At 39.9% G+C, this 288,358-nt stretch overlaps 3 protein-coding genes, 1 non-coding gene and 3 pseudogenes across 6 annotated transcripts; 4 read left to right on the forward strand and 3 right to left on the reverse strand.

The window, feature by feature from the left end:
• The first annotated feature begins 62,107 nt into the window (after positions 1 to 62,107).
• Positions 62,108 to 72,040, forward strand: LOC123934482 (annotated as a pseudogene).
• On the forward strand, positions 68,503 to 68,631 carry LOC123935730. The gene has a single exon (XR_006817003.1). It is a non-coding gene; the product is annotated as a small nucleolar RNA SNORA11 (small nucleolar RNA).
• Positions 72,041 to 73,345: 1,305 nt separating the features above from the next.
• Positions 73,346 to 197,228, reverse strand: PFKFB1 (6-phosphofructo-2-kinase/fructose-2,6-biphosphatase 1). Of its 2 annotated transcripts, XM_045995343.1 has the most exons (14): positions 197,027 to 197,228; positions 113,476 to 113,601; positions 110,051 to 110,144; positions 109,132 to 109,198; positions 108,150 to 108,224; positions 107,064 to 107,120; positions 102,822 to 102,943; positions 98,796 to 99,003; positions 95,732 to 95,878; positions 92,138 to 92,242; positions 78,514 to 78,643; positions 75,609 to 75,671; positions 74,482 to 74,546; positions 73,346 to 74,125 (listed from the first exon to the last, which is right to left on the reverse strand). In XM_045995343.1, exons 1-14 carry the CDS (start codon positions 197,121 to 197,123, stop codon positions 74,066 to 74,068), a joined length of 1,416 nt encoding a protein of 471 aa, XP_045851299.1. In that variant the 5' UTR covers positions 197,124 to 197,228; the 3' UTR covers positions 73,346 to 74,065. The 2 variants fall into 2 exon arrangements, with proteins under 2 accessions (XP_045851299.1, XP_045851300.1); XM_045995344.1 differs by lacking the exon at positions 95,732 to 95,878.
• On the forward strand, positions 132,880 to 133,402 carry LOC123934988 (annotated as a pseudogene).
• Positions 197,229 to 204,559: 7,331 nt separating the features above from the next.
• On the forward strand, positions 204,560 to 214,046 carry APEX2 (apurinic/apyrimidinic endodeoxyribonuclease 2). Its single transcript, XM_045995675.1, has 6 exons — positions 204,560 to 204,809; positions 205,829 to 205,912; positions 207,867 to 208,047; positions 208,600 to 208,746; positions 209,471 to 209,540; positions 212,774 to 214,046. The coding sequence occupies exons 1-6, from the start codon at positions 204,653 to 204,655 to the stop codon at positions 213,680 to 213,682; spliced, it is 1,548 nt and encodes a 515-aa protein (XP_045851631.1). The 5' UTR covers positions 204,560 to 204,652; the 3' UTR covers positions 213,683 to 214,046.
• Positions 205,935 to 206,703, reverse strand: LOC123935166 (annotated as a pseudogene).
• A 134-nt stretch (positions 214,047 to 214,180) lies between the features above and the next one.
• On the reverse strand, positions 214,181 to 238,467 carry ALAS2 (5'-aminolevulinate synthase 2). 2 transcript variants are annotated; one of them, XM_045995678.1, is made up of 10 exons: positions 238,278 to 238,467; positions 237,488 to 237,610; positions 236,537 to 236,644; positions 233,529 to 233,751; positions 232,800 to 232,984; positions 223,846 to 224,025; positions 221,237 to 221,401; positions 220,403 to 220,671; positions 219,075 to 219,237; positions 214,181 to 215,270 (listed from the first exon to the last, which is right to left on the reverse strand). In XM_045995678.1, exons 1-10 carry the CDS (start codon positions 238,456 to 238,458, stop codon positions 215,107 to 215,109), a joined length of 1,761 nt encoding a protein of 586 aa, XP_045851634.1. In that variant the 5' UTR covers positions 238,459 to 238,467; the 3' UTR covers positions 214,181 to 215,106. The 2 variants fall into 2 exon arrangements, with proteins under 2 accessions (XP_045851634.1, XP_045851632.1); XM_045995676.1 differs by lacking the exon at positions 236,537 to 236,644 and having other exon boundaries at positions 238,278 to 238,458.
• Between the last annotated feature and the right edge of the window lie 49,891 nt (positions 238,468 to 288,358).

Genomic DNA, 288,358 nt, shown 5'->3' on the forward strand with positions numbered 1-288,358 from the left:
CCAGAAGTTCATTTTAGCTTTTGTTTCCCTTACCTTTGGATACGTGTCTTGAAAGAAGTTTTGGCCAATGTCAAAGTGGTTACTGCTTATGTTCTCCTCTATGACTTTGATGGATTCCTGTCTCACATTGAGGTCTTTCATCCACTTTGAGTTTATCTTTGTGTATGCTGTAAGTGAATGGTCAAGTGTCTTTCTTTTGTATACACCTGTCTGGCTGTTGATCTATTTTTATTGATTTGGAGGGGGATTCTCTGTGCCTTCTGGACTTGGATGCCTATTTCTTTCCACAGATTAAGGAAGTTATCAGCTATAATTTTCTCTAATATACCTTCTGCCCCCTCTTTTTCCTCTTCTTTTGGGACCCTGATTACTCTAATATTGTTTCACTCTGTAGTGTCACTTATCTCTCAAATTCTCCCCTCATGATCCAGTAGTTGTTTATCTGTCTTTTTCTCAGCTTCTTCATTCTCCATCATTCTTTTTCTTTTATAGCATGAATTCTCTTTTTTGCATCATTTATCCTAGCAGTAAGAGCCTCCATTTTTTACTTCTTTTCATTAATAGCCTTTTTTTACTTTGACCTGATTAGATTTTAGTTCTATTATTTCTCCAGAAAGAGATTCTCTTCTGTCTTTTATGGTTTTTTCAAGTCCAGCTGGTATCTTTATAATCATTATTCTGAACTCTTGTTGTGACATCTTACTTATACCCATACTGAATAGGTACCTGGCCGTCAGTACTGCCTCTTGTTCTCTTTTTTGATGTGAACTTTTCCATCTTGTCATTCTGTCCAGAGAAGAATAGATGAACAAGAGAACAAAATATTAAATGGCAACAATGACTTCAGAGAAACATACACTAAACAAATCAGAAGAGATCCAAAATCAGAAAAAAAAAGTAAATGAATACAATTTAACAAGTGTTGGAGAAGATGTGGAGAAAGGGGGCCCTCTTACACTGTTGATTGGAGTGCAGGTTGGTGCAGCCACTTTGGAAAACAGTGTGGAGATTCCTTAAGAAGTTAAAAATAGCTACCCTATGACCCTGCAATTGCACTACTGGGTATTTACTCCAAAGATACAGATAAAGTGAAAAGAAGGGCCATCCGTACCCCAATGTTCATAGCAGCAATATCCACAATCACCAAACTGTGGAAGGAACCATGATACCCTTCAACAGATCAATGGATGAAGAAGATATGGTCCATATATACAATGGAATATTATGCCTCCGTCAGAAAGGATTAATACCCTTCTTTTGATCAACATGGATGGGACTGGAGGAGATCATGCTGAGTGAAATAAGTCAAGCAGGGGTGCCTGAGTGGCTTAGTGGGTTAAAGCTTTTGCCTTCGGCTCAGGTCATGATCCCAGGGTCCTGGGATCGAGCCCCACGTCCGGCTCTCTGCTCTGCAGGGAGCCTGCTTCCTCCTCTCTCTCTGCCTGCCTCTCTGCCCAGTTGTGATTTCTCTCTGTCAAATAAATAAAATATTAAAAAAAAGAAATAAGTCAAGCAGAGAGAGTCAATTATCATATGGTTTCACTTACTTGTGGAGCATAAGCAATAATATGGAGGACATTAGGAGAAGGAAAGGAAAAGTGAACTGGGGTAAACTGGAGAGGAAGACGAAGCATGAGATACTGTGGACTCTGAGAAACAAACTGAGCATTTCGCAAGGGAGGGGGGGTGTGGGGATAGGTGAGCCTGGTGGTGGGTATTAAGGGGGGGCACATATTGCATGGAGCACTGGGTATGGTGCATAAGCAATGAATCTTGGAACACTGAAAAAATAAAATAAAATTAAAAAAATAACAGTCAAGGTGCACCTGGGTGGCTCAGTGGGTTAAAGCCTCTGCTTTCGGCTCAGGTCATGATCTCAGGGTCTTGGGATCAAGCCCCACATCGGGCTCTCTGCTCAGTGGGGAGCCTGCTTCCTCCTCTCTCTCTGCCTGCCTACTTGTGATCTCTCTCTGTCAAATAAATAAATTAAAATAAAAAAATAACAGGCAAATAATTTAAAAAAGGAAAAAGAAAGAGAATATAATCAGACAAGTGAACAAAATAGTACAATACACTGGATCCTGTGTGTGTTTTGGTTTGTTTGTTTGTTTGACAACTAGATCCCAAAATTGTAAAGAAGGAAAAACTTATCTATCTAAAAAAATAAAATTAAATCCAATGAAAGAGAAAACATAACTGCATTAATGAAAATTAAAAGAAAGAAGAAAGAAGATAAACATACAGGTGAACAGAACAGAACAGAGCAATACACTATATCCTGGGTGTTTTATTAGAGGAAACTGCATTCCAAAATTTAAGAAAGAAAAGCTCTTATATATACAAAACTATAATAAATTCAATGAGAGGATAGAATTGAGTTATAAAAAAGAAAATTAAAAAAAGACTTTAAATAAAGAGTTGATAAAATAATAAATTGGTCATAAAGGAAAGAAAAAAAATTAAAATTGAAAGACTGAAAAATCATGAGAAAAAACCCCATGAATTCTGTGTATTATTTTTGCTTAGTGCTGGAGTTTTGCATTTCTATGTGATAGGTAAACTTGGCCTTAGCCAGATGTTCTTGCACATCTCCTGCAGCCAGTCCTGTTGCAGTGATTCTCAGGTGTATTTGCCCCAGGTGGAATTGCACTACCCTTGCCAGGGTTCCAGGATTAGTAAGTGACTCCGGATTGCTCTGTGTCTTTTGTTCCCTGAAGTCTCTCTGCATCACTTTAGAGGAAGAGAATGAAATTGGAAGCCTCCCAATCTCCCATTCTGGAGCCAAAATCTTGTGCCCCCTACTCCTCTGTGAGCCATCAGAAAATAGTATCCAGTCACTCCAGTCTCCCTGGTCTCTGTCCACACTCTGTGCTCACCCAGCCTGTGGCCAAGTGTTTTTATCTCAGGCATGCAGACCCGTTTCCAGTCTCTAAACTTTATGGACCCCTGTGGTGTACATCTGTGCTGCTCCACCTGGGGGAATGAGCGGGCTCTTGCTGTCGTTCTGCTGCTTCCTGGTCCCCTTCTTGGAGAGTGGTTGCCTGACCATGCTGTGGTTCCCCTTTGTCTTAGGAAAGTTGAGTCTTTTAACAAATATATCAAGATACACCCAGGGAGAATCAAAATAACCTTCCTCGCCCACACTGAGAATTTATAACCACTCTCCCATCTTTTTCTTCCTCCAGTGTTTCTGTGTATTTGTGTTTGTCCTGATAGTATATAAATCTTATACTTGGGGTTCTTTTTGACGAGGTTCTTCCTTTTTATTTTTTTTTTGCTTTTATATATATACATATTTTTTTTTCCTCTTGTCATGTACTTTTTTTTTCCTTTATTTTTTTTAATTAATTTATTTATTTTTATTTGCTTATTTACAGCATAACAGTGTTCATTGTTTTGGCATCATTGTCATGTACTTTTATCAGTCTTTTTGTTTGTCTGTTTTTGTTTGTATACTTCATAAACCTTATCTTGGGGTCCATTTGGGCTGAGCCTTCTCTTTTTATCTTCCCTTTTTTCCCTGTCTCTCTCTCTCTCTTTTCTTTTCTTTTTCTTTTTCTTTTCTTTTTTCTCTCATTTGGGTGGGGAATCCTGATGGCTCAGAAGCGTTCCAGGGTGCACCTTGACTGCACCACGGCCGATACATCCAGCTACATCTGATCAGTCATCTCTCACCAAAATGACAAGGAGGAGAAATGCCCAACAGAAGAAAAATACAGAGGATGGGCCTTCTACAACAGAGCTAATGGTTTATGGGAACACCAACCTGAAAGTCCACTCCTAGCCTTGCTATTTGCAGCCAGCTTCCCTGTTCTGATACTCTGACAGTTGGGAACTCTGTTGCACTCAGGCTTCTTTGTTCTTTCTGTGGTCACTTTTCTATTTGTACAATTGCAACAATTCTTTTCTTATATCTCAGGTCAAGTTCACAGGTGTTCTAAATGGTTTGATGGCTATCTAGTTGAACTCTGGGACCAGACAAAACTAAGGTCTTCTACTCCTCAACCATCTTGGAAATTCAACCTTGGGAATCTTTATCTCTCCTTCTATTCTGAATAACAGACTTTCTAGGTAAAGAATTCCTGGTTGCCTTTATTTCTGGCCTGCCATATTTCTGTGGACAGATGTGTTGTGAGCCTGGTCTCTCTTCCCTTGTAGGTTAAGGAATTTTTCCCCTTGCTGCTTTCAGGATGCTTTCTTGTCTGTGTATTTTCTTTAAAAAAAAAGATTTATTTATGTATTTATGTGTTTATTTATTTGACACACAGAAAGAGAGAGAGAGAGCGAGCACAAGTGCACAAGCAGGGAGAGAAACAGGCAGAGGAAGAGGGAAAAGAAGAAGCAGCCTCTCAATTGAGCATGGAACCCAATGCAAGGCTCAATCCCAGGACCCTGGAATCATGACCTGAGCCAAAGGCAGCTGTTTAACTGACTGAGCCACCTAGGTGCCCTCTGTATTTTTTGAATTTGACTACAATATGTCTTGGTGTTGGCTGGCTTTTGTCAAATTTGATGGAAGTTTTGCGTGCTTCTTGGATTTTGATGTCTGTTTCCTTCCCCAGATGAGAGTAATTTTCAGCTCAGATTTCCTCAAGTAAACCTTCTGCCCCTTTTCCTCTCTCTTCTTCTTCTGGGACTCTTATGATATGAATGTTATTATGCTTTGCAGAGTAACTGAGTTCCTTAATTCTACATTCCTGATCCAATACTTTTCTTTCCCTTCTTCTTTTCACCTTAATTATTTTCTACAACTATATCCTCTATGTCACTGATTCATTCCCTTGTTTCATTCATCCTTGTTGTCATTACATCCAGTCAGCTTTGCATCTTGGTTATAGCATTTTTAAAAAATTTCAGCCTGACTACTTTTTAGTTCCTTTATCTCTGCAGTAAGGCATTCTCTAAAGTCTTCTGTGCTTTCCTCAAGCCCAGCTATTATCCTTTTGATTGTTGTTTCAAAATCTGGTTCAGGCATCTTACTTGTATCTTTTTTTTTAATATTTATTTTTATTTGTTTATTTACAGCATAACAGTGTTCATTGTTTTGGCATCACACCCAGTGCTCCATGCAGTACGTGCCCTCCCTATTACCCACCACCTGGTTCCTCAACCTCCCACCCCCCCCATCCCCCTGCCGCCTCTTCATAACCCTCTGGTTGTTTTTCAGAGTCCATAGTCTCTCATGGTTCATCTCCCCATCCAGTTTCCCTCAACTCCCTCTCCTCTCCATCTCCCCATGTCCTCCATGTTATTTGTTATGCTCCACAAATAAGTGAGACCATATGATACTTGACTCTCTCTGCTTGACTTATTTTGCTCAGCATAATTTCTTCCAGTCCCGTCCATGTTGCTACAAAAGTTGGGTATTCGTCCTTTCTGATGGAGGCATAATACTCCTTTGTGTATATGGACCACATCTTCCTTATCCATTCATCCGTTGAAGGGCATCTTGGTTCTTTCCACAGTTTGGCGACCGTAGCCATTGCTGCAATAAACATTGGGGTACAATGGCCCTTCTTTTCACTACATCTGTATCTTTGGGGTAAATACCCAGCAGTGCAATTGCAGGGTCATAGGGAAGCTCTATTTTTAATTTCTTCAGGAATCTCCACACTGTTCTCCAAAGTGGCTGCACTAACTTGCATTCCCACCAACAGTGTAAGAGGGTTCCCCTTTCTCCACATCCTCTCCAACACACGTTGTTTCCTGTCTTGCTAATTTTGGCCATTCTAACTGGTGTTAGGTGGTATCTCAATGTTGTTTTAATTTGAATCTCCCTGATGGCTAGTGATGATGAACATTTTTTCATGTGTCTGATAGCCATTTGTATGTCTTCGTTGGAGAAGTGTCTGTTCATATCTTCTGCCCATTTTTTGATATGATTATCTGTTTTGTGTGTGTTGAGTTTGAGGAGTTCTTTATAGATCCTGGATATCAACCTTTTGTCTGTACTGTCATTTGCAAATATCTTCTCCCATTCCGTGGGTTGCCTCTTTGTTTTGTTGACTGTTTGTTTCCTTTGCTGTGCAGAAGCTTTTGATCTTGATGAAGTCCCAAAAGTTCATTTTTGCTTTTGTTTCCTTGGCCTTTGGAGACATATCTTGAAAGAAGTTGCTGTGGCTGATATCGAAGAGGTTACTGCCTATGTTCTCCTCTAGGATTCTGATAGATTCCTGTCTCACGTTGAGGTCTTTTATCCATTTCGAGTTGATCTTTGTGTACGGTGTAAGAGAATGGTCGAGTTTCATTCTTCTACATATCGCTGTCCAGTTTTCCCAGCACCATTTATTGAAGAGACTGTCTTTTTTCCATTGAATATTTTTTCCTGTTTTGTCGAAGATTATTTGACCATAGAGTTGAGGGTCCATATCTGGGCTCTCCACTCTGTTCCACTGGTCTATGTGTCTGTTTTTATGCCAGTACCACACTGTCTTGGTGATCACAGCTTTGTAGTAAAGCTTGAAATAGGGTAACGTGATGCCGCCAGTTTTGTTTTTGTTTTTCAACATTTCCTTAGCAATTCGGGGTCTCTTCTGGCTCCATACAAATTTTAGGATTATTTGCTCCAGCTCTTTGAAAAATACCCGTGGAATTTTGATCGGAATGGCATTAAAAGTATAGATTGCTCTAGGCAGTATAGACATTTTAACAATGTTTATTCTTCCAATCCAAGAGCATGGAACAGTCTTCCATCTTTTTGTGTCTTCTTCAATTTCTTTCATGAGTGTTCTGTAGTTCCTTGAGTACAGGTCCTTTACTTCTTTGGTTAGGTTTATGCCCAGGTATCTTATGGTTCTTGGTGCTATAGTAAATGGAATTGATTCTCTAATTTCCCTTTCTGTATTTTCATTGTTGGTGTATAAGAAAGCCACTGATTTCTGTACATTGACTTTGTATCCTGCCACGTTACTGAATTGCTGTATGAGTTCTAGTAGTTTGGGGGTGGAGTCTTTGGGGTTTTCCATATAAAGAATCATGTCATCTGCGAAGAGAGAGAGTTTGACTTCTTCCTTGCCAATTTGGATACCTTTTATTTCTCTTTGTTGTCTGATTGCCGTTGCTAGAACTTCTAATACTATGTTGAACAAGAGTGGTGAGAGTGGGCATCCTTGTCGTGTTCCTGATCTCAACGGGAAGGCTGCAAGCTTTTTCCCATGGAAGATGATATTTGCTGTGGGTCTTTCATAGATTTACTTGTATCTTTTGATTAATTCCGACAATTCTTCTTCCTGTTCTTTCTTTTGGTGTGAATTCCTCCATCTTGTCATTTATTTCTAGGTCACTGTGTGTGTGTGTGTGTGTGTGTGGGTGTGTGTATGTGTGTGTGTGTGTGTGTGCGTGTGCACGCACGCTTGTGTTAGAAAAGCTTGTTATATTCCTTCTTATGAGATTAATGATGTAATAAGAAAAGATCCTATACTGTCTTGGGCCTGGTGTTTCAGCAAATATTTCAGAATTCATACTCTGCTGTTGTGTTTTGGCTGCTCCTTCCTTCAGCTCAGTTCTCTGCAGTTTCTCTGCCTGCAGTGGGGAGTTCTTGGACCTTGACCACTTTGTCTCAAGTTTTAACTGGGTTTGTTTTGGTCTGCTGGTTAAAAGCTAGATCCCATTATCCCTAGAGCTGAAGATTTGTAGTACTCTATGATCAGTAGACTTGGTATATGTGAGGGGTTTGCGCTGGTCTCCTGAGGGAGGGGCCTGCTACAGTTCTTTTCACACAGACTTGCCTAGAAAGGATGTACCTGAATGTGTTGGGGAACAGGATTTGGTGTAAGTGGCTTCAGCTTCCACTGAGAGCTCTGCCTTATTCACTGATGTCTGTCCGTGCTGATAAGAAGGGAGAAAGTGGTGTGGCCCTGCCCTTTCATCCCCAGAATGGTCAGTTCTCACCTTCCACTCTTTAGGAAGCTATTATAGAAAAGGATCTCCTCTCTTGTGACTCTGGCTTCCATCAGATTTCTGTTTTCACCATGTCTTTGTCAGAGCTGTCTTCCCGCCAGGCAGTACAGTTATCCTGTGTTTTATCTCAGGAACATGGTTGGGTTTCTAAACTCCAAATTTAATGGACCTGGCAGAGCATGGACATGCACTGATCCTATGTGTCTGGTGCCAGTTTGTCCCAGAAAAGCAGTCACACTGTCACACACTGGTTTGCATTTTATGGTAAAGTACTTCAAAAAGCCAGCACCAATGTTTGCTGCCCTCTGCAGGTGTTTCTGTTGCTATGCTAATGAAGGGCAGCATGGTGGGCACCCACCACCTCTTTTGTCCCTAGAGAGACCATGCCACCTATCCCAAAAGCACTCTAAGAACGGGAGTGAACCAGGGGATCCTCAGACCACACTGTCTGCTCCCAGGCCTCTGCTCTCTTCCCCACAGGACCACCACTAAACTCACTAAGAATGACAGCAGGGATGGTGCAGACTTCTAAAACTTAAGATTTTGAGTTCCACTATGTATAAGAACTTGCAGTAGTTGGCCCCTATCCTTTGTCCAGTCAAAGGTTTGGGGGAAGAATTTTTTCTTGTGCAATCCCCTGCACACTAATTTCACATTTCCTCTCTCTCTTTCTCGTTTCTTTCTCCGTGATTGTATTTCCCTTCCCTTTGCAGGAGCTGCGGTTCTTTTCTCCCCCAGATCAACACTCCTCAGCAACTACCTTCCATGATATGGCCATTTTCTCCCTCTAGATGTAAAGTTTGTTCTCACAGTCTTCAGATCAATTTCTTGGGTGTTCAGAATGATTTGAAATTTATCTGGCTGTGTTTGAGGGACAAGGCAAGTATCGGGTCCCTCTACTACTCTGTCATCTTAACTCTTCCACAATATCCTAAAATTTATTGACTTGTTTTTTGGCCCAAGGTGTTCTATCTGGAGAATGTTATACATTCATTTGAAAACTGTTTATTCTGTTATTTTTGTATGTGATGTTCTATCTATATCTACTGTATCCATCTGGTCTAGTCTGTCATTCAAAGGTATTGCTTCTTCACTGATTTCCTGCTTGGATGATCTATTCATTGATATAAGTGTGGTGTTAGAGTCCTGTACTATTATTTTGTTGTCATAAATTTCTCCCTTTATTCTGCCAAGAACTGCTTTATGTATTTGTGTGTATTTGTGTGCTCCATTGTTGGGTGAATAGGTACTTACAATATTTATTGGATCAATCCCTTTATTAGTATGTAATACCCTTCTTAGTTTTTTTTTATTACAGTCTTTGTTTTTAGTTTATTTTGTCTGATTTATGTATGACTACCCTGATTTTTTTCCTGTTGTATTTGCTTGGTAAAGGTTTTTCCATCCTCTCACTTTCAATCTGTATGTGTTGTTAGGTCTGAGTTGTTCTCTTGTAGGGAGCATATACACAGGTCTTGTGTTTTTTTTTGTTTTTTGTTTTTTTCCATTTTATTTATTTTTTCAGCATAACAGTATTCATTGTTTTTGCACAACACCCAGTGCTCCATGCAAAACGTGCCCTCCCTATTACCCACCACCTGTTCCCCCAACCTTCCACCCCTGACCCTTCAAAACCCTCAGGTTGTTCTTCAGAGTCCATAGTCTCTTATGGTTCGCCTCCCCTTCCAATTTTTTTTTTATAAACATATAATGTATTTTTATCTCCAGGGGTACAGGTCTGTGAATCGCCAGGTTTACACACTTCACAGCACTCACGATAGCACTATTCCGCTATCCTATTTTTTTTTTATCAGAGCATTTGGGCCATTTACACTTAGAGTAATTATTGATAGATATGTACTTACTGCCATTTTGTTAATTGTTTTTGGGTTGTTTTTGTAGTTATTCTCAATTCTTTTTGTCTTCTCTTGCTGTCTTTCTTTTTTTTTAATATTATTGCAGATAGCAGTAGTTTATTTTTGTTGCTGTATGGTAATGCAGTGTATGATTTTTTTAAACTTTATTTTTTCAGTGGTCCAAGATTCATTGTTTATGCATCACTTACTGTCTGTCTTTGTGATTGATGCACTTCTGTAGTGCTTTCATTTTCTTTTTAAAGGTATGTTTTATAGGTTGGGGTTTGTGACTACCATGAAGTTTATGTATAACATCGCAAGTGTATAGCAGTCTATATTAAGTTAAAACTAAGTTTTAAGTTCAAACACATTCAAAAATACTTTTTTTTGCTCCCTCCTCCATGTTTTATGTATATGTTGTCATGTATCTATCCGTTTATTCATAATTTTCTTATGTAGAATTATAGCCTTTTCCTTTTCACTTTAAGAAGTTCCTTTGGTGCACCTGGCTGCATTAGTCAGTAGAGAACACAACTCTTGATCTCAGGATCATGAGTTCAAACCCTACATTTGGCGTAGAGTTTATTTACGGAAAAAATAAAAGAAGTTCCATGCAGTTTCTATTTTTTCCTTATAAACAATGTTATGCTGAATATCCATATATAACTCTTTGTATTTAAGTCTACTTATTTTCTTTGGATAAATTCCTACAATTGGAAATGCTGAGTTAAAAGTATTTTCTCATTTTTGTAGCACCTGGGTGGCTCATTCGGTTAAGTGTCGGTTAAGTGACGGTTAAGTGACCTTTGGCTCAGGTCATGCTCTCGCTCTCTCTCAAATAAATAAATAAAATATTTAAGAAATATTTGCTCATTTTTAAATAATTTTCAACACATGTTGTCAAATTCTCCACTGGAAAATTATGCCATCTTATATTCCTGTTGATACAAATCTGAGTGATCATTTCCCTATCACTACTAACAGAAAACACTAGCAATCTTTTGTCAATCTTACATTGAAATCTCATTGTTTTAATTTAAATTCAATTGATCAGTAATAAAGTTGAAACTTTCTGATAATAAAAAATAAAGCCCTTTAATATTTCTTGTGAGGCTATTTTAGTGGTGATACCCCCTTTTAACTTTTGTTTGTCTAAAAATCTTTTTTATCTTTTTTCCAATTCTGAATGTTAACCTTGTTGGGTAGAGTATTTTTGGTTGAAGGTTTCTTACTTGAAGTACTTTGAATATATTATGCCAATCCCTTTTGGCTTGCAGAGTTACTATTGAGAAGTGAACTGACATATTTATAGGGTTTCTTTTCTATGCAAATTTTGCTTCTCTCTTGTTGCTGTCAAAATTCTCCTTATCTTTAAACTTTGATCTTTTAATTATTATGTTTTGTGTTATAAACTTCCTTGAGCTTGTTTGTAACTCTTGTTTGTAACTCTCTGTGTTTCTTGAACCTGGATGTCTATTTTTTTCCCTAGGTAAAGGAAGTTTTTCATTATTATTTCCTCAAATAAGTTTTCTTCCTCTTTCTCTGTCTTCTTCTGGGACCCCTATAATAAAGAATGTTCATTTGCTTGATGTTGTCCAAGAGGGCCCTTAAACTATCTTTATTTATTTTTTTTTAGATTTTATTTATTTATTTGACAGACAGAGATCACAAGTATGCAGAGAGGCAGACAGAGGCAGGCGGGGAGGGGGGAGCAGGCTCCCTGCTGAGCAGAAAGCCCGATGTGCGGCTCGATCCCAGGACCCTGAGATCATGATCTGAGCCGAAGGCAGAGGCTTAACCCGCTGAGCCACCCAGGTGCCCCAAGCTATCTTTATTTTTAAATTAAGTTTTAATTTTAATTCCAGTATAGTTAACATATAGTATATTAGTTTCAGGTGTACAATATAGTGATTCAACAAGCTATCCTAATTTATTAGTTTTTTCCCTCTTTTTGCTGTTCAGCTTGGGTTCTTTCAATTACCCTGTCTTGCAGATAGTTGATATGTCTTTCTGTATGCTCTAATCCATTGTTGATGCCCTGTAGTGTATTCAGTTATTGAATTTTTCAACTCCAATTGGCTCCTTTTTGATATTTTTTTATCTTTATGGAAGGTCTCACTGAGTTTTTCCACTCTTCTCTTCAGTATGGTGAGCATATTCACAATCAGTACTCTAAACATTTTTTTAGCTTGCTTATCTGAATTTCATTTAGTTCCTTTTGAAGCTTTGTCTTATTCTTTCTTTGGGAACATGTTCCTTTGTCTCCCCATTGAACTTGATTTTCTGTGTGTTTTATGGTTTAGGAAGAACACCTAGTTCTCCTAAACTTGGAGGAATGTTATTGTGTATGGCTTTCCTCTATGCAGACTCTGTGTTTTTTGTTTTTTTTTTCCATTTTATTTATTTTTTCAGCATAACAGTATTCATTCTTTTTGCACAACACCCAGTGCTCCATGCAAAACATGCCCTCACCATTACCCACCACCTGTTCCCCCAACCTCCCACCCCTGACCCTTCAAAACCCTCAGGTTGTTTTTCAGAGTCCATAGTCTCTTATGGTTCGCCTCCCCTTCCAAATTTTTTTTTTTTTTAATAAACATATAATGTATTTTTATCCCCAGGGGTACAGGTCTGTGAATCGCCAGGTTTACACACTTCACAGCACTCACGATAGCACTTACCCTCCCCAATGCAGACTCTGTGTTTTTGATGAATTTTACTGCCTGGCCAGAGTTGTGGCTGGTATGGGCTGGAGTTCACGGACACTCCATTCTATGGCTTCTTTCATTGGATGGATGAAGCTGAAATGAGCATGGCATGGGGTCTCCCTCAGGGTCTCTGCATAGGAGTACACTGGCATGTTTGCTAAAGCTGAAGTTGGTACAAGCTGAGGGGTCCCTGGGTTCTCTGTGCAGCAGGATAGCTGAAGTTGAAATGGATGAAGCCATCACATCCTGGGACTTTCTACACAGAGGGCACTTTGGCAAGACAGTTGAAGCTAGAGTGAATGCAAGGTAGGTTTTCCAGCGTACTTAGTATAGGGGGTTCCCTTGCCAGGCAACTGGAGTCAAGACCATCCTAGGAAGAGGTATTATAGGTTACTCCATGCAGGGGGTGCCCTTATAGATTTTTGGAGCCATGACAGGGGTTTACAAGGTTCTCTGAATAGGGGCAACCTCATGGGGCTGCCGGATCTGAAGCAGATGTCACCCAGAAGGTCTCAGAGTCCTCTGCATTGAGTGTTTCTTAGCAAGTCATCTGAAGCCAAAGTGATGTAGACCTAGTGTGTACCAGGGTGCTTTATGTCTGTGTGATCTTTGTGCAAAGGACAGAGCTGTAGTGAGCACTAACCAGGGGTTTCCCAGTGTGCACTGCCATGTGACCACTTCTGTAGCCAAGGCACTGAGGTGGCAGGCTGATTGGAGTGCCCAGCCTTTGCTTCTATTTACATTATTAATATAAAGGGGAGTGTAAACTGTGTCTTCAAACTCAACCCTCCAGAAGAGAATTCTAGTAGTTTCCTCATCATCTGATGAACTTCCAGGGCTGTCACTTTTATATGCTAGTTGCTCTTAATTTGCAGTTTTTTATTCTATGCCCCAGCATGTTCAGGTCCAGTGTGGACTAGGTATCTGGAGTTCAATGAAGTAGAAAACCAGTTATGGTGTCCATACTTCACTCTGGTCTGCATTTTCAAGAGTAAATTGTGTCACTCACCAATTCCTTTGACTCAGAGAGAGTCTGCGCAGTTCCTCAGCCATTTGACAGATTTCTGGGGCTGGATCTTTTATAAACTACTTGTTCTTTTAAACTGCAGCTTTCTTTTTGTGCCCAAAGACAGATGGATCTGCTCCTGGTCCTTCAGTACTAATCTTTTCCAAGTTCACTGCATCAGGGTTGGTGGTTCCCATAGTTACTATGTATCCATCTCTCTTGCTGTTCTCTTTTGTTATTCTGTGTGTTGTTTGCTGTGCAGAAGATATTTGGTAAGCCCTCAGTCCTTCTTCAGGAGTAATTGTTCTATAAATAGGGGTAATTTGGAGTGTTCCATGAAGGAAGTGAATTCAGGGTCTTCCTACATCACTTTCTCAGAAGGAACCTCCAACACTTGCCATTTTATTTTGTCTTTTGATACTAGTCATTCTCACTGGTGTGAGGTGGCACTTCATTGTGGCTTTGACTAGCATATCCCTGATGACTGGTGATGCTGAGCATCTTTTCATTGGTCTGTGGACCATCTGTATGCCTTTTTAAGAAGAAAAGTCTATTCAGGTTCTCTGCTTCTTTTTTCATTGGATTATTCACATTTTGGTTGCCATTATGTAAGTTCTTTATGTATTTTGTATATTAACCTCTTATTGGATATATTATTTGCAAATATCTTCTCCCGTTCAGTAGGTTGTCTTTTTGTTTGTTGGTGGTTTCCTTTGCTGTGCAGTAGCTTTTTATTTTGATGTGGTACCAATAGTTTATTTTTGATTTCTTTTTAAAAAATTAATTAATTAATTAATTAATTATTATTTTCAACGTAACAGTATTCATTGTTTTTGCACCACATCCAGTGCTTCATGCAATACATGCCCTCTCTATTACCCACCACCTGGTTCCCCAACCTCCAACCCCTTGCCCCTTCAAAACCCTCAGGCTGATTTTCAGAGTCCATAGTCTCTCATGGTTCATCTCCCCTTCCATTTTCCCTCAACTCCCTTCTCCTTTCCATCTCCCCATATCCTCCATGTTCTTTGTTATGCTCCACAAATAAGTGAAACCATGTGATACTTGACTCTCTCTGCTTGACTTATTTTGCTCAGCATACTCTCTTCCAGTCACGTCCATGTTGATACAAAAGTTGGGCATTCATCCTTTCTGATGGAGGCATAATACTCCATCATGTATATGGACCACATCTTCCTTATCCATTCATCCGTTGAAGGGCATCTTGGTTCTTTCCACAGTTTGGCGACCATGGCCATTGCTGCTATAAACACTGGGGTACAGATGGCTCTTCTTTTCACTACATCTGTATCTTTGGGGTAAATACCCAGCAGTGCAATTGCAGGGTCATAGGGAAACTCTATTTTTAATTTCTTGAGGAATCTCCACACTGTTCTCCAAAGTGGCTGCACCAACTTGCATTCCCACCCACAGTGTAAGAGGGTTTGCTTTCATTTCCCTTGCCCAATGAGACATAGACATAAATATGCCACTAAGGACAATGTCCAAAAAAATTACTGTCTGTGTTTACTTTTAGGAGTTTTATGGTTTCAGGTCTTACATTTAGGTCTTTAACCCATTTTGAGTTTATTTTTGTGTATGGTATAAGAAAGTAGTCGTTTCTATCTCTTGCATGCACCCAGTTTGTATTCCCACCAATAGTGCATGAGGTTTCATTTTTTCTCCACATCCTTCCCAACATTTACTGTTTCTTATGTTTTTTATTTTAGCCATTCTGACACATGTGAGGTGATATCTTATTGTTGTTTAGATTTCCATTTCCCTGATGATAAGTGATGAATAGTTTTAAATGTATTATTGGATTTGGTTTGCTAATATTTTGTTAAGGCCCTTTGCATATGTTTTCATGAAGGATATTGAGTCATAGTTTTCTCTTTTGTTTATAATGTGTTTGTATTGGTAACAAGATAATGATGGCCTCATAGACTAAATTTGGAAGTTTTCCTTCCTTTTCTATTTTTTGGAAATTTTGAAAAGAATAGGTATTAACTCTCTTTATTTTTTAAGGCACTTAAAAAATTAATTCCAGGGGCACCTGGGTGGCTCAGTGGGTTAAGCCTCTGCCTTCAGCTCAGGTCATGATCTCAGGATCTTGGGATCAAGCCCCAGATCAGGCTTTCTGCACAGCGGGGAGCCTGCTCCCTCCTCTCTCTCTCTCTCTCTGCCTGCCTCTCTGCCTACTTGTGATCTTTGTCTGTCAAATAAATAAATAAAATCTTTAAAAAAAGTCTTTAAAAATTAATTACAGTATAGTTAATGTACAGTGGTATATTAGTTTCAGGTTCTTTCAATGTTTGGTAGAATTTTTCTGAAGCTTTCTGGTCCTGGACTTTTGTTTGTTGGGAAATTTTTGTTTACTGATTCAATATCATTACTAGTAATTTGTCTATTTAAATTTTATATTTCTTTCTAATTCAGTTTTGAAAGATTGTGTGTTTCCATGAATTAGCCCATTTCTTCCAGAATGTCTCATTTGTTGGCATATATTTTTTCATAATATTCTCTTACAATTTTTTGTATTTCTGTGGTGCTGACTGTTATTTTTTTCTCCTTATTTACTGATTTAATTTACTTGAGTTTTTCTCCTTTTTTTTTAAATGAGTCTGGCTAAACATTTATCAATTTTATTTATCTTTTCAAAGAGACATCTTTTGGTTTCATTGATCTTTGGATCAAAAATGAAAGGGAAACTTCTAAACTCATTCTATAAAGACAGCATTACTTTAATTCTAAAACCAAAGACCTCACTAAAAAAGAGAACTACAGGCCAATATCCTTGATGAAGATGGTTGCAAAAATTCTCAGTGACATACTAGCAAATTGAATTCAACAGTATATTAAAGGAATTGTTTATTATGATCAAGTCAGATTTATTCCTGGACTGAAAGTTTGGTTCAATATTTGCAAATCAATCTACATTGACACACCATGTTAATAAAAGAAAGGTTAAGAGTCATATGATCCTGTCAATGGGTACAGAAAAAAAGCATTTTACAAAATACAACATCCTTCCTTGAGAAAATTCCTCAACAAAGTAGAGATAAAAGGAACTTACCTCAACATCATAAAAGCCGTACATGAAAGATCCATACGTAATATCCTCAATGGGGGAAAGTTGAGAGCATTTCCCCTACAGTCAATAAAAAGACAGGGATGTCCACTCTCACCATTACTATTTAACATAGTACTAAAAGTCTTAGTCTCAACAGTACAACAACAAAAATAAATAAAATGCATCTGAATCAGGAAGAAATAAGTCAAACTTTAACTATTTGCAGATGACATAATACTTTATGCAGAAAACCTGAGAGATTTCACCAAAAAAAAAATCCCTAGAAGTCATACAAGAATTCAGCAAAGATGCAGGATGTAAAATCAATGTACAGAAATCTGTTGTATTTCTATATGCTAACAATGATGCAGCAGAAATAGAAATCAGGAATTTGTCCATTTGCAATTGCACCAAAACCAAGAAGATACCTAGGAATAAACCTACTAAAGAGGTAAAAGATCTGAACTCTGAAAAGTTTGGAACACTTATGAAAGAAATTGAAGAATAAACAAAGAAATGGAAAAGCATTCCATGTTCATGTATTGGAAGAACAAACATTGTTAAAAAATCTATGCTATCCAGAGAAAGCTACACATTTAATATAATCCCTATGAAAATACCATGAACACTTTTCTCTGAGCTAGAACAAATGATACTAACATTTGTATGGAACTACAAAAGACCCCAAATAGCTAAATCAATTGTGAAAAAGAAAAAAAAAAACACCTGTAGTCATCATGATTCCTGATTTCAAGCTATACTACAAAGCTGTAGTCATCAAGACAGTATGGTACTGGCACAAAAATAGACACATAGATCAATGGAACAGAATAGAGAGCTGAGACATGATCCTACAACTCTATGGTTAACTAATTTTCAACAAAGCAGGAAAAAATATCCAATGGAAAAAAAGTGTCACTTCAAAAAATGGTGTTGGAAAAACTGGACTGCATCATGGAGAAGAATGAAACTGGACCACTATCTTCCACCATACACAAAAATAAATTCCAAATGGATGAAATAGCTAAATATGAGACAGGAAACCATCAAAGTCCTAGAGGAGAAAACAGGCAACAACCTCTTTGGCCTCAGTCACAGCAACTTCTTATTAGACACATCTTCAAAGGCTAGGGAAACAAAAGCAAAAATTAACTATTGGGACCTCATCAAGAGAAAAATCCTTAGCACAGTGAAGGGAACAACAACAACAACAAATTAAAAGGCAACCCATGGAATGGGATAAGATATTTGCAAGTGATGTATCTGATAAAGGGTTAGTATCCAAAATGTATGAAAAACTTACCAAACTCAACAACCAAAAAAACAAATAATCTAGTAAAATAATGGGGAGAAGACATGAATAGACACTTTTCCAAAGTAGACACCCAGATGGTAATGGACATATGACAGTATACTCAACATCACTTGTCATCAGGGAAATACAAATCAAAACCATGATAAGATACCATCTCACATCACTTGGCATCAGGGAAATACAAATGAAAATCATGATGAGACACTTGTCAGATGGCTGAAATTAACAACACAAGATACAACAGGGGTTGGTAAGGATTTGAAGAAGGGGGGGGGTCCTCTTGCAGTGTTGGTGGTAATGCAAAGTGGCACAGCCAGCCACTCTGGAGAACACTGTGGAGGTTCCTCCAAGATAAAAAAAAAAAATCCCTACCATACAGCAATGCACTACTAGTTATTTACCCAAAGGATACAAAAATACAGATTCAAAGGGATACATGCACCCTGTTGTTTGTAGAAGCATTATCAACAATGGCCAAATAGAGAGAGAGCCCAAATGTCCATCAAATGATGAATGGATAAAAAAAAGATGTGATACACACACACACACACAAACACACACACCATGCAATAATACTCAGCCATCAAAAATAATTAAATCTTGCCATTTGCAAGGACATGGTTAGAGATAGAGTATATTATGCTAAGCAAAGTAAATCAGAGAAAGACAAGTACCATATGATCTCATTCATATTTGGACTTTATGAAAGAAAACAGACAAACGCATGGGAAGAGGGGAAAGAAAAAAATGGAGAGAGGGATACAAGCCATACATTATTGGTAATGATAGAAAACAACCTGAGGGTTGATGGAGGGACATGGGTGTGGGTAGGCTAGATGGGTAATGGGTATTCAGGAGGACATTTTTTTGTGATGAGCACTAGGTGTTGTGCATAAGTGATGAAATACTAAATTATACTCCAGAAATTTATATTGCACTGTATGTTAACTAACAAAATTTAAATAAAAAACAGCTAAATAAAATCTATTTTTTCTTTTGTAAGTATGGTTACTCTGGCTTTCTTTTAATGTCCATTAGCATGATAGATGCTTCTTCATCTCCTCACTTTGAATCTGCATGTGTCTTTAGGTCTAAAATGAATCTCTTGTAGACAGCATATCCACAGGTCTTGTTTTTTAATCCATTTTGATAACTCATATCTTTTGCTTACAGAATGTGGTCCAATGATCAAAATGATTATTGAAAGATACGAATTTACTGTCCTTGTGTTACCTGTAGAGTTGGTGTTTCTGGTTGTGTTCCCTGGCCCTTTCTCTTTCTTTTTCTTTTTTTCCCCTTATTTATTTGTGTTAGTCACCATACAGTACATCATTAGTTTTTGATGTTGTATTCCATAATTCATTGTTTGTGTATGACACCCAGTGCTCAGTGCAATCCATGCCTTCCTTAATACTCATCACCAGGCTCACCCGTCCCCCCACCCCCTTCCCCTAACCTTTGTTGTTTTTTGTCTTTTTTCCTCACTCAAAGAGTACCCCTTAATATTGCTTGCAGGGCTGGTTTAGTGGTGACAAACTCCGTTAGTTTTTTGTTTGTTTGTTTTCTTTGGGAATCTCTTTATCTCTCCTTCTATTGTGACTGACAGCCTTGCTTGATAAAGAATTCTTGGTTGGGGGCGCCTGGGTGGCTCAGTGGATTAAGCCGCTGCCTTCGGCTCAGGTCATGATCTCAGGGTCCTGGGATCGAGCCCCACATCGGGCTCTCTGCTCTGCAGGAAGCCTGCTTCCTCCTCTCTCTCTGCCTGCCTCTCTGCCTACTTGTGATCTCTCTCTCTGTCAAATAAATAAATAAAATCTTTAAAAAAAAAAAAGAATTCTTGGTTGCATGTATTTCCCATTTCCCTGGTTGAAAATATCCTGTCTTCTGTCCTGCCAAGTTTCTGTGTACAGATCTGCTGCAAGTCTGTCCCGTCTTCCTTTGTAGATTAAAGACTTTTTTTTTTCTCTACTGCTTCCAGGATTCTTCCCTGTCTGTGTATTTTGTGAATTTGACTATGATATGCCTTGGTGAAGATTGACTTTTGTTGAATTTAATGGGATTTCTCTGTGCTTCTTGTATTTTGATATCTGCATCCTTCACCAGATTAGGGAACTTTTCAGCTGTAATTTGTCTGAATAAACCTTCTACCTCTTTTCCTCTCTCTTCATCTTCTGGGACTTCTATGTCCCAGATGATATGATATGGATGTCATTATGTTTTAATAAGTTGCTGAGTTCCCTAAACCTACCTTTGTGATCCATGACATTTCTTCTCTCTTCTGTGTAGCTTCATTATATTCCATAATTTTGTATTCTATATTACTGAATTGTTCCTCTGCTTCATCAATCCTAATTTTTGAGGGATCCACTTGTGTTTGTATCTCCATTATGACATTTTAAATTTTGGACTGACTGGATTTTAATTCTTTGATCTCTGCAGTAAGGAATTCTCCAGTATCTTCTATGCTTTTTTCATGCTCAACTAGAATCTTTATAATTGTTTTAACTTCTATTTTGGACATGTTACTTATTTCTGTTTTGATTAAGTTCTTGGCCATGAGTTCTACTTTATGTTCTTCCTTTTGTTGTAAGTTTCTTCATTTTGTCATTTTGTCCAGAAAAGAAAAAAAAAAAGAGAAAAAGCCACAAAAAATAATAAAAGAGAAAAATACCAAAGAACAAACAAACTAGATACTGGGTGTGATTTGGTCTGCTTGTTAAAAGAATGTAGATTAAGGAAGGATGGAGGGAAGATGGTGGAAGAGTAAGCGACCCTTGTTTCCTCTGTTCCCTTGAATTCAGCTATATAGCTATTAAATCATTCTGAACACCTATGAACTTAACCTGAGATATAAGGAAAGAATTGTTGCAATTCTACAAAAAGAAAACCATCCACTTTTTGCAAGGTAGAAGACATAGAGAAGTGAGTATGAGGGGATATATTGAAAGATAAAGCCTCTGTAAGCCAGCTGCTGGAAACTGATTTAACAGTGGAGCACAAAATCAGAATTTTTAGAAGTCTTCTCTGGTGAAGGATATCCCTGCCTGAAAGGTGCTCATGTGGTGAAGTAGGTCAGAATCCTAGGTGGGACAGTGTGGTCTCATGATACCTGGGAACACAGAAAGAATGGGGGTATCTGAGTCAAGCAGAATTCCCCAGCATCAAATATAGGAAGCCAGCTGCAGTCAGCGAACCCGGGAGTGGGCTTTCAGCTCAGTATTGCCATAAACCACAAATACCTACATGACCAGGCAACTGCTCTTGGAGCAGGGTCACAGCAAGTGGCAGAACCACAAGGGGAGACCCTCCTCTTTCCCCTAGGAGGAGAAGCCTGGGTCCACACTGGAGGAGTGCAAAATTTGAACACTCAAAACAGGATTCCGTGTCCCAGATAAAAACACTTGGTCACAGGGTGGGTGAACACAGAGTACAGATGGAAATAGGGAGACAAAAAGGACTGGTTTTCCCTGAGGACACACTCAAGAGTGGGGGCCACAATCTTACAGCTCCACAGCTGGAGATCAGAGGGTCGCATTTTTGTTCTCATCTTCTAGAGTGGCTAGGAAAGCCTTCAGGGAATAAAAGCCACATAGAGCAGCCCAGACCCACTTACACTGAGGCTGCCTCCCTGGCAAGAGCAGTGCAACTCTGTTCATGGAAAAACACTTGAGAGTCAACACAACAGGTCTTTCCCCCAGAAGACCAGCAGGAATATCTGGCTAAAATCCAGTTTACCAGCCACACTGAACTGAAAAACTCCAGAGCTACAGGAAAATAGTAAATAGAATTCAAGGTTTTTTACTCACAAATCTTTAGTCTATCAGTTTAAAAATTACCTTTTCTTTTTCTTTTCCTTTATAAATAGTTTATTATTTCTATCAACTCTTTTATAAGATTTTTTAATTTTCATTTTTACATTTACATTTATATATTCTTCATTTTTAATTCCTTCTATTGTATTCAATCATATACATATGATTGAATACAATATATGATTGAATACCATATTATATATATATAATGGTATATTAAATATGGTATATAATATGGTATATTAAATATATGGTTTTCCTTCTGTATAATTTTGGGATCTAGTATCTTTTAATAAGCAGATCAAAAGATGTCAGGACCTGGTGTATCACCCTGTTTTGTCCACGTATTTGATTACATTCTCTCTCTCTCTCTTTTTTTTTCATTTTTTTGTTTCTGATCCCTTCTGATTTGCCTAATATATACTTCGCTGGGGTTGTGGTTGATATTTTTCTATTTTCTTCTACTATTTTTCTCTGTACAAAATTATGACATGTAAAAAATCCCAGAATAAAGAACAATAGGCAACACTAATTCCCAAATACTTAAGAAACATGGATACTTCTTAAGATGTGTCAGAGCTAGAATTCAAAATAACAATTATAAAGATATTACCTGGTATTAAATAAAACACAGAAGACATTTGAGAATCTCTTTCATGAGAAATAAAAGGATTAAAATCTAATCAGGTCAAAATAAAAAAGGCTATTAATGAGATGCAATAAAAATGGAGGTCCTTATGCTAGGATAAATGAGGCAGAGGAGAGAATCAGTGATATAGAATATAAACTTATGGAGAATAAATAAACTGAGGAAAAGAGAGATAAACACTATTGGACTATGAGGGAAGGATTCACGAGATCAGTGATACCATAAAGCAAAATTATATTAGAATAACTGGGGTCCCAGGGGAAGAGGAAAGAAAGGGGCAGGAGGTATATTGGAGAAAATTATACTTGAGAACTTCTTAATCTGGGGAAGGAAATACACACTCAAGTCCAGGAGGCACAGGGAACCCCTTTCAAAATCAATAAAAATAGATCAACACCCTGACATATAGTAGTGAAGCTTGCAAATATTAGCAACAAAGAGAAAATCCTGAAACCAACTCAGGAAAATGGGCATTTAACCTATAGATGAAGAAACATATGGCTAGCAACATATCAATCCACAGAGACCTGGCAGGCAAGAAAGAACTGGCATGATATGTTCAGAGTGCTAAATGAGAAAAATCTACAGCCAATAATACATTATCCAGCAAGGCTATCATTCAAAATAGAAGAAGAGAGTTCTATCAAGATGGTGAAGGAGTGGAGAACTCTTTTTCAAATGATCCCCTGAATTTAGTTAGAAATCTACCAAGCCACTCTGAATACCCATGAAATCAGCCTGAGATATAAGATTATACACATCTGGATATCGATAGGGGCAGAGGATCATCAGTCGAGAGGGTGCACCTTGTCTGGATTGTGGTCGATATTTTTGCCTGTACATCCCCTCAAACGCAACTTGTCAGAATGACTAGGAGGAGGAACTCCCAACAAAGAAAAGACCCAAGGACAATGGTCTTTCCCACAGATCTAATGGGTATGGATCTAAGCAAGATGTCAAAATAGACTTCAGTGTAGCAGTTATGAAGACAATAGTCAGGCTGGAGAAAACTATAAATGGCAACATAGACTCACTAAGTGCAGAAATGAGAGCAAATCTGGCAGAACTTAAAAATGCTATCAGTGAGATACAATCTAATCTAGATGCTCTAACAGTTAGGGTAAATGAAGCAGTAGAATGAATTATCTTGAAGACAAACTGATAGAAAAGAAGGAGCAGGAGGAAGCCTGGAACAAACAGCACAAAATCCATGAAAATGGAATTAGAGAAATAAATGATACCATGAAACATTCCAATGTCAAAATTATTGTGATCCCTGAGGGGATGGAGAGAGAGAGAGACCTAGAAGATATATTTGAGCAAATCATAGCCAAGATCTTCCCTAATCTGTGGAATGAAATAAGCATTCACGCCCTGGAGGTAGAGAGAACCCTTCCCAAGATCAAGGTGAACAGAACAACACCCAGGCATGTGATAGTAAAGCTTGCAAATCTTAGAACCAAGGAAACGATTTTAAGGGCACTAGGGGAAAAGATCCCTTATGTACAGGGGAAGGAACATCAGAATAATATCAGACCTGTCCGTAGAGACCTGGGAAGCCAGAAAGGGCTGGCAAGGCATATTCAGTGTACTAAATGAGAAGGCCATGTAGCCAAGAATTCTTTTTCCAGCAGTGCTGTCATTCAGAATGGATGGAGAAATAAGAAGCTTCCAGAACCAGCAGAAACTGAAAGAATATGTGACCATGAAGCTGACACTGCAAAAAAGACACCAAGAGGGATATATCACAGAAATTTACAGAGACAATCTATAGAAACAAGGACTTCACAGGCAACATGATGACAATAAAATCTTATCTTTCAATAACCACTCTCAACCTGATTGGGCTAAATGCTCCTGTAAAATGACACAGGGTTGCAGATTGGATAAAAAGACAGAACCCATCCATATGCTGACTACAAGACACTCATTTCAAGCCTAAAGATACATCCAGACTGAAAGTGAAGGGATGGAGAACTATCTTTCATAACAATGGGCTTCAAAAGAATGCCTGGGGTAACAATTCTTATATCTGACAAATTAGATTTTAAGCTAAAGACTGTAGTTAGAGATACAGAAGGACTCTATGTCATTCTTGAAAGGTCTCTGCAACAAGAAGATCTAACAATTGTAAATATCTATGCTGCCAACATGGGAACAGCCAATTACATAAGCCAGCTGTTAACCAAAACGGAGAGACATATTGATAATAATACATTAATTGTAGGAGACTTTAACACTCCAATCTAAGCAACAGACAGATGAACTAAACAGTAGATCAACAAAGAAACAAGAGCTTTGAATGACATACTGGACCAGATGGACCTCATAGATATCTATAGAACATTTCAAACTAAAACACAGAATACTCATTCTTCTCAAGCGCACATGGAACTTTCTTCAGAATAGACCACATTCTGGGTCACAAATCAGGTCTCAACTGACACCAAAATATTGAGATTGTTACCTGTATATTGTTAGGTCACAATGTTTTGAAACTGGAACTCAAATCACAGGAAAAAGTTTGGAAGAAATTCAAACACCTGGAAGCTAAAGACCACCCTGCTTAAGAATGTTTGGGTCAACCAGGAAATCAAAGAGGACTTAAACAATTCATGGAAACCAATGAGAATGAACACACACTGATCCAAAATCTATGGAATATGGCAAAGGTGGCCCTAAGGGAGAAGTAGATAGCTATCCAAGCCTCATTAAAACACACACACACACACACACACACACAGAAAAATCCCCAAGACACAAACTGTCTTTACACCTTAAAGAACTGGAGAATCAACAACAAATTAAGCCTAACCCATGCAGGAGAAGTGAAATAACTAAGATTAAAGCAGATATCAATAAACTAGAAATAAGAAATACAGTAGCATACATTAAGGAACCTAGAAGCTTGCTCCTTGAAAGAATTAATAAGATTGTTAAGCCACTGGCCAAACTTATCCAAAAGAAAAGAGAAAGGAACTAAATTAATAAAATTATGAATGAAAGGGCAGAGATCACTACTAACAGCAAGGAAATAAATACAATTATCAGAAAGTACTATGAAGAGCTACATGAAAATAAAATTAAAAACATGGAAGAAATGGATGCATTCTTCAAAACCTATAAACTACCAATACTGAAACAGGAAGAAATTGACAACCCGAATAGATCCATAAGCAATAAAAAGACTGAAGCAGTTATCAAAAACATCCCGAAAAACAAGAGTCCAGGACCTGATAGATTCCTAGGGGAATTCTACCAAACATTCAAAGAAGAAATAATACCTAATCTCCTAAAGCTGTTTCAAAAAATAGGAACGGAAGGAAAACTTCCAGACACTTTCTATGAGGTCTGCATTACCTTGATCCCCAAACCAGGCAAAGACCCCATCAAAAAGGAGAATTTCAGACCAATATCCCTGATGAATATGGATGCCAAAATTCTCAACAAGATCCTAGCTAATAGTATCCAACAGTACCTTAAAAGGATTACCCACCACGACCAGCTGGGATTTTTCCCTGTGATGCAAGGGTGGTTCAACATTTGCAAATCAATCAATGTGGTAGAACACATAAATAAGAGAAGAGACAAGAACTACATGGTTCTCTCAACTGATGCAGAAAAATCATTTGACAAAATACAGCATCCTTTCCTGATTAAAACACGTCAGGGAGAGGGAACGTTCTTCAATTTCATAAAATCCATCTATGAAAAACCTACAATGAATATCATTCTCAATGGGGAAAAGCTGAGAGCCTTCCCACTGAAATCAGGAAAAGGACAAGGATGCCCACTCTCACCACTATTGTTCAGCATAGTACTAGAAGTCCTAGCAACAGCAATCAGACAATGAAAAGAAATAAAGTGTATTCAAACTGACAAAGAAGAAGTCTAACTCTCTCTCTTCGTAGATGACATGACACTTTGTGTGGAAAACCCAAAAAATTCCATTTCCAAATTACTATAACTCATACAGCAATTCAGTAATGTGGCAGGATACAAAATCAATGCATAGAAATCTGTTGATTTCTTATACATTAACAATGTAATTGTAGAATGAGAAATTAGAGAATTGATTTCATTTATAACAGCACCAAAACCCATAAGATACCTAGGAATAAACCTAACCAAAGAAGTAAAGGATCTATACCCTAGGAACTATAGAACACTCATGAAAGAAATTGAGGAAGACACAAAAAGATGCAAAAACATTCCATGCTCATGGATCAGAAGAATAAACATTGTTAAAATGTCTATGCTGCCCAGAACAATCTATACTTTCAATGCCACCCTAATCAAAATACCATGGCCATTTTTCAAAGTGCTGGAACAAACAATCCTAAAGTTTGTATGGAACCAGAAAAGACCCTGAATTGCTAAGGAAATGTTGAAAAAGAAAACAAAGCCAGGGGCATCACATTGCCTGATTTCAAGCTAACTCACAAAGTTGTGATCATCAAGGCAGCATAGTACTGGCACAAAAAACAGCCACATAGATCAATGTAACAGAACAGAGAGCCCAGATATGGACTCTCAACTCTATGGTCCACTGATCTTTGACAAAGCAGGAAAAAATATCCAATGGGAAAATAGTGTCTCTTCAATAAATGATGCTTGGAAAACTGGACAGCTATACACAGAAGAATGAAACTCAACCATTCACTTACACCATACACAAAGATAAACTCAAAATGGATGAAAGACTTCAATATGAGATAGGAATCCATCAAAATCCTAGAGGAGAACAAAGGCGGTAACCTCTTTGACACTGGCCATAGCAGCTTCTTTCAAAGCATATCTCCAAAGGCAAGGGAAACAAAAGCTAAAATGAACTTTTGGGTCTTCATCAAGGTAAAAAGCTTGTGCACAGCAAGGGAAACATTCAACAAAACAAAGAGGCAACCCATGGAATGGAAGAAGATATTTTGAAAAGACACTACAGACAAAGGGCTGAGAGCCAGGATCTATAAAGAACTTCTCAAAGTCAAAAGCCAAAAAATAAATAAGTCAAAAAAATGGGCAGAAGACATGAACAGACACTTCCTCAAAGAAGACATAGAAATGGCTAACAGACACATGAAAAAATGTTCATCATTATTAGCCATCGGGGAAATTCAAATCAAAACCACATTGAGATACCACCGTACATAAGTTAGAATAGCAAAAATTGACAAGGCAAGAAACCACAAATGTTGGAGAGGATGTAGAGAAAGGGCAACCCTCTTACACTCTTGGTGGGACTGCAAGTTGTTGAAGCCATTTTGGAAAACAGTATGGAGGTTCCTCAAAAAATTAAAAATAGAGCTGCCCTATGACCCAGCAACTGCACCACTAGGTATTCACACCAACGATACAGATGTAGTGGAAAGAAGGGGCCCCTACACCCCAGTGTTCATATCAGCAAGGTCCACAATAGCCAAACTGTGGAAGGAACCAAGATGCCCTTCAACAGATGAATGGATAAAGAAGATGGGGTCCATATGTACAATGGAACATCAGCCATCAGAAAGGATGAATACCCAACTTTTGCATCAGCCTGAATGGGACTGGAGGAGATTATGTCAATTATCATATGGTTTCACTTATTTGTGGAACATAAGGAATAGCGTGGAGGATATTAGAAGAAGGAAGGGAAATATGAACACGGCGATTGGAGTGGAAGATGAACTATGAGAGACTTTGGACTCTGTGAAACAAACTGAAGGTGTTAAAAGGAAGGGATGTAGGGGGCTGTGTGGGCCTGGTGATAGGTATTAAGGAGGGCATGGATTGCATAGAGCCCTGGGTGTTGTATGCAAACAATGAATCATGGAACACTACATCAAAAACTAGTGATGTACTGTATGGTGACTAACATAATTGAAAAGAGGAGAAGAAATAGAAGAAGAGGTAAATGGCTTCCAGGACAAACAGAAAGTAAAAGAATTTGCAATCACTAAATAGCCCTGCAAGAAATATTAAAGGGGAAACTGTAAGTGAAGAAAGAGCCCAAAAGTAACATATTCCAAAAAGAAACAAAGACGATATACAGAAACAGGAAAGTTACAGGTTATACAATGGCACTAAATGCCTATGCTTCAATAATTACTCTGAATATAAATGGGATAAATGCTCCAAATAAAAGACTCAGGGTATCAGATTGGATAAAAAAGCAAGACCTCTTGACACGCTGTCTACAAGAGTCTCGTTTAAGATGTAAAGACACCTCCAGATTGAAAGTGAGGCATTGGAGAACCATTTATCCTGTTAATGAACGCTGGGGTAGGAATCCTTATAACAGACAAAATAGATTTTATACCGAAGAGTAAAATAACAGATGAAGAGGGACACTATATCATATATATTTTTTTATTATGTTCAGTTAGCCAACATATAGTACATCATTAGTTTTTGATATATTGTTCAGTGATTCATTAGTTTCATATAGCATCCAATACCCATCACATCACAACCCTCCTTAATATCCATCAGCCAGTTACCCCCATCCCTCTAATCCCTTTCTTTCTGTAACCCTCTGTTTGTTTCCCAGAGTCCAGAGTCTCTCATGGTTTGTTTCCCTCTTCGAAGTCTTCCCATTCAGTTTTCCCTCCCTTCTCCTATGGTCCTCTGTGCTATTCCTTATAATCTGCATATGAATGAATATTGTCTTTCTCTGCTTGAGGTATTTCAATTAGCATAATCCCCTCCAGTTCCATCCATGTAGATGCAAATGGTAGATATTCACCCTGATGGCTGAGTAATATTCCATCATATATATGAACCACATTTTCTTTATTCATTAATCTGATAAAGGGCATCTCCCCTTCATTCACAGTTTTACTATTGTGGACATCGTTGTTATGAACATTGGGGTGCATGTGTCCCTTTTTATCACTACATCTGTATCTTTGAGGCAAATACTCAGCAATGCAGTTCCTGGATTGAAGGGTATTCTTATTTTTAACTTCTTTAGGTGCAACTGCCCCTCAGAACAATGCATTACTAAAAATATAAACCCCAGGAAATTTTACTAGTTACCAAGCCCATTTAGATACAGCCTTAAGAGAAACAGATACTGCAACAGACGTCTGGGGGAGAGGACGATATACATCCTTGAAGCTGAGCAGCTGGGGATGTCCGGCTCACTCAGGGCAGAACACTGCCTGCTTCATGGAAGCCAAGCAGCTGGGAATGCCCTGCCTTCTCAGGGAGGAATGCTGCCTGCTTCATTTTTCCATTATCTCCCCTTTCCCCCCAGAGAGCACCTGTGGCAACATAGGTAAGTCCTTTGAATGTGCTTGTTCAACTATAAACTTTATACTACTTGTACAGACATATTCTGCCCTCCTTCTTCTTTATCTACAAGGCATATGACTAACATTTGACCTTCATCGGCTCTTCTGTGGACTATTGTTTCTATCTAATAAAAGCGAGACTGAGGAGTTACTCGGGGCAACAGTCTTTTCAACTGTTGTCCCCTGCTCCCAATCTCTCGCAGCTGACTTACTTGTGCCTAATTCTTCTCCCGTTCACCGACTGGAAGCGGCATTGAGGAATCTCCATACTATTTTCCAGAGTGGCTATACCAGCTTGCATTCCCACCAATGGTGTAATAGTGTTCCTCATTCTCCACATCCTTGCCAACACTTGTTTGTTCCTGTCTTGTTAATTTTTGCCACACTAACTGGTGTAAGGTGGTATCTCATTGAGGTTTTGATTTATATTTCCCTCATGGCTAGAGATGTTGACTATTTTTTCATGTGTCTGTTAACCATTTGTATTTCTTCTTTGGAGAAGTGTCTGTTCATGACTTCTGCCCATTTCTTGACTTGTTTGTTTTTTGGGTGTTGAGTTTGAGAATTTCTTTATAGATCTTGGATACCAACCCTTTATCTGTAATGTCATTTGCAAATATCTTCTCCCATTACGTGGGTTGCCTGTTAATTTTATTGACTGTATCTTTGCTGTACAAAACCTTTTTCTCTTGAGGAAGTTCCAATAGTTCAATTTTAGCTTTTGTTTCCCTTTCCTTTAGAGACCTGTCTTGAAGGAAGTCCCTGTGGCCAGTGTCAAATAGGTTACTGCCTTTGTTCTCCTGTAGGATTTTGATGGATTTCTGTCACTTTGAGGTCTTTCATCCATTTTGAGTTTAGCGTTGTGTGTGGTGTAAGGGATTGTTCCAGGTTTATTCTCCTGCATGTAGCTGTCTAATTTCCCCAGCACCCGTTATTGAAGAGACTGTCCTTTTTCTATTGGATATTCTTTCCTGATTTTCAAAGATTAGTTGACCATAGAGCTGAAGGTCCATTTCTGGGGCCTCTATTTTGTTTTGTTGATCTATGTTTCTGTTTTTGTGCCAATACCATGCTGTCTTTGTGATTACAGGTTTGTAATATAGCTTGAAGTCAGGCATTTTGATGGACCCACTTTTGGTTTTCCTTTCAACATTTTTTTAACTATTTAGGGTCTTTTCTGGTTCCATACAATTTTCAGCATTGCTTGTTCCAGCCCTGTGAAAAATGTCAAGGGTATTTTTATTTATTTATTTATTTATTTATTTATTTATTTTCAGTGTAACAGTATTCGTTATTTTTGCACCACACCCAGTGCTCCATGCAATACGTGCCCTCTCTATTACCCACCACCTGGTTCCCAAACTCCCAACCCCGCCCCTTCAAAACCCTCAGGTTGATTTTCAGAGTCCATAGTCTCTCAGGGTTCATCTCCCCCTCCAATTTACCTCAACTCCCTTTTCTTCTCCATCTCCCCATGTCCTCCATGTTCTTTGTTATGCTCCACAAATAAGAGAAACCATATGATACTTGACTCTCTCTGCTTGACTTATTTCGCTCAGCATAATCTCTTCCAGTCCCGTCCATGTTAAAACAAAAGTTGGGCATTCATCCTTTCTGATGGAGGCATAATACTCCATCGTGTATATGGACCACATCTTCCTTATCCATTCGTCTGTTGAAGGGCATCTTGGTTCTTTCCACAGTTTGGCGACCGTGGCCATTGCTGCTATAAACATTGGGGTACAGATGGCTCTTCTTTTCACTACATCTGTATCTTTGGGGTAAATACCCAGCAGTGCAATTGCTGGGTCATAGGGAAGTTCTATTTTTAATTTCTTGAGGAATCTCCACACTGTTCTCCAAAGTGGCTGCACCAACTTGCATTCCCACCAACAGTGGAAGAGGGTTCCCCTTTCTCCACAAACTCTCCAACACACGTTGTTTCCTGTCTTGCTAATTTTGGCCATTCTAACTGGTGTAAGATGATATCTCAAGGTGGTTTTAATTTGAATCTCCCTGATGGCTAGTGATGATGAGCATTTTTTCATGTGCCTGATAGCCATTTGTATGTCCTCATTGGAGAAGTGTCTGTTCATATCTTCTGCCCATTTTTTGATAAGATTATCTGTTTTGTGTGTGTTGAGTTTGAGTTCTTTGTAGATCCTTGATATTCACCTTTTGTCTATACTGTCATTTGCAAATATCTTCTCCCATTCCGTGGGTTGTCTCTTTGTTTTGTTGACTGTTTCCTTTGCTGTGCAGACGCTTTTGACCTTGATGAAGTCCCAAAAGTTCATTTTCGCTTTTGTTTCCTTGGCCTTTGGAGACATATCTTGAACGAAGTTGCTGTGGCTGATATTGAAGAGGTTACTGCCTACGTTCTCCTCTAGGATTCCGATGGATTCCTGTCTCACGTTGAGGTCTTTTATCCATTTCGAGTTTATCTTTGTGTACGGTGTAAGAGAATGTTCAAGTTTCATTCTTCTACATATAGCTGTCCAGTTTTCCCAGCACCATTTATTGTCTTTTTTCCACTGTATATTTTTTCCCGTTTTGTCGAAGATTATTTGACCATAGAGTTGAGGGTCCATATTTGGGCTCTCTACTCTGTTCCACTGGTCTCTGTGTCTGTTTTTATGCTAGTACCACGCTGTCTTGGTGATCACAGCTTTGTAGTAAAGCTTGAAATCAGGTAATATGATGCCGCCAGTTTTGTTTTTGTTTTTCAATATTTCCTTAGCAATTCGGGGTCTCTTCTGATTCCATACAAATTTTAGGATTATTTGCTCCAGCTCTTTGAAAAATACTGGTGGAATTTTGATCGGAATGGCATTAAAAGTATAGATTGCTCTACGCAGTATACACATTTTAACAATGTTTATTCTTCCAATCCAAGAGCATGGAACGGTCTTCCATCTTTTTGTGTCTTCTTCAATTTCTTTCATGAGTGTTCTGTAGTTCCTCAAGTACAGATCCTTTACCTCTTTGGTTAGGATTATTACCAGGTATCTTATGGTTCTTGGTGCTATAGTAAATGGAATCGATTCTCTAATTTCCCTTTCTGTATTTTCATTGTTATTGTATAAGAAAGCCACTGATTTCTTTACATTGACTTTGTATCCTGCCATGTTACAGAATTGCTGTATGAGTTCTAGTAGTTTGGGGGTGGAGTCTTTGGGGGTTTTCCATATAAAGAATCATGTCATCTGCGAAGAGAGAGAGTTTGACTTCTTCATTTTCAATTTGGATACCTTTTATTTCTCTTTGTTGTCTGATTGCCGTTGCTAGGACTTCTAATACTATGTTAAACAAGAGTAGTGACAGTGGGCATCCTTGTCGTGTTTCTGATCTCAACGGGAAGGCTGCAAGCTATTTCCCATTAAGGATGATATTTGATGTGCATCTTTCATGTATAGATTTTATGAAGTTGAGGAATGTTCCCTCTATCCATATAGTTTGAAGCATTTTAATCAGGAACGGATGCTGGATTTTGTCAAATGCTTTTTTGGCATCAATTGAGAGGACCATGTGGTTCTTCTCTCTTCTCTAATTGATTTGTTCTATCACATTGATTGATTTGGGAATGTTGAACCATCCTTGTAATGCAGGGTTGAATCGCATCTGGTCATCATGGATAATCTTTTTAATGTGCTGCTGGATCCTGTTTTCTAGGATCGTGTTGAGAATCTTAGCATCCATATTCATCAGTGATATTGGTCTGAAATTCTCCTTTTTGGTAGGGTCTTTGCCTGGTTTGGGGATCAGGGTAATGCTGGCTTCATCAAAAGAGTCTGGAAGTTTTCCTTCTGCTTCAATTTTTTGGAACAGCTTCAGGAGAATTGGTGTTATTTCTTCTTTGAGAGTTTGGTAGAATTACCCAGGCAATCCATCAGGTGCTGGGCTCTTGTTTTTTGGGAGGTTTTTGATCACTGATTCAATCTCGTTACTAGATATTGGTCTATTCAGGTTGTCAATTTCTTCCTGGTTCAAATTTGGGAGTTTATATTTTTCAAGGAATGCATCCATATCATCTAGGTTGACATATTGACATATTGACAATGACTTATTGACATATAACTGTTGGTAATAATTTCTAATGATTGTTTGTACTTCCTTGGTGTTAGTTGTGATCTCTCCCTTTTCATTCATAATTTTATTAATTTGGGCTTTCTCTCTTTTCTTTTGGATTAGTGTGGCCAATGATTTATCGATCTTATTGATTCTCTCAAAAAACCAGCTTCTAGTTTCACTGATACGTTCTACTGTATCTCTGGTTTCTACCTCATTGATCTCTGCCCTAATCTTGATTTTTTCAGTTCTTGCATGTGGAGTTGGTTTGATTTGTTGTTGATTTTCCAGTTCTTTAAGGTGTAGAGACAGCTGGTATAATCTGGATTTTTCAGTTTTTTGAGGGAGGCTTGGATGGCTATGGATTTCCCCCTTAGAACCGGCTTTGCTGTATCCCATAGGTTTTGGGCCAAAATGTCTTCATTCTCATTGGTTTCCATGAAGAGTTTAAGTTCATCTTTGATCTCCTCGTTGATCCAAGCATTCTTAAGCAAGGTGGACTTTAGCTCCCAGGTGTTTGAGTACCTTCCGAACTTTTCCTTGTGATTGAGCTCCAGTTTCAAAGCATTGTGATCTGAGAATATGCAGGGAATAATGTCAGTCTTTTGGTATCAGTTGAGTCCTGCTTTGTGACTGAATATGTGGTCTATTCTGGAGAAGGTTCCATGTGCACTTGAGAAGAATGAGTATTCTGTTGTTTTAGGGTGGAATGTTCTTTATATGTCTATGAGGTCCATCTGGTCCAATGTTTCATTCAATGTTCTTATTTCTTTATTAATTTTCTGCTTCAATGATCTATTCCTGAGAGAGGTGTATTAATATCTCCTACTATTAATGTATTAATATCAATATGACTCTTTATCTTGATTAATAGTTTTCTTATGTAATTGGCTGCTCCTGTATTGGGGTTGTAGATATTTACAATTGTTAGATAATCTTGGTGTATAGTCCCTTTAAGAATTATGTAGTGTCCTTCTCTATCTCTGACTACAGTCTTTAGTTTAAAATCTAATTTATCTGATATGAGAATCGCTACTCCAGCCTTCTTTTGAGGCCCATTGGCATGAAAGATGCTTCTCCATCCCTTCACTTTCAGTCTGGGTGTATCTTTAGGTTCAAAATGGGTCTCTTGTAGAAAATATATGGATGGGTTGTGTCGTTTTATCCAATCTTCAACCCTGTGTCATTTTATGGGTGCATTTAAGTGGTTCACATTAAGAGTGATTATTGATAGATACGTTTTGATTGACATCGTGTTACCTTTGAAGTCTTTCTTTCTGTAGATTGTCCCTATATTTCTGTTCAATGATATTCTTAGGATTTTTTTGTCTTTTATAGAACCCCCCTTAATATTTCCTGCAGTGTCGGCTTGGGGGTTGCATAGTCTTTTAAGCCTTGCGGGTCTTGGAAACTCTTTATCTCTCCATCCATTTTGAATGTCTGTCTTGCTGGATAGAGTATTCTTGGCTGCATGTTCTTCTCATTTAGTACTCTGAATATATTTTGCCAGCCCTTCCTGGCTTGCCAGGTCTCTGTGGACAGGTCTGACGTTATTCTAATGGGCTTTCCTCTGTATGTAAGGAGCTTTTTTGTCCTAGCTGCTTTGAAGAGGGTCTGCCTAGAATCATAATTCTTCATTTTAACTATCAGGTGTCACAAGGACTTTTGAGAATCTAAAATCTTGGGTGGAAACTGCTCTACCTCTAGTACATGAACGTAGTTTCCATTCTTGAGATTGGGAGAATTTTCATAGACAACTTCTTCCACTATATCTTCTAGACTTCTTTCTTTTTCCTCCCCTTCAGGGATTCCAATAATTCTGATGTTGGAACGTTTCATGGCATCTTTTAATTCCCTGATTCTGTTTTTGTGGCTTCTGAGCTGTTTGTTCCAGGCTTCCTCCTGATCTTTTCTCTATATCTGTTTGTCCTTCAGATCACTAATTCTATCTTCTGTCTCAGTTACCCTAGCTTTTAGAGAATTTAGATTAGATTGGAATTTATTGAGAGCATTTTGAACATCATCCCTGGTGGCTTTCAGTTCTCCCCTAACATTGTCATCATCATCCCTGGTGGCTTGCAATTCTGCCCTAATCAATTCCGTTTGGTCATCCATGGCTTTCTCCAACCTAGCTATTGCCTGGATAATTGTTAGCCTGACTTCCTTTTCCGACATATTCCCTATGTTGATAGCCATTAGCTCTGTTGCAGAAGGTCCATCTTCTGTATTTTTCTTCTGTTGGGCATTCCTCCTCCTAGTCATTTTGGTAAGAGATGATGGAACGGATGCAGCTGGATATATCAACTGTGGTGCAGTCAAGGTGCACCCTGGAACGCTTCTGTGCAATCAGTATTCCCCACCCAAATGAGAGAAAAAAGAAAAGAAAAAGAAATAGAGAAGAAAAAAGAAAGAAAAGAAAAAGAGAGAGGGAGAGACAGGAAAAAAAGGGAAGATAAAAGAGAAGGCTCAGCCCAAATGGGCCCCAAGGTAAGATTTATGAAGTATACAAACAAAAATTGACAAAGAAAAAGACTGATAAAAGTAGAGACAAGAGAAAAAAATATATATATAAAGCAAAAAAAGTACAGACCTCATCAGAAAGAACCCCAAGTATAAGATTTATATACTATCGGGACAAACACCAATACACAGAAACACTGGCGGAAGGAAAAGATGGGAGAGTGGTTATAAATTCTCAGTGTGGGTGAGGAAGGTTATTTTGATTCTTCCTGGATGTATCTTGATGTTTTTGTTAAGGGACTCAACTTTCCCAAGATAAAGGGGGATTAGAAATTGGTTTGCCTATAGGGGTAGCATTGATTGGAGAAAGGGGATTACCTTGAAGTTTAACCCTATATGTATGTTGGAAAATAAAAATTAAAAAAGAATAAACTAGACTAAACTAAATTAGAATTAAAAAAATTTAAAAAATAGAAAAGCAAAAGAAAAACACGGGTGTATGTATCAAAAAGGTCAGGTTAGAAGGTTATTAAGGAATTTGATGTAGTGGACATCTCACTGTGATGGTAAATAGGTTAAAAAATTATCTATATGTATATTTTTAAAAAGAACCAGAATAGTGGTAAAGAGTTAAAAATAAAAGTTGTATTTATGAAGTAGTGGTGGTTGTTCTCTTGTCGTCTTCTTTTTTTTTTTTCTTCCTTCCCGGTTGGTTTTCTGGGGGAGGGGCCTGCGACGTGGGTTTTCAGACAACGATGTTCCTTGAATTAGGTCCTCCCGCCTCCCTCAAGGGGTTGGGCTCTGAGGAAACCGTTTTTTTTTTTTTTTCAGGCTTTTGTTCTCTGGAGGTTTGTATGTTCTTTCATTTGTTTTCTCTCGCCTTGACAGCTTTTGATGGTTTTTGGAGGTTTAGAGGAGAGCAAACTGCACCCAGATCTCCCTCTCAGAGAGAAGCCTCAGAATGCTCTGCAGAGCTGCTGGCAGAGTAGGTTCTGAGTCAGAATGCTCTGCAGAGCTGCTGGCAGAGTAGGTTCTGAGTCCCTGGGGATGCAGGATTTCCTCCTTGTACCCAATATCACGGCAGCGGTGGCTGTCTGGGCAGCTCCAGACCGCCAGAGAGGTTCCAAGCAGTGATCACACACTGAGATTTTCCTGCTGGCCTGGGCTGGGAATTGCCTGGTTTTTCAGGATGCCATAGCTCCAGGCTAGCACCTGTGAGCACCTCTCCCAGGGGAGGGTGTGGGAGGCGCACATTTCAGGAATGCCGTCTGGCCAGGCTCCCAGCCAGAATGGGAGCTGGAACCCACGTGTTCTTGGGTGTGCTCGTGACTCGGGCACGCTGGCGGTTAAGGGACCAAGACCTGGTTTCTCTGCCACACTCTCTCTGGCTCAGCACCAGGGGAGGCTCTCCTGGGTCCGGAGACTTAAGCCCCTGTCCTTACCCACCCCAATTCCTACAATTTCCCCCCACGATCCTTTGCTCTTTTTTTTTTTTTTTTGAGTGCTTTCAACTAGACTCCAAGCTAATGCTGGTCCCCAGATTCAGGGCACTCTTGTATTGGGGTATTACTTTCCAATTGGTTGCCTCTGGTGGCTCCCTCCCCCTTTTGTTTATCTTCCGATATCAGTCCAATGTTCCCACTCTGCTTTACCTGCCACTGGCGTCTCCTGCTCCTGTAGAAATCCAGACGTGTATAATTCTGATCTCAGGCTGATTTCATGGGTGATCAGAGTTCTTTGGTAGGTAATCAGCTCACTTTAGGGTACAGGTTGAAACGGCGCCTCCTCCTATTTCCCCGCCATCTTGACTCCCCCCCGTCGATGGTATTTTGATAGGGATTTCATTGAACATATAGATTGCTCTGGGCAGCATAGGCAGTTTTTCAATATTTGTTCATCCAATCCATGATCATGGAATGTTTTCTATCACTTTGTGTCTTCCTCAATTTCTTTGATAAGAGTTCTGTAGTTTCTAGAGTATAGATCCTTTACATCTTTGGTTAGGTTTATTCTTAGGTATCTTATGGTTTTTGGTGGTACTGTAAATGGATGGATTCCTTAATATCCCTTTCTTAAGTCACATTGTTTGTGTATAGAAATGCAACTGATTTCCATGAATTTATTTGTTATCCTGTCACATGGATGAATTGTAGTATGAGCTCTAAAAATTTGAGGGTGGAGTCTTTTCAGTTTTCCACATAAAGTATCATGTCATCTGTGAAGAGAGAGAGGTTGATGTGTTCTTTGAATATTTGAATGCCTTTTATTTGTTTTTTGTTGTTTTTTTAAACATTTTTTATTTTATTTTTTTCTTTTCCTCATTTTTAAAATTTAATTTTTTTTAATGTAACAGAATTCATTGTTTATGCACCACACCCAGTGCTCCATGCAATATGTGCCCTCCATAATACCCACCATCAGGCTCCCCCAACTTCTAACCCCCCTCCCCTTCAAAACGCTCAGATTGTTTTTCAGAGTCCATAGTCTCTTATGGTTCACCTGCCCCTCCAATTTCCCTCAACTCCCTCCTCCTCTCCATCTCCCCATGTCCTCGGTGTTATTTGTTATGCTCCACAAATAAGTGAAACCATATGATAATTGAGTCTCTCTGCTTGACTTATTTCACTCAGTATAATCTCTTCTAGTCCTGTCCATGTTTATACAAAAGTTGGGTATTCATCCTTTCTGATGGAGGTATAATACTCCATAGTGTATATGGACCCCATCTTCCTTTTCCATTTAAAAAATTATTTATTTATTTGACAGACAGAGATCACAAGTAGGCAGAGAGGCAGGCAGAGAGAGATGGAGGAGCAGAGATCCTGATGAGAGGCTTGATCCCAGGACCTTGGGATCATGATCTGAGCTGAAGGCAGAGGCTTTAACCCACTGAGCCACCCAGATACCCCTTTTTATTTGTTTTTGTTGTCTGATTGTTGTTGCTAGGATTCTTAGTAGTATGGTGAACAAAAGTGGTGACAGTGTGCATCCCTGTCATGTTCCTGACCTTAGGGGAAAGTTCTCAGTTTTTCCCTATTGAGAATGATACATGTTATGTGCTTTTCATACATGACATTTATGATATTGTGATATGTTCTCTCAATCACTATATTTTGAAAAGTTTTAATCTGGAAAGGATGCTGTATTTTTTCAAATGCTTTTTGCATCAATTGAGAGGATCATGTGGTTCTTGTTTCTTTTTTTATTAATGTGATTTATCACATCGATTGTTTTGTGAATATTGAATCATCCTCGCATCCCTGATTTAAAATCCACCTGGTTGTGGTGAATAATCCTTTAAATGTACGGTTGGATCTTATTGGCTAGGATCTTGTTGAGTATTTTGGCATCCATGTTCATCAGAGATACTGGTCTGTAATTCCCCTTTGTGATGGGATCTTTGTCCGGTTCTGGTAATGTTGGTCTCATAGGGTGAGTTCAGAACTTTCCCTTTTATTTCTATTATTGAGAACAGCTTCAGTAGAATACATATGATTTCTTCTTTAAATGTCTGGTAGAGTTCCCCTAGGAATCCATCGGACTCTTGTTTTTTTGGGGGGGCGGTTGCTTACTCTTTCAATTTCCTTGCTGGGCATTGGGCTGTTCAGATTGTCTATTTCTTACCGTTTCAGTCTTTGTGGTTTATATGTGTGCGGGAATGCATCCATTTCTTCCAGATTACCTAGTTTCTTGGCATATAGCTGCTGGTAATAAGTTCTAATAATTGTCTCTATTTCCTTGGTATTGGTCATGATATCTCCCCTTTCATTCATGATTTTATTAGTTTGGGTCCTTTCTCTTCTCTTTTGGATATGTCTGGCCAGAAGTTTATTGATCTTATTAATTCTTTCAAAGAACCAGCTTCTAGTTTTGTTGATCTGTTCTACTATTCTGGTTTCTATTTCATTGATTTCTGCTGTAATCTTTATAATTTCTCATCTCCTGCTTGGTTTAGGCTTTATTTTTTGTTATTTCTCCAGATCTTTTATATCTAAAATTAGCTTGTGCATTTTGGAATTTTCTAATTTTTTGAGAGAGGCTTTGATGGTTATGTACTTCCCTCTAAGGACCACTTTTGCTGTATCCCATGGGTTATAAACCAATATGTTTTCATTTTCATTGGTTTGCATGAGCTGTTTAATTTCCTGGTTGAACCATTCATTCTTTAGCAAGGTGCTTTTTAACCTCGTAGTGTTTGCATTCCTTCTAATATTTTTTTCTTGTGTTTGAGTTTCAGTTTCAATGCATTGTGATCTGAAAATATGAAGGAGTAATATCAGCCTTTTGGTATTGGTTGAGACCTGATTTGTGACCCAGTATGTGATATATTCTTGAGATAGTTCTGTGTGCAATCGAAAAGAATGAGTATTCTGCTGTTTTAGAATCACATGTTCTTTATATATCTATGAAGTCCCTCTGGTCCAATGTGTCCCTCAAAGCTTTTGTTTCTCTGTTAATCTTCTGCTTAGATGATCTGTCTATTGCTGTGAGTGGTATGTTGAATCTTATATTATTAATGTATCATTATCAATATGATAATTTATTTTGGTTAATAGTTGGTTTATGTAGTTGGCTTCTTCCGTGTTGGGGGCATAGATATTTACAATTATTAGATCTTCTTGTTGGATAGACCCTCTAAGTATCATAGAATGTCCCTCTCCATCTCTTACCATAGTCTTTGGTTCAAAATCTAATTTGTCTGATATGAGAATTGCCATCCCAGCTTTCTTTTGATGTCTGTTGGCATGATAAATTGTTCTCCATTCCCTCGCTTTCAGTCTGGATGTGTCTTTAGGTTCAAAATGGGTCTCTTGTAGACAGCATATGGATGGGTCCTATTTTTTATCCAATCTGAAACCTTATGCTTTTTTTACAGGAGGATTCACTCTGCTCATGTTGATAGTAACTGTTGAATTTAATGCTATTGCATTGCTTGTAAAGTCCTTCTTTCTATAGACTGTCTCTGTTAATTTCTGGTCTATATTACTCTTGGGGGTCTTTCTTTCCCTTTCTGGCTTCTCAGGTCTCTGTGGATAGGTCTGATGTTATTCTGTTGTCCCTCCCTTTGTACATAAGAAATCTTTTCCCTCTAGCTCCTCTCAGGATAGTTTCCTTGGCTCTAAGATTTGCAAGCTTCACTATCATATGCTGTGAAGTTGATCTATTTTTATTGACTTTGGGAGAGGTCCTCTCTGCCTCTTGGACAGGAATGTTTATTTCCATCCCCAGATTAGGGAAATTCTCAGCTATGATTTGTTCAAATATACCTCTAGTCCTCTCTCTCTCTCCACCCCATTGGGGAAACCAATAATTCTGACATTGGGATGTTTCATTAGAATGTCCCTCTAAGTCTCCTCTCATGGGTTACTAGTAGCCTATCCCTATCTTCTTTGGCTCCCTTCCTTTCTATCAGCTTATCTTCTAGATCACCAATTCATTCTTCTGCCTCATTTACCCTAGCTGTTAGGGTATCCAATTTAGACTGCATCTCATTCATAACATTTTTTAAAATTTTGTATTAACATATAATATATTATTTGCTTCAGGGGTACAAATCTGTGAATCATCAGTCTTACACAATTCACAGCACTCACCACAGCACATACCCTCTCCAATGTCCTTAACCCAGCCATCCTATCCCCCCACCCCACCAGCAACACTGTTTGTTTCCTGAGATTAAGTTTGGCCTGATTTGATCTCATTTCTACCCTTAGAGATTCTATATTGTCTGTAATGCTTTTTTGAAGCCTACCCTGATTGCTTCATGATTGCTACCCTGAAGTCTATCTGACATCTTGCTTATAACCATATCCATTTTATTTGTGGCAGAGGACATTTTCTCTGGTTCTCTTTTTTGTTGGGAGTTCCTCTTCCTAGTCATTCTGTTGAGGGATGGTTGAGGGAATGGACAGAATCCAAATGTCAACCATGACCCAGAAAAATGCATCTTAGAAAAAATCCAAAGGGGTTGAAATCTACCACAGATATGTCACCAAAGTCAAGATGATCCAGAACAATTAAAAAGAAGAAAAAAAGGGGTTGGGAAAGAGATTATAATCTCTCAGGGTGGACACAGCAGTGTGATCTGCCAGCTCCTGCTTGATTTTTGGTCTGTGTGCTCTGAGACACTATATCCTCAAATTGCAAAGAAATCAGAGCTTACATACACATCAGGGTACAAATCAAATAGAAAGGAAAATAGTCTAGTATGGGGCATAAATCTATAAAACATATATGTGACAAAAAAGTTAAGAAGTGACTTAAAGACATAGGTTGCAAAATGTGAATCTAATTGAAATGAGAGCAGGACATTAAAAAAAAGAATAAGAAAAGAAACTAAAAAAAAAAGATAAATAAAATTTTAGCCTGAAGTATAAGTGAGTTATGAGGGAACACGTGGAACTGCTTATGTTATTTTCCTCTGGTGCTGAGTTTTTTGATTCTGTGAGAAATAAACTTATCATTCACCTCTTCTTCCAGTGTCTTCTGCTGGGGGGGCTGGCTGCTTAGTTTCTGAGGCATCTTTGCCTGGGCGGAGTTGCCCCATCCTTTGTCAGGGGGATGGGCTCAATGTGAGCAGGTTGTCTGTTTGGTTTTTGCTCCCTGGTGTCTTTCCATTTCTCTTTAAAGGGTTAGAGCAAACATGACCATGCAGAAATCTCTGGCCCAGAGCCACAATGTCATGGTCTCCCTTTCCCCATCCCACCCACCAACAAATCCTCCAGGTCAATCTGTCTCTAACTCTGTACATACCAAACTCTACAGACCTGTGCAATTTGTGCCTGCCACACCTCTTCTGGGGGAATCACAGGGACCTGTGAGTTTCTCTGCACTTTGTGATTTCGCAATTGCTAGCAGCTTAGGGTCATGTGTTCACTCTCTTCCACAGCTCCCAGGTCATACTGAGTGTTGCCCCAGTGACCCTGGGGTTCACACTGCCCTGAGAGATGTTGCCTGGTCACAGGCATGTACTCTTTGTGTGCCAAGCTGCCAAAGCCCTCAGCTCCTCCCAATCACACTTCTCCTGGGGGAATTACAGGGACCTGAGAGCATCTCTGTGTCTTGTGACTCCATAACCGCCTATGGTCATGGGATTGTGTGTTTACCCTCTTCCACAGCTCCTAGGTCATGCTGGGTGCTACCCCAGCATCTCTTCATGGGCCACACCACTCTGAGAATTGCTCCTGTTGTGGGCAAAAGCAGTTCTATATCTCCACTAGGATGTTAGATAGTCTGCACCTTCTAGTCCTTTCAGGGTGGTCAGATAGAGGGCATTCTCCCTACCACCTCAGCTCTTGGTTTATGGTATGTGGAGCTGAAAGTACCCTCTGGGCTTGCTGGCCGTAAGCAGTCTCCCTCCTCCACTCCTTGGGCACTCTATTGGTTCATTTTCTCTGAGACTCCTGGAAACCTGAGACCACAATGATCCATCTAGAATTCTGCCCTTTTCACCCTCTGTGCCCTTTTCAGAAGAGGGTGCCTCTCACTAGAGTAGATTTTCAAGGTTCCCAAGTTTTTGTTCTGATGTTATATCACTTTCTGGTAGCCAACTTATGGAGACTCCCTCCCCACTCTGTTTATCTTTGGAATTTGCCCCTGAGGAGTCAAGACTGTGCATCTCCATCTCCATCATCGTGTTTCTGCTGTGGAGATCCAGATAAATCTTCTTAAATTTCAGGTTGAATTCTTGTGTGTTCAGAATGGTGTGATAGATATCCAGCTAAAATTGAGGGACCAGATGAAATGAGGCCTGCTACTCTGCCACTATCATCCCTCCACCAAACTGTTAAGTTCTTTATAGATCTTGGATATTTGCCCTTTATCTGCTATGTTGTTTGCAAATCTCTTCTTCTATTCCATGTGTTGCATTTTAGTTTTGTTGACTGTTTCCTTTGCTGTGCAAAAGCTTTTTATCTTGAAGTCCCAGTAGTTCATTTTTGCTTTTAAAAAATTTATTTATTTAAGTTCAATTAGCCAAGGTATAGTATATTATTGATTTTTGATGTTCAATGATTCATCTGTTTGGTATAACACCCAGTGCTCATCACAACGCATGCCTTCTTTAATCCCCATCACCAAGTTATTCCATCATCCACCCACCTCCCTTTCCTCAATCTTCAGTTTTTTTTTTCCCCCAGAGTCAAGGGTCTCATATGGTTTGTTTCCCTCTCTGACTTCTTCCCATTCAGTTTCCCCCCACCCCTATTTTCCTCTGCACTATTTCCTATGTTCCACATATGAATGAAACCATATGATAATTGTGTTTCTCTGATTGACTTATTTCACTTAGCATAATCTCCTCCAGTGCCATCCATGTTGATGTAAATTGTAGGTATTCATCCTTTCTGATGGCTAAGTAATACTCCATTGTATATATGAATCCCATCTTCTTCATCCATTCATCCATTGAAAGACATCTTGGATACTTTCACAGTTTGACTATTGTAGACACCGGTGCTCTGAACACAGAAAAGAACCAGAAGCAATAAGTAATACTCCATTGTATATATGAACCCCATCTTCTTCATCCATTCATCCATTGAAAGACATCTTGGATACTTTCACAGTTTGACTATTGTAGACACCGGTGCTCTGAACACAGAAAAGAACCAGAAGCAATGTCCTTTGCCACAGAACTAATGGATATGGATATCAACAAGATGTCAGAGATCGATGTGGGATAGTGAGTATAATGCCAATAGCTAGGCTTGAAAAAAAGCATAAATGACAATACAGAATCTCTAGGAGAGAAATGGGATTTGGTAAGACTGATGTTAAAATGCTATGAATGAGATGCAGTCTAAATTGGATGCTCTACTGGCAAGGGTAAGTGAGGCAGATTAGAGAATAAGTGATCTAGAAGACAGGCTATTGGAAAGGAAGGAAACTGAAGAAAAGAAAGAAAAAACAACTCAGCACATGAAGAGAGATTTAGAGAAGTTGATGATGCATTATTAAAAAAAAACAAAGAAAACAATATCAGGATCATCAGGATCCAAGAGGGGATGGAAAGAGAGAGAGGACTAGAAGGTGTATTTGAGAAAATCATGGCTGATAACTTCCCTAATCTGGGAATTAAATGAGAATTCATGTCCAAAAGGCAGACAGGACTCCTCCTAACAACAATAACAATATAGTAACACCCTGGCATATAATTGTAAAACTTGCAAATTATAGAGCCAAGGAAGCTATCTTGAGAGCAGCTGGGGGAAGAGATTTCTCATGTACAGAGGAAGGAACATCAAAATATCATCAGACCTAACCACAGAATCCTAAAGGACCAGGAAGGGCTGGCAAGATATACTCAGGATACTAAGTGAGAAGAACATGTAGCCAATAATACTTTATCTAGAAAGGCTATCATTCAGAATGAAGGAGAGATAAAGAATTTCCAGGACAGACAGAAACTGAAAAAATATATGATCACCAAGACATCCCTGCAAGAAATATAAGGATGATACTTTATGCAAAGAGAGGCCCCTTGAGTAACATAGACCAGAAAGTAGCAGAGACAATCTACAGAAACAGGGTTGTTACAGATAATGCAATGGCACTAAATACCAATCTTTCAATGGTTACTCTAAATGTAAATGGGCTGATTGCTCCAATAAAAAAATACAGATTATCAGATTGGATAAAAAAGCAGGATCCATCTACATGCTGTCTGCAAGAGACTCATTATGAACCTAAAGACACCTCCAGTTTTAAAGTGAAGGGATGGAGAACAGTTTACCACACCAATGGACCTCAAAAGAAAGCTGGGGTAGCAATTCTCATATCAGACAATTTAGATTTCAAATAAAAGACTGTAGTAAGAGATGGAGGGGGACACTTGATGATACTTAAAGGGTATATCCAATAAGAAGATCTAACAATTGTAAATATCTATGCCCCCAACATGGGAGAGACAATTATATAAACCAATTAGTAACCAAAGTAAAGAAACATATTGATAATAATACATTAATAGTAGAAGACCTCAACACTCCACTCACAGCCAGGGACAGATCACTTAAGCAGAAGATTAACAAAGAAACTAGAGCATTGAAGGACACATTGGACTAGATAGACTTCACAGACACACAAAACATTCTATCCTAAAACAATAGAATATGGGTTCTTTTTGATTGCACATGGAACTTTCTCCAGAACAGATCACATACTAGGTCACAAATCAGGTCTCAACCAATACCAAAAGGTATCAGTATGAGGTTACTTCTTGCATATTTTCAGACCACAATGCTTTGAAACTGGAACTCAATCCCAAGAAGAAATTTAGAAGGAACTCAAATATCTGAAGGTTAAAGAGCCTCCTGCTAAATAATAAATGGGTCAAAGAAGAAATTAAATAAGAACTTAAGCTATTCACTGAAACTAATGAGAATGAAAACACTTCAGTTCAAAACTTGTGGGATACTGCAAAGATGGACGTCAGAAGGAAGTACATAGCCATCCAAGCCTCTCTCAAAAAGTTAGAAAAATCCCAAACACAGAAGCTAACCTGTAGAAAGAACAGCAAATAAAGCCTAAAGCAAGTAGGGAAGGGATATAACAAAGATTAGAGCAAATATCAATGAAATAAAAACCAGAAAAACAGTAGAAAAGATCAATAGAACTAGAAGCTTGTTCTTTGAAAGAACTAATAAGATTGATAAACCTTTGCTTTCGTTTTCCTTGCCTTAAGAGACATGTCTTTCATGAAGTGGCTGTGTCTGATGTTGAAGAGGTTACCACCAGTGTTCTCCTCTATGATTTTGATGGATTCCTGTCTCACATTCAGGTCTTTCATCCATTTTGAGTTTATCATTGTGTACAGTGTAAGAGAATGGCCCAGTTTATTTCTTCTGCACGTAGTTGTCCAATTTCCCAGCACCATTTATTGAAGAGACTGGCTTTTTTCTTTTGGATATTTTCTGCTTTGTTAAAGATTATTTGACCATAATTTTGAGGGTCCATTTCTGGGATTTCTCTTCTGTTCCTTTGGTCTATGTGTCTGGTTTTTTGCCAATATTATTTTATCTTGATGATCACAGCTTTGTAATATAGCTTGATTTCAGGCATTGTGATGCCCCCACCTTTGGTTTTCTTTTTCAACTTTCCCCTCCCATTTAAGGCCCTTTCCCTGTTCCATAGAAATTCTAGGATTGTTTGTTCCAGCTCTGTGAAAAACGTCAATGGTATTTTGAGGGATTGCATGGAATGTGTAGATTTCTCTGGGCAGCATAGACATTTCCACACTGTTTATTCTTCCAATCCATGATCATGGAATATTTTTCCATCTCTTTGTATCTTCATCAATATCTTTCATGAGTGTTCTGTAGTTTCTAGAATACAGATCCTTTCCTCCTTGGTTAGGTTTATTCCTAGGTATCTTATGGTTTTGTGTGTTATTGTAAATGGAATGGATTCCTTAATTTCTCTTTCTTCAATCACATTGTTAGTGTATAGAAATGCAACGCATTTCTGTGCCAGCATGCTAAATCATACTTAAAGTGCCTATCCAATAAGAAGATTTATAATCTCTAAATATTTATACCCCTAACATAGGAGGAGCCAATTATATAAATCAATTAATAATAAAATCAATGAAATGCATTGATAATAATATAAAAAGACCAGGGTATTTTAACAATGGACACATCATCTAAACAGATCAACAAGGAAACAAGGACTTTGAATGACACATTGGACCAGATAGAGTTCATATATATATATATATATATATATACAGAACATCCCATCCTAATGCAAAAGAGTACACATTTTTTTTGAGTGCATGTGGAACATTCTCTAGAATAGATCACATACTAGGTCACAAATCAGGTCTCAACTGGTACCAAAAGATTGGATTTATCCCCTGCATGTTTTCATACCACAATGTTTTGAACCTTGATCTCTATCAGAATAGGAAATTTGGAAGCAGCTCAAATACTTGGAGATTAAAGTACATCCTACTAAGGAATGAAAGAGTTGTTCAGAAAATTAAAGAATTAAAAAAATTCAGCAATATGGCAGGTTATGAAATCAATGCCAGGAAAGCAGGTGCATTTCTATACATAACAATGTTACTGAACAAAGAGAAATTAAGGAATTGGTCCCATATGCACCAAAAAAACATAGAAAGGCAGGAATAAGCCTAACCAAAGAGGTAAAGGATCTGTACTTTAAAAACTACAGAACATTTATGAAAGAAATTGAGGAAGACACAAAGAAATGGAAAAAATATTCCATGTTTATGAATTGGATGAACAAATACTGTTAAAATGTCTATGCTATCCAAACAAGCCACACATTCCATGCAATCCTTATCAAAATACCAGCAACATCTTGTTGTTCCAACAACAGAGCTGGAACAGATAACCCTAAAATTCATATGGAATAAGAAAATACCCCAAATAGCCAGAAGAATGCTGAAAAAGAAAACCAAAGCTGTTGGCAACATAATGTCTGACTTCAAGCTCTATTATAAAGCTGTAATCATCAGGACATCAGGACACCATGGACATCATGGACAGAAAGATAGATCAATGGAACAGAATATAGGGCCCCCAAATGGACCCTCAACTCTATAGCCAACTAATCTTTGACAAAACAGGAAAGAATATCCAATGGAAAGAGGGAAGTCTCTTCAATAAAGTGTGCTGAGAAAACTGGACAGCCACATGTAGAAGAATGAAACTAGACCATTTTCTTACACCATACACAATGATAAACTCAAAATGAATGAAGGACCTGAATGTTAGACAAGAATGCACTAAAATTTTAGAGTAGAACACAGAAAGCAACCTCTTCCACCCCAGCTGCAACAACTTCTTGCTAAGCCCATTTCCAAAGGCAAGGGAAACAAAAGCAAAAATGAATGATTGTGGGAGTTCCTCAAGATGAAAAGCTTTTGCATAGCAAAGGAAACAGTCAACAAAACTAAAGGCAGCTTATGGAATGAGAGAAGATATTTACAAATGACACATCAGATAAAGGCTAGTATACAAGATCTATAAAGACCTTGTCATAGTTGACACCAAAAAACAAACAAACAAACAAACAAACAAACAAATAATCCAGTCAAGAAAGCGAGTGGCATTGTACATGGACACCATTTCTACAGAGAAGACATATAAATGGCCAACAGACACATGAAAAAATGCTCAACATCACTTGGGATTGGGAAATACAAATCAAAACCACAATGAGATACAACCTTACCCCAGTTAGAATGGCAAAAATTGACAAGACAAGAAACAATAAATGTTGGAGAGGTTGTGGAGAATGGGGAACACTCTTACACTGTTGGTGGGAATGTAAGCTGGTACAGCCACTCTGGAATAGCAGCAATGTCCACAATTACCAAACTATGAAAGGAGCCCAGATGTCCATTAACAGAGGAATGAATAAAGAAGATGTGGTATATTTTTACAATGGAATATTACTCAGCCATCAGAAAGGATGAACTCTTACCATTTACATCAATGTGGATGGAACTGGAGGGTATTATGCTTAGCGAAATAAGTCAATCAGGGAAAGACAATTGTCACATTGTTTCACTTATATGTGGAATATAAGACACAGAACAGTAGAGGGAAAACTGAATAGGTTGAAATCAGAGAGGGAGACAAACCATGAGAGACTCTTAACTATGGGAAAGAAACTGATGGTTTTTGGAAAGGAGGTGTGTGGGAGGATGGAATAACTGGGTGATGCACATTAAGGAGGGCACATGATGTGATGAGCACTGGATGTTATAAACAACTGCTGAATTACTGAAGTGTACATCGCAAACTACTGATGTACTATATGTTGGCCAATTGACTTCAAATTAAAAAAAGAATCCATATTTAAAATAAAAAGTAAAATAAAATAGGTGCGCCTGGGTGGCTCAGTGGGTTAAAGCCTTTGCCTTCGGCTCAGGTCATGATCTCAGGGTCCTGGGATTGAGCCCCGCATGGGGCCCTCTGCTCTGCAGGGAACCTGCTTCCTCCTCTCTCTCTGCCTGCCTCTCTGCCTACTTGTGATCTCTGTCTGTCAAATAAACAAATAAAATCTTAAAAAAAATAAAATAAAAATACACAACAAATAATATACTTGTAAAATACATAGTCATCGTCATCATCATCGTCATTATCATCATCATCTTTAAAAGGCATTGAAAACATAAGAAAATAAATGACAAAAATCACAAAGAAATAAAAAATAAACATAAAAAGAAAGCTAGATTGTATCTACCTTAATGTTGAAGCCTTGGTGTGAGTGAGTAGTTTGTGCTTGTCTTCTGCTGAAGTGGCCTGCTGTGCTGATTCTCAGGTGGACATGCCTAATGGACATGTGCCTCCAGGAAGAAGGGGGGGCAGGGCTTGTTGTAAGCAACTCCCCCCTCTACTAGTTGGTGCTGTTTTGCTCCATGAACGCTTTTAGTCCTGATGGGTAGGATAAATATGGTGGCATTCTTCTCTCTACTCTAGAGCTGAAATTTCACACCCTCACTCTTCAGTAAATCTTCACAGAGCAACCAGTCACCCCTCATGTGTCCCTGGTTTCCGTCAGAACCCTGTGTTCACCCTGCTTTTTATCTCAGGTGCATTACTGAGTTTCAAAAGTACAAATTTTAGTGACTCCTGTTACACGGATCTTCACTGATAGTCTGGAGAAGGTTCTCACCACAATTTTCCCATTTGCTGACCTGTCCCAAGAAAGCAGTCATATGGCTCTGCAGCATTTCAGAGTCCATGGCAAAACAGATCAGAAACACAGCACCAAGTATTACTGCTCTCAGCCAACATCCCTGCTCCTATGCCTCGGAACAATGCAGCATATTGGTGACACCGATTCTTCTTGCAACCCAGGGAATCTTCAGGCCATGCTGTCACTCATGACTCTTCCCCACTTCTCCACCTGAGCACCTTTAAACTAGGTGTGTCCCCCACAAGAGCGGACTTCTAAAAGCTCAGATTTTGTGTCTCATTGCTTATCATACTTTGTGGTAGTCTCCATAAGCAGGGCTTCTTCCCCTCTGCAGTACCCACAGTTATATCTCCCCCAAGTCAGCTCTCTGCACCTCCTACCTTCTAAAATGTGGTCTCCTTTCTACTTGTAGACTTGCAGTTTTTGTTCTTTAAGAACTTTGAATGATTTATTAGGTGTTCAAAATGATTTGATAACTATCTAACTGTGTTAGAGGGAGGAGAGTAGATTAGATTACCCCTCCTCCTCCTCTATCATCTTAACTCCTCCTTAGTTCAAATAATTTTTAAATTTCTCTCAAAACTTGTTTTTGACTGATGTTTATTTTGAATTGTGATTTAATTTTCATATGTTTAGGTAAGATAGATATCTTTCTGTTATTCATTTCTAGTTTTTATTATGGTTCAAGTACATACTTTCTACAATTTTTATTTTTTTAATGTAATGAGATTTGTTTTATGGATCTGAATGTAGGTTTTTTGTTTTGATGAAATGTCTGTGTACATTTGACAAGAAAATGTTTTATTTTTGTTGTTTCTATTGGTCTAGTGTTTTCTATAATTTTGAATTAGACCTAGTTGGTTGGTATTGTTATTCAGGTCTTCTATATCCTTACTGTTCTGCCAGTTACTGAGAAATGAGTTATAAATTCTCCAACCATTAGTGTTGCTTTTCTTTTCAATTCCATGACTTATTGTATCATATTTTTTGATGTTCTGTTGTATTTTGCATATAAACTTCAGGATGTTAAATGTTTTAGAAGAATTAACTTCCTTATTATTTTATAAAATTATTCTTTTTCTCTGATAATATTTGTGGTTTGGAATTATGCTTTTTACCATTGTTTCATGACCATTTGTTAGGTAGGCCTTCCTTTCTTCATTGAAATGTCTTGGCAACTTCTGTAAAATCAGAAAGGATGAATACTCAACCTTTGTATCAATATGGAGTGGACTGGAGGAGATTACGCTGAGTGAAATAAGTCAAGCAGAGAAAGTCATTTATCATATGGTTTCACTTACTTGTGGAAGATAAGGAATAACATGGAGGACATTAAGAGAAGGAAAGGAAAAGTGAATTGGGGGAAATTGGAGGGGGAGTAGAACCATGAGAGACTGTGGACTCTGAGAAACAAACTGAGGGTTTCAGAGGGGAGAGAGTTTGGGGGTTAGGTGAGCCTGGTGGTGGTTAATAAGGAGGGCACATATTACATGGATCACTGGGTATGGTGCATAAGCAATGAAACTTGGAACACTGAAAAAATAAAATCAAATAAAAAACATATTTCAGCAGGTTGCATGCAGAAGTAGAAAAAAAAAAGAAAAAGAAATCAATTGACCATTGGGAGAGTTGGGGAAGATAGTGGCAGAGTAGGAGGGCCCTAGGTTCATCTCATCCCACAAACACAGTTAGATAACTATCAAATTAATCTAACTTCTCCAGAAACTGACCTGAAGACTGACAGAATAAACTCCACAATCAACGGGAGAGAAGAGGCCACATTGAAGAAGGTAGGAAGTGCAGAGATAAGATTTAGGGGAGAAACAGATTGTGGGTGCTATGGAGGGGAGTGAGTTGTGGTCATGAAGAAGGGCAACAGAGGAACACACATGGGAATGCACACGGATAACGTTCCCCATGAAGCCATGTGTTTGAAAGATGAGAGGAGTTGAATTTCTTGAATTCTTACAAGCAGCTGGACTTACAGCCTGGATTTTTAAAGGTCAGTGAACTTGGCTGGGACAGAATCTGGAGGGCACTGCTCTGCTCCTGGAGAAAGGGCAAGTAAACAACCCACAGGCAGACAACATGGAGACAGCAATCTGAAGAACACCTGAGACACAAAGGGAGGAGGTTATTCACTCTTCTCAGAACTTGTGTCCCTGTGAGGTAACATTCATAGAGAAAATCTTCTGGAAAAAGAGAGTTGACTGGTGCCTTTTCCCTCTCCTGCTATTCAGCATAAATAGAGAGCCACCTGCAGGGAGCAACACAGTGCTGACACTGGCTGCTTAACTTGCATACACCAAGCCCCAACCCCTGTACTCTGGCAGGATTGTCCTTCTCATTCACACTGGCCTTAGTCCCAATACAGTGTGTCCTTCCCCCCAACGACCAGCACAAACATGTCTGCCCACACCATGTTTCCAGACCAGAGTTCTGAAGGCCCTCAGTTCTGGTGGAGGTGGTGTCAGGTCTCATTCCACAAACAAACTGGAACACACCTAGCTCACTATGTTCAGGCCAGGGACCAAACACTGCCCACAGTAGGTGAGGAGATCCTCTGCAAATGACTGACCTGAAGGATAGAGCAGCCAAAATACAACATCAGAGTGTACACAGCACACACCAAAGACACTTTCTGAAGCACAAATCTCTAGACACTACATGATCTCTTCTTAAGGCATTGATTTCTGGAGCCAAAGACATAACTGTTTTTTCTAATACAGAGAAGAAGGCAGAGGCTTAGACAAAATGCCAACATACAGGATTATGTCCCAGATAAAGGAACAGGATAAGGCCACAGCCAGAGATCTAGGTAACACAGGTACAGGTAACATTCTTGATGGAGAATTTAAAGCAGTGATCAGAAGGATACTCACTGGCCTTGAGAAAAGAATATAAGACAGCAGTGAGACCCTTACCACAAAGATAAAATAGTTAAGAGAAACAGAGATAAAGAGTGAAGTAAATGAGATTGTAAACTGGCTTGATGCAATGAACAGCAGGCCAGAAGAAGCAGAAGAATGAATTGCTGGCTTCTTCAATTTCTTTCATGAGTGTTCTGTAGTTCCTCGAGTACAGATCCTTTACCTTTTTGGTTTATCCCCAGGTATGTTATGGTTTTTGGTGCTATAGTAAATGGAATTGATTCTCTCATTTCCCTTTCTATATTTTCATTGTTAGTGTATAAGAAAGCAACTGATTTCTGTACATTGATTTTGTATCCTGCCACATTACTGAATTGCTATATGAGTTCTAGTAGTTTCGGGGTAGAGTCTTTTGGGTTTTCCATATAATGTATCATGTCATCTGCAAAGAGAGAGTTTGACTTACACCAGTTAGAATGGCCAAAATTAACAAGACAGTAAACAACATGTGTTGGAGAGGATGTGGAGAAAGGGGAACCCTCTTACACTGTTGGTGGGAATGCAAGTTGGTACAGCCACTTTGGAAAACAGTGTGGAGATTCCTTAAGAAATTAAAAACAGAGCTTCCCTATGACCTGGCAATTGCACTACTGGGTATTTACCCCAAAAGATACAGATGTAGTGAAAAGAAGGGCCATCTGTACCCCAATGTTCATAGCAGCAATGACCATAGTTGCCAAACTGTGGAAAGAACCAAGATGCCCTTAAATGGAGAACGGATAAAGAAGATATGATCCATATATACAATGGAGAATTATGCCTCCATGAGGAAGGGTGAATACCCAACTTTTGTATCCGCATGGACAGGACTGGAAGAGATTATGCTGAGTGAAATAAGTCAACCAGAGAGAGTCAATTATCATATGGTCTCACTTACTTGTGGAGCATAAGGAATAACACGGAGGACATTGGGAGTTGGGGAGAAGTGAGTTGGGGGAAATCAGAGAGGGAGACAAACCATGAGCAACTGTGGACTCTGAGAAACAAACTGAGGGTTTTGGAGGGGAGGGGGGTGAGAGATTGGGTAAGCCTAGTGGTAGGTATTATGGAGGGCACGTATTGCATGGAGTACTGGGTGTGGTGCATAAACAATGAATTCTGGGACACTGAAAAGAAATAAAATAAAATGAAAAAAAAAAAAGAGAATGAATTGCTGGCCTATAAGACAAAGTAATAGAAAGTAATGAAGCTGAATAAAAGAGAGAAAGAACAATTATGTGACGTGAGAAGAGACTTAAGGAACTTACTGATTCTCTCAAATGTAATAGCATTTGTATTATAGGAGTTCTAGGAGATGAGAGAGAAAAGGGGGCAGAAATTTTAATAGATGAAAACTACCTACTCTGGGAAAGGAAACAGATACCTAGGTCCAGGAGGCACAGAGAATTCCCATCAAAATTAACAAAAGCAGGCCAGCACCAAGACATAATGTAATTAAATTTGCTAAATATTGTGATAAAAATAAGTCTTAAAAGCATCAAGAAAAAAGAAGTCCTTGATGTACCAGGGAAAACCCATACAGCCAGATGGAGAAATACTTGGAAGCCAGCAGGGAGCAGCATGATATAGTCAAAGTGCTGAATGGGAAAAATCTGCAGCCAAGAATATTTTATTCAGCAAGACTATCATTCAGAAGAGAAGGAGAGATAAACAAAAAATATTTTTTATAAACAAAAAATAAAGTAATTCCTGACCCCTGAACCAGACCTGCAAGAAATATCAAAGGAGAGACTTTTTAGTAGAAAGGAGAGAACAAAGGCAAAAAAAAAAAAACAACCCAGGAAAAGATTAGATAAAATCTCCAGATACAATGACAAAGCAAGTAATAAAATGGCACTATATACATACATATCTTAATAATAACTTTGGGGGTGCCTGGGTGGTTCAGTTGATTAAGCATCTAACTCTTGACTTCAGCTCAGATCATGTTCTCAGGGTCATGAAATCAAGCCTCATGTAAGGCTCCATGCAGGGTATGGACCTTGCTTAAGATTCTCCCTCTCTCTCTCACTTTCCCTCTGTTCCTTCCTTCACTCTTTTTGTCTCTATCTCTCAAAAAGTAATTACTTTGAATGTAAATTGACTAAATTTCCAATCAAATGACAAAGGGTGTCAGAATGAATTAAGAAAAAAAAAAGGGGGCGCCTGGGTGGCTCAGTGGGTTAAAGCCTCTGCCTTCGGCTCAGGTCATGATCCCAGGGTCCTGGGATCGAGCCCCACGTCCGGCTCTCTGCTCCGCAGGGAGCCTGCTTCCTCCTCTCTCTCTGCCTGCCTCTCTGCCTAGTTGTGATTTCTCTCTGTCAAATAAATAAAATATTAAAAAAAAAGAAAAAAAAAGACCTATATGCTGCCTATAAAGTCTAATTTCAGACCAAAACTCACCTTTAGATGAAACTGAGGGGATGGAGGATCATTTATCACACAAATGGATGTCAAAAGAAAGTCAGAAAAGCAATACTTATATCAGACAAACTAGACTTTAAAACAAAGACTTTATTGAGAGACAAAGAAGGGCTCTGTATAATCATAAAAGGAATGACCCAACAAAAAATATAACAATCATAATTATTTAAGGACCCAACATGAGAGTATCCAAATATATAAATCAATTAATAACAAAAATATACTAACTAGGGAAGCTCTTCCCTATGACCCTGCAATTGAACTACTGGGCATTTACCCCAAAGACACAGATGTAGTGAAAAGAAAGGCCATCTGTACCCCAATGTTTATAGCAGTAATGGCCACGGTCGCCAAACTGTGAAAAGAACCAAGATGCCCTTCAACGGATGAATGGATAAGGAAGATGTGGTCCATATACACTATGGAGTATTAAGCCTCCATCAGAAAGGGTGAACACCCAACTTTTTTTTTTTTAAATATTTTTTATTTATTTGACAGAGAGAAACCACAACTAGGCAGAGAGGCAGGCAGAGAGAGAGGAGGAAGCAGGCTCCCTGCAGAGCAGAGAGCCTGATGTGGGGCTCGATCCCAGGACTCTGGGATCATGACCCGAGCCGAAGGCAGAGGCTTTAACCCACTGAGCCACCCAGGCGCCCCGAACACCCAACTTTTGTAGCAACATGGATGGGACTGGAAGAGATTATGCTGAGTGAAATAAGTCAAGCAGAGAGAGTCAATTACCATATAGTTTCACTTATTTGTGGAGCATAACAAAGAACATGGAGGACATGGGGAGATGGAGAGGAGAAGGGAGTTGAGGGAAATTGGAAGGGGAGATGAACCATAAGAGACTATGGACTCTGGAAAACAACCTGAGGGTTTTGAAGGGATGGGGGGTGGGAGGTTGGGGGAACCAGGTGGTGGGTAATAGGGAGGGCACATATTGCATGGAGCACTGGGTGTGGTGCAAAAACAATGAATACTGTTATGCTGAAAAGAAATTTAAAAAAATATAGTAACTAATGGATAATAATACAATGATATTAGGGGACTTTAACAACCCACTTACATCAATGGAAAGAGCATCTAAACAGAACATCAACAAGGAAACAATGGGCTTGAATGATACACTGGAGAAGATGGACTTAACAGATATATTCAGAACATTTCATCCTAAAGCAGTAGAACACACATTCTTCTCAAGTGTGCATGAGATATTCTTCAGAATAGATCACATATTAGGTCACAAATCAAGGCTCGACAAATAGAAAAATATTGAATTCATTCCATGTTCTTTTTCTGACCACAATACTATGAAACTACATTAATTACAAGAAAAAAATCTAGAAAGACCACAGATACACAGAGGTTAAACAGCATGCTTCTAAACAATAAATTGGTCAACTAGGAAATCAAAGAAGAAATTTTAAAAATACATGGAAACAAGTAACAAACACAAAGAAAACACAAAGTTTCAAAATCTCTGGATTATAGCAAAAGCATTCCTAAGAGAGAAAAAAATAGCAATACATTCTTACTTCAAGAAGCAAGAAAAATCAGAAATAAACTACCAAAACTTACACTTAAAGCAGGTAGGAAAAGAACAAATGAAGCCTAAAGCCAGCAAAGGGAAGGAAATAATAAAGATTCAAGCAAAAATAGATGATAAAGAAACTAAAAATTAAAAAAAAAGAAATAGATCAATAAACCCAAGAGCTGGTTCTTTGAAAATATCAATAAAATTGATAAGCCTCTAGCCAGACTTGCCAAAACGATAAAAGAAAGGACCCAAATAAATACAATCACAAACAAGAGAGGAAAAATAACAAGCAACACCACAAAATACAAAGAATTATAAGACATTATTATGAAAAGGTATATGCCAACAAACTGGTCAACTTGTAAGAAATGGATAAATGCTGAGAAACGTGTAAATTACCAAAACTGAAAGAGGAATAATTACAAAACCTGAACAGACCCATAACAAGCAAAGAAATTAAATCAGTAATCAAATGTCTCCTAACAAACAAAAGTCCAGGGCCAAATGGCTTTACAGGCATATTCTATGAAACATTTAAAGAATAGTTAATACCTATTCTTTTCAAATGATTCAAAAAATGAAAAAGGAAGGAAAAGGTCCAAATTCATTCTATGAGGCCAACATTACATGATGTCAAAACCAGGTAAGGAATCCATTGAAAAGGTAAATTACAGTTCAATATTCCTGATGAATATAGATGCAAAAATTCTCAATAAAATATTAGCAAACTGAATCCAACAATACATTAAAAATACATTCATCATGATCAAATGGAATTCATTCATGTCTTGCAAAGGTGGTTCAATATTCACAAATCAATCAGTGTGATACAGTACATTAATAAAAACAGGATAAGAGGAGCGCCTGGGTGGCTCAGTGGGTTAAAGCCTCTGCTTTCGGCTCAGGTCATGATCCCAGGGTCCTGGGATCAAGCCCCGCATCGGGCTCTCTGCTCCGCAGGGAGCCTGCTTCCTCCTCTCTCTCTGCCTGCCTCTCTGCCTAGTTGTGATTTCTCTCTGTCAAATAAATAAAATATTAAAAAAAAAAACAAAAACAAAAACAGGATAAGAACCCTATGACCATTTCAATAGATGCAGAAAAGGACTTTAGCAAAGTACAACATCTAATCATGATAACAATCCTCAAAAAATAAGTGTAAAATAAACATACCTCAATATAAAAATGTTCTATATGGAAACCCACAGCTAATATTGCCTTCGTTGGGAAAAACAAAAACAAAAACAAAACACAAAAAACTGAGAGCTTTTCCTTTACAGTCAGGAACAAGGCAGAGATATCCACTTTCACCACTGCTATTTAACATAATATTGGATGTCTTAGCCACAGCAATCAGACAATGAAAAGAAATAAAAGTCATCTGTATAGGCAAGGAAGAAGGAGAACTTTCACTATTTATAGGTGACATGATACTCTATATAGGACACCAGAAGATTCCATCAAAAAATTGCTAGACCTGGTACATGAATTCAGTAAAGTCACAGAATACAAAATCACGGTGGACATACCTATTACATTTCTATACACCAATAACAAAGCAGCAGAAAGAGAAATTAAGGGAAACAATCCCATTAAAAATTCCTCCAAATATAATAAGATATCTAGGAATAAACCTAACCAAAGAGGTGAAAGATCTGAACTATCATAAAGCACTGAGGACAGCAATTGAAGGGACAAAAAGAAATGGGAAGACTTTCCATGCTCATGGATTTGAAGAACACATATTGTTAAAATGTCTATACTACCCAAAGCAATCTACACATTTATTGCAATACCTATCAAAACACCGATAGCATTTTTCACAGGGATAGAACAAACAGTCCTAAAATTTGTATGGAACCACTAAAGACCCTGAAGAGCCAAAGCAATCTTGAAAAAGAAAAGCAAAACTAGAGGCATCACAATTGTGGACTTGAAGTTACATTGCAGAACTGTAGTGATAAAGAAAGTATGGTACTGGCACAAAAACAGACATGTAGATAATGGAACTGAATAAAAACCCAGAAATGGACCTATATCTAGATGGCCAACCAATCTTCAACAAAGCAGGAAAGAATATCCAATGGGAGAAAGACAGTCTCTTCAACAAATGGTGTTGTGAAAACTGGTCAGCAACATGCAAAAAATGAAACTGGACCACTTTCTTACATCATACACAAAAATAAATTCAAAATAGATCAAAGACCTAAACATGAAACCTAAAATCATTTTAAAAAATGTAGAAGAGAACACAAGAAATAACTTCTTTGACATTGGTCATGGCAACTTCTTACTAGATATATCTCCAGAGGTAAGGAGAAAAAAAAAAAGTAAAAATAGACTATTGGGACTACATCAACATAAGAAGCTTCTACACCATGAAGGAAACAATCAGCAAAACTAAAAGGCAACCTCATAATGGGAGAAAAATATTTGCAATTTACATATCCAATAAAGGGTTAGTATTCAAAATATACAAGGAATGTATAGAACTCAACACCCCCCCAAACCACCAAATAATCCAATTTTTAAAAAATGAGCAGAAGGGGCGCCTGGGTGGCTCAGTGGATTAAGCCACTGCCTTCGGCTCAGGTCATGATCTCAGGGTCCTGAGATCGAGCCCCACATCGGGCTCTCTGCTCCGCAGAGAGCCTGCTTCCTCCTCTCTCTCTGCCTGCCTCTCTGCCTACTTGTGATCTCTCTCTCTGTCAAATAAATAAAAATAAAATCTTAAAAAAAATGAGCAGAAAATGGGAGTAGACATTTCTCCAAAGATGACATATAGATGACCAACAGACTGAAAAGATGCTCATCATCCCTTATCAGGGAAATGAAAACCAAAATTTCAGTGAGATGTCACCTTATACCTGTTAGAATGGCTAAAACCTATAACACAAGAAATACCAAGTATTGGCAAGGATGTGGAGAAAAAGGAACACTGATGCATTGCTGGTGGGAGTATAAACTGGTGTGCAGCCACTCTGGAAAACAGAATGGAGGTTTCTCAAAAAGTTAAAAATAGAACTACTTTATCATTCAGCTATTGCACTAGTGGGCATTTACCCAAAGAACACAAAAACATTAATTCAAAGGGATACATGCACCCTTATGTTTATAGCAGCATTATTTTATAATAGGGAGGCTATGGAAGCAGAGTATATGTCTATGGATTGATGAATGGATAAAGAAGATGTAGTAGATAAATAAAATGCAATATTATGCAACCATAAAAAATGAAATCTTGCCATTCATGATGACATGGATGGATCTAGAGAGTGTAATGCTAAACAAAATAAGTCAGTCACAGAAAGTCAAATACTATATGATTTCAGTCATGTGTGGTATTTAGGAAACAAAACAAAAAGGGAAAAAAGAGGAGAGGGAGAGAGAAATCAAGAAACAGACTCCGAATTATAGAGAACAAATTTATGGTTACCATAGGATAGATTGGTGGGGAGATCTGTTAAATTAGGTGATGGGGATTGAGGAGTGCACTTGTCCTGATGCGCACAGGGTGATGTATTGGAAGTGCTGAATCACATACTGTACACCTGAAGCTAAAATATCACACTGTATGTTAACTAACTGGAATTAAAATAAAAACCTTGAAAAGTAACTCATTTAAAACAATATTTAGAAAAAAATAGATTTGAGTTCTTTTAGGGACAGGCATCCTATCCTACTTGTCTTTGCACACAACCAGTGAACACCTTGACATAGCTGTGTGCTCAGTGTATAATTAAGGATTGAGTGAATAAATAAATGCCCAAGCAGAACTGTTTGTTGCACCTGGGAACAGTGCTCAATTTCACAAGAGAGTCTAAGTACTTGCTTAGTGCACCAGGAAAGGAGGAATAATAAAAGTTTTCGGTAAGTTGATATTCACTGAAAGCAACAATATAGTCATCAGGGATTGAAAAAAAAAAAGGTAGCCTTTTTTACCTTTACTGTTTTTATTCTGAATTGTATATGTTGTGGGGGCACCCTATCTCTTACTGTTTAGAGTCTCTAAATGTCTTAAGCTGGTCACACTTGAGAGAGGGAAAAGAATATGAACTGGTGCCCTGCCTCCAGAATAGCTCCTGGGGAGAAAGACCCAGACACACACTACAACAACACTCTGTAATTAGTGTTGGCATAGAGGGGGCTGTAGGAAGGGATATAGGAGCTCAGAGAAGTACAGTCCTCTTAGACGGAACAGAGGAATCAAATATGAATGGGGATAATAATGAATGGTGGGGGATAGAAAAATCAAATGGGACTAGGAAAGGGCGATGACTGAATAACCGATAGTAAGCAGAAAACAGACCACACTGAGGAGAATGGGAAGTTGGAAGTAGAACGTTAAGGAGGAGGTTGACAAGCAGGGAAGGAGACCCCTCTGGAGGTGGAAAAAGGCAGGACCACTTCCGGCTGGGGAGGGGAAGCCAACTAGCTCAGACCTAAGGAGAAGCTTGGAGAGAGCGGACGCCTTCTGGACTCCAGAGATCGAGGTGAGCTAAAGGTGCCCAGCTTTAGTGAAGACCTGTGGGAGCCTCTGGGCTATGGCTTTAATGCGCTTGACTCCACACACCCTAAGGTGAAGAAAACCTGCCGCGGGTTCAGGAGCTAACTGCATTAATGTGGTCGGGTTTGCAGGTACTTGGACCCTGTTCATACGGGAGATAGAGGGGGCAGAATCCCCTTTGGGTCTTAAAATGGAAACATCTGGACTCTGTTCGGGCCCCAGAAAGGAGGGATGCAGACCCGATTCGGACTGCAGGAAGATAAAACAATCGTTCAGGCAGTAGAAAGGAGCAGGACCCAGTTTGGGAGGGTGATAAGCTATGGCAGGACTCCGGGAGGCTGGTGAAAGGGGACAGGATCCGGTCTGGGCCACAGAAAGTAGGGGTCAGGACCCAGAAATGCGGGGCAGAATCCCTTTTGAATAGCAAGAATAACCTGGCTCAGACAGAACAGAAGAGGGCTAGGACTTGGTTAATTACGGTTTGAAAAGGGAAGGGACAGAACCTGTTAGTATTCGGGAACAAGGAATACACAAAAGCATAATATCGTCGGATTTGTGGGTGGGGTATCGATGTCGCAGAAAGGGTGGAACCGGTCACTTGCAAACGTGGAAGTGGGGGAGACGTTTGGGGGGAAAGGGCAGTGCAGGGAGTCAATGGAGAGAGGAGGGAAGGGGCGTATTAAGGAAAAGGGAGTTGCTGAGAAGTACTGCAGAAAGGAGGGAGGGAGCACATAGGGAAGGGGCGGTGCGTGTCAGTACCGCAGAGTAGAGGTGGGCGGTGTTAGGGAGGGGGCGGTGCAAAGCAGTACTGCAGAGGGAGCGGGCTGGCGTTGAGGGAGGGGTTGGACCGAAATGTGACGCAGTTAGGAAGAGTGGGTCCTGGGCTTGTCCCAGACATTCTGCTTCTCTGAGAGCAGGAGGCATCTATGAGATCGAGGTGGTCAGACTGACCAGTCCACCAACGCGCATGTGCTCCAGTTGGCACGCATGCGCACTATTAAGTTGCAGTACGAGGCCTGTGTAAGATTAAGGGGCGGGACTGTAGAACTGACTTGCAATTTTTGGGGGGAGGCAATGGAGCTAGGGTTCAGATAGGTGATCTCTGTTTTTAGGTGTGAGAACCGAATAGTTGAAGCCTTTGGGGGTACAAAGTTGGATGAGATACCCTTCTTTCAGGATAGTTGGGAGGTCTGGTGAATCTCCCTCTCCTTCTCATTCTCCCCTTCAGGCCCCTTCCCCTCAGCTCAGCTGTTACTCGGCCTTTCAGAAAAATGGATAGGAGAAATGACTGCGGTTATAAGATGCTCCCATTCCAGGTGAGGCTTCTGCATTCTCACCAGGCCATCTGCCCCCTCCTGAGTTCATTTATTAATCTTGAGCCCCTTACCACTCTGTAGCTGAAGAATTTCCTGCCTAACCTGTCTTAGTCCTCCCCTGCAAAGTGAAGGAGGAGAAGAAAACCTGCCCGACTCTAACTCCTGTTTCCTCCCTCTTCGGTTATCCTCTCCTTCAATCACTGATTAGAGGAAGGAGAGGCCTTCCTGGAAAGGGTGGGCTGTAGGGAGGCCAGATGGCTCAGCAGATCATAATCCTAAGTGCATAGGGCCCTCTGCTTCCCTCTGGGAGCTTGGAACTTCACTTCCCTCTAGATACACAGACTGAGACCACAGAAGAGGACAGTGTCTTGCTGATGCCTATCCTCTTGACAGCAACTAAGGACTCTCTGGCCATGGGCCCTCCAGTTGTCAACTGGCCTAAAAAACGCAAGACCAAGAAGGCCCCTATTAAGTCTATTACTAAAGCCATACTTGCTGCCCCTACAGTCTCATCTGCTGATAAGATTGCCACTAACAAGCTTAAAATAACTTTGCAGGCTTTAAACCTGCCTATCATTCCCCAGATCAATCAGGCTTCAGCTACCACTGAAGCAGTCAGTACTCGGGCTTCTTCAGTTACTGCTCAGCCTAAGAAAGCCAATAAGATAAAGAGATTTCCTGTTAAGGCAGCCCAAGCCTCCCAATATCCAAATGGCAAGGAGAGTGTCACTACATAGATCAAGTCATCCTTGCAGGCCCTAAACCTACTAGACATTCTACAGGCTATCCACTTACTAGTGAGTCAGCCAACTCCCAGGCCTTGATGGTCCCCACTAAGCCCAAGAAAGTTTCCAAAGCTAAGAAGCCTGACAATTAGGCCATAACTAGTGCTGTTGATATCTCATTGGCTCCAATCACCACCCACACAGCTACCACCCAAGGCCAAATTAATAATGAGGCAGCCACTGCCCATGCCACAGCAGCCTGTATCAGAACTAATAAAGCCTCCAAATCTAAGAATCCAACTGTTAAGGGCATAAATACTGACATTGAACTCCTAGAGGCCCCAAATGCTGAGAGAGCTAGCAGGCAGACTGAGGCCTCAGCAGTAGCTAAGGCCCCCCAAAATCAAGGGCAAGAAAGCTGCCAATATAGGCCCAAATTTTGCCTGTGAGTTCTCTGAGGCTCCACCTGGTGCTCAGATGATCACAAACCAAGCCCTAGCAGCTGCCCTTCAGGTCAAGAGAGGGTCCAGGGTTCATAAGTCTGTCACTAAGACCCAGGCAGCTGAAAACCAGAGTAAAATTGTTGACCAAGGACCCCAGGCCAAGATAGCCACCTTTAAGACCAACATGAGTGCCCTTGAGACTCAGGTTGCTGCTGCTGTACAGGCCCTGGCAGATGACTACCTGGCCCAGTTGAGTCTGGAGCCTACAACCAGGACCCGGGGCAAGAGGAACCAAAAGGTGAGATCTCTGACATCACCATCCTTAAATTTTTCACTTTTTTTCCATTCCTATCCTCCTAGTTTGTTCATTTGTTCTATCTATAAAATCTATAAAAGTTTACTGAGACTTTTTTACACCAAGCCAGGCGCTGTGTTTTGATAGGCTGTGGGAAATGCTGAGAAGAATATGATATAGTTCCTGCTCCCTGACAGTTCACAGATCGGTGGGGAATAATACATCCATATACTTAGCTACAACCTGGATATAATTCAGCTGGTATTTACATAGTAGTTACCATGTCCCAGGGGCTTGGGTAGTTCATAAAAGTTGTGTCTTTGTGTTTTGAAAGTAACTCTTACTATCTGGGGATCATAGATTCCGGTTTTACAGTTGAGAAAACTGAGTCCCAGAGAGGTGAAGTGACTTGTCCAAGGGATAGAGCTAGCAGAGTTAGTGGTGGCCAAAAAAAGAGAAGGAACCCCAGGTCCTGCCCTTGGGTGAAACTCCTGGCTGGAAGACAGTGAAAGACATATCTAGGACTTAGGATGGTCAGTTGTAAGGTCAGGACTCACTATAAGAAGGGTTTGGGGGATTTTCAGGAGAAGGTAGGGTAAGGAGACAGAGCCATCTCTTTTACCTGGTGACTCTGGACCTTCTTTCTTTCTGATGATGTAGTCAAAGGATCTCATGGGGTTGAGAGAGGTGGCAGTAATTACAGGTTGATTCCATGAGGCTGGAGGCCTCTGCCACCCTGAGATGTGGCCATTTTGCAAAAAAGGGTAAGAATCCAATGCTGCCCAGTCTCTTCTCTTTTTCACCTTCCCTCTTTTTTGTCATTCAAGTTTTCTAAAAACATATTGAGATCTCCCCATGTATTCCTCTTCTCCCAGGCAAATAAGTTGGTGAAACACCTGTTGGTTAAGGACCAGACAAAGATCCCCATCAAGCGCTCAGGTAGAGTCATACCAATCTGCCTCCCTGAAATCTTCTCTCAACTCCCGTCTCTCCCATGCCTTGGAATAACCAATTTACTTTTATAGCCTCTTCATTCTCCCATATGTCCTCCCTTGCCCTCCCGACACTCTGCTATGGCTGGCATCTCCCATTAGCACAGTTGAGAACTCAGACTGTACTGTCCCCACAGGCTGGCCAGAGGGCTGCACTTCCGTGGCCCCTGCTCAGCCCAGCTGCTCCCACTTCACACTTCCTACAGACATGCTGAAGGATGTCATCCAAGAATATGATGAATATTTCCCAGAGATCATTGAATGAGCAAGCTACGCTCTGGAGAAGGTGAAGGGGCAGCCCTGGGGGACGGGCACAATGGGGAAGCCTTGAATCAACAAGGACTTACATGTCTCTTCTGGAATAGACCACAGAGATTCACTAATCCATCCCCATCACTATACAGTTGGGCATACAGTGGCCTAAGTAGGAACATAGACTAGCTCAGGGTCACACAGCAAGTCAGTGGTAAAACACAGCTAGTACTCAAGCCTCCCAGCTTAGTCCGGTCTGATGATGGATGTGTTCTGTAATGTATTTCAAATGCTCACCTCCCCTTCTCATTCCCAATTCTCTATCTCCCTAAATCCCCACAATTACAAAGGTGATGCTGATAATAGTACATTTCTTACCTGTTTTCTGTAGTGGTGGACACTTAGCTAAGTGCTTTACCTCCACTATCTCACTGATTTCTCATACACACTCAAAACTCTAGCTACACAGTGCTTCTTAGCATCATCTTTATGAATGGAAATCGGTCCAGTGAGGGTGAGTGGGTAGGCATGCAGCTGAATGGGTGGCCACAGTTGGAATTCCACATGCTCATTTTCAAGATGCTCAGGAAACTCACTGATGCCTAGGTTGAATTTTGTGATCTCACAGGCTATTCTTTTACTTGGCAGATGTTTTGAGTCAATCTGAAGGAAATTGATAAGCAAAGTAGATTGTATATTCTCATCATCACTCAGGAATCTTCTGCAGGCATACTGGGAACGTAAGCTGGGAAAGGGGTGGGTGGAAGGGAGGCTCTTCTTCTATGTATGTCACTACCCCATCCTGTCATCTCTCCTCACATCTCTTTGGAGAAGCAGGAAGACAGAGCCTAAAAAACCCTGTTCCAACTCCCTCACATAGTTGAAGCCCTGCTCATGGTAGTGGTCTTTATTATGATTGACTGAAGGGTGTAGAAGCCCGGAGCAGTGCATTCTTCCTGTCAGGTTTTCTGTTTCTCCAGAAGCTTCCCAGGAAAGCAGACCTGTCATTGCTTGTCTCTTCCTACTGGCTTTGGTACAGTGGTTCTCAAGGGAGGGCTTCCTGGTGTAGGTAAATCATGAGGCTTGAAGGACAGGAGCATCACTGGAGCTTTGCCTAGAATTCTTTTGGGGCAGAGGGGTCTAGGAGAGAAAGAAGGGACTGACATTGGCTGGATCCCTGGGTTGTCCCAGGTTGACAGGCATTCTTCCCTCCTCTTGGCAACCTGAGGCAGGGGAGGATTGGATTTTCCCATTTTACTGAATAGGAGACAGAGACTCAAGAATCTAAGTGTCTTGCCAGGGTCACATAGAGCTTGAAGCATAGACTGGGCAGAATTCTGTCATGTCTCAGGAATCTGGGAGAGGATAGCCTAGATGGCTGCTGGATATAAACCATTTCTCTACTCTGTTATTTCCCTAGGACTAAGGATTCACCAAAGCTAGGTCTCCTCATGGTGCTTCTTAGCATCATCTTTATGAATGGAAATCGGTCCAGTGAGGGTGAGTGGGTAGGCATGCAGCTGAATGGGTGGCCACAGTTGGAATTCCACATGCTCATCTTCTGTCCCTGTCTCCTCTTGCCTCCTCTTGCACCTGTCATCTGGGAGGTGCTGCACAAGCTGGGTCTGTGTGCTGGGTATGATTGGGCTCTCTCAGTGCTTGCTGTCCATGTTGTCATTTGGAAAGAAAGGATGGTTCTAGGATTGCATCAGTCTGATGGTCTGGTGGAATGGGTGGGGATGCTGGTAAAGGGTCCAGGGTTCTGAGCTGGGTGGGTGGGGAAAATGGTCCTGAACTCTCTGCATCTTCCCACCCCTATGTCATTCTAACCTGAGATAGAAGCTAGAACTTCAGAGGCATCCCTGACAAAGAACCATCTGGCCTCAAGTTACTGCTTCTAGTGACCATGTGTTCACTACTTTCCTGGCTTCATTGGGACTGCTGCATGTTCTAGAGAGGTGTCTTCCATGTTCAGAAATGTCTCTTCCCTCATCTGGGATATTTTCATCTCTGTTTATGGGTTATTTTTCCCATTGTCAGGGTAAGGCGCTTGCTCTTTGGGGAAGTAAGGAAGCTCATCACAGACAAATTTGTGAAGCAGAAGTAAGTGGTGTTTGGGGGCTTTGTCTGACCCTGAAGTGTTCTGAGTGTGCTGGTCTGGTTCAGAAAGTACTCAATCAGCCCTTTTATTACACTAGCTTTAGAGGTGGAATGGGCATCCTATGCCCTAGAACTGAGTCCTGGCCATAACTCCCATGAATGACAGTTCCAGGTCTGGGCTAGACCAAAGACAAGGCCCTTGCTTTGGGGTGTGCTCAGAGCAGGGTGCCTGAAGAATGGCTCCTCTGTTTATAACACACCCAACAGGAACTTGGGTTTACTCCTCACAGGTGGCAAGATACTTTGGCCTTCCTGTGACATCATGCCCTATACATACTTTCTCTGAAGCATCAAGTGACTGCCTTGCACGGGTCCAAAAGGAAATGACAATATTGGAGACCAATACCATGAACTGTGTTTGGGAGTGAGTCTGGGGAAGGAGGGTCTTGGAAATCCTCCTCCAGGAGTTGAATTTAGTATTTGAAGGAAGTTGTCACCTGGTGCCCAGTGGTTACACAACAGATTTGTTTGGTTAGAAGCAAGTTTCATTTCCTTTCTCCAAGGTACCTGGAGTACAAGAGGGTCCCTAACAGCAGACCACCTGAATATGAGTTCTTCTGGGGCTTGTGCTCCTACCAACTAGCAAGATGAAAGTAGTCAAGTTTGCATGCAAGGTAATAGGAGAGCTGCCCTGACTTGTCATATTAAAGGTACCCTAACTGGGGCAGACTATGTGCAGGGATGGTTAGGTACAGGGCAGCCTGCAGTTAGTATATAAGCATATGGAACTTTGCTGATGTCTGAGAATGCTGCTGAACATAAAGTTTACATTATTTCATTCTTTCTTTCATAATTTCTATTAGTCTGCTTGCACTGTCATAACAAAATAATACAAAATGGGTGCCTTAAACAATAGAAATTTATTTTCTCACTGTTCTGGAGGCTGGAAGTCCCAGATTAAGGTCCAGCAGTGTCAGTTTCTGATGAGGCCTCTCCCTTTGGCTTGCAGATGAATGTCTTCTTGCTGTGTTCTCACAGGGTGGAAAAAGAGCCTCTTATGAAAACAGGAATCTTATTGGACCAGGACCCCACCATTATGACCTCATTTAACTCTACTTCTGTATAGGCCCAGTCTCCAAATATAGTCACACTGGAGGCTGGTGCTTTAACATATGAATTTGGGGGGAGGGACACAAACATTCCATCCATAACATACTCTCTTATCATTTCCCCTCTTCTCAGTTAGGTTAAATGACTTGTTCAAGGTCACCCAGCACCTTAGTTATCAGAGCTGCAATTGGATTTCAGGACTCATAGAGCCCCAGGAAAATAAGAATTTAAAAAAATACTGCTCTTGATTTTATACAGAGCCCATTGTATGTACATAATAGATAATTACAAATGTTATTGTCCTTATATTGATTATCATTCCCATTTCAGGTACACCAAGGACTGGGCTGCTCAGTGCCGGGAGGCAGTGGAGATGGAAGTCCAAGCTGCGGCTGTGGCTGCAGCTGAGACTGAGGCAAGGGCTGAGGCAAGAGCCCAAATGGGGATTGGAGAGGAAGCTGTGCCTGGGCCCTGGAACTGGGATGACATGGATATCGACTGCCTAACAAGGGAAGAGTTAGGCGATGATGCTCAGTCCTGGAACAGATTTTCATTTGAAATTGAGACCAGAGCCCAAGAAAATGCAGAAGCCAGCACCAACATCGACTTCAGCAGAGGAGTTAGCACCAGGGCTACCTTCAGCGATAGCGCTTGTATTAGCTTCAGTGGTGTGCCCAGCTCCAGTGGTGGCTTTGGTGGCAGAGCTAGCACTAGCTTTGGCGGCACACCCAGGACCAGTGCCAGCTTCAGCAGCACAGCCAGCATTTGCTTTAGTGGCATACCCAGCACTAGCACTAGTTTCAGTGGTGCAGCCAGCATTAGCTTCAGTGGTGCAGCAAGCACCAGCTCTAGTTTCAACAGTGAAGCCTGCATTAGATTTGGTGGCACACCTTGTACCAGTGTTGGCTTTGGTGGTGGGGTCAGCTCCAGTTTCAGTGTCCCACTCAGCAGCAGTCCTGGTTTCAGTGGTGGAGCCAGCTCTGGCTTTGGAGGCACACTCAGCACCACTGCTGGTTTCAGTGGTGCACTCATTACCAGTAGCAGCTTTGGCAGTCTACCTAGAACTAGCACAGTCTTTAGTGGGGCACTTAGCACCAGCACTGGATTTGGTGGCACACTGAGCACTAGTGTCTGTTTTGGTGGCTCTCCCAGCTCCGGTGCCAGCTTCGGTGGCACACTTAATACCAGTATCTGCTTTGGCAGCTCTCCTAGCACCACCAGTGGTTTTGATGGAGTACTCAGCACCAGTGTCTCCTTTGGTGGTTCTTCCAGCACCAGTGCTGACTTTGGTGGCACGCTAAGCACCAGTATCTGCTTTGGTGGCTCTCCCAGCACTGGTGCCAGCTTTGGTGGTGCATTCAGCACCAGTGTTGGCTTTGGTGGTGCACTCAACACCAGTGCTGGTTTTAACAGTGCTGTTAGCACTAGTGCCAGCTTCAGCAGTGCACCCAGCACCATCTCTGGCTTTGGCAGTGTGTTCAGCACCAGTGCTGACTTCAGTGGGGCACTTACCACCACTACTGACTTTGGCATTACTCCCAGTACCAGTATTGGCTTTGGTGGAGTTCCTAGTACGAACCTCTGTTTTGGCAGTGTGTCTAATGCCAACCTATGCTTTGGTGGCCCTCCTAGCACTAGCGCCTGCTTTAGTGGTGCTACTACTGCTAGTTTTGGTGATGGATCCAGTGCCACTGCTGGTTTCATCTTTGGCAGTGGGTTAAACACCAGTGCTGGATTGAGTGGTGGACTGAGCACTAGTGCTGGCTTCAGTAGTGGACTAGGGACCAGTGCTATCTTTGGTAGTGGACGGAGCACCAGTGCTGGCTTTGGTGGTGGACTGATCTCAAATGATGGCTTTGGTGATGGACTGGACACCAATGCTGGTTTTAGCAGCACACTTGGCACAAGTGCTGGCTTTAGTGGTGGCCTCAGCATCAGTGATGGCTTTGGTGCTGGGCTTAATAACAGCTTCAACGGAGGACCAAGTACCATCATTGGCTTTGCCAGTGGTTCCAACACCAGCACAGGCTTTATTGGCGAACCCTGCACCAGCACAAGCTTCAATGGTGGACCCAGTTCTATCATTGGCTTCAGCAGTGGATCAAGCACAGGTGCTGGCTTCAGCAGTGGACCAACCAGTGGTGCTGGCTTTGGCGGTGGACCAAGAAATGGTGCTGGCTTTGGTGGTGGAGCCACCAGCCTTGGTGCCTGTAGCTTCTCCTATGGCTAGTGAGGTTTCAGGTAATTACATTTCCATAGCCATGGTCCTTGGGGATGGGTGTAAGAGCTGGGAAGTGCTGTAAGAAACCCCAAAGTGGGAGGTTTGGGTGGGGAGATGAGGATAACGAAGGAAGTATGAGAAAACAGTATATTTGGTACTAAAATGTGTTCCTGTTTGGTGTTTTGTTTTCAGGTTTATTTCCCAGGTTTACAGATATGGCTAATGAATTGCAGCCGTTCTTCCCAAGGAACCAAGGTACATCCTTGGAATTTTTGTCCACACAGCTGTATAAGCAGATATTATCAATCAGCTGAGGGTGACACGCTATGAAAAATCTGCTTGGTGATCCTACTTTGTTGTTTGCTTCTTGTGTGCTGTCATATTTTCATATCAGAGTTACATTAAATTTGCAAGATGAATTGGAGTTTTTTTTCTATCTTTTGATATGTTTAGGTTGTTGTAGTGACATTTTAGGTTCATAGAAGAACTAGAGGGCACCTGGGTGGCTCAGTAGGTTAAAGCCTCTGCCTTCGGCTCAGGTCATGGTCTCGGGGTCCTGGGATCGAGGCCTGCATCGGGCTCTCTGCTCAGCAGGGAGCCTGTTTCCCCCTCTCTCTCTGCCTGCCTCTCTGCCTACTTGTGATTTCTCTCTGTCAAATAAATAAATTAAATCTTTAAAAAAAAGAACTAGAGTTCAGTGTAGCTCTTCAGAGAAGGTGGGCTGCAGCTTTAAGCTAAAATGAAAGTATGATTTCAGTGGGATAGAGACCTGGAGGAAGCACAGCAGGCAAGGAGATTATACCTTGAGCAAAGATATAGAGGGGAAAGGCCTAGGATAGAAGGCAGAGGGAGAGGGTTCTGGAAAGTAAATATACATTCATTTTGAGACATTTGTCTAAGAACAGAGAGAAAGAATGGAACTAGATGTGGACACAGGAACAAGGGAGGGTTTTCTTGAGATAAGAGAGAGAGATCTGAGCATGTTGCAGAGAGTGTGGAAGCAAAAGCCAATAAAGGACAGAAGGTAGATATAGAATAGTAAATAATTTACTGAAGTAGCCCATGCCTGAAAAGGTGGGATGGGATAGAGTGCCAGGGAGTAGAAGGTGACCCTGACTTTGAATAGGATTTAAGGGTAGCTGTGGAAGCAGATAAATGTAGCTTTGTTTCAAGCAGTAGATCATCCCCCCAAAAAGTAATGTGGATTATACAAGATTTGGGTCTTGCTGGTGGCTATGATGGAAGAACAAAGGAACCAAGGCAGTGAGTATATGAATCTGTCTCTTTACCACCAGACTGTAGATACCTAGATGCATGCAGAGTGGCTGAAGAAATGGAACATAGGATTCAAGCTGGCTAGTGATGGTAGAACAGTGAGGAGGAAGAGAAGTAGTGGATTCTAAGACAATGGAGGAATCAAAGGATTATACTCTTTTTTTTAAAAGATTTTATTTATTTATTTGACAGAGAGAGGCACAGCGAGAGGAACACAAGCAGGAGGAGTAGGAGAGGGAGAAGCAGGCTCCCACTGAGCAGGGAGCCCGATGTGGGGCTTGATCCCAGGACCCTGGGATCATGACCTGAGCTGAAGGCAGACGCCTAATGACTAAGCCACCCAGGCGCCCCTCAAAGGATTATACTCTTGATGCAGTAGAAAAACAAACATTATTCATTCAAGAAATACTACACGTATGCCCACTATGTGGGAAGCATGCTTCTAGGGATCCTGTAGATGACACAGAGTTGTAAGGACTAGGGGCCAGGGGTCAGATAGTGGGATTCTTGTATTTAAGCAGTCATACTGGGGGCAGGACGTCTAGATGATGCCAAGACCCATGGAGTGGATGGCTGAGGGGGAACTGATCACTAGAGTTGAGGGGGTCAGGGAACTTGGAGGCCAGGGTATTATTTGGATAATTTGTATGAACTGTGAGATCACTCAGGATGACAACAGGAGTTAGAGAAGAGAGGAACACTGTGGTCCAGGTACAGATTCTTCTGAGTGTACAAATGAAGGTGTCTGGTCCTCAGCCATGCTGCCCACCAAGGAGCAAGGGCCATACGTACTCACAGAGACTTATCTCCTCCCTCACGTTGAGAGCTGCTACCCCAGAACACTTCCCTCTAGGAAGCCCACATCCATTCAACACCCCACAGTATCAGAGGCATTTCACAAGATTGGGATCTTAAGATCTTGTGGGAAAAGCCTTACAATGACTTCTTCCGCCTTTTTATAGGCAGCAAGAAAAGTCTTTATTGATAAGGGTTTGGTAATTAAGAAAAGAAAACTTTTATTCAGAGCTACACAGCTCCTTGGTTGTAGCTAGAAATCAAGACCTGTAGGCCAAGTCCAGGGTCTTAAGGTAAGAGAAGTGCAAGGATAGCAGCTCTTAAAGGTGGGAGATAGCGCAAAGGCAGTTTGACTTCTTGGAAAAGGCTCAGTAGTGGGCAGGGACAGTGTCCAGAGCTTCCTCAGGTTCTCGGGTGATGTCCACATTCTGAGAGGAGAGAGCCCAGGATTAATAGGAATGAGCCAGCCCTGTGGAGACCCCGACCCTCCCCTGACTCTTGTCCTCACTGACAGGCTCCCCTCCTTCAGCCAGGCCTGGATCCTGACCCTTTTCTCAGGAAAGCCTTTGGGGAATCTCAACTTGAGAACTTTGGGGTAGGGGTTGCTCTAGCCCTGCATCTCTTTGGCACCTCAGGCCTGGGCCATGGTGTCCTGCATTTCTGGATGCTGGTTATTCTACCTGTTGGTATGAAACACCCAAGCTCTGCGGGATTGGGGTGGTATTTCTGTGTGGGTTGGCTCTTTCACCATGTGCTAGCTTAGGCCACAGAGTCCCTCACCTACCTCAGGTTTCTCCCGATGTGTGTTTACGGCTTCCACGTTCAGGTAGATGGACTCCACTTTGCAGCCTCAGAAAGAACAACCAGTCCATCCATAAGTCCCCAAGGTAAGTACAGATTTTCCCTGAGCTGTCATTTTCTCCCTCACCCATCACTACCTATACCCTGAGCTCTACACTGTGAAGATTGTGACTGTTCTGTAGGGAGGGAACTATAGACCAGCTGTGTGTGTATGGGGAAGACACTAGGTCTAAGAGAAGCCAATGGGATGTTCTCCCAGCTGCCCCTAATAGTCTCAATGTTCTCTGAGCTTCAGTTGCTCAACTGATAATGGGAAGGAGATGGGAATAGATGATCTTTGAGGACTCCCCCAACTCTTGTACTCTGTGAGACAGCAATCTAATCTATATAATAATGATGGAGCCCTGTGGACCTCCTAAGCTGTGTTAAGTGCTGAAGTGTTCCAAGAGTCCTGGCGCCACTGCCTTGGGGAAATCAGTCCAAGGTAAAGTTTTTTCAGAGGACAAAAGTGGTTATGGAAACAACAGAGATGTGGAAGGTCACAAAGGAGTTCTGAGAGCCTGAATAAAAAGGAGTGGTATCACTCGGGGGCCTGGGGGCTATCAGAGGAGGTCCAATGCCTATGGAAGTTCCCCCCCCCCCAGCTCCATTCCTGTGGATTGCAAACTACTCTGGGCTTCAGTGCACTCTCTTCCCTATTCACACCCCAGAAGATATTTGAGTCTCTCTCTCCCCTGCTCATAAATATTTCATAGCAAACTAATGTCCTAAGAGATAGTCTAAACTTACCAGGTCATATGAGCTCTCTTCAATCTGGTCCAACCTACACTTACTCCTCTGGTCCCCTTTGGGAACCTCTCCTTATACAGGTTACTGTTCCATGCTTAGTGCTTTGGTAGAGCCAGAGAAATTTGAGGGCAGGCCCTGGATTTAGAGGCTATCCCAGTTCTTCCCTGCCTCATCCTATTATTGCCAATTCTTCCTTCACCAGGACATCCAATTACCCACCCAAGAAACTTCCTCCAGGACTCTGCTAGGCAGATGGTATGCACTGAAAGCATGTTCATGTCCTTTATGTGTGTTTCTTCAGATGAGGTTGGGAGTACTCACCATAAGCCACAGGTGTGAGTTTAAGCACTGTGTGCAAAGGACATTTGAGATATGGCAGCTCATCTGGAAAGGAGAAAGTAGCCATCACAGACAAGGTACTGGGGAGGGTACCATCTCCTCTTCTGCCATACCCCTTCCTTATGGTCAGCTTCATCAGGGTCATACTCCCCCACACTCTGCAGTGGACAATGTTGAGAACAGGGCGGGTAGTGAGGAAGAATGCAGAAAGGTGGTCTCTAGAGCAGAGAGGAAGGAAGACCCTGGGGAATGTGGACAGACTGTGAGTTCTCCAGGAGGGACAGGCTCATTATCAGGGATGTGGCCTATCTCCTCACTCACAGGGCAAGCATGATACTAAGGCAGACCTCCCTTCTGACCAAAGCCTAGGGCCTTCCACAAGCTCTTCTAACATGAAGGCCCACAGATGTTTCTTGGCAAGTGTTTTCTGAGAGCTTGTTTTGTGCCAGGGCCCTTGGAAATGTGTATATGTACCTTGGCATCTCCCATAGTTTTCTCTCCAGCCAAGGCCTTTGCTTTCTGACACCTCTCACACATGATGGGTAAGCATTTCTTGATTCATTGGTTTCCAGTTGTTGACTATTATTCATAAAGTTGTTCTGAATATTCATATACCATTTCTTGTATAAGCCTAGGTTTTCATTTATTAGACATCCCTGAGAGGATGAGATGAGCAGGCCCATTCCATGGATGAGGAAACCAAGGATATGAGAGGAAAGACTTTTCCTATGTCACAGTCAGGAAGTGGCAGCATTGGGACTTGAACTTAAGACCCTCTGAGGCTAAACACATGCTCTGCCCACTGCAGCCAGCTGCCACTGCCATGGAGGGGCTCATGGTGTCATGGGAATGACACCCCCATCTCTCACCACTCTCCAACAACAGCTACTCTCTCCCACCCAGGCTGCCCCTTACCACCTTCCATCTCCCTTCACTGAGCCAAAAGCAAACCCCTCATGGCTTCCCTGTCCCCAGGGTTCACCCTTTTTTAAAGCCACCACCACCCTCCCAGCCTCCTGAGACATCAGGTTTGACGATATCCTGGGCATCCGTCTTGCTCCTTCTTGTCTTTGTCATCATCATTATCAGGCCCTGGGGCCCAGTGCTTTGGGTACAAGGTCTCATTCCACCCTTGTTGATATTCTTCAGGGGTTACTGTTCCCCATGACACATGTGACAGAATGGACCCAGAGAAAGGAAGTGACTTGCCTGTGGTCTCTGACTTGCTCTGCCACCACTTGGAAAAGTAATCTTGGTCCAACCTTTACTTTCTCTGTCCCTAAATTTCCCACCTCTCACAGCACAGGATTGGGCTAGATGTATTTTGAGGGTGCTCCACCTCTGAGATCCTGTGGGTCTGCTTTCTGAGTCATATCATCTCTCTGGGTCTCAAATTTACTCACTAAGTAACCGGGGTAAAAACATGTACCTAACACTGCCTAACCCAGATCTCAGGGCTGCTGGGGGCATCTGGGGGCAGCTGGTGTGGCCTGTGCATGAAAGAAGGCAGAAGTGGTAAAGCAGGTGTGAGAATGACAGGTGCATGTGCCCTTCCCTCAATCTACACATCTGAGGTGGGGGTTCTCTGGAAACCACCTGAGCTTGACACCCCTCCCTGCCCTCTGAGCCCCATGACCTTGGGTAGGTCACTTCACCTTTCAGAGCCTCCATTTCCTCATCTGCACAGTCAGGGTTACAGTGCTTGCCTCACAGTCTCAAAGACAGCACTGAACAATAGAGATTGGAAGTTTTCAGGAATCTAATAGCACAAGAACCCTTACCCCAAACTCCATGCCCTTTTCCAGTGAGGAGACTGAGAACCAGGCAGAGGAAATGACCTGACCAATGTCAAGTTCTCAAGTTTCCTGGGTTTCAGTTTTGGATGACTCCATGTTACAAGTGTTCTTTACTTGGAAACTAGCATAGTAGAGAAGATTCAAGTCTGCAGGACATTGCACAATATAACTTTCAATTATAACTTTGGAAGGTCCTCACACACCTTCACAGTATCCTGGAGATGTTAATACTTCAACACCCATATCAGATATGGACTGTCAAACCAAAGAGTGACATAACAGCTCCTTGCCAGGCTCCCTGCCGAGTCTGCAGTTCAGCGTATGTTGTTAGGGTATAGATACTCTGTAAATTACAATGTCTAGATATCTTTTAAAAAGAAATTATAGGGGCGCCTGGGTGGCTCAGTGGGTTAAGCCTCTGCCTTCGGCTCAGGTCATGATCCCAGGGTCCTGGGATCGAGCCCCGCATTGGGCTCTCTGCTTGGCAGGGAGCCTGCTTCCTCTTCTCTCTCTCTGCCTGCCTCTCTGCCTACTTGTGATCTCTGTCTGTCAAATAAAAAAAAAAGAAATTATAATTTAAAAACATAAAATGAAAATATCACTATCTTGGGAGAAATCATCCCCACAGCAAAGACAGAAACATACAATTAGTATCATGAGGCAACAAAAGGTCCCATTACCACCTGATTACAGCTTGTTTCAGGAAGTAGTGTCTCTGCTTTTTCAGGTTGATGCATACTGTTAAGGTTGGCTTTGAAAACATTAACTCAGAATAATACTAATAATAAAAACAACAGCTGACCCTTATATAGCCCATACTATGTGTCATAAACTGTCCTAAACTTTTTACATATGTTAATTTATTCAAACTTCATTATTGTTCTCTCCATTTTACAGATGAGGAAATTGAGGCCAGAGAAGCTAAAATAATTTGCCAAAGCTAGTATATAACAAAGCAAGAATTTGACCTCAAGCAATCTTGTTCTAGATACTGTGCTCTTAACCACTAAGGTATAAACCACAAACTGTTGGTGTCAGGGTCCCAAATCATATCTAGTTTCTTATGCCAGGAACAGATAGGAGAGTGGTACCTGAACTCTTATCCAGGAAGTAGGCCAGGAGGCACCGCATGACAGCCTGATGACAGATCACCAGTACATTTTCCTGCCGTTCTAATTCCATTATAACTGGCTCCAGACGCTGAACCAGATCCTCATAGGACTAAAAATGACAGAATATTTGGGGAAGAAAGGGAGATGAGATTTGCCTACAGAAGAACCCAGGACTATGAATTAGGAAAAGTTGATTCTGTCACCAGTTCAGTCGTTGACCTAGTAGTATGATCTTAGACCACTCACTTCTTCTTTAGCATCTTAGTTTCTCATCTAATAACTGAGAGCATTCAATACAGTTGACCAAATAACAATAATAATAAAACTTCTTAATATAAAATTCCTAGATTTCTTCCCATTCAGATTTCCTTCCCTTCCCCTGTGGTTCTGTGCTATTCCTTATGTTCCATGTATGAATGAAACCATGTGATAAATGTCTTTCTCTGCTTGACTTATTTCACTTAGCGTAATCCCCTCCAGTTCCATCCATGTGATGCAAATGGAATCTGGGAAACAAATTGAGGATTACAGAGGGAAGGGAGTGGGGAAATGGGGTAACTGGGTGATGGGTATTAAGGAGGGTACGTGTTGTGATGAGCACTGGGTGTTATACACAACTAATGAATCACTGAACACTACATCATAAACTAATGCTGTACTATATGTTGGCTAACTGAACATAATAAAAATAAATAAATAAATAAATAAATAAATAAAGTGTTTTTCCTCCTCAAAGATAAAATAAAATAAAATAAAATTCCTAGAAAAACTAGATAAAATAAATGTTTGCACTACTGATCTTTCATTAAAATAAAGGAAAATATGAATGTAGGGTTCCAAAATGAAGAAAAACTTGGGGAAAAAAAAGAGAGGTAAGTGGATGTAGAAGCCACAATGCCTTGGGGGCATTTGTCAATCACAATATCTGAAAGGCTAGAGATTTTAAAACCTTATAGAGACAGAAGACAAGGCCTTAGCACTTCAAAAGGTGGAGAATTGGGACTAAAATTTTCACACAAATCTGGAACACTCAGAGGGCTACACCTTTAGTAGAAGTATAAACTAGAAAAAAAAATATATCCCTAGGCAAAAAGAAACAATAACATTCATCTGCCTCTGCTAGACTCAGTGGAAAAATTAGGAAAAACTTCATATAATAATATATTAACCACAAACCTACCATCAGGTGGGTATGTGGTTCAAGCTTACAATACCCATGTGTTTTAGAAAATGTTAAGATGGGATTTTAATAAAAAGCAATTTCAAGTAATTAGTTCCCAGAAGTATCTGGAAGAAGCAAAAGGAAATTATTTCTGAATCCTCTCAACTTAGTTTGTGCAGAATTCTTACATATAAATTTCACTAAACTGAAGCTCACATAACATGCACAGAAAATAAGCTATCATTAGTGAAAATAAACAGAAAGAATAAGAGGAGAACCCTAAAAACATAAGATAAAGGATCCATATAAAATATATATATATAATAAATATGTTTGAAATTTATAAAGAAATAAAAGATGGACTAAAAATGAGAGAAAGAAATAAGATGCCATTAAATATATGACATAGATTTGGAAAAAACTAATGGAATTTCTATAAATAAGAAATACATTTATTAAAATTGAAAACTGAATGAACTGGGTGAATGAAAGATTAGACAGAACTTAAGAAATAGTGATTTGGAGGATAAAGCTGAAGACATTACTCAGAATGCAACAAAGACATTAAAAATAAGAAGTTAGAAAACAATGCCATTCCAAAAAAAATTCCACTGGTATTTTTCAAAGAGCTGGAGCAAATAATCCTAAAATTTGTATGGAATCAGAAGAGACCCCAAATTACTAAGGAAATGTTGAAAAACAAAAATAAAACTGGTGGCATCACGTTACCTGATTTCAAGTTTTACTACAAAGCTGTGATCACCAAGACAGCATGGTACTGGCATAAAAACAGACACATAGACCAGTGGAACAGAGTAGAGAGCCCAGATATGGACCCTCAACTGTATGGTCAAATAATCTTCGACAAAATAGGAAAAAATATACAGTGGAAAAAAGACAGTCTCTTTAATAAATGGTGCTGGGAAAACTGGACAGCTTTATGTAGAAGAATGAAACTCGACCATTCTCTTACACCATACACAAAGATAAACTCGAAATGGATAAAAGACTTCAACAAGAGATAGGAATCCATCAGAATCCTAGAGGAGAAAATAGGCAGTAACCTCTTTGATATCAGCCGCAGCAACTTCTTTCAAGATATGTCTCCAAAGGCAAAGGAAACAAAAGCGAAAATGAACTTTTGGGACTTCATCAAGATCAAAAGCTTCTGCACAGCAAAGGAAACAGTCAACAAAACAAAAACGCAACCCACAGAATGGGAGAAGATATTTGCAAATGACAGTACAGACAAAAGGTTGATATCCAGGATCTATAAAGAACTCCTCAAACTCAACACACACAAAACAGATAATCATATCAAAAAATGGGAAGAAGATATGAACAGACACTTCTCCAATGAAGACATACAAATGGCTATTAGACACATGAAAAAATGTTCATCATCACTAACCATCAGGGAGATTCAAATTTTTATTTTATTTTATTTATTTATTGATTTTCAGCATAACAATATTCATTGTTTTTGCACCACACCCTGTGTTCCATGCAATACGTGCCCTCCCTTATACCCACCACCTGGTTCCCCAACCTCCCACCCCCCGCCCCTTCAAAACCCTCAGGTTGTTTTTCAGAGTCCATAGTCTCTCATGGTTCATCTCCCCTTCCAGTTTCCCTCAACTCCCTCTCCTCTCCATCTCCCCATGTCCTCCATGTTCTTTGTTATGCTCCACAAATAAGAGAAACCATATGATACTTGACTCTCTCTGCTTGACTTATTTCACTCAGCATAATCTCTTCCAGTCCTGTCCATGTTGCTACAAAAGTTCGGTATTCATCCTTTCTGATGGAGGCATAATACTCCATCGTGTATATGGACCACATCTTCCTTATCCATTCATCCGTTGAAGGGCATCTTGTTTCTTTCCACAGTTTGGCGACTGTGGCCGTTGCTGCTATAAACATTGGGGTACAGATGGCCCTTCTTTTCACTACATCTGTATCTTTGGGGTAAATACCGAGCAGTGCCATTGCAGGGTCAGATGGAAGCTCTATCTTTAATTTCTTGAGGAATCTCCACGCTGTTCTCCAGAGTGGCTGCACCAACTTGCATTCCCACCAACAGTGTAAGAGGGTTTCCCTTTCTCCACAACCTCTCCAACACATGTTGTTCCCTGTCTTGCTAATTTTGGCCATTCTAACTGGTGTAAGGTGATATCTCAGTGAGGTTTTAATTTGAATCTCCCTGATGGCTAGTGATGATGAGCATTTTTTCATGTGCCTGATAGCCATTTGTATGTCTTCATTGGAGAAATGTCTGTTCATAATCTGCCCATTTTTTGATATGATTATCTGTTTTGTGTGTGTTGAGTTTGAGGAGTTCTTTATAGATCCTGTATATCAACCTTTTGTCTGTACTGTCATTTGCAAATGTCTTCTCCCATTCCGTGGGTTGCCTTTTTGTTTTGTTGACTGTTTCCTTTGCTGTGCAGAAGCTTTTGATCTTGATGAAGTCCCAAAAGTTCATTTTCGCTTTTGTTTCCTTTGCCTTTGGAGACATATCTTGAAAGAAGTTGCTGTGGCTTATATCAAAGAGGTTACTGCCTATGTTTTCCTCTAGGAGTCAAATTAAAACCACATTGAGATACCACCTTACACCAGTTAGAATGGCTAAAATTAGCTAGACAGGGAACAACATGTGTTGGAGAGGATGTGGAGAAAGGGGAACCCTCTTACACTGTTGGTGGGAATGCAAGTTGGTGCAGCCACTTTGGAGAATAGTGTGGAGATCCCTCAAGACATTAAAAATAGAGCTTCCCTATGACCCTGCAATGGCACTACTGGGTATTTACCCCAAACATACAGATGTGGTGAAAAGAAGGGCCATCTGTACCCCAATGTTTATAGCAGCAATGGCCACGGTCGCCAAACTGTGGAAAGAACCAAGATGACCTTCAATGAATGAATGGATAAGGAAGATATGGTCCATATACATGATGGAGTATTATGCCTCCATCAGAAAGGATGAATACCGAACTTTTGCAGCAACATGGACGGGACTGGAAGAGATTATGCTGAGTGAAATAAGTCAAGCGGAGAGAGTCAAGTATCATATGGTTTCACTTATTTGTGGAGCATAACAAAGAACATGGAGGACATGGGGAGATGGAGAGGAGAGGGAGTTGAGGGAAACTGGAAGGGGAGATGAACCATGAGAGACTATGGACTCTGAAAAACAACCTTAGTGTCTTGAAGGGGCGGGGGTTGGGAGGTTGGGGGAACAAGGTGGTGGGTATAAGGGAGGGCACGTATTGCATGGAACACTGGGTGTGGTGCAAAAACAATGAATACTGTTGCGCTGAAAAGAAATTTTAAAAAAGTTAGTAAGAAAAAAAAAAGAAGTTAGAAAACAAAGGATAGGGACAGGATAACACACATTCAGTTTTATTTCCAGAAGGAGATAATAGAGATTATATGAAAAAGGGATGGAGCCATAATGTCTGAGAGGTTCTAGAATTAATGAAGAATTCCAATCCTCAGACTCAGGAAGTCTAAATAATCACAAGCAAAATAAAATAAAAATTATTTAGATATATCAGATTAGAACATAAAAACAATGAAGATACAAAGAACTTAATAGCAGCCACAAAGAAGGTAAACAGCAATTAGACTGACTAAAGACTTTTTAGCTACATCAGAAGCCACAAGACAGTGGTGATGGGGGAGATTTTAAGATGGCAAAATAGGGGGACCCCAGGCACAGCTCTATGGAGGTCAAATCCCTTTGAACACCCAGGAACTTGATCTGAGTATTGAAAGAATGATTTCTACAGTTGGAGTGAAAAAGCATTACAGGCCTATTTCAATAAAAGATAAAGCACATCTATGGGGGGCCTGGGTGGCTCAGTGGTTTAAGCCTCTGCCTTCGGCTCAGGTCATGATCTCTGGGTCCTGGGATCGAGCCCCGCATCAGGCTCTCTGCTCAGTGAGGAGCCTGTTTCTCCCTCTTTCTCTGCCTGCCTCTCTGCCTACTTGTGACCCCCCCCTTCTGTCAAATAAATAAATAAAATATTTAAAAAAATGTAAAGCACATCTAAAGGTCCAAACATTCTCCACTGTAAGCAAGCAAGCAAGCAAGGAGGAACTCTGCAGAGGCCTGACCAGTGGGAAAGAACAGCCAAAACACAATAGCAGAGTGCACATACCATATATTACAAACACTTCTTGAAGTGCCAGGCCCTGGACATTGTATGATCAGTTTTTAACATAATATTGCTTTCAGATACAGGAAATATAACACACAAAAGACGGAAACATAGCCAAAATGACAAGGTGGAGAAACTCTCCCCAAAATAAAGTTCAAGAAGAAATCACTCCAGGAACTTGCTAAAAACTAACATAAGCAATATATCTGAACAAGAATTTAGGACACTCATAAAACTACTAGCTGGGCTTGAAAGAAGCATAGAAGATACAAAAACAAAACAAACAACAACAACACAAACAAAAACACCTTGCTACAGAGACAAGGGACATAAAAACTAGTCAGGCTGAAACAAAAAATGCTATAACTGAGATGTAAAACAGACTGGGTATAATTACAATGACCATTGAAGAAGCAGATGAGAGAATAGGTGTTATAGAAGATACAATTATGGAAAATAATGAATCTGGAAAGAAAACGAGTAGATCATGAAGGTAGACTTAGGGAACTCATTGATTCCAAAAACCACAATAATATCTGTGTCATAGGAGTCCCAGGAGAAAAATGGGGGAAAAAAAGGGGACAGAAGCCTTATTTGAACAAATTATAGCTGAGAACTTCCCTAATCTGGGGAAGGAAACAAGCACTCCAGGGCAAGATTCACAGAGAACTCTTCCCAAAATCAACAAAAAGTCAACACTAGAACATATCATAGTGAAACTTACAAAATATAAAGATAAAGAGATAATTCTGAAAACAGCTAGGGACAAAAGATAAAGAGGCAATTCTAAAAACAGCTAGGGGCAAAAGATACTAAGGTTTTACTAGCAGACCTGTCCATGGAGACCTGGTAGGCCAGGAAGCAGTAGAAGGAAATATTCAACATGCTAAATGGGAAAAATATGCAGCTAAGAATACTTTATCTTTATCTAGCAAAGCTATTATTGAGATTAAAAGAAGAGATAAAGTGTTTCCAAGACAAGAGGCAACTGGGTGGCTCAGTCAGTTAAGAATCTGACTCTTGGTTTTGACTCAGATTGTGATCTCACAGGTCATGAGATGGAGCCCTAAGTCAGGCTTCATGATCAACAGGAAGTCTGCTTGAAGATTTTCTCCTTATGTCCCTTTTCTCACTTGCTCAAGCTCTCCCTCTAACGTCAATCCTAAACTAGCCTTGCAAGAAATATTAAAAGGGATCCTTTAAAAGAAGAGAGAGCTCTAAACTAACAAATATCAGAAAAGAACAGAGACAACCTACAGAAACTGCAACTTTACAGTACCAATTTATAATGATACTAAATTCATATTTTTCAACAATTACTCTGAATGAAATGGCCTAAATTCTCCAATCAAAAGCCATAGAGTAGGGACACCTGGGTGTCTCAGTGGGTTAAAGCCTCTGCCTTCAGCTCAGGTCATGATCCCAGGGTCATGGGATCGAGCCCCACATTGGACTCTCTGCTCAGCAGGGAGCCTGCTTCCTCCTCCTCTCTCTCTCTCTGCCTTCCTCTCTGCCTACTTGTGATCTCTATCTGTCAAATAAATAAATAAAATCTTTAAAAAAGCCATAGAGTATCAGATTGGTTAAAAAAAAAAAGACCCACTGATAAACTGCCTACAAGAGACTCATTTTAGAACAAAAGTCACCTCCATATTAAAAGTGAGGGGGTGGAGAACAATTTATCAAGCTAATGGAAATAAAAAGAAAGTTATATGAGTCATCCTTATATCAGATAACTAGATTTTAAAACAAAGACTGTTAGAAGAGATGAAGAAGGGCACTGTGTCATAATAAAGGGGTCTATCCAATAAGAAGATCTAACAATTGTAAATACTTATGCAACTAACTTGGGAGCAGCCAAATATGTAAAGGAATTAATTAACAAAATTTAAAAAACTCACTGATAATAATGCAAGAATAGTAAGGGACATTAAGACTCCACTCACAGCAATGGAGAGATCATCTAAGCAGAAGATCACCAAGGAAACGAGGGCTTTGAATGACACACAGGACCAGAGGGACTTCACAGATATATTGAGAACATTTCATCCTAAAGCACCAGAACACATTTTCTTCTGAAGTGCACATGGAACATTCTCCAGAATAGGTTACCCAATGGGTCACAAATCAGCCTCAACTGGTACAAATACAATGAGATCATACCATGCATATTTTCAGACCACAATGCTATGAAACATAAAGTCAATTACTAAAAAAAAAATTGGAGGGACCACAAACACATGGAGGTTAAAGAACATTCTACAAAAGAATGGTTACCAGGAAATTAAAAATGACTTAAAAATACATAGAAGCAAGTGAAAGTTAAAACATGACAGTTTAAAACCTTTGGGATGCAACGAAGGCAGTTGAAAGAGAGAAGTGCATAGCAATACAGGCCTTTATCAAGAGGCAAGAAAAGTCTCAAAGAGAAAACTTAACCTTACAACTAGTGGAGCTGGAAAAAAGAACAGCAAATAAAACCTATACCAAGCAGGAAACTAGAATTAATAAAATTAAAGCAGAATTTGGTGACAGAAAAATAGAATTAAAAAAAAAAAAGAAAAGATCAATGAAAATAGGAGCTGGTTCTTTGAAAGAATTCATAAGATTGGTAAACATCTAGCCAGAATTATGAAAAAGAAAAGAACACATTGCATGGAACACTGGGTGTGGTGCATAAACGATGAATCCTGAAACACTGAAAAAAAAATAAAATAAAGATGTTAAAAAAAAGAAAAGAGAAATGACCCAAATAAATAAAATAATGAATGAAAGAGGAGAGATCACAACCAACACCAAGGAAATACAGACATTAAAAGAACATATTGTGAGCAACAATATGCCAACAAATTAGGCTACCTGGAAGAAATGGCTGGATTTCTAGAAACATATAATGTGCCAAAACTGAATCAGGAAGAAATAGGAAATCTGAACAGACTCATAACCAGTAAAGAAACTAAAGTAGTTATAAAAAATCTCCCAAAAAACAAAAGTCCAGGACCAGATAGTTTCCCAGGGAAATTCTATGAAACATTTAAAAAATTAGGGGTGCCTGGGTGGCTCAGTGGGTTAAAGCCTCTACCTTTGGCTCAGGTCATGATCCCAGGGTCCTGAGATAAAGCCCACAGAGGGTTCTTTGCTCGGTGGGGAACCTGCTTCCCTCTCTCTCTCTCTGCCTGCCTCTCTGCCTACTTGTGATCTCTGTCTGTCAAATAAATAAATAAAATCTTTTAAAAAATAAAAAATTAATACATATTCTTCTGAAGTTCTTTCAAAGAGTAGAAATGGAAAGAAAACTTCCAAACTCATTCTATGATGGCAGCATTACTTTGATCCCCAAACCAAACAAAGACCTCATTCAAAAGGAGAATTAGAGACTAATATCTCTGATAAACATGCATGCCAAAATTTTCACCAAGATACTAGCTAATAGGATCCAACAGTGTATTAAAAGGATTATTCACCATGATCAGGTGGGATTTATTCCTGGGCTTCAAGTGTGGTTCAACATCTGCAAATCAATCAATGTGATACCACATTAACAAAAGAAAAGAAAAGAACCATATGATCCTCTCAATAGACCACCCTCCAAAAAAAAAAAAAAAGCATCTTTCTTGTTAAAAACTCTCCGCAGAGTAGGGAAAGGAGAAACATACCTCAGTATCATAAAAAACTGTATATGAAAACCCCACAGCGAATATCATCCTCAATGGGGAAAAACTGGGAGCTTTTCTCCTAAGGTCAAGAACAAGTCAGGGATGTCCTCTCTCACCACTCTTGTTCAACATTGTACTGGAAGTTCTAGCCTCAGCAATCGACAACAAAAAGAAATAAAAGCCATCCAAATCAGCAACTTTCACTCTTTGCCATTGACGTGATACTCTATGTAGAAAACCCAGAATGCTCTCCCTTTCCAAAAATTCCTAGAATTGATACAGGGATTCAGCAATGTGGCAGGATATAAAATCAAAGTACAGAAGTCAGCTGCATTTCTATACACTAAAAATGAAGCTGAAGAAAGGGAAATCAAGGAATTGATTCCAATTATGATTGCAACAAAAAGTATAAGCTACCTGAAATAAACCTAATCAAAGAAATAAATATCTGTATTCTGAAAACAATATGACACTTATAAAAGAAATTGAGGAAGAGACAAAGAAATGGAAAAACATCCATGCTCACGAATTGGAAGAACAAATATTGTTAAAATGTCTATGCTACCCAAAGCAATTTACATTTTCTTTTTTTTTTTTTTAAGATTTTATTCATTTATTTGACAGAGAGAGAGAGAGATCACAAGTAGGCAGAGAGGCAGGCAGAGAGAGAGGAGGAAGCAGGCTCCCTGCGGCTTAATCCACTGAGCCACCCAGGTGCCCCGCAATTTACATTTTCAAAGCAATCCTTATCAGAATATGATCAGCATTTTTTATAGAGCTGGAACAAACAATCCTGATATTTGTATGGAACCAGAAAAGATCCTGAATAGCCAAAGGAATGTTGCAAAACAAAACCAAAGCTGGTGACATCACTATTCTAGACTTCAAGCTGTATTACAAAGCTGTAATCATCAGGACATTATAGTACTGGCACAAAAACAGACACATAGACCAATAGAACAGCATAGAGACCCCAGAAATGGGCCCCCAACTCTATGATCAACTAATCTTTGACAAAGCAGGAAAGAATATTCAATGAAAAAAAATGACAGTCTCTGCAAAAAATGGTTTTGGGAAAACTGGATAGCCACATGCAGAGGAATGAAACAGGACCACTTTCTTACGCCATATACAAAAATCAATTCCAAATGAATGAAATATGTAAGTGTGAGACAAGAATCCATCAAAATTCTAGAGAAGAACACAGACAGCAACCTCTTTTCCCATGACCATAGCAACATCTTGCTCAACATGGCTTCAAATACAAAGGAAACAAAAGCAAAAATGAAGTATTGGGATTTCATCAACATGAAATGCTTCCACACAGCAAAAGAAATAGTAAAAAAAACTAAAAGGAGCCTTTGGAATGGGAGAAGATATTGTTAAATGTCTCATCAGATAAAGGGCTAATATCCAAAATCTCTAAAGAACTTATCAAACTCAATTTCCAAAAAACAAAAAAATCCAGTAAAGAAATGGGCAGAAGACATGAAGAGACATTTCTCCAAAGAAGACATATGAATGGCTAAGAGACACATGAAAAAAAAATGCTCCACATCACTAGCCATTAGGGAAATACAAATCAAACCCACAATGAGTTACCACCTCACACCTTTCAGAATGGCTAAAATTAACAACTGAGGAATCAACAGATGTTGGTGAGGATGTGGAGAAAGAAGAATCCTCTTACACTTTTGGTGGAAACGCAAACTAGTGTAGCCACTCTGGAAAACAGTATGGAGGATTCTCAAAATGTTAAAAACAGAGCTACCCTGTGACACAGCAGATGAACTCTGAGGTATTTATCCTAAGGATATAAAGATAGTGATTCAAAGGGGCTCATCATGCACCCCAATGTTTATAGCAGCAATGTCCATAGTTGCCAAAATATGGAAAGAGCCCAGATGTCCTTCTACAGATGAATGGATACAGAAGATGTGGTATATACAATGGAATATGACTCAGCCACCAAAAAATGAAATCTTGCCATTTGCAATGATGTGGTTGGAAGTAGAGAGTATTATGCTGAGTGAAATAAGTCAAAGAATGACAAATACCATATGATTTCATTCATATGCAGAATTAAAGAGACAAAACGGATGAACATAGGGGAAGGGAGGGAAAAATAAAATAAGAGGAAGCAGAGAGGGAGACAAACTGTAAGATACTCTTAACAGTAGGAAATAAACTAAGGGTTGTTGGAGGGCAGGTTGGGGGGATGGGGTAACTGGGTAATGGGCATTAAGAGGTCACTTGAAGTAATGAGCACTGGGTGTTGTATGCAACTGATTAATTACTGAATCCTACCTCTGAAACTGATACTGTGGAGCATATTGATTAAATTGAATTTAAATAAAATTTTTTAAAAAAGAATGCAACATTATATAACTTAAATATAGGCGCAAAATCTCAGGAGCAGAATTTTAGAGAAGGGAGAAAAAGAAATATAAACTAAGCATAAAGGTTCAGAAAAAAAATCTCAAAATAAAAAAATAGAAATAAGCTAAATTAAATCATTAATTATAATAAAAGTAAACATATAAGAATTACAATTTAAAAGACAAATATTTTCATGTTGTATTAAAAACAACAAAACTGGGACGTCTAGGTGGCTCAGTCAGTTTTGCATCTGACTCTTGATTTTGGCTCAGTTCATGATCTTTTTTGTTCATGGGATTGAGCCCTATGTTGGTCTCCATGTTCAGTGAGGAGTCTTCTTCTCTTCCTCTCTCTTTTCCTTGCCTTCTGCCCCTCCCCCTGCTCATGATCTCCATGTCTCTAAGATAAAATAAATAAGTCTTCTAAAAAATCAATTATATGCTGTTTACAAGAGACCTAAAACAAAAATACCCAGAGAAATTGAAAGTAAATTAATAAAGATGAACTAGGCAAATACTAACTAGAAAACATAGATAGATAGATGATAGATAGATAATAGCTAGATAAACAGACAAGAGATAGATAGATACAGCTATATTAATAGTAGATAAAATACACTTTCAGGAAGAAACATTATTAGGGGAAATATTATTCCTAATAAAATATGCAGTTCACTAAGAAGATATAATTGCTTTAGGGCACCTGGGTGGCTCAGTGGGTTAAGCCACTGCCTTCAGCTCAGGTCATGATCTCAGGATCCTGGGATTGAGTCCCACATCGGGCTCTCTGCTCAGCAGAGAGCCTGCTTCCCTTCCTCTCTCTCTGCCTGCCTCTCCTGTGATTTCTCTCTGTCAAATAAATAAATAAAATCTTTAATAAAAAATAAATAAAATCTTAAAAAAAAGATATAATTGCTTTAAATTTGTATGTCTGTAATAACATAGCCTCAACATATATAAGGGAAAATAAAGGCAAACTCAGACTCACTTATAATGTCATTTCTGAGGATGAGGATAAAAGTGTGAAATTGCTTTGCAACATGGGATATCTTATTTCACCTTCCCTGGTGTCCTGCTTTTCTTATAATTGTTCCCAGGAATGTATATCAAAAATGGAGTATGCCTCCTCTCCATCTCCCCATGTCCTCCATGTTATTTGTTATACTCCACAAATGAGTGAAACCATATGATAATTGACTCTCTCTGCTTGACTTATTTCGCTCAGCATAATCTCTTCCAGTCCCGTCCATGTTGATACAAAAGTTAGCAACTTTTTCTTTCTGATGGAGTCATAAATACTCCATCGTGTATATGGACCACATCTTCCTTATCCATTCGTCCGTTGAAGGACATCTTGGTTCTTTTCACAGTTTGGCGACCGTGGCCATTGCTGCTATAAACATTGGGGTACAGATGGCCCTTCTTTTCATTACATCTGTATCTTTGGGTAAATACCCAGTAGTGCAATTGCAGGGTCATAGGGAGAGGAGAAAGGAGTTGAGGGAAATTGGAAGGGGAGGTGAACCATGAGAGACTATGGACTCTGAAAAACAACCTGAGGGTTTTGAAGGGGTGGGGGGTGGGAGGTTGGGGGAACCAGATGGTGGGTATTAAGGAGGGCACATATTGCATGGAGCACTGGGTGTGGTGCAAAAACAATGAATACTGTTACACTGAAAAGAAAAATAAAAATAAATAAAAATTTTAAAAAATGGAATATGACCAATAAATACTTTAAGATGTGGAACTGGATAAATGAATCTGCTGGGTGGAAAGCAGTGAGGATCCACCTGATATGGGAATTAGGGAACTGATGGTCTGCTGCTTGTGGTGGCAAAGAATCTGGTCAAACTATTAGCCATTGTCCCACTCTAGACTCTAACCCACTGTCCAGAGACTGGAACTTTAGGCAACTTGGCAATAAAATGACAGGAGTATGTTGAACTACTTCAGGTGTCTTTAGTGAAAGGATACCAGAGACAAAATCAAGAATGAAACCCCCCTGAAACAAGTGGGATATAAGGAGGCAATTATTTTAGCTTTAGTAAAAGAGGTATCTGTTGCTGATAGCTGTGAAGCAGAGAAAACCAAGAACGAGATTATCATGTGCTTTGTGGGATTGCAGCTGCTACAAAATATGCTTTACTCTGCTTCTAAAGCTGTCCAGGGAACTATGCAATTTTGGCTGTTGGAATGAAGTTACTGGAGGAGTTCTAGGAGTCAGGCAACCCCTCCAAACCTTACCTCTCCCTTGGGATAGCGGTAGCGATATTTATCTTGGTCCCGTAGTGCAAATTCTTCAGGGTAGTGTTCCTGGATTTCTTCATAGGTCATCTCCTCACAGACACCCTGAGAAAAATTATTTGGGGATAAAAGTATTCACAAGGTGAAATTCATACAGCCCTTACTATAGTTCTGAGTCCAAAGATTATGGCACAGCAACACACCTGATTTTCTGTGAAGACAGCTCTATGTTTGTGCCTATTGTCTGAGTGTGTGTGTGTGTGTGTGTGTGTGTGTGTATGAAGTGTGTGGGTGTGAGAGAGTGTGCATGTGTACAGGTGTGTTCAGTTTGAATATATTTTGTGTACCTGTGTATGGTGTTTCTCTATGATTGTCCCAAAAGGTTTGTAGATGTACATTGTACATTTCAGTATGTGTTTTATAAATATAGGGGCTTAAGGATTTGAGACTGTGTTTGTGTGTATGTGTATCATGCTGGTATGTTTAAAGACATATGCCTTGTGTTTGTGTATTTGTTTCAGTTTTTGTCGTGTGTTTGGTGAGTGTGTGTATGTACAGAGTGTCTGAGCATCTGAGAATATGCTCACATGAGGGTCTCTGTGGTCTGTTTCTCCACAGAGAACACACACTGTTTCTCAGTGTGTCTGTGGCCTGTGTTTCTGTGAGTGTATAGGTCTCTGATTATGTCTCTGATGTATATGTGTGAATAGCTGTGTGCCTATGCCTGAGGTCATATGAATTTGTGGTAATATGCTTGAGGTTATGCACCTGCACTTTGTGCATTTCCATCCATGGTATGCCTATCTGTATCTGTGTGATGTAGGTATATACAAAGACTGCGTGTGTGTCTATGGTAAGTGTGTCTATATGTATCTCTAAGTGTGTCTGTCTGTGACTGTGTATGCACATGCATGCACGGTGCAAGTGTTGATTGGTAGATGTGTCTGAAAGGGATCCTATGTCAGACTAGCAGGTCAATGTGTCTGTGAAGTGTATGTCTGTGATTATAAACATATTTATGTTTGATGTCTATGACTGTGTATGCAAGCACACACATGTGTGCACTTACATAACAGTGCTTTCCCATTTTATAGCATTTTCCATCCCCTCTGCTCCTACCTATGCTCCAGGACCTCTGGCAGATAAAGAAACAGATATCCACAGACATCTCAGAAGATAAGAATTAATAAATTCCTAACAGTTTCAGAGTGGACCTTGGGGAAATATAGTCTCCTTACCCAAAGCAGGAATTCAGAGCTCAGAGAATGAGTTCCTTAGGAGCACATGAGAGCTTCCCAAGTTCACTGAAAAATACCCAGAAGTGAGGTGTCTGCTGGGAGTGGAGGTAGAAGGCAATGTTGGGTTTATAAGATTTCCTTTTGATTGTGTGGATTCCAGTTAGACTTTCCTGTAAGGGAGCAATAGGCTCTGGCTGTTGTATTTTGAATCATATACCAGCCTTTCTTCAGGAGTGAATTTCACCCCTGCCATAACCCACAAACAGCTCTGCAGTGTCAAATTTCTCCACTGACACTGTCTATGGGAAAAAGTGCTCTCTACTGGATACACAAGATCTTTCCAGATTGCCTTTGACTTTCTATTTAGAGACATGCTCAAAGCCTCTTGCCTGCGGAAGTGACACTGACTTCATATTGACTTAAGGCAAATTGCCTAAACTCTTTGAATTTTATTTTCCTCATCTGAAAAATGAGAATTACAACAACCTCACAAAAGTGTTTTGAATATTAAAAATAATATATCTAGCACATAATGTTCAAGGTACATTTTAAAGACTCAAGCAGTGGAACTAATTATTAATATGTTATTGATCATGGAAAATAAACCAGCAATTTAGGCATCATTCTAAACTATTACTTTTTCCTTACTCCTCCCCTAGAACAAATTGCTATAATTCTATCTGCTAAATTTCTCAAAAATCTATTCCTTTTTCTTTCCTGTCTCCACTGCTACAATCTTAGCAGTTCTACACACACACACACACACACACACACACACACACACACAACACCTTCTTTGTTTATGCTGGGCTCTGCCTGACATACCATTCATGATCCTCTCTACCTGACTCACTGTTAATGAATGCTCAACTAGGCATCACTTCCTCCAGGCAGATTCTGGCTGGGTCAGATGCCCTGCCCTGACATCTGTACATCTATTGTCTAGCCTCTCAGAGCTTATATCACACATGCTGTTTTGTATTCCTCTGTTTTTTTTTTTCTGTCTACCCTGTTTTGACCAAAAATTCAGTGAAGACAAAAATCAATCTCTTTCTCCAGCACCACCTCAGAGCCTGAAACAAAGTAGGTATCCAATAAATGTTTATACCACATGTGGGCCAGAAACAAGTAGTGACTGATCTCTTATGATGAAGGGTTTATATATTTTCTTAAATGTATTTTATAGCAATTATATGTGATATGTAGAATAATACCATATATTCCTTTTCTAAATATGTGTATCTCTGTACATCTATAGCTAAGTACATGTGTATGTATGTAGACAAACATATACTTCTTTGCATTTATTGAAGTATATCTACCAGGCAAGCAAGTTAACCTAACTACATGCAAGTTAACTATATTTGTGATAAAGCTTTTACTTTTAGGTCTAACAATCATAACCTGTGGACTGCTACCTGATGTCAGTATAACTATAATCCAGGTGAGACCATGAGGAGGGGAAAAAAACACTTTTGCAAAGGGCACATGCGAAAACCTGACTCTGAAGCAAGATTGCTATGTCATGAGGATCAGATGGTCTTTTTCTTCATTCTATTTCCAATAGCACTATTTTAGCCATTGTCCTCTCTTGCCTGGATTAATGAAACCATCCCCATACTGATCTACATGCTCAGTCTGGCCCTTTTCCTAACTAGTTTCCACACATGATCAGAATGGTTATTTATTTATTTATATTAATCAAGTATAATTAACTTAACTGTTATATTAATTTTAGGTGTATAATACAATGATTCAATAATTCTATACATTTCTCAGTGCTCATCAAGATAAGTGTACTCTTAATATGCTGTGGCTATTTCATTCGTACCCCTGCTCACCTCCCTTCTGGCAACCACCAGTTTATTGAAGAGACTGTTTTTTGTTTATCTCTTCTTTTATCATTGTTTATTACATTCTGCATATATGAAATAATATGGTCTTGTCTTCTTTTTATGAATGTGAATCACATTCAGGCCACTTCTTGACTTAGACCACATCTTTGGCTTTCCATTTTTAGGGCAGCATCCAAATATCTCAACATGAAGTATAAAACTCTTTGAGATGCCTTCCTTTCCAACCTCATCTCCCTTATACTTCCCTTCTTACAAAATTTTGTCATAGGATATGCACTGTCTTATTTATGGCCTGCCTTTGGGCTCCATGAGGACTGAGAACATGTCCATTCTGGGCTTCACTGGATCTCCAACACACAGAACAGTGTATGGTGCATTTGCTGAGAAATACTTGTTGAATTAATTGTGTTCTTCATAGGAGCCAAAGAAGAGGCAATCCAGGGGATAAGCCCGAGTCAAGTCCCATTAACTACCAGGAAATTCATCGCCCATGATCTCACCGCATCAATTTCGTTCAGGGCTTTCCACTGCTCATAGGGAACACCCAGGGCCTCAGCTGTCTGGATAGTCCTCTTCATGTGGCTGGTCCACACCTTCAGGGAGCTGATGCCCTGGGACTGAATGAAGTTGGCTAGGGCATAGGCATACTGGGGAGTGGGGTTGCAGAGGATAAGAAGAGGGGAGAGAGAGAGATGAAAGAAAACAGAGTATCTGTGAGATCTGCCATAAATGGTGAAATGATGATGAACAAGAAAGAGTAGAATTTAAATGTTTCCAATTTATAAACAGGGATATGACAAGGATCAAGGGAATAGAAACAAGTATGTGTGTTTACGTTATGTATATGTGTGTGTGTGTGTGTGTGTGTGTGTTCATTGATGCTTGTTCAATAAGTCTCTTGCTCAGTTATTCATTCAAAAAGCCAACCTCTGGCAATTGTGGAGCCTGGGACAAGACTACAAATGGAGGCACTTTACCCAGTCAACCTCCCTTCTCTTCTCATTTGTGCCTCCATCCTGTACTTGTAGGTGTTTTGAGTACATGTTTGTAGCTAACCTAGTCACATGACCAAATTCTATCCACACCCTAATTCCACTGATGCCCATGATCCACAAACAGTGACCATTTGGCCACTCCTTTGCGGAGGGCTACACACTACTGTGATGTGGCCTGCTCTGAGGTGGACAGACACTGAGATAGGCCTACACAGGCATGGAGAGCAGACTCCAGGCCAGAAGGGTAGGCGATTCTGGGTTTTGGGTACTCAGATTGTGGTCCAGAAGTAGGGGGTGTGGGATTTGGGGACATTTCTTTTTTTTTTTAATTTTTCAGCATAACAGTATTCATCATTTTTGCACCACACCCAGTGCTCCATGCAGTACGTGCCCTCCCTATTACCCACCACCTGGTTCCCCAACCTCCCACCCCCCACCCCTTCAAAACCCTCAGGTTGTTTTTGACTCTGGGGATTCTCATTTGCTTGAATTTGGGTCTTGGAATCCAGCTTCTAAGGTCATTCAAACATATACTGAGTGTGTGTGATCATGTGCTGGGTATCAGGGTGTCCCATTCTCAAGACAGAGCCAGTCTAGTAGGGAAACAATGACAGTACTGAAAGGAAACATGAAAAGCTGTGTGAGACCAAATGAGCAAGTGGTTTGTTCTTTTGCATAGTGTCATGTTATTAGTCACAGGTGGTAATGTGAGGAACATTGGCACAAATGCATAGATTTATTTATATGTACACATGTGTATGTACAAATATAAGTATTTTGTATACACATTCTAATTATGAATTATGAGTCAGTAGTTAGTGTGCTCTGGTGGAAGGAGCCCTTGATTGGGAAGTAGGCAACAGGGGTTAAACTTTCCCATCTTCCTTATATGTCCCTGTGTGACCTGGGACACATCTCTGTCTCTCCCTGGCCTTATATCTTGTGTCTGTAAGTTGTAAACACCATTATCTCACTGAACCTTTCCTATGAGCATCACATTAGAAAGTGGAAGAGGAACACATAGAGTGCCTTTGACATACAGTAGGTGACAGCCTCTGTGATTGATTATGAGTGACAGCCAATGAGAAAGTGTTTTTTAAATTTCATGGTGCACCGTGCCCATAAGTATGAGGGTTGGTGCCAGGCATTTACCTGTACATGCACATGTTTGTGTCCAAGGGCAGTATGCATTGTGGAGATTGACAACTAACAAACTGTTATTGAGCTGTGTGGGCAGAGCCATAGCTGGCCCCAACCAAGAGACCCCTGGCTGCCATAGGTGGTGCCATAGGGAAAGGATGATTCCACTAGTACCCTCTACTCTGCTCTTAAGAGTAAGATTGGTGGGATTCAAAGGTCTGAGTCCACCTCAAGGGAAGCCTGACAGTCTGAAGTAACAGAAAGGGAACCATGAGGACCAGGCCTTCTAGTGCAGTGCCTTGCTTAGGACACTACCACTTCTGCAGTGGGGTATGAAGAGGGGCAGGCAGGAAAGCCTGGTTTTCAATCCTGGCTCTTTTTTATTGGTTACATGACCTAGGGCTGCTCTTTTCTCCTCCCTGGGCCTCAGCTTCCTCAGATTTCATGAACCATTAATGGTAATGTCTACCCCCACAGGGCTGTTGTGAAGATTGAATAAGGTCACACATGTGGAAGCAGATGGTGCTGTCACTGTGCACAGGTGCCAAGTAAAAGAGAGTGCTTCCTCCCTCCTACACCCCATTTCCCAATTTTTCTACCCAAGCCATCCTCCTAGCAAGAACAATACCTGTGTTAACAAACCCAGGCACAGGGCCAAACATTAAGGAAATTGTGTGCCTTATTTTATTTTATATCCTTAAGGTGCAGGTTACTATGCTTGGCTGGAGAGGAGAGAATAATGCCACAGTCAGAGATGAGCTAGAACTGGGACAGATGGAGTCCAGGGCACAGTGACCTTCCTGGGAGGGCAGGAAGGGACAGGGGAGGGCTTCCTGGACCAAACCAGGGAGCAGAAGATGGACCCTGGAAGAAGGTGGAGGAAAGAGGGCAGGAAAAGTGCAGTAACTGGTGGGTAACAAGTGCTGGCAATGGAATGGCCTGAAGTGGGGTGGGGGCTGTGGCATCAGCCCTGAGTAAGGGAAAAAATAGATTCAAGGTTGGGACATACATATAAGGGCAGCTGTCTGTCAGGGCATGTGATGGTCACCAGCTGACAGAGGAGGGCAGCCTAGGTGGGGGAAACTGTACAAGCAAAGGCACAGAGTTGAGAGAGAGAGGAGGGGAATCAGTCAGGCAAGTGTGAGGGGTGTTCACTGTAATGGGGCTGGAAGAGCAAGCAGATCTGGGCAAGCATGAAGTGCCAAGACCAAGCTAATAGACATGCAGATGCTGTTAGCACATGGGAGTCATTCAAGGATGGGTCAAGAGTGAGTGACTGATTGGGTGGAAGAGCAGGTGTGACCAGAACCTGCTTTTACCCTGTCACTGACTCCCCTGTCCTTAGGACCCAGGCAGTAGCTGTACCATCAGCCACAGCCCACCTGGGCCTGCTGACCCAATGCCTCAGTGTGCCTGGGTCCCTTCTTACCTGCTTGCCCCGAGCTGAGAGGCCAGAGTCACCTCCAATGCGGCCTCTGAGGTTAAGTTCACTCTCTCCGTGCCGGCATAGGTAGATGGATCGGGGTGTGACGTGGATATTCATGAGATAGTAGACTGTGCGGCTCTGGATGTGGTCCTGTACTCGGTTCACCATGTATCGTGTGCCCACATCGAAGATCTTGATGTAGGATAGGTGGCTGGGCCAGCCCAAGAAGGAGGAAGTGCAGCTCAGAGGATGATGATGGAGAGGCTGATCCCAAGACAAAGCCCCATCCTCACACCCTGCCTTCAAGCCTCTTCTACAATGCAGTTTTCACCTACCTTTCCGCTAGCAAAATGTCATGCTTTGCCCTATTCTGTGTACCTGTTCTAGAGACTTCACTCTCAGCCACCTTAAAGAGCTCACTGCCTGTAACCACCTTCCCCTGTTTCTTTTCTTCAGTTTCAGCTTGATCCAGGCGATCTTTTCACAATCAATTTTTACACTCCAGGGATCTGGGTTCTGTTCTTCATAGTTCACACTCATGACATACTCAGAGAAAAGCAGTAATCCCGTGACCCTGGCTGCCTCCCACATCTTACTGGAAGCTCCTGAATTGTCTACTCAATCTTCTAAATCTCAAGCTGAGTTCTGCACCTCTATTCTTTAAGTCCCTACTATGATATATTGTATTTGACACCAGACAGGCAGCTACCAGATTGTGTCTGTGCGCACTTGTGTCTGTGTGTATAGGTCTCTTCTCACTCAGAAAGGGAAAAAGGTTGTTTTTTTCTCCTATCTGTCATGCAGTCTACAAACACACCCTTCTTTATTCTAACCATTGTCCTTGAGGTGAGGACTCAGCATCTGCCCTTTGGAAGCTCTTCGTTCAGTCAAGAACATACACTTGGAAACATGTGACCAATGCTCAACATCCCTTCCATAAACAGTCTCTTAGATGTGCCAAGTATTGGGATGTGGGGATGCAGAGATGGTCCACAACATGGAAATCTTGTGGTCCTTGTTTCAAGCCCCATTTTTATCCCCTCAATTCTGTACTCTAGTCATGAATTAATAACTATGCACAGAGTGATAATCAAACTATTCAACAACCTGTCTTCAGAGGAGCTGGGAATGAGCAACACTGACTAATTAGAAGACTAGAACCATGGAGTAAGACTTCTGAGGCCCCTGCTGTACCAGGCATGAGTCCTTTAGTTGTTGGACTATATGGAGTTCAAGGAGATCCCTGGGAAGAGGTGGGGAAGGCTGTACCAATGGGGTGACATACCAGGAACCCTGGATGCACAGTAGCAAAACAAAGTAAATAGAAATAGCTGAATTAACCCAAGGCATGTAAAGCAGTGGCTGATGGGTTTGGTTTCAGAAAGCCTCCTCTCTGATCTTCCTAGAGATGGCCTTTTAATCTGTATCATATTTAATCATGCCCATCCCTGTCATCTATATCCAATGGTTTCTGCAGGACATTTGCACTTGCTAAGCATTTTCTTTTGTGCATCTAGCAGGGAGTGGGGACTTCAGAATACCTGAATCCTCATAATCGTCCTAGGAATCAAGGATTATTAGCTTTGTTTTATAGGAGAGGAAACAGAAGCATAGAGGGTGGAAATGATATGCTTAAGTTTACTCTCTCAAACTATCTTGTCTAAGAGTCTCAGAACCTAGTGGTGGAAAATATCTGATGTAGCCTTGTTGCCTAATTACTGTCTATTCCTGATGCTAGGACATAGGTAGTTTTAGGAGAGCTTTCAACTTCTTTTTTAGTCTGACATTCTACTTACCTTCACACACTGGCCCTGATTGGCCTCACCTCACAGTCCCATACCCACACCCATGCCCATAATTTCTCTGTTTCAATCTAGCCTTTATGATTTTGCTGGAATATTCTCTAAACTCCCCTACTTTTATTCAGATTTAACTACACTATTCCAAAATGCTGTTCTGTTTGCTTAGACATTCCTTTCCTGCTTTCCAAAGCTGAGCTCCTATGCATCCATTCTTTGAGAGCCAACACATTCACTCTATCTAGGATGTCTTTGAGCCCAGAATCACGGGAAGTCATTCAGAGGTGCTTCCCACCAAAAGTAATGTATAAACTAGTGTCTATCTCTACTATGTGAAATCTAAAATAAAAATCACAAACTATATTATATGAGGAGGTCCCATGAAATTTTGTGTTTTTCCCCCTGTTTTGACCACATTGATGCTGGTTTTGAAATTAAAGTAGTAAAAACTTTCCAGATTGTTTTATTCCTATTTTTGGTAGCCTCCACCTTTCTGGTACCCCAAACACATGCCTATACTGGGTAAACCTGCTCTTCCAGATCTCTCTTCCCAAGCTGAGCCAAGTTTTCTCCTTTGTATTCCTTTAGCCCACTTGGTTTACAATTTCTACAATTCTGATCAACTGCGTATTCATTGACTTCTCCAACTAAATGTGCATTCTATCATAGCAGGGACAACCCTTCTCTCTTTGGATTCCTAGGGCACAGCTTTGGCTGGGCCCTGATACATGGACTGTCCATTGATGTAAAAATCATTAAATAAAGTCAACCTGCAGAATATGTCATCTTTAGGCCCAAACTGATTCATCAAACACTACCTAAGCACCCGCAGGATTCTATGCTGAAGACTAGGGGCTTTCTCAATGCTTCTTTCACTTTAGCTCCCCTTCAAGCTTTTTTCACCATATGCTGCTAGCCTATATGGTGCATTTGTGGAAATTTGAATAACTTACACTTTCCTCAAGAAAGAAACATCCCCACTCCAACACACATGCCTCGGTGAGCAAAACAAGTGTACCCTTGACCTGGTTGTCTTTGCACAGTGAAAGTCTTTACAATTGTATATAAAGTTCCTGCTTCTTGCACCAAGTGTCTAAGCCTCATGTGACACTTCTTTATGATACAGGGATGTGGGAAGAGGAGAATTTGGCTGGAAGTGTGAGATAAGTGTTTGAATAAATGTTCTACTGACTCATTATATGGCCTTAGTAAGTCCTTGCACAGTTCTGGGTCTCAATTTCTCCATCTATGAGCAATGCAAACAATACTTGCCTCTTAGGACTTTGGTTGGGCAAAGCTGGAAGGATGTTGTTTAAACTTCCTAAGGTTTTAATAACTATTTGAGGCCTCCTCATACTCTTCACTTGGGGCCCTAAGGGTCTGGATGACCAGAGTCTTCTCGCATCACAACCCATTTTGAGGACTCTGGGAATATCCTATGTCTGAAACTCACATATTCCAGCTAACGTGTTTCTAATTTTTAGCTGACATTATGAATGAGAGTTTCACATTTTTCATGTGTCTTCCCATATATCAAGGCACTATGGAAGCCATCAGCAGATAGAAACCACCTTTCTTGCCAGTATTTATACTCCTATGTACACCACAACTCAAAGAGGCCAAATACTTATTGATTGAAGTGGTACATGGGTTTATGAAAAGAGACATGAGTAGGAGACAAAATATACGGTTAGAATCCTAGTGCTACCCCTTGATTTGTGCTGGGAGCTTGGCAAGTGGTTTCAGCTAAGATTCAATTTCCTCTTCTTGAAAATTTATGAACATAAGATCTATTTTGGCTTCCTTTATAGGGGTACTGAGGGGATTCAATGAAACAAAGAAGGTGGCATCCATGTGTGAGGAATGCTTTTGAAAAAAAATAATAGCAGCAACTACAGGAGGGAAGAATTTGTTCTTAGAGATCAGGGTCCTGATCTGTTCATATTGGTCAGGAAGGCACTACTTTTTTTTTAAATTTCTTTTCAGCATAACAGAATTCATTGTTAGGAAGGCACTACTTTAAAACTTTCATGGACATTTTATATATCAAGGAGTCACTACCTCAGACAATTCGAGCTTGGAGAGCCCTAAAGGGAAATCATTGATTCTAGCTCCCTGACTTTACAGATAGAGAAGGTGAGACCCAGAAAAGGACATTTCCGCAGGTACTAAAGGACATCAAAATAGGTGTAAAGATACAGTCCTGGATTTTAGGGTTCTGGGTTCTTACCTGTCTAGCTCATCATCCAAGGGTTGGTAGTTGACTTCATAGCATTCAATTCTCTTTAGAAAGTCTTCCAGAACTTTTTCCCGGTCACAGTCTCTGTAATCAGGGCTGCCAAGTTTTACTTGCTAGGAAAAGGGAGAACAGAGGAACTGTGAGAGACAGAGATTCTAACAGTGAACTTTGGAAGTGCCCTTAGAGATCACTGAGTACAACATCCCTCATCATAAAGATGAGGAAATTGAGACTTAGACAAAAGGTCTTGCCAAGTTACAAATCAGTCAATTTAAGAGAATTTAGAATGTGTGACACCTTGTGCTTTCTTTTTTTCCCCACTTTTTAAAAACTTTCTTATAAAGTATAAACTTATAAAGTATAAACTTATACTTATACTTATACTTAAACTTATACTTATAAAGTATAAACTTATAAACTTATAAACTTTCTTATAAAGTATAAAGTATAAAGCATAACAGTATTCATTGTTTTTGCGCCACACCCAGTGCTCCATGCAATACATGCCCTCCCTATTACCCACAACCTGGTTCCCCAACCTCCCACCCCCCGCCCTTTCAAAACCCTCAGGTTGTTTTTCAGAGTCCATAGTCTCTCATGGTTCACCTCCCCTTCCATTTTCTCTCAACTCCCTTCTCCTCTCCATCTCCCCATGTCCTCCATGTTATTTCTTATGCTCCACAAATAAGTGAAACTATATGATACTTGACTCTCTCTGTTTGACTTATTTCACTCAGCATAATCTCTTCCAGTCCCATCCATGTTGCTACGAAAGTTGGGTATTCATTCTTTCTGATGGAGGCATAATACTCCATCGTGTATATGGACCACATCTTCCTTATCCATTCATCCGTTGAAGGGCATCTTGGTTCTTTCCACGGTTTGGCGACCGTGGCCATTGCTGCTATAAACATTGGGGTACAGATGGCTCTTCTTTTCACTACATCTCTATCTTTTGGGTAAATACCCAGTAGTGCAATTGCTGGGTCATAGGGAAGCTCTATTTTAAATTTCTTGAGGAATCTCCACACTGTTCTCCAGAGTGGCTGCACCAACTTGCATTCCCACCAACAGTGGAAGAGGGTTCCCCTTTCTCCACAACCTCTCCAACACACGTTGTTTCCTGTCTTGCTAATTTTGGCCATTCTAACTGGTGTCAGGTGGTATCTCAATGTGGTTTTAATTTTAATCTCCTTGATGGCTAGTGATGATGAGCATTTTTTCATGTGTCTGATAGCCATTTGTATGTCTTCATTGGAGACGTGTCTGTTCATATATTCTGCCCATTTTTTATATGATTATCTGTTTTGTGTGTGTTGAGTTTGAGGAGTTCTTTATAGATCCTGGATATCAACCTTTTGTCTGTACTGTCCTTTGTAAATATCTTCTCCCATTCTGTGGGTTGCCTTTTTGTTTTGTTGACTGTTTCCTTTGCTGTGCAGAAGCTTTTGATCTTGATGAAGTCCCAAAAGTGCATTTTCTCTTTTGTTTCCTTTGCCTTTGGAGACATATCTTGAAAGAAGTTTATACTTTATTTCTATGTGATTAATAAGGTCTGTTATATTGTACTCAGTTCTAGAGAACACGGTGTTTAAGAAGAACATTTAAAAGAAGATGTGGGTTGGCTAATTGAATTTAAATGAAAAAAGAAGATGTGGTGTATATCTATATCTATGTTACTCAGGGATTAAAAAGATGAAATCTTACCATTTGCAACAACATGAATGGAACTAGAGGTATTATGCTGAGTCATAAGGAATAAGAATAAGAAATAAGTCAATCAGATAAAGACAATTATTGTATGATTTCTTTAAATAATATTTTATTTATTCATTTGAGAGAGAGTGAGAGAGAGAGGGAGAGAGTGCACAAGCAGGGGGAATGGGCAGAAGAAGAGGAAGAAACAGACTCCCTGTTGAGAAGGGAGCCCAATGCAGGACTCAATCCCAGGACTCTGGAATCATGACCTGAGCTGAAGGCAGATGCTTAAAAGACTGAACCACCCAGGTGCCCTGATTTCACTCATATATGGAATTTAAGAAACAAAACAGAGGATCATAGGGGAAGGGAGGGAAAAATAAAATCAGAGAGGGAGACAAACCTTAAGAGACTCTTAGCTATTGGAAACAAACTGAGGTTTGCTGAAGGGGAGGTGGATGGGGGGATGGGGTAACTGGGTGATAAGCATTAAGAAGGGCACTTGGTGTAATGAGCAATGGTTGTTATATGCAACTGATGAATCACTAACTGTACTTCTGAAACTAATACTACACTGTATGTTAAGCAATTAAATTTAAATTAAAAAATTAAAAAGTAATAAAAGAGGATCAGAGGTTGTGATGTGAGAAATGGCTGAAGAAGAGGAACAGGAGATTTTGGCCAGTGGTCATAATGACGTACATGTATTGAGTGTTTAATGAGAGAACATGGCATGTTGGCTTTAAATTTCTGAAAGGCTAATGTCTCTTAATCCCCCATGCTTATCTTCTCCACCTACACTTGTCATTTCAGTGAATGGTGCTATCATCCATTCAGTTACCTGAGCCTAGAAAAAATATGGGAGTCATCCTAGATGTGTCTTCATCCCTCACCTCTCAGCAGGCACAAGATCCTCTCCACTCTATCTTCTTTTTTTTTAAAGATTTTTTATTTATCTATTTGACAGAGAGAGATCACAAGTAGGCAGAGAGGCAGGCTCCCTGCCGAGCAGAGAGCCCAATGCGGGACTCGATCTCAGGACCCTGAGATCATGACCTGAGCCGAAGGCAGCGGCTTAAACCACTGAGCCACCCAAGCGCTCCTCCACTCTATCTTCTAAATATCCCTCCTATTGATTTCCATTCTCTCTTGCCTGGACACTTACTCTAGCTTTGTGACTAGTTACTCTTCTCTACAGTCTTGTTACTTCTGATGTATTCCTCATACTAGCAGCCAGAAAGATATTTTTTAACATTCCCATCCGACCATGGCATTACTGTGCTTAAAACTCTTCATCATTTTCTTATATCTTTTAGGGCACAGTGTGAACTATTTTATCAGGTGACCCATTTGTTATAATTAAGTCCAAAATAATTTCTTCATCTCATCTCCCATTGCACTTCTAATCCTCCACACACTTTGCTCTAGTCAACTTGAACTTCTTATAGTTCTGTGGAGATACAGTAATTAGTATATGCTATTCCCTTATATCCAATTCTTCACCTGTCAAATTCCTATGCATTCTTCAAGATTCAGGTCAGCTATTGCTTTCATTGAGAAGTCTTCCCTGGTACACATCTATCCCTTCCATGCAAGGCTAGTTATTCAAGAGTGTTCTTCCAGATCCTCCTTTATTTCTTCATCTCAGCACAGATATGCAGTTATGTCTATAAACTTGTCAGTATCTCCCAGTATCTCTCACTAGACTGTGAGATCAAGATCAGCACTCTCCTCTATGTCTCGAATACACAGAATGGCCCAGTTCCATTGTATAGATTAAATTTGTGTTGAATCAGTAAATGGATAGATGGAAAGGTGGATGAATAACAGAGGGGTTGGACATGTTCTATGCCCTAAGAGACAAAAATAGGACCAATCAATTAAAACTTCAGGGAGGCAAATTTCAGCTTTATTGGACTGCATTTGATGAAGCAATGAGTCTCTTTTCATTGGAAGTATGAAAAAAATATATACAAACATTTAGCTGAGATTTCAAGTATATGACGGAAGGTTGAGGGAGGTAACCTATAAGATCTCTTCTGTCCCTGAGCTCCAGTAATTTCATGAAAAAAGGAACAGTAAAATGTGGCAGATGATCCAGTTCTAGACCACATGTCTAGAATCTAAAAGCACTTATATTTCTGATAGAATCCTGAGGTCCAGTCCCACTTCTTTTTCTTTCTGGTTGTATGAAGCTTTGAAAAACTCTTCTCTTGGAATCTGTTTCCTCTCTCCAGCAATGAAATGATTCCTAACATGCAGGTTGTTGTAACAAATCAGTAAGAGTCAAGTTTGGTGCCCAGTGCATATTAAGGACTCTATATTATGGCTTCTTTAAATTTCATAGGGTTATTGTAGGCCAGGATGGTCAGGAAATACTTCCTATAGGAAGTAGGAAGAATAGTTAAGAATAGGAATAGGACTAGGAATAGGAAGCTCAGAGAAGAATATCACCTTTAATAACCTCATAGAGGTCTTTTATGTGTTACCCAAGCCTGAGGAAAAGTAAAGAGGAAAGCGTAAGGCACTCCTTACCCTGATGTTTTCTGCAATGATGCCAGGGTCATTACAGATGGACTCAATGAAAAAGACCTATAAGAGAAAAAGAAGAGAAATTTCCAGCAGGGAATTATATTTGGTAGGGTCAAACATAGCTTCACCTCTTCTCAGTGACTCTGAGTATCCCTAGGGGCATCTATGACAACATAATTTCATACAGTGTTACTTTTCAGGATTCTGAGTTTTATGAGCCATATTAACTCAAAACTGAAAGACCCTAGATTATTTTTTATGTTTTTACTGGTTTTTAATTCTTTTATATGCTTTTGTAGTAGTTCTCTTCCCTTCTTTTTCATTTCCACCCCCACAGTGTCAGCCTGTCAGCAGTTATCTTCCACTGTCCAATATGGCACCTCTTTCATGTGGTTTCATTTCAACACAAATTTAATCTATACAATGGAACTGGGCCATTCTGTGTATTCGAGACATAGAGGAGAGTGCTGATCTTGATCTCACAGTCTAGTGAGAGATACTGGGAGATACTGACAAGTTTATAGACATAACTGCATATCTGTGCTGAGATGAAGAAATAAAGGAGGATCTGGAAGAACACTCTTGAATAACTAGCCTTGCATGGAAGGGATAGATGTGTACCAGGGAAGACTTCTCAATGAAAGCAATAGCTGACCTGAATCTTGAAGAATGCATAGGAATTTGACAGGTGAAGAATTGGATATAAGGGAATAGCATATACTAATTACTGTATCTCCACAGAACTATAAGAAGTTCAAGTTGACTAGAGCAAAGTGTGTGGAGGATTAGAAGTGCAATGGGAGATGAGATGAAGAAATTATTTTGGACTTAATTATAACAAATGGGTCACCTGATAAAATAGTTCACACTGTGCCCTAAAAGATATAAGAAAATGATGAAGAGTTTTAAGCACAGTAATGCCATGGTCGGATGGGAATGTTTTTTTGCTTTTGTGATCTGGAAAGCCATATAACCAAATTACAATGTTGAACTTGAATATGTAGCTGATTTGGCAGATTAGAGCCCTCTGGTTTGCCTTTCTTTGTGCTAGATAATATGCTATAGATGAGAGTGGGAATGTTACTATACCTTGTAACCATGTTCTTTAGCAAACTGCAGAATTAGTGACCGTCGTTCTCTGGTAGTGTTGGTGGCATCAAAAACCTAGAGGCCAATGATGAAATTGGTTTACTCTGAATCTGGTTTGGGGAGAACACCTACTCCTTGGCTATCCTTGTGCTAGGTGGAGGGTTTCCAGTATAACATAGATCTTGACTGAGTTTTGAAGAATAGGAAGGACTTGAAATAATTGATTTATGCCAATTTCTTAAGCATTCATTGAGTGCTTGCTGTCAGTCCAGAAATGTAACAGACTGTAGGTATAAACAAGAGGAAAATTGTAAGTTTTTATTAGGGTAATTTTATAGGTAAAATAACCAAGGCTTAGAGGAAGGATTTACTTTAACCAAGGCTACCAAGAGTTGCTAACAGAGCAGAGCTAGAATGGATGATCTCAACTCCTAGTTGAGGCTTCCTCTTTCCTATCACTTTGGAGCTCTTCAAGAACAGGAAACAAGAACAGGAAACAACTCTCTACCTTCAGCACCTAAGGTGGAACAATTTGAGGCTATTTTCTCCTTTTAGAATTCACAAATCTTACCCCAAGCTTCAATGAAACTAAATTGACTAGATATTTAAGTAAGTCTCTAGAACTAAAAAATGTTTGTACTGTAGTCTTAAACTGTACTGTAGTCTTTCTGAATTGTTGGGGGTGGAGTGATAAAGCACAGTGGTTAAGAATATAGATTTTGGACCTTTGCAACCTGAATTCTAGTTTTGGCCTTGTTGTAGTCATGCTGTGCCAGCTTGGAAAATTATTCAATCTCTCTGTACCATTTTTCTGTACTATAAAATGGAGTATAACAACAATGCCTGTCTCATGGGAGACGGTGGAATTAAATTAATATGTGTAAAGTTCTTAGAATAGTGTATAGAACGTAGTAAATGCTCAGTACATACTAGGGGCCTTCATTCTGGCAGAAACTTGAAGAAAAAATGCAAAATTCCTTACTGCAACATGACCTTCCTCATGGCTGAGATAGTCATGGACATCCTTCAGGGCTGCCAGGGCACACTGCCTGAAAAAGATAGAGAAAGAAACAGAGACAATCCCTGTCCCCAAGATGAGTTCCTCTCTATGTTCCTCCATTATCTTTTGCACCATCTCTCAGACATTTCATGTTAAATTATTCATCTATGAAACATTTACACAGGGTATCTTATGTTGTAAGCACCATGACAAGCACAGACAGGTCACACAGTTGAAAGTGGCTCTGTGTGCACATCTTAGGGGGAGGCATAAAGTGACACACCCAGGAAAAAAGGACTAATGGCAGAGTCATAATATTAAAGAAAAACATTTGAGGGGACAGAACACAGGTGGAACTGGTCCTGAAACCCAGGTAGAGATTGAGTATATCGTCTGTGAAGTAGAAGGCATTCCTGGAATGGGTAATAGTACAAGCACAGGTATGATGGTGGCAATATATTTATGCTTTTGGAAAAAATATGTTTAGTGGTTACTCTTTGTTGGGTTCTATTATAAGGGCATGGATCAATAAATGAGACCTAGGTTCTGTTCTGGAAGTGCTGTGTCTTGTAGAAGAGAAAGAACTTGAGATTAAATAAATGGTATTAGAGAGACTGGAATGGGCCAAGCTATTGACATCCTTAAAGGCCCAGACTCTTAGATTTTCCACTCTCTCCTGTAAGGAGTAGGAGACATTTTCTTTCTAAGTTCTTAAGTAGGGGATGGTTATGACCACAATCAGGTTTTGGGTATGGTAGGGGAAGAGTTTTTCCAATCACCATTTGAGAGTCTAGAAGACCTCCTTGTTAACCCAAATTACTCTGCTCCACAACCCCATTATCTGAATAAAGCCCTCCTTCAGCCAGGGGCAGCACTGATCTCTAAAATATTAGACACTTACTTCCTGATATGTAGGGCCTCCATGTTGTCTGGAAGAAAAAATTCATAGTTCTTGTAGCTCACTGCCTCTCGTCGGTACTGACCTAAATTAAACACTGAAAGCAGGGAGGTATGGTGAAGGGATTGGAAAGATTCTAGTGGAAAAATATGCCATTGCTGGGAGAGATTTCAGAGATGGAAGGAGGTATAGTTTGTAGTTATGTAATATGCTGATAAAGCTTCAAATTATGGTTGCCATCTCATTTATTCCTCACAACAACTCAGCAATATAGGAATTACAATCCCATTTTACAAATGAAGAAACTGAAGTTCAGAGAAAGGAAGTGATTTTCGTAGTTAATAAATGGGAAGCTGGGATTAAAAACCAGGTCCATTTGGCTCCAAAACTAGTGGATTTTCTGCTATTCTATTTTTTCATAAACTCTAACACTTTCAATGCTCTACTGTATTGGAAAAATAAGGAAACAGATCCAATGAGTAAAATCAATCACTAAGTATCAAACAGTGAGTCAGCAGGTAATAGGACTAGACTGGACCTCCTGAATCCTAGTCCAATGTTATTACATTTTCCAGTATCATAACAGAGAATCTAAATTGATTGCCCTCTCTAGGCTATATTTTCCCATTAATAATAGTGAAAAACCTGATAGAAGGTAAGGAAAGGAGGAGAAAGGGGATAAAGGGACCAATGCAATATTTCATTAATCCATTCAATAAATACATTCTGATGTGCATTCTGACACACACTGTAAAGTGGATATGAGTTCTGAGGTCTCAAAGATAGATGAGATATGCATGATGGGGCCGCAAGGAGATCACAATCCAGCAAGGAGTGACAGTAAACCAGCAAAAATAGAGTTCCCACACAGTTTGTTGAGTTCTCCAACAGGCATTCAAAAGAATAAAGGGGAAGGACAGACTAATTACACTTGGAGTAATCTAAGATGATTTGTGGAGAAAGCAGTATTTGAGTCAGTCCTTTTAGGAAGGCAGGCCTTTTATCGTCAACCATGGGGGTTGGGAGTGGGGAACAAAGACATTTGAGGTACAGGAACACCATAAGCAAAGGTATAACATTGGCAGAAGGCAGAACACATTTGGGGGATGGTGAGTCATTCATTGTGACTGAAGCCTGCGACACTGGCAGGGATGGATTGTGGAGGACTTTGAACAACAGGCTAAAAGCTTGGGTTTAAACCTGTAGACCAAGAAGACCCTTGGAGGCTATAAATATGGTAAGCTTTATGCTTTGAAGCATGACTCTGAGGCTTTGTGCTCTGTGAAATGGACTGGACTGGAGCAGATGGAATGCATGTGCATTAGGGCACAGACCCATGCACCACCATCCCATGTTTCCCTAACATCCAGCAGAAGTTACTTGGAGACTGCAGTCCTCTGCAAATACTATTCTTTCTCTCCTCCTCTGCCAGTGTTCTACTCCCCCCACAGGACCAAGCTCAAATATATTCTATCTAGAAGTTTCTCTGCCTTCCAGTTGGTGATTTCCTCTGTGAGCCCCCTCAGTACCCTGCTCTAGGATTCCTTAAGTGACCATGAGGCGTTAGTATGCATCCCAGACAGATAGAAAACTCTTCAAGGACAAGGTGTGAATCTCATTAATTTTTACATCTTCAATGTCTAGCATGGATTTTGGCACATAAAAAAAACATTAGGGAGTACTTCACCAGTGAATTAGAGAAGGAAAAGAAGAAATAGGAGAAAGAGAGGAGGAGAGTTGAAGAAAGGGAGGGAAACGTGCAGAAACATGGGGTGCTGGGATGGGCAAGAGAAAGGCGAGAAAAATAATGGAGAAAAGGTGAGTATAGGGCCAATGTGGGATTAATTTTTCTTCTCATCAGTAGAACCAAGTAGCAGACCTGGCACAGTGAGTGTCAGGCTTTGGAAATAACCAGATGTGGGCTAATTTCCTGGTTCTATCACTGGGTGGCCATGTGCCTTTAGAGGTCCTTCACCTCTTGGGCATTAATGTAATCAACTGTGGAATGATGATAATACTAGTTTCTTTTTCATGGGCATTATAGAACTTAAAAACTAGATGTTAGTTCTTTGAGGATAGGCATCCTATTCTACTTGTGTTTGCTCAGTATCCAACAAGGGCTTTGTCACAGCTATGTGCTCATTGAATAGTTGATGATTGAATAAACAAATGCCCAAGCAGAACTGTTTGCTGCACTGGGGAGCAATGCTCCATTTCACAAGGTGGGGGGGGTCTAAGTACTTGCTTGGTGTACCAGGAAAGGGGGAACATGGTCCCAATAAAAATTTTCAGATAAGTTGATATCCACTGAAAGCATCAATATAGTCATTGGAGATAAATATAAACACTGGTAGACTTTCTTACTGTTTTTATTCTGAATTGTATATGAGGTGGGGGCACCCTATCTCTTACTGTTTAGAGCATCTGAATGTCTTAATCTGGTCACACTTCAGAAGGGAAAGGAATATGACCTGGTCCCCTGCCCCAGAACAGCTCCTGGTGAGAGACCCAGACACACACTGCAACAACACACTCTATAATTAGTGTTGGCGTAGAGAGGGCTGTTGGGAGGTTTGGTATGGGAGCCCAGAGAAACAGTCCCCTTAGGGGGAACAGAGAAATCAAATAGGAATGGGGATACAGGTTGGAGATGGGCAGAGAAATCAAATGGAGAATGGGAGAGAGCAATTACTAAATAACTGGTAGTAAGCAGAAAAGAGACCACACTGAAGAGAATGGAAAATTGGAAATAGGGAGTGAAGGGGGAGTTTGGCAGGCAGGGAAGGAGGACTTTCTGGAGGTGGAAAAAGGCAGGACCACTTCCAGGTGGGAAGCAGAAGTCAACAAGCTCAGACCTAAAGAGAGGCACCTTCTGAACTCCAAAAGATGAGGTGAATGAAGATGCCCAACTTTAGTGAAGACCCTGTGGGAACCTCTGGGCTGTGGCTTCAATATGCTTGGTTCTACATACCCTAGGGCTTGAAGAAAACCTTAAGGTTTTGAATAAATGGTAATGTTAATCGAAGTAGTAATATTGGTGTGGCAAGAATAATAATAATGGTAATAAAATAATAATAATAATGGTAATAAAAATAGTATATTAATCATAGGATTATGTTAAGGCCTTGTAAAACTGGAGGTCCCTGAGAACAGACATTTAATCTCACTAGTTTTCCTATACCTAGTACCTAGAATACCGTAAGGCATAGAGTATGTTCTAAAGTTACTGTAAAACTTTTAAGAGTGTGGTGGTGGTGGTGGTGGTGGTGGTTGTAGTAGTAGTAGTAGTAGTAGTAGTAATCTGAAGGTTGGTAATAATGGTTTGAAGTATTCCTGATACTGAGGGAATATTTTTCTCATGCCTGCTACCTTAACCTTCAGCCAGTGGCAGGTAATGGGCTGTAGAACAAAGGGTTTCAGAGACATACCTTTAGTTGGTGTTCCTATCCAGTTGAGATATCTTGTGAGCTTCGTGGAGATATAGGTCTTTCCTCGAGCTGGTAAACCCACCATGATCACCATTGTGGGGGAATTGGTAAACTGGGGTATCGATGCTGAAAGATAAACAGAATCTTAAAAACTTATTCCCAGGTTCCCATTCTCTCCTGGTATCAGCTCAGAGATGTTGAATTGGGAAAACATCTTACCTACAATTATAAGAACAATAACAAAAACCTGGAAATGTTCAAACTAACTTCTGAATTCTTCAGAAACTGAGATTACAGTGTGAACAGCTAAACCCAATCTATAGAGACAGGCAGGCATCTGCAGGGAGCAACAGAGCAGGTGTTTGCTTATCTTTCAACATATAAACTCATAAGAGGACTGAGCTAAAAATTTATAATAAATTGCTAAATGTTCATTGTGGGCTAGTGTGAGAATATGAAGCCCTGGGGCTGACAACATAGGTGGTTTTGCATCCTCTAGGAATTCCATCAGTTACTGAAGAATCTTGAGAAAGATGTCCTGTAGCTCTGGTTTGGAGAGGAAAACAGAATAGCAGTCATTGGAGAGGAGTCAAGACGGTGGGGAAGTAGGAGGAGGCGCCATTTCAACCTGTACCCTAAAGTGAGCTGATTACCTACCAAAGAACTCCGATCACCCATGAAATCAGCCTGAGATCAGAATTATACACGTCTGGATCTCTACAGGAGCAGAAGATGCCAGTGGCAGGTAAGTAGAGTGGGAACATCAGACTGATATTGGAAGATAAACAAAATGGGGAGGGAGCCACCAGAGGCAACCAATTGGAAAGTAATACCCCAATACGAGACTGCTCTGCATCTGGAGACCAGCATTAGCTTGGAGTCTGGTTGAAAGCACTAAAAAAAAAAAAAAAAAAAAAAAAGCAAAGGATCACGGGGAGAAACTGTGGGAATCCGGGTGGTTAGGGACAGGGGCTTAAGTCCCTGGACCCAGGAGAGCCTCCCCTGGTGCTGAGCCAGAGAGAGTGTGGCAGAGAAACCAGGTCTGGTCCCTGAGCCACCAGCGTGCCCAAGAACACCTGGATTCCAGCTCCCGTTCTGGCTGGGGGCCTGGCCAGATGACATTCCTGAAACGCGCACATACCACACCCTCCCCTGGGAGAGGTGCGCACAGGTGCTAGCCTGGAGCTCTGACATCCTGAAAAACCAGGCATTCCCAGCCTGGGCCAGCGGGAAGATCTCAGTGTGCAATTGCTGCTGGGAACCTCTCTGGCGGTCTGGAGCTGCCCAGACAGCTGCCGCTGCCGTGGTATTGGGTACAAGGAGGAGATCCTGCATCCCCAGGGACCCTGACTCAGAACCTACTCTGCCAGCAGCTCTGCAGAGCATTCTGAGGCTTCTCTCTGAGAGGGAGATCTGGGTGCAGTTTGCTCTCCTCTAAACCTCCAAAAACCATCAAAAGCTGTCAAGGCGAGAGAAAACAGATGAAAGAACATAAAAACCTCCAGAGAACAAAAGCCTGAAAAAAATGGTTTCCTCAGAGCCCACCCACTTGAGGGAGGCGGGAGGACCTAATTCAAGGAACATCATTGTCTGAAAACCCACATCACAGGCCCCTCCCCCAGAAAACCAACCAGGAAGGAAGAAAAAAAAAAAAAAAGACGACAAGAGAACAACCACCACTACTTCATAAATACAACTTTTATTTTTAACTCTTTACCACTATTCTGGTTCTTTTTAAAAATATACATATAGATAATTTTTTAACCTATTTACCATCACAGTGAGATGTCCACTACATCAAATTCCTTAATAACCTTCTACCCTGAACTTTTTGATACAATCACCCATGCTTTTCTTTTGCTTTTCTATTTTTTTAATTTTTTTAATTCTAATTTAGTTTAGTCTAGTTTATTCTTTTTTAATTTTTATTTTCCAACATACATATATAGTTAAACTTCAAGGTAATCCCCTTTCCCCAATCAATGCTACCCCTATAGGCAAACCAATTTTTAATCCCCCTTTATCTTAGGAAAGTTGAGTCCCTTAACAAAAACATCAAGATACATCCAGGAAGAATCAAAATAACCTTCCTTGCCCACACTGAGAATTTATAACCACTCTCCCATCTTTTCCTTCCACCAGTGTTTCTGTGTATTGGTGTTTGTCCTGATAGTATATGAATCTTATACTTGGGGTTCTTTCTGATGAGGTTCTTCCTTTTTTTGCTTTAAATATATATATACACATATATATATGTGTGTATATATATATTTTTTCTTGTCTATACTTTTATCAGTCTTTATATATATATGTATATATATATATTTCTCTTGTCTATACTTTTATCAGTCTTTTTGTTTGTCAAATTTTGTTTGTATACTTCATAAATCTTACCTTGGGGCCCATTTGGGCTGAGCCTTCTCTTTTATCTTCCCTTTTTTCCTGCCTCTCTCTCTCTCTCTTTTGTCTTTACTTTTCTTTTTTTTCTTTCTTCTCTATTTCTTTTTCTTTTCTTTTTTCTCTCATTTGGGTGGGGAATCCTGATTGCACAGAAGTGTACACCTTGACTGCACCACAATAGATACATCCAGCTGCATCTGTTCAGTCATCTCTCACCAAAATGACTAGGAGGAGGAATCCACAACAGAAGAAAAATACGGAGGATGGACCTTCTGCAACAGAGCTAATGGCTATCAACATAGACAATATGTCAGAAAAGAAAGTCAGGCTAACAATTATCCAGGCAATAGCTAGGTTGGAGAAAGCCATGGATGACCAAACAGAATTGATTACGGCAGAATTGCAAGCCACCAGGGATGATGACCACAATGTTAGGGGAGAACTGAAAGCCACCAGGGATGATGTTCAAAATGTTCTCAATGAGTTCCAATCTAATCTAAATTCTCTAAAAGCTAGGGTAACTGAGACAGAAGATAGAATCAATGATCTGGAGGACAAACAGATAGAGAGCAAGGATCAGGAGGAAACCTGAAACAAACAGCTCAGAAGCCACAAAAACAGAATCAGGGAAATAAATGATGCCATGAAACGTTCCAACGTCAGAATTATTGGAATCCCTGAAGGGGAGGAAAAAGAAAGAAGTCTAGAAATATAGTGGAACAAGTTGTCTATGAAAATTTTCCCAATATCACGAATGGAAACAACGTTCATGTACTAGAGGCAGAGCAGTTTCCTGCCAAGATTTTAGATTCTCAAAGTCCTCACGACACCTGATAGTTAGAATGAAGAATTATGATTCTAGACAGACCTTCTTAAAAGCAGCTAGGACATCAAAAGTATAGATTACTCTAGGCAGTATAGGCATTTTAACAATGTTTATTCTTCCAATCCAAGAGCATGGAACAGTCTTCCATCTTTTTGTGTCTTCTTCAATTTCTTTCATGACTGTTCTGTAGTTCCTCGAGTACAGGTCCTTTACCTCTTTGGTTAGGTTTGTTCCCAGGTATCTTATGGTTCTTGGTGTTATAGTAAATGGAATTGATTCTCTAATTTCCCTTTCTGTATTTTCATTGTTAGTGTATAAGAAAGCCACTGATTTCTGTACATTGACTTTGTATCCTGCCACGTTACTGAATTGCTGTATGAGTTCTAGTAGTTTGGGGGTGGAGTCTTTGGGGTTTTCCATATAAAGAATCATGTCATCTGCGAAGAGAGAGAGTTTGACTTCTTCCTTGACAATTTGGATACCTTTTGTTCCTCTTTGTTGTCTGATTGCCGTTGCTAGAACTTCTAATACTATGTTGAACAAGAGTGGTGAGAGTGGGCATCCTTGTCATGTTCCTGATCTCAACAGGAAGGCTGCAAGCTATTTCTCATTGAGGATGATATTTGCTGTGGGTCTTTCATAGATAGATTTTATGAAGTTGAGGAATGTTCCCTCTATCCCTATACTTTGAAGCGTTTTCATCAGGAACGGATGCTGGATTTTGTCAAATGCTTTTTCTGCATCAATTGAGAGGACCATGTGGTTCTTCTCTCTTCTCTGATTGATTTGTTCTATCACATTGATTGATTTGCGAATGTTGAACCAAACTTGCAACCCAGGGATGAATCCCACCTGGTCATGGTGGATAATCTTTTTAATGTGCTGCTGGATCCTGTTTGCTAGGATCTTGTTGAGAATCTTTGCATCCATATTCATCAGTGATATTGGTCTGAAATTCTCCTTTTTGGTAGGGTCTTTGCCTGGTTTAAGGATCAGGGTAATGCTGGCTTCATCAAAAGAGTCTGGAAGTTTTCCTTCTGCTTCAATTTTTTGGAACAGCTTCAGGAGAATTGGTGTTATTTCTTTTTTGAGAGTTTGGTAGAATTCCCCAGGGAATCAGTCAGGTCCTGGGCTCTTGTTTTTTGAGAGGTTTTTGATCACCGCTTCAATCTTGTTAGTAGATATCGGTATATTCAGATTGTCAATTTCTTCCTGGTTCAATTTTGGGAGTTTGTAGCTTTCCAGGAATGCATCCATTTCATCTAGGTTGCTTAGCTTATTGGCATATAAATGTTGGTAATAATTTCTGATGATTGTTTCTATTTCCTTGGTGTTAGTTGTGACCTCTCCCTTTTCATTCATAATTTTATTAATTTGGGCTTTCTCTCTTTTCTTTTGGATTATTGTGGCCAATGGTTTATCGATCTTATTGATTCTTTCAAAAAACCAGCTTCTAGTTTCATTGATACGTTCTAATGTATCTCTTGTTTCTACCTCATTGATCTCTACTCTAATCTTGATTATTTCCCTTCTTGCATGTGGAGTTGGTTTGATTTGTTGTTGACTCTCCAGTTCTTTAAGGTGTAGAGACAGCTGGTGTGTTCTGGATTTTTCAATGTTGAGCAATCTATACTTTTAATGCCATTCCAATCAAAATTCCACCGATATTTTTCAAAGAGCTGGAGCAAATAATCCTAAAATTTGTATGGAATCAGAAGAGACCCCAAATTGCTAAGGAAATGTTGAAAAACAAAAACAAAACTGGCGGCATCACGTTACCCAATTTCAAGCTTTACTACAAAGCTGTGATCCCCAAGACAGCGTGGTACTGGCATAAAAACAGACACATACACCAGTGGAATAGAGTGGAGAGCCCAGATATGGACCCTCAACTCTATGGTGAAATAATCTTTGACAAAACAGGAAAAAATATTCAATGGAAGAAAGACAGTCTCTTCAATAAATGGTGGTGGGATAACTGGACAGCGATATGTAGAAGAATGAAACTCGACCATTCTCTTACACCGTACACAAAGATCAACTCAAAATGGATAAAAGACCTCAACGTGAGACAGGAATCTATCAGAATCCTAGAGGAGAACATAGGCAGTAACCTCTTCGATATCAGCCACAGCAACATCTTTCAAGATATATCTCCAAAGGCCAAGGAAACAAAAGTGAAAATGAACTTTTGGGACTTCATCAAGATCAAAACCTTCTGCACAGCAAAGGAAACAGTCAACAAAACAAAAAGGCAACTCACCAAATGGGAGAAGATATTTGCAAATGACAGTACAGACAAAAGGTTGATATCCAGGATCTATAAAGAACCCCTCAAACTCAACACACAGAAAACAGATAATCATATCAAAAAATGGGCAGAAGATATGAACAGACACTTCTCCAATGAAGACATACAAATGGCTATCAGACACATGAAAAAATGTTCATCATCACTAGCCACCAGGGAGATTCAAATTAAAACTACATTGAGATACCACCTGACACCAGTTAGAATGGCCAAAATTAGCAAGACAGGAAACAACGTGTGTTGGAGAGGATGTGGAGAAAGGGGAACCCTCTTACACTGTTGGTGGGAATGCAAGTTGGTGTAGCCACTCTGGAGAACAGCGTGGAGATTCTTCAAGAAATTAAGAATAGAGCTTCCCTATGACCCTGCCATTGCACTGCTGGGTATTTACCCCAAAGATACAGATGTAGTGAAAAGAAGGGCCATCTGTACCCCAGTGTTTATTGCAGCAATGGCTACGGTCGCCAAACTGTGGAAAGAACCAAGATGTCCTTCAACGGATGAATGGATAAGGAAGATGTGGTCCATATACACAATGGAGTATTATGGCTCCATCAGAAAGGACGAATACCCAACTTTTGTAGCAACATGGACGGGACTGGAAGAAATTATGCTGAGCGAAATAAGTCAAGCAGAGAGAGTCAAGTATCATATGGTCTCACTTATTTGTGGAGCATAACAAAGAACACGGAGGACATGGGGAGATGGAGAGGAGAGGGAGTTGAGGGAAACTGGAAGGGGAGATGAACCATGAGAGACTATGGACTCTGAAAAACAACCAGAGGGTTTTGAAGGGGCGGGGGGGTGGGAGGTTGAGGAACAAGGAGGTGGGTAATAGGGAGGGCACGTACTGCATGGAGCACTGGTGTGATGCCAAAACAATGAACACTGTTATGCTGTAAATAAATAAATTAAAAAAAAAAGCAGCTAGAACAAAGAACCTCCTCACATACAGAAGAAGGCCCATTAGAATAATGTCAGACCTGTCCACAGATACCTGGCAAGTCAGGAAGGGCTGGCAATATATATTCAGAGTACTAATTGAGAAGATTATGCAGCCAAGAATACTTTATCCAGCAAGACTGACATTCAGAATGGATGGAGAGATAGTTTCCAAGACCGGCAAGGCTTAAAAGACTATGCAACCACCAAGCCAACACTGCAGGAAATATTAAGGGGGGTCCTATAAAAGAGAAAAAATCCTAAGAATATCATTGAAGAGAAATATAGAGACAATCTCCAGACAGAAAGACTTCAGCTGTAACACAATGTCAATCAAAACCTATCCATCAATAATCACTCAATGTGAACAACCTAAATGCACCCATAAAATGAAACAGGGTTGCAGACTGGATAAAACGACATGACCCATCCATATGTTGTCTACAAGAGACCCATTTTGAACCTAAGGATACACACACACTGAAAGTGAAGGGATGGAGAGGCATCTTTCATGCCAATGGGCCTCAAAGGAAGGCCAGGGTAGCAATTCTCATATCAGATAAATTATATTTTAAACTAAAGACTGTAGTCAGAGATACAGAAGGACACTACATAATTCTTAAAGGGACTATCCACCAAGATGATCTAACAATTGTAAACATCTATGCCCCCAATATGGGAGCAGCCAATTACATAAGAAAACTATTAATCAAGATAAAGAGTCATGTTGATATGAATACAGTAATAGTAGGGGATCTTAATACACCTCTCTCAGTAATAGACAGATCATTGAAGCAGAAAATTAATAAAGAAATAAGAGCATTGAATGAAACATTGGACCAGATGGACCTCATAGACATATACAGAACATTCCACCCTAAAACAACAGAATACTCATTCTTCTAAGGGCACATGGAACTTTCTCCAGAATAGACCACATACTGGGTCACAGATACTCAACCAATACCAAAAGACTGACATTATTCCCTGCACATTCTCAGATCACATTTCTTTGAAACTGGAGCTCAATCATAAGGAAAAGTTCAGAAGGAACTCAAACACCTGGAACCTAAGACCACCTTGCTTAAGAATGCTTGGATCAACGAGGAGATCAAAGATGAACTTTAACAATTCATGGAACCCAATGAGAATGAAGACAGTTTGGTCCAAAACCTATGGGATACAGCAAAGGCGGTTCTAAGGGGGAAATACATAGCCATCCAAGCCTCCCTCAAAAAAATGGAAAAATCCAGAATACACCAGCTGTCTCTACACCTTAAAGAACTGGAGAATCAACAACAAATCAAACCAACTCCACACACAAGAAGGGAAAAAATCAAGATTAGAGCAGAGATCAATGAGGTAGAAACGAGAGATACAGTAGAACGTATCAATGAAACTAGAAGCTGTTTTTTTGAAAGAATCAATAAGATCGATAAACCATTGGCCACACTAATCCAAAAGAAAAGAGAGAAAGCCCAAATTAATAAAATTATGAATGAAAAGGAAGATATCACAACTAACACCAAGGAAGTACAAACAATCATCAGAAATTATTACCAACACTTATATGCCAATAAGCTAAGCAACCTAGATGAAATGGATGCATTCCTGGAAAAGTATAAACTCCCAAAACTGAACCAGGAAGAGATTGACAACATGAATAGACCAATATCTAGTAATGAGATTGAAGCAGTGATCAAACCTCCAAAAAAGAATAGCGCAGGACCTGACGGATTCCCTGGGGAATGCTACCAAACTTTCAAAGAAGAAATAACACCAATTCTCCTGAATCTGTTTCAAAAAATTGAAGCAGAAGGAAAACTTCCAGACTCTTTTGATGAAGCCAGCATTACCCTGATCCCCAAACCAGGCAAAGACCCTACCAAAAAGGAGAATTTCAGACCAATATCACTGATGAATATGGATGCAAAGATTCTCAACAAGATCCTAACAAACAGTATCCAGCAACTCATTAAAAAGATTATACACCATAACCAAGTGGGATTCATCCCTGGGTTGCAAGGATGGTTCAACATTCGCAAATCAATCAGTGTGATAGAACAAATCAATCAGAGAAGAGAGAAGAACCACATGGTTCTCTCAATTGATGCAGAAAAAGCATTTGACAAAATCCAGCATCCGTTCCTGATTAAAATGCTTTAAAGTATAGGAATAGAGGGAGCATTCCTCAACTTCATAAAATCTATCTATGAACGACCCACAGCAAATATCGTCCTCAATGGCAAAAAGCTTGCAGCCTTCCCATTGAGATCAAGAACAGGACAATGATGCCGACTCTCAACTTTCTTGTTCAACATAGTATTTGAAGTCCTAGCAACGGCAATCAGACAACAAAGAGAAATAAAAGGTATCCAAATTGGCAAGGAAGAAGTCAAACTCTCTCTCTTCACGGATGACATGATTCTTTATATGGAAAACCCCAAAGACTCCACCCCCAAACTACTAGAACTCATATAGCAATTCAGTAACATGGCAGGATACAAAGTCAATGTACAGAAATCAGTGGTTTTCTTATACACTAACAATGAAACTACAGAAAGGGAAATTAGAGAATTGATTCCACTTACTATAGCACCAAGAATGATAAGATACCTGGGAATAAACCTAACTAAAGAGGTAAAGGATCCGTACTTGAGGAACTACAGAACACTCATGAAAGAAGTTGAAGAAGACACAAAAAGATGGAAGACTGTTCCATGCTTTTGGATCAGAAGAATAAACATTGTTAAAATGTCTATACTGCCTAGAGCAATCTATACTTTTAATGCCATTCTGATCAAAATTCCACCGGTATTTTTCAAGGAGCTGGAGCAAATAATCCTAAAATTTCTATGGAATCAGAAGAGACCCCGAATCATTAAGGAAATGTTGAAAAACAAAAACAAAACTGGCGGCATCACGTTACCCGATTTCAAGCTTTACTACAAAGCTGTGATCACCAAGACAGCATTGTACTGGCATAAATGTAGACACATAGACCAGTGGAACAGAGTAAATAGCTCAGATATGGACCCTCAACTCTATGGTCAATTAATCTTCGACAAAACGGGAAAAATATCCAGTGGAAAAAAGACAGTCTCTTCAATAAATGGTGCTTGGAAAACTGGACAGCTATATGTAGAAGAATGAAACTCGACCATTCTCTTACACCATACACAAAGATAAACTTGAAATGGATAAAAGAACTCAACGTGAGACAGGAATCCATCAGAATCCTAGAGCAGAACATAGGCAATAACCTCTTCGATATCAGCCACAGCAACTTCTTCCAAGATATGTCTCCAAAGGCAAAGGAAACAAAAGAGAAAATGAACTTTTGAGACTTCATCAAGATCAAAAGCTTCTGCACAGCAAAGGAAACAGTCAACAAAACAAAGAGGCAACCCACGGAATGGGAGAAGATATTTGCAAATGACAGTACAGACAAAAGGTTGATATCCAGCATCTATAAAGAACTCCTCAAACTCAACACACACAAAACAGATAATCATATAAAAAATGGGCAGAATATATGAACAGACACTTCTCCAATGAAGACATACAAATGGCTATCAGACACATGAAAAAATGCTTATCATCACTAGCCATCAGGGAGATTCAAATTAAAACCACATTGAGATACCACCTGACACCAGTTAGAATGGCCAAAATTAGCAAGACAGGAAACCACGTGTGTTGGAGAGGATGTGGAGAAAGGGGAACCCTCTTCCACTGTTGGTGGGAATGCAAGTTGGTGTAGCCACTCTGGAGAACAGCGTGGAGATTCTTCAAGAAATTAAAAATAGAGCTTCCGTATGACCCTGCAATTGCACTGCTGGGTATTTACCCCAAAGATGCAGATGTAGTGAAAAGAAGAGCCATCTGTACCCCAATGTTTATAGCAGCAATGGCCATGGTCGCCAAACTGTGGAAAGGACCAAGATGCCCTTCAATGGACGAATGGATAAGGAAGATATGGTCCATATACACGATGGAGTATTATGTCTCCATCAGAAAGGATGAATGCCCAACTTTTGTAGCAACATGGATGGGACTGGAAGAGATTATGCTGAGCGAAATAAGTCAAGCAGAGAGAGTCAAGTAAGAACATGGAGGACATGGGGAGATGGAGAGGAGATGGGCATTGAGGGAAATTGGAAGGGGAGATGAACCATGAGAGACTATGGACTCTGAAAAACAACCTGAGTGTTTTGAATGTGTGGGGGATGGAAGCTTGGGGAACCAGGTGGAGGGTAATAGAGAGGGCACGTATTGCATGGAGCACTGGGTGTGATACAAAAACAATGAATACTGTTATGCTGAAAAAAAAATAACAGCTTTTGCTGAAATTGTTCCCAGGCCATTCTCCGTTTGCATTGTATGAAACAAAAGCCTTAGTCTTCACAGAGAAAGGGAATGCAACTGTAGTTTGAGCGCACTGGTGGAAATTAACTGAAGCTGACAGAGTGGAATGCCCAACATTATTGCAACTCTGCTGAGACCAATCTACTCCATCTCCCCTAAAGAAAATAAGCCTTAATCTAAAGAAGTAAGGGCAACAGAAACTGAGGACACTGGTAGAAACTCACCAACCTGGAGAAGGAAAATGGGGAAAAAATGCTGTAGCCCAGGAGGCATAGGAATATGGACTAGGCCCACCATTATAGTTAAAGAAGAATCAGGAACACATGGGAAAGTCACACCTCCAGGACTGAGGATAATCCTGCCTAAGACTGAGGCTTCATCAGGTTAACATGAAATGTCATTAGTTCCCTTTTCCCTATTACCAGGCTAAAATACGTAAAATAATAGAAGACTACACCTTCAAAGGAAGAAAAATATAATTGTCTCCAGAGAGCAGCTCATAGGGAAGAATCAAGGCAAGAAAAAAATGGTCTGGAGACAAAGAAATCATCAGTATCAGACTCAGTTATGATACTCATATTGTTACTATCAGGCAGGGAATTTAAAATAGGTATGACTGATAAGTTAAAAGCTTTATTGAAAAGGCAGACAGCATGCAAGGTCAGATAGATAATTTCAGTATGGGGATGGAAAGTATAAGAAAGAATCAAATGTAAATGCAAGAGAAAAACACAGTAATGGATATGAGGAATGTCTTCAATGTTCTCAAAAATGAACTTAACATAGCTGAGAAATATATGAACTTGAAGATGGATCAGTAGAAATTACACACTGTAAAATGCAGACAGAAAAATATAGTTAAAACAAACAGAACAAAACAACCCAGAACAAAACATCCATGAACTTGGAAAAGTATCAACTAGTGTAATATATATGTAACTTATAAATAACCCACAAATATCATATATATACATATATATATGTAATTAGAATATATTATATATATAGAATGTAATATATATGTAATTAGAATAATGGAATGAGAAGAGGGAGATAATGGGAAAGAAGAAATATTTGAAGAAAGAACTTGCAAAATTTTCCAAAATTGAGTTATTAACAACAAACCACAGATTCCAGTATCTCAGAGAATACTAACCAGCATAAATAAAACTTTAAAAAGAAGCACACCACACCTAGACATAGCAAATTCAAACTGCAGAAGATCAGACAAAAATAAAATACTGAAGGGGCACCTGGTTGGCTCAGTGGGTTAAGCCTCTGCCTTCAGCTCGGGTCATGATCTCAGGGTCCTAGGATCGAGCCCTGCATCGGGGTGTCTGCTTGGCTGGGAGCCTGCTTCCCCCTCACTCTCTGCCTCCCTCTCTGCCTACTTGTGACCTCTCTCTCTCTGTCAAATAAATAAATTAAAAAATCTTAAAAAAAAATAAAATACTGAAGGAGGCCAGGAAAAAGGCATGGTAGGAACACCTTACTTATGGAAGAACAAGGAGGAGAATTATACTGGATTTCTTGTTAGAAGTCACATAAAGAAAAAAGATAGTGAAATAAAAAAAAATTCAACTATTGAAAGTAAACAACAGCAGCAAAACAACAACAACAAAAAAGCCCCACAAACCCTGTCAATGCAGAATTCTAAATTCAGGAAAAATGTCCTTTAAAAATAAAGGCAAAATAAATACTTTTATTTCAGACAAACAAAAACAGGAAACTCATCACAGGCAGACCTGTCACATAAGAAATCTTAATGAATAATATTTAGGCAGAAAAGATCTGATATATGTCATAAAATTGGATGTACATCATTAAAGAAGAACATTGGAAAAGGAATAAATTAAGGCAAAATATACCTTTTATTTTGCATATTCCTAATTGTTCTAAAAGATTACTGTCAAAAGCAGTAATAGTAATAATGTATTGGGTGTTCATAGCATATATCAAAATGAAATAAATACAAAAATGACACAAGGAAAGGGAGGAAGAATCTGGGAATATTCTGTTATAAGTTACTTGTTCTACATGTAAAGTAATATAGTGTTATTTGAAGGTGAACCAAAATTATTTTAAAACATATATCATAAACCCTAGGAGAACCACTAAAAAAGTAAAGAAAAAAACCAAAAAAGGAAAGTACAAATATATATATAAACAATAAGTAAACACAAGCAATAAAATGGGATCATGAAAAATGCTCAAATAAGATGAGGAAAAGCAAAAAAAAAAAAAGAAAAGATAAAAAAGAAACAAATCTGGGAAGATGGTGGTAGAGTAGGAAAACTCTAGGCTTCCCTTGTCCCACAAATACAGCTAGATAACTATCAATCATCCTAAATAACCCCCAAACCAAGCTGAAGACTAGCAAAACAAATTCCACAACTAAAGGTAGAGAAAAGCTCACATCAAAGAAGGTAAGGATTGTGAAAAAAGCAGAGAGAAAGAGATCATGGTCACCATGGTGGAGAAGGAGCTGCAGTTGCAGAAGAGGGTGAAAGACAGACTAGCACACAGGGGATCCCACATAGGGAATACAAGCACCCATGGAAATTGGCTTGGAAAATGAGAGGGGCTGAAATTGTGAGCTATTAGCGAGGTTCAATAAAAAAAAAGGAGGCCATTACTGCTAGGATAAATGAGGCAGAAGAGAGAATTAGTGATATAGAAGACCAAATAATGGAGAATAAAGAAAGTCAGAAAAAGATAGATAAACAACTACTGGACCATGTGGGGAGAATTTGAGAGACAAAGTGATACCATAAGATGAAACACGATTAGAATAATTGGGATCCCAGAAGAAAAAGAAAGAGAGAGAGACAGAAGGTATATTGGAGCAAATTATAGCAGAGAACTTCCCTAATTTGGGGAAGGAAACAAGCATCAAAATCCAGGAGGCACAATAAAAATAGGTCAACAACCCATCATCTAATAGTAATAGTAAATAGTAATAGTAATAGTAAAACTTACATGTCTCAGAGACAAAGAGAAAACCCTGAAAGCAACTCAGGACAAGAGGTCTGTAACCCACAATGGTAGAAGTATTAGATTGACAGCAGGCTTATCCACAGAGACATGACAGGCCAGAAAGGACTTGCATGATATATTCAGAGCATTAAGTGAGAAAAATATGTGGTCGAGAATACTATATCCAGCTAGGCTGTCATTGAAAATAGAAGGAGAGATAAAAAGCTTCCAGGACAAACAAAAATTTTTAAAAATTGCAAACACCAAACCAGCCGTCCAGGAAATATTGAAAGGGGTCCTCTAACCAAAGAGAGAGCCTAAAAGTAACACACCAGAAAGGAACAGAGACAATATACAGTAACAGTCACCTTACAGACAATACAATGGCACTAAATTCATATATTTCAATAGTTACTCTGAATGTACATGGGCTCAATGCCTGAATCAAAAGACACAGGGTATCAGAATGGATTAAAAGCAAAAACAAAAACAAACAAACAATCAAACAAATAAAACAAGACCCACCAATATGCTGTCCACAAGAAACTAATGTTAGAGCCAAAGACACCTCTAGAATTAATTGGGAAGTGGAAAACAATTTACCACGCTAATGGACATCCAAAGAAAGCTGAGGTGGCAATCCTTATATCAGACAAATTAGATTTTAAGGCAAAGACTATACTAAGATATAAGAAAGGACACTGTATCATACTCAAAGGGTCTGTCCAACAAGAAGATCTAACAATTTTAAATATCTATTCCTGTAACATGGGAGCAGCCAGTTATATAAACCAAATAACAAAATCAAAGAAACACATCAACAATATTACAATAATAGTAGGGGACTTCAACACCCCACTCACTGAAATGGACAGATAATCTAAGCAAAAGATCAACAAGGAAATAAAGGCTTTTAATGACATACTGGAGAAATGGACATCATGGATATATTCTGAATATTCCATCCCAAAGCAAAAGAATACACCTTCTTCTCTAGTGCACATGGAACGTTCTCCAGAATAGATCACATCCTGTGTCACAAATCAGGTTTCAACCAGTACCAAAAGATTGGGATCATTCCCTCCATGTTTCCAGACCACAATGTTTAGAAACTAGAACTCAATCATAAGAGAAAAGATGGAAAGAATTCAAACACATGGAGGCTAAAGAGTATACTACTAAAGAATGAATGGGTCAACCAGGAAATTAAAGAAGAATTTTAAAAATTCATGGAAACAAATGAAAATGAAAACACAACTGTTCTAAATCTTTGGGATGCAGCAAAGGTGCCTGAGAGGAATGTATATAGCAATACAAGTATTTCTCAAGAAGCAAGAAAGGTTTCAAATACAAAACCTAACCCTACACCTAAAGAGGCTAGAGAAAGAACAGCAAATAAAGCATAAACCCAGCAGAAGAAGAAAAATAATAAGGATCCAAGCATAAATCAATGAAATAGAAACCAAAAGAACAGTGGAAGAGATCAACAAAACTAGGAGCTCATTCTTTGAAAGAATAAGATTGATAAACCCCTGGCCAGATTTATCAAAAAGAAAAGAGAAAGGACCCAAATTAATGAAATCATGAATGAAAAAGGAGAGATCACAACCACCACCAAATAAATACAAACAATTATAAGAACATATTATGAGCAACTATACACCAGCAAATTGGACAATCTGGAAGAAATGGATGCATGTCTAGAGACATATAAACTACCAAAACTGAACCAGGAAAGTATAGAAAATTGGAACAACTGATAACCAGTAAGGTGATTGAAGCAGTCATGAAAAATCTCCCAAGAAACAAGAGCCCAGGGCCATATGGCTTTCCAGGGGAATTCTACCAAACATTTAAGGAAGAAGTAGTACCTGTTCTCCTGAAACTGTTAAAAAAAAATAGAAATGGAAGGAAAACTTCCAAACTCATTTTATGAGGACAGGATTACCTGGATCTCAAAACCAGACAAAGACCCCATCAAAAAGGAGAATTATATACCAATATCCCTGATGAACATGGATGCAAAATTCTCACCAAAATAGTAGCCAGAAGGATCCAACAGTACATTAAAAGGATTATTCACCTCGACCAAGTGGGATTTAGTCCTGGGCTGCAAGGTTGGTTTAACATCCTCAAATCAATCAATGTGATACAATACATTAATAAAAGAAAGAACAAGAACCATATGATACCCTCAAAAGATGCTGGAAAAGCATTTGATGAAATACAGCATCCTTTCTTGATCAAAACTCTTCAAAGTGTAGGGATAGAGGCTACACACCTCAGTATTGTCAAATCCATTTATAAAAAGCACACAACAAATATCATTCTCATGGGGAAAAACAGATCTTTTCCCTAAGGTTAGGAACACAGCAGGGCTGTCCAGTATCACCACTGTTATTCAACATTGTACTAGAAGTCCTAGCCCCAGCAATCATAAAACAAAAAGAAATAAAAAGCATCTGATTCAGCAACAAAGAAGTCAAACTCTCACTATGCAGATGGTATGATACTTTATGTGGAAAACCCAAAAGACTCTACTCTAAAACTGCTAGAACTCATGCAGGAATTCAATAAAGTGTCAGGTTATAAAATTAATACACAGAAATCAGTTGCATTTCTATACATTAACAAGACAGAAGAAGGAGAAGTTAAGGAGTTGATCCCATTTACAAGTGCACCCAAAACCATAAGATACCTAGGAATAAACCTAACCAAAGAGGCAAAGAATCTGTACTCATAAAATTGCAGAATAATCATGAAAGTGATTGAGGAAGACACAAAGAAATGGAAAAATGTTCTATGCTCATAGACTGGAAGAACAAATATTGTGAAAACGTCTATGCTACTTGGAGCAATCTACACATTTAACGCAATCCCTTTCAAAATACCATTCATTTTTTTTTCAAAAACATAGAACAAATAATCCTAAAATTTATATGGAACCAGAAAAGACCCTGGATAGCCAGAAGAATGTTGAAAAAGAAAACCAAAGCTGGCGGCATCACACTTCCAGACTTCAAGCTCTATCACAAAGCTGTCATCATCAAGACAGTATGGTACTGGCACAAAACTGGACATAGAGATCAATGGAACAGAGTAGAGAGCCCAGAAATGGACCCTCAACTCTATGGTCAACTAATCTTTGACAAAGCAGGAAAGAATGTTCAATGGAATAAATTCAGTCTCTTCAACAAATAGTGTTGGGAAAATTGGACAGCCACATGTGGAAGAATAAAACTGGACCATTTCCTTATACTGCACACAAAAATAGACTCAAAATGGATGAAAGACCTCAATGTGAGACAGGAATCCATCAAAATCCTTGAGGAGAACACAGGCAGCAACCTCTTCAACCTCAGCCACAGCAACTTCTTCCTAGAAACATCACCAAAGGCAAGGGCAAAAAATGGACTATTGGGACTTCATCAAGATAAAAAGCTTTTGTATAGCAAATGGAACAGTCAACAAAACCAAAAGACAACCAACAAAATGGGAGAAGATATTTCAAATGACATATCAGATAAAGGGCTAGTATCCAAAATCTATAAAGAACTTATCAAACAACACTAAAAGAACAAATAATCCAATCAAGAAATAGGCAGAAGACATGAACAGACATTTCTGCAAAGAAGAAATCCAAATGGTCAAAGACATTGAAGAAGTGTTCAATATCACTTGGCATCAGAGAAGTACAAATCAAAACCACAGTGAGATACCACCTCACACCAGTTAGAATAGCTAAAATTAACCAGTCAGGAACTGAGAGGTGTTGGTGAGGATGTGGAGAAAGGGGAACACTCCTACATTGTTGGTGGGAATGCAAGCTGGTGCAGCCACTATGGAAAGCAGTATGGCGGTTCCTCAAAAAGTTGAAAATAGAGCTACCCCATGACCCAGTAATTGCACTATTGGGTATTTACCTTAAAGACATAAACACAGTGATCTGAAGGGGCACGTGTACCCAAATGTTTATAGCAGCAATGTCCACAATAGCCAAACTATGAAAAGAGCATAGATACCCATCAACAGATGAATGGATAAAGATGAAGTGGTATATATATATACACAATGGAATGCTATGCAGCCATCTAAACCCCCCAAATCTTGTTATTTGCAATGATGTGGATGGAACTAGAGGATAGTATGTTAGGAGAAATAAGTCAATCAGAGAATATGATCTCACTGATATGAGGAATTTGGGAAACAAGACAGAGGATCATAGGGGAAGAGAGGGAAATATGAAAGAAGATGAAACCAGAGAGGGAGACAAACCATAAAAGACTCTTAATCACAGGAAACAAACTGAGGGTTGCTGGAAGGGAGGGAGGTGGTAGGGATGGGTGGCTGGGTGATGCCACTGGGGAGGGTATGTGCTATGGTGAGTGCTGTGAATTGTGTAAGACTGATGAATCACAGACCTGTACCCCTGAAACAAACAATACCTTATATGTTAATAAAAAAGCCATATACTTGGTGAACATATTTGAAAATTATGTATCTGGTGTGACAGGAATTATAAACACCTAAAACTGAACAGTAAAAGAAAATCTAATTCAAAGATTTGCAAAAAAATACGAACAAGCATTTCACCAGCCCAGATATGTAGTTAACAAAAAAAACATATCAAATGATGTTCAAGGCCATGGGCGCCTGGGTACTTTACTTGGTTAAATGTCTGACTCTTGGTTTTAACACAGGTCATGATTTCATAAGTCATGAGATGGAGTCCTGCATTGGGCTCTACATTCAGTGGGAAGTCTCCTGGAAGATTCTCTCCCTCTGCCCTTCCTCTCTCTCTCAAATAAATAAATAAATCTTTAAAAATAAAAATAAAATAAATGATGTTCAAGGCCAAAAGAAGGGGCATCAGAATCAAACCTCACTAACTGGCACCTTCCACTTGGACTTCCAGCCTCCAGAACTGTGAGAAATAAATAGACTTAGTGGTTTATCATGGGGAAATTTTCCCACCTGAAGAATGGACCAGATGGCCCAGAAAACAAATAGAAACTGTGACTTCTGGGAAGATGGCAGAGTAAAAAGATTCTAAGCTCACCTCCTCCCATAGACACACCTGGATAAAAGCTACATCAGTGTATCCAACCCAGAAGATGACCCGAGGATGTTTAGAACAGACTTTCCATGGTTAATCATAGAGAGGAGAACACATTTCAAAGATAGGAAGGGTAGAAACTCACGTGGGAACAAAACACCCAGTGGGATTAACCACAAATGAGACCAACCATGAAAAAGCAAAGAGAAAGGATATGAGCAGACCCCACACCAGGTACCCCAGACACAGGAGCCCTGCACTGGGAAGACAAGTACCCATAATATTTGATTTGAAAACTAGTGGGGCTTAACTTCCTGAGTTTTTATGATAAGCCAGCCTTAATACTGGGTCCATTAAAAATCAGCGCGCTCCGCTCTGGAAGAGCTGGAGTGCTATAGAAACTGAATCCCTGCTCTTAAAGATATAGCATAACAGGTCTCCTAGCTCAGGTTCCCGGGCTGCAGAGGGAGGCGCAGCGCTTAGTTCCCGTGCACCAGTCCCCGCTGTTTTCCCGATAGCACGGCGATGTTCGTGGTGAACACCAACGTCCCCCGCGCCGCCGTGCCCCACGGACTCCTTTCCGAGCTCACTCAGCAGCTGGCACTGGCAAAGGGAAAGCCCGCCCAGGTTTGCCGGGAGGGAGCAGGGACAGGGAGTGCTCGCGGGACGAGTACATCGCGGTGCACGTGGTCCCAGACCCCCTCATGGCTTTCAGCGGCTCCAGTGAGCCGCGCGCGCTCTGCAATTTGCACAGCATCGGCAAGATCGGAGGCCCGCAGAACCGCTCCTACAGCAAGCTGCTGTGCGGCCAGTAAGAGTCAGCCCGGATAGGATCTACACCAACTACTACGACAGGAAGGAAGCCAACGTGGGCTGGAAAGGCTCCACCTTCGCCTGAGGGCCACGCCTGCCCAACCCGCCAGCACCAGGCCCTGCCACCCTCAATATTGTGCCCACTTCGCCCCCCACCCGCACAGCGACACCCGCCCCCCCCACTTCCAAGTCTGGACAAATAAACGGTTTGGAGGCTGAAAAAAAAAAAAAAAAAGATATAGCATAACAAAAGTCCCACCAAGACAGCATAGGTGCAGCAATTTAAACCTGGAGTATACGTATAAGGAATTTATTTACTAATTACAGAAAGTGTGCTGGAGTGGCAGAAAACCTCATGAGATTTCTCCAAGCACAAAAGAACTGGTGGGTGCCATTTCTCTCTCCCCACAGCCTAGATAGTCAGGCACCGGTGCGAACCAGCATGAGCACTCTTCACCTACTTTGCTAACACTGTGCACCCACCCTCAAATTCTTCTGTGGATCCACCCCATTCAACCTGCCCCACATGGCAGGAATTCCCCTAAGGTAGTTCCTGACATAGCCCACCCTGCAAGAAGCCCTAGCAGAAACAAGCACTACTCCAATGTGACTCCTACCCTGGGGAGAAGGTAAGAAACCCACACACACCAGTACAGTCACAGCCCCAGCAGCTGAGCCTTATAACTAGCAGTGCAGAAAGAGTGCCCTCTCTGGGCACTATCAGAAACTATCAGTGTTTCTGCAGCCCTGGGAAACATCTGGTCTGACTTCCAGCCCTGGTCACAAACAAAAGCCTCTCAGGGTACAAGGCAGGGAAAATTCCCTGCAGGTCAGTGCTACTACATCCCCAACAGATGTACTGGGAGCAGACATCTGGTTTCACTGCATATCCCACCCACCAACAAATGCCTCTCAGAGGAAATTTTAGGGACACCACCATGTAGTTGTGTGACTGCAGCCTAGCAAATGGGCTGAAGATAAGCATCTAGTCTGGCTGCCAAAACCACCCAAATATAAGACCATAGCAGCACCAGACTGGCCCCTTAACAATACAGGGACCAAACCCAGCTAATAACAGGCAAAGTGGGTCATCACTGCCAACTGGATTGCAAGTAAATGAGGCTCAGCTACAACAGTAGGGTACATAAAACCCACATAGGACACATCTCTGAAGCAACAGGTTCTGGTGAACAGGGGGCATTACACTACAAGGTACCACAGGATCTCTTCTTCCCCCCCCCCATTTTATTTATTTTTTCAGCGTAACAGTATTCATTCTTTTTGCAAAACACCCAGTGCTCCATGCAAAACGTGCCCTCCCCATTACCCACCACCTGTTCCCCCAGCCTCCCACCCCTGACCCTTCAAAACCCTCAGGTTGTTTTTCAGAGTCCATAGTCTCTTATGGTTCGCCTCCCCTTCCAAACTTTTTTTTTTTTAATAAACATATAATGTATTTTTATCCCCAGGGGTACAGGTCTGTGAATCGCCAGGTTTACACACTTCACAGCACTCACGATAGCACTTACCCTCCCCAATGTCCATAGCCCCCTCCCCCTCTCCCAATCCCACCTCCCCCCAGCAACCCCCAGTTTGTTTTGTGAGATTAAGAGTCATTTATGGTTTGTCTCCCTCCCAATCCCATCTTGTTTCATTTATTCTTCTCCTATCCCCCTACCCCCCCATGTTGCTTCTCCATGTCCTCATATCAGGGAGATCATATGATAGTTGTCTTTCTCCGACTGACTTATTTCACTAAGCATGATACGCTCTAGTTCCATCCACGTCGTCGCAAATGGCATGATTTCATTTCTTTTGATGGCTGCATAGTATTCCATTGTATATATATACCACATCTTCTTTATCAATTCATCTCTTGATGGACAGCTAGGTTCTTTCCATAGTTTGGCTATTGTAGACATTGCTGCTATAAACATTCGGGTACACGTGCCCCTTCGGATCACTATGTTTGTATCTTTAGGGTAAATACCCAGTAGTGCAATTGCTGGGTCATAGGGTAGTTCTATTTTCAACATTTTGAGGAACCTCCATGCTGTTTTCCAGAGTGGTTGCACCAGCTTGCATTCCCACCAACAGTGGAGGAGGGTTCCCCTTTCTCCACATCCTCGCCAGCATCTGTCATTTCCTGACTTGTTAATTTTAGCCACTCTGACTGGTGTGAGGTGATATCTCATTGTGGTTTTGATTTGTATTTCCCTGATGCCGAGTGACGAGGAGCACTTTTTCATGTGTCTGTTGGCCATCTGGATGTCTTCTTTGCAGAAATGTCTGTTCATGTCCTCTGCCCATTTCTTGATTGGATTGTTTGTTCTTTGGGTGTTGAGTTTGCTGAGTTCCTTATAGATTTTGGATACTAGCCCTTTATCTGATATGTCGTTTGCAAATATCTTCTCCCATTCTGTCAGTTGTCTTTTGGTTTTGTTAACTGTTTCCTTTGCTGTGCAAAAGCTTTTGATCTTGATGAAATCCCAATAGTTCATTTTTGCCCTTGCTTCCCTTGCCTTTGCAGTTGTTCCTAGGAAGGTGTTGCTACAGCTGAGGTCGAAGAGGTTGCTGCCTGCATTCTCCTCAAGGATTTGGATGGATTCCTTTCTCACATTGAGGTCCTTCATCCATTTGGAGTCTATTTTCGTGTGTGGTGTAAGGAAGTGGTCCAATTTCATTTTTCTGCATGTGGCTGTCCAATTTTCCCAGCACCATTTATTGAAGAGGCTGTCTTTTTTCCATTGGACATTCTTTCCTGCTTTGTCGAAGATTAGTTGACCATAGAGTTGAGGGTCGATTTCTGGGCTCTCTATTCTGTTCCACTGATCTATGTGTCTGTTTTTGTGCCAGTACCATGCTGTCTTGATGATGACAGCTTTGTAATAGAGCTTGAAGTCCGGAATTGTGATGCCACCAACTTTGGCTTTCTTTTTCAATATTCCTTTGGCTATTCGAGGTCTTTTCTGGTTCCATATAAATTTTAGGATTATTTGTTAAAAGACTCCACTCCAAAACTGCTAGAACTTGTACAGGAATTCAGTAAAGTGTCAGGATATAAAATCAATGCACAGAAATCAGTTGCATTTCTCTACACCAACAACAAGACTGAAGAAAGAGAAATTAAGGAGTCAATCCCATTTACAATTGTACCCAAAACTATAAGATACCTAGGAATAAACCTAACCGAAGAGACTAAGAATCTATACACAGAAAATTATAAAGTACTCATGAAAGAAATTGAGGAAGACACAAAAAAATGGAAAAATGTTCCATGCTCCTGGATTGGAAGAATAAATATTGTGAAAATGTCTATGCTACTTAAAGCAATCTACACATTTAATGCAATCCCTATCAAAATACCATCCATTTTTTTCCACAGGATCTCTTCTTAATAAAACCACTCCTTGCAAGTCAACGTAGCTGACTTTCCTAATACATAGAAAAAAACACAGATAGTAAGACAAAATGAGGAGACAGAAGAATATGTCCCAAATGAACGAACAGGATAAAATCATAGTAAAACAGATAAATGAAACAGATAAGCAATATGCTTGATAAAGAGTTCATAGTAATGGTTATAAAGAAACTTACTGGACTTGAGAAAAGCATGGAGGATCTCAGTGAGACATTCAACAAAGAGATAGAAAATACAAAAAAAGAACAAATCGGGGCACCTGGGTGGCAGAGGCAGTTAAGCATCTGACTCTTAGTTTTGGCTCAGGTCGTGATCTCAGAGTCATGAGATCAAGCCCTGTGTCAGGCTCCACACTTGGTGCAGAGTCTGCTTGGGATTCTCTCTACCTGTCCCTCTGTCCCTCCAGGTTGTTCTCTCTTTCTCTAAAATAAATAAATCTTAAAAAAAAATCAGTGATGGAGAAGTTAATAATTGAAATTAAAAACACACTAGATGTAATGAATAATATATTAGAAGAAGCAAAGAATGGATCAGCAAGCTGGAAGATAGAGAAAACAACCAAGCTGCACAGTGAAAAGAAAAAAAATAACAACAAACACCATAGAAATATAAACAATTATGAGAAAATATTATGAAAAACTATATGCCAAATAAATGAAGGAAGAAATGGATAAGTTCCTAAAAACATATAAAATACCAAAACTGAAAAAGGAAGAAGTACAAAACTTGAACAGACTGATAACCAGCAAAGAAACTGAATGAGTAATCAAAAAACTCAAAACAAACTAAGTCCAGGACCAGCTGTCTTCACAGACAAATTTTACCAATGGGTGAGCATCTATTCTTCTCAAACAGTTCTAAAAATATGTAAAAGGAAGAAAAATGTCCAAGTTCATTCTATGAGATCAGCATTACCCAGATACAAAGACCACATAAAGACTCCACTAAAAAAGAGAACTACAGGCCAATAGCTCTCATGAACATGGATGCAACACTTCTCAAAAATACTAGCAAACCTAATCGAACAATGCATTAAAAAAATCATTCACCACTATCAAGTGGGATTTATTCCTGAGTTGCAAAAGTGTTTCAATATTCACAAATCAATCAATGTAATACACCACATTAATAAAAGAAAGGGTAAGACCCATATGATCATTTTAATAATTTCAAAAAAGGCTTTTGACAAAGTACATTATCCATTCATGAAAAAAACCCTCAACAAGGATTTAGAAGGAACATACCTCAACAAAATAAAGGCCATATATGAAAAACCCACAGCTAATATCATCCTCAGTGAGGGAAAACTGAGGGCTTTCCCTCTATGGTCAGGGACAAAACAAGGATGTCCACTCTGACCACTGTTATTTAACATAGCACTGGAAGTCCTAGCCACAGTGATCAGACAACAAAAAGAAATAAAAGCAATCAGCAAAGAAGAGGACAAACTTTCACTATTTGCAGATGACATGAAACTCTTTATAGAAAACCCAACAGACTCAACCCAAAAATAGCTAAAACTGAAAAATAGCATCAGTAAATTCACAGGAAACAAAATCAATGTACAGAAACCTATTGCATTTCTATCCACCAATAATGAAATAGCAGAAATCAAGGAATCAATCTCATTTACAATTGCACCAAAAACTATAAGATACCTAGGAATAAACCTAACTGAAGTGAAGGACCTCTATCCTAAAAAACTATAAAACACTGATGAAAGTAATGTGTGAAGAGGACACAAAGAAATGAAAAGACATTTTGCGATCATGGAAGAACATGATCATGGAAGAACAAATATTGTTAAAATGTCTACCTGAAGCAATCTACACATTTAATGCAATCCCTATCAAAGTATGAACAGCACTTTTCACAGAACTAGAACAAACAATTCTAAAACTTGTATGGAAAAACAAAAGACCCCAAATAGCCAAAGAAAACGTGAAGAAGAAAAGCAAAGCTTGGGGTATCACAATTCCAGACTTCAAGTTTTATTACAAAGCTGAAGTGATCAAAACAGTATTTTGCTGGCACAAAAGCAGACACATAAATCAATGGAACAGAATAGAAATCCTAGAAGTGAAACCACAACTCTAAGGTCAATTACTCTTCAGCAAAGCAGGAAAGAATATCCAATGGGAAAAAAACAGTCTCATCAACAAATGGTGTTGTGAAAAATGGACACCAATGTGCAAGAGAATGAAACTGGACCACTTTCTTACACCACACACAAAAATAAATTCAAAATGAATGAAAGACCTAAATGTGAGACCTGAAACCACAAGAATCCTAAAGGATAAAACAAACAGTAACCTCTGTGACATTGGGCATAGCGACTTCTTTCTAGCTATGTCTCCTGAGGCAAGGGAAAGAAGAGCAAAAATAAACTATTGGGACTACATCAGAATATAAAGCTTCTGTATAGCAAAGGAACAGTCAAGACAATTAAACACAACCTATGGAATATAAGAAGATATTTGCAAATAACTTCCCTGATAAAACATTGTTATCCAAAATATATAAAGAACTCATCAAACTCAACATCTGTAAAAACAATAATCTAATTAAAAATGAGCAGAAGATATGAATAGACATTTTCCCAAAAACACTGAAATGGCCAAATAGACATATGAGAAGATGCTCAACATCACTGATCATCAGGGAAATACAAATCAAGACTATAATGAGATTCACCTTACACCTGTCAGAATGGCTAACATCAACAACACAAGAACAAAATGTGTTGTCAAGGATATGGAGAAAATAGAACCCTCTTGCACTGTTGCTGGGAATGCAAACTGGTGTAGCCACTGTAGAAAACAGTATGGAGGTTCCTCAAAATTTAGTACTAGAACTACCCTGTGATATAGCAACTGCGCTACTAGGTACTTATCCAAACAATACAAAAATACTAATTCAAGGGATACATGCCCCCCAACATTTATAGCAGTATTATCTACAATTGCCAAATTATAAAAACAGCCCAGGTGTCCATTGACTGAGGAACAGATAAAGAAGATGTGATATATAGATATATAAATGAAATATATATATGTATATATATATGGAAAGATAAGATGTGATATATATATCACATATACATACATATATATGTAATGAAATATTACTAAGTCATAAAAAAGAATGAACTCTTGCCATTTGTAATGACATGCAGCTAGAGAGTATTATGCTAAGTGAAATTAGTCAGAAAAAGACAATTATCATATGATCTCCCTGATATGAGGAAGTGGAGATACAATGTGGGGGGCTTGGGGGTAGGAAAAGAATAAATGAAGCAAGATGGGATCAGGAGGGAGACAAACCATAAGAGACTCTTAATGTCTGTCACAAAACAAACTGAGGGTGGCCAGGGGGAGGGGAGTAGGGAGAGGGTGGTGGGGTTATGGACATTGGGGAGGGTATGTGATATGGTGAGTACTGTGAAGTGTGTAAACCTGGAGATTCACAGACCTGTACCCCTAGGGCTAATAATATATTATATGTTTATAAAAAATTTTTTAAAAATTAAAAAAAATTACCCTCGAGGCGCCTGGGTGGCTCAGTGGATTAAGCCGCTGCCTTTGGCTCAGGTCATGATCTCAGGGTCCTGGGATCGAGCCCTGCATCGGGCCCTCTGCTCTGCAGGGAACCTGCTTCCTCCTCTCTCTGCCTGCCTCTCTGCCTACTTGTGATCTCTCTCTCTGTCAAATAAATAAAAAAAATCTTAAAAAAAAATTACCCTCAAAAAAAAAATTCTACATGTGAGTGACATCATAAGGTATTTGTCTTTCTCTGACTGACTTATTTTGCTTAGCATTATGCACACTAGCTCCATCTATGTTGAGGCAAATGTCAAAATCTCATTCATTTTTATGGTTGAATAACATTCCATTGTGTAAATGCTACACCCTTTTATCCATTCTTTTTTTTTTTTTTGGTGAGCCTGGTGGTGGGTATTAAGAAGGCATGTACTGCATGGAGCACTGGGTGTTGTACATAAACAATGAATCTTGGAACACTGCATCAAAAGCTAATGATGTATTTTATGGTGACTAACATAACACAATAAAAAAAATCCATTCATCTTTGATAAACACTTGGGCTGCTTACATAATTTGACTATTATAAATATTGGTGCTATAAAAATGGAGGTGCATGTATTCCTTCAAATTAGTGTTTTTGTATCATAGGGGTAAATATCCAGTAGTGTGATTACTGGATCATAGGGCAGTTATAATTTTAAATTTTTGAGGAATCTCCATCCTGTTTTCCACAGTATATGCATCCATTTGCATTCCCATCAACAGTGCAAGAGTGTTCTTTTCTCTCAACTTCCTTGCCAACACGTTTCTTGTGTTGTTAATTTTAGCTATTCTGACAGGTGTGAGATGATATCTCACTGTAGTTTTGATTTGCATTTCCCTGATAAATCAGTGATGATTAGCATCCTTTCACGTATCTGTTGCCCATCTATATGTCTTCTTTAGAGAAATGCCTATTCATGTCCTCTATACATTTTTTATTTGGATTTTTCAGTTTTGGGGTTGAGTTTTATGTTTTTTATGTATTTTCAATATCAACTCTTTATGGAATATGTCATTTTCAAAGATCTTTTTCCATTCAGTAGGTTGCCTTTTAGCTTTATTGATTGTTTTGTTCACTCTGCAGAAATTTTGCTTTTGTTTCTCCTGCTTCATGAACCATATCTAGAAAGAAGTTGTTAGGGCTGGTGTCAAAGAAATTGCTGCCTGTGATCTCTTCTAAGATTTTTTTTTTCATTCAAATTTCCAGACTCTTTGTTCAAATCTATAGCACACATATCACATCTTCTTTATCCATTCATCATGGATGGACATTTGGGCTCTTTCCATAGTTTGGCTATTGTTGATAGTGCTACTATAAACATTGGGATGCATATACCTTTGGAATCAAGTTTTTTTTTTTTCTTTTTTTGGTATCATTTTGGCAAATACCTAGCAGTGCAATTTCAGGATCATAAAATAGTTCTATTTTTAACTTTCTGAGGACCCTCTCTACTGTTCTCCAGCGTGGCTGCACCAGTTTTCATTTCCACCAACAGGGCAAGAGGGTTCCCCTTTCTCTGCATCCTTGCCAACACCTGTTGTTTCTTGTGTTGTTAATGTGAGGTGTTATCTTATAATTTTGATTTCTATTTCCCTGACAATTAGTGATGTTGAGTATCTTTTCATGTGTCTGTTAGCCACCTGGATGTCTTCTTTGGAAAAGCGTCTATTCATATCTTTTGCCCATTTCTTAATGGATTATTTGTTTTTTTGGGTGTTGAGTTTGATAAGTTCTTTATAGATTTTGGATACCAACCTTTTATCAGATATGTTGTTTGCAAATATCTTCTGCAATGCCATAGGCTTCCATTTAGCTTTGTTGATTTCCTTTGCTTTACAGGAGCTTTCTTGAAAACTGGACCATTTTCTTACACCATACACAAAAATAAATTCAAAATGGATGAAAGATCTAAATGTGCAACAGGAAACCATCAAAATCTTAGAGGAGAACACAGGCAGCAACCTCTTTGACCTCAGCTGCAGAAACTTCTTATTGGACACATTGCTGGAGCAAGGGAAACAAAAGCATAAATGAACTATTGGGACTCACCTTCTAGGATTTTTATGATTTAAGGTCTCACATCATTTTAAGGTCTTTCATCCATTTTGAATTTATTTTTGTGCATGGTATAAAAACAGTCCATTTCTTTCATTTGCATATTGTTGTCCAGTTTCCCACTACCATTTGTTGAAGAGACTGTCCTTTTCCCCCTTTGGATATTCCTCCGTTTTGTTCTAAGATTAATTGACCATATAGTTGTGTGTTTATTTCTGGGTTTTCTTTTCAATTCCATTAATCTGTGTCTAGTTTTGTGCCAGTACCATACTCTTTTTATTACTACAGCTTTGTAATAAAACTTGAAGTTTGGAATTGTGATGCTTCCAGCTTTGCTTTCCTTTTTCAAGATTGCTTTGGTTATTCAGGGTTTTTTTGTGGTTTCATACAAATTTTAGATCTTTTTTTTTTCTGGTTTTGTGAAAAGTGCTGTTGTCATTTTGATAGGGATTGCATTAGTTATGCAGATTGTTTTGGGTAGCATAGACATTTTAACACTAATTGTTCTTCCAATTCATGAGCATGGAATTTCAATTTCTTTGTATCATCTTCAATTTCTTTTATCAGTGTTTTATAGTTTTTAGAGTACAGGTCTTTAACCTCTTTGGTTAGATTTATTCCTAGATATCTTATTATTTTGGTGGCAGTTATAAATGGGTTTGTTTTCTTAATTTCTCTCTCAACTGATTCATTATTGATGTATAGATATGAGGCAGATATATGTACATTGATTTTGTATCCTGTGACTTTACATTTATCAGTTCTAGCATTTTTTTTTGGTGACGTCTTTTGGCTTTTTAAATATGTAGTACCATGGGGGCGCCTGGGTGGCTCAGTGGGTTAAAGCCTCTGCCTTCAGCTCAGGTCATGGTCCCAGGATCCTGGGATCGAGGCCTGCATCGGGCTCTCTGCTCAGCGGGGAGCCTGCTTCCCTTCCTCTCTCTCTGCCTGCTTCTCTGCCTACTTGTGATCTCTGTCTTCTGTCAAATGAATAAATAAAATCTTTAAAAAGTGTAGTACCATGTCATCTGCAAATGAAAGTTTTACTTCTTCCTTACCAATTTGATGCCTTTTACATTTTATTGTTGTTATCTGGTTGCTGTGGCTAGGACTTTCAATCATTTGTTGAATGAAAGTTGTGAGTAGATATCCTTTTCTTGTTCCTGATGTTAGGGGAAAAGCTTTTAAATTTCCCCATTAAGGATGGTGTTTATCTGTGGGTTTTTCATATACGGTCTTTATTTTGTTGAGTTATATCTCTAAACCTACTTTGTTAAGAGTTTTTATCAAGAGCAAATGTAGTGCTTTGCCAAATGCTTTTTCTGCATCTATTAAAAGGATCATATGGTTCTTCTCCTTTCTCGTATTGATATGATGTATCACGTTGATTAATTAGCAAATACTAAACCACTCTTGCAACCAATGAATGAATACCACTTGATCATGGTAAATGATTTTTATTAGTGTACTGTTATATTCAGTTTGCTAGTATTTTATTATTTCTGTATTTATGTTCATCAGGGATATTGGCCTGTAGTTTTTTGTTTTGTTTTGTTCTGTTTTTTAAGTGAAGTCTTTATCCGGTTTTGCTATCAGACTAATGCTGGCCTCAAAGAATGAATTTGGAAGTTTTTGTTCCTTTTCTATTTTTTGGAATAGTTTGAAAAAAAAAAAACAGGTATTAACTCTTCTTTATGTGTTTGGTAGAATTCATTTGTGAAGCCATTTAGTCCTGGACTTTTGTTTGGAGCTTCTTCATTATTGATTCAGTTTCTTTGCTAGTTATTGTTCTGTTCAAGTTTTCTATTTCTTCCTGTTTCAGTTGTGGTAGTTTATATATTTCCAGGGATTTACCCATTTCCTCTAGGTTGTCTAATTTCTTGGCATATAATTTTTTCATAATATTCTTTTATGATTATTTGTATTTCTGTAGTGTTGGTTATTTCTCCACTCTCATTAGTGAGTTTATTTATTTGAATTCTTCCCTTTTTTTTCTTGACAAGTCTGGCAAAACGTTTATCAATTTTATTGACTTTTTCAAATAATCATCTTCTGGTTTCATTGTGTTTTTTTAAATTTTTTGTATCATTTAATTCTGCTCTAATCTGTATTATTTATTCCCTTCTGCAGGTTTTAGGTTTTTTGTTTTGTATTGTTTTGCTTTGTTTTTGTTCTTTCTCTAGCTCCTTTAGGTTTAAGATTCATTTTTTTTTAATCTGAGATTTTTTTGCTTCTTGAGGTAGGGCTATATTGCTATATATTTCCCTCTTAGGACTTCTTTTGCTGCATCCCAAAGGTTTTGGACCATTGTATTTTCATATCCAGTTGTTTCTGTGTATTTTTAAATTTCTTCTTTGATTTCTTATTTTATGCATACATTGTTTAGTAGCATGCTATTTAACCTCCATGTGTTTGTGGTCTTTACAGATTTTTCTTGTGGTTGACTTCTGATTTCATAGTGTTTTGTTCAGAAAATATGCATAGTATGATTTTGATCTTTAATTTGTTCAGGTTTGTTTTGTGGGTTAATATGTGATCTACTCTGGAGAATGTTCCATGTGTACTTTAAAAGAGTGTGTATTCTGTGGTTTTAGGATGGAAAGTTCTAAACATATCTGCTAAATCCATGTATTCCAGTGTGTCATTCAAAACCACTGTTTCCTTGTTCATTTTCTGTTTAGATTATCTGTCCATTGATGTTAGTGAGGTGTTAAACAAACATAAAGTTCCTTTATGTTTGTTATTACCTGCTTTATGTATTTGGGTGCTCCTACTTTGAGTGCACAAATATTTACAGTTGTTATATCTTCTTGTTGGATTGTCTCTTTTATTATGATGTAGTGTCCTTTGTCTCTTGTTACAGACTTTTTTTAAAAAGACTTTTTGTTTATTTATTTGACAGAGTGAGAGACACAAGCAGGCAGAGCAGCAGAGGGAGAAGGAGAAACAGGCTCCCCACTGAGCAGGGAGCCTGATGCAGGGCTCGATCCCAGAACCCTGGGATCATGACCTGAGCTGAAGTCAGTTGCTTAACCAACTGGGCCACCCAGGCACCCCCAGACTTTGTTTTAAAATCTAGTTTGTCCAATAGAAGTATTGCTACTCTCCCTTTCTTTTGACATCCATCTGTATGATGTTTCTCGTTTCTCTCACTTGCAGTCTGCAAGTGTCTTTCAGTCTAAAGTGAGTCTCTTGTAGGTAGTATAGATGGACTTTGTTTTCTCACCCATCCTTTTACCCTATGTCTTTTGTTTGGACAATTTAACCCTATTATAGTCAAAGTAATTACTGATAGTTATATATTTATTGTCATTTTATTTCTGTTTTGTGGTTGTAAGGTTTTTTTCTGATCCTTCTATTTCTCTCTCTCATGGTTTGCTGGGTTTTTTTAGAGATATATTTTGTTTCTTTACCTTCACTGTTTGTATATTTATTACTGGTTTTTGATTTGTGGTTACCATTAGTTTTGTACATAACCTCTTCTGCATACAGTAATTTGCATTAAGTTGATGGTCATTAAATTTGAACCCATTCTTTATTCTCCTACTCACGTTTTAGGTATATGTTATCATATTTGAAATACTTTTATGAGTTTTTTGATGTGATGTTTTACAGAAATATTATTAATTTTTATTGCTTTTGTGTTTCTTACCTTCATACTGTAACTTTTGGTCTTTCATTTTCAAAGTGTTCCCTTTAATATTTCTTGCAGTGCTAGCTTAATGATCTTGAACTGCTTTGGATTTTTTGTTGCTGTTGTTGTCATTGTTGTTATTGTGTTTTTGTTTGTTTATCTTTCCTTCTATTGAGAGTGGTAGGCTCACTGGATGTGATATTCTTTGTTGCAGAGTTTTTCCTTTCAGCAATATGAATATATCATGCCACTTTCTTCTGCCATGCCAAGTTTGTGCTGAAAATCCACATATAGTCTTATGGACTTTTTCCTTGTATATAACTGTCTTCTTTTCTCTTGCAACTTAATTTTTCTTTATCACTACTTTTTGCCATTGTAATTGCTATGTGTCGTACTGTGAACCTCCTTTAACTGATTTTTTGGGGAGGAATCTCTGTAGCTCTTGGATCTGGACATCTGTTTTCTTCCCCAGATTAGTGAAGCTTTCAGATATTTTTTTTTATTTTTATTTTTATTTTTTTTAAAGATTTTATTTATTTATTTGACAGACAAGTAGGCAGAGAGGCAGGCAGAGAGAGAAAGAGGAGGAATCAGGCTCCCTGATGAGCAGAGACCCCTTGTCCTGGGGCTCAATCCCAGGACCCTGGGATCATCACCTGAGCCAAAGGCAGAGGCTTTAACCCACTGAGCCACCCATGTGCCCCTCAGTTATTTTTTTTTAATAAATTTTCTGCTCCTTTTTCTCTCATTTCTTCTGCGATCCCTATAATATGAATATTATTATACTTAATGGAATCACTGAGTATCCTAAGACTCAATATACAATTTTTACCTCTTATTTGCTCAGCTTGGTTACATTCCATTCTTGTCTTCCAGCTCATTAATTCATTCTCCTGCTTCCTCCAGCCTGCTATTTATTCCATCAAGTGTATTTTTTTATATAAATTTATTTATTTTTTTCAGCGTAACAGTATTCATTGTTTTTGCACAACACCCAGTGCTCCATGCAATACGTGCCCTCCCTATTACCCACCACCTGGTTCCCCCAACCTCCCACCCCCGCCCCTTCAAAACCCTCAGGTTGTTTTTCAGAGTCCATAGTCTCTTATGGTTCGCTTCCCCTTCCATTTTTTTTTATAAACATATAATGTATTTTTATCCCCAGGGGTACAGGTCTGTGAATCGCCAGGTTTACATATGTCACAGCACTCACGATAGCACATACCCACCACAATATCCATAACTCCCTCCCCCTCTCCCAACCCCACCTCCCCACAGCAACCCCCAGTTTGTTTTGTGAGATTAAGAGTCATTTATAAGATGGGATTGGGAGGGAGACAAACCATCAAGTGTATTTTTAAATTTCATTTATTGTGTTTTTCATCTCTGATTGGTTCTGTTTCATCTCTTTGCTAAGGGTTTCACTGATATTTTCCATTTTCTCAAGTGAGTATCTATATGAACATTAAATTCTCTAACAGGCATATTTTTTATATACATTTTGCTTATGTCTCTTGCTTTATTGTGTTCTTATTCTTTCATTTGGGATGTATTTCTCAGTCTTCTCACTTTTTCTAACTCTCATTGTTTGTTTCTCTGTGTTAGGAAAGTCAGCTATATCTCCCGTTCTTGGAGGTAATGTCCCTATGAAGAGGAGGTCCTGAAATGTCCTGCAGTGTAGTGTCCCATGTCCCCAAGGACATGGCACATCAGGGAGTGACTCCTTTATATGTTTTCTGCGCCCTGTTGTGTTTTTCCTGCTTTTTGCTTCAGTCCACTGGTCAATGGTGGCTCTCTTTGCCTGTTGTGAGGATTGTTTGGTCCCTGGCAGTGGTGGGTGCATTTTATTAAGGCAAATGCTGGTCTTCTTGCCAAATGAGACCTGGAGCCACCACTGTCTGGATTGGGCAGGTCTAAGGGCATCTTTAAAGCATGCATATGTGGGGTGTGCATTTTTAAAAGATTTTATTTATTTATTTGACAGAGAAGGAGAGTGAGCATAAGTGGGGTGAGCAGCAGGCAGAAGTAGAGGGAGAAGCAGGCTCTCCACTGAACAGGGAACTCGATGCAAGGTTCAATCCCAGGACCTTGGGATCATGACTTGAGTCAAAGGCAGACACTTAGCCAGCTGAGCCACCTAGGCACCTCAGATTGTGCATTTTTAAGAAGGAAGGCCTTAGTCTTTTGCAGTGCCCTCTGCAGCTGCTGCAGCTTCCAGGACCCAAGCCCCACAAAATGTGTGGACTGGAAGACATGGTGCTGGAAAGGTTTGTATTGGTTTTCTGAGGGAGGGGCCCCACAGCACTGGGTGTGGGGTAAGCATGACTGGGGAAGAAAGATCTGTTGAAGAACAAGGGGTGGGGGGCTTGATGGAAGCAAGTAGTGAGCATCAGTGCAGTGCTACACTGTTTCCCACAAATGGTCATGTATTTATGCTGGAGGTGAAGGAGGAAAATGGTGCCTGCCAACTCCTTTGTTCTTGGAGAGGTCTCCCTGTGATCCCCGGCTCTCCAAGACCATGCTCTGAGATGAGTAAATTTCTCACCCTCCTATGTGCCCCAGGCACTGTTCAAACTACTGGTTCTATGTTGTATCTGCTCAGGCTATTTGACATGCTGCCTCTTTAAGGTCAGGGACTCAGTTTTCTGATGCCTTCAGGGCTTCCTCAGAGTCCAGCCTACTGATTTTTAGAATTCCAGGCTTTAATTCTCACTGACCAAAAGAACTCATGAAATTTGGCCTATCTCACTTTCAAATCAAAAACTATGAGTATTTTTCTTCCCCACGTGGGGACCTCAATGTAATCATCTTTTTGTTGCCCTTCACTGTGCTCCCTGCTTCCTCCCATTTGAGAATAGCCACATTCCATTTTAAACCTCAAAATAGTGTCTTTGCCTTTCCTACCTTCTTTGATGTGGCCTCTTCTCTACCTTTGGTTATGGGGTTTGTTTTGTCAGTTTTGGGTCATTTCCTGGGTTATTTACACTTTTGTGAGTGTTATCTAGTTCTGTCTGTGGGATAAGATGAGCTTTAGGTATCCCTACTCTGCCTTCTTTCCCTCTCTTCTCGATGTTTTCTGTTTCAAGCCACAAAGTTTTAGATTGAAAAATTCCTGCCTTAGAACTTTGGCTTTAAGAGACAGCATATCCAAAGGATACTAAACAAAATTCTGGGCTCAAAGTTGGAGGTTGAACCAGAGAGTCTGCCTAAAGTCAGAACACAATAAGGTGACATTATCAGTTGGTTTAAAAAAATTGGGAAAGATGGTCTCAACCTTGTTTTTGTGAAGGAAACAAAGTGTTCCTTAGAGTTCCTAACCAAAGCCTGCAATCACCTGGTTTTGGGGTTGGAATGTACATTGCCTCTATGGAAGACAACAACAACAATGCAGCACATACACACACATTCCCCAAGAAGGTACAAGTCTTTATGAACAAGAATCCACAGTTATAATAAACTGATGTATCAGAATTACAAAACTGCTATTGCAATTTTCTGATGCTTACTGTAAAATAAATAAATGTAATAGATTTAAAGAAACAGAAAAAGAAATAAAAATATGTCAAAGAAATATGAGACTAACAAAAGAGACCACATGATTTTTAAAAATCAAATAATATTTACAGAAATTAAAAATAAAATCATTGGGGGAAGAATTAAGATGGCAGAGGAGTAGGGGACCCTAATTTTGTCTGGTGCCTGGAATTCAGCTAGATAATCATCAAATCATTTTGAACACCATGAAATCAACCAGAGATCAAACAAAAAAAAATCACTGCAATTCTAGAAAAGTGACCACTTTTGGCAAGGTAGGAAGTATGGAGACAAGAATTCAAGACAGTTTATTGGAAGATAAAATGCAGGGGAGGGAGCCTCCATAAGCTGGGTACTGGAAGTGTTATAAGCAGTGGAGCAAAAAATTAGAACTTTTAGAAGTCTGCTTGAAAGGTGCTTAGGAGGCAAAGTTGGGCAGAATCCCAGGTGGGACAGTATGATCTCAGGAACCCCGGGAGTCACAAAAAGAATGGGGATGACTGAGTGCAGCAGAATTCCCAAGCATTAGAGCAGGGAAGCTGGCTGCAAACAGTGAGTCAAAGTGCTGGTGTTCTTCTCAATGTTGTCATAAACCACAAACTGCTGCATGGTTGGGCTTCTGCTCTCAGAGTGGGGGCCCAGCAAGAGGCAGAACCATGGGAAGACCCCCCATCACTCCCCTGGGAGGAGCAGTGTGGGTACATGTCCATAAAATTTGGAGACTGGAAATAGGGTTGTGTGCCTGAGATAAAAATTCTTGGTCATAAACTGCATGAGCACAGAGTGTGGATGTAAACCAAGGAGACATTAGTGGTTGACTGCTTTTCTGAGAGGGCTCACTGAAGAGTGGGGGGTGATGACTCTCAACTCTGGCTAGAGATTAGGGCGCTGCCATTTTCAATACCAACATAGGTGTAGAAAAACTTCAGGCAGCATATCAACACATAGAGCAATCTGAAGCCACTTATACTTAGCCTGGACCCCTGGCAAGAAGGGTGCAATTCTACCCAGGCAAAGACACCTGAGAATCAGTGCAACAGGTCCCTCACCCAGAAGACCAGCAGGAACAAATGTTTAACATCATATTTACCGATCATAGAGAACTGCAAAACTACAGCTCTTAGGAAAAACAGTATATAACTTTTGTGGTTTTTTAAAAAATTATTATTATTTTTTAGTCTTTCAGTTTTATTTATTTATTATTTTCTTTTCAGCTATTTTCATATCCTCTCAATTCTTTTTAAAGTATTTTTTAACTTTTATTTTACTCTATATAACAAATATGCTAATATAAATATATAATACTAATTAATTAATAATATAAATATATAAACTATATATATTCATTTCTGGTTTCATTTCATTGTATTCAATTTTATATATATAAGTTTTTCTTTCATTCCTTCTTTGGGATCTAGTTTCTTCTAACAAACAGACTAAAATGCACCCAGTATCTAGTTTATTGTTTTGTTCTGTTTTATAACTGGTTTGATTTCTCTCTCTCATTCTCTCTTTCTCTCTTTTGTTTCTGTTTTCTTATGGGTTATTTTGTTTGTATTTGTCTGGTGTTGTTATTGTTGCTATTTTTGTATTTTTCTCTCTCTTTCAACTATTCTTTTCTGGACAAAATAATGAGATGGAGGGCGCCTGGGTGGCTCAGTGGGTTAATCCTTTGTCTTTGGCTCAGGTCATGATCCCAGGATCCTGGGATCAAGCCCCACATTAGGCTCTTTGCTTGGTAGGGAGCCTGTTCCACCTCCCTTGCCTGCCTCTCTGCCTACTTGTGATCTCTCTCTGTCAAATAAATAAATAAAATGTTAAAAAAATAATGATATGGAGAAACTCACCCTAAAAGAAAGAACAGGAGGCAGTACTCACTTCCAATGATTTAATTAATATGGATATAAGTAAGATGTCAAAACTAGAATTCAAAACAATGATTATAAACATATGATTTGGGCTTTAAAAATCATAGAAAACACAAGTTCATCCCTTGCTGGAGAAATAAAAGAACTAAACCCAATCAGAAAAGACTGGCATGATATATTCAAGATGCTAAAAGAGAAAAACACGCAGCAAGAATACTTTATCCAGGAGGGCTGTCATTCAGAAGAGAAGACATAAAGGGTTTCCAGGATAAACAGAAAATAAAATAATTTGTAATTACTAAACCAGCCCTATAAGAAATATTGAAGGGGATCCTCTGAGCAGAGAGAGAGAGCCCAGAAATTACAAAGACCAGAAAGGAACAGGAACAGAGACAATCTTCAGAAACAGTGAGTTTACAGGTTACACAATGACACTAAATTCACGTCTTTCAACAATTATTCTGAATGTAAATGAACTAAATGACCAGTCAAAAGACAAAAGGTATCATATTAGATGTAACCAACAACAACAACAAAAACAACAACAAACAGGACCCCTTGATATGCTGTCTACAAGATACTCATTTTAGACCTAAAGACACCTCCAGATTGAAAGACACCTCCAGATTGAAAGTGAGGGGGTGGAGAATCATTTATCACTGCTAATGGACACCAAAAGAAAGCTGGGGTACCAATACTTATATCAGACAAACTAGATTTTAAAGCAAATACCATAGTAAGAGAAGAAGGACACCATATCATAATAAAAGGGTCTATCCAAACAAGAAAATCTACAAATTGTAAATATTTATGCCCCTAACTTGGGAGCAGCCAACTACATAAGCCCATAAATAATGAAAATACAATAATAATGGAGGCATTAATGCCCCACTCACAGTAGTGGGCATATCATCAAAGCAGAAGATCAAGAAGGAAACAAGGGTTTTGAATGACACACTGGCCCCTTTGGACTTAACACAAATTCAGAACATTTCATCCTAAAACAGCAGAATACACATTCTTTTTGAGTGTACATGGAACATTCTCCAGGATACACATACTGGGTCACAAATCAGGTCTCAACTGGTACCAAAAGTCTGGGATTATTTGCTGCATATTTTCAGACCACAATATTTTATGTTTTTTTTTAAGATTTTATTTATTTGGTGCAGAGAGAGAGAGAGACAGAGACAGAGATCACAAGTAGTCAGAGAGACAGGCAGGTGGGGGGGGAAGCAGGCTCCCCGCTGAGCAGAGAGCCCGATGTGGGGCTCAATCTCAGGACCCCGAGATCATGACCTGAGCCAAAGGCAGAGGCTTAACCCACTGAGCCACTCAGACGCCCCCAGACCACAATATTTTAAAACTTGAAATCAAAAACAAGGAAAGTTTGGAAGGGTGCTTGGGTGGCTCAGTCAGTCAAGTGTCTTTCTTTTGTTCAGATCATGATCCCAGGGTCCTGGGATAAACCCCTTGTCAGAATCCCTGATCACTGGGGAGTCTGCTTCTCCCTCTGCTTCTCCACTTGCGTATGGTCTCTCTCCCTCTCTCAAAAACATAAATAAATAAAATCTTTTTAAAAAAAGCAAAAATTTGGAAGGAACACAAATACATGGATGTTAAAGAACATCCTATTAAATAATGAATGGATCAACCAGGAAACAAAAGAGAATATAAAAAAACAAAGGAAACAAAATGAAAATGAAACACAACTGTTCAGAACCTTTGGGATGCAACAAAGATGGTTCTAAGAGGGAAATATATAGTGATACAGGCCTCTCTCAAGAAACAAGAAAAGTCTCAAATGCATAACCTAAATTTACACCTACACGAGCTGGAAAAAGAAAAGCAAATAAAGCATAAATCCAGCAGAAGAGAAATAATAAAGATTAGTTTAGAAATCAGTGAAATAGAAACCAGAACAGTAGAATGGGTAATTGAAACTTGAAGCTGTTTCTTCTAAAGAATTAATAAGATCAATAAATCCCTAGCTAAATGAATATTTTTATCTTTTTTTAAATCTTTTTTAAAGATTTTATTTATTTATTTGACAGAGAGATCACAAGTAGGCAGAGAGGCAGGCAGAGAGAGTGAGAGGGAAGCAGGCTCCCTGCTGAACAGAAAGCCCAATGCGGGACTTGATCCCAGGACCCTGAGATCATGACCTGAGCCAAAGGCAGCGGCTTAAACCACCTAGCCACCCAGGCACCCCAAATGAATTTTTTTTAAAAAGAGAAAGGCCCAAATAAATAAAGTCATAAATGAAAGAATAGTGATCACAACCAATGCTGAAGATGTACAAAAAATTATAAAAGCATATTATGAGTAACTGTATGCCAAAAAATTATGCATCTAGATGAAATAGATGCATTCTTAGAGACATACAAACTACGACATATAAATTTCCTGAAACAGGAAGAAATAGAAAACCTGAACAGACCCATAACCAGCAAAGAAATTGAATCAGTAATCAAAAATCTCCCAACAAACAAGAATCAAGGACCAAATGTTCTCCCAGAGGGATTCTACCAAACATTTAAAGAATTAATACATATTCTTCTGAAGCTGATTCAAAAAATAGAAATGGAAGGGAAACTTCCAAACTCATTCTACGAGGCTAGCATTACCTTGATCTCAATGCCAGACAAAGATCCCACCAAAAAGAAGAATTATACACTAATATTCCTGATGAACATGGATGTAAAAATCCTCACCAAGATACTAGGTAATGGGATCCAACTGTACATTAAGAGGATTATTTACCACAATCAAGTGGGATTTATTCCTGGGCTGCAAAGTTGATTAAACATTCACAAATCAATCAATATGATACCTCACATTAACAAAAGAAAGGGCAAGAACCATATAATCCTTTAAATGGATGTAGAAAAAAAAACATTTGACAAAGTACAGCATCCTTTCTTGGTTAAAACTATCTGCCATGTAGGAATAGAGGGAACATACCTCAATATCATAAAAGCTATATATGAAAAACCCACAGTGAATATCATCCTCAAGGTGGAAAGCTGAGAAACTTTTCCCCTAATGTCAGGAATATGGCAGGAATGTTCACTTTCACCATTGTTATTCAACATATTACTAGAAGTCCTAGCCTGGGCAACCAGACAACAAAAAGAAATGAAACACATCCAAATTGGCAAAAGTAAAGCCAAACTCACTCTTTGCAGATGACATAGTATTCTACTTTGAAGCCCCAAAGACCTCACCCCCAAATCGTTAGAACTCATACAGGTATTCAGCAAAATGGCAGGTCACAAACAAAATGTAAAGAAGTCAGTTGCATTTCTATACACTAACAATGAGACAGAAGAAAGAGAAATTAAGGAAATAATCCCATTTACAATTGTACCCAAACCTATAAAATACCTAGGAATAAACGTAACCAAAGAGGGAAATAATCTGGACTCTGAAAGTATAGCACAGTTATGAAAGAAATTGATGAAGGGACAATGAAATGGAAAATCATTGCCTGCTCATATATTGAATAACAAATATTGTTAAATTATCTATGCTACCCAAAGCAAGCTACACATTCAATACAATCTCTATTAAAATACCATCAACATTTTTCACAGAGCTGGAACAAATTATCCTGAAATTTGGATGGAATGAGAAAAGAGCCTGAATAGCCAAAGGAATGTTGAAAAAGAAAACTAAAGCTAAAGGTATAACTATTCTGGACTTCAAACTATTACAAATCTGTAATCATCAAGACAGTATGGTACTCACACAAAAACAGACCTGTAGATCAATGAAACAGAATAGAGAGCCCAAGGTGCCTGGGTGGCACAGTGGGTTAAGCTTCTGCCTTCGACTCAGGTCATGGTCCCAGGGTCCTGGGATTGAGCCCCACGTTGGGCTCTCTGCTCAGTAGGGAGCCTTTTTTTCTCTCTCTCCGCCTGCCTCTCTGCCTACTTGTGATCTCTGTCTGTCAAATAAATAAATACAATCTTAAAAAAAAAGAAAAGAAAAAAAAAGATAATAGAGAGGCCAGAATTGGACGCTCAATTCTATGATTCAACTAATCTTCAACAAATTAGGAAAGACTATCCAATGGGGGAAAAAAAAAGACTCTCTTCTACAAATGGTGTTTGGAAATTGTACAGCCACATACAGAAGTATGAAACTGAACCACTTCCTTATACCACACACAAAAATGGACTCAAATAGTTGAAAGACCTAAATGTGAGATAGGAATCCATCAAAATCCTAGAGGACATAGGTAGTAACAACTTCAGCCTCAGCAGCAGCAACTTCTTACTAGACATGCTTCCAAAAGCAAGGGAAACAAAGGCAAAAATGAAATATTGGGACTTCATCAAGATAAAAAACTTTTGGAGTCAAGTTGGTGGAGAAGTAGCAGGCTGATGACATTAGGTAGCAGGAGATCAGCAAGATAGCTTATCAAACCATTCCAAACACCGACAAATCCAACAGGAGATCAAAGAGAAGAAGAGCAGCAATTCTAGAAACAGAAAATCAACCACTGTCTGAAAGGTGGGACTGGCAGAGAAGTGAATCCAAAGTGATGGGAAGATAGACTGTGGGGGGAGGGGCCAGCTCCCATCGAGCAGCGGAGCAACAGAGCACAAAATCAGAACTTTTAAAAGTCTTCTCCACTGAGGGACACTGAGGGGTGAAGCCCATGTGGGAGGGACAGCATGGTCTCAGGTCCCTGAGGACCTCAGGTCCTGCAGGGTCACAGAAGGATTGGGGTTGTCTGAGTGTCACAGAGCTCACAGGTATTAGAGCAGGGAAGCCAGCTACAGAGACAGAGATGAAGAGTGAGCCCTCAACTAGGGGTTACCTTATGGTGATCCATGGCACAGGTCACTACTCTGTGAGGGGGACCCCACAAGACCTGGAGAGACTCCCCTGGAAGAGCTCAGGGATCTGAAGGGTTCCCAGACTCCAGGCGGAGCTGTGTACCAGAGACAGAGATGCTTGGTCACAGGCTGGGTGAGCTCAGAGTGCAGCCAGAGGCCAGGGAGATGGGAGTGATTGAGCATTTATCTCTGAGGGCACACTGAGGAGAGGGGCCGTGGGCTCTTGGCTCCTCTGGGCGGGGGGATTGGGAGGCCACCATTTTCATTCCTGTCCTCCAGAACTCTACAGAAAGCATTCAGGGAACAAAAGCTCCTGAAAGCGACCCCAGGCGGATTATGGTAAGGGCCATGCAATTCCGCCTCAGGCAAAGAAACTTGAGAATCATTACAACAGGCCCCTCCCCAAGAAGATCAGCAAGAAATCCACCCACTACCAAGTTCACTTACCAAGGAGAACAGCAGAATTCCAGAGGAGAAAAAAGAAAAGCATGGAATTCAAGGCTTTCTCCCCATAATTCTTTAGTCTTGCAAAGTTAATTAATTTTCTTAATTTTATTTTTTTCTTCTGCTAAAATTTGTTTAACTTTTAGCCTTTCCTCTTTCAACGTTTTTTAACTAGTTTATCTTAACAATACCTTTCAAAAAAAAACTTTTTTGAACCTTCATTATTTATAGTCACATTTTATCCTTCATTTTATCTAACTTTATTTTTTGTATACACATAGGGTTTTTTCTTTTAAAAAATTTGAGATACAACTTCTTCTAATAGATCAAAATATACACTAAAGCTAGCACAGGGCTTTGTTCTAGTCTCCAGCCTGAGCAAATTCTCTCCCCTTTCTTTTTCTTTATTCTCCCAACCAACTTATCTTATCAACTCCTTTTTTAGAAATTAAAATTTTTTCATCTTTATAGTCATATTCCATCACTTCATTGTGTTTTCCCTTATATATGCTTTTCAGTCTTTAAAATTTTGGGAGGTAGTTTCTTCTAAGAGACCAAAATACTCAAAAAATTAAGTAGGTGAACCTGTTCTATTCACCAGTCTAATATATATATATATATATATATATATATTTTTCTTATTCATATTTTTTCTTTATTCCTTTTTTCTCCTTTTAATTTTTTTTCCTGAATTTCTTTTTACCACCTTTCTTCCCCCCACGATTTAGGGTCTCCTCTGATTTGGTTAAAGAACATTTTACTGAGGTCTTTGCCACCCCTTTAGTATTTTATTTGCTCCTTCATATATTATCTGGATAAAATGACAAGGCAGAAAAACTCATCACAAGAAAAGAACAAATGGCAGTACCAAAGGCCAGGGACCTAATCAATACAGACATTGGTAATATGTTAAATCTAGAGTTCAGAATGACGATTCTCAAGGTGCTAGCAGGGATCAAAAAATGCATGGAAGATATTAGAGAAACCCTGTCTGGAGAAATAAAACTCTTTCTGGAGAAATAAAAGAACTAAAAGGTAACGAGGTTGAAATAAAAAAAAATCTATTAATGAGGTGCAATCAAAGATGGAGCTCTTACTGCTAGGATAAATGAGGCAGAAGAGAGAATTAGTGGTATAGAAGACCAAATGACAGAGAATAAAGAAGCTGAGCAAAAGAGAGACAAACAACTACTGGACCACAAGGGGAGAATTCGAGAGATAAGTGATACCATAAGACGAAAAAACATTAGAATAACTGGGATTCCAGAAGAAGAAAGAGAGAGGGGAGCAGAAGGTATATTGGAGAAAATCATTGTAGAGAATTTACCTAATATGGCAAAGGGAACAAGCATCAAAATCCAGGAGGCACAGAGAACCCCCCTCAAAATCAATAAGAATAGGTCCACACCCCGTCATCTAATAGTAAAATTTATAAGTCTTAGTGACAAAGAGAAAATCGTGAAAGCAGCCCGGGAAAAGAAGTCTGTAACATACAATGGTAAAAATATTAGATTGTCAACAGACTTATCCACAGAGACCTGGCAGGCCAGAAAGAACTGGCATGGTATATTCAGAGCACTAAACGAGAAAAACATGTAGCCAAGAATACTATATCCAACTAGGCTATCATTGAAAATAGAGGGAGAAATAAAAAGCTTCCAGGACAAACAAAATATAAAAGAATTTGTAAACACCAAGCCAGCTTTACAGGAAATATTGAAAGGGGTCCTCTAAGCAAAGAGAGAGCCTAAAAAGTAGTAGATCAGAAAGGAGCAGAGATAATATACAGTAACAGTCACCTTATAGGCAATACAATGGCACTAAATTCATATCTCTCAATAGTTACCCTGAATGTAAATGGGCTAAATGCCCCAATCAAAAGACACAGGGTATCAGAATGGATTAAAAAAAACCAAATACCATCAATATGCTGTCTACAATAAATTCATTTTAGACCCAACAACACCTCCAGATATAAAGTGAGGGGGTGGAAAATAATTTACCATGCTAATGGACATCAGAAGAAATCTGGGATGGCAATCCTTATATCAGATCAATTAGAATTTAAGCCAAAGACTATAATAAGAGAGGAGGAAGGATACTATATCATACTCAAAGGCATCTTGTTTCTTTCCACAGTTTTTTAATAATAGCCATCCTAACAGGTATGAGGTGATGCCTCATTGTGGTTTTGATGTGCATTTCTCTGATGATAAGTGATAATGGGCATTTTTAAAATAAATATTTTTATATACATCTATTAGTCATTTGTATGTCTCCTTTGAAGAGATGTCTATTCAAGTCCTTTGAGCATTTTTTATCAATTTTTTTCTTTTCTTTCACTATTAAGTTGTAGGTGTTCTTTATATATTTTGGATATTAACCCCTTATCAGGACATGTGATTTGCAAATATTTTTCCATCATTCCATAGGTTGTGTTTTTTACTCTGTTGTTTTTGTGTTTTAATTTTATATTTCATTTTAGCTTTTGCTATGCAGAAGCTTTTTTAGCTTGAGGTAGTTCCAACTTGTCTATTTTTGTTGATGTTGCTGCTTGTGCTTTTGGTGTAATATCCAAGAAATCACTGCCTAGTCTAGTGTCTAATTTTGGTGAATATCAAAGAAAAATATAATTATTTTAAAACAAAGACTAATAGCGTACTGCTGTTTTCCCAAGGTATTTTATGTGAGGATAAATTTGCTCTATGTATTTCAGCAAAATAAAATGTTGCAACAGATTGACTGTAGAAGATATAAGAATATACAACTATCTTCTATTAAGCCACACATACAAGAGATTTGCAAGTATGAAAAACAAATTTTATTTCCCATTTTTTGAAAATAAAATTATTTTAATGGAACGATATGGTGACTAACATAACAAAATAAAAAAATTAAATTATAAGAAAATATCAACAAAAATAATGGAAAGATATGCTATTTATGCTAGCATGTAATGAGTTTATTACTTTCATATTTAAATGAGTTAAATGTGTATTTTAAACAAAAAGGTAATATATCATGAAATCATTAATTTACAAAAAAGCAAGAGTGGCTCAATTAGTATCCAGTAAATTGGACTTTAGCACAAAGAAAATTACTACATACAATGTATATATATATACATTATATATAATATATATATAATATATATACATATATAATATATACATTATATATATTATATATAATATATAAATATATAATATATATAATAATAATATATATAATATATAAATATATAATATATATAATAATAATATATATAATATATATAATATAATATATATAATAATAATATATATAATATATATAATATAATATATAATATACATTATATATAATATAATATATATATTATATATATATATATATAACACATTACATAATGATAAAAGGATTAATCTCCAGGAAGATATAACAATCCAAAGTTTATGCCCATCAGACAACAGAGACTCAAGATAAAGGAAGCAAAAACTGATAGAGCTGAAAGGAGAAATAGACAAATCTACAGGAATACTGAGAACTCCAACACACATTCTCAGCAACTGATAGAATTATTAGGCAGAATCAGCAATAATATAGAACTAAACAGAATATCTAACGACATATATAAAACACCACACCTAGAAACACCAAAATAAATAAATAAATATTTTGTTCAAGTGCTCATGGTGCATTCACCATGTTCTGGGCCATTAAACAATACTCAGTAAATTAAAAATGATTGGAGTTATACAAATGTGTCATCTTATAATGAAATTACACTGAAAAACAAAAGAAAGAAGAAAGTCTTTAAACACTTGAGAATTGAAGAACATTCTTATAAATAATCCATGACTGAAAAAAGAACTTTGAAAAGAAATTTAAAAATTAAAAAAAATAAATTAAATTAAAATTTTAAAAATGCATAGAACTGATGGAAAGTCAAAACACAATTTGTCAAAAATACAACTTATTTGTGGGATGCAGCTAAATCAGTGCTGATGGGAATTGGTAGCACTAAGTGCTTACACTAGAAACAAAGAAAAGTCTCAAAACAATAATCTAAGTTCCCACTTCAAAAATCTGGAAGAATGAGAGCAAAATAAACAAAAGCAAGCACAAGGAAGGAAATAATAGACAAAAACAGACACATAGACCAGTGAAACAGAGTGGAGAGCCCAGATATGGACCCTCAACTCTATGGTCAAATAATCTTCAACAAAACAGGAAAAAATATACAATGGAAAAAAGACAGTCTCTTCAATAAATGGTGCTGGGAAAACTGGACAGCTATATGTGGAAGAATGAAACTCGACCATTCTGTTACACTGTACACAAAGATAAACTCAAAATGGATAAAAGACCTCAACGTGAGACAGGAATCCATCAGAATCCTAGAGAAGAACATAGGCAGTAACCTCTTCGATATCAGCCACAGCAACTTCTTTCAAGAGATGTCTCCAAAGGCAAAGGAAACAAAAGCAAAAATGAACTTTTGGGACTATATCAAGATCAAAAGATCTGCACAGCAAAGAAAACAGTCAACAAAACAAAGAGGCAACCCACGGAATGGGAGAAAGATATTTGCCAATGACAGTACAGACAAAAGGTTGATATCCAGGATCTATAAAGAACTCCTCAAACTCAACACACACAAAACAGATAATTGTATCAAAAAATGGGCAGAAGATATGACCAGACACTTCTCCAATGAGGACATACAAATGGATATCAGACACATGACAAAATGCTCATCATCACTAGCCATCAGGGAGATTCAAATTAAAACCTCACTGAGATATCACCTTATACCAGTTAGAATGGCCAACATTAGCAAGAGAGGAAACAACATGTGTTGGAGAGGTTGTGGAGAAAGGGGAACCCTCTTCCACTGTTGGTGAGAATGCAAGTTGGTGCAGCCACTTTGGGGAACAGTGTGGAGATTCCTCAAGAAATTTAAAATAGAGCTTCCCTATGACCCTGCCATTGCACTGCTGGGTATTTACCCCAAAGATACAGATGTAGTGAAAAGAAGAGCCATCTGTACCCCAATGTTTATAGCAGCAATGGCCACAGTTGACAAACTGTGGCAAGAATCGAGATGCCTGTCAATGGATGAATGGATAAGGAAGATGTGGTCCATATACACAATGGAGTATTATGCGTCCATCAGAAAGGATGAATACCCAACTTTTGTAGCAACATGGATGGGACTGGAAGAGATTATGCTGAGTGAAATAAGTCAAGCAGAGAGAGGCAAGTATTATGTGGTCTCACTTATTTGTGGAGCATAACAAATAACATGGAGGACATGGGGAGATGGAGAGGAGAAGGGAGTTGTGGGAAATTGGAAGGGGAGATGAACCATGAGAGACTATGGACTCTGAAAAACAACCTGAGGGTTTTGAAGGGGTGGGGGGTGGGAGGTTGAGGAACCAGGTGGCGGGTAATAGAGAGGGCACGTATTGCATGGAGCACTGGGTGTGGTGCAAAAACAATGAATACTGTTAAGCTGAAAATAAATAAATAAATTTAAAAAAAAAACAGAAATCAATGACATTGAGAACAGAAGAAACAATAGAGGAAAAAAACCCCAAAAACCTGATTCCAAAAAAAAAAAATCAATGAAATGGATAAACCTCTAACATGAATGGCAAATACACAAAGAGAGGACAGAAGTAGACAATACAAAAAATGAAATAAAAGACATCACTATATATCCTATAGTCATTTAAAAAAGAAAAATTTACTAAGGGAATACTACAAATAATTTTGCAGTTATAAATTTGACTTCTTGGAATTCCCTAGAACTTCAGCTCTTTGAAATGAACAACCTCCCACAACTCAGCCAAGATAGGCAATCTGCATATTCCTATAACCATTAGAATAATTGAATTGAAAATAAAATCTCTAGAAATAGAAATCTCGAGGCTGGGGAAGACAAGATGGCAGAGAACTAGAAGGAGGCACCTTTTTAATCTGTACCCTAAAGTGAGCGGATTACCTACCAAAGAACTCCAGTCACCCATAAAATCAGCCTGAGATTAGAATTATACACGTCTGGATCTCTACGGGGGCAGAAGACACCAGTGGGCAGGTAAAGTGGAGTGGGAACATCGGATTGGTATCAGAAGATAAACAAAAGGGGGAGGGAACCACCAGAAGCAACCCATGGGAAAGTAATACCCCAATATGAGAGTGCTCTGCGACTGGGGACCAGCATTAACTTGGAGTCTGGTTGAAAGCACTCAAAAAGAGCAAAGGATCGTGGGGGGAAATTGTGGGAATTGGGGCTGTTAGGGACAGGGGCTTAAGTCTCCAGACCAAGTACAGCCACCTCTGGCACTGAGCCAGAGAGAGAGGGAAGAAACCAGGTCTTGGTCCCTGAGCCTTGAGTGAGTGCGCCTGAGGGCGCATGGGGTGCGGCTCCTGTAAGGGGCTGAGAGCCTTGCCAGCCAGCAGAAGCACATCCTGGCTCCTGTAAGGGGCTGAGAGCCTCGCCAGCCAGCAGAAGCACAGCCTTTTTGCAGTCCCCACGGGTGCACCGTGCTATCAGAGCCTGGGTCATGCCCCACACCCTCCCCTGAGAGAGGTGCGCGCAGGTGCCAGCTGGGAGGACTCCGTCCCAGAAAGGCTCAGTACTCCCTGCCTGCCCAGCGGGAAAATCTCAGTGCACTATCGCTGCTTGGAACCTCTCTGGCAGTCTGGAGCTGCCCATACAGCTGCCACTGTTGTGGTACCAGCAAGAGTTCCTGTGTCCCCTGGGGACCTCGACTAAGAACGTGCTCTGCCAGAAACCAAGGGGGAACTTATGTGCTCTGGAGCACCCAGAGGGGAACAGACTGAGGTTTCTCTCTGAGAGGGAGGTCTGGGTGCAGTTTACTTTCCTCTAAACTTCCAAAAACCATCAAGAGCCGCCAAGGGGAGAGAAAACAAATGAACAAACAAAAAAACCTCCAGAGAACAAAAGCCTGAAAAACCGGTTTCCTCAGAGCCCACCCCCTTGAGGGGGGAGGGAGGACTTAACTCAGGAAACACAGCACCCAGAAAGCCACCCAGAAAAAAAAAATGACAAGAGAACAACCACCACTACTTCATAGATACAACTTTTATTTTTAATTCGTTCCCATTATTTTGGTTCATTTTTAAACTTTCTTTATTTTTTATATAAACAATTTTTAGCCTATTTACCATCACAGTGAGATTTCCAGTACATCAAATTCCATGATAACATTTTAACCTGATATCTGTGTTTTTCTTTTGCTTTTCCATTTTTAAATTTTTTAAATTTGATTTTATTTTAGTTTAGTTTATTCCTTTTTTATTTTTATTTTTTAATATTCATATAGAGTTAAACTTCAAGGCAATCCCCTTTCCCCAACCAATGCTACCCCTATAGGTAAACCAATGTTTAATCCCCCGTTATCTTAGGAAAGTTAATTCCTTTAACAAATATATCAAGATACATCCAGGAAGAATCAAAATAACCTTCCTCACCCATGCTGAGAATTTATAACCACTCTCCCATCTTTTTCTTCTGCCAGAGTTTCTGTGTATTTGTGTTTGTCCTGGTAGTATATAAATCTTATACTTGGGGTTCTTTTTGATGAGGTTCTTTTTTTGTTTGTTTGTTTTGCAGATATATATATATATATAGATATAGATATATATCTATATATATATATATATCTATATCTATATCTATATATATATATTCCCTTGTTATCTACTTTTATCAGCCTTTTTGTTTCTCTGTTTTTGTTTGTATACTTCATAAATCTTACCATGGGGCCCATTAGGGCTGAGCCTTCTCTTATATCTTTCTTTTTTTTCCCTCTCTCTCTCTCTTTTTCTTTTCTTTTTTCTCTCTTTCTTTTTTTCTTTCATTTGGGTGGGGACACTTGATTGCTCAGAACTGATCGAGGGTACACCTTGACTGCACCATGGTTGATACATCCAGGTACATCCATTCAGCCATCTTTCACCAAAATGACTAGGAGGAGGAACGCCCAACAGAAGAAAAATTCAGAGGATGGGCCTTCTGCAACATAGCTAATGGCTACCAACATAGACAGTATGTTGGAAAGGGAATCAGGCTAATTATCCAGGCAATAGTTAAGTTGGAGAAAGCTATGGATGACAAAAAGGAATTGATTAGGGCAGAATTGAAAGCCACCAGGGATGATATTCACAATGCTAGGGCAGAACTGAAAGCCACCAGCCATGATGGTAACAATGCTCTCAATGAGTTCCAATCTAATCTAAATTCCCTAAAAGATAGGGTAACTGAGACAGAAGACAGAATTAGTGATCTGGAGGACAAACAGGTAGAGAGAAAGGATCAGGAGGAAGCCTAGAACAAACAGTGTAGAAGCCATGAAAACAGAATTAGGGAAATAAATGATGCCATGAAATATTCCAACGTCAGAATTATTGTAATCCCTGAAGAAGAGGAGAAAGAAAGAATTCTAGAGGATATAGTGGAATAAGTTCTCCATGAAAATTTTCCCAATCCTGCAAATGGAACCAGCGTTCATGTACTAGAGGCAGAATGGTTTCCCCCCAAGATCATAGATTCTCGAAAGTCCTTGAGACATCTGATAGTAAGAATGAGGAATTATAATTGTAGAGAAACTCTCTTGAAGGCCTCTAGGACAAAGAAGCTCCTTATGTACAGAGGAAATCCCATCAGAATAACGTCAGACCTGTCCACAGAAACCTGGCAAGCTAGAAAGGGCTGGCAAGATATATTCAGGGCACTAACTGAGAAGAACATGCAGCCAAGAATACTTTATCCAGCAAGACAGACATTCAAAATGAATGGAGAGATAAAGAGTTTCCAAGACCGGCAAGGCTTAAAAGAGTATGCAACCACCAAGCCGACATTGCAAGTTATATTAAGGGGGGTTCTATAAAAGGGGAAAAATCCTAAGAATATCATTGAACAGAAATATGGAGACAATCTACAGAAAGAAAGACTTCAAAGGTAACACGATGTCAATAAAAACATACCTATCAATAATCACTCTCAATGTGAATGGCCTAAATGCACCCATAAAGTGACACAGGGTTGCAGATTGGATAAAACGACAGGACCCATCCATATGTTGTCTACAAGAGACCCATTTTGAACCTAAGGGTACACTCAGACTGAAAGTGAAGGGATGGAGAAGCATCTTTCATTCCAATGGGCCTCAAAAGAAGGCCAGGGTAGTGATTCTCATATCAGAAAAATTAGATTTTAAACTAAAGACTGTAGTCAGAGATACAGAAGGACACTACATAATTCTTAAGGGGACTATCCACCAAGATGATCTAACAATTGTAAATATCTATGCCCCCAATTATGGGAGCAGCCATTAACATAAGAAAACTAGTAATCAAGATAAAGAGTCATATTGATATGAATACATTAATAGTAGATCTTAACACGCCTCTCTCAGTAATAGACAGATCATTGAAGCAGAAAATCAATAAAGAAACAAGAGCATTGAATGACAAGATGGACCTCATAGATATATACAGAACATTCCACCTTAAAACAACAGAATACTTATTCTTCTCAAGTGCACATGGAACCTTTTCCAGAATAGACCACATACTGGGTCACAAATCAGGGCTCAACCAATATCAAAAGATTGAGAATATTCCTTGCATATTTTCAGATCACAATGCTTTGAAACTGGAGCTCTACCACAAGGAAAAGTTTGGAAGGAACTCAAACACCTGGAAGCGAAAGACCACCTTGCTTAAGAATGCTTGGATCAACCAGAACATCAAAGAAGAACTTAAACATTTCATGGAAACCAATGAGAATGAAGACACTTCGTTGCAAAACCTATGGGAAACAGCAAAGGCGGTCATAAGGGGGAAATATGTAGCCATCCAAGCCTCCCTCAAAAAAATTGAAAAATCCAGAATACACCAGCTCTCTCTACACCTTAAAGAACTGCATTATCAACAAGAAATTAAACCAACTCCACACATAAGAAGGGAAATAGTTAAGATTAGAGCAGAGATCAATGAGGTAGAAACTAGAAATACAGTAGAATGTATCAATGAAACTAGAAGCTGGTTTTTTGAAAGAATCAATAAGATTGATAAACCATTGGCCACACTAATACAAAAGAAAAATGAGAAAGCTCAAATTAATAAAATTATGAATGAAAAGGGAGAGATCACAACTAACACCAAGGAAGTAGAAACAATCATCAGAAGTTATTATCAACAGTTATATGCCAATAAGTTAAGCATCCTAGATGAAATGGATGCATTCCTGGAAAACTATAAATTCCCAAAATTGAAAAAGGAAGAAATGGACAACCTGAATAGACCAGTATCTTGTAATGAGATTGAAGCAGTCATCAAAAACCTCCCAAAAAACAAAAGCCCAGGACCTGACGGATTCCTGGGGTAATTCTAACAAACTTTCAAAGAAGAAATAACACCAATTCTCCTGAAGCTGTTTCAAAAACTTGAAGCAGAAGGAAAACTTCCAGACTTTTTATGAAGCCAGCATTACCCTGATCCCCCAAACCAGGGAAAGACCACATCAAAAAGGAGAATTTCAGACCAATATCACTGATGAATATGGATGCTAAGATTCTCAACAAGATCTAGCAAACAGGATCCAGCAGCACATTAAAAAGATTATCCACCATGACCAGGTGGGATTTATTCCTGGGTTCCAAGGATGGTTCAACATTCGCAAATCAATCAATGTGACAGAACAAATCAATAAGGGAAGAGAGAAGAACCACATGATCCTCTCAATTGATGCAGAAAAAGCATTTGACAAAATCCAGCATCCATTCCTGATTAAAATGCTTCAAAGTATAGGGATAGAGGGAACATTCCTCAACTTCATAAAATATACCTATGAAAGACCCACAGCAAATATCATCCTCAATGGGAAACAGCTTGCAGCTTTCCCGTTGAGATCAGAAACATGACAAGGATGCCCACTCTCACCACTCTTGCTCAACACGGTATTAGAAGTCCTAGCAACAGCAATCAGACAACAAAGAGAAATAAAAGGTATCCAAATTGGCAAGGAAGAAGTCAAACTCTCTCTCTTCACAGATGACATGATTCTTTATATGGAAAACCCCAAAGACTCCACCCCCAAACTACTAGAACTCATACAGCAATTCAGTAACGTGGCAGGATACAAAGTCAATGTACAGAAATCAGTGGCTTTCTTATACACTAACAATGAAAATACAGAAAGGGAATTTACAGAATCAATTTGATTTACTATAGCACCAAGAACCATAAGATACCTGGGAATAAACCTAACCAGGTTTATTAACCAGAGGTAAAGGATCTGTACTCGAGAAACTATAGAACACTCATGAAAGAAATTGAAGAAGACACAAAAAGATGGAAGACCATTCCATGCTCTTGGATCAGAAGAATAAACATTGTTAAAATGTTTATACTGCCTAGAGCAATCTAGACTTTTAATGTCATTACGATCAAAATTCCACCGGTATTTTTCAAAGAGCTGGAGCAAATAATCCTAAAATTTGTATGGAATCAGAAGAGACCCTGAATCATTAAGGAAATGTTGAAAAACAAAAATAAAACTGGCGGCATCACGTTACCTGATTTCAAGCTTTACTACAAAGCTGTGATCACCAAGATAGCATGGCATGGGCATAAACACAGACACATATACCAGTGGAACAGAGTAGAGAGCCCAGATATGGACCCTAAACTCTATGGTCAAATAATCTTCGACAAAGCAGGAAAAAATATCCAGTGGAAAATAGACAGTCTTTTCAATAAATGGTGCTGGGAAAACTGGACAGCTATATGTGGAAGAATGAAACTCGACCATTATCTTACACCATACCCAAAGATAAACTCAAAATGGATAAAAGACCTCAACGTGAGACAGGAATCCATCAGAATCCTAGAGGAGAACATAGGCAGTAACCTCTTCAATATCAGCCACAGCAACTTCTTTCAAGATATGTCTCCAAAGGCAAAGGAAACAAAAGCGAAAAATGAACTTTTGGGACTTCATCAAGATCAAAAGCTTCTGCACAGCAAAGGAAACAGTCAACAAAACAAAGAGGCAACCCACGGAATGGGAGAAGATACTTGCCAATTACAGTACAGACAAAAGGTTGATATCCAGGATCTATAAAGAACTTCTCAAACTCAACACACACAAAACAGATAATCATATCAAAAAATGGGCAGAAGATATGAACAGACACTTCTCCAATGAAGACATACAAATGGCTATCAGACACATGAAAAAATGTTCATGATCACTAGCCATCAGGGAGATTCACATTAAAACCACATTGAGATATCACCTGACACCAGTTAGAATGGCCAAAATCAACAAAACAGGAAACAACGTGTGTTGGAGAGTTTGTGGAGAAAGGGGAACCCTCTTACACTGTTGCTGGGAATGCAAGTTGGTGCAGCCACTTTGCAGAACAGTGTGGAGATTCCTCAAGGAATTAAAAATAGAGCCTCCCTAGACCCTGCAATTGCACTACTGGGTATTTACCCCAAAGATACATATGTAGTGAAAAAAGGGCCATCTGTACCCCAATTATAGCCAAAATGGCCATGGTCACCAGGCTGTGGAAAGAACCAAGATTCCCTTCAATGGACGAATGGATAAGGAAGATGTGGTCCATATACACTATGGAGTATTATGCCTCCATCAGAAAGGATGAATACCCAACTTTTATATCAACATGGGCGGGACTGGAAGAGATTATGCTGAGTGAAATAAGTCAAGGAGAAAGAGTCAAGTATCATATGGTTTCACTTATTTGTGGAGCATAACAAATAACACGGAGGACATGGGGAGATTGAGAGGAGAAGGGAGTTGAGGGAAATTAGTGGGGGAAATGAACCATGAGAGACTATGGACTCTAAAGTACAACCTGAGGGTTTTGAAGGGACGGGGTGTAGGAGGTTGGGGGAACCAGGTGGTGGGTAATAGGGAGGGCACACGTTGCATGGAGCACTAGGTGTGGTGCAAAAACAATGAATTCTGTTACGCTGAAAGGAAATTAAAAAAAAAAAGAAATCTCTAGGCTGAGATGTAGTTAGTTTGAAAAGTCTATCACACATTTAAATAATTAACACAAATTTTACATAATATTTTCAAGATATTAAGAAATGGAGAGAGTATTCCCAACTAATTTATGAGGCCAGAATTACTCTGATACAAAAACAAGTCTAAAGGAATACCAAAAAGAAAAAAAAGCCTCATAATTCCTCTCATGTTATGAAACAGAAAAATCCTCAAGAAAATATTGCCAAATAATATACAAAATTGCATGCAAAGGACTACCTATATTCAGTGATTAATTGGAATTCGTTACAGGTATGCAAGGCTAGATTAACATTATTAAAAAATCAGTGTAATCCATGATATTCACAAGATAAGGAAAAAACATTTATCAATTTATACAAAAAAGCAGTTCATAAATTAAACACTCACTGATGGTAAGAAATATCAACAAGTTAGGAATAGTGGTGAATTGCTTAAAGTTGTTGTAGTAACCTCTACATCAAATATCTATATTCACAATTACCCTTAGAAGTAACTGAGTGCTTTCCCTCCTAAGATCAGAACCAATGTAAGGATGTCCACACTCTCCATTCTTTTGAGATGGTACTGGATTTCTAACCACTGCATTAAGGTTTTTTTTTTTTCTTTAAAAAAAAGGCATGCAATTTGGAACAGAATAAATAAAATACTCCCAATTTTCTGATGTCATAATGACATACAGTTTAACCTTGAAAAACAGGTTTGAACAGTATGGGTTCACTTAAATGCAGATTTTTTTTCAATAAATAGCATATGGTACTGTTAATGTATTTTCTCTTCCTTATGATTTTCTTACATTTTTTTTCTCTAGCTTACCCTAATACAGTATATAATACAAATAACACACAAAATGTGTGTTAATCAACTGTTTATGTTATTGGTAAATCTTCTGACCAATTGTAGGCTATTAACAGGTAAGTTTTTGGGGACACAAAAGTTATATGTAGATTCTCAATTGTGTAAGGAGGATTTTGTGGCCCTAGCCCCTACATTGTTCAAGGTTAATTGTACATAGAAATACCCCAAAACTACAAGAATCCCTAGAACTAACAAAGTTGCAAGATATAAGATTAATATATAAGAATCAGGGCGCCTGGGTGGCTCAGTCATTAAGTGTCTGTCTTCGGCTCAGGTCATGATCCCAGGGTCCTGGGATTGAGTCCCACATCGGGCTCCCTGCTTGCCAGGAAGCCTGCTTCTCCCTCTCCCACTCCCCCTGTTTCTGTTCCCTCTTTTGCTCTCTCTCTCTCTGTCAAATAAATAAATAAATAAAATCATATATGATTTTACTATATATATGTGTATACACACATATACATATATGTATATGTATATATACACACATATATGTATATGTGTGTGTGTGTATGTATCTAAATATATCATTTGGAGACTTTTACTTCCATCATTAAGAGCTCCGTGGACTCACTCCCCAGTGAAACAAGGAAAACTGACATATTATTTTTTAGAAAGCAACATTTTGAAGTCTCTAGAAATTGTGCTAATGGAATATATAGCACACAAAGAAGTACTTATTCAAGAAAATCTACTAAAATTCAGTAAGAACAATGAAAGTCTGTGACATTTGTGCCATGACCTTCACTACTACCCCTCAAGCTTAACTTGATGGAATCTCCATTCTAGGTATATGTGGCCAAGAAGGTGAAGCTCCCTTTCTCCTTAAGGAGATTATCTGATCAAATGATACCCTAGCTCACTAAGTGGAGCAGACAGAGAGCACTTCATATCTTTTCTAGCTCCAAGTTGCAATGGCAATGTGGCTAAGAGGTTGAAGATTCCCATCTTTCTACCTAATTCCCAACTGTGGGATGAAGGATATTCCTCAGTGTACAACAGGTTCAGAATATTTGAGTCCTAATCACCATCACTTCAAATTGCTCATATACCAGAGGTTTCACACTAGGATAGGAAAATGGAGAAGACTGAAGGTGACTGCCCCACCCAACACTCACAGAAATGACTCAGAGGATTTGTCCATGGAGAGAGGCAATTCAAAAGACAAGACAGCTCTGAAACTTTCCCCAAAGGGGCTGACTACTTGAAATAGAGTGCAGAGAAGCTCAAGCATAAGGGTACTCTTAAAAACAATAATTTATTTGGGTGGCTTAATGGGTTAAGCCTTCAGCTCAGGTCATGATCTCAGGGTCCTAGGATTGAGCCCCACATTGGGGGGGGTCTCTGCTCAGTGGGGAGTCTACTACCCTCCCCCCCTTGCATGCCTCTCTGCCTACTTGTGATCTTTGTCAAATAAATAAATAAAATCTTTAAAAATAATAATTAATTAAGAGCATTCATTAATTCATTTAATTAAGAACAAAAGGCTAAATATAGGCCAGCTATGTGGTGCCTAGGTGGCTTAGTGAGTTAAGTCTCTGCCTTTGGCTCAGGTAATGGTCTCAGGGTCTTGGGCTCAAGCCCCGCATTGGGCTCTCTGCTCAGCTGGGAGCCTGCTTCCCCTTCTTTCTGTGCCTGCCTCTCTGCCTACTTGTGATCTTTCTCTGTCAAATACATAAATAAAATATTTAAAATAAATAAATAGATAAATGCCAGCTAGTTCATCAGAAAAAAAAGCAGAGAAAGGGGCAGATACAGAAGAATGAACTCGATGATTCTCCTACACCATACAAAAAGATTAAACTCAAAATGGATGAAAGACATCAATGTGAGACAGGAATCCACCAAAACCCTAGAGAAGAACATAGGCAGCAACCTCTGCAACATCGGCCACAACAATTTCTTTCAAGACACATTTCCAAAGGCAAGGAAAACAAAAGTGAAAATGAACTTTTGGGACTTCATCAAGATAAAAAGCACAGCACAGCAAAAGAAACAGTTGACAAAACTAAGAGGCAACGCATGGAATGGGAGAAGATATTGCAAATGATATTACAGAAAAAGGGCTTGTATCCAAGATCTATAAAAAACTTCTCAAACTCAACACTCCCCCCAAAAAATAACCTAGTCAAGAAATGCACAGAGGACATGAACAGACAGTTCTCCAAAGAAGACATATAAATGGCTAACAGACACATGAAAAAATGTTCAACATCACTTGCCATCAGAGAAATTCAAATCAAAACTACATTGAGATACCAACTTACACACACCAGTTACAATGGCAAAAACTGACAAGGCAAGAAACAACAAATGTTGGAAAGGATGTGGAGAAAGGAGAACCCTATTACACTGTTGGGAATGCAAGATGGTACAGCCACTTTGTAAAACAGTGTGGTGGTTCTTCAAAATATTAAAAATAGACCTACTTTATGACCCAGCAATTACACCACTGGGTATTTACCCCAAAGATACAGATGTAGTGAAAAGAAGGGCCATCTATACCCCAAAGTTCATAGCAGCAATGTCCACAATAGCTAAACTGTGGAAAGAGCTGAGATGCCCTCCGACAGAAGAATGGATAAAGAAGATGTGGTCCATAAGGCGCCTGGGTGGTTCAGTGGGTTAAATCCTCTGCCTTCGGCTCAGGTCATGATCCCAGGTCCTGGGATCGAGCCCTGCATGGGGCTCTCTGCTCAGCAGGGAGCCTGCTTCCTCCTCTCTCTCTGCCTGCCTCTCTGCCTACTTGAGATCTCTGTTTGTCAAATAAATAAATAAAATCTTAAAAAAAAGATGTGGTCCATATATACAATGGAATATTACTCAGTCATCAGAAAGGATGGATACCCATCATTTGCATCAATATGAATGGAACTGGAGACGATTATATAAGTCAAGCAGAGAAGGACAATTTTCATATGGTTTCACTTATTTCTGGAATATAAACCATTATTAGGAGAAGGACGGGAAAAATGAAGAGGGGAGTCAGAGGGGGAGAGGAACCATGAGAGACCATGGACTCTGGGAAACAAACTGAGGATTTTAGAGGGGATGGTGTGGGGGATGTGTTAGCCCAACAATGAGGGCATATATTACATGGAGCACTGGGTGTGATATGCAAACAATGAATCATGGAACACTACATCAAAAACTAATGATGTACTGTATGGTGACTAACATAACATAATCATTAAAAAAAAAATGAAGAATAGAAGGGGAGTTCCTTATCCTGATAAAAGACAGCTGTAAACACACACAAACACACACACACAGAACTAATAGTGCACTTAATGGTGAAAGATTGAATGTTATCTCCCTAAAATCAGAGAAAAAAAAAAAGAGAAAGCTGTCTGCTCTCATCTCATCTTTTCAACATTGTACTAGAGATTCTAGCCAGGATAATTATGTAAGAAAAGAAGGGCCATGTGGACCCTAATATTCATAGAAGCAATAAAATGAAATAAAAGGCATCCAGATTGGAATGGAAGAAACATTTATTTGCAGTTATACACAGAAAGTTCCAAGGAATCAACTATAAAAATCTACTAGGACTAATACATGAGTTCAGCAATGTTTTGGGATCAAGTTCAATATATAAAAGTCAATTCTATTTCTTTAAAGGTGCAAAGCAAACAAAATGAAATTAAGAAAAATAGCCCAATTTACAATAACATAAAAAGTACTTAGAATTATTTTTTTAAATGCAAAACTTATACTCTAAAAACTACAAATAATTATTTAAAGGTATTAAAGAGAAGCTAAATAAATTGAATAACATCTCATTTTCATGGACCTAAGACAATATTGTTAGGGTACCAGCATGTTCCAATTGATCTACAGATTCAACACACTTTCTATCTAAATTTCAGCTGACTTCTAAAATAAATAAATAAATAAATAAATAAATAAATAAATAAATTTCAGCTGATCTCTTTGCAGAAATTGACAAATTGATCCTAAAATTCATGTGGAAACCCTCAGGGACTAGAAGAGCCAAATCATCTTTAAAAAAGCACAAATTAGAGGACTCAGCTTCCAAAATTTAATTAAAAACTATAGCAATAAGGGGCTTGGGAAGATAAAGGAATAGGAAGACCCTGAGCTCACCCAGACTACATTTTCAACTGGATATCATCCCCATCCAAGGAAATAAACCAGAGAGTGATTTAAAGACTGGCAGAAAAAACAATGCAACTAAATACAGGGGAGAAGCTGCATATGAAAGGTTAGGAAGGTAGAGCAGTGCTGCCCAGAGGAGGGAAGGAGCTGTGTACATGGAGAAGGCAGAGAAACAGGCCCTCACACCAAGGAGCTCAGACTTGCCATAATGTTTGACTTTAACACCCAGAGGGGCTGAACTCTAAAAGTCAGCTTACACAGTACTGGAGCATTCAGGAGAGCAAGTAATAGTTGTGTTGCCACCCTTAAAGAGACAGCAGCCTGCATGGAGAGGAAACATAAAAAAACAGCAGTTTGCATAACACAGGGGGCAAACAGGAATCAAATCTGTTCATACTGATTTCATTATGTGTCAGGGGACAGCTTTGAAAATGAGGGAGCTGGCATGTGCCATTTTCCTCCCCTGCTCCCCAGCATCAACACAGAGACACCTGTGGGAAGCATGACTACATAGACACTTGTTACCTAAACCTCTAGCAGTGCACAATGCCTATGAATTCTCCAGAGAACTCACCCACTCCAAGCCTGAGAGCTTTGGCCCTAGACTCTGGGCAAATTATGTTAAAGCTGCACACGTACCTTGCCCAGAAGCTGGGTGCATGGTTGCCATCATGCACTGTGCCATTGACCACACCAGGCCCAAACACCACACCACACCTAGCTTTGTACTCCAGTCACCATCACATTCCATGTCTTGCCATGGCCCTCAGCTGCTGTCACATCTGTGACAAGCTGCCAGGTGCACAGCTGCTGCCCGCTAAGCCTGGCCACCGTGCCAATCCCAAGCACTGCATTGTACCCAGCTGCATGCCCCCCCACCACCACAGTACCCAGGGCCCAGCCCGGTCAAGATATCATCAAGTGCCATGTGCAGCCTCTCACCCCACAGTCACCCTGCATACAGCTTCCAGCCACTGCAGTGTTTCAGAGGATTTTGCATAGGACTAGCTGCCCATTACAAATTTTGTTAACGGTTTTGTCCTGCTCCAAAGTTCCCTGGTGGGCATGCCCCATCAGGGCAGGCCAGCATGGGTCCCACTAACAGCACAGGGAGAAAGCATATCTCCCAACAGACAGTCAGTGTAGACAATTGCACTAAAAGGAAAAGTGACTCAGACATAACAGCAGGACATTAGCAACACACATAAGATACTTTCCTGAAGTGCTGGGTTCTGATGAATAGGGAACACTGCATGAAAGAGCACTCCAGGAATTTTTTTTCATAGAATCAACACTTTCAAGAGTAGAAGACAAAGCTGACTTTCTTAACACACAGAAACAGACACAAAATGAGGAGAGGGGAATTTATCCCAAATGAAAGAAAAGCACAAGGCCACAGTCAGAGAGCTAAATGAGACAGATATACGTAACATGTCTAATAGAGAATTTAAAGCAATGATCACAAAGATACTCACTGGACTTGAGAAAAGAGTGGAAGACATGAGTGAGATCTTTAACAGAGATAAGGAATAATATAGCAGAAATAAAGGGCAGAATGAACAAAATGAGGAATATGCTTGATCAAATGAACAGCAGGATGGAAGAAGCAGCCGGATGAAATACTGACCTAGAAGACAGAATAATGGAAAGTAGTTACAATGAACAAAAGAAAAATTATGCAAAATGAGAATAGATTTAGGGAAATCAGTGATTCCATCAAGTGTAATAACATTTGTATTATAGTAATCCCAGAAGAAAGGAAAGAAAAGGTGGCAGAAAATTTATTTGAAGAAATAATAACTGAAAACTTCCCTAATCTGGGGAATGGAACAAATATCCAGATCCATAAGGCAGTGAGAACCCCCCCAAATATCAAAAAAGCAGACACACCATGACATAGTGTAATTAAACTTGCAAAATATAGTGATAAAGATAAATTCTAAAAGCAGCAAGGCAAAAGAAGAAAACAACTTACAATGGAAAACCCATAAAGATAGATTTTCAACAGAAACTTTGCAAGCCAGAAGACAATAGCATGATATATTCAAACTACTGAATGGGAAAAATGCACAGCCAAGAATACTCTATCCACCAAGGCTATCATTCAGAAAAAAAGGAGAAACTAAGAGTTCCTCAGATAACCAAAAGCTAAAGGAGTTAATGTCTACTACACCAGCTCTGCAAGAAATATTAATAGGGACTCTTTGAGTGGAAAAGAAAGACCAAAAGTGAAAAATTAGAGGTAGGAAACAAAAAAGCAGTAAAGATAAACATTTCTGTAAAAATAATTCAAGGAAATCACAATAAAATGATATAAAATTTAACAACATATACCTAAAATGTGAGGAGGAGAGGAGAAAAGAATGGGTTCAAACTTAAGTGACCATCAGCTTAATGTAGACACCTATATACAGAAGAGATTATAGACAAATCTAATGGTAACCTCAAATCAAAAACCAGTAATAAATATGTAAAGGATAAAGAGAAATAAATAAATAAATAAAGAAGATTAAAGAAAATCAGCAAAATATTAAAGAGAAAAAAAAAACAAGAGCAGACCAGAGAAAATCCTCAGACACAACCACAAAACACATAATAAAATGGCAAAAAATACACATCTCTCAATAATTACTTTGAATGTAAAGGGACTAAACATTCCAATCAAAAGACATAGGGTGACAGATTGGAATTAAAAAACAATACCCTATGCTGCCTATAGGAGACCCATTTTAGAGCTACACACATCTACAGATTGAAAGTGAGAGAACAGAAAAAACATCATACAGATGGATATCAAAAGAAAGCCAGAGTATCAATATTTCCATAGGATAAAATAGACTTTACAACAAAGTCTGTAACAAGAAACAAAGGACACTATATCATAATAAAAGAGACAATCCAATAAGAAGATATAACAATTATAAATATTTGTGCACTCAACATAGGAGCACCCAAATACAGAAAACAGTTAATAACAAACATAAAGGAACTAGTTGATAATAATACATTAGTAGGGGACTTTAACACCCCACTAACATCAATGAACTGATAATCTAAACAGAAAATGAACAAGGAAACAATGGTTTTGAATGATACACAGGAACACATGGATTTAACAGGTATGTTCAGAACATTCCAACCTAAAATGGCAAGATACACACTCTTTTAAAGTGTGCATGGAACATTCTCCAGAATAGATCACATATTAGCCTACAAAACACAAACATGAACAAATTAAAGATCAAAGACATACCATGCATATTTTCTGACCAAAACACTATGAAACTAGAAGTCAACCACAAGAAAAAATCTGGAAAGACCACAGATACATGGAGGTTAATAACATGCTACTAAGCAATGAATGCATAAAACAAGAAATAAAGAATTCAAAAATACATGGAAACAAATGAAAATGAAAACACAATGGTACAAAGCCTTTGGGATGCAGCAAAAGCAGTCCTAAGAAGAAAGTATATAGCAATACAGACCTCAAGAATCAAGAAAAATCTCAGATTAAAAGAAAAAAAAGAATCCGAAAGGAGCTAGAAAAAGAACAACAAAATAACCTAAAACCAGCAGAATGGAATAAATAATGCATATTAGAGCAAAAATAAGTGGTATACAAAATTAGAGGGGATGAAGCAAGATGATGGAAGACTAGGGGACCTCTAATCTGGTCCCTTAAATTTAGCTAGATAACTATCAGACCATTTTGAATACCTATTAATTCAACCTGAGATGTAAGAAGAGAATTGCTGGAATTCTACAAATAGAAACGTGACCATTTTTTCAAGGTAGGAGGTGTGGAAAATGAATCTGAGAGGATATATTAGAAGATGATCAGTGGGGGAAGGGAGACTCCATATGCCAGCTACAGGAAAATGATATAGTCCCTGAGTGCAAAATTAGAATCTTTAGAAGGTCCCTATCTGAAAGGTGCTCAAGTGGTGAAGTGGGACAGACTCCTAGGTGAGACAGTGTGGTCTCAGGATCCCCAGGGTCGAAGAAAGAACAGGGGTGCCTGAACCAGAAGAGTTCCCAAGCATTGGAGTGGGGAAACTGGTTAGGGTCAGTGAGCCGAGCAGGTGGCTCTCAAATCAGTTTGCCATTAGCCATGAACCACAGTTTGGTCAGGTGACAGCTCTCCATGTGGGGGCTCCTGCAAAGGGTGGAAACATGAGGCCCTCTGCCTCCTCCTGGGAGGGGTGATGCAGAAGCATGCATGATAAGATGACCCCTGTCTGGTCAGGGACCCTACAAAGGATGGAAATGCAGCAGCCCTCCACCTTCCCCTGGTCTCCCAGGATTGGGCATGCACTGCAGGAGACTGCAGAATTTGGCACACACAAAAGTGAAGACTGTTTATCCCTGAGGGTTTACTGAAGAGAGGGGAGTGAGGAAGATAGTGACATAGAAGACAAGTTGATGGAAAGGAAGGAATCTGAGGAAAAGAGAGAAAAATAACTATTAGACCATGAGGGAAGACTTTGAGAAATCAGCTATACTATAAAATGAAACATTAGAATTATTGGGTTGCCAGAGGAAGAAGAGAGAGAGGGACAGAAGGTACATTTGAGCAAATCATAGCTGAGAATTTCCCTAATATGGGGAAGGAAACAGGCATATCAGAATAAGAGGTAGAGTGGAACCCTCTCAAAATCAATAAAAATAGATCAACACCCTGACATGTAACAGTTAAACTTGCAAATTTCAGATATAAAGAGATAAAGAGAAAATCCTGAAAGCAGCTCAAGACAAGAGGTTTTTGACCTACAGGAGCAGAATCATCAGGTTGGCATTATACCTATCCACAGAGACCTGGCAGGCAAAGAAGGACTGGAATGATATATTCAGGGTATTAAATGAGAAAAACATGCAGGCAAGAATATTTTATCCAACAAGGATTCATTCAGAATGAAAGGAGAGATAAAGAGCTTCCAGGACAAACAGACACTAAAAGAATATGTGACCACTAAATAAGCCCTGCAAGAAATATTAAAGGGGGTCCTCTAAGTGAAGAGAGAGCCCAAAAGTAACATAGACCAGAAAGAAACAGAGACAATCTACAGAAACAGGGACTTTTCAGGTAATACAATGGCATTAAATTCATATCTTTCACTAATTACTCTGAATATAAATGCTCCAATCAAAAGACACAAGGTATCAGATTGAATAAAAAAGCAAGACCATCCATATGCTGTGTTCAAGAGACTCATTTTAGACTTAAAGAAACCTCCAGATTGAAAGAAAGTGAGGGTGTGGAGAATAATTTATCATGCTAATGGACATCCAAAGAAAGCTGGGATAGCAATCCTCATATCAGACAAATTAGATTTTAAACCAAAGACTGTAGTAAGGGATGAAGAGGAACACTATATCATACTTAAAGGGTTTATCCAACATTAAGATCTAAAATTATAAATATTTATGCTCCTAACTTGGGAACAGCCAATTATATAAAACAATTAATAAGCAAATTTTAAAAACACATTAATAATAATACAGTAATAGTAGGGGACTTCAACACCCCACTTACAGCAATAGATCATCTAAGCAGAAGATCAACAATAGCCAAACTGTGGAAAGAGCCAAGATGTCCATTGATAGAAGAATGGATAAGAAAGATGTGAGATATATATATATATATATCACACACACACACACACACACACACACACACACACACACACCCCAGATTATTATTCAGACATCAGAAAGGCTGAATATTTATAATTTACATTGATGTGGGTGGAACTGGAGGACATTATGCTGAGCAAAACAAGTCAAACAGAGAAAGACAATTATCATATAGTTTCACTCATATGTGGAATATAAGAAACAGCACAGAAGATCATAGAAGAAGGGAGGGAAAACTGAATGGGAAGTCATCAGAGAGGAAGACAACCCTGAGAGACTCTTAGCTCTAGGAAACAAACTGAGGGTTGCTGGAGGGGAGGTGGGTGATGGGCATTAAGGAGGGCATGTGATGTGATGAGCACTGGGTGTTGTATGAAACTGATAAATTATTGGACATGACATCTGTAACTAATGATGTACTATAAGTTGGCTAACTGAATTTAAATAAAAAAAAATGATATATGGATTAAAAAAAAGAAAACATCAATGAAACCAGGAAATGGTCTTTGAAAAAATCAATAAAATTGATAAACCTCTAGCCAGACTTGTCAAGAACAAAAGAGGAAGGTTCAAAGAAATTCATAAATGAGAGAGGAGAAATCACAACCAATACTACAAAAATACAAATAATCATAAGAGAATATTATGAAAAAACTATATGCCAAAATTGGACAAACTAAAGGAAATGATAAGTTCCTAGAAATATACAAACCACAAGAACTGAAACAGAAAGAAATAGAAAACTTGAACAGACAAATAACCAGCATAGAAATTGAATCAGTAATCAAGAAACCCCAAACAAACAAAAGTCCAGGACCAGATGGCTTCACAGGTGAATTCTACCAACATAGCCAAGAGACACATGAAAAGATGTTGATCATCACTTACCATCAGGAAATACAAATCAAAACTACAATAAGATGTCACCTCACACCTGTCAGCATTGCTAAAATGAACAACATAAGAAACATTATGTGTTCAAAAGGATGTGAAGAAAAAGAAATCCTCTTGCATTATTGGTGGGAATGCAAACTGGTGCAGCCACTGTGGAAACAGTTTGGAGATTCCTCAGAAACTTAACAATGGAACTGCCTTATGATCCAGCAATGGTGCTAGTTGGTATTTAAGCAAAGAATACAAGAGCAATAATTCAAAGGAATACCTAAACTCCTATGTTTATAGCAACATTATTACAATACCCATGGCATGGAAATAACACAATTATCCATTGATTGATGAATGGATAAAGAAAATATGTTATATATTTATAAGAAATTATTATTCAGGCATAAAAATGAATAAAATCTTCCCATTTGCAATGATGTGGATACAACTAAAGAATATACTGCTAAGAAAAATAAGTCAATCATAAAAAGACTAATACCATATGATTTCATTCATATGTGGAATTTAAATAACAAAACAAACAAGCAAAAGAAAAAAAAAGAGAGAGAGAGGCAAAGCAAGAAGCAGATTCTTAATTATAGAGAACAATATGATGTTTACCAGAGTGAAGGGGGTTATGGGGATGGGTGAAATAGGGGATGGAGATTAAGAAGTGCACTGGTTGTGATGAGCTCAGGGTGATATATGGAAGTGTTTAATTACTATATTGTACACCTGAAACTAATATGACACTATATATTAATTACCTGGAATTTAAATAAAAACTGAAAAAAAGAATAACTTTGGATTAGACATTGGTTTCTGGGCTCTGATCCCTAAAGCACAAACGAGAAATGACCAAAAAAATAGGTCAATTGGACATCATCAAAATTATTATTTTTTTTTGCTTCAATAGATATTATTAAGAAAGTGAAAAAAACAACTCAGAAACTCAGAATGGGAATAAATATTTGCAAATTACATATCTGATAAGACTCTAATTTTCAGAATATATGAACAACTCATACAAATCAACATCAACAAAAAGACAAATAACACTTGGGGCACCTGGATGGCACAGTCAGTTAAGTTTCTGACTCTTGGTTTCAGCTCAGGTCATGATCTCAAGGTCATGATCTCAGGATTGTGAGATTGAGCTCTACATCAGGCTCCTCACTGGGTGCAGAGTTAGCTAAAATTTCTCTCTCTCCCTCTCCCTTTGCCTCCCCCACCAGCTTCTTTCTTTCTCAAATAAATGAATGAATGAATAAATAAATAAATAGAATCTTTTTAAAAGACAATCTGGAGGAGGGGCAAGATGGTGGAGAAGTAGGAGACCCTGTTTCAATTGGTCCCATAAAATGAGCTAAATAGCTACCAGAGCACTCTGAACACCCATGAAACCAGCCTGAGATGTAGGATTATACACTTCTGGATCTCGGTGGGGTCAGAAGACATCAGTGGAGAGGTAAAGCTGAGTGGGAATACTCAGATGGATATTGGAGGATAAGCAGAAGGGGGAGGGAGCCACCAGAAGCAACTCAATGGAAAGTAATACCCCAATATGAAAGTGTCCTGTGGTTGGAGACCAGCATTATTTTGGAGACTGGTTGAAGGCACTCAGAAAGAGCAAAAGAGCTTTGGTGGTAACTGGTGGAATCAGGTGGTAACTGGCACAGGTCTAAACCCACAGACCCAGGATGGCCAATGCTGGCAACCACCCATGCCAGAGAGAGTGCAGCAGGGTCTCCAGTCCATGGTGCCTGAGAGCCCACCTGTTGCTTGCACCACCACTCAGCTGGGTGCACTCCTGCCCATGCATGAGAGCTTCTGGTGTGGGTGCCAACCGGCACTCTCTAGGTCCACAACCTCCTGCGCTTTGCATGCGCTGCACCACCATGGGCTGTGAGCACACACACTCCTGCCCTCCACCCCCCGCGCCTGACAGAGCTTGGTGTGGGTGCCATCCTACACTCTTTAGGACCCCAGCCACCTGCCACCACTGAGAGTCTGGACACTCCCAGACAATGCCTGGCAGAACCTGGTGTAACCTCTGGTTGGGATCCCTTGGTGGCAGCCTTCTGTGACCTGCACAGCCATGGGGACCGAGCACATCCTGTGTGGGCCTGGACTCCAGACAGCAGTCCCAGCAAAGGGAGCCACCGGAAATGGGCTCCCTGGACCAATATTGCTCGTGGTTATTGGCATAGGTGTACAGAGACATGTGGGTGCCTTGGGCGACCACTGAGAAGGTAGCTAGGGTGCACTCCTGCTGTGGGAGGCTGTGCTGTTCAGCAGAGTTTGCAAAGGGGGAGTCTGTGTGTTCTGTACCACCCAGAGGGGAGCAGACTGAGGTTTCTCTCTGAGGTGGAGGTCTGGGTGCATTTTGCTTTCCACTAAACCACTGAAAGGCACAAAAAGCTGCCAAAGAACAAAAACCTCCAGAGAACAAAAGCCTGAAAAAATGGTTTCCACAGAGACCAGCCCCTTAATATGGGGCAGAACGAATCAATCCAAGCAAGACTGACTGAAAAACAAGGCGGGAGGCCCCTCCCCCAGTAGGCAAGTCAAAAGAACAAGAGGAGGGGCGCCTGGGTGGCTCAGTGGGTTAAGCCTCTGCCTTCGGCTCAGGTCATGGTCTCAGGGTCCTGGGATCGAGCCCCGCATCGGGCTCTCTGCTAAGCGGGGAGCCTGCTTCCCCCCTTTCTCTCTGTCTGCCTCTCTGCCTACTTGTGATCTCTGTCTGTCAAATAAATAAATAAATAAAATCTTAAAAAAAAAAAAAGAACAAGAGGAAAACCACCAGAGGCTCCTCATAAAATTGTAAAACCTCAGTATCAGGGGAAAACAATATATTAAGCTCCCAGTATTGACCTAAAACATGTATATTTCATGGAGACAATATTTTTTTAATTCATTCTCATGAATTCTTGTACTTTTAAATTTTTTTAACCTACTTATCATTACAACTAGAGGTTTAAGACAACATATTCCATTTTAACCTTTTAACTTGAACATTTTTCATAAATATACCTGTGTTTTTCTTTTTCTTTTCTATTTTTTTAATATACATATTGATATAAACTTCAAGGTAATCCTCTTTCCCTAATCAATACTACCTTATATATAAACCATATATATATATATGGTTTATCAATACTACCCTATATATAAACTATACATATGGTTTACATAAACCATATATAAACCATACATATATATATATACCATATAAACCATACATATGGTTTATATATACTACCCTATATATAAACTACGTGTATATATGTGTGTGTGTGTGTATATATATATATATGTGTGTATATATATATATATGTGTGTGTGTGTATATATATATATATATATATATATGTATATAGTGAGATCATATATATGATCTCACATATGATCTCGCTTTATCCCTGGAAAGTTGAGCCCTTTAACAAAGATATCAAGATACACCCAGGTTGAACCAAAATAACCTTCCTCACCCACATCAAGGATTTATAACCACCCTCCCATCATCTTCTGTCAGTGTTTCTGGGTATTTGTTTTTGTTCTGGTATTATATAAATCTTATCCTTGGGGATCATTTTGGCTGGGTTCCTTTTTCTTTTCTTGTCATTTACTTTTGTCAGTCTTTATTTGTCCATTTTTGTTTATATACCTTATAAATCTTACTTTTGGGGTTCATTCTGCCTGGGTATTCTCTTTTCTCTCTCTCTCTCTTTTTTCTTTTTTCTTTTTTTTTTTTTGTGGTGACTCCCAATTGCTCTGAAAATTTCCAGGGTGCAACATGCCTGGATCATGGTTGAAATAGTCAGCTGTACATTCCCTCAACCACTTCTCAACAAAATGACTCAGAGGAGGAACACCTAGCAGAATAAAAATTCAGAGACTGTACCGTCTACCAGAACTACTGGATGTGGACATAAACAGTATGTTGGAAAGGGAATTCAGGGTAACAATTATCCAGGCAATGGCTAGGTTGGAGAAAACCATTAGTGACAACAGAGAATCTCTATGGGCGGAAGTGAGAGCTGAACTGGCAGAAGTGAAAAATGCTATCAGTGAGATCCATTCTAATCTAAATATGCTAAAAGGTAGGGTAACCGAGGCAGAAGATAGAATTAGTGATCTAGAGGACAAACTGATAGAGAAAAAGGATCAGGAGGAGGCCCGGAACAGCTTAGAAGCCAGGAAAACAGAATTAGGGAAATAAATGATGCCATGAACCATTCCAATGTCACAAATATCAGGATCCCTGAGGGCGTGGAAAAAGAAGACTAGAAGATATAGTTGAACAAATTCTCAATGAAAATTTTCCCGATCTGTTCAGGTCCTAGAGGCAGAAAGAACACCCACCAAGATCAATGAATCTAGAAAGACCTCAAGACACTTAATTGTGAGACTCATGAATCATAATTTTAGACAAGAGCTTCTAAGGACAGCTAGGGGGAATAGATTCCTTACATAACAGAGGAAGGTCCATCAGAATGTCTGACTTGTCCACAGAATTCTGGCAAGCCAGAAAAGTCTGGCAAGCCATATTAAGGGCACTAAATGAGAGGAACATGCAGCCAAGAATACTTTATCCGGCAAGGTTGACATTTGAAATGGATGGAGAGATAAAGAGTTTCCAAGACCACCAAGGTTTAAAAAAGTATGTGACCACCAAGCTGACACAAGAAATATTAAGGGGGGTTCTATGAAAGAAGAAAGAACCCAAGAGTGACATAGACCAGAAATTTACAGAGACAATGTATAGAAACAAGGACTTCACAGGCAACATGATATCAATAAAAACGTATCTTTCAATAATCACTCTCAACATGACTGGCCTAAATGCTACCATAAAATGGCACAGGGTTTAACATTGGATTAAATGACAGGACCCATCCATATGCTGTCTAGAAGAGACATGTTTGGAACCTAAAGATACATCCAAAATGAAAGTGAAGGGATGGAGAAGCATCTTTCATGCCAACGGGACTCAAAAGAAATCTGGGGTATCAATTCTCATATCAGATAGATTAGATTTTAAACTAAAGACTGTAGTCAGAGGGGTGCCTGGGTGGCTCAGTGGGTTAAAGCCTCTGCCTTCGGCTCAGGTCATGATCCCAGGGTCCTGGGATCGAGCCCCACATCGGGCTCTCTGCTCCGCAGGGAGCCTGCTTCCTCCTCTCTCTTTGCCTGCCTCTGCCTAGTTGTGACTTCTCTCTGTCAAATAAATAAAATATTAAAAAATAAGACTGTAGTCAGAGATGCAGAAGGACACTACATCATTCTTAAAGGGTCAATACATCAATAAGATCTAACAATTTTAATATTTATACCCCCAATATGGGAGTACCAACTACATAAACCCACTGTTATTCAAAATAAAGAGTCATAATGATATGAATACATTAACAGTAGGGGATCTTAACATGCCACTCTCAGTAATAGATCATCCAAGCAGAAAATCAACAACAACAACAACAAAAACAGAGTTTTGAATGACGCACTGGACCAATGGACGTCATAGATATATACAGAACATTCTACCCTAAAACAACAGAATACTCATTCTTCTCAAGCACACATGGAAATTCCTCCAAATAGACCACATACTGGGTCACAAATCAGGACTCAACCAATACCAAAAGACTGAGATTATTCCCTGCATATTCTCAGATCACAATGCTTTGGAACTGGAACTCAACCATAAGAAAAAGTTTGGAAGGAATTCAAACACTTGGATGCTAAAGACAACCCTGATTAAGAATGTTTGGATCAACCAGGAACTCCAAGAAGAACTTAAACAATTCATGGAAACCAATGAGAATGAAGACACTTCAGTCGAAAAACCTATGGGTCATGGCAAGGGCAGTCCTAAGGGGGAAATACATAGCCGTCTAAGCCTCCCTCAAAAAATTGAAAATTCCAGAATACACCAGCTCCCTTTACACCTTAAAGAACTGGAAAACCAACAACAAATTAAGCCAACCCCACACACAAGAAGGGAAATAATCAGGATTATAGAAGAGATCTGTGGGATAGAAACTAGAGATACAATAGAACACATCAAAGATACTAGAAGCTAGTTCCTTGAAAGAATCTATAAGATTGATAAACCACTGGCCAAACTAATCCAAAAGAAAAGAGAGAGAACCCAGATTAACAAAATTACGAATGAAAGGGGAGAGATCATGAGTAACTCCAAGGAAATAGAAACAATCATCAGATATTATTATCAACAGTTTTATGCCAATAAGTTAAGCAACCTAGAAGAAATGGATGCATTCCTGGGAACCTATAAACTTTTGAAACTGAACCAGGAAGAAATTGACAACCTGAATAGACCAAACCTAGTAACGAGATTGAAGCAGTAATCAAAAACATCCCCAAAAAACAAGAGCCCAGGACTGATGGATTCCCTGGGGAATTCTACCAAACATTCAGGAAGAAATAATACTTATTCTCCTAAAGCTGTTTCAAAAAATAGGAACAGAAGAAAACTTCTAGACTCTATTTCTGAAGCCAGCATTACCATGATCCCCAAACCAGGCAAAGACCCCATCAAAAAAAGGAGAATTTCAGACCAATATCCCTGATGAATATGCACACCAAGATTCTCAACAAGATCCTAGCTAATAGGCCCCAACAGTATATTAAAAAGATTATCCACCATGACCAGGTAGGATTTGTCCCTGGGATGCAAGGGTGGTTCAACATTCACAAATCAATGAATGTGATAGAACAGATCAATAAGAGAAGAGAGAAGAACCACATGGTCTTCTCAACTGATGCAGAAAAAGCATTTGACAAGATACAGAATCCATTCCTGATTAAAACGCTTAAAAGGATAGAGATAGAAGGAACATTCCTCAACTTCATAAAATCTATCTATGAAAAACCCACAGAGAATGTCATTCTCAATGGGGAAAAGCTGACAGCCTTCCCTTTGAGATGAGGAAAACCACAAACATGCCCACTGTCGCCATTGTTATTCAACATAGTACTAGAAGTCCTAGCAACAGCAATCAGACAACAAAAAGAAATAAAAGTTATTCAAATTGGCAAAGAAGATGTCAAAGTCTCTCTCATTGCAGATAACATGATACTTTATATGGAAAACCCAAAAGACTCCACTTCCAATCTACTAGAACTCACAGAGCAATTCAGTAATGTGGCAGGATAAAAAATCAATGCACAGAAATCAGTTACTTTCTTATACACTAACAATGAAATTATAAAAAGGGAAATTAGAGAATCAATTATATTTACTATAGCACCAAGAACCATAAGATACCTGGGCATAAACCTAACCAAAGAGGTAAAGGACCTGTACTCGAGGAACTACAGAACACCCATGAAAGAAATTGAGGACACAAAAAGATGGAAAAGCATTCCATGCTCATGGATCAGAAGAATAAACACTGTTAAAATGTCTACACTGCCTAGAGCAATCTATACTTCCAATGTCATTCTGATCAAAACTCCACCAGCATTTTTCAAAGTTCTAGAACAAACAATCCTAAAATGTGTATGGAACCAGAAGAGACCCTGAATTGCTAAGGAAATGTTGAAAAAGAAAATCAAAAGTGGGGTCATCACGTTGCCTGATTTCAAGCTTTACTACAAATCTGTGATCATCAAGACAGCATTGTATAGTCACAAAAACAGACACATAGACCAGTGAAACAGAGTCCAGAGCCCAGATATGGACCTGCAACTCTATGGCCAAATAATCTTTGACAAAGCAGGAAAAAATATTCAGTGGAAAAAAGACAGTGTCTTCAATAAATGGTGCTGGGAAAATTGGACAGCTATGTATAGAAGAATGAAAGTTGACCATTCTCTCAAAACATACACAAAGATAAACTCGAAATGGATGAACGATCTCAATGTGAGGCAGAAATCTTTCAAAATCCTAGAGGAGAACATAGGCAATAACCTCTTTGACATCAGTCACAGCAACTTCTTTCAAGACATGCCTCTTGAAAGGAAAGGAAAGCAAAGGAAACAAAAGTGAAAATGAAATTTTGGGACTTCATCAAGATCCAAATCTGCACAGCAAAGGAAACAGTCAACAAAACAAAGAGGCAACCCACAGAATGGGAGGAGATGTTCACAAATGACACCAAAAAGGGCTGATATCCAATATCTATTAACAACTCCTCAAACTCAACACCCAAAAATCAGATAATCATGTCAAAAATAGGCAGAAGACATGAACAGACACTTCTCCAAAGAAGACATACAAATGGCTATCAGACACATGAAATAATGTTCATCATCCTTAGCCATCAAGGAGATTCAAATCAAAACCACATTGAGAGGGGCACCTGGGTGGCTCAGTGGGTTAAATCCTCTGCCTTCGGCTCAGGTCATGATGTCAGGGTCCTGGGATCGAGCCCTGCATCGGGCTCTCTGCTCAGCAGGGAACCTGCTTCCTCCTCTCTCTCTGCCTGCCTCTCTGCCTACTTGTGATCTCTATCTGTCAAATAAATAAATAAAATCTTTAAAAAAGAAACACATTGAGATACCACTGTACACCAGTTAGAATGGCCAAAATTAACAAGACAGGAAACAAGTGTTGGAGAGGATGTGGAGAAAGGGGAACCTTCTTAAACTGTTAGTGGGAATGCAAGTTGGTGCAGCCACTTTGGAAAACAGTATGGAAATTCTTTAAGAAATTAAAAATAGAGCTTCCCTATGACCCTGCAATTACACTACTGGGTATTTACCCCAAAGATACAGACATAGTAAAAAGAAGGGCCATCTGTACCCCAATGTTCATAGCAGCAATGGCCACAATTTCCAAACTGTGGAAGGAGCCAAGATGCCCTTCAACAGACAAATGGATAAAGAGGTATGGTCCATATATACAATGGAGTATTACTCGTCCATCAGAAAGCATGGATACCCAAATTTTGTATCAACATGGACAGGACTGGAGGAGATTATGCTGAGTGAAATAAGTCAAGCAGATAGAATCAATTATCACATGGTTTCACTCACTTGTGGAGCATAAGGAATAACAATGAGGACATTGGGAGTTGGACAGGAGAAGTGAGATGGGGGAAATCAGAGGGGTAGACAAACCATGAGAGACTGTGGACTCTGAGAAACAAACTGAGGATTTTGGAGGAGAGTGGAGTGGGGGATTGGGAGGGCCTGGTGGTGTGTATTAAGGAGAGCATGTATTTCATGGAGCACTGGGTATGGTGGATAAACAATGAATTTTGGAACACTGAAAAAATAAAATAAAATTTAAAAAAGAATTAAAACCTCCAAATAATCCAATTTAAAAATAAGCAAAACATTTGAATAGACAGTTCTCCAAAGAAGATATATAAATAACCAATTAGTTTATGAAATGATGTGTAATCTCATAGTCAAATGAGCATCATGAGAGAGATATCATTTCATTTTCACTTAAGGTGGGTATAATAGAGGCACCCGGGTGGCTCAGTGGGTTAAGCCTCTGCCTTCAGCTCAGGTCATAATCTCAGGGTCCTGGGATCAAACCCCACATTGGGCTTTTGCTCAGCAGGGAGCCTGCTCCCCACCCCCACCCCCACCTCCCGCCTCTCTGCCTACTTGTGATCTCTCTCTGTCAAATAAATAAATAAAATCTTTAAAAAATGTGTGTAATAACAGATGGACAATAACAAGTGTTAGTGAAGATTCAGAGAATTTAGAAGCCTCATATGTTGCTTTTGGGGATATAAAACTTTGAAAAACAGTTTGGCCACTTTGAAAAACAGTTTGGCAGTTCCTCTAAGCATCATAGATTGAGTTATCAGATGACTGAGCAATTCTGCTCCTAGGTATATATCCAAGAGAGATGAAAACATATATCCACACAAGAACTTGTACAACAATGTTCATGGCAGCATTATTCATGATTGCCAAAAGTGGAACCAGCCCAAATCTCCATCAGTTTATGAGTAGATTAACAAATGTGGTATAGCATGAAGCAGAATATCATTCAGTTATAAAAAGGGGTATCTACACATGCTGCAAAATGAATAACCTTGCAAACATTTTGCCCAATGAGAACAGGCAGGTACCAAAGACTACATATTGTATGATTCCATTTGTATGAAATGTCCAGAACAGGCAAATCTATAGAGACAATAAACAGATTAGTGGTTGCCAGGGGCCTGAGGGGAAGGGGGATCTGGAATGACCCAAAATTTCTTTTGAGGGTGATGAAAATGTTCTGGAATTACTAGTGATGGTATACAACTGTGTGAATATAATGAAAACCCACTAAATTGTATATTTTTAAATGGTTTATTTCAGGGGTGCCTGGGTGGCTCAGTGGGTTAAAGCCTCTGCCTTCAGCTCTGGTCAGGATCCCAGGGTCCTGGGATCGAGCCCCACATCAGACTCTCTGCTCAGCAGGGAGCCTACTTCCTCCTCTCTCTCTCTCTCTGCCTGCCTCTCTGCCTACTTGTGATCTCTATCAAATAAATAAATAGAATCTTTTAAAAATGGTTTATTTCACAGTATGTGAATAATATCTCTATCAAAAATAATTTTTTAGAAAACATAGGCAAAGTTATACGAAGCAAATATTAAGCTAAATGAAAATAATGTAATAACAATGGGGAAAAATTTTGATTTTAGGGCAAAATGCCAAAGATATTAAATTATCAGAAACAATTTCCTTACATATTGATAAAATATTAAATTTACCAGGAAGATATAGCAGTTGTAAATTTTTATAATTAATTATAAAACTTCAAGACTGACATAGTTATAAGAAGACAACAATAAATTTTTCATATCAACAAGCAAACAATACCCCAGAAGAATGTAGACCATTTGAGCTAGATTAAGAAACATAAATTAAGAAACATAACTTAATTCAACTATATACTACTTCTCCCTACTAAACCCAACTATAAAATGTATATTTTTTCAAGTGCTTATGGAATGTTTACTAAAAGTGACCCTTTGTTTGTCCATAAAGCAAATCTAAATAGATTTCAAAGAACTGAAATCACAAGAAGCTTGTTCACTGTCAAGAATGCAATCAAACTAGAAATGGCACCAAATTCCTAGAGCCCTCCTACTGTGTCAGGCATTAACCCTTTAGTTGTTAAATGGTGATTAGTAGGTCCCAGCAGTCCTGAGTAAAGGGGTGAGGTGCCCAGGACAATGGAGTAAGTGGTGGTGAAATTAAGAAAGCCAGGAACAGTGTTTATTTTTGAAATAATTGGAGATATTAAAAAAATCCTTATGTCCATACAATTATGCATCTGAGGACTATCAGTCCTATTTTTTATCACTTCTATTTAGTAGATAAATGATAGCATCAGATGCTTATACTCAAAAGCAAGAAAGTCTGAAAATTAATGAGCAGACTATCTAACTCCAGAAATTAAAAAGAAAAATCAAAAGAAAGTGAAAGAAATAGAATAATGTTAAGAAAAAATTAGTTTAATAGAAACAAAGACAGAAAAGTAAAAAGCTAAAAGTTGATTATGTTTAAAAAACTTTAGAAAGTGACAAATTTCTGGCAAGACTGATCAAGAGGAAAACGAGAAGATACCAGTAAACAATATTAGGACAAAAGAGAGGACATAACTGCAAGTGCAACATTTAAAACTCCAAATATAAGAACTTCAAGCAAATAAATTTGGAAAGTGAGGGGGCGCCTGGGTGGCTCAGTGGGCTAAAGCCTCTGCCTTCGGCTCAGGTCATGATCCCAGGGTTCTGGGATCGAGCCCCTGCATCGGGCTCTCCGCTCTGCGGACAGCCTGCTTCCTCCTCTCTCTCTCCGCCTGCCTCTCTGCCTACTTGTGATTTCTCTCTGTCAAATAAATAAAAATCTTTAAAAATAAATAAATAAATAAATAAATAAATAAATAAATAAATTTGGAAAGTGATACGAGACAGAAAAATTCTTGGAAAACTATAATTTAATTTTAACAAGTAGAAATAGCAGACAGGAATGATTCTATAACTATTTAAAAGATTGCATCAGTTAAAATTTTTCTGATAAAGAAGATAGTAGGTTCAGATGTTTTTTACTTGAAAGTTGTGCCAGATATTTGAAGAACACATAGTTCCTTGGATAATCTCTATCAGAAAATAGAATGAAAGGAAATCATTCCCACTTGATTTTATGTCACTAAAATCAAATAGAGATATATGAGAACCATGGAAAAATTAGAAGCCAAGCTCACTCATGAACAAAATATCAAATTCCTAAATAAAATATTAATGAACTAAATCTAGCAGTTTTTATTTATCCTAGGACTGTGAGATTAGTTTAATACAAGAAAAATCTCTAATGTAATTCACATTAGTAAATTAAAATAGAAAATTAACATGTCATCTCAAGAAATAGAGAATACACATTTAATAAAATTCAAAGTCTACACATTTTAAAAAATCCTATTGGTAAACTAAGAATAAACTGGACCTTCCTCTTTTTTTTTAGATTTTATTTGCTTTTTTGACAAAGAGAGAGATCAAGAAGGAGCAGGGGCAGGCAGAGGGAGAGGGAGAAGCAGGTTACCCACTGAGCAGGAAGCCCGATGTGGGGCTTGATCCCAGGACCCTGAGATCATGACCCAAGCCTAAGGCAGACACTTACCAAATGAGCCACCCAGGAGCCTAGGATTCTTTTAACCTATTAAATGAAATCTACAATAAACTACTGCATTTTACTCAATGGTGAACCTTTAAAAACATTCCCTTTAAAATTAGGATCAACAGGGGTGCCTGGGTGGCTCATGATCCTAGGGTCCTGGGATCAAGCCCCACATCGGGCTCTCTCCTTGGTGGGGAGCCTGCTTCCTCCTCTCTCTCTCTGCCTGCCTCTCTGCCTACTTGTGATCTCTCTCTGACGAATAAATAAATAGAATATTTAAAAAAAAATAAAATTAGGATCAACATAACAATGCACACTATTAACACTTCTATTCAGCACTGTACTTAAAATGGTGTGTTTGTGTTGGAGAAGAGAAGTCTTAGGAGTGCAGTAATATAAGAGAAAAAGATATAAAAATATAAAGATGGGAGGTAAAGAAAGAAAATTGTCATTTACATATAAATTATCAAAATTAATAAGCAAGTTGATCAGATTTTCTAATTATAAATGCAATATACAAAAACTACAATTATATTTGTATACATTAGCAATAAACTGCTATAAAATTTAATCTTCTAAACGGGTATAGTTTACAATAGCAACAAGAAATAAAGGAATTTCTTATAATGATGTTCAAGTGCCTTCAAATTATAAAACTTCACTTGAATAACATGAAAGTGCTTTAAATAGATGGAGAGACATACTGTGTTTAGAGAAGACTCAATGTCAAAGAGATTGATCTTAATTTGATCTTAAATTAATCTACAGATTGAATGCAATTCCAATCAAAATCCCAAAATGCTGTGTGTGTGTGTAACTTGAAAAGCTGATTCCAAAATTTATGCAGACAAGAAATTTTACTGCAGTACTGTTCATAACCAAAAACTAGAAACTACGTAAGTGTTCATCAAAAGTTAGATGGATAGGGGAACCTGGGTGGCTCACTGGGTTAAGCAGCTGCCTTAGGCTCAGGTCATGATCCCAGGGATGTGGGATAGAATCCTGTATCATGCTCCCTGCTCAATGGGGAGTCTGCTTCTTCCTTTGCCCCCCCCCCACTCATGATTTCTCCCTCTCTCACGCTTTTGCATGCTCTCTCTCAAAGAAATAAATAAAATCTTGAAAAGAAAAAGAGATGGATAAATAAACCATGAAGTATTCACAAAATGTATTGCACAGCAAGGAGAATAAACAATATAACTATATGCAACAATAATATAGATGGCACACAAAACATAACATTGAATGAGAAAACACGTCCGGATGGACATACACAGTTTTCAAGCACTTTATACACATTAATGCATTTAATTCTCAGAACCACATCATTGATTGTGTTCACCTCTTCACCCACCACCCTCTTTGGAACAAGGTAGGTCTAGAGAGGATGCTCCAAGCAAAAGATAATTTAGATCTTTCAGTGCTAAATAGACTCCCCAGCAAGGGAGGTGAGGCAAACACTAAGTTTATTGTGTCTGTGGGCTGACATAATTCAGTCAATCACTAATGAGTGACTGTCTTGTGCACATAGAGCCCAGGCTTGCCTATGGTAAGTAGTAGAGTGGAAGTAGAGCATTAAATATCTGCTATGTGCCAGGTTCTGAGCTTGATGCTGAGGATACAATGGGCAGAAAGACCACATACCCACCTTCTTGTTTAAATAATAACTAATATTTATGGAGCACTTACTATAAGCTGGACATTCTAAGCATTTTATATATTTTACTCTCTAATCTCCACAACAATACTATTATTCACTTCCTTTTAAAGATGAGGAAATGGAAGCACAGGGAGGTAAAGAGACTTGCCCAAAGTCACAGAGGCAGGAGGTGAAAGAGCTGAGATTCAAACCTAGGTAGTCTAGATCCAGATCTCCAAATCACTGAATCATCCCAACAACACTGTGTGAGAAATAGTTATTAGATCTGTTTTTGCATCTGAGGAAAGAGAGGCTCAGAACTAATGTGAGCACATGTTTTGCACCCTCTATGTGACAGAGACTATATTAGGTGTTTTATGTATATTATTTCTACAACCTGAAAGATAGAGTTCATGGGAATATAAAGGTCCTAACTCTGGAGGACCCAGGTATGCAGAGACTGGTTTGCCTGCTTGCCAAATAAACCCAACAGCCCCCTCAGAAAGAATTAAAATGGTTGACTCTATGGGGGTGGGATGTAATTCTCTGTCTCATTCAGGCTCCTAGACCTCTGAATGAATGAGTGAAACTGCTGGTGGAGAGAAGGTAGGAGAACAGGAGGCTGTTTTTTTTTTTTTTTCCTGCCTCTTCCTCTTCTTCATTTATCTACATCTTGGATACTATACACCATATTTAATATCCCACATCTTCCTGTATTTTCTAAGAAACTACCTCTCCTCTCACTGGCACTGAGCCTGGGCTCCCTCTAGCATTAGCATAGAGGAAACTTGGTCAAAATGTCTGTGTCCCACAGTCCACAGTTGTCTTAAGTCTGCCCATCTCACAGCTCCTCAGGGCATAATTCTTGGGTTAGAAACACCTTGGTCTACAACCTCCCTTGTTATCTATGGGAAATGGTATACTTCAGTGTTTTTAAAAAAAGTTACAACTTTTGTTTGCTTCTCCTTTGTCTCTGATTTCTAAAATTTTCAAAGTGAACCCTACACAGCAGGCTGTTCCTGAGAGACTGAGTGTTTTCTCTCTCAAATTCCCAGAGCAGCAAAAGTGCCCATGTGTACCAAGAAGGCAATGCAGGAGACCCAAACTTTCCCAACTCAGACAAGTATAGATTTACTAGAAGAGGCTTGAGAAAAAGGAGGAGCAAAATGGATCAATGGCATGGGACTGTTGTGTATCCAGCACCTGTTCCCTGAGAAACTGCCAGCAACCACTACCCTATTTCACCCAAGCACTATTAGACAGGACTAATTTACATACACTTCACTGAGGTCACCAAAATGAAACATTCTGGGTTAGCAATGAACAGTTCCAATCTAGCAATGTCAAATTTCAAACAAGAAGAACTTCAAAAAAGCTCTGGATAAGAAAGAAAAAAAGTACCTAGTCAAAAATCTCAGTGATTAAGATGATCTTCACCTAATCCTCATTCTTTCTCCGTCCTTCATCTTTCTCTTTCTGACTTTCTCTTATTCTTTATCTTTTCTGACATTATCCTTTTGTTGTTCTACAGCTATTATCTTCAACTATTTATCTAGTCCAACTCTCAGGTTGGGCTTGGGGTAGATGTTGGGAGAGCATGTCTTTGCGGTTCTTCTACACCCACTCTACCACCATCTTGAAGCCCATGAAAGCAAACCACACTTACAGCCCCTCCTCCGCTGTAGCCTGTTGTTGTCATTGCTGTGTGGAATCCAGATCTTCTGCAACCTGGTTTGGGTGAGCTCTCCCATCTCTCGAGACATCTTAGGTGTCACAGTTAATGACACCACTGTCCACAAAGTAATGAGCCTCACCTCCTACTAGCTCTTACTAGCTCTTACTAGCTGTCTCTTCTGTTAATGTGGCCACAGCAGCAGGTGGACAGAGTTGGGACAGGGAGGTGCACTGGACTTATGAGCCCTCTGGCAGCCTGTCACCAGCCCCCTCTCCTCTTTCCAAGTCCTTGCTTGACTTGCCTGCCTCTGTGCCTGTATGTAACAGTGGGGGCTTGGGTGCAGAGAGAGAGGTTGGGCAGAGGTCACCAGAGGCCTCTGAACTTCAAGGGCTGTGTACATAGCAGATAAGTTGGAGTCCAGCAGGGAAGGCAGCCAGCAAGACAGCCTAGGTCTGGCCAGTTATTTTCCTCCAATGAAGACAGGACAAGTAGAACATGCAAATAAAAGACCAAAGATCATGTGCTTATATCCTGTGCGGGGTGGAAAAGGTAAAGGTGATGGAGTTAGGTCTCAGCCACTTTCACAGTTTTGAAATAAAAAATATGGGAAAAAAAAACTAAAAAAAAAAATATGGGCCCAACTAGAATGTCATGTTCTAACCCAGAAACAGAGATCCACATCAGAAATTCAAGGTTCCTGAGTACAAACAAAATCCCTCCTGAAAAATGCAATGTTTTGAGCTAGCAATCAAAAACCAGAACTGGAAGTGGAAGGTTCATTATCTCACTGCTTACCCCCACCCAAAATGTTATTGCAACTGTTGTCTTTCTGTGAATTCTGCTGCCCTTCCTACCACAGGGCCTTTCCCTCCTAAAATGTGCTGCTTGGGGGCTCTCTTGAGAGAGAGGAGCACCATCTGATTATCTTTATGTTCTCCCCATCCACGGCTAAGTAAATTAGAGAAAACTGACACCTTGGGAAGAGAAGTGAATGCAGCCATTTCTGTGGAGAGAGATAGTAAGCACTGCACACATGGCTGTCAGCTGCCATTACATGCCCTAGGGAGAAAGGCATCATGATCTGATCCAGAATCTGACTATAGTTCTTCATGCCAAGCTGTGGAGATGGAGGTTTAAGGTTAAGGCTGCAGCAGGCTGAGTGTGGGGAGCAGGGAGCAATGACCTCAAAGTAGGACAAGTCCATACACCAGAGTCATCCCACCCAGATGAGTCTACTTTACCTTCCCCCAATCCCCTGGGGGGAAGAGCACATGTAATGACACAGTTTACCTGGAATATGTCCAAGTGTACTTTTACTTCATTCTTTTGCAACCTTCCCACCCCCTGATGAATCTCCAATGATTGGCTACAAGGAATCTCAACTTTATTCCATTGAACTGGGCTACACAGGAATAAGCTCTTGGGTATAGAAATCCCTAACCCCTTTCCTCCAATGCTCCTGGCTACACTTTGCCTTTTAAGAAGTTCCTTAAAAGTTTATTCTTAGTATCCTAGTCTATACAAAGGTTAGATTCCAGTTGTGTACAAATCATTCCAAATCTTTAGTACATTTTGGAGCCTGCCCATCTAAATGAATCTACTGAGACAGCGTGAATCGTGGTGGTTAACAGCTATGGGCTGTGGAGCCATACCACCTGAGTGGAATCCCACCTCTTGCCCCATTATGAGATCCTGGGCAGAAAACTTAACTTTACAGTGCCCCAGTTTTTTCATCTGATTAGAGTTTCTACCCACTTCTTAAGATTGTTGAAAATTCAACATATTAACACATATAAAGCAACCTGGGAAATATTCAAAATACATTAGTCAACATCTATTCCTTTTGTGAATTAAATGATCAATCACCTCTTGGGCTGATCTGAAACTTCTAATGTAATGCTGGGTATATAAGAAACAGTAAGGGGAATTTATAACATATAACAATGGGTTAACATTTATAATAAAGAGCTCCTGCCAATCAATTAGAAAGATAAATTTGTTTTTACTTTTTTGGTTTTGTGATACAGAAGGCCCCAGAAATCATTTCATCCAACCTTCTCTGTTAAGAAAATTGGGGCCTAGAGTGGGGAAGTATTTCCTAAGGTTCTGTGCCCAACAAGTGCCCATGTCAGGAGTAGAACACTGGGGACCTGATTTTCTCAGTCCAAGGCTTTGCTGTTGTTGTTAAGTGATCAGTTTAGCTTGACTTAAGAATGTGGTGTTCCGGGCGCCTGGGTGGCTCAGTGGGTTAAGCCACTGCCTTCGGCTCAGGCCATGATCTCAGGGTCCTGGGATCGAGTCCCGCATCCGGCTCTCTGCTCAGCAGGGAGCCTGCTTCCCTCTCTCTCTCTCTCTGCCTGCCTTTCTGTCTACTTATGATCTCTCTCTGTCAAATAGATAAATAAAATCTTTAAAAAAATGTGGTGTTCCAAATTATCTCAGAACCTTCAGAGTCTCAGAACTAAACTTTGGAAGAGATACAACTCTTAAATTTAATAAGTCTCCTAATAAGTATTACTCAGCAAATGTTATTTTTTTTCCCTCAGCATTGGCTTTGCTAGCTACTGAGTCGTTTTTTTACTTTTTCTGACATTGCAGTATTACATCTTTTGTATATTTTTGTATTACTATTTTAATTGAAGTGTAATTAACATGCAGTGTTATATTAGTTTCAGGTGTACAGTATAATAATTCAGTAAGTATATGCATTTCTCAGTACTCATCTAGGTAAGTGTACACTTAATCCCCTCTACCTATTCTACACCTCCCTTCATCTGCCTCACCTCTGGCAACCACTAATTTATTTTCTGTATTTAAGACTCTTTTTTGTCTTTTTTTCTTTGTTTGCTTCTTAAATTCCACAAATGAGTGAAATCATATATTTGTTTTTCTCTGACTGACTTATAATACTCTCAAGCTCCATCCATGTCATTGTAAATAGGAAGATCTCACTCTTTTTATGCCTTTTACGTCTGAGCAGAATTCCATTGTGTGTGTATATGTGTGTGTGTGTATGTGTATGTGTGGAGATTATATATATATATATTCTCAGATCCATTCATCTATTGAGGGATACCTGGGCTGCTTCCATATCTTAGCTTTGTAAATAAGGCTGCAATAAACATAGGGGTGTATATATCTTTTTGAGTTAGTGTTTTCATTTTCTTTGGGTAAATACCTAGTAGTGAAATTGCTGGATCATATGGTATTTCTATTTTTAATTTTTGGAGAAAACTCCATACTGTTTTCCACAGAGTTTCCATCAATTTGCATTCCCACTAACAGTGTATGATGGTTCCTTTTTTCCCCCACATCCTTGCCAACACTTTTTATTTCTTGTGTTTTTGATTTTAGCCATCCTGATAGATATAAGGTAATATCTCATTTTGATATTTTTAAAGATTTTATTTATTTATTTGACAGACAGAGATCACAAGTAGGCAGAGAGGCAAGCAGCGAGAGAGAGAGAGAGAGGGAAGCAGGCTCCCCACGGAACAGAGAGCCCAATGTGGGGCTCGATACCAGGACTCTGTGATCATGACCTGAGCCGAAGGCAGAGGCCACTGAGCCACCCAGGCGCCCCTCATTTTGATTTTCAATGCTAATAATCTTACATGTAAAGTTTCCATTATCCACAAAGTAACGACATATTCCATATCCTAGTTGATCCTTACAAACATTCTCACTAGTCTCATAGGGAAACTAAGGTCTAGGGAGGGGAAGTAGCTTGTCCAAGGTAACTGAGCCAGTCATATGAACCTCCATCTCTGTTTACAGTTTTGTCCTCATGACCCTGACAAAAGGCAGAAATGTAATTTTAGCAGCAGGAAATCTGAGATGGAGGCTAGCAGGCTATTGGCAAGGTCTGAAAGGGTAAGCCTGGGTCCAGGCTTGAAAATTCAAGTTAAAGTTGCCTAGAACTGGAACTAGCTAGCTGGTTGTTTATTGCTGATGTGTTGTTTTGTTTTGTTTTATTTTGCTTTTGTGGTATGTGGGCTGTCTGGTTTTTGTTTGTTTGTTTACCTCTGTTATCAACTTTGATCCTAGAAGCAGGAAAACTAAACAAGCTTTATGGAAAGATCTGAGAATAGCTGTTCTAAATCAAGCTCCAACCTAATTCTCTAGCCATGTCTCTTTTTAGACCCCCATGCTTAAACTGTACCAGCTGACTCCCTGAGTCCCCAAACATAACATGACATGTACTTTTTACCTCTGGGCCTTTGCTCCACCTGAAATGCCTCCTCTTTCCTTACATTCTCAATGAAATCTGACTCACTCCTCAAGAATTGGTTCACTGTTGCCTCTTCTGGGAACCTTTCCCTGTAACCTGGGACAGGCATTATCTTTGGTTCTCATATTGTCTATATGCTTCCATTTATCTGAGAATGTATCTACCAGTTTTTACTGGTATACTTCCTTACTGGACTGTGAGTTCCTTGAGGATGGGGACTACACCTCAATTATCTGTGATCAGTGTTTCCAGTGTCCAGCTCAAGTCCTGGCAAAGAGGAGAAACTTGCTTAATGAGTAGTTGTACAATCCGTATCTCTCTTCCCTTGATGAGATGAACATATACACAAAGAATCCCCATTCAGGAAGGTAAACATTATAACTGAGATCTATGCAGGGAATGGGGTGGGCAAACTAACTAGGTCTGAAAGTAGAAGGAGGTATCTAGAAAGTTTCTCAACCTTGAATGGGGTAGAATAGAATAAACAAAATACGAAGTCCCCTACCCTGAAAAAGCCCAATTAACTGGTAGCAGAAAAAGAGTTCACTTTCACTCAGTATCAGAGACTCACTCAAGACCAAGATCTCCATGGGTATTACCCATGGAGGCAATAGAAAAATACCAGGACCACTAATCTCAGACAGAGCACGGAAGTTCTGAAACATCTCCAGAAACTTGGTTCCTGTTCTCCTACAGGAGACAACCCTCTGAAGGAAGTAGGCCAGGGACTTCAATTTCCATTTCAGTAAGGAGGTTATTGAAGCCCAGAGAAGGTGAAAGCCTTGTTCATAGTGCCACAGCAAACCAGACCTACTTTATATTTATATATTTATATTATATTTATATATATTTATATATTATATCATTGCAAGATATAATCCCTACCATCCAGATCACTCAAAACTGGAATAGATTGAAATAGAGAGACTTATAAGGTGCTAAGGAATTTTCCTTTTGGTCAGTGTCCCACAAAGACAGGTTGGAATGGATGAGAGATAGATAGATGATAAATAAACAGATAGATAATTAGATACAGATATTGTCTTTCCCCTAACTCTCCCATACCCTTTAAGGCACACTTCAAGTAACCCTATGTAAAGAAAAATTACCAGAGAGCCTAAAGAATGGATTTGGATTTGTGTACCTCTACCTATTTCCCCTTCTGTCTCACCTACCTGTTCTCCTAGAGGTTTTTTCTTCCATCACTAATTATCCAACACACAGCTTCCTTGCATTTAGACCTTCAAAGCAGGTACAGAGATGGCGTCAAAGAGGGAGTCTGGAGGCGTTGGTTGATTCCTTGAAAAGGCTGTAGAAGTACCCTTGATAAGAGGGGCATGTGTGCACTCTGTTGAAATACCAGCTGTGTTAGTTGTCAAGGAAGTTCCTGAGCCATCCGGAGCCTTTTTTCATCAGGCCAACCATGTGTTCACCTGGCCCCAAAGGTCAGAACTAATATTAACAAGCAACTGCAGAATGAGGAAATTAAAACCAGCAATGTAGACAGGCAAGATCTGGATTTCCTCAGGGCTGAGCTGCGGGTTGGTCTTCAGTGTAAATGGGCACACTCTCTTACTGGACAGTGATTTGGCAATATGAAGCAAGAGCAATAAAAATGTTAATTTCCTTTGTCCTAGTTATCCCACTCCTGGGACTCAATCCTGAGCCAATAACCACCAAAGCATGAAACACCAGAATTTTTATTTTAATTGTAGAACTATTTAGCTTGATGGCAACAACTGGAAGGTAACCTTTAAGTCCTCTTGGAGGAAAAGCAGCTCTTTGCACCTTTTCTGCAGACATTGAGGATGATGGCTCTAAGGCTATGGAATTCTGGGGAAAAAATTATGCTTGCAGTTTGGGGTGAGAAACCTTAGAATGCAAAGTCATGCTTTTCCTTGGACATTAGGCATGCCTATCATTCCTATTTTTGTGTTGTCAAAAACATGTCACTAACCTGTTGCTGTTGCATTTGCCCTGTGTTTGTTTATCCCCTTAGGAAATAGTTATTGACTCCTAATATATGTTGTGCCCTAGATTAGAGGATGGGGCTAACAAGGTAAATCAGACATGGTCATTACTCTATGGGGCACCTGGGTGGCTCAGTCCAGTAAGTGTCTGCTTTCACTGAGGTCATGATGGAGTCTCACACTGGGCTCCCTGCCCAGCTGGGAGTCCACTTCTCCCTTTCCCTCTGCAGCGCCCTCTGCTGTTCCCCTGTTTATGTGCACTCTCTCTCACGTCTCAAATAATTTTTTTTAAAAGACATGGTAATTGCTCTCAAGTTGCTGGCAGTTGTGTGACAAAAACAGAAATCAATGGTAGCTGTGCATTCAGATAAGTGCTGTGACAGAATGGACCAGAGGGTGCTGTGGGGACCCAGAAGAAAAAGCTAACTGGGGCGGTGTGTGGGTGTTAGGAAAAACTTATTCTGGAAAGTATTCCTTGGGCTGATTAAGATAGGCTTTGAATTCTGGCTCTACCATTTCTGTGCGACTGGGGTGAATTCATTTGTCATATTTAGCCTTAATACCCCTTACAGGGTTGTCCAGAGAATGAAACAAATAATGCATATGGAAGAGCCATGGGGTATATTGGGAGACAGTGCTGCTCTGGAGCTTGGGCAGCCCACTTAAATACCCTGGGTCTTGCTTTTACTCATCTGAGAAATGGGGCCACGAAAAAGTATGTGTTGGGCCACGTCCTTAGGAATGTTATGAGGCCCAAGACAAATAATGGCTATACTGTGGGCATGAGACAGCTTCCTCTCTTCCCCTCCCCTTGCCCTATAAGGCCGGGGCCTTCTCCTCTAAATCTAATTCACTGGAGCACTTCTTACTGCTCCCTCTAGCTGCACAGTTCCCTTTCAGCTTCCCCTCTCCCACACAAGCACTGTTAAAGCGATTACTCCCAGGATGCCAGAGGCGCACTTGGACGTAAGGTCAGTTGCACTTGGGGGCGGGGCTTCGGTTGCCGCGCGGTTTCCTACGAGGTTCCGCGGCTTAAAAAGTGGCGAAGCCCTACCTGGAAGTAATTGGAAGCACAACCGGGTCTGGTGAGCCAGACGGAAAGGCAGACAGACTCTGACGCCTGGGCCACTTTGCGGCGGGAGGAGGAGGGGCCTAGCTGAAGGACTTCCTCTTGCATTCATTCCTCCTAGTCATCTGCACCACACCATCAAGTTCCGCTCCTCCCGCCAATGAGAACTGGGGAGATCGAAGCCCCGCCCCACTTTCGCCGACGGCTTTGTGGCGCGCAGGAGAACGCATGCGCCAATGCGCGCGGAAGGCGGGATTTGGCTAACTCGGGAGTGGGTGCTGGTGTCCGGCCATCCTGTGTCCCCTGGGTTGGGCGCGGACTGTGAAGTGTTGCAGTTCGCTGTTGAGATGTTGCGGGTGGTGAGCTGGAACATCAATGGGATCCGGAGCCCCCTGCAAGGGATGGTATACAAGGAGCCCAGCAACTGTGCCGCCATGGCCGTGGGGCACATTTTGGACAAGCTGGATGCCGACATCGTCTGCCTTCAGGAGACCAAAGTGACTAGTGAGCGCTCAAAAATCCAGGATCCCTACCATACTTTATCTTTTACACTAACGTTTGTCCCCTACTTAATCTCATTTTACTTCACCATTTTTCTACCCGTAGAGTCCTCCTCTTAGTCCCAGTTCAGAATCTTGATCCCCTCCCCCTAAACCCCTATTTCTCACCACGGCCTGATGTCTTAATTCCTGCTTCATCTCCTGTCGTCAGCAGAGCTTTAATTCCCTCACCCGTGCAACCTTCATCCTGGCACAGATCCTCTAATTCCCACTCATTCTCCTGCCCCAGCTCAGTACCCCAAATTTCCTCCTCCTCACTCACTGTTCAGCTCCAACTCCCAAATTAGATTCCCCAATTCTCTTTCCCTGCCTCGATCTCAGATCCTTTAATTCCCACCCCTTCTTCCCCCCTAGATAGGACTCCCTGATTTCTTCCTTTTTACCTCACCATCTCAGATCCTCAGTTCTCCCCTCAGATCCCCTAGAGCTCTACCACATTTCTCCTTCCCAGCCTCAGAACCTCTTATCATTTCTATCTCATGTCCCACGCAGAGAATAGATCCCCTAGTTCTCCCTCTCCCACCCTAGCTCAACAACCCCCATTTCTTCCCTCTCTCTTACACCCCCCTCTAAGACTCTCTAACAACTTTTTCTCCATCCCCAGTTCAGATCCTCTAATTACCTCCCTCTCCTACCTCATATCCCCAGCTCGGATTCCCAGTTGTCTCTCCCATATTCCATTTCCCGCCTCCAGCTCCCTCCTTTCACCTAATCACTAGCTTCCTCTCACCTAATTTCCCTCCTCCCATTCCATAGCCTACCTCCTTCTTATTCTGATAATCAGTTCCCTCTCTAGTCCCCACCTTTCTAGTTCCTCCTCTAATCACAGATACTTCCTTTCCCTCCCAGCTCTGGCTCTGATGTGTGCAAAGAATTAGTCTACAATTTCAATTCCAGACCTTTGCGTCTGGGGCCCTACCTTTATCTCTGACACAATCTTACATCTTTTTTTTTTTTTTGTAGGGGATGTGCTGAGAGAGCCTCTGGCTATCGTTGAGGGCTATAACTCCTATTTCAGCTTCAGCCGCAACCGCAGTGGCTATTCTGGTAAATGGGGCTTTCTGGGGACTGTAAATTAGTGATCGCGGCAGGTCGGGGGTGAAAGGGTTTCCGGTATTTGATAAGGTAATAAGAAACTCAGGATTTTATTTTTAATTTTCTTTTGAAATTACAAAGCTGCTTTTAATACTTTGGGGTGAGCCCCACAGGAATAAAAAAACACTGGGAAAGGGTACCCCCCCCCAACTCCCAGGATGGCCCAGGGGTAGAGAGGCTACCTGAGGGGAAGGAAGCACAAAAGGGATCCACTGAAGACTTAGGGCAAAAGGAATGCCATTGGTGCTGGAACCTGTGAGCACTACACGAGAAAACATGAGCGTGGTGGGTTTGGCTCCAGGTACACAGGGGAGGCCTAGAGGGTTGGACTCGAAGCCACAAAGCTACTTGGGTTTCTCCTTCTCGTTTGCCTTTTTCGGCTTCTGCTGAATGATCTCTGAATCCCTCTGTTTGCAAGTATCAGCAGAAAGTCTGTCACCTTGGTACTTTCCCTTAAACTAGTATCTCTGCTTTTTCATATTCTTCTGGCGGTTGAGCTAACACTGGTTACCGTGGGTCATGGCGACCGCAACAGCTCTGGCCTACCTCTGTTGCATCCCCTCACTCTGTCTGATGTTGCAGGCCCCCAGGCTTTTAGTCCACAGAACTAATGTCACATAAAGCTACGTGAAGGATAGTTTTTATGTGTAAAATTATCCTATTTGACTTGGGAAGCACAGTCATGTGGTGGTTAATTGTATGAGCTCTGGAGCCAGACTGCCAGGGTTTGAATCCTACCTCACTTCCTTGCTGTGTACCCTCTGGCAAGTTAATCAACCTTTTTATGCTTCAAGTTTCTCAGCTGAGAAGTGGAGATAATGCCTACCTAGTATGGCTAGTACAGGCATACCTTGTTTTGTAGATATGTGTATGTTTATATATAGATATATGTATATAATATATATAAACTTAAATGTAAATAAACATGTAACAAATATATGAATCTATATATATAGAATATATTTTTATATATACATATATATGTAAAGCAATTTATTATGTTTTACAGATATTGCATATTTTATAAATTGAGGGGTTTTATGGCAACCCTGTGTTGCAAATGTCTTGGCACCATTTTTCCTGCAACATTTGCTCACTTCATGTCTCTGTCACTTTTTGGTAATTCTTACAATATTTTAAACTTTTTTATCATATTTGTTACGGTGATCTGTGATCAGTACTTGGAACTTCCTAAAAGCTCAGGTGACAGCATTTTTTTAGCAATGAAATATTTTTTAATTAAGGCATACACATTTTTTAGACATAATGTTATATTGCACATTTAATAGACTACAGTATAGTAACAACATAACTTCTGTTTGTCCTGGGAAACCAAAATATTCATTTGACTTGCTTTATTACAATATTTGCTTTTTGTGGTGTTCTGGAACTGAACTCGCAATATACTGGGGTATGCCTGTAGAAGGATTAAACAGATTAGTCCGTGTGATAATAATAATAGCTAACACTTTTTGAGCACTTACCACCTGTCCATGTAAAACACTTAGACTAGTAGCTATTATTGTTCTGTGGCTTTTTAATTTTTTTAAGATTTTATTTATTTGACAGAGAGAGGGAACACAAGCAGGGGGAGCAGCAGCAGGAGATGCTCTCTGCTGAGCAGGGAGCCATTCGGGGCTCCATCCCAGGACCCTGGGATCATGACCTGAGCATAAGGCAGATGCTTAACCGACTGAGCCATCCACGTGCCCCCTGTGGCTTTTTTAGATGAAGGAACTGACATTCCAGGATTTGGGTAGAATTGCCTCAGTCTCTCGGGAGCCATCCATGGCCCTGGAGTTGAGAGAGTTGTCAGTACAGCCACACTAGATGAAGATGACTCGGGGGACCTATGTGGGGCAATAAGCTATGCAATGGGCTTTTAGAGTATCCTGTCTGTCTCCAGGTGTAGCCACATTCTGTAAGGACAGTGCTACCCCCATGGCTGCTGAAGAAGGCCTGAGTGGCCTACTTGCCACTCATGATGGGGACGTGGGTTGCTATGGAAACATGGATGAATTCACCCAAGAGGAGCTTCGGGCTCTGGATAGTGAGGGCCGGGCCCTCCTCACACAACACAAGATCCGGTAATAGCCCCATCCCCCTGTCACTGAGCACTGTTGCTTCTACTATTAGTGTGGTGATTCTGAACTCACCTTACAAACATATATTCATCATGGAAAATGTCCCACATTTGCCTTTCTTGGACTCTAGTTCTGGCTGGGTTACTCACTGTGTGACTTTGGGCAAATCATGTTCCCCTCTGAGGTTTGAGTTCCCCATCTCTACAGTGGGGAACTGGCTGGGAGGTCCAGCTCTCTTATTACCACAGGCACATCAAATGCAACTTAGCAGCTCATTGCCCCAAGTTGCTGTCTTTCTGGATGTCCTGTCGTGAATGGCAGCACCATCACCTGGTTTACCTGGGTGTTATCCTAGTGCCCCCTCCCTGCCTTACCTGTAGTCAGTCCCTAAGTCCTGTGCATGCCAGTACATTCATGCCATACAAGGGGACATGTCTTTCTGTCCCCTTCTTCATATCCATCCTATAGGAAAACATTAAGGGGAAGCCACGTGGTGTGGGGGGAAAAGAGGCTTGGAAATGACTTTTTCTTGTGTTTTGGGGGTGGTCTCTTCAGCACATGGGAAGGGAAAGAGAAGACCTTGACCTTAATCAACGTGTACTGCCCCCATGCGGATGCTGGGAAACCTGAGCGGCTGTCCTTTAAAATGCGCTTTTATCGCTTGCTGCAGATCAGAGCTGAAGCCCTCCTGGCAGCTGGCAGGTATTGTAAGCCTGAGTACTTGAGTTTGTTCTAGGTGCCCAACCCATTTAGGTGTCAAGCTCTATTGGAAGGATATGGGATCTTTGTCTTTTGAGTTCCTTTATAGCCTTGTTGGAGACATCAGCGTGCCTTCCTGAATGGGCTCTGCACTGTATGAGCTGTGAGGACCAGGTAAAGTGATACAGATATGGGTTTTGTACTCAGATACCTCTAAACACCTTTCCTGGCTCCTTTTACTCACTATGAGTCCCGAGGCTAGTTCTGCTTTATTTTCTCTTGTTAAGTGAGTGTATGAATCTCTACTACAGAGTAGTTTTAAGGATGAAATGAGATGAAGACGCTAAAGTGCCCAGGAGCAAATGAAAAGTCTTGTCCGAGGGACGGACAGGAAAGTGAGGGTGGGTTAGAGTAATCAAGGGATACTACCTAAGAGAAGTACCTGGCTTCAACTTTACAGGACTAGAAAGATACCATTAGGTAGAGATAAGTGAGATGGTCACGTCAGGGAATGATGCCATCCTTGGAGATCAGGATTGGGTTGGTCAGGCATAAAACTTAGCAAGGTTATGGTAAGATTGGAACTATGCATTGCTATGGGCTCCCACTTTGGCCTTAAAATGTGAGGAGAGGCTGAGCTCTTGGGCCTAGAAGACAGTAGATGGGCCAGGACTACTGCTTCCCTTTCTTGAGTGTCTAGTTGATAATCCCATGTCATGTTTTTTAGCCATGTGATCATTCTGGGTGACCTGAATACAGCCCACCGCCCCATTGACCACTGGGATGCAGTCAACGTGGTAAGGCTCTTCTAGGTCCCTTTCCTCACTTCTGACTGTAGTTCTGTTTAACCAGCCAACCAATGCTAGATTTTGGGTCCAAGGGTAGCTTCCTTCATGGAAAAGCAGAGCTTAGTTTGAAATAACTTCTCAAAGCACTGAAGATTGTTCATTCACTCAGGAAACATTACTGTCTTACCCTTGACTTGGTTGTGAGCCATGTGCTTAGGACTCAGTTACCAGTCAGTTCTGGCTCTTGTTCCCTCAGAGGTTTCAGCATGGTGGGGGGCTGTGGACTTACAACTAGCCAATTATAGAAAGATATCTTCAGAGCTGAAGCAGAGATGGCAGGCCAGGAGTCTAGGGGAACCTGGAGAAATGGGATTCCTGGGCCAATCTAGACATTAGGGAGGCATCTGAAAGTAGTTGAATTTTTTAAAATTAACATATAATGTATTATTTTTTTCAGGGGTACAGGTCTGTGATTCATCAGTCGTACACAATTCACAGCACTCACCATAGCACATACCCTCCCCAGTGTCCATCACCCAGCCACCCCATCCCTCGCACCCCCCTCCCCTCCAGCAACGCTTGGTTTGTTTCCTGAGATTAAGAGTCTCTTGTGGTTTGTCTCCCTCTCTGGTTTCATCTTATTTCTGAAAATGGTTGAATTTTAAAAGATGAGTAAAACAGAACTTTGGGGGTGGGGGAAGCAAAGCATTCTAGCTTAAGCAAAGGCTGCAAGATGAGAATTTTCTTGGTATGCATGGTGAACTGCAAGTCCCATTCTTGTTAGGGGTTGACGGGAAGGGAAGTGAGTGGCGGGAGACGGGGCGGGAAAGTCCTTTGGGGGCCAGATTTTGAGGTCCTTGAATTCCACATTGTCTTCATCATTTCCCTAATACACTGTTTCCTGCTCGTGAACTTTCAATTCCTCCCTGTTACCTCTGCAATACAGAGAAAACATCTAGGCCTGGCATCGAAGGCTTTTTTTTTTTTTTTTAAGATTTTATTTATTTGACAGAGAGAGAGGGATCACAAGTAGGCAGAGAGGCAGATAGAGAGAGAGGGGGAAGCAGGCTCTCGGCTGAGCAGAGAGCCCGATGCGGGGCTCGATCCCAGGACCCTGGGATCACGACCTGAGTGAAAAGCAGAGGCTTAACCCACTGAGCCACCCAGACGCCCCTCGAAGGCTTTTTAATCTGCATTTCCATCTTCAGTCCCCTACATACTTTGTCCACTCCAGCTAGGTTATCTCCTTTCAGCCTATTGAAAAAGTTATTTTCATTTTGATTTTTCTCACTGTACCCTCCCTGTCTTTTGTTGTTGTTGCTGTTGTTGTATGAACCTTTCATCTTTGAGTCCCTCTAGGCCAGTGGTTCTCATTCCCTGACAGCACATTAGAACAAGGAGCCTTTATAAGAATGTTAATACCTTGGTGCCACCCTAGGGATTCCTGGGTGGCTCAGTCGGTTAAGCGGCTGCCCTCAGCTTGGGTCATGATCCCAAAGTCCTGGGATCGAGTCCCACATTGGGCTCCTTGCTCACCGGAGAGCCTGCTTCTCCCTCTCCCTCTGCCCCGCTCATGTGTGCTCTCTCTCTCTCTCTCTTTTTCTCTCCCTCCCTCTCTCTGTGTCAAATAAATAAATAAAATATTTTAAAAAATACCTTGGTGCCACCCTAGACCAATTAAATCAGAATCTATTGGTTGTGGGGCCAGGGTAGCAGTATGTTTTACAAGGTTCCAGGTTGATTTTCTTGTACAATCGGGCTTTAGAACTGCTGCCCTAGAATCTACAAACCAGTTCTCATCTTAGCTTGCTCATGAGGGGAGCGATCAGTAACTTATGCTGGCATAGTCCAACTCAGCATTGAGCTTGGCTCAGAGAAGGGGCTGTAGGAAGAGTCTTTTGATTAACTTGGAGAAGAGCTACATAAACAGATGTGGCACCAAGTTGGGAAAATGAACAGAAATGAGATAATGAAAAATGGTGGTGATGGTGTGACAGGGAAGAGAGTGTACATTACAAAGTGCAAGCCTTTAGTCCCTTCCTACCTTATTTCTCATCAGGCATTAACTCAGTCTGTTCTTTCTCCTTCCTGCAATAGTGTCATATAACTTTATGCCTTTTCTTCCTAGTTCAGAACTATCATAGATCTCTCAAGTGCACCTCTTACATTCTTCCTGCCAGGAAAAGACTAATAGTATCAGGTCAAATGACAAACACAATCTTTCCAAAATAGCAGAATATGTCCACGTCCCCAAAAGACTGGCTTTTCTAGTCTTTATCTCCCTAAATGACACCACCATCCCCTTGGCTACTCCATCCAGAAGCCTGGGAATTATGTTAATATTGTCTTTATTCTCTACCCCCACAATCAGTGGGTACTGTTGATTTCAGTTCCAAATCATCTTTTAATTTCATTTTTATTTATCTCCTCTGGCTCTACCCTAGTCTAAGTGATTATCATCTCTTGCTTATATGGACTACGATAGTTATCTCCTGCTGGTCTGCTGGTCCCCAGTCTGGTCTCCCTTTGTCTTTTGAGTTCATGCTTCCTCTCTCCACAGGCTCATTACAGAGGTTGCAATCTCAATTTATAACACCCTCTGCCTGGATTGCTCCTGCTCAGCCTTAACTTTCCAGCTCCAGATCACTTCCTGAAAGGAAGCCTCATTGGTACCTTGGACAAGCTCATGTTCCCACTTTGTATCTAGTACCATGCCTGGCATATAATCAGTGTTCTTTAAATGTTTTTTTCATTGAATGAGTGGGTGGGCCAGATGGATTGGATGGGTGGATGAAATGGGGGTCAGAGCCAAAGGAAGTATTTAGGTATGGATTTCTGGAACTCCTCAGCTAAGGAGTTTGTGGGAGAGAGAGGAGATGGTCTGTGAGAACTTTGACACCCACAAAATAAGCCAGATAGTTCCAGAGGGTTTAAATGAAAAGGTAGCAGTTTTCTTACCACCTAATCCCAGTCCTACTTCCTAGAGATAACCACTTTTAACTTCCTGCTTTCCATCCTTTTGGTGAGCAGTTCTGAGAATTGCTTTGATTAAGCAAACAACAAGCTTTCAGATTTAACATTTAATCCCAGCTCTGCCAGTTCTGGGCTGTGTGACCCTGAGTAATAGTCTTTTTTAGGACACTCACATTTTCTTATCTTAAAAATGAAGCAGTTAGTCTAAGTCTCTTCCAGTTCTAGGCATCTAGTTTTGCCTCTGTCTCATCCTTCTCCCCCTTCCCCAGGAATGCTTTGAAGAGGACCCAGGGCGCAAGTGGATGGATGGCTTGCTCAGTAACCTAGGATGCCAGGCTGGGTCCCCTATACGGCCCTTCATTGACAGCTACCGCTGCTTCCAGCCAAAGCAGGAAGGTGCATTCACCTGCTGGTCAGCAGTTAGTGGGGCCCGCCACCTGAATTATGGTTCCCGGCTTGACTATGTGCTGGGGGATCGGACCCTGGTAATAGAAACCTTCCAGGACTCCTTCCGGCTGCCTGAGGTGATGGGCTCTGATCATTGTCCCGTGGGTGCAGTCTTGAGTGTGTCCTCTGTGCCAGCAAAACAGTGCCCACCTCTATGTACCCGCTTCCTCCCCGAGTTTGCAGGTACCCAGCTCAAGATCCTTCGCTTCCTAGTTCATCTCAAACAAGATCCTGTGTTCAAGCAATCAGCGCTGCGACTCAGCAAACAAACCCGGATACAGATGCACCAAAACAAAGCCCGTGTGCGTTCAACCAGGCCTCGGCCAAGTCAGGCTGGCCCCAGCAGAGGCCAAAAAAACCTGACAAGCTACTTCCAGCCATCTTCTAGTTGTCCCCAAGCTTCTCCTATCTCAGAGCTTCCTAGTGTGGTTGCCCTCATGACCCCAAAGACTCCAGAAGAGGAGGTGATGACAAAAGTGGTGGAGGGGCTGGCCAGTGCTTCAGAGGCCAAGGATGAAAAGGAGGTACAGACTTCTTTTTGGAAGTCTGTGCTGGGGCAGCCCTTGCCCATGCCCCTTTGTGGGGGTCACAGGGAGCCATGTGTGATGAGAACTGTGAAGAAGCCAGGACCCAATCTGGGCCGCCACTTCTATATCTGTGCCAGGCCCCAGGGTCCTCCCACTGACCCTTCCTCCCGCTGCAACTTCTTCCTCTGGAGCAGGCCCAGCTGAACCAACCCAAGGTACAGATGTCTGGCATGGTCAATCCTGTACATAATCTGAAGCTAGCTCCCTCCTAAGCTGCCTCTTTCTCCCCCAAGGACTCCTCCTCCTCTTCCACTTTCCTAAAGAACTCTTCCATTTCCTCTTCCTCTTCCTTTAAGCCCTCTATGATTTTTCTTCCTGCCTAGCTCCTCCTCATCGGTGAGCTTCTTGTTCCTTAATGCTGTGACCTAGTTCCCCACTCCACTTCCCACCTTTCTGTCAGAAGTGCACAGGAACCAGTTGCCCCAGGAAGTTGATTTTAAACCCTTTTCTTTCTTGTTGAGAGATATATCTGTGCCTAAATAAAGTCTATTTTTGTTTTAGTACACCATGTCATGTAGACATTTTGGATATGCTTCATGAAGTTGAGTCAGACATTACCTCAACACTAGGTTTGACAGCTGCCTGTAGCCTGATAATACAACTTCTAGGAAGGGGGGAAGAAGGAGGAGTGGTACTACCATAAATGTGCTCTGTAGAGTTGTCAAGGTTCCCTACACTGCTGAGGTTAGATCAGCAAAAGAGGTGGCTCTGGTGTGTTAGAAAGCTCAGGTGGATTGCATACCCTTAAACCAGCGCTTCCCAACTGGTGTGTCCCACAGCTGCTACAAAATGGGTTATAGGGTGGGAAGAAATGGCCCTGGAGTTGACAGGTAGAACACAAATGTCAGGAGAGAGTACCTCCTAGGGAGGTAGTATCATTAGTTCACCCAGGTTTGCCATGCAAATGTTTTCTGTGCGCTATGACCTGTAAAGATTGGGAGCATTTCCTTGAAGAAGTTGCTCGTTATAGCCAAATTATCTTTCCTACCTTGGAAAATAGAGCTGGTAGGTCCTTTCTATAGGGTGCTATGAAGAGGTAAGGATAACAGATTGAGGCCATCCATTCTGTGTGTTGGAAAATACCTCCAAAGTTTTCAGGAACTACTTTTACTTCCAGGCAGTTCAATTAGGGCTGATTCCATCTCCTGGCTTCAGGGGCCATGGGTATAGGGTTTCCAGGTTTACCAGTGAAGAGTCAATCCCTTAATTTTTGTTGAAACTATTGGGAAGGAGCCATTTCAAATAAACCTGCTAAGTGTCCCAGCTCTTCGTATGCAGCTCACTGTGTAGTTTTTGTTTGCCATCTTCCTCTTTCTGGATCAGTATCCCTATCAGTAAAATGGGTTGGTCAGACCAACAAGTGATCTATGGTTTCCTTGTGGCTCTGCCATTTGTCTGAAGGATCAGATACAATTCAGTTTCCTGTCTAACAAAGGACTACAAATGCTGCAGTTTGTTCTTTATTTTCAGACTGAAGTCAGCTAGAGGCACACAGCAAAGCGAGGACAGGAGGAGGTTTAGTCCCATATGAAGTACAGATGGGGTGGGGCTTTGAGGCAGCTGGCTTCTCAGGCATAGGTGGTGACATACTGGGGCCCCATATTCCCAAAGTAGGAACGTTCCCACTCACTCATGAGCTCAAAGTGCACAGGCCGATGACAGAAATTGCAGGCAGCCATAGACACATCCTGGAGGGGCAGCCCCACCTCAGTCCAGGCTACCAGCAGCTTCTCTAAAAGGTGGTCAGGGGTGGGGAAGGAAAGAATTGGTTAGACAAGGTCTTATTAACCTCTGTGTCATGATACAGATATGCCAAGATAATGATCCCCTCAAACCTCTATGATACCTTGTAACCAGAAGTAACTCCTGTCTGCTCCATTGTGTGCTATAAATAATGTATAGACGATTGGGAAGCACTCATTTGACATAATTTAAAGCTGTACTATCCTGGCTTGGACCACTAAGTATAGGACATGCTGCGACCCAAGAAGTGAATCCATCATCAGGAAACAGCCTAATGAAGATGACAGTGACAGTAACCATACAGTGTCATCATTTGTGACCTTTGAGTCGGGTGGGCAGTGTTCCGGTACTGGAGGCTGGGGGAACCTAGAGAAGAGAACCTGACCCCATTGTTGGAAAAGTCTCAAGTGTGTGCGGGGCTCTGTCCTTGACTTTGTTTTTATGCTTACTCCCTGGGAGATCTTGTTTAGTCTCATGGCTTTAAACACCATTTATATGCTGATGATTCTGAGCTTTCCATCTTAGCCCAGACCCGTATTCTGAATTCTATACTTGTATATTCAGCTGCCTTTCTGTATCTCCACCTGAGTATCTAATCACCATCTCTAATTTCACATGAGCAGAGCTGAGCTATTGATCTCTTTACCTTCCACCAAGTCTACTCTAGTTTTATCCTTATCCATCTCTAAGTTGATGGCAAATCTAGTTGTTTAGTCCAAAAATTTTAGAGCCATCTTCTATTTTTCTTTTTCTCTCTAACCACACATCTCATCTATCAGCAAGTAACCATTGACTTTATCTTCATAATTTAGATCACTTCTCATCACCTCTAATAACATCATCAGGTCTGAGTCATTATCCTCTCTTACTTGTAGTATTACAAGTAATTACTTGTTGTAATTACTTGTAATACTACAAGTAAGAGAGGATAATGACTTGTTGTAATTACTTGTAGCCCCCAAATGGATCCCTACTTTCACTCATTCTCCCTTTATCTGTTCTCAACATAGAAGTCAGACCAATTCTGTTAAAACCTGAGTCAACTCTGTCACTCCTCTGCTCAAATCCCTCAAAAGACCATCTATTTCAGAGTTAAAGCCAAATTCCTTCACAATCTGGACTCACATTTCCCCTCACTATTCAGTTTTTGCCTTTTGCTTATACCACTGCATTCACACTCCTCTCTACTTTGTTTCTCAAGTGTAGAAGAATACTCCTGTAATAGGATCTTCCCTGCCTTAGTCTATTCCCTCTGCCTAGGATGACCTTCCCCTTGATATCTGCCCAGCAAACTTTCACCTCCTTCATAGCTTGGCTCAAGTGTCATTGCAGTGATCTCAACCCTTAACACTCAATGCTACAACCTTCCTCCAAACCAGCCCCTCCACACCTACATTTCCTATTCCCTTACCCTGCTTTATTTTTTTCCATAACACTTAAAACTACCATGCTATATGCATTGCTTATTTTTTAAAAGTTTTTTGACTTTCTCCTTCCACTAGAATGTAAGCTTCAGAAGGACAGTGATTTTTGTGTCTGCTTTGTTTACTACTGGATCCCCAGCACCTAGAACAGTGTCTAGCAAACAGTATGTACTCAATAAATACTTGTTGAAAGAATGAATGAAAGGATGACTAAGTCTAGAAGATAAAGGAAGTAAGCCAGAGGAAGGAGTGAGGGAGGGCTTTCCAATAAAAAGGGAGCATTATTAGCAAAACACGTAAGAAAGTAGAGCAAAACAAGGGAATTTTAAGTTACTCAGTGTAGCTGGAAAAAATAAAATGAATGTGGGAAAGAAGTGAGAGCATAGAACTCACCATGTTTGAGGCACTGAATGCCATGCCAGGGGGCTTCAGCTGTTCTACAGGCCAGTGATCTCCAAATTTTGGACTGTACATTCTATCAGTATGAACATTTTAACATATGTTTCCAATCTATATGTTTTTTTATATATGGACACGTGTATCATTGTCAGTCTAGATTTTAAAGATCAGTATCAGTAATGCCTAATTTCCCATTTTTAAGATAAAAAAGAAACATAAAATTCTTATGAGCCCCCTCACCTAATGGGTCATCTTGCATACCTCACATTGGAAACCACTGCTCTAGTCCAGACAAATAGGAAACATGAAAGGTTTAAGCAAGGGAAGTATATAGTCATATGTTTAGAAAAATCCCTCTGATAGTCACTGTGGACAAGATTAGAAGGGATCAAGAAAGAAGCAGGAAAATTAGAAGAAATTACATTGACATGTTTTCTAAAATCGGCAATAGAAAAAAATTTGAGAGAGACTAGCAACCATTTGCAGGATTTCAGGATGGGTTGACTAGAGTTAAAAGGACTGATGGAGTCATGGTCAATGCCTCTCATATCTCTTTCCTGCAAAAGCTCAGCATGAACGGACACTCAAGAGAACCAAGAATACTGAGGGCTCTACAACTGAAGCCCAGAGCAATGGAGAGGACTGAGCAAAAGGTCCAGGAGTCTGGATCATTAACTCAGGCAGTAGACCTAGTGGTTATGACTGTGGTGATAGAGACAGACTCCACAGTTCAAATCCAGTAGCTTTGTGACCTTGGACCAGTTTCTATATATTTTTGTGCCTCAATTTCCACATATATAAAAAGGAATTGCTGATGATGGCATCTCAGCCGCATGTGTATTAGATGAGTTAATACATGCAAAGAGTTTAGAGCAGTGCTTTGTACGTGTTAAGTACTTAATAGATGTTGGCTAACATTATTTGATGTTTTTGAATGAATGGAACCTACCTATCTTGTCTTCATTGAACTCTTATACTACCTATGCTCCAGGCAAACAGAATGACTGTTGCCAATGCATGTCTTGTGTTTTCCTATCTCTAGGTCCTTGCTCATGGAATTTCCTTATTCTGGAATGTCTTTGCACTGTACCACATGTACTTCAAGGTGCAGCACAAGGACTTCTTCACCCACAAAGCATTCCTGACTTCACGCTTCCTAGTTTCTCTGGCCATAAATGCTCACTCTTCCTCCAGCTCCCAGAGCACTGGAGCTCATCATACTGGACCAGTATTGTCTATATCTGTCTCCTTTTTTAGACTGTCAGCTGCCTGTATGTCTTTTGTCTAAGTGACTTAGAATGAACACCTGCTCTATTCCAGACCATGTGCTAAAAACTGCATTCAATGGGAATCCGGTAAACTTGAGGTAAATTGACTAAACTGGCATCATTCAGGATAAAACCCAGGCTATTCAGTAGCCCTACAAATCTCTCAATCCAGTCTCTGTCTTATGTTGTCTTTGTAGACTCATAGACTGGCACTCCTTTCTTCCACTCCATTCCTACTACCCTACATTTCAGTAACACCTGTTTATTCTTGATATATCTCAAGCAGCTTTGCACCATTCTCTTTGCCTTTCTTTATGCTCTTCCTTCCCCAAGGAACACCACTTCCACACTCTGTTTCTTTTTTTGGTTCAATACCACTCACATGTCACCTCCACTAGGAAGCCTGTCTTGAATCCTGCATGTTGGGTTTGGCCTCTCCTCTCTGCACCCACAACTCTCTGATGTACTGCCTTTGTTGAAATTTGATAACCTCTTAAAGTCGTTGTTTGTGTCTGCTTCGGCTCACCTGAACTAGAGCCTAGGGACTGTTTCTCATCCATTTATTACCGTAGTATAGGGTCTGGCACACAATGTGTTCTAGAAATATACTTTTAAATTAAATAACATTCATTCCCTCAAATTCTTCAGATCCTGGGGCTGAAGGGAAAGAGAGTGCTCTAGACACCCATATTGAGGACTTACGCACAAAGTCTTCCATCATCTGAGGGCTGTGGTGGGGAGAGGGTGCCAGGCGTAGCAGTTCTTCACCCCGGGGGACGGTTGGGTAGTTGATGGCCTGCACATAGATACCATGCTTGGAAAGCAGGAGATCACAGATCTTGCTGTTCAGTGCTGCATCACCCACCTAGGCTCAGGAGAAAAGCCTGTCAGTATCTGCTACCCTTGCCCTACTATCACTAGTTCTATTAAGCAGGTGGAGGGAACCAGACCAATGAATATCACTGAATTTTGGGACAGAGGCTTTTTTTTTTTCCCACAAGGGGCTTAGTGGCAGCTCCAGAATTTCTATCATGGTTTCTCAGAGGCAGCAATTAAATTTGAAGGGGTTGGAATGTAGGTGTAGGTACCTTGTCTTGAAGCTGTTTGGAGAGCAAGCACACTGGTTTTACCTAGGTAGTATGTTAATTTGGGGTGGTTCTAGGTAAGAAGATGAACTCACCAAGCTATCTCTGGGATGCTGTCATTGGCTTAATTTTAAAAAAAAATTTCAAAAATAGCCTTTCCCAATTTCCCCAATATTTCCCAATATCCCCCTAAAAGAATATTGGCTTAGCCCAGGCAGTGACTATTTCTTTCTCGTCCATAAAACATCACAAAAAAGTGTCCTTACCACACCCTGACATACTGACACACACAAATAGATGTTATTTAAAAAAGAAGGAGTGAAAAAAATAAAAAGTAGCAGTTCATTTTCTAAGGCAGTAAACAAACATGGTTGGAAATCCAAAATAGCACTTTGTCCCATGGTTTTTGACTTTCTGTTTTCTGAGTTTTACTTAAAATCCTACTAAGAAATATGTTTCACATCATGTCCATATTATACATACACACATACATATATGTGTGCATATATACATATATAGAACTGAAACATTTCTCACAAAATACTACCTTCTCCATGTGTGATGTATGCCGACACTTTCAATTCTATTTTTTTTTTAAATTTTTAATACCAGTCATAACTTACTAAACTGATTTGACCCAATAATGGTCTTGATCCAGTTCCAAAAATACTGAATTATAGGTCATGGGTACCCAATATTGTGAGAGTCAGGACGGTCTAATAATCATGAGATAATAGTTAATGCAAAAAAAAAGAGATGACTAATCCAGAATAGCTGATAATTTTTCAAAAAGGGTAACATAGCTCAAAATAAGAAGGGTAGTTAACAGGAAAGTAAAAGATTGATAAGAGTAGCAGGTGTTGGTTTGCTGGGTCTGGGAAGGTTCCCAGAAGAGATAAGTGGGTAGGGCAATAGTTGCCGGGGGTGGGGGGGGGGAGCTCTCACCCGGATGGGGATGATGTGGCTGGGGCAGGGGATGACAGGAAGGCCCCTGTCCATTAGTAGTTGGCGCATGTGCTTGACATTGCGCTGGTGGGCTCGTCTCAGGGCTTGGCCCTCCTCTCCCTTGAGTAGCCTCACAGATTCCAAAGCCCCAGAGAGCACCATCGGAGGCAGTGAAGTGGTAAAGATGAAGCCGGCAGCATAGGAGCGCACCATGTCCACCAAGTCATGGGTGCTGGCGATGTAGCCACCCACACAGCCAAAGGCCTTGCCTGGAGACAATGAGGAGTAGGATATGACAGAGCCCATAATTAGTCTTTTTAGAGGAACAGGATCATGTCCAGATAACACAAGGATGGGCACAGAAGCTGGAGTTCCAGACTCTTGTCCCAGGCCTCTGCTTATCTCTCTTGTCCATGACAAGACAGACAGCTGATAACTCTGCTGCTTTGAGGTAGGACTTTCAAGGCCGCAACATGCAGTGACTAGATAGGCAGTAGCTGGGTGGGGACCTTTAGCTGCTTAGGCCCAAAAGTGGAACTAAGATGAAGCTTGGGGATGGAGTGGGGGAGGAATTTAGAACCATGGCTCTCCAGGTACTGACTTAAACTTGGCTAGTTGGCCCTGCTTAGGGTTCTTCTCAAAAAACCATCCCAGACTTTCTCAGCAACTCTGCAGTGGGGTAGGAGTGGACAGAGGGAATTCAGGAGTTCCGTAGCCTGAGGCTATGAATTTTACCCAAATAACTTCTACAGCTTTGGGGAGGGGGGAGGTAAAGGTCTTGCAGGGGCCTCCTTTCTGGTTTATATATAAGGGCATCCCAAGGCACTCACTCACCAAGAGTTCCAGAGACAATGTCAATCTTGTACATAATTCCATCACGCTCCCCAATCCCAGCACCCCGGGACCCATATAGTCCTACAGCATGAACCTCATCCACGAAGGTCAGAGCCCCATACTGGTGGGCCACATCACATAACTCCTCAAGGGGACAGATGGCACCTGAGAAAAGCCAAGAAATAGAGGTAGGAGATCACAACCTTTCCCCAGCCCCATCTCCAGTGTGGAATTTGTGACCTATAGCTACTTTGGGCTGGGAAAGGTAAAGGGTGTGCGTAATCACTTGGGGCTATTTCAAACCTCCTTATGTTTACTGCATCCACCTCATGCCCACTCAAGGCGTTTGTGTGTGTGCATTTTCCCTAGTTTGTAATTAAGCCTTGCCTTTCTGTTTTCCTATTTTTACTTTTGACAATATCTGTCCTCTTGTTCAAGCCATTTTCCAGCCTCTCTTTGCTTCCTACCCATCCCCCAAGTTTGTGTATTTCCACTTAGGATTGGCACTAGCCCATATGATGCCTTTGTTTTAATAAATTTAAAAATGCAACTTTTTGCTCCAGGTTAATGCAGTCCTGATTTCAAATTCAATTCATCCCCTCAGGCAGGTACTTTTGGAAGCCTTGTCAATATCTTTATACTGCACTGGTCCTCCCTGTTTCTATCTTCCTGGTTCTCTGTCACTATCCACCCCCCTTTTTTTTTCTGTAGCCCTTTCCATTGTTATTTCTATGTCTCCATTTTTTCTGTCTCTGCTTTTGTTTTTCTCTCTCCTTTTCCTTCCTCTCTTTTTTTTTCTCTCTTCCTTACCCCCCTTCCTCCCTTCCTTCCATCACTTCTCTTTCTCACTGTTTTTGTCCCTTTGTGTCTACATCTGTGACTGTCCCTTTGGTTCAGACTTGTTTCCCTGTACCTTGTGTCTCTTTCTGAGTTTCTTTGTGCCCCTGTCTTTTCTGTGTCTCTGTAAGAGGGCATTTCTCTCTCATCTCTGTCAATATTGTTACCTGAGGGAACCCTCCCACAGGCTCAGTCTCAATGGATTGAATGAAAGAGAATTAGAAGTATTCTGTTCACTCCTCACCATTTTTCATACAGATTTACCATTTTCCTGTGCTATTCTAGATGTCTTCTATGCTGATAGATGTTTATAAGGTCTTCAAATGGCTGTGAATCTCATATGTGGCCTTTTTGGCAACTCTGCATATACAAGAACTCATACCTACTGTCAATCCCCATCTGAAAAATGCTGAGGTGTAGGGAGTTGGAATACAGAATAAAATTCTTCAGGTGGAAATAGGGGCTCCAAACCAGGATTAAAGAATGTGAGCAACCCAAGATAACATGAGGGGCAAAAATCACTGGAGGTGGAGCTTGAGACAAAGAGAGAGATAGCTCAAGCATCATTTCAATGGAAGAAATTTCGCCCTAGAATTGATAGTTTAAGTACTGTCTACCAATAAAATAAGGAGACATTCATTTGTAAATGTAAGGAAGTAGAATGATCACAACATGGTTTTCACTATTATGATATTTACTTAGATTATAATAAATGGAATGACTTCTATTGTCTCTAATTCTTAAAACCAGATATTTTATGTTGGGGAAAACTGAAGCTCAAGGAGTTGAAGATCATAGAGTGAGTAAGTGCCAGAGGTAGGATTTGAACCCAGGTGTCTCTCACTTGAAAAGATGTTTTGATTCCAATGCTTCATACTGGATCCCGAAAAAACTCCCGGTGTTTTTAAAAATTTTTCATTGCAGGGGTGCCTCTGCCTCTGCCTTTGGCTCAGGTCATAATCCCGGGGTCCTGGAATCCAGCCCTGCATTGGGCTCTCTGCTCAGCAGGGAGCCTGCTTCCTCCTCTCTCTCTGCCTGCCTCTCTGCCTACTTGTGATCTTTGTCTGTCAAATAAATAAATAAAATCTTTTTAAAAAATTAAAAAAAATTAAAATTTTTCATTGCAGAAACCAGGCACTAGAATGATTGATTTGCACATCATTTCTTTTTTTTTTTAAGATTTTATTTATTTATTTGTCACAGAGAGAGATCACAAGTAAGCAGAGGCAGGCAGAGAGAGAAAGGGGAAGCAGGCTCCCTGCTGAGCAGAGAGCTTGATGTGGGGCTTGATCCCAGGACCCTGAGATCATGACCTGAGCCAAAGGCAGAGGCTCAACCCACAGAGCCACCCAGGCGCCCACACATCATTTCTAATGGAGGGAGTGTTGTGTGAAGGAATTGGAGTTGGAGGAATTGGAATCATATGTTCTAAGGTACAGATTGGAATGTTCTAGGGTACAAATACTTTGGCACCAATTTACTGAGTCGACCAAGACAAGTTGGGTGCTGCTTCTGAACTTCAGTTTCTTAATCTGTAAGATCAGTATAATAGCTGCCTTTGGCATTTACCAGTTGTATGACCTTGGGCAAGTTACTTGACTTGTTTGTGTCTCAGTCTCCTCACGTAAATAAATAGAAATAATAATAGCACCTGCCTTATGGAATTCTTGTGAAGATTAAGTTAAAAATACTAATATTTTGCTTGGCATATAAACAAACTCTATACATGTCAGTTATTATCATTGTTATCATGGTTTTTATGAAATACATACCATCCATGGAGTGAACAGTCTCAAAGGCCACAATTTTGGGTGTCTTAAGGTTGGACTCCTTTAGAAGTTTCTTCAGGTGGTCAGGGTCATTGTGCCTGAAGACAAACTTGGCTGCTCCACTGTTACGAATACCTTGGATCATTGAAGCGTGATTGCCTGCATCTGAGTAAATCTCACACCCTGAAGAACCAGATACATATTCCTTAAGCTTCTGTTCCAGTATTTCTGCTTGGCAGAGAGCTGGCCATCCTCCCTTTGAAGACTCTGTCTGCTTCCCTCTCCTCTGAAGCCTTTGTGACACCTCTTCCTCCCTTGAAATTCTGACCTCTACACACTTCCCTTCAGTCATTTCTAAGCCTGATCTGACACTATCTTGGGGTGGAGGAAATTTAAATTCCCAAGAAGCTCTAGAGTTTTTTTGACAGGGTTTAGGTTCCTAGTCCCAGATACATAAGATCAAGCCTTGGAAAAGAGTTTATTCAAGGGAATGGGACTAGACTTGTTGACTTGGACTGATAATAGTTTCTTCCTGATCTAGATGAAATCCCACCTCTTCTAGGAAGCATCCCTCTGCTTATAGTTACAGGATGGATACTTAAAAGATTTTCCAGAAGACACAAAAAGATGCAAGACTGTTCCATGCTCTTGGATTGGAAGAATAAATATTGTTAAAATGTCTATACTGCCTAGAGCAATCTACACTTTTAATGCCATTCTGATCAAAATTCCACCAGTATTTTTCAAAGAGCTGGAGCAAATAATCTTAAAATTTGTATGGAATCAGAAGAGACCCCGAATTGCTAAGGAAATTTTGAAAAACAAAAACAAAACTGGTGGCATCACGTTACCCAATTTCAAGCTTTACTACAAAGCTGTGATCACCAAGACAGCATGGTTCTGGCATAAAAACAGACAAATTGACCAGTGGAACAGAGTGGAGAGCTCAGATATGGACCCTCAACTCTATGGTCAAATAATCTTTGACACAACAGGAAAAAATATACAATGGAAAAAAGACAGTCTCTTCAATAAATGGTGCTGGGAAAACTGGACAGTGATATGTAGAAGAATGAAACTCGACCATTCTCTTACACCATACACAAAGATAAACTCGAAATGGATAAAAGACCTCAACATGAGACAGGAATCCATCAGAATCCTAGAGGAGAACATAGGCAGTAACCTCTTCGATATCAGCCACAGCAACTTCTTTCAAGATATGTCTCCAAAGGCCAAGGAAACAAAAGTGAAAATGAACTTTTGGTACTTCATCAAGATCAAAAGCTTCTGCACAGCAAAGGAAACAGTCAACAAAACAAAAAGGCAACCCACGGAATGGGAGAAGATATTTGCAAATGACAATACAGACAAAAGGTTGATATCCAGGATCTATAAAGAACTCCTCAAACTCAACACACACAAAACAGATAATCATATCAAAAAATGGGCAGAAGATATGAACAGACACTTCTCCAATGAAGACATACAAATGGCTATCAGACACATGAAAAAATGTTCATCATCACTACCCATCAGGGAGATTCAAATTAAAGCTACATTGAGATACCATCTGACACCAGTTAGAATGGCCAAAATTAGCAAGACAGGAAACAACGTGTGTTGGAGAGGATGTGGAGAAAGGGGAACCCTCTTCTACTGTTGGTGGGAATGCAAGTTGGTGCAGCCACTTTGGAGAACTGTGGAGATTCCTGAAGAAATTAAGAATAGAGCTTCCCTATGACCCTGCCATTGCACTGCTGGGTATTTACCCCAAAGATACAGATGTAGTGAAAAGAAGAGCCATCTGTACCCCAATGTTTATAGCAGCAATGGCCACGGTCGCCAAACTGTGGAAAGAACCAAGATGCCCTTCAACGGATGAATGGATAAGGAAGATGTGGTCCATATACACAATGGAGTATTATGCCTCCATCAGAAAGGATGAATACCCAACTTTTGTAGCAACATGGACGGGACTGGAAGAGATTATGCTGAGTGAAATAAGTCAAGCAGAGAGAGTCAAGTATCATATGGTCTCACTTATTTGTGGAGCATAACAAAGAACACGGTGGACATGGGGAGATGGAGAGGAGAGAGAGTTGAGGGAAACTGGAAGGGGAGATGAACCATGAGAGACTATGGACTCTGAAAAACAACCAGAGGGTTTTGAAGGGGCGGCGGTGGGGTGGGTGGGAGGTTGAGGAACCAGGTGGTGGGTAATAGGGAGGGCACGTACTGCATGGAGCACTGGGTGTGGTGCAAAAACAATGAACACTGTTAGGCTGAAAATAAATTTTAAAAAAGCATGTGATGTTAGGGAAAAAAAATTTCCATTTCTTCTCCCACAAACTCCCTCCCCAGTCTCAGAGTTTCTTGCCAAAGGATACTGGGAAAATATTTGACCTCAGAATAGTCTCTCTACAAAGATCATGCCTTCATCAGTGATGCAAGCATTCAAATTATTAACTAGAAGGTCTAAAATGTCAGCCTCAAGTATTTGTATTCAGATGCTGTCCCTAGGTCCTAGCCTTCCAAATCCCAAACAATGTCGAACAAGATGGCTAAGAGGTTCACCAAACCAACAACAAAAAAATCTCATCAAATATGACTTATACTGCCCCTCTTTAAAGCTATACAAAGCCAGTTTCCAGCAATGTTAGCACAGCTATTGTGTCCTGTCAGTCAGTAAAGCTTTACATATATATTGAGGTAGTCTCAGAACCCTCTAACAGGTAAACAGTAAACTATAATGTTATTCCCATAATGGGATGAAATCTAGATTCTCCAAAATCACATTCCTTTTGCTAGATAGAACTTCATATAAACTACCTTTAGAGAGCTATCTATCAAGTAGATTCAAACAAAGGCCACCTTTGTCATGGGTTTTGAAAGCCAGTGTGGGAAGTTTTTAAAGTTTCATGTAGGTCATTCCCACAACTGTTTCCCTACATCTCACCCCTGGATAGTCTCCTTTTTCCGTACTCTATTCTTGCAAATCAGTGTGCATTTAATTCCCTTTCAGGGCCTGTCGCTGGCCATTTCTGTCTTTGTCTTAGTGAAGAGTTTCTTCGTGGGCATATAGGAGCATAGGAGTCAGAGCAGCAGATTTGGTGGAGAAAGAACCTTCCCTACCACAGATCATTACTCATCTTCTGACTCATCCACAAGGCTGGAGGTTTAGAACTGTCTATTTTAATTACAATTAGTTTTTAATAGAACTAAACTGTGTTGAGAAATGTCATTGGCCCGTGACATTTCAGTTAAGTGTGTGGAAAAGGGGTGCTTAACCTTAATATGTGATGCAGACACTAAAAAAGCTCATGATCTACAGCTCCTAAAATTCATTTAAAGATACAATTAATTAATCTTTAACAAATGTTAAAGATAAGTTAATAAGCTAACAAGAATGTCTATGGAAAATTGTACAGTTAATTCAAATTAAACATTTTAGGGAGTTAAATTCTGAAAGTTATTTCCAGGCTTTCAATTTTCTTGAATGTTAGGAAAAACAAGAATTGTCCATTTTCAAAAAACAAACAAACAGTAAGAAAATTTAAATTTTATGAGACTCCTAACTTTATCTTTTTAAAAATCACAATTCTTTACCTTTAAAGTGGTTTATTAATGTTATTTGATATAGATATGATTATTTTAAGAGAGAATTTGGCAACTTTGGCTGAGCTGACACTAACCAAAAGAAAATTTAAGAACAATGAAGACACCATTCCCTGGAATTCATTTTTTCCCAGAAAGCCAATTGCCATCTTTGGTCGAGTCTCAATGTCAGAAACTGATTTAACGAGAGGATAAAGAGCATAGGATATCAATATATGTGAGATGAGAACATGAATTCAGATTTCAAAGATGGAATCAATGCAGATATTATTATTTTTGGAAAAAGCAATCTCAAAACTTTCTGCTAAATTAAAGAAACAAACCAACATCCGGGGCACCTGGGTGGCTCAGTGGGTTAAAGCCTCTGCCTTCGGCTCAGGTCATGATCCCAGGGTCCTGGGATCGAGCCCCACATCGGGCTCTCTGCTCCGCAGGGAGCCTGCTTCCTCCTCTCTCTCTGCCTGCCTCTCTGCCTAGTTGTGATTTCTCTCTGTCAAATAAATAAAATATTTTAAAAAAATAAAAAAAAATAAACCAACATCCAAGAAATCATCATACAAAGTGAAACTCACTGTGTATTTGCCTGGACAACTGAAACAGAAAACTCAACTATCTCCTTGAACATATTCCGTTGAAACACTTTAACACTTTCTGAACTAAAATAAAGGGGGGAAACGTCAAAAAAAAAAAAAGATTTTCCATTTGACTCTTACATTCATGGCATGTCAGAGCAGAATGGAACACTAGTGAACATGGAGTCCAGCTCCTTAACCGTTATAAGTAAGGAAACTAAAGCCTACAGAGGGGAAGACCTTTCTCTAGGGCCTGAGGAATGCAGGGATTTTCACTGAACAAAAGTGGTAGAGCAGGTGGAGGTGGGAAATTGGTGGAAGGAATTGATTCTTGGCTCCCCCAAAATTGCACAGACATCAAGGAACTGTGGCCTTTCATTAGAGTAAGTTGTCACTTCTAACTGAGGAAATCAGGTATGACTTCCTAGAGGACCTGCCATGAAGGAAAGTAGACTGGGAGTTTCCTGAAAGCAGGAATCATGCATTTTTATTGTTGTTAATGTAAGAAGATGTTATTTGAAGCATGCATAATACAGTGTAGTTCCAGTGAGTTAAGCACATGGCTATTTCCATATGCTTCTACAAATACCTTTACAAACACTTATATCTTAGTGAAAGAAGATGTTCCTTGAAAGATGCATTATACACAGTGTAGTTTGAGTTAAAGACACTGCTATTCCCATCCACTTCTACACATAAGTTTACAAACACACGTTCATGAAAGATGTTATTTGTAGTTTTTATTTGTATTTTCCTGATGATCTGTGATGCTGAGCGCGTTTTTATATGTCTGCTGGCCATCTGTACATCGTCTTTGGAAAAATGTCTATTCATGTCTTCTGTCCATTTTTAAATTGAATTATTAGTTTTTTGGGTGTTGAGTTTTGTAAGTTCTTTATGTATTTTTGATACTAACTCTTTATCAGATATGTCATTTGCAAATATCTTCTTCATTTCATAGATTGCCTTTTACTTTTGTTGATTATAAACTATCAACACTGAAACAGGAAGAAATAGAAAACTTGAACAAACGAATAACCAGCAATGAAATTGAATCAGTAATAAAAGAACTCCCAACAAAGAAAGGTCCGGTGCCAGATAGCTTCATAGGTAAGTTCTACCAAACATTTAAAGAAGAGTTAATTTTTACTCTTCTCAAACTATTCCAAAAAATTGAAAAGGAAGGAAAGCTTCCAAATTCATTCTATGAGACCAGCATTACTCTGATATCAAAACCAAATAAAGACTCCACTAAAAAAGAGAATTACAGGCCAATATCCCTCATGAACATAGTCGGAAAAATTCTCAATGAAATATCAGCAAACCAATTCCAACAATGTATTTTAAAAAATCATTCACTATGATCAAGTGGAATTTGTTCCTGGTTTGCGAGGGTGCTTCAGTAAGTCAATCAATGTGATACACCACATTAATAAAAGAAATGAAAAGAACCAAGTGATCATCTCAATAGATGCAGAAAAAGTATTTGACAAAGTACGACATCCATTCATGATAGGAACTATCAACAAAGTAGGTTTAGAGGGAACATCTCTCAACATAATAAAGGCCATACATGAATAACCCACAGGCAGTATCATCCTCAATGAGGAAAAACTGAGAGCTTTTCCTGTATGGTCAGGAATAAGACAGGGATGTCTACTCTCACCACTGTTATTTAACATAGTGCTGGAAGTCCTTAGCACTCAGACAACAAGATGAAATAAAAGGAATCCAAATCAGTAGGGAAGAAGTGGAATTTCCATGATTTTCACATGACATGATGTTCTATGTAGAAAACCCAAAGACTCCACCCCAAAATTGCTAGAACTGTTAACTGAATTCAGTAAAGTCACAGGACACATAAATGTACAGAAATCTGTTGCATTTCTATACACTAATAATCAAGCAGCAGAGAGAGAAATTAAGGAATCCGTCTCATTTATAATTGTACCAGAAACAATAAGAATCCCAGGAATAAACCTAACCAAAGAGGTGAAAGACCTGTACTCTGAATACTATAAAACACTGATAGAAGAAATTGAAGATGACACAAAAATATGGAAAGACATTCCATGCCCAAATATTGGAAGAAAAAATATTGTTAAGATGTCTATGCTACCCAAAGCAACCTATACATTCAATGCAATCCCTATCAAAATATCAACAGCATTTTTCACAGAGTTAGAACAAACAATCCTCAAATGTGTATGGAACCACAAAAGACCTTGAATAGCCAAAGCAACCTTGAAAAAAGAAAACCAAAGCTGAAGGCATTACAATTCTGGACTTCAAGTTAGATTACAAAGCTGTGGTGATCAAAGCAGTATGGCACAGGCAGAAAAATAGACACACAGATTGATGGAACAGAATAGAAAACCCAGAAATGATCCCACCACTGTATGGTCAATTAATCTTCAACAAAGCAGGATAGGATATCCAATGGGGGGAAAAACCAGACTTTCAACAAATGATGTTAGGAAAACTGGACGACATGCAAAAGAATGAACTGAACAATTTTCTTACACCATACACAAAAATAAATTCAAAACGGATTAAAGACCTAAATGTGAGACCTGAAGCCATAAAAATCCTAGAGGAGAACATAGGCAGTAACTTCTTTGACATAGGGTATAGCAACTTCCTACTAGATTTGTCTCCTGAAGCAAGAGAAACAAAAGCAAAAACAAACCATTGGGACTTCATCAAAATAAAAAGGCTTCTACATAGTGAAGGGAATAATCAACAAAACTAAAAGGAATCACATGTTTTATCTTTCTATCTCTGGTACCCAGTACAGGTCTAAGTACCCAGTAGATGCTAAGTAAACATTCACTGAGTGAATGGATGGATACACAAATTACTGATAAATAAGTGAGCAAATGAATATATTACTGAATGAAAGAGTGAGACAAGGGGTATCAAAGATGAGGCTAAAAGCTACATTTTTGAGGGCTTTGGAAACCATGATAAAAATTTTGGGTTTGTTCCTAAGGGCAATGGGGATATATTAAGTTTTGGGAAGGGGGTACGAAAGATAGGTTTGCATTAAAAAAAACATTATTCTGACTGCTGTGAAGAATAGAATATAGGAGGTCAAGAGTGAAATCAAGAAAATGATGTTGGGGGTGCCTGGGTGGCTCAGTTGGTTGTCTGCCTTCGGCTCAAATCATGATGTTGGAGTCTCAGGATTGAGCCCGGTATCAGGCTCTCTGATCATCAGGGAGTCTGCTTTTCCCTCTCCCTCTGCCCCTCCCCACCTGTGTTCTTTATCTCCTGCTCACTTTCTCAAATAAATAAATAAAATCTTAAAAAAAGAAAATGATATTTATCTAGGCTAGAATAATGGCAGTTGAAATGGAAAGAAGTTTAATTCTAATGGTTGAGGAGGATGTTCACTGAAAAATTCCCAAAGAGGTTGGATTTAATTGGGGTTATGTGTGCTCTCAGCAAAAGTTTCTGGAGGTAGTGGGAATGTTTACAGTGTGCTGAAGAATCAATAGGAAGTAAGGAAGTAAATAGCAAGTGTGGAGACTTCTCTCAAACAGTTTTTTGTTATAGGAAGGAGAGAGATAGGGCAGTAGTTAGAGAGTGATGAGAGGACCTTTTTTTTTTTAAGATAAAAGAGACTTTAACCCTTTAACCTGTCTAAAGAGGAGAGGCTGAAGACACAAGGAAAGAAGGAAGTGATAGATCAAGGTTCCTGAGGAGGCAGAGGGGACTGCGACACAGAGCACCAGCAAAGGGATTAGTTAACAAAAAGAAGGGCACCTCTTTCATTGTGACAGGAGAGAAAAGGTGAAGAGAGGATGTGTGGGGATGTTTGTGAATTTGTAGGTAGTTTGCATCAAGGATCTGAGGACATTGCTACTTGAGGACTTCTATTTTCAGTGAGGAAGGAAGTGGAGTTATCTGCTATGGTTGAGGGTAAGGTGGAAGGGTGAGAAGGCTGGGAAGAATGGGGGTTTGCAAAACTGCCCTGGAGATTTGGAAGGCTGACTTTGGAAACAGGATTGCTAGATAGCATAGAGGACCTGGTAAAGGTTGGGGACCATGAAATTTTAGTGGCACCCACCTGAGTAATTAAATGCACTTAGGATTGACATGGAGAAGGTGGAGAGTTATATTCATCCATGGTTGGGGATGTGATGGAATGACAACAGGCATATGAATTAAGGACATTATTAGCTAGGGATTGGGAGATTGGGAAGATCAGGTCCAGATGGGATCCACTATAGAGGGAAGGGATTGACTTTAGGCAGAAGAGATGCACCTTCAAATTATAAAAGGAAAGAATGAAATAAGTATAGGTGAAAAATCAGATAAGTTTTTGTAGGTTTGATATCTTAAAGGGTTTCTGTCTGATGGCTTCTGTTTTCTTTGTGATATGAGATGTGAAGTTATTTGCTAATAGTAAAGAAGGAGATAGTCACAGGTTTTAAAAGAAAAGAATATTTGGAAAAAAGCTAATATAGGGACATAAAATAACTATTTATGGGTGTTTGGAGCCCAGGTGAGTTGTGGGGAGAGGTGATAAATTTATGGTGTTACACTTTTGTGAGTTTGGGCAATTTTCCTCAGTAGTATTCTTCAGCCTAACTGAAGAAGGAGAGAAATGAGAGAGATGTAATCATCCAGTGTTGAGGATATGTAAAGTGGGTAAGAAGGAAGAGCAATGAGATCAAGTGAACTAAGAATAGAAGGAAAAGATGATGAAGGCAGTGAGACTGCATGCTGTAGTTCAAGATACCAACCCTGAACAGAACTTACCTGGCAGGATCTTTGCTAGGGTGAAGAGAGTAGAGTCATTGGCCACAAAACAGGAAGAGAAGAGCAGGGCTGCATCTTTTTGGTGCAGTTCAGCCAGCTCCTGCTCCAGCTCCACATGAAACTTACTGGTACCTGAAATGTTGCGGGTACCACCAGCTCCAGCTCCATGACGCTGCAGGGTCTCCCTGGCCAGAAGAAAACAGAGGAAAAACATGGAGAGGGAAAAACCCTTTTCAGGCACTGAGGAACTGGGAAGGTTTCTCTTCAATGATGGAGGTCAGTGTTTACTTAGTGATCCTATATGAGTTGTGTTCTATATAATCAAGTAGGGGGCAGGATGGAGACAATGAGGATACGTGGGTCCTCCTCAGGCTGATGGCACTCAGGGATTGGGGGAGAAGCTGGGTTGAATTTGAACAGCTCTAAGACATTCTAGAGGAGGTCACACAGTATCTCTGACAATACTCATTCTGTCCCCAGAGTAAGAGCTCATGGAAATTGCTTGGTCTTCCATCTTTTCCATAGAACTGGACAATCAAGAGTTTGGAAATTACGGTTTGTTGACTGACATGGTTTATATATGAGGATTAGATATGCTGGAAGACCATGTACAAAAGGGGTGGTAGGTGGTAGGTTTCTATTGCCAGCTCTGCCTTTCCCTTCCATGTGTGGCTTTTATTCTTCTCTGTTTGTGTCCCCACAACTCATGCCCCAGATCTTACTACTCACTGTGTAGCTTGCAAAACCTGAGGGTGCCGGCTCATGCCTAGGTAGTCATTACTACACCAGACAGACACATCCTTTGAGGCCATAGATGCCTCAGAGAAGTGTTGGGCAAAGGGGTATGCATCAGCCCAGCGGTTTACGGTCTTGAACACACGGTAGGTGTGGTCCTGTTTCTTCTCCATGATCTTATGCCTGAAAAACTGGTCATAACCAAAAACATGGTTTCCTGCAGAAGTAGAGATGGAGATGAAAATAATTTATTTTTAAATCACTTCCTGAGTAGTCCGTATTTTATCTGTGCTGTTGATTTTGAGTTCTCCAGTTCTCTTTTCATTTATTCATTTATTTGATTAGTCATTAACTTACTGAGCCACAGTAACTCTCCACTACTTCATTCAATCATCCCTTTGCTTTCTCACTTGCTCATTCACTCAGTAAATTATTCATACATTCACTCTGGCTTCCCACCCCTGGTAAGGCCTCCTCTCTTTTTCTAAAGTTATTGTGGTATCATTCTTGCTGAAATCACTACTTCTAGTTTCAGTGGAAAGAGTATCAACAGATCTGGTTTCTAGGTATTGCTCTGTCACTTCCTAGTTATGTGACATTGAGCAAGTCATGAATCCTTTCACTTAGTTTTAATTTCCTCGTATGTAGAATGGGGCTAATAATACCTTCTTGGAGAATTGTGAGCATTTGATGACAAACAGAACGTCATGTAGCTGAACTAATGTTTGGTGCATAGTAGTATTACTGTAATTATAGTAGTAGTAGTAGCTAATATTTAATTCTATTATTATAACCAATATTTAATGAGCACCTATTACATGTAATGCCTTATCTTGGGAACTTTATAAATATTATTTCTTGTAGTCCTCACAATGACCCTATGTGGAAAGTATTATTAGTATCTCCATTTTACAGATGAGGAAATGGAGGCGTAGATAGGTTAGGTAACTTAACCAAGGTTATACAGCAAGTAAGTGACCTACTAGCATGTGACCTAGGGTTTACTTTTAAAACCGCTGTTTACTGCAAAATGGAGCAATACTGTTTTTGGGATATGTTTTTGGGAAATAATGTATGCCAAAGGACTTGTTAAACTCTAGAACTCTATACGTGAGACAGAAATCATGATCATTACAGAAGACAAGTTATGTGGTAGGGATATAAACTGGTAATATCTTTGCTGCAGGGGTGTTTGGAAATATGTATCAAGAGTTTTTAAATGCAAATACTGGCATACCTAGAGAAATATTTGCAGCATTTTTAAAAGAAAAAATGATTGATATCCAGAACTAATTTTTTAAAAAAACCTCTGAACAATTGATGTGCCTGGTGAGTTAGTTGGTTAAGCGTCTGCCACTTTTTTTTTAAGATTTTATTTATTTATTTGAGAGAGAGAGAGATCACAAGTAGGTAGAGAGGCAGGCAGAGAGAAAGGGGGAAGCAGGCTCCCTGCTGAGCAGAGAGCCTGATGCAGGGCTCAGTCCCAGGACCCTGAGATCATGACCTGAACCAAAGGCAGAGGCTTAACACACTGAGCCACCCAGGCTCCCCAGTGTCTGACTCTTGATTTTGGCTCAGGTCATGATCTCAGGGTTGTGAGATTGAACCCCAAATCAGGCTCCTGCTTAAGATTCTCCTTCTCCTGCTGACCCCACCCCAGTTCTCTCTCTAAAAAATAAAACAAAACACAAAAAAAGCTAAGAACAACAACAAAAACCTCTGAAAACTTATGAAAACTTGTTGACCCAGTAGAAAAATGGGCAAAGAATATAAACAGAAAAGTCAATAAATGTAGAAGATGTTTAATGAAGGAAAACCAAACTGCAAAATAAAATTTTCACTGATACTGATAAAGATTTAGAAGTTTGATAATATCAAGTCCTAGAGAGGGTGTGAGAATATGGAGACTGTCTTTGATAACTGGTACATGACTTTGGAGGGCTAATTAGCAATATTTATTATATTGAAAATGTACACAACCTTACACCCTAAGAATTTTCACCTATTAATGCTTTCCTAGAGGAAAAAAAAACTGACCTGTGTGCATGAAAAGGTACATCGAATATTGTTTGTTGCACCACTGTTTGTAATAGGAAAAGTTGGAAGCAACTCAACAGGGGAGTAGCTAAATAATCTCTAATATATTCATACTGGGTCTATAATACTATATGTTATTTTTGATGTATGTAAAACCAACATACACTATAAACAAGAGTAAAGCACAAGAAAAAAATAACCCGAATTATAGATGCTTGATTAACTGAATGATGCTGCATCCATGCTACAAAACAAACTTCAACATTAATAATTACTATACATCTCTATGCTTAGGGACAGGGAAAGATGCCCATGATATATTGTTAGGTAAACAAAGGAAGGTAACAAAACCAATAGAATAAAATCACATTTCTCATAAAAACATGTGTGTGGAGGGAAGCATAGGAGGTGTGTGTATGTGTGTGTGGTTAGTTATGGAAAAATATCCAGAAGAAAATATAAATAGTTAATGGTGGATGGTGGAACTCTGTGTGATTTAAATTTCCCTCTTTATATGTTCCTATATCTGTTGAAAAATACAATGAATCATTTTCCTTTTATATTGAAAAAAAGCCAAATTCCATTATGAAAACTGAATATAAACACATACAAGAAAGGGGAAAAGGCTGTCTGTAAAGGATGAATTTTTGAGGGAAGCATGGAGAAGAAATAATAGGAATAAACTTAGTATTAAATGAAGGCTCAGAACAGCTAGAAACACTTCCATAAATCTAATTTTATTTCTTCCTCATGTTAACCTGCTGGGGCAAGCATTAAAATTTCACCAGAGGGAAGTGACTTACTTGCCAAAACACATTGATCCAGCAAGTGCCAGCATTAAAATTTAAACCCAGATTCCCTTTCATTCTAAAGCACTTCTTTGCCATTCCTCTACTGTTTCAGAAGCTCCTTGAGGACTCCTTCCACATTGCAACCCCCCTTTATTTCCACTTCAACAAACTCACCAACCATGTTGTTCTGAACCAGGTGTGTGACCTCTGAAATTAGGTCTGGCTCCTGGGGATTGGGGAATGGCTTTCTCAAGCTGGTTGAGGCCAGGGATCTGGGCAGGTCTGACAGAAAGTGAGATTCATTGGCCATGAAGAGAAGGGAGAGAAAAAAGAAAGTGTGTTCTGTCTTCTTTAAACTCAATACAACATGAAAATTTAAGCTTATGAAGTATAGAAGACTACGGAGAGCAGAAATAATCTGTCAAGTGAGCCCCTACTCATCTCCCAAAGTGGAAATGTCTGTGTCAGGACACCTTCCATAAGATGCTACATTTTCCCCGTTAGAATTTTCCCTTGGGTAAAGTAACTGGGGCAGCCATTCTGAATTTTGTACTTGGGAGATATATGCAGGGCAGTGTACCTTGTTCTTCTTTTCTGAATGTCATTAAAATTCAAATTTGAAATTTTCACCTTTAATGATATCCCAAAAGGGCCTATGAAAAATGTCAACAGTGTGGTCATATTTCAAGTGTGATAATCTTGAATAGTCTTCACCAATTGAGTTGACCTGGGGCTTCATACCCTTCTAAAAGATGTACCTGCTTTCAACACTTACTCTTTCATGCAAATCCAGATTGTTGTATAGTGGTATTGCTTAAATGTGGGAGCCCAGACTGTTGGGATCAATTTAGCCACTTGGGAGAGAGGAGGTAGAACTTTAGAGGGATCCTTTTAAACTAATGGTGTAAAGTTACAATAGCCTATACATGTATGTGTGTTGGGGAGGGTACACTTCAGTGCACTGGCTAAGCTATTACCTACCATGGTCCCCTTGGGAATGACTAGACTTCCCATCATGAGATGTATACTAGCTGATGTAGGATTAATTAGCCTAGCTCAGGACTGTAATGAAGTGAATTCAAGCATTAGGAGTAGAGCCTGGGTAAGGTGGCACTTGACTCCAACCTGTCTTGAAAATCTTCACATCCTCCTGGACTTCTGGAGCTGCCTTCTGCACAATCTTGCTCTTCCCATCTTGGAGTTCTGACAGCATAAAGGGACAGTGGCTCTTGGCCCAAGATGGAGAGTCTATGCAAAGGTAAGAGAGTAAGTGGCAGTGCATTTCTAGCCATAAGTTTAGTTTAACAATGATTACTAAGACCTACTGTAGCCCAAAGCTCTTTCTCAGACTATGATAGAGATATAGAAATGGAATGGATGAGTCTGGTCCCTGTGCTAGGGGAGCTTCTAGATGGGCAGAAATGGCATACACCGAAGATATATTATGAACAATGTTGGGATACGAGGGAGGACATGGGCTATGGAAGTCTAAAAGAGGGAGGGGACATGACCCAGAATTGGAATTGAACAGCCTAGAGGTTTAGACAAGCTTCACAGAGGAGATGATGCCCTAGTTAAGTGTTGCATGAGAAGTATGAGATACTCTGGTAAAGGGTAAATATGAGGGTCATTTGACAGGAGCAAAGACACAAAAGCTTGAGATTATAGAGTTGATCAGGCAATTTTAAGTTGTATCAGCATGACTGGAGTATAGAGAGTGTAAGGGGCATGAGAGTGAGACTCTTGAGAGATATTGGCAGAAGTTGGAACCCTGGTGTGTTTTGGGGCCATCTCATTTAGCCTTGACACTTTTCACATGAACCTTCTCATTTATTAGGCAGTGATGGCCAGTATGACTTGGAACTTTGTTTCCAGGACCCCAGACATTCTCCCCCATTTGCCAGAAACTTCTTACCTCCTCCAGCCTTGGTTGCCTTAAGGTGGATTTGAGAACAGGTTGGTCCTTGGGTGGCCAGGATAGGACAGCGTCCAATACCAAACAGGAACTGGTGACTCTTAAGCATCTTGCGCAGGGGGCCTGTGTGGCCCCGGGCAAGGACTGGACAGCACTGTAGCAACATGGCTGCTGCTACCATCTGGAGCCCGAAGTCCTGAACAAGATTTGGAAGAGATAAGAATCCATCATGAAGCCCTGGCCAAAAGCCAAGGGTCATTCCTGTGTTTGATCCTTTGCCTTTAGCTTCCCACCCAATGCACACTGCTCTCTCCAGAGATGCCCCTATTGTCCTTCCATGGTAAGAACTTTTCCCAATATCAAAATGTACTGGTAGGACATCAGGGAGGAAGAAATGAGACAATGACCATTAGACAATGGGGTAAAGGAAAGAGTTCCAACTGAAGGTCAGAAAGCCTAAATTCTCATTCAGACTCTGCTGCTGACCCCTTCTGTGATGATGAAGATTACTGAAGTGTGATTGTATGCAGCAGGATGAGAGCTGATAGCCCACTAACTCTTAAGTTAATACTTAAGGCTAAAAAGTCTTTCTAAGAATGTTAGCCTCAGTCAAGTTAATATTCAGCCTGCAAATGCAGATGGATGCCATTGGCCAGGGCTCCTGAGACTTAAAGTGTTTACTGAGCAGGCCCAACCACAGAGGGAAAAGGAGCTTGAGGCCACAGGTACTAGCTTAAGTAGATTCAGGACAAAATCCAGGACAAAAAATTCAGGACAAAAATTCAGGACAAAATAGGACAAAAGGGCAGGCCCTAAGCCATACAGGCCATATGCCACCCGACTGGTATTTTGTTGCTTTTGAACTTGCTCCTGGATTTTTGAAAAGGACAGTTAGAGGGGATGAAAACAAGACCCAAAGGGTCTAGAAAACAAATCTAGGCACTAATGAAAGAGGCATAGGATAAGACTGAGAGGAGAACGGACAGAGAGGATATCAGAAAAAAAGATAACAAATACCCATATTAGGCATTCAATAAATATGTGTTGAATTTGGGAGTAAGTTAATGAATGAATAGGGACTGAAGTAAAGGAAAGAAAGGAAAGGTAGGGAAAAAGTCAGGAGAAAAGAGAAATTGTGAAAGATAAAAGGAGGAAATTGAGAGAGAACAAAGGCATAGTGGTAGTGGTGAAGTTAGAAGAACAGAAATTGTGGGAAAGTAACAGATCAATAACATAGGGAAAGGGGATAGGTTCGTGATATAAATAGGGAGAGGAAGACTGATACAGAAAACCAGAGGAAAAAAGGATGATGGGAAATACAAAAGGATAAGGAAAGAGACTTAGATGAGAGAGAGAGAGAGTGACTGACAGACTAGAGGTAGAGGTAGAGACAGGCAGAGGGACAAAAAACAGACATGTGGTGAAATCAAGGAACATACAGGAATATGCAAAGACTCAGAAAACTGAACAACAGAGAGGAGCAAATCCAGCAGGAGCAGAAAGTCAGTCAAGCACAAAGATAAAGGATAAATGCCACCAGAAATGGTGGGGGTGGGGGTGAGCAATACCGAAGAGCTAGGGTAAGAGAAGATCGACCCTACTGAGAGAGATGAGAGAGAGAGACTGAGCAACAGAGAGAAGGGAATGGAGACAAGATCAAAGTATAGGAATGGAGAGGTGGTTAAGGTGTGTTAAGGGTTGGAATGAGGGAGGGCTACGAGATACAAAGAGAAAGACAAAGAACAAGAAGGAGAAATAAATAAAAAGGAAAAGGGAAAACTAGAGATCCAACATCAGAGGGTGAGACAAAATATAGAACAGGACAATAGGAGATATATGGGAGAATATGGGAAGACTAAGGCCCTGGCCCCATCAGGAGAGATACTGAGTAGAATCTAGCAGCACTTCTAGTATACAAGACATTATATTGTAAGGGAAAAGTAAACAGGAGGAGCTCCTGGCACTGTCCTCATATGGCAACCTCCTTCATTTCTTATAGAGCAACACCCCTCCCCCCAATTCACAAAGCAATCCTTTCCCGTTGTTCATCCAAGAAGATTCTCCCTTCAACATTAACAGGCTGTCAGAGGAGCATAGGTCAGTATGTGGCGCAGGGTGTGTGGGCCCTGAATTTAGGAAAGGCCAGGGGGTATTGAAAAAACTAAATGAAACTCATATTAAGCCTTTAGGACAATGCCTGGCACATAGTAATTATTCAATAAATGTTAGCTTTCCATACTTCAATTTCAGCTTCCCTGTTGGATATTCTTGGAAAGCCACTTGCCCTCTCTGGGTCTTAGCTTTCATCAGCTGTCATATGTAGGCTACTTATGCCTACTTCAAATGGTAAGTAATTAATTGGATCCAATGCCTACACCACATGTGGAGATACCAGTTTCCCTTCACCTGCCTGCCTGCAAAGGCCAAAGTGCTTAGGGGCTGAGTCTGCAGACCACAGATAAAGCTCCCAGTATTTATCACCATTGGGGTCTGGCCACTCCCTTAGCTGAGACCAGGGTGTGGGAGAGAAAGAGAGCTCCTTTCTAGAATCATGTCTAAGCATCTGGCCGGGGCTGACTCTGGCTATATGTGGTAAGCATGGATGGCTTACCCAGTGAAAGACAGACAAAGAAGATGGCCAGGTTCCAGGCTCCTGCAAACTCCCTTCCCCAACATCAACACTGACAACAATAATGACAATAATAGTGGGATATGTAATGGGAAAGAAAGCCCCAAGAATGAAAGTAGAGTCCAGCCCTGCCTTGGGATGTTGGTTGATTAAGGCCTGTTCCCACCCCATGTATAGCTCAATACACTCATCATCTCTAAGGGACTTTCAGCCATGATATTCTCAGGGACCCGGAAAAATATAGACTACTTTTTGTTAAATTATCAAGTTCTTTCAAACTTCAATTCCAATTTCTCTGTTCAGATACTCCTTTCCTCGGATTTGCCCAGCCCCACCCACTCTGCCTGCCCACCTTTATGATCCATAATCTTGCAGTCCAGTTGCCTTCACCTCTGTTTCCATTCCATCTCACTACTTATAACAGTGGGATTGGAGTGAGTAAAATTGAATCAAGAAAGTATTTTAGGCAATTTAGGGCATTAAGAGCACAACTTCTGAAGCCAGACACTTTTGAATCCTGGCTCCACAACTCACTAGCTCTGGGACCTTAGAAAAGTCATATTTCTTCTCTATACTTTATATCTGTAAAAAGTGGATAATGAAAAAGACAGACTACTTTACAGGGATGGTGTGAAAATTCAGTAAAATAATCTATACAAAATGTATAAAAGAGTGCCTATCTTAAATACTGAAAACAATGTTAGCTATTATTTCTATTTTCTACATTTTCTATGTAGAGAAAGTGAAGGTACATTCAAGAAATGTATCTTCACTAGTCTGTACACCAGACTAGTTCTTAAAAATTGATACTTATTTCAATCCTGATTTTTGTCCTTATCCTATTACAACTTACTATGTGAACTTGGGCTCTGTACTTTTCCTCTCTGTGCCTCAGTTTCTCACAGGCATTGGACTAGATAACTTCATAGATTTCATTTGGTTCTAATAGTCAAACACTCACAGAGTACTCACTGTGTCAAACACTGTTGTAAATGCTTCGCATGCATTGACTTACTGGATTCTCACAACAACCCTGTGAAGTAGACACTACTATTAACTTTATTTCAAACCTGAGGAAACTGAGCCCCCCAAAGGTTTGTACCCTGTCCATGTCACAGAGCTAATAAGTAAGAGAAACCAGATTCAAACCTAAGCAATCTGGCTTCAGAGCCTGCTAACTTAACCACTATGGATCTGTGATTCAAATATTACTACATATTTTCTTGACTGAGAGCCTGACTCCAGACATTAATCCCTTTGCTGCACTAACGGGACCCTTTCTGGGACATTTGATTTTGGACTGTGACAAATGCCTTTATCAAAGGAACAGATTTCTAACTGTTTTCTAACAGATTTCTAACAGTTTCAGGCACTGGTGAACATTTTCATTCATTCATTCATTCATTCCATTTAACAACTTATGCACCCATTGTGTGTCAATCTTTGCCAAGGATTTTCATAAAACAATGTTTTCACCCAAAGACAGAATGGTGAAATTTCAGGCCAAGTGACAGATCATTACTCAAAGGTGTTCTCTGCACCTTAAAATCCTCTTTCATGTCAGCAGCCAAACTGTAGTCCCAGAGATCAGAAGGGCCAACCACAACACTAACCCAACAAAGATCCAGAAACTACTCACTGCCATATTCCTTGCTCCCTCTCTCCCCTTTGTGGCCTGCTTTGAAAGAATCCATTAGGTCTGGAGGGGATGTGATCACTTTTCTTCAGGAACTGGATGTATCAAGACTTACTTCCCCTCCTACCATCCTCTCACCATCATGGAAGAGTCAGAGAATTTTATATACTCCAATCATAGAACCAGAAATTTTTAGAAACAAGATTATAGAAGACCACGAAATCAAAATTAGAAGACATCGTGGAGATTATAGGACAAGACTGCCCCCCCCTTTTTTTCAGAAAGTGAATGACTTGCCTAGGGTCTCAGAGTGAATTAGGGTGAGAATACAAATTTATGGACTTTTAGCATAGGGCCCTTTTAGTGATGCAAAATTCCTCTCCAACCTTCTCTCCTTATTTATGGTAATCAACTCTCAAGTCCTTCAAATCTCTCTCTACCCAATTCATAATTCCCATCATCCCCACATTCCCTCAATTTTCTCTCCCTACCTCTGGTCCTCTAGGCACTGACCTACTGAGCTCTACCATCAGCTGAGCAGAGAGAAAGATTCAAAATGAGGGAGGAATGGAGAATTACTGGATCAAATACCAAACCACCTTTCTGGAAGATAGAGAAGGAAAGGAATAGAGAGACAGAAAGACAGAAACTGAGAGATGCAGTGTAGAAAAAAGAGGAAAAAAAACGATAGAGAGAAAAATATACAGACAGAACTCAGGCAAAGGAAAAATAACAGAAAGTTAGAGGTCAGAGAGAGGTGAAGTGAAGTGAATGATCCTGAAAACTAACAAGGGAGAGGAAACAAGAGGGGGCAAGACAAAGGAAAGTAAAAAACAGGGAAAGCCAAAAAAGATATAAGGGGGAAAAAGAAAGAAAATGACAGACAGACAGATTCTGAGGAACAAAGTCAGATCTAGTCAGGCCAGAGAGTCAGAATGTGCAGCCTTGAGGTGGGCAGCAAGCCAGAAAGAGCACACCCAGGCTGAAAGCAACTCTTACCTGTTGCCCTGCACTGAGGACGAACGAACGACGGGTGGGTACTGTGGGTCAGGACCTGGCATTTATCCCTTCTCCCATGGCTCAGCTCCACCCTTCTCTCCTGCTGGCCAGGCTCTGCATTGGCCCTAAAGGTATCTCAGGCTTTTGCTAGAGATAAAACCCAGTGTAGTCCGCTGTCACCCAACACCCTCATTTAGCACTGCTTTTCCCCTGTTTTCTTTCTTTTCTTCCGCTGGCACAGTAAAGTGAACTTGGCTGGGTTTTGGAATCAGATAATCCAAATATAGCTAGGGCACTTTGAGCAAAACCACCTCTTTGACTTTTGGTTTCCTCAATATAAAATATGGAAAATAAAACTCAGAAACAACTGTAGCACAAGTGGAAATGGCCTCAAACAGGCAGCTTTTTTAGACAACATTCAGGCCATTGTAACAATTTAAAACATCATCTACAGAACAAAATTTGCACAGCGCCTGGCTCAAAGAAATAATAGCCAATATTGACTGAGAGATACTGTGCACCAGACATTTCACTAAGTATTTTACAGAGATTAATTTCACCCATCCCAATAAGGACATTATGAGATAGGTGCTATTATATTTATGTTACAGATGAAGAAACTGAGGCTCAGGGATGTGAAGTAAGCAACTGATAATTATCCAGCTGGTAAGTACAGAGCCCTACTGTGAACCCAAGAAGTCTGGTAAAGTTATACTCTAGAACTCACACTCTTTTTAAAGGTTTTTTTTTTTTAATTTAAATTCAATTTAACTAACATAGAGTGCATTATTAGTTTCAGGGTAGAATTTAATGATTTATCAGTTGCATATAACACCTGGCGCTCATTACAAGTGCCCTCCGTAATGCTCATCACCCAATTACCCAATTCCTCACCTACCTTCTCTCCAACAATCCTCAGTTTGTCTCCTAGAGTTGAGTCTCTTATGGTTTACCTCCCTCTGTTGTTTTTCCCCTCTCTTTTTTAAATTTTATTTTTCCTTCCTTTCTCTTACATTCATCTATTTTGTTTCTTAAATTCCACATATCAGTGAAATAATATGGTACTTGTTTTTCTCTGACTTATTTTGCTTAGCATAATACACTCTAGTTCCAACTATGTCATTGCAAATGGCAAGATTTCAGTCTTTTTGATTTCAATTTTTTTTCTGAGTAATATTCCATTGTGTGTGTGTGTGTGTGTGTGTGTGTGTGTGTGTGTGTGTATCACCTCTTCTTTATCCATTGGTCTGCCAACGGACATCTGAGCTCTTTCCTTATTTTGGCTATTGTGGACATTGCTGCTGTAAACATTGGGGGGCCTGTTCCTCTTCAAATCACTATGTTTGTATCCTTTGGATAAATGAAACAAGATGGGATTGGGAGGGAGACAAACCATAAATGACTCTTAATCTCACGAAACAAACTGGGGGTTGCTGGGGGGAGGTGGGATTGGGAGAGGGGGAGGGGGCTATGGACATTGGGGAGGGTAAGTGCTATCGTGAGTGCTGTGAAGTGTGTAAACCTGGCGATTCACAGACCTGTACCCCTGGGGATAAAAATACATTATATGTTTATTAAAAAAAAAATTGGAAGGGGAGGCGAACCATAAGAGACTATGGACTCTGAAAAACAACCTGAGGGTTTTGAAGGGTCAGGGGTGGGAGGTTGGGGGAACAGGTGGTGGGTAATGGGGAGGGCACGTTTTGCATGGAGCACTGGGTGTTGTGCAAAAAGAATGAATACTGTTACGCTGAAAAAATAAATAAAATGGAAAAAAAAAGAAAAAAAATACGTAGTAGTGCAATTGCTGGGTTATAGGGTAGTTCTATTTTTAACTCTTTGAGGCATACTGTTTTCCAGAGTGGCTGCACCAGTTTGCATTCTCACCAACAGTGTAAGAGAATTCTCCTTTCTCAACATCCTTGCCAACATCTGCTGTTTTCTGGGTTGTTTTAGCCATTCTGACCAGCGTGAGGTGGTATCTCATTGTGGCTTTGATTTGTATTTCCCAGATGGCAAGTGATGTGGAGCAATTTTTCATGTGTCTGTTGGCCATTTGGATGTCTTCTTTGCAGAAATTCATGTCTTCTGCCCATTTCTTGGTCAGATTATTTGTTCTTTGGGTGTTGGGTTTGATAACTTTGTTATAGATTTTACTATTTTTGCAAATAGTAGCCCTTTATCTGATGTATTATTTGCAAATATTTTCTCCCATTCTGTCAGTTATCTTTTGGTTTTGCCAACTATTTCCTTTGCTGTGCAAAAACTTATTATCTGCTGAAGTCCCAAGAGTTCACTTTTGCCTTTGTTTCCCTTTCCTTTGGAGACATGTTTAAGGATGAAGTTGCTGCAGCCAGGGTAAGAGGTTGCTGCTTGCATTCTCCTCTAGGATTTCGATGGATTCCTGTCTCACATTTAGGCCTTTTATCTATTTTGAGGTTTTTTAAAAAGATTTATTTACTTATTTGAGAGAGACTGAGAGAGAGAGAGAGAACAAGAACAAGAGCACAAGCAGGAGGTACACCAGAGGAAGAAAAGCAGGGTCCCCACTGGGCAGAGAGCCCGACACAGAGCTCCATCCCAGAACTCCTAGATCATGACCTGAGCCAAAGGCAGACACTTAACCGAATGAGACACTGGTGCCCCTTAAGTTTATTTTTGTATATGGTGTAAGTAAATGTTCCAGTTTCATTCTTCTGCTTGTGGCTGTCCAATTTTCCCAACACCATTTGTTGAAGAGACTGTTGTTTTTCCATTGGACATTCTTTCCTGATTTGTCGAAGATTAGTTGACCATAGAGTTGAGGGTCTATTTCTGGGCTCTCTATTCTGTTCCATTGATCTATGTGTCTGTTTCTGGACCAGTACCATACTGTCTTGATGATGACAGCTTTGTTATAGAGCTTGAAGTCTGGAATTGTGATGCCGCCAGCTTTGGTTTTCTTTTTCAACATTCCTCTGGCTATTCGGGATCTTTTCTGGTTCCATATAAATTTTAGGATTATTTGTTCCATTTCTTTGAAAAAATTAATGGTATTTTAAAAAAGATTTTATTATTTATTTGACAGAGATCACAAGTAGGCAGAGAGGCAGGCAGAGCAAGAGGAAGGGATGCAGGCTCCCCGCTGAGCAGAGAGCCCGATGTGGGGCTCGATCCCAGGACCCTGGAACCATGACCTGAGCCGAAGGCAGAGGCTTTAACCCACTGAGCCACCCGGGCGCCCTGAAAAAATTAATGGTATTTTGATAGGGATTGCATTAAATGTGTAGATTGGTAGTATAGACTTTTCCACAATATTTGTTTTTTTCATGAGCATGGAAAGTTTTTCCATTTCTTTCTCTCTTCCTCAATTTCTTTCATGAGGGTTCTATAGTTTTCAGAGTACAGATCCTTTGTCTCTTTGGTTAGGTTTATTCCTAGGTATCTTATGGTTTGAGGGGGGATTATAAGTGGGACTGACTCCTTAATTTCTCTTCTTCTGTCTTATTGTTAGTGTATGGAAATGCAACTGATTTCTGTGCATTGATTTTATATCCTGACACTTTGGTGAATTTCTGTATGAGCTCTGACCCCATCAAAAAGGAGAATTACAGACTAATATCCCTGACACACATGGATGCAAAAATTCTCACCAAATACTAGCCAATAGGATCCAACAGTACATTAAAAGAATTATTCTCCACAAGCAGGTGAGATATATTCCTGGGATGCAAGGATGGTTCAACATCTGCAAATAAGTCAATGTCATACATTACATAAATACAAGAAACTACAAGAACCATATGATCTTCTCAATAGATGGAAAAAAAAGCATTTGACAAAGTACAGCCTCATTTCTTTTTTTTTCCCAATGTTTGTGGTACAAATTTTTTCATTGTTATTTTTTATTGTGTTATGTTAGTCACTATACAATACATCATTAGATTTTTATGTAGTTTTCCAAGAGAATGTTTATGAATAACAGCCAGTGCTCCATGCAATACATGCCATCTTTATCCTTTCTTGATTGAAACTCTTCACAGTGTAGGGATAGAGGGAACATACCTCAATATCATAAAAGCCAGCCACAAAAAACACATAGCAAATATCATTCTCGGTGGGGAAAAACTGAGAGCATTTCTCCTAAGGTCAGGAACATGGCAGGGATGTCCACATCGCGACTGCGGTTCAAAATAATACTAGAAGTCCTAGCCTCAGCAATCAGACCACAGAAAGAAACAAAAGGCATCTGAATTGGCAAAGAAGAGGTCAAACACTCACTCTTTGCAGATGACATGATATTCTATGTGAAAAACCCAAAAGACTCCACCCCAAAATTTCTAAAACTCAAACCTAGGTTGTCCTTTAGTTTTGTTGACTATTTCCTTCACTGTGCAAAAGCTTTTTATCCTGATGAAGTCCCAATAGCTCATTTTACTTTTGTTTCCCTTGCCTCTGGAGATGTGTCTAGCAAGAATTTGCAGCTGCTGAGGTCCAAGAGGTTGCTGCCTGTGTTCTCCCCTAGGATTTTGATGGATTCCTTACATTTAGGTTTTTTTCTGTTTAGTGGAATTATGTATTCCAGAATATGAAAGTCACCAGAAGTTATTTATTTATTTTAATTTATTATTAAAGCATAGATGACATAGAATGTTATATTTTCAGGTGTTTGACATAGTGGTGCAACAATCCTATACATTACTTGGTGCTCAATATGATAAATATAGTTACCATCTGTACCATACAATATTATTAAAATATTTTGACTGTATTCCTTATGCTGTATTTTTTATCTCCATGACTTATATATTTTATAACTGGAAGTTTGTACCTCTTAATACCCTTCACTTATTTCACCTATCATCCCACCCACATTGCCTCTGGCAACCACCATTTGGTTCTTTGTGTTAAAGGGTCTGTCTGTCTTCTCTCCATCTCCCCATGTCCTCCGTGTTATTTGTGAAACCATAAGTGAAACCATATGATAATTGACTTATGATAATTGACTTTCTCTGCTGAGATGGAGAGGAGAAGGGAGTTGAGGGAAATTGGAGAGGAAGATGAACCATGAGAGTCTATGGACTCTGAAAAACAATCTGAGGCTTTGGAAGGGGCTGGGGTGGGAGGGTGGGGAATCCTGGTGGTGGGTATTATGGAGGGCACATATTGCATGGAACACTGAGTGTGGTGCATAAACAATGAATTCTGTTACAGTGAAAAGAAATTAAATTAAAAAAAAAACAAAAAAGGACTGTCTTTTTGTTCGTTTGTTCATTTGTTTTGTTTTTAAGAGCCCACATATTATTGAAATCATATGGTATTTTTGTTCATTGTTTGGCTTATTTTACTTAGCATGATACTGTCTAAGTTCATCCCTGTTGTAGCAAATGACAAGATTCCACTCCTTTTTTTTTATGGCTGCACCATATTCCATTGTATATATATGTACCACATTTTCTTTATCCATTAATCTATCAGTGGACATTGGGTGAATGCTACAATAAATGTAGGGGGTGTATATATCATTTCAAATTTGTGTCTTTGTTTTCTTTCAGTAAATACCTGGTAGTGGAACAACTAGATTGTATGCTCTTTTAATGTATTTATTTTTAAAGTTTTTATTTAATTTCCAGTTAGTTAACATACAGTGCAGTATTAGATTCAGTTATATAATATAGTGCTTCAACACTACCATACAAACCTGGTGCTCATCACAAGTGCACTCCTTAATCCCCATCACCATTCCCATCTCCATTCTGATAACCATTAGCTTGTTCTCTATAGTTAAAAGTATTAAGAAGGGCATGTATCACTTGGAGCACTGGGTGTAGTACATAAACAACAAATCTTGGAACACTGAAAAAAAAATAAGTGATAAGCTATGAAACAGCAACAACAACAAAAGAAAGAACAGGGAACTAATGCTATTAGCTAGGTTTCGAAAGGAGAACACAAACATGTATTATCCCATTTTTATGCATTAGGACAGTGAGAAACAGTGAAATCTGTTCATGTATTCTTTTTAAAATAATTATTGCATTATTTTTTCTATTCAATTTTTTTATTATGTTATGTTAGGCTCCATACAGTACTTTATTAGTTTTTGATGTCGTGTTCCATGATTCATTATTTTCATGTAACACCCAGTGCTCATTGCACCATGTGCCCTCCTTAATATCCATCACCAGGCTAAGCCATCCCCCCATTACCCTCCCTTCTGAAACCCTCAGATTGTTTCCCAGAGTCCATAGTCTCTCATGGTTCATCTCCTCCTCTGATTTCCCCCTTCAGTTTTCCCTTCCTTCCCCCCATGTCCTCCATGCTATTCCTTATGTTTCACATATGAGTGAAACATATAATGTCTACAGTCATACCACCCTGAATGGACCCGATCTCATCTCTGTTCATGTATTCTGCCCATTTTTAAATTGGAATATTTGTTTTTTGGGTGTTGAGTTTTATAAGTTCCTTATATATTTTGGATATAACCTTTTATCAGATATAGCATTTGTAAATATTTTCTCCCATTCTGAAGTTTGCCTTTTAGGTTATTATTATTATTATTATTATTATTATTATTATTATTATTGCTTTCTTCACTGTGTTGAAGTTTTTTATCTTGATGAAGTCTCAATAGTTCATTTTTTATTTTTTTTTCCCCCTTGCCTCAGGAGATATATCTAGAAAGATGTTGCTACACCCAATGTCAAAGAGGTCACTGCCTGTATTCTCTTCTAGGATTTAGGTGGTTTCCTGTCTCAAATTTAGGTCTTTAATCCATTGTGAATTTGTTTGTGGGTATGGTGTAAGAAGGTGGTCCAGTTCATTCTTCAGCATGTTGCTGTCCTGTTTTCCCAACACAATTTGGTGAAGAGGACGTCTCTTTAACCCATTGGATATCCTTTCTGCTTTGGCAAAGACAAACCATGAGAGACTCTTAATCTCATAAAACAAACAGGGTTGCTGGGGGGTGTGGGGAAATAGAGAGGGTGGTTGTGTTATGGACATTGGGGAGGGTATGTGATATGGTGAGTGCTGTGAAGTGTGTAAGCCTGATGATTCACAGACCTGTACCCCTGGGGCAAATAATACATTATATGTTAATAAAAATAATTTTTAAAAATGACTATATAGTTGTGGGTTCATTTGTGGGTTTTCTATTCAGTTCTATTGATCTATATGTCTATTTTTGTGCTAGTACCATACTGTTTTGGTCACTACAGCATTGTAATATAACTTGATGTCCAGAATTGTGATGACTCCAGCTTTGCTTTTTTTTTTTTTTTTAATTTAAAGACTTATTTATTTATTTTTGAAGAGTGGGAGTGGGGACAGAGGGAGACAGAGAATCCAAAGGAGACCACTGCTGATCATGGAGTCTGACACAGGGTTCAATCTCATGACCCTGAGATCATGAACTGAGCTGAAACTAAAATCAAGAGTTGTGGAAAGGAAGGTGGGGGTGGGGATAGGGTAACTGGTTGTTGGGCATTAAGGAGGTCACATGATGTGATGAGCATGGGTGTTATACTGAACTGATGAATCATTGAACATTATATGAAAAACTAATGACTGTACTCAGGCTAATTGAATTTAAATTAAAAAAAAAATAGAGTCAAATGCTCAACTAACTGAGACACCCAGTCTCTGCCAGCTTTTTTTTCTATTTCAATGTTACTTTGGTATTCTGGTTCTTTGGTGGTTCCATACAAATTTTAGGATTGCTTGTTCTAGCTCTGTGAAAAATGCTCTTGATATTTTGATAGGGATTGCATTGAATGTGTAGATTGCTTTGGGTAGTATAGACATTTTAACAATATTTGTTCTTGTGCATGGAGTGTCTTTCCGTTTCTTTGTGTCACCTTCAATTTCTTTCATAAGTGTTTTATAGTTTTCAGAGTACAGGACTTTCACCTCTTTGGTTAGGTTTATTTCTCGGTATCTTATTGTTACAGATTAATTTGTAACTGGGATAGAGTCCTCAATTTCTCTTTCTACTGCTTCATTATTAGAGTATGGAAATGCAACATATTTCTGTATATTCATTTGTATCCTGAGACTTTAATGGATTTGTTTATCAGTTCTAGCTGGTAAACAGCTAGTTTTTTGGAGGAGTCCTTCAGTTTTTCTATATAGGGTATCATGGCATCTGCAAATTCAAAGTTTTACTTCTTCCTTGACAATTTGGATACCTTTTATTTCTTTTGGTTGTCTGACAGCTCTGGCTAGGTCTTCCAGTGCCATGTTAAATAAGAGTGGACATAGTTCTCTTGTTTCTGACCTTAGAGGGCAAGCTTTCAGTTTTTCCCCACCGAGGATACCATTGGCTATGGGTTATTCATATGTGGCTTTTATTATGTTGAGGTTTATTCCCTCTAAACCTACTTTTTTGGTGTGCTTGAGCGGCTCAGTTAGTCAAGCATCCAACTCTTGATCTTGGCTCGGATCTCTATCTCACCATCATTAGTTTAAGGCCTGCATTTGGCTCTGTGCTGGGAGTGAAGCTTACTTAAAAAAATAAATATAAAAATAAACCTTTGTTGATGGATTTATCATGAATGGATGTTTTTACTTTATCATGTGCTTTTCTACATTTATTGAAATGACCATATGGCTCTTATCCTTTATTTTGTTAATGTGATGTATCACATTGATTTGAGAATATTGAACCACCATTCCTTGCAATCCAGGAATATATCCCACTTAATCATGGGAAATGATTTTTTAAAATATATTCTTGGATTCTATTTGCTAGTATTTTATTGAGAATCTTTTCATCAGAGATATTGGCCTGTTGTTCTCTTTTTGAGTGGAGTCTTTATCTGGTTTTGGTGTCAGGGTAATGCTGGCCTCATAGAATTAATTTGGAAGTTTTCATTCCGTTTCTATTTTTGAGAGTAGTTTGAAAAGATTAGGCATTAATTCTTTATTTTTTAAAAATTATTTATTTTTTAAATTTCTTTTTAGTGTTCCAGAATTCATTGTTTATGCACCACACCCAGTGCTCCAAGCAATACGTGCCTTCCATAATACCCACCACCAGGCTCAACCAACCTCCTACCCACCTCCCCTCCAAAACCCTCAAATTGTTTTTCAGAGTCCACAGTCTCTCATGGTTCATCTCCCCCTCCAATTTCCCTCAACTCCCTTCTCCTCTCCATCTCCCCATGCCCTCCGTGTTATTTCTTATGCTCCACAAATAAGTGAAACCATGTGATAATTGACTCTCTCTGCTTGACTCTTTTCACTCAACATAATCTCTTCCAGTCCCGTCCATGTTGCTACAAAAGTTGGGTATTCATCCTTTCTGATGGAGGCATAATACTCCATAGTGTATATGGACCACATCTTCCTTATCCATTCATCCATTGACAGGCATCTCGATTCTTGCCACAGTTTGTCAACTGTGGCCATTGCTGCTATGAACATTTGGGGTACAGATGGCCCTTCTTTTCACTACATCTGTATCTTTGGGTAAATACCCAGCAGTGCAATTGCAGGGTCATAGGGAATCTCTATTTTTAAAAACTTAAGGAATGTCCACACTGTTTTCCAAAGCGGCTGCACCAACTTGCATTCCCACCAACGGTGTAAGAGGATTCCCCTTTCTCCACATCCTCTCCAACACACGTTGTTTCCTGTATTGTTAATTTTGGCCATTCTAACTGGTGTAAGGTGGTATCTCAATGTGGTTTTGATTTGAATCTCCCTGATGGCTAGTGATGATGAACATTTTTTCATGTGTCTGTTAGCCATATGTCTTCTTTGGAGAAGTGTCTGTTTATGTTTTCTGCCCATTTTTTGACAGGATTATCTGTTTTGTGTGTGTTGAATTTGAGGAGTTCTTTATAGATCCTGGATATCAGCCTTTGTCTTTACTGTCATTTGCAAATATCTTCTCCCATTCAGTGGATTGCCTCTTTGTTTTGTTGACTGTTTCCTTAGCTATGAAGAAGCTTTTGATCTTGATGTATTTTTAAAAATTCTTCTTTGATTTTCTGCTTGACCCATTCATTGTTCAGTAGAATGTTGTTTAACCTCCATGTATTTGTTGTCATTTCGGTCTTTTTTTCTGGTGTTTCACTTCTAGTTTCATAGTGTTGTGGTTAGAAAAGGTACATGGTATGACTTCAGTCTTTTTATATTTGTTGAGGCCCGTTTTGTGAACTAATATGTGATCTAATCTGGAGACTATTCCATTCTCACTGAAGAGAATATGTATTCTGCTTTTAGGATGGAATGTTCTGAGTATATCTGTTAAGTTCTTCTGTTGCATCGTGTTAGTCAAATACATGGTTTCCTTGTTGATTTTCTGCTTGGATGATCTGTCCATTGATGTCAGTGGGTGTTAATGTCCCTATTACTATTATATTATTATTAATTAGTTCCTTTATGTTTGTTATTATTTTATATATTTGGGTATTCCCATGTTGGGTGCATAAATAATTACAATTGTTAGATCTTCTTGTGGATTGTCCCCGTTTTTAAAATTTATATATTGTCCTTCATCATTTGTTGTTACAGTACTTGTTTTGAAGTCTAGTTTGTACAACATAAGTATTGCTAATTCAGCTTTGTTTTGACATTCAATTGCATGTAAATTTCTCTCTATCTCCTTTTTAAAAGATTTTATTTATTTATTTGATAGATAGGGATCACAAGTAGGCAGAGAGGCAGGCTGAGAGAGAGAGAGAGGAGGAAGCAGGCTCCCTGCTGACCAGAGAGCCTGATGTGGGGCTCGATCCCAGGACCCTGGGATCATGACCTGAGCTGAAGGCAGAGGCTTTAAACCACTAGGCCACCCAGGAGCACCAATCTCCTTACATTCAATCTGCATATGCCTTTAGGTCTAAAATGAGTCTTTTATAGATAACATATAGGTGGATCTTGCTTTTAAAGATTTTCTTATTTATTTATTTATTTGTCAGAGAGAGAGAGAGAGAGAGAGAACACAAGCAGGCAGAGTGGCAGGCAGAGGCAGAGAGAGAAGCAGGCTCCCTGCTGAGCAAGAAGCTCAATGTGGGACTCGATCCCAGGACACCAGGGTCATGATTTGAGCTGAAGGCAGCGGCTTAACTGATTGAGCCACCCAGGTATCCCTGATCTTGCTTTTAAATCCATTTTGACACTTTGTGTCTTTTTTAATAAGATTTTTATTTAGTTGAGAAAGAGAGAGAGATCAGAGTGAGGGGCAGAAAGGGATAGAGATGGGGAAGGAGAGGGAGAGAATCTTAAGCAGACTCCCGACTGGTCATGGAGCCTGATGCAGCACTCAGTCTTACAACCCTGAGACCATGACCTGAGCCAAAACCAAGATTCAGAAGTTTAACTGACTGAGTCACCATGGCACCCCCACCCTATGTCATTTGACTGGAACATATATTCAACTTACATTTAAACTAATTGTTGATATATATGTATTTATTTTCATTTTATTATTTATTTGTCTTTTCTTTTTTCCTGGAGATTTTCTATGACACTTTCTTACCTTTCTCACTTTTGGTCTCTTTTTTGCATTCAAAGAGTCCCCTTTAATATTTCTTGCAAAGCTGAATTAGTGGTCATGAACTCCTTTAGTGTTTGTTTGTCTTGGAAACACTTTATCTCTCTTTCTATTCTGAATGATAACTTTGCTGTATAGAATATTTTTGGCTACAGAATTTTCCCATTCAGCACTTTGGATATATCATGGCGTATTCTTCTGAATTGACAAGTTTCTGTGAAGAAATCTTTGGCAAGCCATATTATGGGGTTTCCCTTATAAATTAAGGAATTTTTTGTTTTGCTGCTTTTGAGATTTTTTAATCTCTTTATTTTACAAATTTAATTACAATAGGTCTTGGTGTTGGCATGCTTTTTTTGATTTTTGAAAAATATATATATGATAACATATACTGTATTATTTGTTTCAGTGGTACAGGTCTGTTATTCATCAGTCTTACAAAAGTCACAGCACTCACCATTTCACATACCATCCCAATGTCCATCACCCAGACACCCCATCCCTCCCACCCCACACCCCTCCAGCAACCCTGTTTGTTTCCTGAGATTAAGAGGCTCTTATGGTTTGTCTCCATCTCTGGTTTCATCTTGTTTCATTTTCCCTCCCTTCCCCTATGATCCTCTGTCTTGTTTCCCAAATTCCTCATATCAGTGAGATCATATGATAATTTTCCTTCTCTGATTGACTAGTTTCACTTAGCATAATACCCTCTAATTCCATCCATGTCATTGCAAATGACAACTTTTTTTTTGTTTTTTTGTTTTTTTTTGGATGGCTGCATAGTAATATATATACCACTTCTTTATCCATTCATCTGTTGATGGATATCTAGGCTCTTTCCATAGTTTGGCTATTGTGGACATTCTTTTGAGGCCCATTGGCATGAAAGATGCTTCTCCATCCCTTCACTTTCAGTCTGGATGTATCTTTAGGTTCCAAATGTGTCTCTTGTAGACAGCATATGGACAGGTCCTGTCATTTTATCCAGTCTGCAACCTGTGCCATTTTTATGGGAGCATTAAGACCTTTCAAAAATGATTACTGAAGGATATATTTTTATTGACATCATGTTGCCTGTGAAGTCCTTCTTTCTATATATTGTCTCTGTAAATTTCTGTTCTATGTCACTCTGGGGTTCTTTCTTCTTTTATAGATCCCCTCTTAATATTTCTTGTAGTGTTGGCTTGATGGCCACATACTCTTTTTTTTATTATTTTCAGCGTAACAGTATTCATTGTTTTTGCACCACACCCAGTGCTCCATGCAATACGTGCCCTCCCTATTACCCACCACCTGGTTCCCCCACCTCCTACTCCCCGCCCCTTCAAAACCCTCAGGTGATTTTTCAGAGTCCATAGTCTCTCATGGTTCACCTCCCCCTCCAATTTCCCTCAACTCCCTTTTCCTCTCCATCTCCCCATGTCCTCCATGTTATTTGTTATGCTCCACAAATAAATGAAACCATATGATAACTGACTCTCTCTCTTGACTTATTTCACTCATCATAATCTCTTCCAGTCCCGTCCATGTTGCTACAAAAATTGGGTATTCATCCTTTCTGATGGAGGCATAATACTCCATCATGTATATGGAACACATCTTCCTTATCCATTCGTCCATTGAAGGGCATCTTGGTTCTTTCCACAGTTTGGCAACCGTGGCCGTTGCTGCTATAAACATTGGGGTACAGATGGCCCTTCTTTTCACTACATCTGTATCTTTGGGGTAAATACCCAGCAGTGCAATTGCAGGGTTAGAGGAAAGCTCTATCTTTAATTTCTTGAGGAATCTCCACGCTGTTCTCCAGAGTGGCTGCACCAACTTGCATTCCCACCAACAGTGTAAGAGGATTCCCCTTTCTCCACATCCTCTCCAACACACGTTGTTTCCTGTCTTGCTCATTTTGGCCATTCTAACTGGTGTAAGGTGATATCTGAATGAGGTTTTAATTTGAATCTCCCTGATGGCTAGTGATGATGAACATTTTTTCATGTGTCTGATAGCCATTTGTATGTCTTCATTGGAGAAGTGTCTGTTCATTTCTACCCATTTTGTGATATGATTATCTGTTTTGTGTGTGTTGAGTTTGAGGAGTTCTTTATAGATCCTGGATATCAACCTTTTGTCTGTACTGTCATTTGCAAATATCTTCTCCCATTCCGTGGGTTGCCTCTTTGTTTTGTTGACTGTTTCCTTTGCTGTGCAGAAGCTTTTGATCTTGATGAAGTCCCAAAAGTTCATTTTTGCTTTGTTTCCTTTGCCTTTGGAGACATATCTTGAAAGAAGTTGCTGTGGCTGATATCGAGGAGGTTACTACCTATGTTCTCCTCTAGGATTCTGATGGATTCCTGTCTGATGTTGAGGTCTTTTATCAATTTAGAGTTTATCTTGCCACATACTCTTTTTTTTAAATTCCTTTATTTGTTTATTTACAGCATAACAGTGTTCATTGTTTTGGCATCACACCCAGTGCTCCATGCAGTATGTGCCCTCCCTATTACCCACCACCTGGTTCCTCAACTTCCTACCCCCCCCCCCCGCCCCTTCAAAACCCTCTGGTTGTTTTTCAGAGTCCATAGTCTCTCATTGTTCATCTCCCCTTCCAGTTTCCCTCAACTCCCTCTCCTCTCCATCTCCCCATGTCCTCCATGTTATTTGTTATGCTCCACAAATAAGTGAGACCATATGATACTTGACTCTCTCTGCTTGACTTATTTCGCTCAGCATAATTTCTTCCAGTCCCGTCCATGTTGCTACAAAAGTTGGGTATTCATCCTTTCTGATGGAGGCATAATACTCCATTGTGTATATGTACCACATACTCTTTTAAACCTTGCCAGTCTTGGAAGCTCTTTATCCCTCTATGCATTGTGAATGTCAGTCTGGCTGAATAAAGTATTCTTGGCTGCATGTTCTTTCATTTAGTGCCCTGAATATGTCTTGCCAGCCCTTTCTGGCTTGCCAGGTTTCTGTGGACAGGTCTGATGTTATTCTGAAGGACCTTCCTCTGTATATAAGGAATCTCTTTCCCCTAGGTGCCCTTAGAAGTTCACATCTGAAATTATGATTTGTGAATTTCACATTTTAGTGTGTGGAGAAAGGGGTGCCCTTTCTGCCTCTAGGATATGAACACTTGTTCCATTCCCCAGACTGGGGAAATTTTCATCCAATATTTGTTCAACTATATCTTCTAGTCTTCTGTCTTTCTCCACCCCATTAGGAATCCCATTAATTCTGACGTTGGCATGTTTCATGGCATCATTTATTTCTCTAATTATGTTTTCATGGCTTCTAAACTGTTCGTTCCAGGGCTCCTTCTGATCCTTCTTTTTTTTTTTTTATCAATTTATCCTCTAGATCACTAATTCTATCTTCTGCCTTGGTTACCCTAGCTGTTAGAATGTTTAGACTATATTGGATCTCATTGATAGCATTTTTAACTTCTACCATATCTGCTCTTTTTTTTTTTTTTACATTTGATTATCATTTCTTTTTTTTTTCCCTTTTTATTTATTTTTTCAGCGTAACAGTATTCATTCTTTTTGCACAACACCCAGTGCTCCATGCAAAACGTGCCCTCCCCATCACCCACCACCTGTTCCCCCAACCTCCCACCCCTGACCCTTCAAAACCCTCAGGTTGTTTTTCAGAGTCCATAGTCTCTTATGGTTCGCCTCCCCTCCCCAATGTCCATAGCCCGCTCCCCCTCTGGTCTTAATTCTGCCTCTGAGATTCTATGCTGTCACTAATGATTTTCTCCAACCTAGCCATTGTCTGTATAATTGTACCCTGAATTCCCTTCCTGACATACTGTTTATGTCCATATACAACAGTTTTGTGGCAGAGGTCACAGTTTCTGAATTTTCCTTCTGTTGGGTGTTTCTCCTCCTAGTCATTTTGGTGAGAGGTGGTTGAGGGGATGTATCGCTGAATATATCAACTACGATCCAGGCAAGGTGCACCCGGGAGCTTAATATATTGTTTCCCCGATTTTGTGGTTTTACAGTTTTATGGGGACCCTGTGGTGGTTGTCCTCTTGTTCTTTTAGCTTGTCTTCTGGGGGAGGGGCCTGCTGCATTGTTTTCCCTTCAGTCTTGCCTGGGTTGAGTTGCCCTGCCCACTATCCAGGGGCTGGGCTCTGTGGAAACTACTTTTTCATGCTTTTGTTCTCTGGAGGTTTTAGTTCTTTGGCTGCTTTTGTGGCTTCTCACGGGGTCAGACCACAGAAAGAAACTGTCTGCACCCAGACCTCTCCCTCAGAGAGAAGCCTCAGACTGTTCCCCTCTGGGCAGTCCAGAACACACAGACTCCTCTTCTGCAAACTCCCCTGAACAGCTCAACCTCCCACAGGCAGAGCGCACTCCTGGCCACCATCCCAGTGGTCACCTGAGGCCTCTGCTTGTCTCTGCACCCCTGTGCCACTAAAACTGTGAGCTGTATTGGTCCAGGGTGCCCATTTCCGGGGGCTGCCTTTGCTGTATGGAGTCCAGGCCCACAGTGGATGTCCTCAGACCCTGTGGCTGCACAGATCATGGAACATTGTAAGCTGAGGGGTCCCAGCCAGAGATTGTGCCAGGTTGTCTCCATCTCAGGCTGGAAGCACTCAGACCACTAGGCAGGTTGTAGAAGGCTGCAGTCCTAGAGACTGTGGCTGGCACCCACACTGGGCTCTCTCAGGCATGGGCAGGAGTGTGCCCAGCCTGAGTGGTGGTGCAAATAGCAGAAAGCCGGGGGTCCATGGACCATGGACTTGAGGCCCCAGTGTACTCTCTCTGGCATGGGTGGTTGCAGGCAGTGACTGTCCTGGAAACTTGGGCTTAGGACCATGCCCGTGACTGCCCAATTCCACCAGTTTCCCTTTAAGCTCTTTTGCTCTTTTTGGGTTCTTTTAACCTGACTCCAAGTTAATGCTGGTCCCCAATCACAGGGCTCTTTCGTGTTGGAGTATTACTTTCCAATGGGTCACTTCTGGTGGCTCCCTCCCCCTTCTGTTTGTCCTCTTATATCAGTCCGAGTGTTTCCACTCCACTTTATCTCTCCACTGATGTCTTCTGCCCCTATAGAGATCCAGAAGTGTATCATCTTACATCTTAGGTTGATTTAATGGGTGTTCAGGATGTTCTAGGAGATATTTTGCTCACTTTAGGGGACTGGTTGAAAAAGGGTCTCCTACTTCTCCACCATCTTGCCCTTCCTGCCTGCCCAGAATAATACTCTTCAGCTCCCTCCATGTCATTTCTTTCTCTTTTTTTTTCTTTTTACATATTTTATTTATTTATTTGAGAGAGTGAGTGAGAGACAGAACATGAACAGGGATTGGAACAGAGGGATATGGAGAAACGGGCTCCCTGCTGAGCAGGGAACTCATCATGGGGCTTGATCTGGGACTCTGGGATCATGACCTGAGCTGAAGGCAGACACTTAACCAACTGAGCAATCCAGGCACCCCTCCACCCATATCATGTCAAATGGTTAGATTTTCTTCTGTTCTCAAGGCTGAATAACATTCAGCTGAATAACAAATCAATTTTCTCCTCAGACCTTAGGTTTGGGTGAAGCTTAGGGCCAGAGCAAGACTTAGGGTTAGGGGTGGAACCTGGGTGAAGGTATAGGCTCATTATCCAGCAGTTCAGAGACCTCTCTGAAGTTGAAGGCTCAGGTAAGTTTAATGTCAGGGTTAGGTTTTGTATTCAAGGACTAAGCTAAGTGTTTGAGTTAGGAAGTTACCCTAAGTGTTTGAGAAATGGAGTTATCTTTCCCTTTCAGGAGGGATAAATTGAAGGTGAGAATTATGGTTAATGTCAGGGTTCAGTTTAGGATTCAGTCAGGGGCAGACTGAGGGTTTGGTTTAGGATTATATTTTCACTCTGAATAAGACTGTAGCTCCATCCATAGCCTTGTAAATGTCAAGATTTCCTTCTGTATTTCTTGCATAATATTCCATTGGTTGGACCAAATCATTTTTTGCCCTCAGACCTAGGGATAAGTTTCAGGTTAGGGACAGAACAAGGATTAGGGATAGGTTTAGGGTTCCATGGAGTATATCAAGCTATTATCTGGCAGTTCAGAGACCTCTCTGGAGAGATAAGTTGAAGGTTAGTTTTTTGGTTAGGGTCAAGCTTAGGTTTAGGTTTCCAAGTCTGAGGATCAGAGTGAGCCTGTATTTTGGGGTTACAATTAGCTTTCTATTCATAATAATAAACTAGCTCTGTCCATGTTGTTGTAAATAGCAAGATTTCCTTCTGTTTCCTGGCTGAGTAATATGTAGGTTGTAAGTACAAAATCAGTTTTTCCCTCATAGCCAGCATTTGGTTTTGAGTTAGGTCTGGGGGAAAGTTTAGGGTTAGGGTTAGGGTCCAGGTGATGCTATGTGTCTCTTAGCCCACATCTTGACCTCTCAAGATGGATACCTTGAGGGCTAGTGTTATCATCAAGGTGAGGGTTAGGTTTAGGTTTCAGTGCCAGGCAGAATGTTTGGGTTAAGAATGACTTTTTACTCAGAATAATATTCTCTAATGCCATCCATGTTATTGCAAATGGCACGATTCCCTTCTGTTTTCCTGGCTGAGTAATATTCACTCAGTTGTAGGAACCAAATCAGTTTTTTTCCTCAAACCTAGGATTATGGTTCTTGTTAGAGCCACAAGAATGTTTAGGGTTATGCTTAGCTCCTGCATGAGAGGATGTGCTATTAAATAGCAGTTCATAGAACTCTCCTGAGGGATGAGTTGAGGGCTAGTGTTGTGGTTAGTGTTAATTTTTTATTTAAAGCCTAGGGGCTAAGAGATATTTGCCAGGCTGAGGGTTTGGGTTAATATTAGGTTTTTGCTCAGAATTATACTCTTTGGCTGTTTTGTGGCTTTTCAGTGGGTCAGACCATAGAAAGAATCTGTCTGCACCCAGACCTTTGCCTCAGGGAGAGCCTCAGACTGTTCCCCTCTGGGCAGTCCAGAACACACAGACTCCCCTTTTGCAAACTCTGCTGAACATCTCAACCTCCCACAGGCAGGGCGCATTCCTAGCCACCATCCCAGTGGTCACCTGAGGCCTCTGCTTGTCTCTGCACCCCTGTGCCACTAAAATTGTGAACTATATTGGTCCAGGGAGCCCGTTTTTGGGGTCTCCCTGGAATGGACTCTCAACCCTATGGTCAAATAATCCTTGACAAAGCAGGAAAAAATATACAGTGGAAAACAGACAGTCTCTTCAATAAATGGTGCTGGAAAAATAGGACTGCTATGTGTAGAAGAATGAAACTTGGCCATTATTTTACACCACACAAAAAGATAAACTCGAAATGGGCAAAAGACCTCAATGTGAGGCAGGAATCCATCAAAATCCTAGAGGAGAACATAAGCAATAACCTCTTTCACATCAGCCACATCAACTTCTTCAAGACATGTCTCCAAAGGCAAAGGAAACAAAAGCAAAAATGACCTTTTGGGACTTCATCGAGATCAAAAGCTTCTCTGTTCCAAAAAATTGAAGCAGAAGGAAAACTTCCAGACTCTTTTGATGAAGCCAGCATTACCCTGATCCCCAAACCAGGCAAAGACCCTACCAAAAAGGAGAATTTCAGACCAATATCACTGATGAATATGGATGCAAAGATTCTCAACAAGATCCTAGCAAACAGGATCCAGCAGCACATTAAAAAGATTATCCACCATGACCAGGTGGGATTCATCCCTGGGTTGCAAGGTTGGTTCAACATTCGCAAATCAATCAATGTGATAGAACAAATCAATAAGAGAAGAGAGAAGAACCACATGGTCCTCTCAATTGATGCAGAAAAAGCATTTGACAAAATCCAGCATCCGTTCCTGATGAAACCACTTCAAAGTATAGGGATAGAGGGAACATTCCTGAACTTCATAAAATCTATCTATGAAAGACGCACAGCAAATATCATCCTCAATGGGAAAAAGCTTGCAGCCTTCCCGTTGAGATCAGGAACACGACAAGGATGCCCACTCTCACCACTCTTGTTCAACATAGTATTAGAAGTTCTAGCAATGGCAATCAGACAACAAAGAGAAATAAAAGGTATCCAAATTGGCAAGGAAGAAGTCAAACTCTCTCTCTTTGCAGATGACATGATTCTTTATATGGAAAACCCCAAAGACTCCACCCCCAAACTACTAGAACTCATACAGCAATTCAGTAACGTGGCAGGATACAAAGTCAATGTACAGAAATCAGTGGCTTTCTTATACACTAACAATGAAAATACAGAAAGGGAAATTAGAGAATCGATTCCATTTACTATAGCACCAAGAACCGTAAGATACCTGGGAATAAACCTAACCAAAGAGGTAAAGGATCTTTATTTGAGGAACTACAGAACAGTCATGAAAGAAATTGAAGAAGTCACAAAAAGATGGAAGACCATTCCATGCTCTTGCATTGGAAGAATAAACATTGTTAAAATGTCTGCACTGCCTAGAGCAATCTATACTTTTAAGGCCATTCCAATCAAAATTCCACCGGTATTTTTCAAAGAGCTGGAGCAAATAATCCTAAAATTTGTATGGAATCAGAAGAGACCCCGAATTGCTAAGGAAATGTTGAAAAACAAAAACAAAACTGGCGGCATCACGTTACCCGATTTCAAGCTTTACTACAAAGCTGTGATCACTAAGACAGCGTGGTACTGGCATAAAAACAGACACATAGACCAGTGGAACAGAGTGGAGAGCCCAGATATGGACCCTCAACTCTATGGTGAAATAATCTTTGACAAAAGAGGAAAAAATATTCAATGGAAAAAAGACAGTCTCTTCAATAAATAGTGCTGGGAAAACTGGACAGCGATATGTAGAAGAAAGAAACTCGACCGTTCTCTTACACCGTACACAAAGATCAACTCGAAATGGATCAAAGACCTCAACGTGAGACAGGAATCTATCAGAATCCTAGAGGAGAACATAGGCAGTAACCTCTTCGATATCAGCCACAGCAACTTCTTTCAAGATATGTCTCCAAAGGCCAAGGAAACAAAAGCGAAAATGAACTTTTGGGACTTCATCAAGATCAAAAGCCTCTGCACAGCAAAGGAAACAGTCAACAAAACAAAGAGGCAACCCACGGAATGGGAGAAGATATTTGCAAATGACAGTACAGACAAAAGGTTGATATCCAGGATCTATAAAGTACTCCTCAAACTCAACACACACAAAACAGATAATCATATCAAAAAATGGGCAGAAGATATGAACAGACACTTCTCCAACAAAGACATACAAATGGCTATCAGACACATGGAAAAATGTTCATCATCACTAGCCATCAGGGAGATTCAAATTAAAACCACATTGAGATACCACCTGACACCAGTTAGAATGGCCAAAATTAGCATGACAGGAAACAACGTGTGTTGGAGAGGATGTGGAGAAAGGGGAACCCTCTTCCACTGTTGGTGGGAATGCAAGTTGGTGCAGCCACTTTGGAGAACTGTGGAGATTCCTGAAGAAATTAAGAATAGAGCTTCCCTATGACCCTGCCATTGCACTGCTGGGTATTTACCCCAAAGATACAGATGTAGTGAAAAGAAGGGCCATCTGTACCCCAATGTTTATTGCAGCAATGGCTACGGTCGCCAAACTGTGGAAAGAACCAAGATGCCCTTCAATGGATAAGTGGATAAGGAAGATGTGGTCCATATACACGATGGAGTATTATGCCTCTATCAGAAAGGATGAATACCCAACTTTTGTAGCAACATGGACGGGACTGGAAGAGATTATGCTGAGCGAAATAAGTCAAGCAGAGAGAGTCAAGTATCATATGGTCTCACTTATTTGTGGAGCATAACAAATAACATGGAGGACATGGGGAGATGGAGAGGAGAGGGAGTTGAGGGAAACTGGAAGGGGAGATGAACCATGAGAGACTATGGACTCTGAAAAACAACCAGAGGGTTTTGAAGGGGCGGGGGGGGTGGGAGGTTGAGGAACCAGGTGGTGGGTAATAGGGAGGGCAGTACTGCATGGAGCACTGGGTGTGACGCCAAAACAATGAACACTGTTATGCTGTAAATAAACAAATTAAAAAAAAAGATCAAAAGCTTCTGCACAGCAAAAGAAACAGTCAACAAAACAAAGGTAACCCACAGAATGTGAGAAGATATTTGCAAATGATAGTACAGACAAAGGGATGATATCCAAGATCTATAAAGACCTCAATCTCAGCGCTCAAAAACCAAATAATCACGTCAAAAAATGGGCAGAAGACCAGAGCAATCTATACTTTTAATGACATTCCAGTCAAAATTCCACTGGTATTTTTCAAGGAGCTGGAACAAATAATCCTAAAATTTGTATGGAATCAGAAGAGACCCCGAATTGCTAAGGAAATGTTGAAAAACAAAAACAAAACTGGCGGCATCATGTTACCTGATTTCAAGCTTTACTACAAAGCTGTGATCACCAAGACAGCATGGTACTGGCATAAAAACAGACACATCGACCAGTGGAACAGAGTAAAGAGCCCAGATATGGACCCTCAACTCTATGGTCAAATAATCTTCGACAAAACAGGAAAAAATATACAATGGAAAAAAGACAGTCTCTTCAATAAATGGTGCTGGGAAAACTGGACAGCTTTATGTAGAAGAATGAAACTCGACCATTCTCTTACACCATACACAAACTTGAAATGGATAAAAGACCTCAACGTGAGAAAGGAATCCATCAGAATCCTAGAGGAGAACATAGGCAGTAACCTCTTCGATATCAGCCACAGCAACTTCTTTCAAGATATGTCTCCAAAGGCCAAGGAAACAAAAGCAAAAATGCACTTTTGGGACTTCACCATGATCAAAAGCTTCTACCCAGCAAAGGAAACAGTCAACAAAACAAAAGGCAACTCATGGAATGGGAGAAGATATTTGTCAATGACAGTACAGACAAAAGGTTGATATCCAGGATCTATAAAGAACTCCTCAAACTCAACACACACAAAACAGATAATCATATCACAAAATGGGCAGAAGGTATGAACAGACACTTCTCCAATGAAGACATACAAATGGCTATCAGACACATGAAAAAATGTTCATCATCACTAGCCATCATGGAATTTAAAATTAAAACCAAATTGATATACCACCTTACACCAGTTAGAATGGCCAAAATTAAGAAGACAGTAAAAAACATGTGTTGGAGAGGATGTGGAGAAAGGGGAACCCTCTTCCACTGTTGGTGGGAATGCAAGTTGGTGCAGCCCCTTTGGAAAACAGTGTGGCGATTCCTTAAGAATTTAAAAATAGAACTTCCCTATGACCCTGCAATTGCACTGCTGGGTATTTAGCCCAAAGATACAGATGTAGTGAAAAGAAAGGCCATCTGTACCCCAAATGTTCATAGCGGCAATGGCCACAGTTGCCAAACTGTGGAAAGAACCAAGATGCCCTTCAATAGATGAATGGATAAAGAAAATATGGTCCACATATACTATGGAGTATATGCCTCAATCAGAAAGGATTGAATACCCAACTTTTATATCAAAATGGATGGGACTGGAAGAGATCATGCTGAGTGAAATAAGTCAAGCAGAGAGAGTCAATTATCATATGGTTTCACTTATTTGTGGAGCATAAGGAATATGCTCCACAGAGGACATGGGGAGATGGAGAGGAGAAGGGAGTTGGGGGAAATTGGAGGGGGAGATGAACCATGAGAGACTATGGACCCTGAGAAACAATCTGAGGGTTCTGGAGGGGAGGGGGTCGGGAGGTTGGGTGAGCCTGATGTTGAATATTATGGAGGGCACATGTTGCATGGAGCACTGGGTGTGGTGCATCAACAATGAATTCTGGAATACTTGTGTTCCTGATCTCAACGGGAAGACTGTGAGCTTTTTCCAATTGAGGATGATATTTGCTGTGGGTCTATCATAGATAGATTTTATGGAGTTCAGGAATGTTTCCAGCATCCGTTCCTGATTAAAACGCTTCAAAGTATAGGGATGTCCTCTGTGGACCATATTCCTTATGCTCTCTCTTCTGGTGGCGGAACTGGACTGTGATCGTCAAATGGAGAGCAACACACAAGAATTCCCCTGTAGCCATGTTTTATATATATCTTTCCAGCTGCTAAATCACTGAAATTCTCTCTATGGCCAATAGCAAAACACTACAGAATACTTAAATGGCCTAGGAGCACTTCATAAGTGGATCTTGAATGGTGCTTTCCACCTCATACACATCCCAGAGAAATTCAGTTCAATTTGAAGATGTATATTATTTTGGGGTCAAGTGTCCATATGTTAGTTAAACTTCCCCTTGTGTTGTAAAACCACATATCTGTCCATCTCCATCCATTCTTTTATATATCTGTAGGTACACTTACTTGCCTTCTGGTTTGTCTGGATCATGTTATAAACCCATAGCACATCAGTTTGATGAAGACAAAGCTAGCTATAATTAACCCACAAGGTCACACATAACATGACAAAAATGAGGCTCTCCATTTTCGTCTCATACAAATTGTGCTGAGTACTCGCTGGGGGCTGGATCTTAGGAAGTTCTATACTACAGCTGTAGCTCATAATCAGAGCCCAAGTTTGCACTGTTACTGGGTGCATGACTGTCTTGGTCTGTGTTTCCCCCTCAGAAGGGACAGATGGCATATTTCTGCTCTGTGGAAGTGTTGGCCATGTAGCTGATGCTTAGGTGTATCTGAATATACATCCCATGCTTTGGACTCTATCCAACTGAAATAAATATGAAAGACACCACCGAGATATTTCTCCAAGTAGGAGTCAAGCAAGACCAGTGGGATCTCCTATTAGAGCCCTCCACGTAGATTTTTGGCAAGATGCTCTGGCATGTAGGATCTCTAAGAAGATGTGTAATTGCTGGAATAATTTCCAACTCTGCATCCTTGTTCCAAGGCAGATATTCCCATATAGGACAGACTTCTTGCAAGGGATACCTCTTCTCTCTTGAAATGGACTTTTCCAATCAAATGCCTCGCATTGAATCTGAAAAGCTATGTCAAAGAAGCAAGAAACACCAAGTAGTGACATTGTGAGAAGATTCTCTTATTTTCCATCTCTATGCTTATCGTGCCCCAGAATTGCCACAGGATTCCTGTGAAAGAAGATCTTACTAGATTCATTCTCTCCCCTTGATAAATGACCTCATTTCCATATAACTTTAGGCAGATGAGTGTATCTTCTGATGGAAGCTGGAAAGGTATTCATTTCCCCTTGTTGAACATGTCCTAAAACTTGACTACTATATATCTCTTGCTGTCTCCTTAACATTTCTGGTGAACTGTGGAACCAATCTCAGGTACTGATGGGTCAAGGATATTGGGAAATTAGACTGGAGATCCAGGCCTAGAAGTCCATGGCTTTAGTGTGTGTGTGTGTGTGTGTGTGTGTGTGTGTGGTGTGTGTGTGTGTGTGTGTGTGTGTGTGTGTGTGTGTGTGTGTGTTTAAGAGAGAAAGAGAGAGAGACAGAGACAGAGAGACTTGGAGAAAGAGATTTGGAGAGAAAAATAATTTCGAGCCTCATGAGGAGAACTGGGGCTCATTTCTGAAAACGTATACTGACCAAAAATTATAATAGCAGATTAAATTAAATGATGTTTGGAGATGTCCAGAATGTCATACCTTAGTACAATGGCTAAAGAAATTCCAGAGGCAGGCAGCAAGATTATAGCAGGCCAAGAAGGGAGACTGAGACCTTTGGTGGAATGTTGGTGCCAGTTGAATTCAATTCACTCTAGGAAACTGCAAGCTTCTACAACCATAGCTATCTAATGGAGGAGATGTCCATGCTTTTTCTAAAGTGTCCTAAATGGAAAATCAACCTAGGGAAATAACTTCTGGATTTCAGAAGCTATGTTTCAGCATATTCCCAATATCTGAGCTGCCTCAAGCCATCAAAGACTCAAGGACACAGAGATGTTCTATTGCAGTTACTTTTAAAAGAACATCTAGGGGTTCCTTGGTGACTCAGTTGGTTGGGCATTTGACTCTTGACTTCAGTTCAGATCATGACCTCGGGTCATGGGATCAAGCCCTGCATTAAGCCCCATGTGGGGCTCCATGCTCAGCATGGAATCTGCTTGAGATTCTCTTTCCCTCTCTCTGCCTCTGCCCCTTTCTACTGCATGCATGCTCTCTCTCTCAAAATAAACAAATAAAATCTTTTTAAAAAATGGTATGGAATTTGTCTCATTCTCCGCACATAAATACTCCTTTTGTTGTGTGGGACCTGTCTACCTTCACATCCTCAACTTCTTCCCTTGTTTCCTCCATATCTAACTCCTACTTCAGGCAGTCTGAGATACTGTGATCATCTAGGCAGGCAGATAATAATAAACTTGACCTAACACCAGAAATACTGTAAAATAAAATCAAGAGAGGCAACATGAAGTGCCTGATTGTGGTTCTCAACTTCATCTATATATCACAACCTCCAATTGAATGTTTTATTTATTTTTATGTGTAGGTATATGTATTTTTTGCACAAATTTTCATAGTGCCTTTATTTGTAATAGCAAAATGAAAAGAAAAGAAAAGGAGATCTCATATGTCCTTTGGTGTGTGAATGAGTTAACAAACTTGAACATCTACCACGGAATATGACCAAAAAGTGAAAACGAATGACTTACTGATATACAGAACAATCTAGATGCCTTGCCAGGGAATAATGCTGAGGGAAAAGAGCCAGTTCCAAAAGGTTACATACTGTTTGGTTTAATTGATATAGCAGTCTCATAATGACAACATTATTAAAATGACAAAGAGATTAGTGGTTGCCGGGTATTAGGAATGGGGGTTGGTGTCTGAGAGGTAAGTGCTTGTGGTTATAAAAAGGCAACAGGAAGAATCCTTGTGGTGATGGAACAGTTCAGTACCTTGACTGTGGTGGTGGATACATGAACCTACGTATGTGATTAAATTGCATAGAACTACCTCCCCTCCCTCCCACACACGTACACACGAGTACAAGTAAAACTGGGAAAACATAAATAAGATTGGTGGATCATATTAATATTAGTATCTTAGTTGTATTACAGTTTCCAAAATATTATCCCTGTGGACCCTGCATATAGGGTACATGAGATCTCTTTGTATACTCCATTACACCTTCATGTGAATCTGCAATTATCTCAACAAAGATTTCAGTGAAAATATATTATAAGCAGTGACCAATAAGCTTATTTGTAAAACAAAATCCAAAAATCAAAAAAATGGGAGAGAACCTGTCACTCAGTGGGGCAAGTGGTAGAACCCCCAGGCCACCTCAGGTGTTTTGGCAATTTCTGCCCAAAGTAACATGTAAAGAAGCTATATCTAAGGTCCCATCCTCAGAACAAGTGCTATGTATTGCTACCCACCCCATGAAGAGTGCATTTTTAACAATGTCCATGTGGCATTGTAACATCTGGGTTTGGGAGAGGATTCTGAGGCAGTGGGGTCTGTTTAGTGCTCTTCAAATCCCACCATTGAAGGTCACTTCCTATAAGTTCAATTGGAGTCCACTTAGTGCCTAGGCTTCTATACTAGCTGGTTCCTTAAGGCATAAAACCATGGCTGATCTAATAGTAGATGACATTCAGTGGACATGTCCTAGTGTCTAGGACTTGTGTTAAGTGATTTATGTAAATTAACTTACTTATACTCATTGCAGCCCCATTGTTTACTTTCAAAAATTAGGATTTTTTGTGCCCAGATATCTTAATCCTGGTCCCTTAAGTGTTCTGAATGCCCAATAGGTCCTTGGTGGATGATACCTCCTTCTTCCTAGAGTAGTTCAGTATGAGTGGGCTCTAATCATCCCTTCCCCTCATCCACTGGGTATTCTGAAAGAAAGAATTTCTTGGGGACCTATCACTGGAGATTCTAACTTAGTGGTCTGGAATGTCATCCAGGCATGGACTTAATTAATAAATTAATTATAGATTTTATTTTATTTAAATTTAATTAATTAACATATAGTGTATTATTAGTTTCAGAGATAGGGTTCAGTGATTCACCAGTTGCATATAAAACCCAGTGCTCATTACAACAAGTGCCCTTGTACCCGATTCCCCACCCATTGCCCTTCCAGCAACGCTCAGTTTGTTTCCTATAGTTAAGAGTCTCTTATTTATTTATTTATTTATTTATTTCAGTGTAACAGTATTCACTGTTTTTACACCATACCCAGTGCTCCATACAATACACGCCCTCTCTATTAGCCACCACCTGGTTCCCCCAACCTCCCATCCCCCGCACCTTGAAAGCCCTCAGGTTGTTTTTCAGAGTCAATAGTCCCTAATGGTTCATCTCCCCTTCCAATTTCCCTCAACTCCCTTCTCCTCTCCATCTCCCCACGACCTCCATGTTATTTGTTATGCTCCACAAATAAGTGAAACCATATGATAATTGACTCTCTCTGCTTGACTTATTTCACTCAACATGATCTCTTCCAGTCCCGTCCATGTCCCTACAAAAGTTGGGTATTCATCCTTTCTGATGGAGGCATAATACTCCATAGTGTATATGGACCACATCTTCCTTCTCCATTCATCCATTGAAGGGCATCTTGGTTCTTTCCACAGTTTGGCAACCGTGGCCATTGCTGCTATAAACATTGAGGTACAGATGGCCCTTCTTTTCACTACATCTGGATCTTTGGGGTAAATGCCCAGTAGTGCAATTGCAGGGTCATAGGGAAGCTCTATTTTAAATTTCTTGAGGAATCTCCACACTGTTCTCCAGAGTGGCTACACCAATTTGCATTCCCACCAACAGTGGAAGAGCGTTCCCTTTATCCACATCCTCTCTAACACATGTTGTTTCCTGTCGTGCTAATTTTGGCCATTCTAACTGGTGTAAGGTGATATCTGAATGGGGTTTTAATTTGAATCTCCCTGATGGCTAGTGATGATGAACATTTTTTCATGTGTCTGATAGCCATTTGTATGTCTTCATTGGAGAAGTGTCTGTTCATATCTTCTGCCCATTTTTTGATATGATTATCTGTTTTGTGTGTGTTGAGTTTGAGGAGTTCTTTATAGATCCTGGATATCACCTTTTGTCTGTACTGTCATTGGCAAATATCTTCTCCCATTCCGTGGGTTGCCTTTTTGTTTTGTTGACTGTTTCCTTTGCTGTGCAGAAGCTTTTGATCTTGATGAAGTCTCAAAAGTTCATTTTTGCTTTTGTTTCCTTTGCCTTTGGAGACATATCTTGAAAGAAGTTGCTATGGCTGACATCGAAGAGGTTACTACCTATGTTCTCCTCTAGGATTCTGATGGATTCCTGTCTCACATTGAGGTCTTTTGTCCATTTTGAGTTTATCTTTGTGTACGGTGTAAGAGAATGGTGGAGTTTCATTCTTTTACATATAGCTGTCCAGTTTTCCCAACACCATTTATTGAAAAGACTGTCTTTTTTCCACTGTATATTTTTTCCTGTTTTGTCGAAGATTAGTTGACCATAGAGTTGAGGGTCCATATCTGGACTCTCTACTCTGTTCCACTGGTCTATGTGTCTGTTTTTATGCCAGTACCATGCTGTCTTGGTGATCACAGTTTTGTAGTAAAGTTTGAAATCAGGTAACGTGATGCCGCCAGTTTTGTTTTTGTTTTTCAATATTTCCTTAGCAATTCGGGGTCTCTTCTGATTCCATACAAATTTTAGGATTATTTGCTCCAGCTCTTTGAAAAATACCCATGGAATTTTGATCGGAATGACATTAAAAATATAGATTGCTCTAGGCAGTATAGACATTTTAACAATGTTTATTCTTCCAATCCAAGAGCATGGAACAGTCTTCCATCTTTTTGTGTCTTCTTCAATTTCTTTCATGAGTGTTCCTCAAGTACAGATCATTTACCTCTTTGGTTAGGTTTATTCCCAGGTATCTTATGGTTCTTGGTGCTATAGTAAATGGAATCGATTCTCTAATTTCCCTTTCTGTATTTTCATTGTTAGTGTATAAGAAAGCCACTGATTTCTGTACATTGACTTTGTATTCTGCCACGTTACAATATCACTGATGAATAAGGATGCTAAGATTCTCAACAAGATCTTAGCAAACAGGATCCAACAGCACATAAAAAGATTATCCACCATGACCAGGTAGGATTCATCCCTAGGTTACAAGGATGGTTCAACATTCGCAAATCAATCATTGTGATAGAACAAATCAGTAAGAGAAGAGAGGAGAACCTCATGGTCCTCTCAATGGATGCAGAAAAAGCATTTGACAAAATCCAGCATCGTTCCTGATTAAAACGCTTCAAAGTATTGGGATAGAGGGAACATTCCTGAACTCCATAAAATCTATCTATGAAAGACCCACAGCAAATATCATCCTCAATGGGAAAAAGCTTGCAGCCTTCCCGTTGAGATCAGGAAACGACAAGGATGCCACTCTCACCACTCTTGTTCAACATAGTATTAGAAGTCCTAGCAACAGCAATCAGACAACAAAGAGAAATAAAAGGTATCCAAATTGGCAATGAAGAAGTTAAACTCTCTCTCTTTGCAGATGACATGATTCATTATATGGAAAACCCAAAAAACTCCACCCCCAAACTACTAGAACTCATACAGCAATTCAGTAATGTGGCAGGATAGTTAAGAGTCTCCTATGGTTTGTCTCTGTCTCTGATTTTGTCTTATTTTATTTTTCCTTCTCTTCTCCTTTGACGGTTTTTTTCTTAAATTCTACATATGAGTGAAATCATATGATAATTGTCTTTCTCTGACTGACTCATTTTAAAGTCCACATATGAAGGCAGAGATGGGCAGTTGTGGAAACAGCTCTACTTCAGAACCAATGGCAGGGGGCAAGCTTTGGAGAGCTGGGACAAGTAAAAGATAATTTTACTATCAAAGGAAAAGATGATGAGGGGGCTTAGATTAGAGTGGCAGCTTCCAGTTACCAGAATTATTCTACTATTTCCACACTAAAGGTCATTTACGTTTTTCACAGAAGACTTGAGAAAATCCACTTGTTCTGTCTGCTCTGTCTGTTCTGTCTGCTCTTTGGCAGATATTGTGCCCATGGGAAGAACCCACTACTCCCTTGATTCTGTCCATGATGTCATGCTTTGGAAGATGGAATACAGCCAAAACGGATGCAATGGATTTAAAACTCCTCTTTCTTTATTGGGAACCCATGTGTTTCTCAGTTTTGATCACAAGCTTACTTTAGAGGTTTCTACTCTTTAATCTCCCATTAGCAGCTCCTGACCTCTGTATTTTCAGGTGGCTATTAAACAACAACAATAGCAGCAGCAGCAGCAGCAGCTTTCCATAATGCATATAAGGAAAGATTTTCAAGAGATTAAATGGAGATGATGGGCTGAATGTCTCTCTCTCTCTCTCTCTCTCTGTGTGTGTGTGTGAAAGAGAGAGAGAGAGAAATCTTAATTGTATCAGAAAATAAAATGTATCAGGCTAAATAAAATATGAAGAATTCCTGAACATCAGAATGCTCCATAAATAAGATTTTTAAAAAGCAATCACTCTCCAATCCCTGTAAAGGAGTTGAGTTGCATGACAGGGAATAAAAAAGAGGGACTGGGGACACAGGTGTTTTCCTGGTTGGGGTGTAGGGGTAGGATCAACAGTCAGAACAGTCAGGCAAGGAATTCCTACACTCCAGAGGAGGAAGTGAAGACCTCTGCCCACAGCGTGAGTTCCTGAATGTTGGTACTGAGGTCCTTGACTTAGTAGCCCAGAAGTTGCTCCCTGTTGTCTAGTTCCCCTTGTGGGGTGAGTGTGAACTGCACTCCCATCCCTGCTATAAGAGACAAATATGTGTTGGTATTTTGTATTTTGAATTTACATGACATAGTTGATTAAATATATTTTTTCTGTAGAATTAAGCAATAGATAAATCATGCTTGGTCATAATATTTTGATGATGGGATAATAAGTTCTTCCCTGTGGCAGTATACTTTAAAAAAAAACTTTTTTATTATGTTCAGTTAGCCAGCATATAATACATCATAAATTTTTGTTGTAGTGTTCAACAATTCATTAGTTTCTTTTGATGCAATGTGCAGAGTTACTTTCTAGAATGGGCTTCAAATATATGAGCAATGGATTCTATTCTTAGAATCTCATCACAGAACTTAGGACATCACAAAGTTTGTTTACAAAATCAAAGGGAAGTGAGGAAAGAAAAGGATTGCCATGGTTGTGGCTCACAGACTCAAGATTGAGCTAGAGATTCAGAGTAATGTTAATCAAGTGTGGAAGAAGTGGTGGGGGATTTGATCATAATAACTAAGTTGTACCAATTGCATCATGTGTGTCCATCAGTGTGTTAGTTATTTCAACTGTTTGATGCCAGTTAATTGCCCATAAAAGCCACAAAATATTGCTTCCATCACTATCTTCAATTTATGAAAGAATTGGAAGGGAATCAAGCTCAGAAAACTCTGAACTTGGCAAAATTTTCAAGTGCTTTGAAGTTGCTGAAATAGGATAGAGAACCTAGGCTGTCTGTTTTCAGGCTTAGGCTCTTCTACTTTCTTTTTTTCATATTTAATTTCAATTTAGTTAATGTATAGTGTATTATTAGTTTCAGGGGTAGAATTTACTGATTCATCATTTGCATATAACACCCAGTGCTTTCTTTCTTTCTTCTTTCCTCTTTTCTTTTCCTTCTTCCTTCCTTTCCTCCTTTCTTCCATTCTTTTTTCTTGACATGTAACAAACTTTCACTGAAAAATGAAAGAACTGCACATAGAGCTGGTAATATGTGAACAGATTTTCTGTGTATACAAAGTTGTGGCACGATGAGACTAAAACCTTGGTTACAGATTCCAAACTCCCAATTTTTTATGCCATTAGCCTTCTATTTTTTTAATTTATTTTATTTTTTATTTGAGTATAGCTTATACACAATGTTATATTAGTTTCTTTGTACAACTTAATGATTTGAGAGGTTTATATGTTATTCCATGTTCACACGTGTAGCTACCACCTCTCCCATTACATTGCTATTACAATATCATTAACTGTCTTCCTACCTGACTGAGAAGATGCTTACCCAGACCAGCAGTGTCTAGTCACTGTCAACCTTAACTCTCCTAGCTTTCCATTTCATTTTCATTCTATGTTCCCAGCTGCTCTAGGTTCCTGGTAGTGTCTGATCTGTTTTGATGCCTCTCCCAGTGACAATTTTCCCCAGCTCTTCCCTCTGTCTGGAAAGATCTAAGATATATATTAGCTGACTACCCACCTTTATATCTCTTTCAAAATGTCACCTTAAAAAAGGCTATTATGGGTGTGTCTGGGTGGCTCAGTCAGTTAAGCATCTGCCTTAAGCTCAGGTCATGATCCCAGGATCCTGGGATCAAGCCTCACATCAGGATCTCTGTTTGGCAGGGACTCTGCTTCTCCTCGCCCTCTTCCTCTCTCCTTGATTTTGTGCTACCATTCTCTCCCTCAAATAAATAATTAAAATTTTAAGTATTGCGGGTCTTGGAAACGCTTTATCTCTCCATCCATTTTGAATGTCAGTATTGCTGGATAAAGTATTCTTGGCTGCATGTTCCTCTCATTTAGTGCCCTGAATATATCTTGCCAGCCCATTCTGGCTTTCCAGGTCTCTGCAAACAGGTCTGATATTATTCTGATGGGCTTTCCTCCATATGTAAGGAGCCTCTTTGTCCTAGCGGCTTTCAAGAGATTGTATCAACAATTATGATTTCTCAATTCTACTATCAGGTGCCTGGATGATTTTTTAGAATCTATCATCTTGGGGGAGACCATTCTGCCTCTAATACATGAACGCTGGTTCCATTCGAGAGATTGGGAAAATTTTCATGTAGAACTTGTTCTACCATATCTTCTAGCTTCTTTCTTTCTCCTCCCCTTCAGGGATTCCAATAATTCTGATGTTGGAACATTTCATGGCATCATTTATTTCCCGGATTCTGTTTTCGTGGCTTCTAAACTGTTTGTTCCAGGCTTCCTCCCGCTCCTTTATCTCTATCTGTTTGTCCTCCAGATCACTAATTCTATCTTCTGTCTAAGTTACCCTAGCTTTTAGAGAATTTAGATTAGATTGGAACTTATTAAGAGCTTTGTGAACATCATCCCTGGTGGCTTTCAGATTAGAGAGCCCAGATAAGGACCCTCAACTCTATGGTCAATTAATCTTTGACAAAATATACAGTGGAAAAAAGATATTCCATTCAATAAATGGTGCTGGGAAAACTGGACAGCTATATGTAAAAGAATGAAACTCGACCATTCTCTTACACCGTACACAAAGATAAACTTGAAATGGATAAAAGACCTCAATATGAGACAGGAATCCATCAGGAGTTCCATCAGGAATCCTAGAGGAGAACATAGGCAGTAACCTCTTCAATATCAGCCACAGCAACTTCTTTCAAAATATGTCTCCAAAGGCAAAGGAAACAAAAGCTAAAATGAACTTTTGAGACTTCATCAAGATCAAAAGCTTCTGCACAGCAAAGGAAACAGTCAACAAAACAAAGAGGCAACCCATGGAATGGGAGAAGATATTTGTCAATGACAATACAGACAAAAGGTTGATATCCAGGATCTATAAAGAACTCCTCAAACTCAACACACACAAAACAGATAATCATATCAAAAAATGGGCGGAAGATATGAACAGACACTTCTCCAATGAAGACATACATATGGCTATCAGACACATGAAAAAATGTTCATCATCACTAGCCATCAGGAAGATTCACATTAAAACCACATCGAGATATCACCTTATACCAGTTAGAATGGCCAAAATTAGCAAGACAGGAAACAATGTGTGTTGGAGAGGAGGTGGAGAAAGGGGAACCCTCTTACACTGTTGGTGGGAATGCAAGTTAGTGCAGCCACTTTGGAGAACAGTGTGGAGATTCCTCAAGAAATGAAGAATAGAGCTTCCCTATGACCCTGCAATTGCACTACTGGGCATTTACCCCAAAGATACAGATGTAGTGAAAAGAAGGGCCATCTGTACCTCAATGTTTATAGCAGCAATGGCCACGGTCACCAGACTGTGGAAAGAAACAAGATGCCCGTCAACAGATGAATGGATAAGGAAGATGTGGTCCATATACACGATGGAGTATTATGCCTCCATCAGAAAGGACGAATACCCAACTTTTGTAGCAACATGGACAGGACTGGAAGAAATTATGCTGAGCGAAATAAGTCAAGCAGAGAGAGTCAAGTATCATATGGTCTCACTTATTTGTGGAGCATAACAAATAACATGGAGGACATGGGGAGATGGAGAGGAGAGGGAGTTGAGGGAAACTGGAAGGGGAGATGAACCATGAGAGACTATGGACTCTGAAAAACAACCAGAGGGTTATGAAGGGGCGGCGGGAGGGGGTGGGGTGGGGTGGGAGGTTGAGGAACCAGGTGGTGGGTAATAGGGAGGGCACGTACTGCATGGAGCACTGGGTGTGATGCCAAAACAATGAACACTGTTATGCTGTAAATAAGCAAATAAAAATAAATAAATTAATAAAAAAAAAAAAAAAGAAACAAGATGCCCTTCAACGGATGAATGGAGAAGGAAGATGTGGTCCATATACTCTATGGAGTATTATGCCTCCATCAGAAAGGATGAATACTCAACTTTTGTAGCAACATGGACGGGACTGGAAGAGATTATGATGAGTGAAATAAGTCAAGCAGAGAGAGTCAATTATCATATGGTTTCACTTATTTGTGGAGCATAACAAAAAACATGGAGGATGTGGGGAGATGGAGAGGAGAAGGGAATTGAGGGAAATTGGAAGGGAGGTGAACCATGAGAGACTATGGACTCTGAAAAACAACTTGAGTGTTTGAAGGGCCGGGGGTGGGAAGCTGGGGGAACCAGGTGGTGGGTATTAGGGAGGGCATGTGTTGGATGGAGCACTGGGTGTGGTGCAAAAACAATGAATACTGTTATGCTGAAAAGAAATAAAAAAAATTTTTTTAAAGGCTATGGCAGTCACTCTTGTTACAATATACATCTCACCCTATTCCCAAACTGAAAATTTCTTTGTCTTATTTTAATATTATTAAATTATTAATATTAAATATTAATTTAATATTAAAATTAAATATTGAATATTTAAAATAATATTTATATTAATAGTAAATATTAATAATATTTAATTTATAATATTAAATATTAAAATAATATTTAAAAATTAAAAATTAAATATTAAAATATTAAATATTATTTATTTTCTCATCTCCTTTCTCCATGGCGTAGAGGAATAGAGAGAAACCTCCTCAACTTCATAAAGAACATCTACACAAAACCTAAATCTAACATCACACTTAGTATTGAAAGACTGAATAATTTCCCCCTAAGATATGGAACAAAGGAAAGATGTCTCCTCTCACCACTGCTATTCAGCAAGTTACTGGAAGTTCAGCCAGTGCAATAAGGAAAGTAAAGCCATAAAGTTTGAAAAAAGAAGAAATAAAATTGTCCCTGTTTGCCAATGACATGATTGTCTACATAGAAAATCTCAAGTAAATACCCCATTCCCTCAAAAATCCTAGAACTAATAAGTGAGCTCAACAAGGTTGAAGGATACAAGAGCAACATATAAAATCAGTAGTATTTCTGTATATGGAAATAAAAATTTACAATGTACTGAAGTTTATAGTTACTCAGTGAAATAAAGCAAAACATTTAAGTGTATAGTTAACAAAACATGTAGAGGCTTTATATGCTAAAAACTCTAAAATGTGGATGAAGGAAATCAAGGAAGATCTAAATAATAAGGCAGTGCTTGTGAATTGGAAGAGTCAACACAGTAAATGTGTCAACTCCACCCAAATTGTGATATACAGGTTTAATGTAATTCTTATCAAAATCTCAAAAAGGCATTTTGTTAATACAGACAAAATTATTCTAAATATTATATGGAAAGACAAATGAATTTGAATAGCTAAAACAATTTTTTTAAAGATTCGATTTATTTGTCAGAAAGAGAGGGAGAGAGAGCGCAAGCACAAACAGGAGGAGTGGCAGACAGAGGGAGATGCAGACCAAGGGAGAAGCAGACTCCCCTTAAGGAAGGAGTCCAAGCCACCCTGGGATCATGACCTGAGGTAAAGTCAGACACTTAACTGACTGAACCACCCAGGCATCCCATGAGTAGCTAAAACAATTTTAATTGGGAATTATAAAATGGGAAAAATCTCTTTACCCGATATCAAGACTTACTATACAGTTTCAGGAAACTGTAATTTTGCAGCTTTGGCAGGGAGACAGATGTATAAATCAAAGGGATAAGCTAGAGAACTCAAAAGTAATTCACAGACAAATACAAACAACTGATTTTTAGAAAAGGTACAAAAGTGGAGGAGAAAAAGATGGCAGCAGTGTAGGAGGATCCTAGGCTGGCCTCATCCCATGAATACAACTAGATAATTATCAAATAATCTTAAACTCCAGAAATAGACCTGATGCCTGAAAGAACAAATTCCACAACTAAAGGCAGAGGAGAGGCCACATCAAAGAAGGAGACATAACTGACTTTTCTAAAAAAGAGAAGAAGACAGAGACATAGACAAAATGTGAAGATGGAGGAATTAATCCCAAATGAAAGAAAAGGATAAAACCAAAGCCAGAAATCTAAGTGAAACATATATATGTAACATGACTGCTGGAGAATTCAAAGCAACAATGATAAAGATACTCATGGGGCTTGAGAAAAGAATAGAAGACATCACTGAGTCCCTTTCCATGGATATAAAAGAATTATAAAAGAATCTATCAGAGATGAAGAATGAGATGAACAAATTTGGAAACAGCTGGATGAAATGAACAGCAAGCTGGAAGAAGCAGAGAAACAAATTATTGATACAAAGTTTCTATCATTAGAATACAAAGTAATGGAAAGTAAAGAAGCTGAACAAAGAGAGAAAAGATGAATAATGCAATGAAAGAATAGGCTTAGGGAACTGAGTGACTCCATCAAATGTAATAATATTCATAATATAGGAGTCCCAGAAGAAGAAGAAAGAGAAAAAGGCTGAATATTTAGATGAACAAATAATACCTGAAAACTTCTTTACCTGGGGAAGGAAACAGACATACAGATCCAGGAGGCACAAGGGGCTCTCATCGAAATCAACAAAGTCAGACCAACAAAAAGATGCATTGTAATTAAATTTCCAAAATATTAGTAATAATGAAATATCTTAAGTTGATTGTTTACATAATCTTAGAACACTACATCAAAAACTAATGATGTACTGGATAGTGACTAACATAACAAAGAAAAATAAAAACAACAAAGATAATATCTTAAAAGCAGCAAGACAAAAGAAGTCCTTAATTTACAAGGGGAAACTCATAACATTAGCTGGAGTTTTCTCAGAAACATGGCAAGCTGGAAGGGAGTCGCATGATATGTTCAAAGAGCTGAATAGGAAAAATCTACAGCCAAGAATACTCTATGGAGCAAGGCTATCATTCAAAATAGAAAGAAAGATAAAGACTTTCCCACACAAAAACTAAAAAGTTTCACAACCACTGAACCAGCCCTGCAAGAAATTTTAAAAGGGACTGTGAATGCAAAGGAGAGACCAAAGTTGACAAAGACATGAAAAGATCAGAGAAAACCTCCAGAAATAATGTCAAAACAAGTAACAAAATGACGATAAATATCTATGGATAATTACTTAGGTATTCATTTGAATGTCAGTGGACTTAATACTCCAATCAAAGATGTAGGGTGAGAAGGAATTAAGACAAAACAAAACAAGACCCATCTATATTCTGCCTACAAAAGACTCATGTTAGACCTAAGGACACCTGAACATCTTCAAAGTGAAGGGATAGAGAAATATTTATCATGCAAGTGGATGTCAAAAGAAACCTGGAATTGCAATACTTATATCTGCAAAACTATGCTTTGAAACAAAGAGACAAGGACACTATAATTATCATAAAGGGGGTATTCCAACAAGATCTAACAATTGTAAATATTTATGCACCCAACAGAGGAGCCCCAAATATGTAAAACAATTAATAAAAAGCATAAAGGAATAATAGTAGGAGACTTTAACACACACTTACATCAGTGGATAGATTATTTAAAAAGAAAATCAGAAAGGAAATAGTGGCTTTGAATGACACACTGGATCAGATGGACTTAACAGATATAGTCAGAAAATTTCATCCTAAAACAACAGAACACACATTCTTTTCAAGTGCACATGGAATATTTTCCAGAATAGATCACGTATTAACCCAAACAACAAACCTCAACAAATAAAAAAAGACTGAAATCATATGATGAAGCTTTTCTGACCACAATGCTATGTAACTGGAAGTCAACTGCAAGAAAAAAAATATGGAAAAACTACAAATACATGGAAGTTAACCAAAATGCTACTAAACAATAGATGGGTTAACTAAAAAATCTGGGAAGAAAAAAAAATACATAGAAACAATGAAATTGAAAACCCAATGGTCCAAAGCATTGGGATGCAGCAAAAGCAGTCCTAAGAGGGAAGAATATAGCATTACAGGCCTACCTCAAGAAAGAAAAAAGGTCTCAAATACATGACCTAACCTTATACCTAAAGGATCTGGAAAAGAACAACAAATGAAGCTTAAAGCCAGCAGAAGGAAGGACATAATTAAGATTCAAGCAGAAATATATGATATAGAAACTATAAGAAAAATAGAAGAGATCAATGAAATCAAGACCTGTTTTTTTAAATTAATAACAATGATAAACCCTAAGCCAGACTTTTCAAAAAGAAAAGAAACCCAATACATAAAATCACAGTGAGAGAGGAGAAATAACAACCAATACCACATAAATAAAATTATAAGAGAGTATTATGAAAAACTATATGTCAACAAACTGGAAAATCTGGAAGAAATGGATAAATTCCTGGAAATATACAAACTACTAAAACTGAAAAAGAAATAGAAAACTCAAAGAGACTGATAATCAGGAAAGAAATTGAATCAGGAACCAAAAAACTCCCAAAAAGCAAAAGTACAGGACCAGATGGTGTCTGTCAGAGGCAAATTCTACCAAACATTCAAAGAAGAGTTAATGCCTAATGAAAGAAATCTTTCAAATTCCTTCTATGAGGTCACCATTACCCTGATACCAAAGCCAGACAAAACAAACAAACAAACAAACAAACAAAAAGTAAAAAACAAAAAAACAAAAAACTCTGCAGGCCAATACCCCTGATGAATATGGATGCAAAAAACTCAGTAAAACACAAGCAAACTTAGTACAGCAAGCACTACAATTAAAAAAAAATCATTCACCATGATCAAGTGGGATTTAATACTAGGTTGCAAGGGTGTTTTAATATTCACAAATCAATCAACATGATATAACACATTAATAAAAGAAAAGATAAGAGCCATATGATCCTCTCAATAGATGCAGAAAATGCATTTCACAAAGTACAACATCCATTTATGTTAAATGCCCTCAACAAAGTAGGTGTAGAGGGAACATATTTCAACATAATAAAGGCCAAATATGAAAAACTCACAGCTAATATCATCCTCAATGGAGACAAATGGAGACAAACTGAGACATCCCCCATGGTCAGGAACAACACAGGGATTTCCACTCTCACCACTGCTATTTAGCACAGTACTGGAAGTCCTACACACAGGAATCAGATAACAAAAAGAAATAAGAGGAGGGGGGCGCCTGGGTGGCTCAGTGGGTTAAGCCTCTGCCTTCAGCTCAGGTCATGATCTCAGGGTCTCTGGGATCGAGCCCCGTATCGGGCTCTCTGCTTGGCAGGGAGCCTGCTTCCTCCCCTCTCTGGCTGCTGCTCTGCCTACTTGTAATCTCTCTCTCTCTCTCTCTCTCTATCTGTAAAAAAGAAAAAAAAAATTAAAAAAAAAAAAAAAGAAATAAGAGGAGGAGGGGCATAATGGTGGAGAAGTAGGAGACCCTGTTTCAACCAGTTCCCTAAGATGAGCAAAATATCTACCAGAACACTCTGAACACCCATGAGATCAGCATGAGATGTAGGATTATACACTGCTGGATCCCTACAGGGACAGAAGACACCAGTGGAGAGGTAAAGCTGAGGGGTAATGCTTGGACTGATATTGGAGGGTTAAGCAGAAAGGGGAAGGAGCCACCAGAAGTGACCCATTGGTAAGTAATACCCCAATATGAAAATGTCCTGTAGTTGGGGATAGCATTAACTTGGAGTCTTGTTAAAAGCACTCAAAAAGAGCAAAATATATTAAGGGGCAACTTGTGGAATTGGGTGGTCATAGGCACAGGCCTAAGCCCATGGACCCAGGACTGTCACCGCTGCTGACCACCCATGTTGGACAGTGTGGAGGAGCCTACAGATCCTGGTCTCTGCACCCCCAGCTGTGCACTACTTGCACCACGGCTGGGAGGGGCACACTCCTGTCTGTGCATGAAGTAGTCTGGTGGGTGCTTTCTAGAACCACAGCCTTTTATGCTCTGTGTGCACTGTGCAACCGGGATCTGACTGCACACTCCCCGCCCGTGCCTGAGAGAGCTTGGTGTGGATGCTAGCTGGCAGAGTCTAGGACTACTGAGGGCCTAGGCACTCCCAGCCAGCACCTGAAGGATCTCGGCCTGATCTCTGGATGGGATTCCTCAGTGGTGGGAGCTGCACGACTGAGTGCACCTGGTGATGAGGGCCTAGTCTCTAGACAGCAGTCCTGGAAAAGGCAGCCACCAGAAGCGGGCTCCATGGAACAATATCGCTTGTGGTTTTAGTGGCACTGGGGTGCAGAGACAAATAGGCGCTTCAGGCAACCCCTGAGACAGTGGCTGGGACTCATACAGCCTGTGGGAGTTTGGAGTGTTCAGCTGAGTCTGCGGAGGGGCAGTCTTTGTGTTCTGTACAACCCAGAGAGGAGCCCACTGAGCCTTCTCTAGGAGGCGGATGTCTGGATGCAGTTTCCTTTCCACTAAACCTCCAAAAGGCCACAAAAAAACCTGCAAAAATGCAAAAACCAAAAACCAAAACAAACAAAACTCCCCCAAACCTCCAGAGAACAAAAGCCTGAAAAACCGGTTTCCACAGAGCCCAGCCCCTTGATAGAAGGTAGGAAGACTCAACCCAAGCAAGACTAACTGAAAAACAATGCAACAGGCCCCTCCCCCAAAAGGCAAGCCAGAAGAATGAGAGGACAACCATCACAGGGGTCCCAGAAAGTGTAAAACCCCAACATCAGGAAAGAACAATATATTAAGCTATTGGTATTGCCCTAAAACCTGTATATTTCATAGATAGAGCTTCATTTTTTAAAAATTCATTCTCATGATTCTTGTTCTTTTAATTTCTTTAACCTACCTACCATTACAACTAGAGGTTTAATACAACATACACCATAATAACCTTTTAACTTGAATTCTTTTCATACATATACCTGTGTTTTTTCTTTTTCTTTTCTTTTTTCTTTCTTTTTAATACATATAGATACACACTTCAAGGTAATTCTTTTTCCAAATTCAATACTACCTCTATATATAAACCAGTTTTAATCTCCCTTTATCTTTGGAAGGTTGACTCCTTTAACAAAGATAACAAGATATACCTAGGAAGAACAAACAGGTGTCTGTTTGACAGTCGGTCTGATTCTTGATGCTTGGCGCGAAATAAAGCTTTGCTTGACCTTCACTTTGTATCAGTCTTGCTCCTTTAGTCACTGACCCATTATTGGGGCATAACATATGGGGGCTCTGTCTGGGATTAAACGACAAGAACTGAGCCAGCATCAGAATTTCTGGGAAAAGCCTTCAGAGGTATGAGATAAGATCTGGGGATCCTTTCTGTAGCTTGTCCCAGCGAGCGTCTGTAGGGGGCCCGGATCCCCCGCCAGCAGCAGGCTCTGGGTGAGGGCTGCTGGGTCTGGTTCTGTTCTGTGGCTCATCTGGATGAGAGTCTGTAGCTCATCCCGGCAAGCGTCTGTAGGGGGCCAGGATCCCCTGCCAGCGGCAGGCTCTGGGTGAGGGCAGCTGGGTCTGGTTCTGTCTGTCTGGTTGCAGAGCTCCGGGTATAGCCCACGGGGGTGGGGGGGGAAGCTGGATGCAGCCATGCTCCCCAGGGCTGGAGAGGATGAGGGGATGCCCCTACCCTCCTCTGATAGATTGCCAGGGGTTCAAGTCCCCCTAGACAGTCGGGGGGTTTGAGTCCCCTTAGGCGGTCACATCTGTTTTTGAACCGGTGGGCCTGTGGTTGTCTTCTTTTGTCTTTTCATTGTCTGTTCTGTTGTTCCTTCTGTTTGCAGGGGATGGAGAAAATTCCCACTAGCATCAAGATCTGGGTGAGGACCGCTGGGCCTGCGGTTGTATTTGTCTTGTCTTTTTGTTGTCTGCTGTACTGTTTGTTGTGTTTGAAGGAATGGGGCAAGCAGAGAGTAAGGGGACTCTGACTTTCATCTCTCTGTTCCTCCTAATAGATGTGGGGCTTCTCCCTCACTCATTTCGTGTGTTAAGGGCTATAACTGGAGCCAACTGGGGTTAGTCTAACTCGGGACAGAGACTTTAAGGAATATTCCCAAGCAGCTGCTGAAACAAACTTTGTTTCAGGGACATTCCGTGCCTTCTCTGGCCGACATGGACTGCCTAGCCCCTCCCTCCTTGCTGGCGGGAAAGCATGGCATGTGCTCCTCTCTTGGAGCTGATGAGCTTTAGAACTAGGAACACGTTCTCTGCATTCTGGTGGCACTTTGTTCTGTTCTTCACTTTGGGAAACAAAAAGAGCATCCCCTGGACCTAACACCCCCACTCTGGATCTTCCCACCCGGGTCTCAGATAAACATTCTAAGGGGAGTGGGCCCAGGTGGAACGTAAATCAGTATTTGAACTAAGTTAAGTTTATCGGGTTAATTAGGATGAACATGTCTTTTGAGTTATCAGTAGTAAATGTAAGACTTCAGAGTTTTTACTTAAAGTCAAATAAGCTCGTGTTATTTGTTAAAATCTGTGTTAAAATCTGTTGAAATGTGTTAGCAAAGAGATGACTAAACTGATGGTTAATTGTCTGTCTCAAGGTTTTAATGGGTAATTGTTAAAGTAGCTTTCAAAGTCTTTGCTAACCTGAAACTTTAAACCAAATGGGATAAAATGCTAGAGCGCTGGTTGCTGGAACTAGGTTTATGCTTTTGAAATCTGTTGGTAAACATCTTTTGTGCTTAACTGAATTCTGTTGTAACAGTTCACAATTGGTTTATATTTAATCTTCAGTAGAGGTTAAGGTATTGCTAAGAGTACAAAATTCTGCTAAGTGTAATTAAGACTGATGGAAATGAGAAAAGCAACTCTGTATGTAAAAAGTAGGAGATAGGGGCGCCTGGGTGGCTCAGTGGGTTAAGCCGCTGCCTTCAGCTCGGGTCATGATCTCAGGGTCCTGGGATCGAGCCCCGCATCGGGCTCTCTGCTCCGCGGGGAGCCTGCTTCCCTTCTTCTCTCTCTGCCTGCCTCTCTTGTGATTTCTCTCTGTCAAATAAATAAAATCTTTAAAAAAAAAAAAAAGCAGGAGATACATAAAAGAGAAAAGACCAGAAGCCTGATCCTGTTTGAATAAGAAAGAAAGAAAAACAGGTCCGGGGCCACTGCCTGAGCTAGATCCATTCCTAAAGAATGGAAGGGGAGAACCCAGGCGGGGGTGGGGGTGTCCAACCTGTTTGAATCTGAAGAGTGCCTGACTGTGTGAATGTGTCTGTATGGCTCCACCACTTTGGCTATGGAGTCTGAGTGGGCTGCACTCTGAGTCTCATGGGCTGTCATATGGCATATGGTCACCTATTCCATGGAGTAGCCTGGTCCGGGTTTTTTATGGATAGACCTTAGCTAAGATGTTCCTAAGTTCCTGCGAGGGACATGAGCAAGACAGCATCTGAAAGATCCCCCTCCCTTTGTCTGCAACATCATTCATGATGGGAGGGAAACCCAGAAAACTCATATCTTAAGACTGCACACTTAAAAATAAAAAAAAGGGAAAGACACTGGTATAGAAAAGCTGGTTTTCTCTCTGTTTAAAAGGGCAAAGTTTTCTTCGGTTAATTGAAATGTAAACGGGTTTCTCTTTGCCTGCCCAGAGTTGTAAATGAGATCTCTTTGGCTCATAAGGCTTCCTTGATATGCTAAGTTACTCAGGGAGTACTGCTAAACCAATGATAAACCTTGGGTTGCATTTGGGTAAATGCTGTAATTATTCTAGAGGTTCTATATATTTCCTAAAATTTTAATGTTTTGGTAAGGGTCATCACTTGATATTTAACTATATCTGTCCTGAGTTTTTTCATTTGTAATTGTTTTGATTCTCTTGTAAGATGAATTCTGCCTTAAAGGAAATTCATATGGGAAGACTTTCAGGACAAA

The sequence above is a fragment of the Meles meles genome, chromosome X (assembly GCF_922984935.1).
Source record: "Meles meles chromosome X, mMelMel3.1 paternal haplotype, whole genome shotgun sequence".
Lineage (NCBI taxonomy): Eukaryota > Metazoa > Chordata > Mammalia > Carnivora > Mustelidae > Meles > Meles meles.

Bases quoted from the DNA above. Each gene is read 5' to 3' on its own strand.
- PFKFB1 (XM_045995343.1), bottom strand. From the start codon at position 197,123: ATGTCTCGAGAGATGGGAGAGCTCACCCAAACCAGGTTGCAGAAGATC. The intron at 107,121-108,149 runs GTATAGTAACAT...TTTCTCTTATAG, and splicing joins CTAAAGAACATGGTTACAAG to GTCTTTTTCATTGAGTCCAT. The intron at 102,944-107,063 runs GTAAGGAGTGCC...CCCTTTTCCTAG, and splicing joins TCATTGCAGAAAACATCAGG to CAAGTAAAACTTGGCAGCCC.
- APEX2 (XM_045995675.1), top strand. From the start codon at position 204,653: ATGTTGCGGGTGGTGAGCTGGAACATCAATGGGATCCGGAGCCCCCTG. The intron at 204,810-205,828 runs GTGAGCGCTCAA...TTTTTTTTGTAG, and splicing joins TCAGGAGACCAAAGTGACTA to GGGATGTGCTGAGAGAGCCT. The intron at 209,541-212,773 runs GTAAGGCTCTTC...CCCCTTCCCCAG, and splicing joins ACTGGGATGCAGTCAACGTG to GAATGCTTTGAAGAGGACCC.
- ALAS2 (XM_045995678.1), bottom strand. From the start codon at position 238,458: ATGGTAGCAGCAGCCATGTTGCTACAGTGCTGTCCAGTCCTTGCCCGG. The intron at 219,238-220,402 runs GTGAGAGCTCCC...TCCTGAGCCTAG, and splicing joins GCCACATCATCCCCATCCGG to GTGGGTGATGCAGCACTGAA. The intron at 215,271-219,074 runs GTAAGTCCTCAA...ACCACCTTTTAG, and splicing joins GATGATGGAAGACTTTGTGC to AGAAGCTGCTGGTAGCCTGG.